The 278,963-nt window shown below is 35.7% G+C and overlaps 16 protein-coding genes across 21 annotated transcripts; 8 read left to right on the top strand and 8 right to left on the bottom strand.

Annotated features, from left to right (window-relative positions):
* Positions 1-30,063: 30,063 nt before the first annotated feature.
* LOC149375588 (trypsin-like) lies at positions 30,064-34,797 on the top strand. Its single transcript, XM_089598789.1, has 4 exons — positions 30,064-30,251; positions 34,065-34,200; positions 34,284-34,391; positions 34,495-34,797. Exons 1-4 carry the CDS (start codon positions 30,064-30,066, stop codon positions 34,795-34,797), a joined length of 735 nt encoding a protein of 244 aa, XP_089454915.1.
* A 2,789-nt stretch (positions 34,798-37,586) lies between these two features.
* On the bottom strand, positions 37,587-42,472 carry Vap33 (VAMP-associated protein 33kDa). Of its 2 annotated transcripts, none has more exons than XM_014360408.2 (6): positions 41,775-42,472; positions 40,560-40,718; positions 40,374-40,483; positions 39,866-40,042; positions 39,309-39,410; positions 37,587-39,237 (listed from the first exon to the last, which is right to left on the bottom strand). In XM_014360408.2, the coding sequence occupies exons 1-6, from the start codon at positions 41,833-41,835 to the stop codon at positions 39,064-39,066; spliced, it is 783 nt and encodes a 260-aa protein (XP_014215894.2). In that variant the 5' UTR covers positions 41,836-42,472; the 3' UTR covers positions 37,587-39,063. The 2 variants fall into 2 exon arrangements, with proteins under 2 accessions (XP_014215894.2, XP_014215893.2); XM_014360407.3 differs by lacking the exon at positions 41,775-42,472 and adding an exon at positions 41,058-41,157.
* Positions 42,473-47,449: 4,977 nt separating this feature from the next.
* On the top strand, positions 47,450-50,832 carry LOC106644767 (mini-chromosome maintenance complex-binding protein). Of its 2 annotated transcripts, XM_089598245.1 has the most exons (9): positions 47,450-47,713; positions 47,848-47,950; positions 48,044-48,318; positions 48,845-49,207; positions 49,279-49,595; positions 49,674-49,850; positions 50,003-50,246; positions 50,324-50,494; positions 50,570-50,832. In XM_089598245.1, exons 2-9 carry the CDS (start codon positions 47,947-47,949, stop codon positions 50,765-50,767), a joined length of 1,749 nt encoding a protein of 582 aa, XP_089454371.1. In that variant the 5' UTR covers positions 47,450-47,713; positions 47,848-47,946; the 3' UTR covers positions 50,768-50,832. The 2 variants fall into 2 exon arrangements, with proteins under 2 accessions (XP_089454371.1, XP_014215914.2); XM_014360428.2 differs by having other exon boundaries at positions 47,450-47,950.
* On the bottom strand, positions 48,211-68,288 carry LOC106644769 (ciliary microtubule inner protein 2B-like). 2 transcript variants are annotated; one of them, XR_001339143.2, is made up of 6 exons: positions 68,021-68,288; positions 60,809-60,884; positions 59,920-60,082; positions 59,468-59,692; positions 55,145-55,439; positions 48,211-48,322 (listed from the first exon to the last, which is right to left on the bottom strand). XR_001339143.2 is itself a non-coding variant. In XM_014360430.2 (5 exons), exons 1-5 carry the CDS (start codon positions 68,092-68,094, stop codon positions 55,207-55,209), a joined length of 771 nt encoding a protein of 256 aa, XP_014215916.1. In that variant the 5' UTR covers positions 68,095-68,288; the 3' UTR covers positions 54,940-55,206. The 2 variants fall into 2 exon arrangements, 1 of the variants encoding a protein (XP_014215916.1); XM_014360430.2 differs by lacking the exon at positions 48,211-48,322 and having other exon boundaries at positions 54,940-55,439.
* On the top strand, positions 57,126-58,517 carry LOC106644768 (speckle-type POZ protein B-like). Its single transcript, XM_014360429.2, has one exon. It carries the CDS (start codon positions 57,126-57,128, stop codon positions 58,278-58,280), a length of 1,155 nt encoding a protein of 384 aa, XP_014215915.2. The 3' UTR covers positions 58,281-58,517.
* A 5,155-nt stretch (positions 68,289-73,443) lies between the features above and the next one.
* Positions 73,444-101,701, top strand: LOC106644752 (FIGNL1-interacting regulator of recombination and mitosis). The gene is made up of 13 exons (XM_014360405.2): positions 73,444-73,559; positions 97,672-97,799; positions 97,880-98,032; positions 98,108-98,325; positions 98,411-98,568; positions 98,643-98,839; positions 98,899-99,044; positions 99,106-99,232; positions 99,310-99,475; positions 99,572-99,803; positions 99,884-100,220; positions 100,333-100,533; positions 101,043-101,701. Exons 2-13 carry the CDS (start codon positions 97,698-97,700, stop codon positions 101,646-101,648), a joined length of 2,643 nt encoding a protein of 880 aa, XP_014215891.2. The 5' UTR covers positions 73,444-73,559; positions 97,672-97,697; the 3' UTR covers positions 101,649-101,701.
* Positions 73,717-76,555, bottom strand: LOC106644763 (gamma-soluble NSF attachment protein). The gene is made up of 8 exons (XM_014360418.2): positions 75,970-76,555; positions 75,809-75,876; positions 75,593-75,677; positions 75,451-75,468; positions 75,157-75,364; positions 74,836-75,084; positions 74,525-74,761; positions 73,717-74,375 (listed from the first exon to the last, which is right to left on the bottom strand). The coding sequence occupies exons 1-8, from the start codon at positions 76,017-76,019 to the stop codon at positions 74,127-74,129; spliced, it is 1,164 nt and encodes a 387-aa protein (XP_014215904.2). The 5' UTR covers positions 76,020-76,555; the 3' UTR covers positions 73,717-74,126.
* On the top strand, positions 77,214-79,059 carry Chrac-14 (DNA polymerase epsilon subunit 3 Chrac-14). The gene is made up of 2 exons (XM_014360414.2): positions 77,214-77,405; positions 77,575-79,059. The coding sequence occupies exon 2, from the start codon at positions 77,575-77,577 to the stop codon at positions 77,968-77,970; it is 396 nt and encodes a 131-aa protein (XP_014215900.1). The 5' UTR covers positions 77,214-77,405; the 3' UTR covers positions 77,971-79,059.
* On the bottom strand, positions 78,142-82,504 carry LOC106644760 (E3 ubiquitin-protein ligase LRSAM1). Of its 2 annotated transcripts, XM_014360413.2 has the most exons (12): positions 82,168-82,504; positions 81,411-81,653; positions 80,918-81,331; positions 80,643-80,672; positions 80,070-80,280; positions 79,827-79,988; positions 79,649-79,748; positions 79,337-79,580; positions 79,134-79,259; positions 78,862-79,059; positions 78,576-78,776; positions 78,142-78,470 (listed from the first exon to the last, which is right to left on the bottom strand). In XM_014360413.2, exons 1-12 carry the CDS (start codon positions 82,246-82,248, stop codon positions 78,348-78,350), a joined length of 2,133 nt encoding a protein of 710 aa, XP_014215899.2. In that variant the 5' UTR covers positions 82,249-82,504; the 3' UTR covers positions 78,142-78,347. The 2 variants fall into 2 exon arrangements, with proteins under 2 accessions (XP_014215899.2, XP_089454527.1); XM_089598401.1 differs by lacking the exon at positions 80,643-80,672.
* Positions 84,445-92,287, bottom strand: LOC106644753 (uncharacterized). Its single transcript, XM_089598788.1, has 5 exons — positions 90,805-92,287; positions 88,460-88,835; positions 85,487-85,742; positions 85,079-85,254; positions 84,445-84,647 (listed from the first exon to the last, which is right to left on the bottom strand). The coding sequence occupies exons 1-5, from the start codon at positions 92,285-92,287 to the stop codon at positions 84,587-84,589; spliced, it is 2,352 nt and encodes a 783-aa protein (XP_089454914.1). The 3' UTR covers positions 84,445-84,586.
* A 12,554-nt stretch (positions 101,702-114,255) lies between the features above and the next one.
* LOC149375587 (uncharacterized) lies at positions 114,256-119,827 on the top strand. The gene is made up of 3 exons (XM_089598787.1): positions 114,256-114,271; positions 116,140-116,362; positions 119,656-119,827. The coding sequence occupies exons 2-3, from the start codon at positions 116,142-116,144 to the stop codon at positions 119,825-119,827; spliced, it is 393 nt and encodes a 130-aa protein (XP_089454913.1). The 5' UTR covers positions 114,256-114,271; positions 116,140-116,141.
* Positions 119,828-120,500: 673 nt separating this feature from the next.
* Positions 120,501-124,020, bottom strand: LOC106644751 (uncharacterized). Its single transcript, XM_089598786.1, has 9 exons — positions 123,874-124,020; positions 123,665-123,792; positions 123,310-123,425; positions 122,941-123,199; positions 122,551-122,661; positions 122,383-122,473; positions 122,173-122,309; positions 120,648-120,780; positions 120,501-120,560 (listed from the first exon to the last, which is right to left on the bottom strand). The coding sequence occupies exons 1-9, from the start codon at positions 124,018-124,020 to the stop codon at positions 120,501-120,503; spliced, it is 1,182 nt and encodes a 393-aa protein (XP_089454912.1).
* A 1,287-nt stretch (positions 124,021-125,307) lies between these two features.
* LOC106644759 (ubiquinone biosynthesis protein COQ4 homolog, mitochondrial) lies at positions 125,308-130,785 on the bottom strand. The gene is made up of 5 exons (XM_014360412.2): positions 130,388-130,785; positions 129,507-129,645; positions 125,958-126,322; positions 125,602-125,825; positions 125,308-125,507 (listed from the first exon to the last, which is right to left on the bottom strand). Exons 2-5 carry the CDS (start codon positions 129,580-129,582, stop codon positions 125,357-125,359), a joined length of 816 nt encoding a protein of 271 aa, XP_014215898.2. The 5' UTR covers positions 129,583-129,645; positions 130,388-130,785; the 3' UTR covers positions 125,308-125,356.
* LOC106644757 (UDP-sugar transporter UST74c) lies at positions 127,448-129,513 on the bottom strand. The gene has a single exon (XM_014360411.2). It carries the CDS (start codon positions 129,325-129,327, stop codon positions 128,341-128,343), a length of 987 nt encoding a protein of 328 aa, XP_014215897.2. The 5' UTR covers positions 129,328-129,513; the 3' UTR covers positions 127,448-128,340.
* On the top strand, positions 130,706-133,455 carry GatB (glutamyl-tRNA(Gln) amidotransferase subunit B, mitochondrial). Its single transcript, XM_014360410.2, has 10 exons — positions 130,706-130,986; positions 131,320-131,467; positions 131,529-131,642; positions 131,744-131,916; positions 131,993-132,141; positions 132,212-132,447; positions 132,527-132,715; positions 132,793-132,929; positions 133,015-133,138; positions 133,240-133,455. The coding sequence occupies exons 1-10, from the start codon at positions 130,898-130,900 to the stop codon at positions 133,453-133,455; spliced, it is 1,575 nt and encodes a 524-aa protein (XP_014215896.2). The 5' UTR covers positions 130,706-130,897.
* A 6,933-nt stretch (positions 133,456-140,388) lies between these two features.
* LOC106644765 (uncharacterized) lies at positions 140,389-159,730 on the top strand. Of its 2 annotated transcripts, XM_014360420.3 has the most exons (3): positions 140,389-141,342; positions 148,368-148,404; positions 150,358-159,730. In XM_014360420.3, the coding sequence occupies exons 1-3, from the start codon at positions 141,235-141,237 to the stop codon at positions 150,855-150,857; spliced, it is 645 nt and encodes a 214-aa protein (XP_014215906.1). In that variant the 5' UTR covers positions 140,389-141,234; the 3' UTR covers positions 150,858-159,730. The 2 variants fall into 2 exon arrangements, with proteins under 2 accessions (XP_014215906.1, XP_014215907.1); XM_014360421.3 differs by lacking the exon at positions 148,368-148,404 and having other exon boundaries at positions 140,392-141,342; positions 150,358-150,749.
* Positions 159,731-278,963: the final 119,233 nt, after the last annotated feature.

The following is a 278,963-nucleotide window of genomic DNA, read 5'->3' as shown; positions in this document are numbered from 1 at the left end:
CCCCACGGTTGCATATACGTACACGTAAATGTGTGTACATGCATGTCCGATGCATCGCGGAGGGACGAGAATGAGAGCAACGAACGGGCAAACGGAAGAGGAACGGGGGTCAGGGCTTGGGGGAGGGGAGGCTGTATTATTAGCGAGGTATGCGCCGCAAATATGGATCGATCGATGCCGCCGGAGTGCATTTGGATCGGCTCGATGTACAGCGGCGTGACCTCGAATCAATGGGCCACCCCGACGCCTCGGAGACTTTTATCGTCGAGCGTATACGTACGCGGTAGCACCTACTTTATGTAGGCCTCGTACCGTGCTGGAGTCACTTTCAGCAAATGATTGGTCGATAAACGCGTGGGTGCCTATGGGCCATCATACATGTGTGTGCTATTGCGTCGAGGGTGCCTCGTTCCACATTCTTCGCTATGATACATATATGTATACATACGCGTGATTTACATCAAATAGTCGTACCGTTGGGTTGTTCCATATACGCTCACACCCGTGTGTCTCGTGCAACTTTTTCTTGGGAATCCCACGGAGGGTGTCGCTCTTCAGTGATTCATGTAAAAAAACTTGCGCCGCAGGATACAAGAAATCCTGGGGGCATTTTTTCTATTTTTCCTCTTCACGAAACGAAATACGTAAATAATTTAAGGCAATCTCAGTGCCATTTGTTTCGTTCCGCTTCGAGTTTAAAAACATAGTAGCTCGCACGAGGGTGAAGAGTAAGGAAAACCATTCGAGCGATCAGTCCTTACTTGTCGGCCGTGTAATCTTGCTATGCGAGATGTTGTAATGTAAGGACAATAAGGGCATTACCTTATAATTGTTCGTTACGAAGGAAAGTAAGGAGAAATTACCGAGCTAAAATAACCAGATCTTGTGTCTCTTTACTTCATCTTATTATTATCTGTTCATCCCCTCATTTTTGCGTCTACGTCGTTAACTGTAGGAACTGGCCATGTGTTTTTGTTGCGAGACGCTTTTGTTTCAAGCTATCGCTTGATTTTTGGCTCGATCTTTCGAATCGTCATACTAAGAAGTCATTGGGAAGCATATATGAATACTTAAAGTCCATAAGTTTTGCTGTAGGGCTCTACTGAATAAAGCATCTACAAGGTGGACAAAAATGAGAATTTATCAGCCAAATACTAGATGGACTTATTTTTCTGACATCAACCTTTGTGCTCAAGACAACTGTGGGGCCACCGAATAGCTACATCAAAAACAGGGCATTTACGCTCAACTGTTTGATAATGGACGGCATCCCGTAATTGGTGGGTATAATGTTGGCAAACATGATGTGTACCACTTGTAGAAAACGCTCAACTGCAAGCATAGTACGTGTCTATTAGTAGCGGACAAGTCCTAGTCTGCTCGTTAGATAAATAGAGATTAGTCGATACAAGTTATTCCTTCAGAGATGACTATGTACTGTCTGGTTGTAAACGGGTACATCATTGGCTTGCTTGTAATAAGACACCCGAATTTTTTTTTCTTTGTCATGCTTGCTGAGGGACACGATAATCATAACAGTTAAATATTCAATAGGAAAATGACTACTGAATACTTATCATAAGCTCTGTTTTTAGCTAATATCAACAAGGTGCAGTGAAAAACGTTCGTACGTAATGAGTGGAAACAGGTTACCACCTCAACGGGCTTGAAACGTTCCTTTAACGATATTTCAATTGTTTAATTTTAAATACTTGCAATTTAAAATCTAGATAGTTTGCAAAACTGAATATTAACCAAATAATTTTCAAAATTCTAAATAAGGTACGAAAATTGAGAATTTAAACAATTAAGTGCTAGAGTGACTATAATCAAAGGAATTATATAAGCCGCACAAAATGTAAATCATTGCACTAGGTGAACTCTACTTAAAAAACAATTTAAAAGACACGGGACTTTTAAACTCTTTTTTGTCTTTTACGGATCATAAAAGTTTTACCGCCGTACAGCATCTAATTGAATCATAAAATAAAATTCTATTGTTTTTTAATAAAAAAAAAAAAAAAAAAAAAAAAAGAGTTTCAAGAAACAATCATTCAATGAATCAGTGATGTATCGTAATGAAATTCGAACAACGCAAGTGTATGTTGATTATACATACACACATGTATGTGGGATTATATAGGAAACTGCATTTGTAGCGATTTCCTTGCTCACGTGTAATTTACGCGCTGTGTGCTTACGTAATGTAAAAAAACACGTGATTTTAAACCTGTTCACTTGTCTTGCTACAACGAGATTGGCTATATCATATGGCAACGAGTACTTCAACGCGTAGAGCCGATGAAAAATCTTGTTAATGAGACGCGTGAAAATTTCAGACAAAACTCACATGCTAAGGTACCACGTAAAAATTTTTTTGACGTAATTGTTACAAAATATAAATGAAACAATGATCAAAAGTTTTTTCGAATAAAATTTTTTTTTCTCTTTACTTTAACAATCTTTATAAAGATCCTTATTATCCTTACAAAGTACTACACGAAACTTTTGCGAGGAAACATTTTTTCCAGATTTTTCAAAATAGAAAAAAATAGCACAGCTGTAAATACTGAGACATTAGTACCGACTATTGATGTAAATTATTGATGTAATTATACAGGCTGTCATTAAAAAACGCAATCATCTTTCAATTCCAAGTAACAAAAAAATTTATACGTGCAAGAGTATACGTAAAACGAATCCTATTTTCACCAACACAGCCAGCGACGGGAGTAACAACTAATACACGAGTCCTGAGCACGAGTTGCGTATGAAGTTTCTTCGTTATATTTTGGGCGAAAACTACGAAAGAAACTTGCGATAAAAATAAATTTTCTCCATGGCAAATTAAGTTTCAAACCTCGTTTGTACAACTTGACAATCAAAACTGAGGATGTAACCCGAGACTCCGTCGCAACCTTTCTCCCCTTGAAATTCCCGCGCTCCTGCTCAAGTAAGTCCGTCTCAAAAGCTGACACTGAATTAAGCGATGAGCGGCAGATAAGCATGCATACGAATCCAGCCGTAACGAGCAACTTTGTCGGCATATTTCAACGCAGGGAAAATCAAACGCGAACAAGACGCACCCACGAGCTCAACTGCTAAGGTGTTGGTATGCGTTAATTTCACGTGTTTATGCCTGTGTTTGTACTTGTCAGAATATATGTCGCAAGGGGCTTATGATTAATCGGAGAAACGCGAAAGCTGCTCCAACACGACGTCTGAGCGACTATTATACTTTTCACGATTCGTACTTGACGTGTAGCAAGAGTTGGATGTATATACGAGCAGTTCCGCTAGAAAGTGCCAGGCATGAGTCACGTGGAGCTGAAAAAAAAAAAATTTTCCACGTGTATCCATATAAATGTGGGAAAAGTCGTGGAAACCTTTTTTTTCCAACTCTTAATGCACGATATTTTGGAGTTGGGACTTTTTTTTGGGTTAATAACACGAGATAAAATGCAAAATACAGGGCACTTTTTCTTTTACGTGCGTGTAAACTATGGATATTACGCGAAAGTGTTGTTACACGAGAATTGAGAAAAATTTTTTATTTCCTATCAGAGAGGAGAACCTCTTGCTCTTAAGATTTTTTTCGTGGAATCGCTCATATATACGCACCCATACTCGCTTTCTCCGACCGCGTGTAAGAATTTTTTTTTCTTTGTATATAATTATCTCAATTGACGCTTGTCCAATCTGCTTCGCCAGCACGTGAGTCGTGCGGGTCTCCTCTCGGTATTTTGTTGTACCATATGTGGGTATAAATTTAAAAGTATCAAAGAAACTCAAGTAAGCACTTTTTTTCTCATAGAACAAGCACTTAACGACAATTTCATCAACTTCAATTTCAACGTGGGAGTGTGCACCATAAAACAAATATGTAATCATTTTACATAAAGATTCTTTGACTTTTGTAGTAGATTTGGAGTCTTGACTTTCAGGTTCACGTAAAGATAACGTTAATCTATGTGTTTAAACACCTTTCACAATGTTTTATCAAGCATCAAATAAAAGCGCGCAACGTTTTTGCACATCCGATAAAAAACACACGGCCATTCGCTGATAGCAAAAGAAATAATAGCAAGAAATAAAGATGCGCATCCTGTGTATATCGACGATTGTCTTGGACTAGCAATAAAAATTTTCTTCGCGAGGCTTAAAATGTACCTTTGCGCTCGTTCATTGCGAGACGATTAAAAGACAGCAATAAGTAACTGTTTGCTTTCTTTTGAGTATCCGGTGCAAAAAAAGCTATTCAAAACAAAGGCTGACTCATCAATCTATATTTACAAAAAAAAAAAACAAATTCAAGTAAACAAGTATTTTTTTTTTTTACCAGAATTAACAGAACTTGAATATAGTGCAAATGATATTTTTATTATATTTTATTATTAAGAGTATTTGCAAAACAACAAAAACCTTTTTTGTTCCCATGAAAATAAAATTCCGATGTATTTTGATTAGAAAGACTAAAGATATGAAAATCGAACACTTCATCACATGGTATTGTTTATTCATACCTATAAAAAATACACTTGTAAAATTGTAAAAATTCAGGAAAACACCTTATTATCCACGTATGCTTCCAATTGTTATTAACACGTACAAAAAAAACACACCAACTAATTTTCACACCGAAATTCAGTATGGCTTGGAAAATTTCATCGATATCTGAAAAGTAATCCAGACACTCGCAGCACTACCATAAATAGTCCCGGAGGATTTTTCCCATTACCACACGTATTGTATGCTTCGTCACGAGGAATGCCGCGTGTCCCGTACACGATGAAAGGCGGATCGGAATCTACAGTACACGAGTATAGCTGCATCGCTAGCCTATACAGGTTCTCTCGCCGAGACCAAGCACCGGTCGAGCTCTTTTTCAACTTTCTTTGCAAACTCCATGCATAAATTACCCGCAAATTAGTTGCCCGGAAATTTATCTCGCAAACTCCCGACTATCAGCTCCGTGGGACTCGGATTTTTAAAAAAACCCACGGGCTCTCGATCTCGTTACAGTTTTAATATCGAAACGCGGACTTTTCTCGATAGGCTTTCCTTCCATTCGCTTCCCAATGTATACGCAGGTTCGTTTGTCTACTCCCATTAGACCGACTTTGTCGTGTTTCAATACTTCATCGGAAATAAGTCGAGAGATCGACGCGTTCACATGGAAAACGTGAGCGAGTAGCCACACGAGCACGGAAGTGCCATTGTCAGTCCGACGGTGTGATGTATTTTTCGACCCGATCCCAAGTGTGCGTGTATGACCGCGTTGGAAATACCTTTTATCGAATGATGGAGCTCCTCGTGTTTATATTCGAGTGCAACGCAATGGGATATAACACGTGTGAAAATAAATCACAGGGAGTGGAAAATTTTCTACTTCCTGTTAAAGATTATTGTTATATGTCCGACAAGGACAAATAAAAGACTAGTCAAGTAAAAAACTATACGTCTTACGAACCTCAAAAGGTGCACACAAGGGTTTATTGAATGTATTATTAGTTTCTCAGTATGGTGGGTTGTATTTGTTTTTGTGTTGTTTTTTTTTTTTTTTTCAAAGTGAACTGTCTCCCACTTTCTACGCATGACCGATAGCGTACGACGTAAAAAAAGCCGCGAGTAGAAACAGCCGAGTAGAGTAAGACGAGACGACTATTGATCAAAAACGCATTGCACATTGCAAGTGCCGTCGAGAACGTTACGCGCACCAACGAGTGTCGGTTTCTTGGTCACATTACCTATAGTTTTCGGAACGTAGCGACATCGGCGACCATAGGACAGATCGAGCTTCTATATACAAAGTCCACGAGTCGCCGAGAAACTTCGCACTCGCGAAAAGTATATTAAATCGCACAGATGCTGCACGTATAAGTGTACGCTCGCGACGAGCTAGCGGTGCTGACTAGCCGGCTGTCCAAGAGAGAGAGAGAAAGGCGTACCGCCGACGTATCCCTACTCTACCGCCTCGTGCTCTTCACGCTCGCCGTACACATTATACCTCTTTTTGTTCCACCGTTTCTCGTGTGACACACACACCTACACACACATACTTAGGCGCGCACGCAATTCAGCGCAGTTGTTGCGCTATCTGTTGCATGATCCACGCGAGATGAAGCCGGTCAGATGTGGCCTTTGGAGCCGATCTCTCTCTGTCTCTCTCTGGAATTACGTGATAAACAATCTTTGGCTTGGTGCGCGATTAACCAGAATTGAGAAGTCGCAGTTCTCGCTTAATCGCGCATTTTTGTCGCGTGTGGCATTATCGATGATGTGACCAATTGCACGAGAACTTGGGGAATTTTACCTCACGATGAGCGTGTGCAAATTTGCCGGAGAGATATTGCAATAATTCATCCAAGGTTTTTTTTTTTTTTTTTTTTCTTTCCTCCTCCTGCATTGTAGGGTATTTTTTCAACGTTTTTGCTTCTTTTGGATATTATCGTCGATGCTGGGGCATGTGGCATGTATCGTTTGGAACGTTCTGGTGGGCATACATCACGTGATTACAAAATCATACGAATAATTTTGGCCGCTATGATAAACGCAGCGTCAAAACAATTTCAATCGCAGCTGTGGTTGCGTTTGTCTTGCAATTTTATTGATTTCGATACAACCACGAGTCAACGAATCGTGTTTTTGCAGGGTTAATCCAACCTAATGGCACAGCTTTTTATTTGAAAACAGTAGGAAATGCGGCGTTTAACGGTAATGAGATTTTAAATGGCTCCCTTTGGATTTACACGGGGAAATTAATACAAAGGACGACCTTGGCTCTCCCAACAGAGTGATTGTGGAACAGAATGTTCAGATCGATACTTTTTTTTTTATGTGAACACGTTGATGCGTGTTCCATCGGGCTGCAAACAATGTACGTGATGCGGAAATAATAACGCGATTTTTCGTTGCTCAAGCAAACCACGGGAATGATTGATTCTGATGCTATTGTTTTGAAATTTAAGAAAGTACAATTCCATTATTGATATGTTTCCGATCGAAGCCTCGGGGCGTATGGATTTGTACCTCTCGTGAACTTTCCAACGAAATACTCACTGGAGGAGTTTGTAAGATTTTGGATTGTGTGAAAGCGACTCTTTTGTATTAAAACATCAAAGAAATCCTAATAGTACGTCGAACAACTACCTCACATTGCATTAATTCCTACCTTCCAATTTGGGATTGGGTAAAAAAAAAAAAGGATTTTCTTAATCGAAAAACTTTGTTTATAAAGTTTAATAGATATTGTACAATGTGAATACATGGTCTCTGCCTTAATTTTTTAATATCCACAATTTTTTACACCAGCTCCAAGGCCTCTTGCATCGTCTCGTGCGGCCAGGATACGATCATTACAAGTCACACGTACGTTGGTTATAATCATGAAACTGCAACATGATGTTATCCAATATTTTTTCACCCAACCTTTCAAGTCAGCTGGCTTGTCCCTCACCACTTTTGAGCAGAAACATGGACATTAATGACATATAGTTTCGCAACAAGTTTGTCCAGAGCTGTCACTTCCAGGTAAACAGGCAGAGAAATCAGTCCAGGGTTTGCAAAAAAAAACGCCAAAGGGCCCCTCGGTCGTCAACAATAAAAAAGTAATTTAACCCCCCAACGCGAACCCAAAACGATTTACAACACCGAGAGATGAGTAAGGGGGTGGTGGTGTGGAGGTGAGCCCAAATGTACCCACGAATCCAACCCCGGGAACATGCGAGGGGTGCATTCCGACGCGTCCCCGAGACGGGAAGACTGGTAGGTTATGCGACCGCATGGTCCTGCATACACGTATGTACGGGCAGATAGAGAGAGAGAGAGCACTTACGCAAATGTCATTAGAGGGAAGGAAGTGCGGGTGAGGCAGGACACAATCATACTCGACGACGTCCCCCGAGTTGCAGTGCGGTGTAATTAGCTCGTACTTACTCACCGGCCGAGGCATGGGGTTGGGCACGTCAATTGTGTTCGCCACCCCCCCCCCATTCCTACCATTTGCGTGTGTGTGTATATGTGACATATATTGTACAACGTCCACATAACACGTGCAAATAACTAACGACACAACAGTGAGAGCTTTTGAACGTAAAATTTGGAATCTTACGGTGAGTGCCTCAAAGTGCGTGCGTACGTACTAGGTAATGTGCTTGATTTTCTCTTTACATTAGACGTACTCATAATACATGATAACTTCTTATTTTTATCGTCTTTTGGTAATTTCATTATAGTACTAGTGTACCAGTCGATTTGCCAAAGAAATATATTATGGGTACACAGATGCTGTTTTCGAAAAAGATTTTAGACAAATGAGTGAGTTGTTGTGTCCTTGTAAACGTAACCACGTGTATTCCCCGAGTTATTAGTCACGAGGTGATTGTATATATCGAGAGATGCAAAGTTTTCAAGGGCCGTTTTCGAGAAAGGACTTTTTATGTAGCTTTTTCTTTCGGAACTGTAGTCCCATCTTGCTGCAATGCCATCAACAAGTTTTTTCCTTACTTCCTACAAGTTGCCGATCCTTTTTCATCGCCATTTGTATTCTTTTTGGTTTTGGAGGGAATTTTACCATTGAAAAATTTACTTGGCATACCGTTGGATGCAACTAATGTCATAGGAACACTGATATAACGCCAACTCGTGTAACACTCAACATGTCATTATTACAATAGATCAACGTCATTTAGAATGTGTACACTTATTACATATTAAACTGTGCAAGCGATTATCATAATTGGACTCGTGTCGAAATTTCCACAAATACTTGGCTGATTATTTATTCTTTGTGCCGCAAAAGTAATAAACAAAACGCTCTTTGTTTATATTTCGTGATAACCACCCGAATTCCGTAAAATTAGGATTCTTCGAGGCTACAAAATGAATCTTTGTTCCGCTCCACCTGCACTGGCGCGCGAAAAAATTGGCCATACTATATGAGCTCGAATCTTGATTCCGTGCGAGTTTCATATTGAAACGGTCGCCCCCCCCCCTCATCCTAGATGGGATTGTTCCCAAAACAAGCGGGAATCAAGTGAAAACGAAATTGAACGTCCGAGCGGCGCTGGCCCTAATTTTCCCGGCTTTCCTTTTAACGAGAAAGAGCAGCCCGCGAAAATATCATTACGAACGCGATGACGTGAAATACCAGAAGTTTCGTCCCTCCCTCTCCGCTTCATTAAACTTTGTCCCCGCTCTAGAGTTTCACGCGAGACGAGCGAAGATACCCCGGTACCGCTGTTTTTTCTACGCGTGATTTTTTTTTTTCCCCTCACCCCTTCGTAGAACAGGGTTCTATGCGTTTCCATCCTCGTGATTCCGTGAGGTTTTTTTTTTCCTACTCTACGCTTCTCAAAAGATTGAAATTGAAAACTCTTCTTTTTTTCCCCCCCTTTTTGTATGAATTAAAAAAAAAAAAAAAATCTTCCCCCAACGATTGATTCTCGACTCACTCTGCAGTCAATCGTTTCGACATTCCTCGAGATGTATATTTTCAATGTGCAAGTTTTGCGAATATCAAGTACAGACACTTTTCCCCCCTCCGCCAATTTGGCGATGGAGAGTATCCAGCCATCACTATATAATCTACTATATAGTCTCCGTTGGGCCGTAGTACCAAGGAGTTCACGAGGCGCGTGTGAATTGAAAATTAGCATTGAAAAAGGTAAAATTGGCACCTCGTTTCTACTTCCGAAGCGAAGAGACGCGGCATGTATATATAAGTAATGACGCATACGACGCCACTTACGTAACCACACGTACCCCATACGGAGCATAAGTACACCTCCGTTTACCTGCCAGCGAGTTACAGCGGTAATTTGATTCTGGTACTCTGCACACGCGTGGAAAGAGTGAGGAAGGAGGCAAATTATAGTGCCACACTGCGAGGTTACCACGTTCAGGTGCACGAGGGTGCTGCTGGTGTATTAGAGGATAATGTATATTATAATATCGGGCTGGATCGGGGCTGCTTTGAATGGCAAGTAGGTGGCCCATTAGGCCGCACTTTATCACCTCTTCGCCCAGGAGGAGGAGGAGGAGCGAGTGTCTATAGCCGGGGAGCATAAGAGGGTCTTTTGGGCTGGGTATAAGCGCTAGGGTGATTAGTGCGGGCCTACTTATGCGCGAGCGCGGGGAAATTTCGTTTCGAAAATATATCCCTCGTTTGTCGAGTGGGTTGTGAAGTAACGTTGGTTTTTCATTTTTTTTTTTTTTTTTTTTTTTTTTTACGTAGGGCTCTCCGGCTCATCTGACTGTACATCATTTCCTGTACGACAAATTAATATCTCAAGAGTAAAACAAAGCAACAATATAAAATTGAGCTCAAATGTACCGATTTTACTTCATTGGTGAAGTTTTTCTTTCAGCCTTCAAAATAAGACGTACGAAAATATTATATGCATTAGCCAACTGTCAAGCTAAACATCTACTTCTGATGGTGTCTTCAACTTCAGATGCACTCTAAATGCGTGAGTTGAATGTTAAAAATTTTTGATGCTTGTGTGACAAAAAATAAGGATTTTATCGTATAAATGTCCCACCAATTTATCCGTGAGGAAAAAGAATCAACTCGACGCTGTCCTTATTAAAAAGGTAATTCACTCACTTGGCGTTGGAAAGTAACGTTGGCGCGTACCGACAAGTGTTTACGCTAATCTTTAAAAGAGCATCTTGTTTTCTCAACTCTGCATCAATCTGGCCGGCGTTTTGGAGCGTGAGACGAAGCTCGGCCCTAATTCGAGCTCAAAGGCGAGCGGAACGGTGTTACCTCTGATGAAAAAAAAAAAAAAAAAAAAAAAAAAAAAAAGATTCTCACATGTAGAATGATTGCGCTGGCTCTTGAGACCCCGGGGAAAATTTACGAGATTTCTGGAATGAGCTTTGATGTGTATACGCGTGTAACGTGTGCGACTCTGCGCCTTTCCATGGGACGCTTGGATTACCGGCAAAGAGATGACTAATCTTGAACAAGACATGCTTATGGTATGAATAACAACAAACTTGTATCATAAAAACACACTGGATACTCTCTCTCTCTTTCTCTCTCATTTTGTAACTAACCAGAGTTACCACGTAATAGAAAAAAAAACGAGCAGATTATAATTTGTCTTGAAGATTAAAATTCGTTCCAACATGTGTAACTTTGACTTGAAATTCATTGAATCCTTCGTAGGATCTTCTTGAGCAATAACCACTCATATCAAGTATCACTTTTGTTGGTGCAGCGCTTGTCATTTTGTACTATTGTATACTTTGCGCTTTCACAAGAACACGGGCTTGCAACAAAATCTATATTTTTCTTCTTTTTTTTTTTTTTACAATTCCTAAATCCCGCAAATTTTACGGTTCTTCTCGTTAAATTTTCAATTCGCCGTTCTCGTAAATGCGTATCGTGTTTCACCGCCTTTTCCCGGAAACGTATCGGTAACCACATCCCTCCGTCACTGATAGCGCGGCACCCTATTATTATCTGACATAAATGTGATATCTCAAAGTTGAATGGTTTCCTATGTGACGATGTAATTGGATACGATCGATAAAAAAAAAATAGTAATAATAATTGAACACGTCATCCGTGGTCAGAAAATAAATACAATCACGGTGTCTCTTATCAAAATATTATACTGTATCTCCTATGAGTATACATATCAAAATCTGACGTCATTAATTGAAGCGTAAAAAATTTTTTTCTGTTCTTGTTATCTTTGTACCGCTAAAATTATTGTACATATGAAATCTCATCGGTTTGACAATTTTGCAAAAATTTCCACCAAAGTCTCAGTGGTGCAACATTATGAGAACTTGAAAACGCCGATTTCGTTTATTTTCTGAGGACATCACTTGTCATCCTCATAGCGAATTCAAATCGAAGCTTGTGGTGGCAATGTACATAGTCATCAGAGCTATCTTCAATGGCAAGATCAGAGTGATGATGTAGTACATGAGGTCGTGAAAATGATTTTTATCTGATCATATGTAACTTTGATGTGGTTTTACTGGATTGTTGGAAAAGTAGACACACAACTATTCTTCAGTCAACAAACAATAGGTTTCCTTGACGACGCTTGTCATTGCGTATTAATGAGCACTTAAAACTTTGACAGTAATAAATAGGCACATGCAAAAAAGGATTTTCACATAAGTCTAGTATTTGGTGATAAGCTCATTTCACCCAAAACACGTACTTTTGGTGAGCGTTTGCGTGTCCGCGAAGACGTAAAAAAATAAAGTCGCATACTGTTATCTCGGTAAAGTGGAATTCATCAGGTGTTGTTAATTATAGCCACACAAGTGGAAGTCGAGATAGCGTCACCAACCAGTGTATTTATGAACCGCCTCGACCACAAGTGTAAGGTGATAAGCGTTTTTTGCAAAACATGCGATTGTACGTTATAAAGAATAATAAACGAGCCGTTGTGTGTTTTTATATGATAAAGAAATTGTAGGATTAATGATTCATGTTTAGAGCGGTGCATCACCTTTCGAGAGACTTGGTTGGGAGAAACTGTAATTGATGCATGCACATTATACGCCATGTTACGTGGTCGGTACGAATTTCAAGAAAATTGTGGACACTGTTTGGAAATACTTGTGAGCTGATTTTTTTACAAATGTGTCGTTGATGTTTTGTCAGTCTGAAACACTGCATGTGGTGATTCAAGACTTAAAAACTTGTTACATTCGTGCATTCAAAGCTCTTCAAAAATATTTGAAATGCGTCAACTGAATGGAGCTACATTAGATGAAAAAAGTTGGTGATGTACAAGAAAAAAAAATGTATGCACATATGTTTATGCACATTACTGTAGCAAAAGTTTCAATCCTTGGAATAAACTAAAATGGAAAGAAATCATTTTTCAGAAAAAAAGGAAAATAATGGAAAAATATAGTGGAAAAATACGCAACCTGCAAATGGTCCCTTTACTGTGAAAGTTTTTTGCTTACATTTGTAAGAAGAAAAAAAAAAAAAAAAAAAAAAAAAAAGTTAATGAGCCTTGTTTAATCAAAATTGATCCTGTAATTAAATATTTGTATGATTCATGAGTTATAATTGACTGAGAAACCATGGATTTGCACATATATGTGTACTGTTGAACGTGCATTCATAAATAATTGTAAAATAACAATTAAGTACAGCTTCAGTTTCAAACGAACAAAGCTCATTATCATTTCATTGTTTTTTCATTCACTTGCCAATGTAAACAAAAAATTTTTCATTAGAGGCACCGTTCCCAGGTTATGTATTTTTTCGTTACATTTTGCAATTTTCCACCATTTTTTGGTAAAAAATTTTTTTTACGTTTTTGTTGATTAGAGCTACAAAAATATGCAAAAAAAATTCGTGCATACAATTTTTTTCAGGAAACCTCCAATATGACTACTCTACGCAAGGAAACAAAAGTTAAGCTGAATATTTTTAAATCCATGTCAAGAAATTAAATATGACATTAAATAAACAATAACTATTTTATTTCAAGTGATTCTTGCCAGAAGCTAAGGATCGCTTGATAAGTAGTCAGTTTAGCGTGTCGAGTTGGAAATTTTCGTGCAACATTGTTACAACACCCCGACGTGCTCGCGATTGTAATCAAAACTTTCACCACCCACCCTCCAAAGGTATTGTGCCTATGTGTATTGTGCCTCTACTGTGTAAGTGTAACGTCTGAATTTTGATACGTAATTTGCATACACTTCCAAAACGACTAACCCTCTGTTCGGCAATTAAATTTGTTAGTATTTTATTTAATGTAAATAGTAATGGAATAATGCAGTATTTTTATTTTATGATTTGAATCATCACGGTTTATTTAAATCACGGGTCAGATTGTGCTGGCATCCACTGATACCGTACGAATTAGCGCTAACGAACCTGACCGCATTTGAGATAGAAGATCAAAGGTTCCTCGAGTTTAGAGCAAGAGGGGCAAGATGGGCTTTTGAGGAGGACACCGATGAAAAAGAACGCAGCCGTCTCCATCGCTGTGGCATCAGTTGATAATTATCCACTGTACTTTTCCTTTGGTGCTACTCGACTAGCACTGTATGTACCCTCTTTCTCTCGTCAAGCGTAATTTTTTTTTTTTTTTTTTTTCATCCTCTGGGTTAGCCCACTGATTAAGAGATGCTCAAATGAATTGCTTTGACAAAAACAGAGGGGGATGCTCGTTTCGTTAACTTTTCGAGTAGTGAGGATTCAGTTGCGCATACATAACTCGAATTTGCGTTGGTAAACTGACGTTTTTCCAAATTAGTGTTAATTCAACGGATTTTTAATACGAAATGTGTTCAAAAAAGTGGTATGGATTTTGGAATTTTCTATTAAAGCTTCATTAATATTATTGTAATGATGATAATCATAATGGTAAAACGAGAAAATAATGTAAGGTATAAAAAAAATTTATTTCCAAGTGTTCAAGGAGATTAAATGATTAACTTACATTAGAGAATCGAAAGGTGCATGAAGATTACCGGAATTTACCTGGACCACAGAAATAAATTATATCAACTTAAAAAATTTGATTGTATTAGATGTGAAATATTATAATTATGAGATAAATGTTATGAAGAATTAATGATCAAATGCAAAGTTGTTTCTTAATTGAATGTGAGAGCCATATCAGTAAGTTAGTACGGAAAAACGTACACAATTAAAAACCATCATAATTATTAATTACGTCGCATCAAAAAAATATTTTTTTTTCTACTTTCAAGTTTATTTGAACGAAAACGTATGTTTATTATGTTTACTATGGTTTTTTGTCAAATTTTTAAATTGTAATTGAGTTGTAAGTAGTAACAGACAAGTAAGGTAAGACATGACCGACAGGTTAAGAAATTGAACTTGCAGAATCTAATACGTATTTGCAATCGAAAAAATCACACACATTTTTACAGGTTCTAAGGAACTTTTTAAGCCACTCAGCTTGCAAAATTTTTTGTCCATCTCTCTTGTTTGACATACGTATAAAGATCATATACATTCGATCCTGACATCTGGGGAACTGTATTTTTCCAAAAATATTTTTCTAGATACCAGACGTACTTACCATACGATCAAACAAACAAAGAATTATAAATCAAAAATAAACAATGATTTGTAAAAATAAAATAAGTTAAGAAATACATTAATTGTGGATTCGACCCTCGACTGAATCATCACGCGGTTTATCCCTGCCCACACTAATATTATGTACACTTACCGAATAATCGTGTAACAGACCATAAATACTTGTTCGTTATATCAAGAAAAAAAAACAAAAAATAAATTAAAAAATAAACAAAACGATAAAGTAATTCAAATGTCGAGGGTTGAATGTGCGTCGACTTAGTTTATGTTACCATCTTCGACGTACATTGTACAGCTATATTAGCGGTACTTAAATACTTATACACCATTAGGCTGTCCCCATCGTCTAAGAGCGTATCCACAAGCTGAATAGCTCACAACGCTCTGAACGGCACCGAGGGTGTATACATACACCTACACGTGTGCAGCCCAGCCTCGTGCACCTCTGACAATATCTCCCATTCATCCCGTGCGAGCGAGGCCCGCATTCAGCCCCCGACGCCGGAGGTCCCCACTACGTATACCCCGTCGCCTATTATAGCCACCCCCACACCCGCGAGCTTCGAGCGTCTCCGTTGCATCAGCTATGTTTCACATCGCGTATATATATATATATATATACACGCACACGCACTTACACCATCTCTCTTCCTCGCACCCCTGTACCTTCGTGGCTCTGTTTACTTTCGCCCGTTCCAAAGGTATTGGGTTCCCCGGTGCTGTAAGTACATCGCGCTTTGCTGTACACTCCTCTGGGGGATGGGGGGGGGGCGAAAAATTAGGAAGCTTTCGGCTGTCGGCTCTCGAGCCACGGAAGCCGCGAAGAAGAGTATATATACAAGGGATGTTTCGATTGTCTTGCACGACGAGGCGAAGGGAACTCGATAAGATGACGAGATGAGATACCCAATATGCTGTGGAAAGGGTGGGAAGTAGTGTGTGTTTGAAAACAGGGTAAGGGGGGGGGCTACCTACCTATCGAGCAAGGCCGTCATCAACCCCTTTGTTTTCCGCCCTCACTTTTGCCGCTGTGTACTGCCGGTGGTGCTAGTCACGGCTGCACGTGGAATAATTTATCGCGGGAACACGCTGGCTTTTTGTGTGGCCCTGTACTCCCTTGTGCCGCTGCAGTTAAACCCGTACCAATTGTAATGCACGAAACGCGGCATTTAATGCATTTTAATGAATAACGGGCGCGTGTCCTCCCTCCCTCTCTGCACCTCGTCTCGCTCGGTCTTTGCTTTTGCTGTTGTTGTTGCGTGTTTAATTAAATCGTATATATTCTTCTTTTGTACTTTACAGATGCTGCGCTGCTGTCGTTGACTGTAGCGATGTAAATGATTGTTGTTATTGTATCCTTATCCGGATGATAATCGTACGGGACGTTTTTTTGGCGAGTGTTTTCTCTAGTTGAAGCATTACGAATAACGGGGTACTTACTTGTGGAATATTATTTTTCAACCCAGAGTTTCGTACTGCAAGCGTTACAAGGTATATTGCGAAGTACTGTTGATCCCACGTTTCAGTATATCGGTGTCGTAAAATTACAATATTGACTTCGAGGTTCTGGTGTCGGTGACTAGAGTTGTATTGACTGTCCGATAAAGATGAGAATATTTTTCTTGACCGAATGCAAGCTTGAACTTCTTGACTCCTGGAATCGTCACTTGGACACATCCGTCGAGTACACCCAAAAGAAGGGCCTCTGGTCTACAAGTGATTTGAAGTGAATGGTTGATCCAGTTGCAATTTAAGAAATAAATTTCACTCCAAAAAAGGTCCTGTGACCACCAAACTTTTGACTAAACAATTCATACGTTCGGATGTTTGGAAATTTTTAAACTGAATACTAGCTGTGAAAAAAAATTTAATTATCGACTCTTTTGTGGATTGTGTGCACTCAATGAATCCCTTGCACGGCCGAGTAGCCTATCTTTGCCATTAATCGAGTGAAAAACCAATAATACAGGGCTCGAAATAGAGACTCGGTGTATGCAGTGTGTGTATTTGAAATCAATGTTACATTTCCGGACAAACTAACTAGACTTTAATGAAAACATGCAAAAAGTTTGAATGTCATATGGCTTCTGAGGATAATTTTTTAACATATTTGACAATAATTACTTCTAAAATCTATGAGTCTCGTGTTATTGTCGCACCGATTCCTACGCTTTTATTTATTTTATACCCCGAAAGTAAAACCAGCAGAGTCTTGAGAACAAGTTCGTTTTATCCAAGCCTTTATCATTAAACTTTTGAGCAAATGTTATTTAAAATTATCCACGCGTTTGGAACCGACGTACATTTAGGAATGGAATATAACTTCCATCCATTCTAATTAGAATCCCAAACATTGACTTTCCTTTAGTTCTTGGAATTTTACTCACTGATTGTTACATTTTGGATATACAATAGGAATAGCTATTCGAAAAGAAAACGAAGACTCATCCCTACGCTTGAGACAATGTTTATCTTTTGTCAAGCTGCTCTGCCTTTTCCTAATATTATTCTTTACTTTTCAATATTTTTTGCCAAGCACTGTACAGTATTCTTACAGAAATTTATATTTTTTAGTTCAATAATTAATAAGATTTTGTTAAAGTTGCCATTCGCTTTCGATAACTCAAACGAGTTTTCCACGCCATCCTCGCAATAAAACTCACTACAGTCAGTATCGAACGCTTTATGACATATAACTAATTCTTTTTGTACTATCTCGGAAAATAAAAGACAAGTTTATAAAAACACTTTTATTCAGAGTAAGGGCTTTACCACCATTTTCCATAAAAAATTAAAGCAGCTCGTAGATAAATAGTAGAACACCTGAATAAATACTAAAATCTCGAATTTCTTCGGAATGTATAGGTTTGCTTTGGTCAAAAATAGGGAAAAAAAGCCACAATTATCCGAATGAGATACCTAATTAGGGCAAGAACGACAGCTGGATTTTCACGGGAAGGAAAAGTTTGTGAAAAGATAAGGAAACAATATATCATTCGAAGATACATCGAGGCAAAGGAAAAATCTCACGGATAGCAAGTGTAGTCGTCGATTGCAACCCACCTTTTTTTTTTTTTTTTTACATCCATAAACGTGTGCGTACGTATACACACGTGTACCACGGTATGGGAGAATAAAAACGAGACAATGCAACGCATTACCATAAATTTTTCATACGCACGTGTGTGTATTGCACTTAAAAGTAAAATGCACGACAGAAGCCCTTTTCTTTCCTTCAGCCGGTACGCCTCTTTCAGCTCTTTCCGCAGTACGGCATATATATATACGTACGGCCCACCGAGTGAAGTTGTTGCACTCTCTCTCTCTCTCACCGCATTGTTCTCCTTTCGTTTCCGCGCGCACAATAAATATACAGTATCTATCCCGCGACCCGTTTTCTCCCTTTTCTCTCCTCTCTTTTGCCCTTTATTTCCCTCCGTATATGCGCCACAGCACGCACGAGACGATGAAACTTTTAAGAGTCGCGGAAAAAAAAAGCAGGGAAAACGTGCTTCCTTGGTAGCTATATGTCAATTTCATTTGAAGAATGCTGATACTTACCTTGTATATATACATACTGTATTCATTAGTTTTGCTCTAAAAAGCATAATTGTCCTTTTAATTTTTGGAGTGGATAAAAATTTCTCATTATTACATTACCTTATTAGCTTTGAGCTTTTGCGCAATTTTTCGTAACTCGTGTACTGTTTTTTTATTCCAGAAATGCTATGAGCATGAATAATTAAAAATACAAACAAACCAAAAGCTTACTTTATTTTAGCGTGGATGAATTTTAAAAATTCAAAAATAAAAAACTGTAATTAGAGGTCTGACTGCAATAAGGAGACGAGCTTTTTTTTTATGTCATTGACTCTTCTTTGTAGTCTATTCCATAGTTGCTGAGATACTCTTCGAAAAGGGTTTTTTTTTTTTTATTTTATGCGTTTGGAAATAATAATTTTTTAAAAAAACTTGAAGGAGGGAGTTAACGATAAACAATAAGGGTTGGTCCCTCGATGTTCATACAGCCCTTCCATCACCACCAAAGCTCCGAATTATTCTCCGTAAAATCAGTATCCATCATGAAAGTTGAAGCTCGTGTGTACTTGTACAATCAACACACTTTCACAACGATATAAGACAGTTTGAGTAAACGTATTCCGTATGGTAATCAGGCACTGAAGTTTCAGTTGGTACCAACAACGGGTAGCATACCGGGACTTGTCAGACGTTTAAGGTAGTTTGCATCCATTCACTGGTTACTCAAGTATTAAATCAATTCAAATAGTTGAAGGAAACATTTCCTTTGCACTTTTAAAATAATTTATTGACGAATAACCTATATTTTTGATGGTACTGTGTACACTCTTTTGGGTCTGAATATTACGGTGACTGAATTATTTGCAATTTACTGAGATCTACAGATTTTGTATTTCACATTAGTTGCTACATAAAATTTGTTATTTGATGATTAAAAATTATTTTTATTTAATGTACATCTTAGCTTAGATCTACATCTTAGCTTCACTGCTTCAGACTCTTAGTTTCTAAGTTTTTATCTTATCTGAGTCCGTTAACTTTGTGTCTGTTTCTCGTAATTTTATTTTTTAATCGGTGTTATTTACTCTTTTTTGACCTTTGTAATACATTAATCTTCGTTTGGATATTTGAACATTTTTGTTCTTTATCATTTAATTACATACTGATTTTCGTTACAATAATCCTCAAATTTTAGTGTGGAGTATTCGAATTTTAATCAAATAAAAACCTAAAACAAAACCTGTTATCAGCAACTAAATTGTGTATCACATGTTTTTACTCTTATGGAGAAAAACAATAATGTGTCACACTGGTACTTCATAGTTGGCGTGATACTTAGCTAATAATGTTAATAACTATTTGAGAATATTACTCTGAAGTAACTGTAGTTTATCAAAAATTTTTTCTAAAAATATATTTTAAACGTTCAAGTAGTTTTATGTATTTTTTCATGGAAGTTGTTGCATTGCTTTTTTTGGTGTTAGGAGTAACCGATAAACTATATAATACTAGAAATCATTAGAGCCCCATAAAATTTTTGATGCATGTGAACATTTCAGTCATGCTCAACGTGCACGTAGAAATACGCATTTTTTCACTCCCAACGGGAACTGAAACCTAAAAAAAAGTTTTGCCTTCTCATACACATATACGTATGTATAAACCCTGACATGCAATATACCATAAAAGCAGTGTAACCCTCGAAAATAAAAAAAGGCTTTCCGTGCATAAAGTAGAAATGAAAAAATGTGAAACAGTGGATATGAATCAGCAAGAAAAAAAAAGTTTGGTTGTACTTCGTACGAGTAGGCACATATTTTACATATTTCTGTATACTAATGAAATGCATAATTTTAGCCAAAAAGATACAGTTTCCAATACCACTTACAGTACGACCCTACTAATGATTTATAAAAAATCATGTAATACATATTTCAGAGAATAAATGTTATTTCTGTGTACTTATCATTGCGTTTAAGAATTTTTTTCAAATAATTAGATATCTATTTCTTATTCTCTAAGAAAATAATCCACTATTTTATCTGACAACGTTGTGGCAATTGTTGTATCAAAAGTAGTAATGATAAACTAAATGTTATAGCACATTTACAGTAAAATATATTTTTAGAAAAACAACTAGGTATTTGAAAAAGTAATTGTTATTTCTACCCCTAGCGCTTAGAATAGACATAGGTGTATTCATAACATAAATGATTGTATAATACATAGATCTCCAAATATGTCTTAACTAACAGTAGGTACGTTTAAAACAAAAAATATATACCAGAGTATTTTTCACGCACGTATATGTGTACAATACACAAATGTAGTAGGAACTGCAGTTTACAGAGGGATGGAAGTTTGACATCGATTTTTTTTCAAAAGAGAGTTTTGGAATTCCCTTGCATGAACAACAGAGCTTTTAGAAAAGAATGTACGTACTTATGTACAAATCAAAGAAAAAGAGTCCTCTCTTTTCGTATCGTGAAAAATGAATGAAAATTTTCTGTGAAATGTATGAGAAAAATTTATGTCACGCCAAAAACTTTTATGACGTGACATACTTTCTTGGAAGCTTTTATTGAATGTTTGAAAAGTAATTTTGAGGGAAAAAATGTCTGGTTTAAACGTGGAGGGGAAAAAATGTTAAATTTTATGGTTAAAAAATTCACGGGTCGTAGCCCCGGAAAATGAGAAAAAGTGTTACATAAAATTAAAGTTCGTGATACAAAACGTCCGAAAAATTGGCTTCACTTTGTTGATTTCGAGAAAAGTTTTGTAATGGAGATTTTATTCGAAAGTAACTTTTGATCCTTCGACTCTTTTTCAAAAACCGAAAAAGTCAGGACTCACTTTATCTACTTTATTTAACATTTTACGAGCTTGAAAAATCGGCAGTCGAGTTATATTTTGTTCTTAAATTTTGTTTCCAGATCAAAAGAGACTTTAAAAAGGGTCAAACAAAATTTTAAGTGAATGCTAGGGACAATGGCATATTTAGATGTGAGATTATTTTTTACCATAGGAAGGTTCATTACTTCACTCAAGAAATAATTGGTGATATGCTCTAAGTTTAATGATTAAAATTTATTATCATTTTTTTTTTGAGCTTTTCACAACTTTTTCTTGAAACGAAGAAAATTACCAAAAAAAATAATGAGAGTTACGGACAATTTAAACTAATCAATATTCAATAATATTCAACCAAACAATCATGTATACGTGCAATCGTGGTACATGCAAATAATTGATATTCAGTAGTTCATCATTAAAAAATTTTGATTGACCATCATTACTTTTGAAACTTTCCAAGTCGTAAATCATAAAAGTAATGGTAACTAAAATGTTTTAATTATACATCAGAAATGTAATGACCAATAAAATTCCTTTTCACGAACAAATAAATTGTTTTAACAAAATCCAATCAAAATATTTGCAAGACCTTGCAATATAGCGTGCCTATATGCAAAATAAATCATCCGCGTACTTGCCACTCCCGAGCAATTCTTCGCATGTAATTCAAGCAGGGGCGTCGATGCGTACGCGTATAAAGTATACGCAAAGAAATCCCGTACCTGCCCTAATAAAAACGCCTACTACAGGTGGGCCTTCATAAATGGCACCGTTTGAGAGAAACGTTCTCCTGCGCGGCATTTTATTCCCTTTTCGCTTCCATTTTAGCATCACCGCGCGGAAGTCACTGGTGACAAAGACAAGACCGCATCGGGAGATGAGGGACGGCGATATACACGACCAGTGCCGCGTAAATAGCCCGCCGCGACGTTTATTTTTGCTCGGTCCTCGTGTCGCGGGACTCTTGAATTATTCCGGATTTGCGGTTCCCTTAGTGGCTCTCTCTCTCTCTCTCTCTCGATCCAGGTATCCCTCACCGCCATGCCACGACATCCCGCCTTCGTGTACGCTCGGGGGATTCACCCTGTAGCTTTTCGGTCGTCCTCTTTTGCATGCATTCCTACACAGAGTGATCTAACGGATGCGCAGCTCAGGAGGAGCTTTTCTGGTAATTCCTTTTTTGGAGCGCCAGTGTGTGTGTGCACCGTTGCCGCGAGGGTGCAAAACCGATGACGCGCGGCTGATCAAATATTTGGGGATCTGCCTCTGGTTTCGGAAGTCGGGGCTTTTTCTCGTTTGCATTTTTTACGCGCTTTGGAGATTCGTTCGCTGATTGGCAGTTAAGTACACTTCATCGTTTTTACACGAGCTTTTATTTTAGCTGTGGGTCGTGGGATTGATGAAATTGGGGAACGATTTTTCACTCGCACATCTTGATTGGCTAATAGGAGTTTTTCCGATGGAAATTTTTGCCAAGGACAACAATTCAATCTCGTATTTCTTGTTTTTATTCGATTGGGTTGAACGTTAAAGTGCTGTACATGGTTTTGTTTGATGTTGAATCAAAATTATAACCAAAGAGTCATTAAGTATGCGTAGGATAAAAACATTATCATCATTATGGAATTTTTCAGTTTATTGATGAAAGCCTGTGATTACGATTTTTTTTTTTCAAGAGAACATCCGTGTTTCGGAAAAAAATATATCATGGTAAGTGTGTTTGATTTTTTTCTCCAATTTAGATGTAAGTAATAAAATCGAGAGGTAATTTTTGCAAGTAGCGAGTCATTTTGTTGCAAACTTGTTTTTTCACTTTTTCTATTCGGTATAAATATATAGTGCTTACTCTCTTCATTTTTCAATTGCTTGTTATTTTCAAGCCGTTTTTTTAACACCAAAAGTTACTTTCGACTTGTCTTCTTACGTACTTTTCTGACTCGAGGATACTTAAAGGGCACAGAAATTCTGACATACATTCCGTTCTTTTTATTCCAAATACTTTACATCCTTCGCGAAGCGCATTTCTATAACATGTTTTCTTTTTTTTATTCTCCCTCAGCTATGTGCTTCAAATTGAAGTACGAGAACGTAAGTCTAATTTTTTTTTTCAGGTCACTTTTTTTGAAAAATAACGAGTTTGTAAGTAAAATAGTCGTACTACCTATTCGCTGTTGACAAAAAATTCTACACATCATGAAAAATTTCGTTACTGTGGAAAAAAAACAGTTTTCAAAACACATTTACACGTTACATTCCGTAGTTTACCAAAAAATCTACAAACATTCAATTTCAGTTCTGGCATAGATTTTACTGTACACTAAGAAAACTTGGCCTGAGTAAATTTTTCACAAAAACCAAATTACAAGCTTATGCGAGACTGTAATTTGTAAATTTTTGAAAACCTATAGATATATTATTTTAATAGTACCTTCTGGTTTTGTACAAGCAAAAGCCTGAACTTATAAAAACACCCACAAATGTAATTAAAATAAAATTTTTAATAAAATATTTCCAGTGTGTGTTAGAGAATAAAACGTTCCCTCTGGCCGGAATAATCAGTATCTGTGTTGTGTGTCTTACCAAACATGGAACTATCTACTTGCCGAGGAACCTCAAAGGGGATAAGTTATCGAAAGTTTCTTGGCTTCACGACCAAAGAGGATTCCGCTTTTTTATAAAACAAACTCTTTTTGACAGTCAACAATGAAAATGAAAATTTACCAGGAAATAATAAAAGTTTTGACAATTAAAAATAAAAAATAAAAATTGTGACATATGACATTATTTTTTTCTTAGTATTCCAAAATTTCGAAACCAACATTCAGCACAGGGTTTCACAATAACATTTGGTTACAATACGATCATCAATGGTTAATTAACTACCCGGCTGTAAGTATAGAAACACTAATTCATCAACTGCTGTGTTTTTTATCATGTCAGAAGAGCAACCCCAGCGTGACCTAGAGAGACAGTTTTCATGGCCTCCCCGGCACTACGCTGATGCCTGCACAAAAGGCACGTTGCAGTAGCGCCTGCAGCAGTTTCTCCCTTTTTTTTTCTTTTTTTTCTTGTCATCGTATCACAGTCTCGCGGGCGGCCGCGAGTAGGAAAGAAGGAAGAAAAAACTAGGACCATATACCCCGCGCCCAAGCGAGGCTGCATCGGCTCTCCCTCCCACAGCGAGTACTGTAATGCACCTCCTCATCCACCCGCCCACCCTTCCTCGGCCTATACCCACTCTCCTCTCTCGACCCCCTCGCGATTTCGGACCCCCCCCCCATCCCCCGTTGAACGACCGCAGTGACGTCAGTGTACACAGACGAGCTTTCACACCCTCGCGCGTGTATATACCTACACCACCAGGAGCTTGCAGCTTCCGCGTAACGAGCAACTACTGGCGCTGTCTGGTGGACAAAGTGGAGAGCTATGAGGGTTCAAAAAAACCGCCAAAATAATGGTAATGCCCCTGTCGTAGGTTTAAACTTTAAACTACAGTAAATCAGATTTTTTTTTCAACTAATAATATGTGTTGCTTCTTCTACTATCCCCCTCTTGTTTCAAGACTTTGCCCGATCAAAAGAAGATTATTCGTTAATTCGTATTCCCATGGTTCACAATCAATGTTGGATTTAACCACCCTATATAGGTCTATTTTTCTTTTTAAAATTAACATGTCGACTTTTTCGTTGGAGTATTCTAGGCTTATACTTATCTCGTGCCATTGATTGGATAATCTCACGGATCGACATTCACTTAACCATGAAGAGGATGTATTTGCAGTGGATTCTAATTTCATTGAAAATGAGTAAATACCCATCAGAGCAGCTCTGTCATGCCAAATTCGGGTGTATGCGTATGTAGACTCGCGTGGTAGTAACGACGCGACAGGGCACCAGCAAAAACTCGCATTCCGGGATTTCGAATGCGACCCATGCTCCCTGACCTATTTGAGAGCCAACTAATGCACGCGCACACACACAACCACGCACTGTGGATACGTGGGTATACCCTGTGTCATATACCAGAGCAGTGCGTTACCGATGCCAGAGAGGTGTTTTCCGCGTGCCAGTACCACTCGGACATGATCCTCCGTCCGTCCCGGCATTAATGACCGCATCGTCCGTTATTGCGTCACTCCTACCCTATGCGCTTCCGACTCTTTCTCTCTCTCTCTCTCTCCGTCCTGTAAACACAATCTTTGTCCCACTTTTCATGCTCTTCGGCGTTCAGCTGGCTCTTTAAAATGTATCAGCTATCCTTTTAAAAAGTGGTCCCTTTTGAGGGTTATCAGAATTTCGAAGGACATTTTTTCCGCGACTTTTCACCGGTGCCGGACAAATCAAGTGTGTAACCCCCTTTTTTTAGGGCCGCAAAAAGAGAATTCAACAATAAGTTCTGTGACATAAAAAGTTTTTTAACCCATGGGTTTTTAATGAAAAATTCATGGGAATTCCATGAATCTTTCAAGTATATATTTCAACAACTGTAGGGATTGACAAAACGAGCACATGGAAACAGTATAGGCCTCGAAAAAAGCTCGGAAACAATGTTTACCAGTAACACGTTATTCACAAACTCTCTAAGTAGATTACTACTGTAAACCTTTATAGAGTCTTTTTTTTTTTTTTTAATTATTTTTGCGTAACTAAAGTGGTGTTGTTAAAAGCAACGCGAGTGCTTTTGTACGCGTCCACGGACGTGGAGGATGATCGTTACTTATCGAGAGCACAATTAAGTAAAACGAGACTGTTGTTTCAATAAATATCATTTTTATTTTTGCACTGAATTTTGACTTTTCGTTATTGTTGAGGTTTCCTTCACTTTCAGAAATGACTGTTCCACATAAGGGTCCTCTATTTTTAGAAACGCAAAATATACCCACTAATTGTAGAGTAGAAACAATTTCCAGACTTATTTGTTGTGAGTCTTATTAGAATATAGTTAAAAAAAAAAAAAAAAAAAAAAAAACGTAACGAAACACTGCGAATTGCAAAAAAAAAAGACGAAAAACAATGGGGGAAAAGTTTTTTTCCTTTTTTTACTTAGAGTAAATAATTGTAGTATTTCAGCAAAGTGTTGCATACAAAATTTGTAAACATTTGTACAGTACAATTATTTTTGATAAATTGTTTTATAATCACAAATAAAATTCCGAAGCAACAAAAATTAAAAAAAAAAAAAAATTCTCATCAAATGGTACAACGATGCAATCTCACCCCTAGTAGAGCAAAGGGCGCAAATGCAACCTGAAAAAAAAAAAAAAAAAAAAAAGTGTATACACATGGACAACCTCGTTTTATCTTTCGCCAAAAACCATCGCGACATCGTTTCCCTCCGCACACAAGCCATACCCCCGTGTGCGCGCCCAGCGCTTCATTGCTCCCATCGGCAACTTCCCCACCTCCCCGACTCTATTATAAAATACCTGTACTTTACCTATGACGTATGGGACGCCTGTTATATTTCAAAGCTGCGAGTAAGCTGATGGGCAGATCGCATTAAAAAAAAAAAAAAAAAAAAAAAAAACAGTATTTTTCCAAGTCGCATACAGACAAACATATAAATCGGCCAAGAGAGTCGCAAGCCATACACCTCGCGTAGGACGGAATGAATGATTTTTTTTTTTCCTTCTATTTTTATTCCTGCAGAGCGCGCGCGGTCAATATCGCGAATCGTACACAGGTATATATAACGTATACCAGCACAGCGGTTCAGCTGTAGCGCCCCGAGCCACCCCTCTTTTGACGCAGCCTCCGCATCATCATCATCATCCCTGTCATCTGAATGGCACTGCTCCGCAGGGCTGTTTTATACGAGTTTTGATATCCCTATGCACGAGTGCGCCTGAACTTTTTTTGGGATCAAATTTAAGGTTCGAGTTCTCCGCTCTCGCGACCAAACCCCTATACATGACCCGACGAGCGAGTAACGCTCGATAACGCAAGAGAGGAAAATTGCGGAGTCGCGCACCGCAGAAAAAGCACGAGATCTTGTACATACATGTATGTATACGTATACGCGCGTGTGTGCTCGCTCTACTGATCGACCCTGCACTGGCGCGCGTCAACCGAAAAATTTGCACGAAAAAAAAAATAAATAAAAAAAAAAAAAGCGTCCGCTCTTTGACGCGTGCGAACAGTAAACGCTTACCCCGAGCTGGCAGCTCACTTGGGCGTAAGCTGGGGAAGGGTGGCACGGAAGGGCTCTACACGCACTCGCCGGAGATAAAAAAAAAAAAACACTCACCTCTTCCGAGCGATGCAGGCATCTGGGGGGGTGGAGGGGGTACCTCTCTCTCTCGTCCGGGCACACGCGGTTACAACCGGACACCAGGTCAACGCGCACGCACCAGACACTCGGCGTCGGGGCTCCCCGGCGAGGCCTCTTCTTCGTTGACTCTCGGCCGCTCTGCGGCTGCTCAGGACGGCCGAGCGGTCCTTGGCACTACGTACACTGCCGTCGTTAGCACCTGGGGGAGGACCGAGGGCGCCTGCGCGTGGCTCCTTGCTCGTCCGTCTGCGTTGTCGGGCCACCTCCCGTCTCCGACTCTGCAGAAGCGCCCGCTATAGGGTGGGAGCAAGTGGGTATCTCCGGTGTGGCGCTGCTGCACCAAAGGGGGAGGGGGGTGGGAGACGCCCCTCGCCGAGCGACCCCGCGCACACGTACACGGCGCGTATGTACGTGTACTCGTCTGGGAGAGCTACCGCTGCGTCTCCGTGTGATTTTTCCTCTGCTTCCGAGTGCGGCACACTTTCGGCCTCCTCCCCCACCCCCCTTCTGGCTCTTCTCGCATTACCGTGTAGTTCTTTGGGCTCTCTGGAGCATCGCAGGTTTAGCGTTTTTTTTTGAGAGGACGCGAAGCACAGGCCGGCTGATGGTGTAACGATCCAAGCAGGAGCTTCTTCTTCTTTTTTTTGTTTTTTTCTTTCCTCCTTCCGCGACTTCGCGGATGTATACCTCGGCCACCCGTTTCCACCCCCCGACTAATGAGAATGGTCGTTAGGATTTTTTTTTTTTTTCTTTTCCTAGGCTGAGTTTTTTCTTTAATAGTGTTGACCGTGGGAGCGGGATCTCCGACGCGATGCTTGGATTTTGAATTTCGGGTGCTGTGTGAGAAGAAGTTGGGCGAGGAGACCCAAGGGGAGCGTGAATGGTCTGGAAAAATCTTGTTTTTTCGTTGACTTGCTCTGGGATGCAGGTGAATCTAAAATGCGTCTATTGTAAACAGTTGGCAGGTTGGGTTTTCCCTCCAAGGGTTGACTTTTCAAACGAATCGGAGGGTTAATTCGTCATTCTAGTACATTATGGTACTAGAATAACATCCCGTTTGCTTGGTCAAATGAAATTAAAAAATACAATGGGCAAAATTTTTTTTAAACTCAGCAGCACCTATGAATGGGAAACGATTGGAAACCGACGACATCAAACTCTGTGATGAATTAAAACTTTTTGAAAAAAAAAAAAAAAAAAAAAAAATTAACCGTTCAACTGAAACAAACAAAACGAGATGTTGATTCGGTTCATATGAGTTGAAGCACAATCAAGCAGTAACTAAAATAAAACGTGAGGCGACCCGAACAACATCAACAGCATTTCATCACATTACCTATCATAAGCAGCTCGAAAGAGCAAGTATATACCTTGCCTCCGACAGCAAGGGGTACTGCAAACAAGTAGAACAAGTCAGCGTGTGGTCGGACCGGCCGATCGAGCCTTTACCCGTTCCACTGCTCGCAGCTTCTGTTGTAGCGAAATCGAAACCAAACGGGGACTGGGAAGGGGGCAGGCATCAAGGCTAATTTTCTATGCCACGTAGGCGCAATAATCGACACTTGGCGTGCGCGCGACCCCCCCAAGCTCTGCCAGGCCGGCTGTGTTATACAGCAGCGCTGGGTCGTGCAAAAAAGAGAGTCAGAAAAAAAAAAAAAAAAGTCTGATCCAACTCTGGAAGGAAATAAAAGGCGCATAGTGATACGTACCTCAAAGGGTCATGGATTTATTCGGTAGGGGACCCTGCTGAAACCCATCCTACTCGCGTGTATATAACATCTCGTTGGACCTCTCGGGATCGGGAGAGCTCTAAATAATGCAATCCGACTATTCGTTGCGTTTCAATGGCCCTTGGGTTTGCCGTCGTTTGTCCGTACAACGATAAAAACAATAAAAAAAAAAAAAACCCCATGTTTGACAAGGACACTCCCGAGAGATCGAGCGCCAAACGGTACAATCTCGGAAACAAGCGAATAAGCTTTGCTCTCTCGTAGGTATAAATGTAAGGCGAGGGAGAGGAAGTTGCCCTCCGGCGCTGACCTGCCGAGTTGTGCCGGCTGAGAAGGTATAAGAAGAGGGGGATGGGGCCACCGAGAAAGCCCTTGAAATCAATAGCCAGACCAACCTGCCGCTGCACCTCTCTCTCTCTCTCTCTCTCACCTGACTTTGCGCGTTACGTGGACACGTATACTCATTCTTCCCTGTTCCACTCGGCTACACCACTAAGGCATTCCCCCTACCCCTCGGTGGTTGCGTCTAATGCGCCTACACGTGCCTCCGTCCGGCCTCTTCATCCCGTGCGTCGTCTTCGTCATTTCAGCACCACCTGCGGAATGAGGCTGTATACCATCTCTGCTGTATACGAGCCGGGAGTCGAGGCCTCGAGCTCAAAGACGTTGGCGCCGCGTAGCGTGAGTCTCGTCGACAATGCGGTTGAGGGGCCAACGTTTGCCGACCATCGATGCGTCATTGTTTATCGTCGGGGCGCGAGTTTTGCCCGAGGTACGAGCGGTCCTGGAAAGTATACAGCCGAGGAATTCAAATATTGAATCCCAAGCTCCTTCACTCCACGGCTATCTTGCAATTGTAACACTAAAACCCGCAACTATACGTATAACACGAGAGGCAAATTAATTTGAGTTAATGAATTGCAGGATTACGCGGTGAGCTTGTAAGTCACGGTGCAATGGGGTTGCAGTAGCTCATTGGGCAAGGCTTATATATACATCTAAAAGGATGTAATTGGTTACCACGCTCGGTATGAGAGCTTTCAAAATTATTATTTTTCTTTTTTTCTAATTTTTATTTTAGGACATCAAACTTATCTTTCGACCTCTCATATTTTAGAGTTACGTGTATGCACCACATGTATATGAAACTTCGTGTCGAATCAGTGTTTAACTTTTTTTTTTTTTTTTTTTTTTTTTTTTTTTTCAGTTCAGGCATGACATCAAAGTAAATATCAGCTAAAAGCGTTCAAATAAAAACAAAATGTGCACCAGTTGTATCATTTAATTATTTATAAGTAATGAAAAGTAAGTTGATATGAAGTTTTTTTTACTTTTCTGATAAATTTAGCAATAAATGAATATTTTTACTTCGAAAACAGTTCACTGTGGATAATTTAGATAAAATACATCTACCAGTATATCTCACAGCCAATCACGTGGTATTTTTACACTTGCACAACATATACATTTAAATGAAAATCGCTGCGTCTATTAGCCCAATCTCTAAACCAATATTTACAAGCAAACTAAAGCGAAAGTATAGTGTAGAGGTAGAGTATATAGGTAGAGGTAGAGTAGGTAGAGGAGTATATAGGTAGAGAGTGTATACGTAGAGGTAAGTTTTGAATAAAAAATAAGAACTTTGTTGCAACTCAATTTGACTATGATGGATTGTTGTGTGAACAAATTTTTTTCCAATGTTTTTGAAACGTTGTCCAGGTGGTAATCTGAAATTCGTTGAAAAAAATATTTGGATTCGATTTTTTCGCAAGATCTCGTGTAAAATCATTCCCTACATTCCCAGTTCTGATATACTGTTCAATGTCTCTGCGTTCTGATCGGTATTAATAAAACTTTATTATTTTAAAAGCATTGACCTGCTGTAATGTACCTCGTGGGTGTATTCGGTGATTAGTGCCTATTAAAAAAAAAAAAAAAGTTAATTACCGATTTTTCAGCCGTCAAACGAGATCATCATCTACTCGATTATCTTGAGGCTACCACAACTGCGTTATTCTTTTCAACCGAATCGAAATAAGTAACAGTAGCTTGTTCTTACTAATCACCTAATGTACCCAATTTTTTATGTATAAGTGTTAGAGAATCGTGAAAATCGGTTCAGGTTCACATTGGTCTTTATAAAGCGACAGGATCGAGTCACGTGCCCGTTTGAATAGAAAACGGCACCACCTCTATGTACGTCTAATAGTAAGTTAGCCTATCGTATTTTCTAAATTAATGAAAAAAAATACCAAACATCATCATTTACTCCAGTAACTTTCGGTCATTATTGAATCGAATGATTTTTATTGGCTTCAACTTGAGCTACACAGCCATTCCTATCCTGAATTCCAGTAGCTGGATGCGGTAAGTGCGAGAAAGGCATGGCACAACCATGTGAAAAAATGTTGTTTTGCCCCTAGGTTTTACGTTTTGGGACACACCATTTTTTGTGACGGTGAAATTAGGTATCTAAGAACTTGAAATAAATGCATTTTTTAGAAGAAAGTTTCCGCACAAAGTTAAAATAATATCCAATAAAGTGGGTACGGCGGAATACGATTGAGTCCGTGATAACAAGAGAGAGGGACGAGCAAAACTAAACTCTCCTTCGCTCTTGTAGACTCAAATCAAAGTTCTTCTCGACCAGTCTTATTCCGTGTGATTCAAGCGTCACAGAAATACTTTCTTCTTAAAAGTCTATTGTTTTGAAGAAAAAAAAAAAACAAAAAACAAAAATGTTGTAACATACCTTTCTCGCTTCTACCTTCCAGCTACTGAAACTTTCTGCCGACTGACGGCTCTTTTGGTGGTACGTACCTATAGCATGTATGAAGACAAATTTGCTAATTTTAGGATTTTTCAAAGTTTTTCCCCTGACCGACTGAAAATTTCCATCCCTGAAGTGAGCCGCACATCAGCCCGTGTTGTATACGTATTCACAGTTTTCGCACTTTCCAGCACATCAGATATCACCGTCCCTCGTCGATTAGCAAATCAACCGACCTATAAAAAAAAGTTTGGATGGTGCATGAATTAAGCTAAATATAATTACCAAGCATTTTTTTATCTTAAATTTTTAGGCCACTGTTGAATTGGGGCTGGTCGAAAGATAAATAATCGCTTGATGAGTGTCGAATTGGAGCTCAGCGATTATCTCCTCTTTTAATATACGTAGAATTTAGGCCAAGCAATTGTTTCTGTATTTTATCAGTGTTGAATGTTCGGGGAAGATGATTGTTTAAAATAAATATATTTTCATAATTTTAATGATTATATTTAATGTCAGGACAACTTAATTCGTACACTTATTCTTCGTCGTCATAAATCAACTTGCCACGTGTGTATCACACGACTGATAAAAACATCTTTAAATAAAATGCATTTAATAAAATCTAATCTATACTTATCATTCCTCGTCTATACTGCATCACTTTTTATTTTCCAATTTCTGGCGATTTAAAATAAAAATTGGGTAACAAGTTAACTATTACATCAGTGGGCTTGAATTTCGAAAGACAAACACACAGAGCATCGCGGTGTGTAATATTTGCCTTTACCTCTAGTTGGACTGTCGAACCGATTTATATGTACACCCACTGATTTTCGGCTCATCAGGAGTTAAAACTTTTTTTTTTACCCTAATAGAAAAGTTGGAAAATCATTTAATAATTCTTCATGAATTATGAATGATGCTCCAATTTTATGTGAAGAATAATAATTTACAAAGTTCATGCTTTTGAAAAACGTTATTAAAAAGCATTATTATTATTATTATTATTATTATTATTATTATTATTATTATTATTATTATTAAGATTTTGTTGATGAAAGAATAATTTTTAACTTATTTAGAAAATTTGGCTAACATAATTAGACGTATACAGCGGCGTGATTATAATGGATGAGATAAGAAATTTGATGAGACATTCGATATAATTTTCGAATCAAAAAGCTTCTGGCAGCTGTGAAGTACACAGTTGTTTGATTGCTGAATACATCATTTTTATAGTTTCTGTAATTTAAAATGAAGTTTCTGTATCTGATTTTCCTAATATCGTTTAGCTCGGGCCAACGGTCTAGTAAGTACTGTTTTATTTTTGAAAATGATCTGTAGTTATATTATTTTTACATACTAGCAATTTTGGAACAAAAAAGAAATATCGTGAAAAGAAATTTGATTAACTGAAACATTTTTAGTCAAAAAAAGAATGATTGGTCCCATTTCTAGAGGCTTTCCTACTGAAATTTCCACAGTGCCGTACCAAGTAAGAAAATTCAATATCGTCAAATTATTTTTATCACTTCTATTAACAATACTTTATTAAAATTCATGTTGCGTTGTAAAAATTAGGCCCAACTTGTGAGAAAGACTGACGGTGAATTGTTTTGCGGGGCAACAATTATCGACAGTTGCTGGCTGCTAACGGCAGCTCATTGTTTACTGTAAGTTAACATACCCTTATGATTATGCAAAAACTTGTCAATATTCATTTTTAAAATCAGTTTCTACAGCACAGTGAATTATAAATGAGTGACAAAATATCTGTTCTTGTAGGGGCTGAAGAAATTAAAATTCATCAAAATTTGTTTTTCCTTTACAGTGATGATTTAAAAACATTCAATGTGAAGACCGGCTCGACGATTACGGGCGAGGCTAATTCGAGAATTATCGAAAAGACCATCCAGCATCCCGGTTACAATAATATAACTTTAGCACACGACATTGGTTTAATAAAAGTCAGTCTTCACACTATATGAGACAAAGTAAACAAATCATATAAAAAAATCAAATTGCACTAATTTATATCCGATTGTTTCAGTTGAAGACGTGTCTTCGGTTCGGCAAAACGCAAAAAGCTGTGGAGTTGTCAAAAAATAATCCAAGTTTTCCCGATGTCGTAAAAATATCCGGATACGGGCAACTAGAAGTACGTCAAACGACCAATCATTGAAAAAAAAAATAAAAAAAAATAGAAAAAAAAACCAACCATAAAATTTATACAACAGGATATACATTAAAATGGCTTTTAGACCCACGACACGGATCCGTCCATGCACTTGAGAGAAGCGTACGTTCCGGTGGTAAACAAAACGGAGTGCCGGAGTCGCTACGACAATCTCAGGGGCCGTACCGTCGACGAAAGCGTATTCTGCGCCGGCAGGGGATACAGTGACAGCTGCATCGGGGATTCGGGTGGACCCGCTGTGCTGAGGGGACAGCTCGCCGGAATTATATCAGCGGGGGAAGAATGCTCGGACCCTTTCTACCCCAGCCTGTACACCAGAATCGATGTGCACCTCGACTGGATCAAAAATGTCACAAAGATACGATAAAATATTAAATTAAATCTTTGACCGTGGATGATGGCCAATGTTAGCAAATACCTCAAGGAAGCCAAGAGATATTGTAAAATCGTATATCTTACATAATTTATGTATGTGTCAATACTAAATACAGGTTCATGTAACGTTTTATTGACTTTTCGATAAAGACGCGTACGGTATAATGAGATATTAAACTTTCATGCCAAATGTAAGGTAATTTTAAAAGAAGACTATACATTTTGTTATTCTTAAGAAGACAATTTAATTATTAATTCACATATGGTGACTGTATGTATTTTAACTATAAAAACCAACAGAAACTAGTACAGGATTAGTTTTTTCCTTACTCCGACGAATCTAATTATAACGAATCCGTAAAATTACATACATTAAAAAATTTAAACAAATATAAAATAATATATGATAGTAGTCCGTATACTTATAATTTTAACAAATCAAGGTAATGTACAAGCGTGTATGCTTATTATACCTCCAAATAATTGGTTTTATTTCAGATATTGAATTTTTGAATATTTTTTGACACGTTTCAAAATAAATTTGTTTTGTCTACTACGAACACAATGTATCTCATAATTACTATCACAAAGTTCAAATTAATCAATAAAAACAAAAAAAAATTTTTAAGTGGCGGACACACCATTCATTAAACCATTAGTGCAAAAGGGTTCGAACTAGACATGAGTAACTATGATAATTTGTGCGCGAGTATAATTTTCTTTCATCTTTAAAAAATGAGCCCATTTGAGCGAAGCCAAGATAAAACAATTCTAATAAGTTGGGTCAATGGGAAGTAGCAAGATGCCACAGGAATAGGTACTAATAGGCTTTCGTTTGTCGACGACATTTCTTACGAAGACAGACACAACACTAAAAAGAGAATTCTATCTTCTTAACTCAAATAAAAAGTAGTTCTCAGTTATTTTAATGGAACACAAGTTTTGTATCCCTATTAGACTAATGAATTTATTTAAAATAAATGTATCCAACTATTGCAAATATTTCTGTTTGTTATGTGAAGCTGGATTATTTGTAATAAAGTTGTAGTTTAGCTAGACTTGAGATTGGCAGTTAAATCTCAACTGAGTATCATTTCTTCATTAATTCAACTTATTGAGTGGGTTGGATTCATTATGGAAAGTATTTTTTCAAATTTCCACAAAATAGTTACATACGTGATAACTATTTTTTTTGTTAGCTCCACAAACGACGTTTTTATTTAATTTCAAAATAACATGAGTGAACGGGAACGATATCAATGAAAAAAATCAGTTGTCATTTTAAACATTTTTTTTTATCATATCAGTAATTTAAGCAAATTGAGGAACACAAATTAAAGAAAACCCGCGATTCAGTGGTGACGAAAATTTTCAAATAAATTTCAAACCAATGATTATTTGATATAGTCCATAACACTTAACAATTACGTCATTAACAATACATAAATGCTCTCATTCCGATTATAAAATGGTTCAACCTTGATCGATCAATGCATGCGTGATTTATATGAACAAACAATTTCACCGCCACTGGTTGGATTTTACAATTTCACGCTCCAGGTCCTAAGTATCTCTTCGTAGAGCTTCATATATTTCTCTATGCAAAAAAATTATGTATTTGTAACCTTTGCCTGCTATTTTACACTATTTGGTTTTCTTTCGACTGTTAAATATCATTGTCGCAACGGATGTAAAAAAATCAATGTTCTGTCGTTCGACAGGCTGGGCTGGTGGATATGATTATAATAATAATAACGAAACTACCAATAGAGTAATGATCATTATAATAATGTAGTAGAACATAAATATAACAAAGCTCGCTAAATTCGTCGACCAAACTTTAACTCTTTTTCTTTATTTATTTATTTTTTTAATTTTATTTCTTCATGACAATAATTATTATTAAACGTAAAATAAATTATAAAGTACATTCAAAAGTGTTGGTTGACAAGGTCAATGCCTTAACCTTGTAACATGGAATAGTGCGCCGTTTTGTCGGTCAAACAAAGTTGGAGATATATCCGCACGGATCATCGATTGATCGCTGCTACATTTTTTCCCCGAACACAGAACCCTTACCCCGCCCCCATCTGTCCCACAAAATTCGGTCACGTGCATGCCTTCCCATCAGCCCGTATATCCCTTTCTTACTTGTCCAACTCTCACAGCACATTGTTCATTTCTCGCTCTTTTTGCAAATACACTCGGACTGTCGCACACGCATACGTTTTACTTTTTTCACAAGCGTACAACGTTATCTCGAAGAGATAGAGCGAAGGCAGCCTTTTCGGAAAAGGAGCTACGAAAAAACGTGTTTATATTATATATTTATAGTGTACGTTATAACAGTAAAGAAGCAAAGAAATATACGAAAGAAAGAGGGAAAAACAGCCGAGACTACTTCGCGCTCTTCTTCCCTCCACCCACCACCTCCGTATCACCATTCTCGGGTCGCGTCGAAAGCTCGAGGATCTCAAAAGCCGCCTGGTGCTTTTTTTTTTTTTTTTTTTTTTTTCATGAATGGCACCTTATTTATTTCAGGTCCGCGGCAAAGATAAAGTAACAACACACGAGTGCAAATGCCGTCACCTGCTTTCTTATCTGCCCGACTACCTGGCCAGCGGCTGAATCCTCGATACAATACAAGGGCACTAAGCTTTTTGAATATGTGTGTCAGTGTGCTATCAGCCGCGAATATCTCTCCATCGAAGAGGTCGGTCGATCGATTGTTCGCCTTATCACTCTTTGGTCATGTGTGACGCCCTGAAGAACTGTTCTCTCTTTTTTTTTTTTTTTTTCAGCTTTTACTAACGCTTTCGTCATATTGTTACATTGTTCTTTTTTCTTTCATTCGAGATGAACCGCGCCTAGGGTAAATCCGAATCTTTTCAGCTGTCGTCGTTGCAATGGTTTCTTTTATTGCTGCGAGAACTCGTGTTCGTCAAAATTGAAAAATCAATGACTTTGCCTTTCCAACTTTTTAAACAAAGTTGTATTCGACATCGAGTGCATTGATTTTTTTTCTCCTTTGTAAGGGTGTTGTGAAAATCTTTTGTTTCGTAGAATACAGTGTCTTGTCTGCAGGTAAACTTCAATGACAAAACAGTAATGTTAAATTAAAAATTTTAATAGTTAAAAGTAAAGCAAAATCTGACATAATTTAATTTTAATGCAATAAATCTTAAACTTCGCGACGAAGCGTACTGAAAGTTAATTCTGAGCTAAAAGAGTCAATGATCTCGATGGACGGGAGTTTGCGGCTCAGAATTATTTTTCAAGAGTCTTAACGTGGGAATTATCGCTGCACAACAACAAAGACCCGCATTTTCGTCTCTGCGAGTGTTTTATAAGTAATACATCTAACTCTAAACTCTCGTCAAAACGTGATATTTGTAATTTTCCTTCATTGATGATAAAGTAGTCTTTGATTTATTTTACATATAATGTCAAGACGAGTTAACAGTTTTTTTTCTTCATTTTTTTTCTTCAAATGACATAACATAATGTCTAGAAATAACGTCATTTCAATAATAAGCTTAGCTAATATTATGGTGACATGATTTCTTTTTTCATGGTTTTTAAGTGTGTTTTAAAATCTTTTTTTTTTTTATTAAAGACACTGACGCATGGCACGATACGAAAATCCTTTTGTAAGAAAAAGAAAGTTCACGAAAGACCAGTATAGGAAATAAGCACAAAAAAACAGTTTAAAGCAAAAAATATAAAAAGGAATGCGACCTTGAATTTGTTGCCCCGTTCCTTTGACCACCCCTTTTGAATCTTTAAGAAAGAAAAAAATATTTACAGTTATGTATAGCGAGCTAATTGTAAACCACTAGGGTGAGCGGTGAAACGGAGTTTGTAATAACTAAAAACAGAACCAAGTCGGAAGAGTCGTTAAGAAGCTAATGCTTGAAGGTTCTTAGAAAAGGATTTTGCTTCCACTTGCCTTTACTGCATTAAGCACACTGGCCTAGTAGATGACTCTAGTAACTTTAGTGTGGACCTCACTACAATAGAAGTTTTAATAATTATGAATAACTGAGCGACTCTGGTTGACTCGTTTTAATCGTTTTTTTTTTTTTTTTTTTTTTTTTTTTTTTTTTTTTTTTTTTTTCTTTACTCGCAGTTCGTAAAAGTAATAGTAAAGTCGATGGTTAATCGAGTGGCAGGAAGGAGTTGGCTAAGAAAAAAGTGGGGGGAAGGGGATGAGGATGACAATGTGCCAGGAGGTAGGTTATCTTAAGGTGACGACTTTTCAGATTAATTTCCCCAGAAGGTATCCCATTACGACCATGGCAACGGCAATTATTATACTGGTGGTCGACATCGGCAGCGGGTTGCTAGAATTTTGCAACTGGGTCAGTCCTGACACTGAAGCCAAACTCATGTCTTTGCCCAGTGCCGTGTTTTTCCATTTCATTACTTCCTCCTAAATAATCATCACATATTAGTTAAATGTACAATGCACCGTTTATTTTATGCTAAAAAGTTTAGTTATACCTTCAATTGAAGATTTTCCTGCCTGAGAGTACTTTCTTCTACCCTAAGTTGATTCACTTCATGCGCTGCTTTTAGTAATTTTTCTTCGGTTTCACCAATCGGCTAGACACGAACAAAACAATAACAGTTACAAATAAAATACATATGGTTAGGATTCACTTTAAAGAGTATACATTTGATTTTTTTTTACTCAACTCTCAAATGTAGAAATCTGAGCTCAGTGTGATCGTGGGCCAGAGAAAGAGCAAAAATAAAGTGTAGCGCAACATTTATGTCAACTGTAAACTTAAATGGCAAAGAAGAATGTGAAATCAATGTACATAGCCAAAAAAGTTTACAGCTTAAAATAATTATAAAAAGCTGTTGAAGCCACCTGTTCTTGCCAATTATTTGGAAAATAAAAGTCTCAATGTGAGAGCAAGCTCTCTTTTCTCCTAACCTTCCTCTCTTTTACTCTCAGCACGATCACACTAAACTAAGCTGCCTACTATTTGTAGCACCAATTTAGTAAAATTTTGATGAAAAACAAAGTCTTATATGTTGCCAAGTTAAATTACCTTTGGTGACAATTTGGCTGCTTCACTAGTAGGCTTGCTCTTAGCATCAGTGGAGTTCGACTCTGGTTTACTCGTTGTGGTTGGCTTAGGTTTAGTTGAAGTAGTGCTATCAGTTGGATTCACAAAAACACATTTGAGTTTTGTGTCCATTAATTGATCAGGGTTGATGTCTCTCCACTGCAAATGTATATGTAATAATTATTTGCCAGCACTCAAAGAAGTTGTAAACAATAAAAGTTACTTTTTTAATAATAAAACTGATTGAGACTGTTGCCAGTAGACTATTTAAATATTTGTTCTAAAGCAAAGTCTGAAATAATTTTAGAAATACATTGGATACATGCCCAAACTACTTAAACAGATACATGTATTTTTGGTATTGAGAATCTTTTAGGTTCTATTAGGTATTATTTATATTTGTCAACGGTTAATTGGCCCTTTGATGACATTGACATTATAAAAATAATACAAAAATTAAAAAATTTACGTTGGAAGAAAAAAAACTTACAATTCTACACGGATCCTCATCTGGATCATCATTTGGAGCTACAATGCTCTGAACCATGAACTTGTGCTTACTCTTTTCATTTGGATCAAATTCATAAGGTTGTAAGCAAACTAGAAGAAAAAGCAAGAGCAACGTAAAATGAACAAGTTACATAAACAATGGCATAAAAATTATTCAATTCCGTACCTGCTATTTCACATACTTCTTTAGGTTTTATTATTCCAGAGTTTGGTCTGACACAATACCTTTTTGGAGCAGTGGTTTTTATTTTAAAATAAACCTTTTGATTGCTTGTTGGATTTGTTAATTTCATGTACGCAGCAACTGGAGCTCCTGTAAATGGGCCTGCAAGCAATCATTTCAAATAACGTTATTGCATCTTGTGGTGGCTTTTACAGATATTATAAATTATTTGACATTATTTTGGGTATAACCATCACTCAAAAATCTAATTGTTTTGTATAAATATCATTAAATTGAATTGTGATAAAAATACTGTAATCTGTGTTTCATTATAGCAATGACTGTGTTTAAAGTTCATTTCAAAAACAAAAACATAAAAAAGCATCAGTTGTGAATGATGCGAAACTTCTTGTACAACTGTTACAGCAAAATATTCGTAACGTGTAAGTTAGTCGTGTCGATAGAAGATGAATAAACACAGGTGATGAAAAAAGTATTAACAAAAAAAACGGTAAGAAGCGACGAGCTGGAAGCTCTGACAAGGCAAAACAAACGGAACTGCCGAGTCATAACAGCTAGACTGCATCTGTTTTTGGAAAGCGAGACGAAAAGCGGTGACTTTGCAAGCATAATATCCGGTAAAACGAGAAAACAGTTCAGATTGCAAGTGGGAGTCCAGCCAAAAAAGTTCTCGTACACGCATAGAGGAAGAAAACGCGTGTTCCTCATGATTCACGCATCATACGTAAATTCACGGGCGATAGGTAGGCATTGCCATTTTTTTTTTTTTTTCCTCAATCCGGAGCAGCAGATCATCGAGTTTAAAAATAAGTTCATTCTATCGCGACTCAAGTGCCTATAAATCAATATGCTCGAAAGGCATATTTCTGATAGTGTACCAAAGCTCTCGAACTGAGAGGAAAAAAAAAGAACCCAGCGGGTCGACTCGAGTTTTTAAAAAATAACGTCGGTTACAGGTGCAGAAGGGGGAAGAGGCGAGGGAGGAGTGCCCTCGAGACAATCAGCACCATGAACCGTGACCTCGGGCGTTAATGATTCTCGGAGCTGCACCTCAACCTCGCCCGGGCGAGGATTTGCTGTGGGTCGCGCTTATTAACGTCGCGGGTGCTCATCCCCGAGAGGCGCGCGTGCCTGATGAGGACCGATGCGTAAAACGTGCTCTCCCAGCACTGGGGGGGGGGGGAAGGAGACACTCACCGCGAAAGCACAGCTCGTTCTGCGGGTCGATGATCAGCACCTGCTCCGACTTGTTTGCCATCCTGACGGTTAGTCCAGCGGCTGCACGTTGCCTTTATTCTTTCTTCTTGTTGCCGTGTCTCCCGTCTCGCTGACGCTCTTTCTCTGTCTCGGCTATGTAAGTATAATATTTTATCGAGAAGAATAGGAGGTTAGGGGGCTGTAGTAGTGCCTGTGTAACAAGGCGGGCGAGCCGAGCTCTCTGTGTCTCTACGACTGAGGCGTCTTCTTTCCAGAAGATGACGTCGACGACAGTTTCGGACACCACTTGTACCTTGTACTGTATGTATGAGCACTATATTGCACACAGTCGTGTCTCACACACGGACTATCTGAATATCTAAAGTCCGATCGGGTGATGATTTAGGTAGTCAGTTGCACCGACGCCACCGACCTGACACGCGAATCTTTTTCACTCTTCTCACTCTCACAATATTAGACTCAGACGGTAGGTCGGTAGGTGTACTGAAACTAAACTCACTAAACTTACTTAACTGAACCGACAGCCGAGGAACCGAATGATGCATTCAATATGTACGTCCCACACACACACACTAGGTACATCTGCGACTATACACTCATGAACAACGGAGGAACGAGAGACGATCAGAGATTACGAGAAGCACAAGAAGAGAATTGTATACGAGAACGAGGCTGTATTCCGCAAATGCTGCCACGGCCAGCAGTTAAGTTACGTAGGTCGTGGTAACGCCGCATGCTCGGACGGCGCTAGCGTCAACCTGTACAGGGTGTATTCCGCAAATGCTGCCAGCAGTTAAGTTACGTAGGTCGTGGTAACGCCGCATGGTCGGGCAGCGCTAGCGTCAACCTGTACTAACTGTCGGTGGGTTCCGCATGTCAACAAACTTTGATATTTTTTACTGTTTTCGCTCCCATGCCATCTGATATTACGGAGTTTGTTGACATGCGGAACCCACCGACAGTTAGTACAGGTTGAGGCTAGCGCTACCCGACCATGCGGCGTTACCACGACCTACGTAACTTAACTGCTGGCAGCATTTGCGGAATACAGGCTAAGTATACGTCCTTAACCGCCTTTTTCACTAACGTTTAGAATAATGATTGAGACAATCAATGATTGTATCATGAGTTTTTGTATAAAGTTCAATTTATACAAATAAGTTGGTAAATATAGGCACACATGATTAATATTTAAACATTTTAAGCTGTATAAATATATAACATAGATTCCAAATATGCATTATTACCGCTGGAATATGCTAACAAAACCAAATATCCGTCTTTCTCACCCAGCAAAATAATAGGTATCTGTATAATCCTGTATCAATTTATTGCACACATGCGAAATGTTCAATGACAGTAAACAATGACATAATTTCAAACTTTACTTTTAACTCTTCATTTCACACGTAATTTTACAATGCAATTGATAAATTATTATTCATACAAAAGTATTAATATTCTTATAGGAGGTCGATTTTCAGGCAAAAGATTATTTGTAAACTTGCCGTAAACAGCACAGCCAATGTCAACTTTTTATTTTCTATCTACACAACTAGTTGCGGCTGGTTTTAGCGTTTCAGATTTCTAAACTAAAAAGTGGCCCTAAAATTCTGAAGGAAAGCTTTAGATATTTTAGGCCCTAGAGCCATGTTGTCAATTATAAACCAGCCGCAACTTATTTGACAGATACAAAATGAAAATTCAACATTTTCTGTGCTGTTTGCGGCAAGTCTACAATTTATCTATTACTCGAAAGTATAAATATATAGGAGGTCAATATTCGTATAAAACATACACTGCAAACTTGCCGCAAGTAGCACAAACATCGTTAATTATTTATTTTGTATCTATTTCAAGAGTTGCGGCTGGTTTATAAGTGACTAAATGGCTCTAGGGCTAAGCTGCCTAAAGCTCTCCTTCAGAATTTCAGAAGCAATTTTTGGCCAAAAAAATCACGACCGCTAGATGGCGCTGATCCAAATGATTATTACTACTTGTAGTAGAGCCATTTGATCAATTATAAACCAGCCGCAACTGATTTTGTAAATACAAAATAAAAAGTGAACATTGTTCGCACTATTGGCGGCAAGTTTACAATTTATCTTTTACACGAATATTGACTTCCTATATATTTATACTTTCGGGTAAAAGATAAATTGTAAACTTGCCGCTAATAGTGCGAACAATGTTCACTTTTTATTTTGTATTTATCAAATTAGTTGCGGCTGGTTTATAAATAATTAAATGGATCTAGTATAAGTATAGTAATAATCATTTGGATCAGCGCCATCTAGCGGTAGTGATTTTTTTGGCCAAAAATTGCTTCTGAAATTCTGATGGAGAGCTTTAGGCAGCTTAGCCCTGGAGCCGTTTAATCACTTATAAACCAGCCGCAACTATTGAAATAGATACAAAATAAATAATTAACGATGTTTGTGCTGTTTGCGGCAAGTTTACAATTTATCTATTATCCGAAAGTGTAAATATAAGGGAGGTCGATATTGGTGTAAAACATACACTGCAAACTTGCCGCAAGTAGCTCAAACATCGTTAATTATTTATTTTGTATCTATTTCAAGAGTTGCGGCTGGTTTATAAGTGACTAAATGGCTCCAGGGCTAAGCTGCCTAAAGCTCTCCATCAGAATTTCAGAAGCAATTTTTGGCCAAAAAAATCACTACCGCTAGATGGCGCTGATCCAAATGATTATTACTATACTTATACTAGATCCATTTAATTATTTATAAACCAGCCGCAACTTTTGAAATAGATACAAAATAAATAATTATCGATGTTTAAGCTACTTGCGGCAAGTTTGCAGTGTATGTTTTACACCAATATCAACCTCCCTTATATTTACACTTTCGGATAATAGATAAATTGTAAACTTGCCGCAAACAGCACAAACATCGTTAATTATTTATTTTGTATCTATTTCAATAGTTGCGGCTGGTTTATAAGTGATTAAACGGCTCCAGGGCTAAGCTGCCTAAAGCTCTCCATCAGAATTTCAGAAGCAATTTTTGGCCAAAAAAATCACTACCGCTAGATGGCGCTGATCCAAATGATTATTACTATACTTATACTAGATCCATTTAATTATTTATAAACCAGCCGCAACTAATTTAATAAATACAAAATAAAAAGTGAACATTGTTCGCACTATTGGCGGCAAGTTTACAATTTATCTTTTACCCGAAAGTATAAATATATAGGAAGTCAATATTTGTGTAAAAAATTTATTGTAAACTTGCCGCAAACAGCTTAAACAATGTTAACTTTCTATTTTGTATTTACAAAATCAGTTGCGGCTGGTTTATAAATAATTAAATGGATCTAGTATAAGTATAGTAATAATCATTTGGATCAGCGCCATCTAGCGGTAGTGATTTTTTTGGCCAAAAATTGCTTCTGAAATTCTGATGGAGAGCTTTAGGCAGCTTAGCCCTGGAGCCATTTAGTCACTTATAAACCAGCCGCAACTCTTGAAATAGATACAAAATAAATAATTAACGATGTTTGAGCTACTTGCGGCAAGTTTGCAGTGTATGTTTTATACGAATATTGACCTCCTATATATTTATACTTTCGAGTAATAGATAAATTGTAGACTTGCCGCAAACAGCACAGAAAATGTTGAATTTTCATTTTGTATCTGTCAAATAAGTTGCGGCTGGTTTATAATTGACAACATGGCTCTAGGGCCTAAAATATCTAAAGCTTTCCTTCAGAATTTTAGGGCCACTTTTTAGTTTAGAAATCTGAAACGCTAAAACCAGCCGCAACTAGTTGTGTAGATAGAAAATAAAAAGTTGACATTGGCTGTGCTGTTTACGGCAAGTTTACAAATAATCTTTTGCCTGAAAATCGACCTCCTATAAGAATATTAATACTTTTGTATGAATAATAATTTATCAATTGCATTGTAAAATTACGTGTGAAATGAAGAGTTAAAAGTAAAGTTTGAAATTATGTCATTGTTTACTGTCATTGAACATTTCGCATGTGTGCAATAAATTGATACAGGATTATACAGATACCTATTATTTTGCTGGGTGAGAAAGACGGATATTTGGTTTTGTTAGCATATTCCAGCGGTAATAATGCATATTTGGAATCTATGTTATATATTTATACAGCTTAAAATGTTTAAATATTAATCATGTGTGCCTATATTTACCAACTTATTTGTATAAATTGAACTTTATACAAAAACTCATGATACAATCATTGATTGTCTCAATCATTATTCTAAACGTTAGTGAAAAAGGCGGTTAAGGACGTATACTTAGCCTGTATTCCGCAAATGCTGCCAGCAGTTAAGTTACGTAGGTCGTGGTAACGCCGCATGGTCGGGTAGCGCTAGCCTCAACCTGTACTAACTGTCGGTGGGTTCCGCATGTCAACAAACTCCGAAATATCAGATGGCATGGGAGCGAAAACAGTAAAAAATATCAAAGTTTGTTGACATGCGGAACCCACCGACAGTTAGTACAGGTTGACGCTAGCGCTGGCCGACCATGCGGCGTTACCACGACCTACGTAACTTAACTGCTGGCAGCATTTGCGGAATACACCCTGTACAGGTTGACGCTAGCGCCGTCCGACCATGCGGCGTTACCACGACCTACGTAACTTAACTGCTGGCAGCATTTGCGGAATACACCCACACTAACTGAAACTGTCGGCTGTCGGTAGGTTGAGTAGGTTCGGCATGTCAACAAAATTCGATATTTTTTGCATGCTACAATAGGTATGTTCGGGGACCGAGATTGGGCGCACGCCGTCAACCCGCGCTCGCCTGCGCTCGCCCGAACTTAACCAAAGAACAAGCGTTCTTTGGGTGAACGCGGGCGACCCACGTTGAGAATCAGCTGATCCATTGAGGGTCCTGATTGGCTGGAGTCTCTGTCATCTGTGGTGTTGTGGTGTGGATCTCGGACATCTCGGTCCCCGAACATACCTAATAAAAAATAAGGTAGGCCCATGCGCATGTTAAATGGCTCTAAGTCGGTAAGTCCTAATGTAATTATGTAATGCTCTATTTCAGAATTTTAGAGGCCACTTTTGGCGAAAAAATGAAGACCGCTAGATGGCGCTGATCCAAATAATTATTACTTACATGCAGTAGAGCCATATAATCGATTATAAACCAGCCGCAACATAAGTCATAGATAGAAAATAAAAATTTGGAGCTAAGTACTTAAAAGTGATTGCTATAATTACTATACACGTAAGATTTGTTTGGAATTTAGCTTGGAGCAGCGGAGCGCTCCTTTTTTCCATAGTCAGAGTAATAACTTTAATACATTGACTATATAGAGAAAAAACAAGCACTCCGAACTGCTCCAAGCTAAATCCCGAACTAATCTACAATTTCACTTACCGTCAGTGGAACGTCGATCTCGTCGATCTGGGTCCGTACCATATAACTATTTTTCTGTACATCGGCCTATGTTATAACATAGGCCTGTGAAGCAAAAAAAAAGTTATATGGTACGGCCCCTGTCCCCAATCCTATTGTGAAACTACGGCGCGAGGCACTGCTCTATAATAGGGTCTTGAGCAGATCAACGTTCCACTAAGTGTACAATAGTGTACAGTACATCTATGTTGACTGACAGAGAACACAGTATAGGTCTGTTCAGTCTGTTCACTCAATTTGAGTTTAGCGGGACAGTGGAACCCCCTTTTCAATATGAACGTTCACAATGAAATAACCAAAAAATGTCTATGTGAAGAGCTCCCTTACACACGGTGCTCTCTGTACCAGAATGATACAATCAGAGGCTGTATGCAGAAACAGAATACAGTGGCCTTTACATTACACAATACTGTTGGCATTGCAAAAGTTTGCATCGTACTAAGCAATTTCTCAAACGCGATCGTATAGGGAATGCATATTGATTTCTGGGGTAGGTAGTTTACCGAGAACCTCCAACCTGTATCTTCTGTCAACTTGATCCCAAGTGATGGAATAAAACTGCCCTTTTTTTATTTATTATCAATTAAGTATACATGGTAATATACCCCTGCGCTCATCCCCTAGACATTACAAGAATTACCCGTTTCTACACTTTTAATATCAGTGGTGTATCGGTATCTCAAAAGATTCTGTACAAGTGATTCGCAAGTGATTACAGACAAAATGAGTAAGTCAATCGATACTCTATATTTATTTTTTATTAGCTTGCAAAATTATAATAGCAGTTATTACAGTTTTAACAAAATCTTCCATTTCTTAGTGTACAAGCCCAAAGACTGGACCGTCGATTATTTTGTGGCCAATGAGGTTGAATGTCTCAAAATTCTAGACCATCCTGATGCACTGAAAGAAATTCCTTTGCTCAACAGTAATTTACTTGAGCACTTCAAACATGGGCAGCTTGTTCGCTTTCAAGGCATGCTCCAGGACATGCACAACCCAGAACTTTTCTTCAAAAGCTATCAGGTTGTAGACAAAGCAACAGGCGAGGTTAGCACCAGATGTGGCATGTACAAGGACGGTGCTTCTTGTCAGGTACCTAGTAAAATCATAAAAAAAGCAAATTTTATGTATCTGAATGCTTAGTACATTGAGGGCAGATTGTGTTATTAATGTTCCTTCAATTGAGAATCAATTGGTGTTTTTTTTAACTTTATTGAATTTTTGACTATAAACTAATTTTATATTGCTACAACTGTCACTAAAAAATATTGCCAAATCCAATACAGTGACTATTTGAGTTCACAGCATTGTGATCAAAAAAATCACCATTGCTCATACTTACGTAGATACGGCTGCCCTCAATGTCAATAACACGAGTTAGAAAATATTATTGTACTGAGAATGGTCTTTGAGGAGCACAAATTAACGTCCCCGTTGATCAGTTCAACGTTCAGGATAGTGCAAGACCTATAGCAAAATAAAATGGTAGCTACAGGTGTGGGATACTTGAAGCTCAGTTTATTCCATGTATGATGACACCAACAAATTTTTTAATGCCACTTAATTTGTTGAATCTCGATTGTACTTCAGGGAGATCTAATTTTTTCATATGTTTTAGAAACATGAAGAAATCTTATCAGATTCAAGCAACAATGAAACTTCAGAAAGGCAAACTTGGTTCGTCATTTCTACTCCAGGGTTGAATGATTGGGCCAAGGAAGAGTGCTCAACAGTACTTGAACACGATGTAACTCATGAAAATCAAGCTACCTGTCTAAGTAACAAAAGATCTCTGGATGAAACTGATGAGCCGATGGATTGTTCGGAACCGGCAAAAAAAAAGGAAAAAGTTGATACCAACGATCGTGAAGCCGGTCCATCACAGCCGAATGGTAATTCAACTAGCTCCTTGATAGTTTCTAAGGATCATCTTTTGAACTTTCCAATTCCTAACGAAAATGGGAAATCATGCTTGGTTAAAGTAAGTAGTTGATAAGCAATGGATTAATTTGTATACTTCAGAAAAATTTATTTGCTTAATAATTCCTACAGGTATACAAAGAATCTCCTTTTAAACTGAATCAAATTGTCGACATCATTGGATTTGTATCTCTCGCGAGTTATAACTATAGCTCAGATGAAATTGACAATAGTATGGAAATGCAAACGCATCATCCACCAGCATGGCTGGTTCCACGACTGCATGCAGTCAAAGTAACCAAAGAGTTGAATAATCGATTTCCTGATGCTGCTGAAGTACTTGCCACAGCAGAAAGTGTAAGAGGGGATTTGCGAGTGGTGTTGACTCAGTTGCTTTTTGGAGATGAAATTGCAGCCGATTATTTAATTTGCCATCTCATTTCGTCAGTGTATGTACATGGAGAACTTATGAGTTTAGTATTTTTAGTATTAAAATTTTATTCATCACATCTCTTTTATTGTTGCAGTTATGTCAGAAAAGACTGTTTGTCACTAGGAGCTTTTGCTTTGAATATAACGAATTTCCCTGTCGAGTGTGAAACTTTCACTAAAGACTTCTATGATATTGTGAAGGAAATCATTGCCAAGAGCTATTTCCTGAATATCACTTTGACTAATCTCAATGATTTGAATTTTGTTCCTAAGTATGCACCATAATATTTGTTTAACTGTAGTCTAAATTATATTATACCAAATTATACAATACTTAAACAGAGAAATAAGAATCAGTTTGATAAATTCCAAAGACTATTAATTTCAGTCTGGATCTATCAATAATTATGAACTATTTTTTCAGGAAAGATTACGAATGTGACAGATTGACAAGTGGAGTGCTGCAATTAAGTAATAATACACATTTAATTCTTGATGAAACTAAATTAGTCACTGGCCAACTGACCACTAGTGGGACTTTGAACTATAAAAGTATATCTGATTTGATTCAGTTTCAGAAGTTATCGTATGATTTTAAATTTTACACCATAGACTACGAAACAGATATACCGATATTAATCTTATCAACAACAAAATCTTTTATTCCGGTAAACTTGTTTTTTTCCTACTTTCAACGGTAGGGTATTGTTAGACCAGATCTTATTGTTGAATAATTTTATTTTAGTGCGAGTTTCAAGTCGTTTTAAAACCAGATCCAGAAACAGTGAAAATTTATCCACAAGTACTTGAAGCAGCCAAACAGTACATGAAAAATGGAACTAGGATCAATAATCTCAGGGCATACGTGAATGCACTTAAAAATGCAGTTTTTTCATTTTCAGAGGAAACTTTGAGTGTAAGTGACAAGAATCGTTTAATCAAACGTAAATAAATTTGTTTATTTTACAATGGAATGCTGTTAATTTTTCAGATAATTCAAGAAGATTTTGTAAGATTGAGGCAAGCAGATGGTAAATTTTCGGCTGATAATTTACATTCGCTGTTGGTACTTACTCGACTAATGTCATTATCATACGGTCTTAATACACTTAAACCTGAAATCTGGAAAAAAAGTGTAGAAATGGAAATAGAGAGGACTAGCAGATTACCAAGACGTAGACGAAATTAAGTGTGTATCCTATTACTGTGAATATTCTTAAATTCCACTATCGCATTAAAGTTGTATTTTTTCTACTTGTTTCTCTTCTAAATTAATCCAAATTAAGTGTATATAATTTTTTTTTTTTGCAAATTCAATTTTGTTGGAGCAGTGAAGGATAGATTTGTATGCAATTTCTTTTTTATCACGTTAAAAAAGTGTTCTGGTATCTGGAAATACATTTTTGTAATAACAAATCACATAAATGGTCATTATAATTAATTTTTTCTAAAATGTATACACACACTAAAAACAATTACATCATTTCTGAGTGAAGTCATACTATTATACTTAAGCCCTCTGATAAAATTGTCACAATTTTTTTTCACAAAATGGGCTCACATCAATTTTATCAAGGCTGAATTGTAGCAAGAGTGTTGCTGCCTTGTTGGCTGCGTCTATTTTGACGAAGTCAACTAATTTGTTATTTATAAATTTACGAGGGATCGCGGCACAAAAAAACTACTTAATTGACGAATAACTAATTAAAACTCACCTAAAAAAAACAATTTTTGCTGAATTTATCTGAACGGAGGATAGGAATGAACTGGGTAAAATAAATTTAAAATGCACTGATTATGAGCCACAAAGATATATTTCGTGGCTCAAGAGAAAAATTCCGAAGAGAAAAACCCAAGAGAAGAAAAATTAATGAAAATACAAACGAGTGAGGTTGAACAATAAATTTTGAGATAAATTTCCTGTAATGAAGAGTGTGTGCTTGTGTATTGTGTGTAGAAAACGTATACGTGCGCGTCCGCACGTGTCTCGAAAAAAACTCACGAATCGACAAACGTCGCACGGTCCGTGAAGCGGATTTTCGCCGTGCTTTACTCGCAGCACGCCGAGCTTCTCGAAGATGATGCAGATGACGATGATGATTACGAAGTGAAGGAAAGCGTGAGAGAAATTAACCCCGAAAAGGTGACTCCCAGATACCCGTGTGCGTGATGATGATAAGAAAAAGATGTAGAAACCAAAAGGACGAATATAATACCCAACTATGCCAGATCCTCGAGATCGCAGTTGACAACTGTAGACCGCTCTGTATAGACAGATAGTTCGGAATATTTGTGCAAACTCGGTGTGCTGCCACTTTCGGCGTGCTGCGAGGTTGATCCTCCACCGCTCACGAGGTGGTCTACGAATTTTAGTCGTTTCGACTAAACAAAGGCTTTACATGGATAATCTTAAACTATTCAGTAATTATTTACATTCACAGATTTTTAGAAATGTGTAACACCTGCAGAATTAAAGTCTTTCCTAATAATTCAATGTAACTATATTTTTGTTTATGTTTATATTCAGTAGTTTCAAGGTAGACTAGTGTGGATGTACCATTAGATAATTCTAAATTATTAATTGATAGGTATTATCTATTTTTATACTTTTATATTTATTGTAATTTTCATTTTATTTGCAATTGCGCATCAAAATTGAATAAAATAAATTTTTTCCCCAATAATTTTATGTAGTGTTTTATTTTTTACTGCTAGTAAAATTTACATCACATTGTATACACCTCACAATTAAAAAATACAATTTTTTTTCTTTGCTGCTTTATATGATTATTCTTGTTATATTAAGTCCACTGAGTGGATATCAAATATTTCGTTTTTTAAATTATGAATTATAATTGTTCCACTTCTTGTGTATGCTAAATTTATAACAGTAAAAAGAAGTGCGAGAATCATTTTTGATTAGAAAAAAAAAATAATAATACGAAAGTCACTTTGATAACTGATGCATAGTGGTCTTGAGTAATAATAAAAATTGTTAACGTTAGTGTAAAAATTTAATTTATGAAAAATTTTACAGCTCATACTTTACTAATCGTATTTTTTTAAATCTACTATTAAGAGTGTAGTTATTTGTACTTCAAAAAATTTTAAAAATCTATAAAACCATATATATCTCTTCCATTGTAAATTATGTGGTAAAAAATGTAAAGTCATGAAATTTACTACATGGTTTTAACACAAATGCAACTGGAAATTAATAAAATACTAAATATTCATAAAAAGTTAATTTTAATAATAAATACCTTCCAGTAAATCAAATATAAAATTTTCAACTACATAGAATATGATGAGCAAGTTTTTAAATGCAGACGAAAATTATATTGTAATGGTTCGTGAGGAATGTAGATACTTAATAATTTTTCTCAATACACATTGATTACTTTTCATAAAATTTTATTAAAATCACACGTACAGGAGTCAGGAATTCAGCTAATCATAATATCGTTTATTTACATCATTATTTAGTAAAGCTTTATTCCACGAGAACCAAAAATGTATTACTTATAATAGTTTTTTTTACAATTACACTGTAAAGTATATTTCCTACTCTTATGTAAATGATTTACTTCTATTCACGCATTAACAAAATAATTTTTTCTCTCTTAAATCTTAAAACTATAAAACTGAATTTCATTTTTCTTACAAAAAGTGAAATCAGTGAAAACATCCAATTCTTCAGTCGATCGAAGTTGTTTTACGTCAAAAAATACTCCGAGACCTGATCATTGAATTATTGGAAATTAAACTTGTTTTCTACTTTCTTTCTGAAATTTTCTGAAAGTTTTGCATTTGATAGAATTTGTGATAATTATATTGTAAACGAATAGTATTACACATATAGTTGCATATTTTTTTGTTTTGATTATCAATATAATACAATTTTTAATATATGTACATACACAAGACTTTTCATTTTCATCCATTTACCAATGTATTGGATCACAAAATATCATCAGTTTTTCTTATTGAAAAAATTAAAGGCTTTGTCTAAAACTATGCAAATCGGTAGCATATAACATTATAATATTTCATTATACAGGAACTTTTTAGAAATAACAAAAGTTAATTTTTACACATTTTTCCAGGTTTTAGACGAATAAAACAATAATTAAATTATAATTTTTTTTATAAAAAATCAAATTGATTCTACATAAATTTGAAAAAATGCTATGGCTATTCATAATTCTTACTGTCGTCAATAAAAGATTATATGCATCATGCAATTTTTCTAATATTCAAGACGCGCTATTAATTTTTACTCGTAATTACATGAAATTGATATTTCCCAATAAATTTTTAACCTCTTTATGTTTTTAAGTTATTCTACAACGTTAGGTAGAGACTCTAAAAAATAAAAACAATTTTAATATTGCAAAAAAATAATTTCGTGAGTACTAAAATTTTTTTTAATTAAAACACTTTTACTCATAATATGTGTAGTCCATTAATTAGTAAAACGTTTTTAAAAAGTAAAACGTAATGTTAAAAAAGTACGTTTTTGAAATTCATTTGTAAAATACATTTTTTTTTGTTTTTTTTTTTTTTTTTTCATAAAAAAGAGCAAGAATTTAAATATTGTCTTAGTTTTATATTGCTCTTGCCCGAGTGATCTTGATCTCGTTTTGCATTGCTCTTGATTCTTCGTCGAGAAATCTTAATCTTGTTTTTGAAAAATTAATTTCAGTACAAATGAATAGGTTTTTTTACAAAATTGATATTTTAGAAATTCAGACTCACGCCAAGATACGCAATCTAGTTTTTGATCTTGCGTTAAAATAATGTTTTTATTTTTAACAATAAGTTTCTTCTTAATTTATTTATTATTATTCAATAATTGGAAAATTTTATTTAACTTTTAAATGGCGGTTTAAATAAATCCAATATGTCGAAGTGAAAGCTTTTACCTAAAAAATCTTTTAAATCAATGTTTTCAAAATATTCGTCACTCTATCAATATATTTGTCCATAGCAACATTTATGAATTAAGATTTTCCGTAATTTTCAATAAAATGAAAAAGAAATTAATGTGATATGTATCTCAGGTTTTTCTTTCGTACAATCAGGCAACATAGCAAAATTATTTTTTATTCGACCAAATAATACTTTAAAGGCGATAACAAGGCACACTAAATTTATTTTTGTCATAGATTGGATGTTCCGTAAGAGATGGTTGAATTGACTAAGTAACTATATCCTTGTATACTTTTTTTCAATATTCAACTAATATATGGTTTTTCCAACCCCGTCTATACAAAGACAACCGACGTGAAAGAAAAAAAAAAAATCTCTACGGGATCATGATTTTCAGATATACCACCATCTTATTTCAATACTGCAGTGGAAACTCAGTGCAGCTAAATAAGTACTTATACCAAAGACCCTTTTGACCAATTAATAGCTGCCGCCCAAAGAATATATAAGGAAATGTCTCTCTCATGCTACAAGTACCGTAACTTCAATGTCACCTAATAGTTTTAAGCTCATACGTGTGAGTATCGAAACCAGAAGGTAAGGAAATCAGAGTTGAACTGTACGAAGTACTTACGACACGTTTCAAGTAACAAAAAAATTCGGGAAAAAAATCCCTTAGCTGCCCACATCGGTAGATTACGGCTTCAGGTGGCCAGTGTCGTCGACGTTGGCGACTTCGAGCACCCTGTCTATTGCATCCGCGTCTTTGGTTGGGCTCAGCAGTCTCGACCTTTGCTCTTTTTCGAACAGTTCCAGGCCCTTTTTCGCAGCCAGGCCGTACCGCTTGGACAGGGCTATTTCCCCCTTTGCTCCTGGAATGTGTCCGGTGTAGCCCACGATTGGCGGACTTTCCGCCGATACTTGGTTGTCTTTGCAAAAATATAAGCACAATGTTTATTCAAGGTGGTGTTTAATTTTAAAGATTTATGGCAAACAAGGGTATGCCTCAAGTTTTTGGGGGTGAGCTGTTTGTGTGCGTCGATTCGCTTTTCGTGCAAGTACTATGTAACTATACTCTCGTTTGGTGGTAAAAATTGTAGTTATGTGCTATACATAAGTTATATTTTATTAAAACTGCGTGCTGTGAGATGGAAAAAGTTGTAAATCGTGCTGCCTTTTTACGAGTAAATTATTTTAAGATTTTAAATGACAATTTTTTTACCGTATTAATTGCAAAAAATCGTTTTTCGAAGATCAAAAAATTGGTACAAGTATTGTAAAATGTATTTCTTATAAATATATTGTGTAAAAGTACCTTTGTTATCCATATATTTAATATCAAACTTTTTTTTTGCGCTCGTAAAAATATTTTATTTCAATAAATTCTCTCAAAGCAAATAAAAATATTCCTTATTTCAGAAAAATTTATCATCAAAGTAATGTTTAACTTAGTAAAAATCAGCTATTCACTTAAGAATGCAAGAATTATGGTAGACCTTCGATTCCATAAATATAAGCCAATCTTATGTCTTATGACTAAACGATTTAAGAGGTGTGGAGGTAAAGTACACGGTCATTAATTCGTTATCAATTTTAAGTTTTGTTTTTAAAAACCTCGTCACAGACGTCAATTGTGATTTTCATACTTTTCAGATTATAATTATTATCATCATCAAGTCAATGCACATACCTTCGAATCTAAGGATATATTATAGAATATTTGATAACGTTAAAAGGTTCGTATTATTTTTTTTTTCAAGTATGTTGTTGATTTTATTTCGAATACGATTTAGAAATTAATAGGAGTATACGCAACGGTTTGTATAGTTATTATACATAATTATTTTACACATTTTTGTCCATTTTATGGTGAATTTATGACAACTATTTCGATATTTGCAATCGATTATCAATAAAGGTCAAGGAATTAATACGTATTTAAGGCCTTTGCGTTAATCATAAAAAAAAAAATAAATAAACAAAAAATAACACACTAAAATATTACTTAAAAAATAGTTTATAAATAAAAAAAAGTGGTGAAGTAAGGTTATCGTATGCTTGTAAAAATAAATTATTATTTCTTACGGACTCAAGTGATGAAATTAATCAGTGATACCTACGTCCGGTGCAACTGAGCAGAACGACAACATTGATTCAGTAACACATGGAGCATAAATTATAAAGATCGTAAATTCAAACGCAAAAGACTGCGACAGAGTTGATAAAAAAAAAATGGATTGATAGGTTGGCAATACTTGAAATATGATCAAAATAGTTTGTGTAAGAGTAAAAACTGTAGGATATTCTATGAATAGAAAACCACGTTTTTAAGAGTCATTTTCTTACAGTCGGAAACTTGCTGACAAGAACCTTTTAACGTGAACTCGGATAACGTTATCCCGACCCAGATAAGTTGCAATATATACATGACAATGCAGACAAGGCTTTTGTGTACGTACTGAATATAGTACTGCCACAGCCTCCCTAAAGCAGTGAACCGTTTGTAAGTAGCCATCAGTGTTCGATCGTCTCTGGTGGTTCGCGTAAAAATTTTGAATTGAATATTCTCGTATTTTAATAGTAAATATAAATTCATTAGAAATAGTGCGACGAAGATGTCCAATACGAAGTCAAGTGTCAATTATCGATGGATCATCGTGACTTTTGTAGTTTTGTGTACCTTTCCGCTGCACTCGGAGTACCTGACAATGGACCCAGCAACGATTACCACTGTTCCCGAGACTTTTCCGTTGCAGAGCGTCGACAAGTGGAGCGTCACCAAAGTCAACGCGAAGAAAATAACTTACGCGTGGACCATAATGAATTTTAGCGTCAACAACAAGCTGGTGAACGAGTATCTGGAATCGCCGATTTTCACAATAGACGACGAGTACCAATGGTGTTTGAGGTTTTACCCGAGTGTGACCTACGGGAAATACACAAAGTTGCACCTATACTTGTTACCCGCCGCGTACAGGGCCATCCCAATCACGTACGAATTTGGTTTGGTGAACAGCACTTACGGCTTTTACTTTCCAAAGGACAAGGCTACGGCTACTCGAGTTAGTCCCAGCAGTAGTTTTGGATACGACGAGTTTATAGATGTGAGTTCTCTGAAAAATTTCACTAAAAATGACCAACTGACCATCATAGCCAAACTCGCTATGCACACCGGTTACACGAATTACACTTCGGGAAGCTGTGACTCGGCCGGTTTGGGGACACCAGACCACGATCACACGGACAATTTTGAAAATTTACTGGACAACCCGATTTTTAGCGATGTGACCTTCAAAATTAGACTCACCGAGATCAAAGCGCACAAGGCGATATTGGCAACGATGAGTCCAGTCTTAATGTTGGAGTTCATAAAATTCCAAGAATTTTGGAAAAAAGCTGTCATGGAGTTTGACGATGTCGAGCCCGAATTGTTCAAGGACATGTTGCGCTTCGTGTACACCGGCAAAGTGGAAAAAATCGAGAAAACAGCCAAGGACTTGTTGCCCCTTGCAAAGAGGTTCGGGATCAAGCAGTTGGAGGATATTTGTGAAAGGGCGCTGTGTAAAACTCTGAATTTGGACAATGTGATGGACATGTTCAATCTTGCCAGCAACATCAACGCCACTTATTTGAAGGTACAGGCGATAAAGTACATGACAGCACACACGGAAAGTATGATGGATGCTCCGAATTTCGCGTCTTTAATGTCTCAACCTCAGAATTTGATTGGTGTTTTGCACGCGTTGATCAATAATCCGACCACACCTTGAATACCATATCACATCGAGAACAATGTCTTTCGTGTCCAAAAGGTTGTTCTCACAATTAACTACTTTTGTATACCAACGCTTCATAAATGCTTGTTTTCTTTGCCAAGAGTTTATATTTTAGAAACCTTTGTACTATCATGAATAATATTTAATTTAATCAATTATTTAACATTGAATTTTTCGTAATGTTGCTCGTGAGTGTGCTACATTTACCTGACGCATACCCTTTTGTAGACATTTATACGTGCAAAATAATATAGTATTATTTTATTACCTATTGTATTATTATTATTATTTTTTTTTTTTTACTTCAAAAGGATAATTTTTATTTCAGTTTTCGCTACATTGTATCATTAGAATCATGCACTTTGTTTGATCTCTTTTTTAGCGAGTGGCGTTTTTTTATTCCTTCTGTAATTTAATTAAAAATAATAAAAAATTATTGTTTACACTTGTAATGTTAAATACTATACAAAAAATAAAAACAATAATTCTGTGTATTTCCCTTGTTGAGTCTTAACAGTTTTTATGTATATTTATTTTTCTTGCTTTAAATCTGGAAAAAAAGTTGGGTGAGTGGGAGCCCCAAACACTTGCGGGTGCTGTTCACAATAAAGTTAAGTATACGTAAACATAATTGCAAATTAGATTGTTATGAATTAAATTTTAACTTATATCCGAGTGTTTGATTAAATATGAGTGTTACTCACGACTATGACAGGTATACGTATAGATAATGTTAATACTAGTGATAAATTGATATCATTAAGAAATCGTTTATAAAAATGGACTCTGATTAAAAAAAAAAAAAAAAAAAAAAATGAAATTTTTAAAATCTTTAGTTTTACTTTAATGGCGCAATATAATAAATTTTTTTTTAATAAAAATAAAATTATCTATACTTTTCGATAAAGCTTTTTAATTTTTGGATGAAAATAAATAAGCGTACGCCCTTGGTGAATCTAATAAACAGAAAATAGAATCAATTTAAATCTTTGGCATACTTTAGTCAGTTTTTAGTCGTTAGATTCCTCAGGAAATTCCGAGGGCAACCCGAGATAAGGTCTTTTGATTCCTCGTGGATTATAATATTTCAATAAACATTGATTAAATGAAATAATTATACGAATTCCACCCAAGTTTGCACAATGTATATATATGTATGTATATATATCAACCTCACTCACCGAAATATTGTCGCTTTCCACCATGCCCGTGGTCGATCTCCACGTCGACGTTGTCGGCACGCACCCGGGACAGGAGGTTTCGCGGATTCGTGCGCTCTACGTGCGCCCGCATCGCGTCCCGGCGTGAGCGTAGCTTGCTCTGCGCCTCGCGCCATTCGGTGGTGCCTTCGTCAACCGCCTTCATGAAGGTCAGGCCGTACCTGCTGCTGTAGCCTGGTATGTAGCCTGGAAAGGTTTTTTTTTTTTTTTAATTAATTGTGTGTACAAGAGTATTTTACCCATGAAAATAATTTTCTTTTTTTTTTAATTAAAATAACATGCGTAAATTGTTGGAAATGTGTGATTTGATCATTTAAAAATGCTCATTATAATTTTTTACTTTTTAAATTACTCAACAGTATCCGTGCAGTATGTAGACGCGTTATTTGCTTGGAAAGTACACCAAGTTTTACCTGTATATCCCAAAATGTACGGTGGAGTCTTGAATGTGTACGAATCTTTTTTCCGATTCCTCCTGATGTCTTTCTCTCGCTGAATGTGGACTAAATTTTCTTTAGTTGATGCTGCTCGGAATTGATATGGTGCTGTTTTGAGTATATTTTTGTCAATCAGCTCCTGTGTACACAATGGAATTTACGACTCTGAATACTTTTTTTTTTTTTTTTGTTTTTTTTTGTTAGGGTGTACGTTATTTTCCAAATTTTAATTTTGAAGTGAAACTTCTTACGTCAAGTGCCAAAAAATTAGTGACTCTCCTTTATACGCTAACTGCACTTTGGTTCTCCCCACCAGTATGGTCTCTATTGCCTAGCTGTCTACCATACCACTATAAATATACAGCGGGCAGCTAAAAGCTATATCTATAAAATGAGAGAGATTTAGATATAGAGCAGAGCCCAGGGTGATGTGGCCCCTACAGGCTTCTCTAACAAACTGTCGTAATAGGACGTACTCTAAAAGTTTTTGGTATTAAAAAAAATTTTTTTTTTTAATTTTAAAATTATTAGAAAATTGTTTTTTGCCTGAAAAAGCCTAAAAGTAATATTTAAATTGTTCAAAATTTACTTAATGAAACTAAATGATTTTCAAGTGAATTACAAAATTATTAGAACGATCAAAAAAATTATTTTTTGAGTTGCATTTGGCAGCAAGTGTGGATTTATTTTCGTTGGGGTTTTATGATAATAATTTTCATTTTAGGCTACAATAAACATACTTCAGGGAGTACTTGGATGAATAAAAAAAAAATTAAGTTTGAAAAATAACAGACACACGATATTTGTACCATATGACACAATGCACGTAAGCGTGGAGTAATGAAATTTCAGTGTATTGATTTACTTTCATGATTTCTTCGGTGCACGCTCCATATCGCTTGCCAACTCGAAACTTGAGGGTCGGACAGTGACCTGTATACCTGAAAACAATTTTTTCTCACTGTATTGTGTGATTTGGTATCCCGTTATTGCGTAGGATTATTAAAACGTTAAAATTTTCAAAGTTATCCGAAAAAAAAATACTGTCACAAATTTTTTTTCTTTCATTTTTTTTTTATTTATACAATTCCACTCGATTTATTGTATCAACTGACAATAAATAATTTCAAACATTAAAAGGTGATTTTAAAAATTTTTTTACGACTTATTTTCTTCATATTACTGAATGCATATTATAAGTTTTCAAAAAATTGAAAAATCATACATCCAATCTTCTAAAAAAATATTTCAGTTCAAATGTATAGTCTATTATAGTTCATGCACAAGGTCCAATCAATATAGCTTACCATGATACTATTGTCAACGATTTTATTTTTTTCAAATCTAAAGAATTTTTTTTTTCTCGTTAAGCTCTGAAACCGGGCAAATAAGATACTGTATGTACATGAGTACACGTGCGCATCAACCATCGGTCGAGAAAAGCGTCAAAAGTGGGCCAGGCACGAGCGAGTACTTACTGCTCTGTGACGGTCACGGCTCAATAACCCAACCGACGCAATAAGTATTTTTAGACGCGTGCAACTGTATACCACCCACAAGCGCGTGTGTACGGGCGTCAATGTCTCACTTTATGGGTGATTTCTTTTTTTTTTTTAATTTCAATCTCTGTATACCTGTATTTAATGTATGTAGCGATTGGAGTTATTGTTAGAGACGACCTTGACTGACTCAATGATTGCAGCATACTATTGTTGATTTATCACGTGAGAAAATTTGTTGGTAAGTATCGTCATTTGGGAGCGGAAGTGGGCTTTTATTTAAGTTCGCTTTATAATGGAGTGAGTGCTAATCCAAAAGGTTAATTTGTTTACATGTCTTAGATAATGATGTAATGATTTTTTAAATATTTAGGGCCTTGTTTATCGGTAAATATGTAGTGGTTCCAATAAATACGTAAATTTTTCCTTACTGGCTAGAGAGGCTTTCTGACATGAGTTGTTTCAAAATAGAAAACTTTTAGAAAACTGTATCGAAGTAGAAATCATACAATTCGCTGAGAGTAATTATTTTCTAGTTTTTTAGAGCGTACAGTACAACTATTTTATACAGATTTTTATCGACATCGCATTGTTGTGAAATTTAATCGTATGGTCAGCGATAGCAATAATATGGTATGGAAAATATCGAATTTCCTAGATCGATAAAATGCTATATTCAACCATCCCTTCCAGGATGATGTTTACATTTCTGACGGCTCAATTAAGGTAGTTAATATGTTTTTTCCGTAACCGACTTTAAAATCTATTTATAATTGTGTCGCTATTTTTCGTGACGATAGAAATTAATTAACCTTAACTTTGGATTTATTAAGTTGATAATGTGGCTTAAACAAATAATGTTAACACATTTTTCTTCGTTAACCCATAGTAATTAAATTCTTTTTATAATCATTTACTTTGTCATAACGATTTACAATGAAGCTGTGATGTTTTTGAATTTTATTATTTTATTGCACTGGGTAATACAATGAATTCACAAAGTTTATTATTTTTAAACGAAAAGTATAATCATTCAGAGAATCGTATCGCAAGATAGCTTATATGGGCTGAATTCTAAAATTGTAGTTCGGGGTACTGCTAAATGGTCGATGACATCTAGCGGACAACTTCGGTATGCAACTATTCAAAGTTAAATTTGTATTTCTTTGCATTTATTATTATTTTTCCAAAACAATTTTTTGAATTAAAAAAAGCTCATATCTATTCAATAGGTAATTAACCTGATAGAATTTATAATTATGGTTAAAAAAAAAATAACAATAATAATAATGATAACAACAACAACAACAACATCAGAACAACAAAAACAACAACAAAAACAATAATAACAACAATAATAATAAAGTGGTACGTCATTTGTCATTAATTTATAAAATCTGAAGGAGTTGATGATTTAAAAATCGGTGCACAGATGATAATATCGTCAAATAATTTGTATAACGTATAGATCGCCAACAGTTAGTATTAATTTATTTATGGCAACAAATCAAGCCAAAGCCAAAGAGCTCTCGTAATGTATATGTATGTACTTATGTATGGATGTATGTGTCACTCGCCAAAATCATATCAATATCCCTCGAAATTGTATTGGTTGGTCCCATTACATAATCCTTATTATTAAAAAATTTTAAAACATATTCTACGATACACTTAAAAAAACCATTGAATCAACTCGTATCAATTTTTCCAAGAAATCCCTAAAGATTAAATAGTGACTCGTAAAAAAAAAGACCGTAGAGCACTGGAACTTTATTTGTTAGATTGTTATATTTGTAAAAAAAATGTATACATATATCACCTTCTTTAGCCTTTCTGAATTGATTTTTTTTATCAAAAATTGTAAGATTCAATGGACTTGTAATTGTAATAATACAATATTTACCAAGATTGGTGCGATTTGTTTTGTAAATTCGCTTAAACCCAAACAACCGAGCAAACAACACGCTTAGATTCACAAAATCGTAAAACTATTGATCAAATGGACGTTATCTGAACGCGCACCCGCTGTATACAGCGATAAGCCAAACAGACCGAAAAGTACGGAGTTTGGTATTAGTTAACTGACGAAACTAACAGTTTACTCGAGTTGTTTACCAAATCGATAAGGACTTTGTTGGTACTTTGGAAAACGATCTCTCTCGAGCGCATCCATGCCTGAGTCTTATATGCACAATGTATACCCTTTGTGTACCACCCACCTTGTTTTGTGTGCGAGTTCAGCAACTTACGGGCAGGTAGTTAGGTACTACTTGTCGGTACTATATATACGTGCTATGTGCGTGCGTGCATTGTAAAGGCAACTTCGCTGCACGTGATGGCAAGCTCGCGTGGAGGGACTCGGGAGTCAAGGATGTTTCCCTCTAAGTATAAGTAAGGGCGGAAGGAATTTTTGTCCGTCGTTTTGTAGTTCCTTTGGGTTTTACGGGCTGAATTGCTCGTTAAGGGTACCCCGCGCACAAGTCGAGAAAAAATTGTATATATTGATTGATTTACGTGCAAGTACAGATGACTGTCAGTTCTCAGGATTTTAGGTTTTAATGAGGATAAAAAAGAATGATTAAAAGAAATTTTAATTCTTTGTTACAGCGGTGAGAATTTTGTACGTATATATTTTTTCTATTCTATCTCGAAAGATGATCACTTGACTAAAAGTTGTTTATTAGTTGTAGGGTTGGTTCAGCCAGGTCAAGTGGTTTGTTTGGCGGTGTTCTTGAAAAATCAATTGAACTCAATTGTACGAATAATATTTAAAATAAATTGAGTTTGTACTGTTACGATGATCTGGCCTGATGCTATTTTGTTTTTTCTAATTAATAGAAGCATACAAATAATCGTATTAGTTGAATCATCGTACAAGTCACTGTAATTTAACCAACTATGAGAATGCAGTGAGTCTCAAATCGCCAAGATATACCTATAAACTTCATGCTAGGTTACGAATATCGACTTAACTGTACGATTCCGTGCTATTAGGCAAAACAAAGGAATGCGATGCTTTGAATTTCACGTGAGATTTTCAAGGTAAAAGACGAATAAGAGTTGTTTGTTTGCTCTCTTTGCGTGATAATAAAGCTCATAGAAAAATTTTTACTCAAATGTTATCAGGACATTTTTTGGTAACTCACGAATTATTCCATGGGAGTTTGAGTACGTGCCTTGATACAAAATTACGTTCTTCAGGTAAAATTACTATCTTCTGTGCAAATTTTATTACTAAAAAAATTTTATCAAAGCGATGATGATTCCCCATACTCATATCAACAGATATTGTAACAGCACCACGGAGTAAGGGAGAAAACTTCTTTTAACAAACTCATGTGGAATAAAAAAGGCACTCTACTCCTCGATCTTTAATTTCAAGTTTCATTCACGGCTGCCTTGCTCACCCTCGTTACATTGACCTGCTCCACTTGAGGGCGAATCCCACTTTTAGTCGAATGTGTGTGCTGGTGTGAGCTAGTTCCATAATTTGATGCCACATAAATAAGTCCGAGTAAAGAATACAACGTAGCTGCGGAGTCGTGGCTGCCATCAATAATTAATTTTCCTATGAACCTATATAGAGTCGTTGCGTGGGACGTTCATTCGATACGTGTGGTGTTGCATGCGTCTCCTTACGAGTGAGTGAAAAAAGTATCTGATGATCGAAAACAATCCGCTGAATTGACGGGAAAAGAAAAAAAAATTTCACGCACATGAAAAGTTGCGACTGATGTGTGTTTATTTCAAGTGCAAATAAAAATATAATTATACTATTCATATAATATTCTGTACGTGCAATATTTTGTAGTTTTGTTTTTATAAAATCTTTAAATTGAGTGACATTCAAGAGGGAGATGGTGAATAAAAAAAAAGTTGTAAGTATTTTTTTCTGATCTACAATTTTCGCATTTGATGTTTTGTCCTAAAAGTCAAATCATATAAAGTAAGTGCTTTTAAACATCTTCTTGGTCGATTAAAAAACATTTTTTTTTTTAATTCTCACAGACGAAAAGTAGAATAAAATGTACAAAATAAAACAAATAATTTTTAAAAAAACATCTATGATTTTTGTATTTGATACTGTGTCGTATAATCTCAATTTCTTTTTAAAGTGGATTATTTCAATAGTTTTGCTATTTTAATACATTTTGTTCATTCTAGATAGAGCCTCTTGCAATCGCAAAGGGGTACTGAAGAAAAAATTTTGTCAATTTAATTTAACGTTTATTTGAACCCAAACAAATATTCATTTCAATACAATAAATATTTAAATCCATTAAATATTGCCTTATAAAGAAATCACTTATTTGATTTAAATTAATATTTATTTTATTTAAAAAAAATTCTTTTGTCAGCGGATACAAATTATTTTTCCCATAAAAAATATTTCTGATTAAAATTAAAAATTTATTTAACACTATAAATATGCAATTTTAGTACGGTTACACTATTTACTCTATAGTAAAAGCATGTACGTAAAAAATTACCGAAGGTAAAATTTTCTTTAACGTTTTTCTCACAATAAAAATACATTTCCTTCTATTTTATTGACTTGATGTCACAATAAACGACTTCTCCAATCGTTTTAAAGAAACATATTTTTTTTTTTTTTCCACAGAAAAGGAATTGACCATCACACTTTCGAGAAATTCTCCACTCACTTGCAAGAGAACGACTAAATGCCATATACGAACTAAATTCTCGTCTAGACGAGCATCTCTCGGAAAAAAAGGTAAGAATGTAGATGTAGTTTGCATACTCAGCAGCTCAATTAAAATTCTCCCTTGGTTATCCGACATCCCATCACGCGGTTTGCTGCAAAAAACAACCCCCGCACTTCGGTGTATAAAAGTATGCGATACCTATCCACTTTTAAAGAAAAACGCGAGAGTGTTTTAAGGGCACGAGCTGCTGCTTTGATGGAAAAAAGATCCTCAGTACACTGTATACGTACCGTCGGCGTCAGTACACATTTCACTCGATATTTGCTCCGTAGACTATAAATATAATCCCCGGGCGACGTCTATTCACGTGCGAGCAAGTGGCTTATCGTTTTTGCACGTGCGTGATAATAGCCTTTTTTTCCTACTCGTTCCTCAAACCCGTGAAAATACGCACAATCGCATAAAAGTCGCTGATTTACATTTTCGCGTGTCAATCGTAACTTGGATTTGTTGACTCTCGAGGAGACGGGCTTATGGTTGGATGATTGTGGATGTAAATATGGGGGAAAAAAACAATATTTGTCTTGTACTAAAAATAACAAATAAAAAATAGAAAAAAAAAGTTTTGCTCGAGAGGAAACATTACGCTTCTTAACGATTTCCACGCATTGTGTGCTGAAAATGGATGATTATGAGCGTACGTTATCGCTTTGTGAAAACCGTGAATCATCCGTTTTGTATACACGATTTTGCTTTGCTGCGAAAATCCAACACGTTCAACTCGTGCTGGTGTTTGTAAAAAAAAAAAAAAAAAAAAAAAAAAAAGTTTATGCTTCATAGCATTGAAACTCATTAACATTGCGAGTACTAACAACTGAAAAACGATAGGTATCGGTATACAGCCATCACAAGGTGGGTGTTAATGGTTTACATTGTAAATATCGAAGTAGTACTAATTACAAACGACAAACCGAGCAAATAATAGTATCAGTTCATGAACGAAGGATGATTTATCGAAGAAACAGTGTCAGCACGTGATAGTCCTTTGGACGCAAAAGATGTGTACACAGTGTTGGCAGTTTCAGACGCGTTTCACTAATTGCACGTTAGATCTCGTTGTTTAAATGCCAAATGGGACGCGATAAGTGTGCAGTACACACGTGAGCGGCATCGGGTGACGTCAGAATCTTTTGTATCTACACACACACGTGTACAGGCGTTGAACATTCGCAGTTATTATGCAACGCTTTTGCGAGCACGCGGGTTCGTAGATCCATATCGCCTCGGAGTTGCGAATTCAATTAAACGTTACCTGCAGGGCAGGCAAGGACGTTCGTTTGAACATCCGATTTTATCACTATACTCGTGTATTATGCCTATCAAGGATCAGTTTGTCTCTATCTCTAGAGAGGCAGTGAGAGAATTATTTAAAAATATTTTTCTCTAATTAACGCGGTCGTTTGTCATTTTTTGTTAACATGAGACAGTGAACAAAATAGTTTTTATTTTTTTGAGAATTTTTAATACGTTTGTCTTTTGTGGTACATTTTCGAGATTATTTTTAATCATTTTTCGACGAATGAAAACAACAATAATATCGTTCAAAAAATAAATTAAAATGCATCAATCTACAATTTGTCCCGAAAATCGTTAGGAAATTCTCATTTCTGGTCCTTTTAGAAAACTTTAAAGGAATAAAATTCTTTCGAATGTCCTCTTAAAACGACTCCAATTAATATTACTGCCATTAATCTTATCACCTTAGTTTTAAAAATACGTCTAGCTACAATAGCCATGCATCGAAATGTTATAGCAGTTATACTTGGCAAAAAAAGCACTGCCCCAAGAAAAAAAATTTTTCAGAAATGAAAAAAAAAAAAAAAAAAAAATGATTGATATAAAAAAATTTACCCTGGCAGATGAGCGCTATACCCCTGCCGGAAGAACTCCTGGCGCTCCTCCTCGGAGACAGCTTCGAATACCATGTTACGCTCGCTTCGATCAAACAGCGAAGGAAGACATGCCACGTTATCCTCGCACACTCAAAATACACTTTGATCAACTATCCTCACGTACCTATACACCACAGAGGTATTTTTTTTCGCTCGAGCAACTAAGGAAACACTCTTCCCAGCACCGGCAATTTTCCTTCGATTTTCACGTAAAATACTTATTGCCCGAGTGAGAAAGAAAAAAAGAAGCTTGAGAAAGGTGCGAAAAAAAAAAAATCACCCGGTGATGGTAAACAGAAAAAATAAGAAATAAAAAACAAATAAAACAATTCAGCGAGAGCTCGCGCGGCTATAATATATGTCCCCTCGAAAACGCAAGTACGCAATGATATTATAAGTGCAGGCAGCGGAGAGCCAGTCGTTTCAGGCCGTTGGCGCGCTAGTGAAACAGAACTGTGTGCGGTCGGACCGGCGTACAGAGGTACACCTTTTTTACCCCCCGGCCGCGCTCCCTCCTTATATACATATATGTACCGTATATCGCGAGCTGGGCATCGTGTGTTGTGTCCTACTAAAAAACTGAGCGCGCAGAGTGGCGGGTGCCACTCCATGTGCTTATCTATACATATGTACACATAGTCCGGCTCTACTTCCGTACAAAGTACGAGTGACCATGTTGATGTAACAGCGAGCGCGGGTTTTACTGCTCGATTTGTTTTTCCTTGCGAATTTTTCATTTGTCTTATCTACATGTACCCGAGATTCCGACATTTTTCACTGTTCAACTTGTAGAGATGGCATTGCTACGGATTATTGCTGAATGGTGTTAATTTAATGACGTTAACGGTAAACGATTACTTTGTTCATCGTGATGTGGCTGTGTGCCATTGAGGACAGTTGCAGCAAAAATATCAAAATCAAAATAAAGCTTTTGAAACAATTTACTTATGAAGATTACTTCCTGATTCAGATTTAATAAAATACGTGATCATTAAAATAAAATAAATCAATAAAAGCTACTAAAGACTACTAAAAATCTAAGAAGGAAAATATAAATTTATACTGTTTGTGGCAAAAAATGTTTAAGCGAAGATAAATTGAAAAGATATTGCTGGTACCTACGCGTTGAGAGGTTGCGTATTTTTGCATGTAGAGTCCCCTAAAACTAATTGTCATGATGATGAGACAATTTTGCTTCTGTGGTAGGAAAACGGTGCTGCTCGAGTGTCTTCGACTTGATCAAATATATTTTTGTAATGAAGGCATAATTATACACTAAAATATTTTTATTCAATCGGAACATCCAAACTGTTGTACAATAATGGTTAGGTATAGTCACATTAATTCTTTTTTTTCTCATAGAAGAAGCTTTAAAATGGTAAAAATTTAATTTTCTGTGAAATGTGTCTTTTTTTTTTTTTTTTTTTTTTTTTTTTTATAGTGTTCAAAACAAAAGAACATAATTTTTTTAAATATCTGTCATTTTTTTATACGTGTGTATAATGTATGTAATCAGTCATATCTCCTAATAACTGATTTCAATAATCCAGGACTTGAAATTTTTTAATCTTTAAAAAATAAAATAAAACGTTTCAAGCCTAGGAAAAATAATTTAAATTTTATGCTTTATTAGGATTTATACTACAACTTTTTTCTTTTCCGTAAAATTTTTTTTTTTTTTAAATGTCATTCGAGTGAAAAAATTATAATCTTATTTTTAACATACCTTTGTTTAAAGCACGAAAACACCCTATTTTATATTTTAACTTATCCTAATACCTTTTTTTCCAATTTTATTAATGAAACTATGGGTTTTTTGTGAAAATCAGTCATATCTTGGGATCCCATTGTCAGATTTCAATTATCCAAGATTTAAAATTTTTGTTTTCTTATCCTTGTAGTGACTTAGAAAAAGAATTGCAAGTTTAACACTTTATTAAGGTTGTTATTACTATTTGTTAATTACCTTAATCTTTTAATCACCTCAATCAACAGACGACTTAAAATTAAATCTAAAATCTAAAGTTCAAAGTTGATAACAATTTATTTTTTTAATAAGTATTCATAATTAACATCTCACTAGTATAAATCATTGTGATACATATTTTTATAATTTTTTACTTTATATTTTCTCTAATAATATTTAGAAAAAATTTTCAACGATGAATTTATTGATTAAAACAAATTAAAACCTTACACTGTTGCAATACAAAATAATTGAGTTTGAATTTACAACAAAAATTAAAAGCATGGATGTTATTAGTATTAAATATAGACTTCAGATGTAATTCCTAAATTTTTACAATATATTGACACTGGCAGTTCGAAGAAAGATCTTTTTATCAGCGTACTGTGGTTAAGTAATCACATCTTCGAGGCTTGGGTGACGAAATGCATTTCCAACTTCCTAAAAGAAATTATATTGTACTGACTCTTTCGTTAAAAATTTCTATTATGAATTTTTCTTGAACTCGAATTACTTTTCATCTTTTATTTTTATTTTTTAATACGTTTAAAACTTTTTTTTTCATAGCGAGTAATTTTAAAGTTCAAGAAATCTTTTATATTAATTTCTTACTCTACTATAACAGACTATGATGTTAAATATTATACATGTAGCTACACATTAGTGACGTTCCTAACGTGTTTGCTTCGCACTTGAATATACTTTTGAAACAAGCGAATCGTAGTTTTTCGTGAGATATTTTGAAAAAAATTGTTCGGAATCAAATTATATGTAATATTTATGTCGTCCTGACGATTGAAAAACATAGATTGCGTGAAATTGATTACCTATGTATGGCGGTGGATGAGATGGATAACTTTCAACTGCAATCTTGAACTAGAAAAAAAATTGAATTTTGGTTATTGATGATATTGTTTGAACGAAAAATCAAATAGTAATTCTAAGAAAAAAAAAAAAAATTAATCAACAGTTTTTATTAAAAAAAAAAAAAAAAAAAAAAAAAAAAAAAAAAAAAAAAAAATGTTTCGATAATAAAAATACTAAAAAATATTTTTGGTAATAAATGACCAAATGGCAGTTCATGCACTCATAAGTAGATAAGCGTGCACCAAGGAGAAGAGGCTTTCAATATTTATACACAAAAATGTGAGTTTAAATTAATATTTTATGAAGGCGTAAACAGAATTACTTCAGATGGTATAGCCTATAGGTATTTCGATTTTAGTTGTGGCAAAGAACAATTAATTTTTTTAAATGACGATCAATGTATGGAAACGCTTTAATTTCCCGAATAAAACTTTAAATAATACTTAAAAAGGTTGTACCACGATTTTACATGTTTATTCCTCATATTTTATAAAAGTTTTTGCTGGTTTCATTAAAAAAAACCGTTTCAAGTACAATACGATAAGTACTTCACTGCATATAATCATAGATTTTTTTTTTCGTAGTTTTTTCATACTTTGCGAGACAAAAATTGTTAGATTTTTGAATAAAACCAGGAGTACCTTTTATAAAATTTAAACAAGGAACATAAAAAATGTCTTGAATCTCGCGTAAGTGAAAAAAGTATGGCTAAAAATAGGAATTTTTCGATGAATCCAGTTACCGAGCAACCAATGGAATCGCTTTATCCAAAACCATTGTGGAGCCCTAAAACATTGTTCATCGAAACAATAAAACTAATTGTGCTTTGTCTCAAGTAAAAATCGAAGGGTCTGCCGAATACATCGTCTGGGCTATTCCGTAGGTATATTAATGACTTAACGGTTAAATAAAAACAGAATTACTTCATTTCGAAATTGACCTGATAGATACCAACAAGGCCATATTTTAGAATTTTTATCAACTGATTTCCTCCCAGCGTATTGATTGTCCGTCATTATACTGCCATATCATTTTTAGATAATACTCGATCCGTTATTGTCAAGTCGTTAGTTATTTCTTTTGTAGTGATGGATTCAAAATTTTTAATTTTCGAAGGCATCCTCAGGGCGCGAATATATACTTAGGTCGATACAAACCTACGTACTTAAACGATAAAATAGTTACCTATAATGTAAAACAATGATTTCGTTAAACCTTGCTGCATTCAAATTGATTTGTCTACCAGAGTTTAAGAAATCAATAAATTAATTTTAGAGGTGTTGCCTCTGTTTTTATAGACTAATCACTAAACAACATTTTTAAAGTTCTTTGTTCCAAAATGAGTTTTCGACTAACAATATCTTATACTATTACCTAGGTCTATACATTTCGCGATTTTATTTAAATATCTTATAAGTAACTAGTGCCTATCAATTTGAGTTCAATTGGTCACCGAAGATTAAAAAATTCAAACTTACCGAACCCAAAAAGAGACTCATTATTAGTATTGTCAGGAAAATAATCATATTGGAGTTACAATTAATGACCAAATAATATTTAAAATCGAGATTAAAAAATTTACCATGGTTAGAAGAGTCCAAACGATCACTATGAATGCCAATGACAGAAACCTCATCGTGTCAACGAAAAATTTTCCTGGTAACAGTAGCTGTATATATATTCGTGCATGTAGATACGTATACGCCATATATCAGAATGAATTTTGAACCAGCGACAATAATTGATTACGACCGCCACGACCGTGACTATACCGCGACATAGGTATACATAGAGGGGAGTTGGACTACTAGCTTGAGTACTTTGAGTGACATTGCTGTCCCTAAATAATTTTATTAATAATTATTGAAGTATTTCTAATCAACACGTCTACAACGCTTATATAAGTACTTAATTATTATATTTTACATGGATTTTAAAGTAAAATAGGCCGGGTTTCTCTTTTTCTGACGCCAACTGATCTGTATTAATTAGGTGTGCGGGAGTAAGTAGGCATAGGTATTTATAAAAAATAAAAAATAAAAATTTATGTGTACCATAATTTTTGTGAAATATTTGTGCTGTTTCATTGAAGATCCAGCAGATGGCGAATGAGAGTCGAATACCACCGACTAACCGTCCATATTCCATATGTATTATACTTATACTACTATAGTGTTGGCGAACACCATTATATATAAGTTGTACTACATAATTTTTTTCTGTATGTAGAAATTTATTTCTTTTTAAATTGTTGTTATTATTTTTATCATGTTTTACATGAAATAAAAATACAAAAAAAATTTTCAAAGGAGGAATAAACATTTTAAATGAAGCAAAATCAAAAAGTACACAGGTAGAAATTTTTTAAATATTTTTTTTCATATTTCTTACTATCGAATTAGCAACAAATCACCCTAATATCGCATTAATCGCATATAAATGAAAAATATGATTCTTTCGACCTTCGAGTTCGATATGTCGAAAAGTGGGTAAGTAGAATTTTAAAATTAAGTATTTTTCTCGTAAGTATTTATTCCTGTCACCAAAATACACACACGATATCACATTTAAATCGCGGCACCGCAGAAATCGGAATCTCCTCGAAAGATTAGTTCATCAGCTGTTCTTTTTTCGGTTTCGTTCCGAAAGTCATTGGTTGTAAGTTGTAAGTAGTTTACTATTTAACTTTTTCATAACCTCTGCAATGTGTTGTTTTCGCGAATTCAGTAGTCTTTTAAACTCGTCATATAACAATAGTGATAAAAAATAATTTCTAAAGTTATTTGGAAAGGAGTGAAATAAAAAAGTGTTTACAATTACTCTATGTTTAAGAATAAATGCATTTGACTTTAGGCATAATATACATTACAATCATAACATTTTCATTTTGTGTGTTCTTTACACTGGCACACATTCGCATGTTTATGCATATGTATATGAAAGAATAAATCTCACATCTTCATAGATTGTATTCACAAAAATATTTTTGAAGCTAACTATTTAAAAAATCTCATAAATCAACGTGTTCTTTCATCATCCAAATTAGTAATAATTATGCATTTCATATGTGCAGAATGAGATTTGAATAATCAGCTTACAATAAAGCGTATTTTCATTAAAATTTGTTTCAAGACTCAACATAACACGTAATCTATTAATATACAGTTAAACAGTACATTGGCTGGCCATAGCTATATGCGCTACAGCTACAAACGTATTTTATTGATTGAGATCAACATAAACCACCTTCGTAATCATCATCTTCTTCTTCCCGCGATGGTACTGATGCTGCAGCTGCAGAGGGTGAACTGTTTAGTGGCTCTAACTGGGATTCTTCAGATTTTGCCTTGAAATGAGATTGTTCTGGGACTGATTGAGATTGCATATCTTCAGGGTTCGGTTCAGGCTGTGAATCTTCTGTTTTTGCAGGTTTCTCAGAAATATTGGCTTTACCGGTTAAGGCTGCTAATGTCAAGACCTCCTAGAAAGACCATAAAATGAATAAATTCTTCTCATTATACTGCGTGATTTAAAACTACTCAGGAAAGTTTTTTGTTTTATAATGGTTTGAAATTAATTTAATAAGATGTCATTTTATAAGGTCACAAATAAATGTAATCAAACACGTACTCTATTAACATCTGCTTCGACTGTTGACTTGACGTTAGGTGATACATAAGAAGGTGCTGCATTCGGTCGCACTCCTGCAGGTGACACTGTGTATTCTTGTTGTGGTAGTGGAAGGCCCCTAGCTAACTTTGCATATTCAGTATCCATATGTTTAATGAATGGACTATTTAATGCTGCTCTAGCACCATCAGCATCTTCGTAATCATAAGCTTCCAGTAATGTTTGTAGTGTTTGTATCTGTTAAAGAAATTGCACATCGAAATTATGATTTCTACTGATTGTTCAATCAGACAAAACTTATTGAATTCTACCTCTGGGACGTCACAGTAGTTTCCCCATTCTTTGAAGGCTTTTTCAGCAGCAACTTGATCACCTCTTGCTAATTGAACTAATACTAAAGCAACTGCTAGTCTACCAATCGATGGCTGATGATCGATTTCCTGGTGCATATTAATTTCTCGTCGAATTGCATCAGCTGCCTCATCATATTTACCCAGTCTTACCAAAAACCTTGCTACTTTGCTCATGTATTCTGCAGCTTGTCTTGGACTGTCTTCTCCCTAGCAAAAGACAATGTGGTTTAATATTTATTGAAGTTGAAGGTACAAGTTAAAACATTTTCAATTCCTAACCATGCAAATGTCAGCTGCACGTTTGTAAAGTTCCATAGCCTTTTCCGGTTCCTTTTGTTCCAGAATTTTTCCTGCTTTATCCAAAACAGATGCACCAGATTCTGGTGACCCATGCTGCTGGTAGAGTGAGCATGCACTGTGTGCCAGTCTAGGTAGTTCATCCAATTTATTCATCTCCTTCAAGACTAAAATAACGCTCTCCGTATTTCTGCAAGTTTTACATCAATTTTAGGCTTTTATTAGCACTCGGGTAAAAAAAATATCGCGAAAGATACATTGTATTAAATTACTTACTTGGCTGCATGAAACCATCTAGTTTTTTAAAATAATCAAAGTATTAAGGAAAGTATAAAGATAACTTTTTGCCACTTCATGTAAATCTTACAACAGAATTTATGTATGGATGAGAAAAGCTTGTCAAATAAATAAAGGATACGATCTGTTCTGCTTGTAGCAGTCAGCTGCCTTTAACAGACACTCCTTGCATTCTTCGTAATTCTTGATAACTCGAAAACAGGTGGCTGTATGAATGATACAAATAAATAAACAATACAATGCCAAACACTTTTGGATGAGTCGATTTCAGTCTTCCCCCCAAAAAGACGTTAGAGTCCAAGTGAAGGTAAATAAAAAAATAGAAAAATGTGATTACCTGCGTGGGTGTACTCGTCAGCCGCGACGTCAAAGTCCGGTCTCCACTTGAGCAAGCCCGTCTTCAAACTGCAATTTTCACCACCCAACGGTATAAGCAATTTTACGCACAGTCGGATATTTCACATTGGTAAACAAATGTATACAATAGCGTGTACTTGCCTTTTCTCCGCCTGTCGTATGTGAGCGTTTGCTTCCTCGATTTTTGACATTTTTCTGAGAATTTTGATCGATTGTCAAAAGTTAAATAAATCAATGGCAGCGGCACACACCTGGTGGTCAACTTTTTCTTTCTCTGTATATACCAAACACTCTCAGCTCCTCCTCCCTTTACTCCTTTATAGAAGGATAGAAAGGCCAAGAGAGAGATGAGTATATAGGATATAGGAATATAGCGTGATAACGAGAAAGATAGAGAACAGGGGCGGGTCGTGTATATATATATAAGTGCACACACGCGTGACCTTCGCACCCTTGCTGCTCCAAAAGCTCCCGCACGCAAGCTCTGCAATACACAATTTGCCTACATGAGAGCGACTTCGTGGAATATACTGTATCTACGTGGTCTTCTTCCACGCGGCTTCCTCTTGTGATCGGCCTCGCTGTTATGACGCGTTCCTTGCACAAGATGTCAAACGTCAACGTCACAAATATTTATTTACATTCAAACAATGACATTATCATATGCAGTTGACGATGCAATGTATATATGCATGGCACTGAGGGCACTACACAATCTTGCAGACGACGCACATCACTCGTTTACCCCTTCTTACCACCATCTATAACACCCCCCAGCAGTCAGCAGTGTTTACCAATCGGGCAGTCCCCCGCCCACTTTTGATGCGCGAATGCGCCGACACGGTCACCTCTGTATTTTTTTACTTTATGATGATGGCCTGATGGGTTAATTAATTAATGGGTACGGGTAAGGTGGTGTTGGTTGTGCAAGTTTATCATTCGTCATACGGCTCTTTGTAATGATTGTCTTTTATTTGTTGCCTGACACTATTATGCTCACGAAATTAAGAATTTTTTATGCTATACAATTAATTTATTAGTTTATGCGTTATAGTTGTGGAGTATTTAGGCGTTGGTGTACATTTCATGCCATTCGTAAGTGAAGTCAATACCTATTTATAGTTCAAATTAAATAATAATAATTATACTGTGATTCGTGTGCGCGTGTCATTATATTATTCGCGCGCTTCGCGCCATCGCTACAACGCCATCTCTTGCCAATAAGACAAAATAATATTTAAGGGCGCGTTTATATAAGGAACGGAGCGCGCTGCGCAATCGACACATTACTCGTTTGTTCTTCATGTAAACGCACCCTAATCATCGATAATCGACACTCGACTTTCTCATCTATTACCCATTGCTAAGTTTATGGCCAAATAACAATAAATGTTTAAAAGTATGGCGGGAAATTTTCCCGGGGAAAACAAACCAAGATTGTTTGTGTACACACCACGGAGAGTGACTTGATTAGAGTACAGATTTGGATAATAATTTACAGTGTGAATAGCATCAATCAAGATTTTGACGTCTAGATTTGTGTAAAACGTTATTTTGTGTGCCACAAATAAATAAACGTAAGTAAATGCAAGTATACGCAAGCTCAAATGTAAATCATTGACAAACCCTAACCTCCAAATGAACATGTACATACACTTATTCAGCTTATAAAATTTTGTTTTTAAAACTTTGATACAATATCAAACGAGTGACTATCAGTGACAATTAAAGTAAGATCAATCGTAGATGGCCGAAAAGCTTGAAGACCTAAATCTGCCAAATGCCGTGGTCACGAGGATAGTGAAAGAGGCCTTGCCTGACGGTGTGACAGTGGCCAAGGAGGCTCGTGCAGCAGTCGCCAAGGCTGCCTCGATATTCATCCTGTACTTGACCTCGTCTGCGAACATGATCGCCAAAAAGAGCAATCGCAAGACTGTCAGCGGACCCGACGTCATACAGGCCATGGAGGAGATCGAGTTCGAGCAGTTTATTGAGCCACTGCAGGAAGCCCTCGAGAACTTTAAGAAGAATCAAAAGGAGAAGAAGGACGCTTCTACCAAAAAGAAGCAGCAGCAAAAAACGGATGAGAAAGACGGTGATAAGGATGATGACGATGTGGTGGAGTTGCCGGATGATGAGTGATAGTGCAAATGTAAATTGTTTTTAAGTTTGGTTTAAGTAAGTCAGCAGAGTTGTATTTTTTTACCAGATAAATGAGTGTTCACTTGTAATTTAAAGAATGATTATTATTAAGTTTGAGCAATACAATAGTGATTTAAAATCATGGGTAACAATATTTTGTTTTTAGTCTTTTTTTTCTTTTTTTTGTTGATTTCTTAAAAAACTAATAAAAATCTCGCATGCGCATAGTAATCAGTTATGGAACAACTTTTAAAAATTTGCAATCGTCAAACGCTTCCTCATAAGATAAAAACTGTACAAAAATCACACGAATAATCAAAGCCTTAATGTTAAGAGCGTTGCTGAGAAAAGTCTAATAGGAAAATCGATAGAAAGATTTATTGCGTGATTCTGACTTTGCGCTTTATTGTTGTTCTGCACATTGGGCAATCATTTGTCAGCATATCTGTGCAACGTGCGCAACAACACAGATGTCCACAAGGCAAAAAAATAACCTCGCACTGAAATTAAAAACAGATGTAATTTGTTTTTCTACTTGCGTAAAAATAACTTTCATTACATGAAGTATTTTATATGATAAAAGTCTTATAAATCCAAAACCTTACATCAAAATCCATGCAAACAACACACTCAGAAGGTGCACTTGGTTCAAACTTGTATTCAGGCTCTAAAGAGCTAGTGCTAGGCTCTACATCTGGAGGAGCAGTTGGAAGATTATAATCTTCAGAGTTCATTTTATTCTCAGCCAAATAATTCTCTACTGCCATTAATATCGCAACTCTGTCGCTATCACTGTTGATGCCAATCTTAAAACAATTTGACGTCAATTTAATTGATAAGATTAATCAAGAAAACTACCAGTAAAGTTAACATTATCAACTTTATGCATACGGATTTTAATTGTTCATGATCTACGTGAGGAATGAGCGTCGGAAGAGTCGATAAAAATGGTAAACAATGTAAGGCTCCTGCTATAGCAACATGTCGTACTAAACACGGATCTAGAGTTTCCAAAAGTCCTTGAGGACGAGCCTCGATCAGAGATTGGTACTGAAGAAGCCAAAAAAGGCTGTCTTCTCCTGATAAATCCTGAAATCAAAACATTGTTTGTTATATACATAGTTAAGTGAAATTTCAATATGAAATTTGGTGTTGAAACGTGCAAAAATATCTCGTTGCTGTTCAATGTGCTTGATAGTTTCTAAAAGTTGCTGCCTCCTTTCCTCTTGCTGATCAAGTAGACCCAACAGTATTGCACTTAGAGTGATTCTCTTATCCGCAATGTCATTCTGTGAGAATATTATGCAATAATTGTAATGTGAACACATTTTTTTAGTTAATTAAATTAAGTTGAAGAAAAAATTACAATTTGCTGATCAATCTCCAACTTTTTGCGCTCCATTTCGATTTTCGTCAGTGCCGCTAGTTGAGACTGGATCAAGTTAACTTGCTGAACGATACTCCATGATCTGGCGTCGCTACGTTCTAATAAAGCTGCTACCATTGCTTTCTGAAGCTGCTCGTCCTCTCGCAATCTACTCACTAAATCATGTCTGTTTTTCTCCTGATCTTGCATCACTTGTAACAACTGATTATTATTTTTTACTTCTCTGAAATAGTATGCAGATGAAAATAGTATCCAAAATAAATGATTGAACGTTATTCTATGTTCACTCACAAACTCAACAACGATTGAGCGTTGCAGTCTCTAAACGCAGCATATTCTGCTAGCTTTTTCTCTTTAAGGAGTTCTTCTTCTAATAAATCTTTCATAGCCACTAAAATAATTATTTTATAAACGATTGGATTTTAATTCATTAATTAAAGAAATTTAATTCAATATGGACGAAACTTACAAAGAGTATCTTTAGTGCGATATAAGGATTGCTTGGAATGACTTTGTGACAATATTAGCATCTCTTCTCTTTGTTCTATTTCTAGTAATTCTGCTTGGGTTTGACGTAGTTCTTCACTACTACGTAGGAATTCTTTGATCACATTATCAGCTTCTTTTTCAGCTAAAACGACGAAACGATTACATAAATTACTTCGACTAAACATATTTCGAAATTATTGGAACAAAAAATTCGTGTACTCACTACTATTAATACAGGATAATAAACGCGATCGATTTACGTCTCTCTCTTGGTGTACTTTCTCTATTTCTTTTTCCAATTGAATTTGTTGATGTGCCAAGTCATTCAGAAGCTTTTGTTTGTTCAACTTTAATTTATTCTGCATTTCAAGCTCTTGTTGTTGCTGTTGTTTCATATTTTCTTCAACTTCTAACAAAGCATTTTGTCTTTGTTCCTGTAACATAAATTTGTGAGCAGACTGTTCATTTACAAGAATTTTCCCCCAAAGCATGAAAAAAGTTGAAAACGGAATAGCCAAACTTAAAACGAAATCACATTTAAATGCAAAAAAATTTCTTTTCATTCGTAGTATATATTTGTCTTATTAGATATGTAAGCATCAAACAAAAAATCAATTCATTTTAATAAGCTAAATTAGTTCTATAAAATATAGTTTTATAAACTCATCCACTAAAGCTGATGATTGTATGCACAAGATGTATTTATTCTGTGTATGAAATCTTCATGATGATGATACTTGGATTATGACAAAGGAATGATTAGGGGATGAAAAAAATTATATAAGCTTCCACGTGCCTTAAGTTTCTCTAACTTCATTAATGTTGCCTAGAAAAGAAAATAAAAATGAACAAATTATAAACCGTTAAATAATGTAAAGCTGCATGTTGGGTTTGCTTGTTATTTTTATCAATATGGCACACAAGAACCCAAATCCAATTACTATTGAAAACATGATAATGTTAAAATTAAAAATTGTGAAATTTGAAGAAAAAAACAACCAAACAAATAACACTTTTGTCAAAAAATGGAGTACACTAGGGTTTAAATTCTAAGCATCTAAATTTTCAAACCTGGACGTCGTTGTCTTTTTCACACAAAAGCAGAAGGGCACTTTGGGCTTTTTCGTTGCTCACTCCATCATTCTCGGAAACATAATTTTCGGGCAAATAGTCGATCCCACATTCTTGTGCTAAAAAAGCTACGATAATAATCGTCCCTCCACTAAGAATATCTTCTGGGGGGTACATAAGCTTTAGTCCATCAACGCCTAGGTGCGTCAATTGCTGTGCGTAACCTAGTGACTTTGGCAATTTCTGCAACGGCTTGTTGTTACCAACGTTCAACGAAACAAGGGACTTCAACTCGCCCAGACCCTCCGGCAGCTGCTTTATTTTATTTTTGGATACATCCAGTATTGTAAGACACTTCAAGCGCAGTATCTCGTTTGGCAGTTTAGACAAATTGTTTTCTTGTAAATATAATTCCTGAAGAAAGGCTTTGATTATTAAAGAACTAAATTTTAGCTTAATTTTTTTTTTTTTTTATTTCAAATTGAATGCTCACCTTAAGTGATATGAGATTAACAATGTCTGAAGGCAAACTGTTCAATTCATTGGAATGTATGTCCAAAGCAGTAACAAGAGACAGATTTTTTAAGGCACCTCCACCTGATAAAGATTTCAGCCTATTACAATGCAATAACAGTGTTTCCTTTCTGAAAACTTCACACAGCAAATAGGTACTTGATGGTACATTTTCCAAATTACATTCTGACAGGTCATACACTGGCGAAGGACTCATCCTGGCCTAAAGAAAAAGGATAAAATTCACACCGAACGATCCATTGTAATAATTTTACAAATACCACAGTGTACAATAAGTTTTCATTATTTTGTGGACATAAGAACGTTTATTATGCACAACTGATAAATATAACCTACATTTAAATATTTCACTCTATTCATTAGAAAAAAAAAAAAAAAAAACAGATAAACTTAATTTTTTTTAGTCGAACATTTGACCAGTACCAAGAGTACTTCATTGTAGTATATTGGTAGAAAATGTCAACATTGCATGTTATGACGTACATTGCTCTTATCTTGTACATAACTTACTAAGGAGTTTAGATTAGTATTGTATAAATGACCAAAAATTAACTGGATGAGAAGAAAAACGAGTCTTGGTGAAAAAAAAAAAAAAATCCAAGTTTTACTCTTCCAAGAAGCATCACACATCAAACAAACAAATTTAAAAATAAGAATTTTGATTCAACAGCACTAGAAAAAAAATATTGACAGCTACATAAGACAACAACACTCACCAGGTAGAGTTTGTGCTCGAGACGAACCTTGTAGTCGACCTTTTCGCCCTTGCAATTCCCATGCTTTTTGCGGAACGACATAGCTATCGCTTGTCATGACAGCGGCTCTCTGTCAAATCACTCAAACTCCACAATTGCTACTCCTGCTGCTGATACTCGTACTACCCACATAATTTTACGTATATGTAGGTATATCACCTATAATAATATTTCTCTGCGCAGGCTGTACCAATATTATTGTTAAATTTAGACAATTGCTATTAGTCGTCATCGTCGACTCATCGTTACTTTTAAGTAATAAATGCACTTTATGTAATGAAATGACAAGCCCAGCGTGCGAGTCTAACCAACCCTACCGCCGCACCAACTGACAGCTAATATACGAGCATTGCGAGCCTTTGTTTTGCCAGTTTTTCGTACATGTATATCTATATACATTTGTCTGCCAGCATCGATACAGGAGAAAGCGGGGTAAATTGGTACACCACACTCACATATTTAATCTTTTTTTTTTTTTTTTTTTTTTTTTTTTTTTTAGCTTACACAACAATAAAATGCAGCTAGGTATTTTGCAATTTTGAGAGAACTATGTAGGATCTAATGGGTTGCAACTTTAGGAATTTTCTCAATATTGTTCGGTTGCGTAACAGTGAGTTTAAATGTCTGTGTATCTCTATGGAATTATACATCAAATACGGTTCTTGAAGAAAAAATTACATAATCAGGGGAAGGGGATGAATTTATTTGTATAATTTTTTTTTTCAACTCATTTATCTCATTTTTCGTATACTACTTGCCTTAAAAGATTGGTCACTTCGGATTATCATTTTTTTTTGTCACATGAGCAGTGCACGCTGTTTATTTAGATGTTTATCGATCACGGCTCGCGCATGATAAGAGATAACAGGTCAACAACTCAGATTAATTTGAAGTGATCCCTCAGTCCCTTGGGATTTTACGGTTATTTTATACAAAATGTATGAAAGCTCTTGCGTGCCAAGTATTACTTACCAATCTTCTTTTTTTTTTTTTTCAAAGTAAATTATTACCTCGAGCTGAAACATTAAACCGTGCAATTCGTACATTTTTATCTTTTGGTCTAGGTTTTGGTTGAATGAGCCCTGCTTATTAAATTTGCCTAACAAAGTAATTCTGGACTTTTATTTATCAATTTTTTTAATTTATTAAATTCTTATTTTTCATACGGATTTCATTTAATATTGTTCTTTACGTTTTCAAAGAGTTATAATATTCATTTAGCGATTGTTTGGGTGCTTTCACATAAAAAAAAAAAAAAAAAAAAAAAAAAAAAAAAAAAAAAAAAAAAAAAAAAAAAAAAAAAAACGTTTACAATTTTATTGTTAATAGATTTTAATTTTTTGTATATTTCTTGAATGGTAAGAAAAAAGTACTTGGCAATTATTAGAAAAAAAAGAAAAAAAGAATACTTAGTATATTTATTTCATGTCTACAAAAAATGATTTAAAAAAAATAATACCTAACAAATCATTTAGATATTATTTTTACTTTAAATCGATAGAATACAATAATTTTTAAATATATCGAAGTTGTTTTTTTGATAATTTTATCATCTATTCACTTGTATTCACTATACCATTACTAATATTTTTAAATTATAAATTTTTCGTCTTTTCGGTTAAAATTGTTCAAAATTTTTGTCAAACAAAATCCTTGTACTTAAAAAATAATATTGCTTGAAAATTTTCGATTTTTTCCTGGTGACATACTCTAATTATTTGACAAATCATTTAACAGGGGATTGATAACGTGTGATAATAATATTTACCAGTCGGTAGTGATTGTAAGTTTCTTTTTGTAATTTTTTTTTTTTTTACAGTAAAAAGGTATTAAGTGTTGAAACTACTTTTTTAAGATTATTGTTGAATATTTTAAGTTCAAAATGATTCGACTAATGAATCCATATGAATTCAACCTTTCTTCCGTCTTTACCTATACAGGAACAAGTTCGTTAAGCTTTTTATCGATTGAATGTGCAAAAAAAATTTTTCATCTAAAAATGGAAAACTCAATGTAAAACTTATACAATCCTGAAACCACGCTGTACCTTCTCATTATTTCAGTTAATTTTTTACAGTAAAAGATTATTAATCTTTGCAAATACAAAATGGTAGTCGTAAAAATGAACAAAAAAATTATACTTAAAACGCAATTAATCTTGATATTCCAAGTGTTTCTTTATTTTGTAAATCGATTTCCTATCTAATCACTTATTTGAAAACAGTAACGCATTAAGTTTGAATACCAAATTGTTTATTATTTTCGTTTCATAATCTACTATTATGATTAACTAAATTTTCATGTCATGATTATAACACACATTGACTTCATCGTAGAATGTTTCGTTGTTATAAAAAATGTAGAAAGACATTCGTGGTTATCAACAACTTTGGCTGATTCCCTTTTGGCGTAGTCGATACTCTGTTGGAGTAAGCATACCTCTGGAAAATTAATTATTTTTGTTAAAATCTAATATTGTATATTTTTTTAGTAGTTGTTTGGAAATAAACATAATATTGATTTCAGTTACATGTTAAAATTTATTGTTGTACTTATAAAAAAGAAAAAAAAATAATTTCGTTTCTTTTATACAATATTGATTATTATGCTACTGAAGCTTTTTTATTTGTTGTAAGATTAATTAAAAAATAAAATCTTGACAAAGGAAAAAAATAATTATTACTCATGGCATGAGGACTGGCATACAAAGTGTTAGTATCAAAGGAAAAAACAAATTTTATTCGAGAAATTAATTGAAATTAGTAACAAACATAAAATTTTGTTGTTATCGATCAAACAAAGTTATTTTTCTCGAGATTTATAAATTATGTCCCGTAAGTTCTTTAATATCTCGTGTCAAAAGCCAACCTACCTCAAAACAGTATCAAAAGACACGAAAACTCCCTTATCACACATTTTTTTATACAAATGCCAGCACTCTTTTTCTTTTTGCGTCTGTCCGTAAGGCTCCTGTGTTAAGTCCTTGTCTTTTTCCGAAGGTGATTCTAACGGTGCCATCAGCGAATTCATAGCCGTGCTTGTTGCTGTCTGTAAAATTAAAATATGTACGTAACCTTTAATAAAACTCGACAGTTTTAACGTGTTCAATTTTTTAAGGAGAAAATTATCACGCAAACTTTTCATTTTTTTCTTTCACGAGATGACACGTGAATCATTAATTTATAACCATAAAAATTCTCTTGACAAACTTTTTAGGATGAAACATAAAAATGGAATGAAATTTTTGAAACTACGAAGAAATATTTAAGCGGTTTCTCACCTTAGGAGGTAAATTCTCTTGCATCGCAGCGCTGGGCTGTCTCGAGTCGATCTGCGACAAGCACGTCTGGCTTGGGTCCGACGGAAAAGAATGTTTTTTGGTATCTCTATGGAAAAGGAAGCGGAAGCTCGAGTAATAGTGAAATGTGGCGAAAAAAGAGGATAATAAAAAATAGGATCGTGTGGCTCGATTCGAGACACGCGAACGACTTTTGTCATCAAATCGCTCGAAAAGAAAACGCGAGGTGAAATCGACTCTGGCAATTTAGGTGTTCCTTATTGTTTGTTCTAGTCTAGTATGATTGAACTGTTTAAATATTTTTCTGTTATGTTAGGCTTAGAAATAAATTTGTTGCAACTATTTACAAGTATTTTAAAATCTTGTGTCATTTCTTGTATCACTCTTTTAGTCAATGCATTGTGGATATTTATTTTTTTACTTATTTTTTAACTTTTTTTTGTTCAGTCAATTGAGGTCAATCATTAATAATATTGAAAATAATTGAACTAAAATTTATATGTTTTTGTTTTAGTTATAAAACATACAAAAACATAAAATTATTATTAAATAGTTCAAAAATTATTAAAATGAAAATAGTTTAAAATAAAATGTTAATTATTTTATGGATTAGTTTGTAGCTATGAGTTCACGGAAAATTAAATTTTCATAAATGCGTTGGTCTTCGTGGTGTTGTTTTTTTTCCGCTGTTCAATTTCGCGCAATTTACATAAATCTCCCAATGTCCTCTAGATATTTGTAAAAGTTTACATTGAAAAACCTCAAGCTTATACTATTTTTCCTTGAAATTCATTAAATTTATAAAAACATTCATAACTTTGGACGAGTAAACTTTACCAGAAAAGAAACAGCCGCGGTTCGGTAATAATTCATCGGAAATGTCTACCCTTTCGTTCAAAACTATAGAAAAAAAAAAAAAAACACTGCCACATAACACCAACTCCTTTTTTTCTCTAGACCCGATGAATATTTTATTTAACAGGGTTTGCAGTGCACGTGTACTAATCTAAAAAAAAGTCAATACAAGGTGCCCTCATTAATCTCTAATCTGATTCTGGTGTCTTATCTCCCGACCTTCTCGGAAATTTTTTCCAACGCTTTCCATCAATATTAAATGTCTTTCCACGAAAACGCTGAGTTCTGGTGTTTATCTATAAACTACGGAAAATTGATTTTCACTGCTTCTCTCAAAACTATGTATTTTCTCGGTAAATCTACCGTAACAAGACAAAGGTTTTCAACACATCCTTTGTTTCCTTATTTTCCTGCAAAAATGTACATGTGTGAAATTATTTCCGACCACATAATACGAGCATCTTGTAATCGTATATATATATATATATATATATATAACATAAAGGCAGGTAAGAAAATCGGGACAATCGATATCTCATTATGTTCGAGAGGGCCGAACAAGATTGATGTTACAAGATGGGTTGTCGTGTGATTGGCTAGCGATTTTTGCCAGTCGACAAGTTTTTCGACATGTGTATTATGTGTATAAAATTGAAGGTCGATGAGCACGTATATTGGGGGATGGATGTCGAGGATAACGTGTGGCTTTTTTTATTTGCAGTAGCCACGCGACGATGTATCGACAGCAAGGATTTTTATAGATTATTACGTTGGATTTGTTTACGAGTTGAAAAAACGTTTTCTTTTTTTTTTTTCTGAAGTAAATAAGTGTACTTCACGGAATTTATCGGCATTCAATTACCTTTTCAAACCTGATGTTGATTTTTTTAATAGTGATGAAAAATTTTTAATCTGTTTTTTGAGATGTTAAAAAAATTTTAAGTCTAAAAAAATATTTTCCCTACTTTGAGTATTTTTTTCTTACCTTTGTACGCTTGCTTGGCTCTAGGTAAGAAAAATGGCGTTCTCCTAAATATTCATTACTTCTCTCCCTTGAAAAATTCATTTTTTTTTGTGTGTAACCATCACATCGTGCCTTGCATAAATTATATAAGTTTTTTATTTCTCAATAAACGGCAGGTTCAATGTGAAAAAGTAGAAAACAAATTTTTATATGTACAAGGGGTCACCGCCTCTACACGCTTTTCACCAACTCCCGATCAAACGTTTGACTTGAATTTTTTAAGCACGATTTGTATAGTCAGTTTTTTTTTTTTTTTTTTTTATGTACCTCTAAATCTAAATTACTTTTATTATTCTGAAAATCATACTTTTGAACTTTTTGGCTGTAAACATATCACAGGGGCAGCCTAGTCAAATCAGTTCTCGAATAAACGGTCTTTCTGAAATGACCCATTCATATTTTGAGATGGACATTATTTATTTTTTAATTATATAATCGTACAAAATAGTAGATGTTACATGTTTATTATTAGCTTTCAGAAGTTTAAAATTTTATTAGTTTTAAAGAAAAATTTGAGAAATAAACATCCATTTTTTTATTGAAGCTCAAAATAAGGAGTATAATATAACACAGGGTAAGGTTTTGTTTCTAGATAAGTTGCGAGTTGTGACGTTGATAGCTATTGCCTGTTGAGATTGAAAAAAAAGTTGTCACGAAACGATGTTATTCGCGCTAAAGACAAAGGACATTTAGGCCATGCTCTTCTTTTGCCCAGCCTTCTATGACAGTTTGTTACGTACAAATATTGATTCAGTCAAAGCTGTGTGCTACTTTAGAAAATTTATACATTGATTGTAATACTTTGTTTTTTATTTATTTAATAGATTTTTTACTTATAATAGAATATATTGGTTAGAAACACTTAAGACATGTTTTTGATGTAAATTTTTTTTTTTCACCTTTCAGACGTATCAATCAGTTTTTCAAGTATCAAGTTAACTTCCATTAATAAAAAATAAGGAAAAAATTATACCTCAAAAATTCCATTTTTAATTTTTTAAAGTTTCAAACCGAAAAAATTTTACTTTCGATAAATATTATTTTGTATTAATTTTATCACAAATAAATATCTTTACCCAATTTTTGGTGCTTCAACAACGGCGCTGCGACACCTCACCAGTTTCCTTTTTTTGTCGTGTATATCCCCGATCGGCACGGCCAGGCACCGTTTCTCGCGATCCGTCAGCACGACAGTCTCGCTCGGTGGTGACGTTTCAGCAAACTTTATCGGTGACTGCGTGTGTCGAAGACTCGGGCTTGGCTCCAGACTTCTCCAGGAACTCAGGGTGAGCGTCGCCGCTGCCAGCAAAGGCGTTTCCTCGGCACTGCCTGCGCTTAATTTACTCAGGGCGGCAAAGCGAGCACGAAGGGACGCTCGGGAATCGTTTTCCACAGAGTTCATCGCCTGTGTCGGTGACTCTTCGCTGTCTAACGAATCTTGCTGGAACGACACTGAAATATTTTCACTTGGTATTTGAAATTACTTTAATGGGCGAAGGAATTTTATTTATTGCCTTTGACTGAAACTTTTCATTATTAAGTACTTCTCTAGGTTAGGGAACGAAATGCTCGATTCGTAAATTAGAACTCTATTTTATCGGTAAAAACTATTTTTTGGTTGTGTTTCGCTATTATTTGAGTTTATTTTGAGAAATTTTTATACAGAAGCTTAAAACTAGTACATAATGTTATACATGGTGGTTTCCGAATCAACAACTGTTATTTAAGTTGCCATTGAATTGTTTGCTCAAAATTTTATCAGATGGTAGATGGAGTCCAAACTTAGTGGCGCCTCCGTACTTGCGTTTTGCACAATTTACTAAAATAATAACCATGCAATTACATAATAACCTGACATTAAAATTGTTGACCGTTATAATCTGAGACTAAAAATTTAACTTGTTCTTCATTAATTGTTAGACAAACTATTTGTAGACTGTGATTTTAAAAGGGTCAATTTTCTTCTAAATACAAAAAATTACGTAATTTAACATCAAAACCTGTAACTTTTACACAAACAGTAATCAAAATACCAAAAAGTCCACGAAATCTCTCGAATTGTCTCATTCCAAAGTTTTTTTTTTTTTTTTGCAAAGTATTTGGATCTGCAGGTAATACGCACGAGTTTGCATGTCGCTAGTTAGCCAGACAATTAGTATCAATTATTCACCCAGAGCAGTTCTCGTGTTCGCATAGCGATAGTTCGCCGTACACTTGGCCTCACTAAAAACTTCTTAGTCGCCTTTCTTTGTTTTTCATTCTTTGAGATTTTATTGCAATACCGCATATGAATGAGCCCAAGGATGGCCTCGCACTTGATTGTTTGTTGCACGTACTCGCACAGCCCGTATAAGCATCGGACACGTCTGAAACGGTGTGAATGCGCGGAGAAACTTTTGGACCGACCTTGAAATTTTCGTGTTAAGAAAGAAACGGCTTGTGTATACGTAAGAAAGTTGAGGCAGAAAGGAATTTCGTGGCTGTCAGGTTTTAATTGTTTGCAAGTCGTTAATGCTTAAACTCCTTTACGAATCGTCGACTTTTTTCGAATTAAATCTTGTGATTTAAACCAACTTGTTGATAAGTTCAAAAAGTTCTTAAGGCTTGGCAATTTAATGTTGTTTTGCTTCATTTATCATATTTTTTAATATCGGTTGTAATTTTAGGAGCACGTTTCAATTTAATTAAATTAATTTTACGATACGGTTGACTTTTGAACTTTTATTCATTTATTTATTCCATATCAAAATGTTTTTGTGGCAATGTCTTTGTGTAGTATAGATAGAGGAATCCTTACAAATTTCATAATTTTCTACTGAAAATTCTTGAACTCTTTCGTTTCCATCTTTCACTTGATTGGATTAGGGTGGTTTACGTGTTCGGTGTGTCGCAAGCAAAGGTACTCTCAAGTCGAATATAAATTGAAACAATAGTGAATTATTACTTGCGATGTTAGCAGTAAAAAAACTTTAAAATAAGTGCCCAATATAAATTTTTATAGTACCTCAATAAACCGCATATTTTGTATGCATTGTTGATGCAGTAAGAGTGATAGTACCGCTCGAGGATTCATCAGAAGCTAAGGTCATAGTATTAAGCCGTTGAATTTTTAATTTAAAGTACATAGGGATTTTATCTATGAATTCCATTTTCTAACATTATGTAAAGCAAGTCTCATTAGTATACAAACAATTTTTTTGGCTCAATAATATTTTGTAGATTTTTATTATTACAATCGTGTATTCAATCATAAACTTGATGTTATTATGTAAAATCCTATCGTGAAATATTTAACCAAAAGAATATTTTTAATACAGATTAAAACAATTGTTGTTTTTTTTTGAAAGAGAACTTTGCGTTCTTCTCTTATTGCTATAGCTTTTATTTCATTGTGTGGATTTTAACTTCCTCTGATGCGTACCTGATTTGAATTTCCTTAAGCCATGAGATAGTCCATTTGAATATTTAATAATGGGTGTCGTCGACAGCTTGTTCCTGAGCTCACAGATCAGCTTGTCATCCCGGGCCGAGTTTTCATCAATTTCGCTCTCACTGTCGGCCGAACTGACCAATGAAACCATCGTCACTACGTCGACGCTCTTTGCTTCCTCTGCACCTTTACCAATGGCCTTTCCTGTTCCATCATTCGCCAAATCGTCCTTATTACCTTTAACGGACAATGCACGGCGCCTGCTAGGCTTCGACCGTCGTTTGACCGATGGTGCCGATTTTATCGGACGACTTGCACTTTTTGCAACTGATCGCGGCTGTTCGGTCGCAGAAGTAACGGCAACTTCGTTATCGGCGGACAATTGGTCTTCGTTACTTTGCACCTGATGCTGCGGAGGAGCAGAGTTCGTGCGACGGAAACGCGTCGATTCCTGGGAACTGCTGCTATTGATGCTGCTGGCACGACTGCTGATTCGCGGCGTTGGTGATTTATCGACGACCGGAGTGTTGAAGGCCTTGTTAACGCCACTTTGAAAACTCGCTCGCTTGAACCTCGCCCGAGAGGTGTCCGGCTCTTTAGTTAGGATCGGAATGGAACTGTCAGTTTCATCGGAAGTGCCGTTGTTTATCGTGACGTATGCATTCCAGTTGTTACAGTTTATGCTGATGTACGATTTCTTTTGGCACGGCACTTCGATCCTTTCCTCTTCTGGTGCTTCTTCGTATTCATCCTTGCTTCTATCGTTTATGGCTACGATGTGGGATTTGATTGTGGGGGGATCAGTGGAATTGTTGGTTGGTTGAAAATGGCACTCTTGTGGTTTCCGAGACTCATCCACCTGTCCGTTATTTTCAATTGTCGTTACGGCTTGTTTCATTTGTATCCTACTCTCCTCCGAATCTTCATCTTTTTCAAGGTTTGATAGTGGTAAAGCGGTTGGACTAGCCGATGCTGATAAACTTGAATCACTTCTAACTTCAACGGTACTATGAGCCAAAAATATGTCGATGTTAGATTTGTTCTCTTCCCTTTGTCGCCAAGCTTGCCTCAACCTTTCGGCTAATTCTTGTCTGGAGTACAATATCGTTGCCTTTTCACTCAGAGAAGATCTTCCCATGGTACCTCTACCCCCACGTCCAGTTGACGTCTGTCTGTTCGTTGTTTTCAGAGTTGGTATCTGTCGTGCAACAATTTCCACACTGTTTTCATTTTTCGACTTCACCAGTGAGTCTTTCCACGCTACGCGCACTTTTGGTAAATTGTGGTTGTACTGGTCGCCTTTGGTGGACATACTATTTGTGAACCTGACTCGTGATTGTTGCTGACTTTTTTCGTCATCGGTTGATCTTTGTCGTCGGATTTGTTGTTGAGGTCGACGGATCACTGGTTGGTGCAGAGAGTGTTGTCGCACTGGACCAGCCGGACGACGTGGGGATATACTGTTAGTGTTCATTTTTTTTTTTTTTTTTTTTCTTCAACGATGTCCTAATTTCATTTATGGATGATGGAAATCCAGGGATCTGAAATAATAGTTGTTTTTCACGGCATCAAGATAGTGTGTTATTTTCAGGGTTAAATACAATAACCAATAACAATGATATGTATAAGCGTGATTTAACGTTGAAATGGTAGTTTCACTAGAATATTATGCCTTGGCTAAAATTTTCAATTAAGTATTTTAATAAATTATCGCCAGTATTGGCAGTAAATGGGATACCTTTTATATTATCATTAATGACTGATTTTAATGATCGCAGCTGTTTGATAAAGAGAATACGCAAAACGTGTAAAGTTTGTTTAGATGAAAATTGAGAGAATCTCGATAACAACCCAATTAAATTTGTTTTTATTTTTTACTGCTTACTTTATTTCATGACTTTTTGTAAATTTTTGCATGCTAAATGAGTTATTCTTGTCAGACTTGATCATAGTTTCCTGTTTTTCAATTATTTTAGTAATAATAATACAAAAAAAAATGTTTTTGCTGTAAACAATTTTTTTATAAAAATGTACCACACTACATGAGCTTGGAAATAATTCGTTGAAACATGAAGTACTCTATATGTATACTACAATAGGGTATTTAATGCTGCCGAAATTCTGACGTTTATTATGATAAAGACAGTTATTGGAAACCCTTACAACGAAACCATTTTGCGATGTAATGATTTTGTTTATTTTGAGAAAAGTAAAAAAAAAAAAAAAAAAAAAAAAAAATTACCAAAAGATCTTTTATCCTACATTTATATCGTTAAAAATAGTACTGATAGAAACATTGGACACAAACTATGATGATTTATAACATGACTCAATAAGTAAAAGTAACAAGGTAGAATAGCACGGTTGAATAATTTGAGAAAAGGTTGAATAAACCGCGAGGAAAAGAGTAAAAGCATTCATTCACGAAGCAGTGAACTTGCACGAGTTAATAGCCATTACGTAGCTGCGAATCAATGATCAGATCCTCATCGCCCGGTGCATTACCCGCAAGTGCGTGGGCGTGTTACCTCGACTCGACTGTACATAGTGTACATACGTGTAGGCTTTTAAACGGTCGCTGACCCCCCCCCCTCCCCCGATTATGCGCCGCGCGATGTTTTAACGCATGTATCTGAATTACATGTACCTGCGTCAGTCCATGCACACGCCACACAATGGTTGGCATCTTTAAAAATAAATATTTTTATCGAAAGGCTTGTGTATGGAGGGATGGAAAAAAAAAACACGTGTGCTGTAAAAAACGTATAAAAGTACACAGCCCTACGTACCTCAGGTACTGAATATTGGCCAAACCACCACTTGTATAATCAACAAAGCCCGATGCTCGGCGAACATCCTTACCTGCCAAAAAAGTTTGCCACACTGGAAGATCCAGCTTATGATATTCTACCTTTCATTCGGTTGTTTATTTTTTAATCATAAAAATTTTTTTCTCAACAATACTTGTGCAACAAAAAAAAAAAAAATGTATACGATTTTCGTAGATGAGCGAGCGCGCCCCGACATCGCGCTCGGCGCACCTCGCTCGTCGGTGCTGGCCCACACCTGACTGGCTGATCCTTCGACTCGGAACCCACTGGGCTCACCTCCTCCTGATACGCCTGCAAAACCCAGTCCTTCCTCCTTCCTTCGACTTCTTTCTGTCCGTCTTTTCAACTTTCGCCCCTCGTCACTATTGCCTCGCGCTTATGTGGGTTTTCACGCGTTAGAGTACCTTTATTTTACTCTGCAAGAAGACGATTTTATGATCAATGGATTCATCGCTTCAATTTTGGAGTTAAATGATGTATTTTAATCTGGAAATGTCTTTGATCAGAGAAGTGAATTTTCGAAAATTACGTTTTCACAAATTGTTGTAAGTACATGCGATGATGGATCGTTGTGGGATTTTATCATAATTTTGTTACAGTCATCTCACACACTTGTTAAATTAATAGCGCAAAAAATTTTTTTTTTCTTTCGAATAAGTGCAATACATTGAAGATATTAAACTTCATAAAATATAAAATATTCAAATACTTTTTCAAACGATTCCATCATTTTTGTTTGTAAAATGTTTTTTCCTTTCAAATCTCAATGCATTATTTTTGCTATAAACACTGTGTTACGAAAAACACTTGAAAACAATTTTTTTCGTCATAAATCATGCGTTACTTTATTGACAAAAAATTATTTTTCAAAAAAAATCCCAAAAAGTATCAGTGTCCAAATCTTTTAACTTATAAACAGTAGGTACGCATCAGGAGAAGCAAGTATTATTTTTCTCCATTCCTCGCGACAATGGTTGTCCTTTATTAATTTAATAAATTGATCCCAACTATACCACCCGGTATCTCTACGCGAGTCCCAAACCACAACCGTCCCAGCGCATTTCCACCTTCAAAAACCCAAATATCGGAGATCGCCCCTTCTTTCGCAGGACGATGGAGTCAACTCGCCGGTTCACGACCGCCAGACGCTCACTCTCCTTCCAACGGCAGTCACCTGTTATTGATCAAAACTTTGCCCATCATCTGACAGCTTGTTGTCCGTAGTTACCATGGCATCCCCCAACACTCGCACTCATTCATCACAACAGACCCCCCCCCCTTCTCTATCTCCTAAGCCCTTGACCGGACACAAGATTTTTTCTCCATCGCACAATTCTCTTTTTTTTTTTTTTTTTTTTTTTTTTCAATCAACTGTTTCCTCCGTTGGCGTGCACGAGCTGCGGTACACGACGGCAAACTGTCTCTTGATTTCGGGTTCGCGTGCGGGTTCGGAGGCACAGGCTGGAGTCGTTGGCACGGAAGGAAAGAGGGAATTGGTGGGATGAGCGATGATGTCGTGAGAGGCACACTCGACTTGACCCGTATTTCCGGAAGCTCTCCTGTGACACACATTTCGCTGATTGATCGAAATGACGGGCAACCGAACGAGAACGCTGTATTATATACACGGGGCTTCGTGTCCCGGAGTACAAAAAGTTTGGGCATCCCCGATGATTATTGGCCCCGTTTGTATCTTTCGTTTCGGCGAGACGGTAAAGAGTTGTTGTTTCGAATTACATGCTGCAGCGGTAATAAAACTTTTTTTTTTTTTTTTTTACTTTAATTGAAAAACCAGCCCTCGGTCAACAAAAGTTTACGTCATTCCGCGGAAAGGGGCCTCAACGAGAGAGGAAACGTTGCCGCCTTCGTTGACATGGTGAGAGGCGCTGGAAGAAAAGGATTTTTCGTCCGGGGCACGAAAATTAAGTCCGGGGCTGTCGAGGAGCTTCCTGTACTCTAGTTGCTGTGAACTTTGGCGTGCAAAAAAAACATAGGAAAGAAGACGAGCTGCATAATCACTACCTCGCTTCTATCGCTCGCTCGGGTGCCTATACCTTTTTTTAATATTAGTTTTTGCTCTCTCCTCATCGTTCTCTCTCTCTCTTTTTTTTTTTTTTTTTTCGCTTGCGAGAAAAGTTTGAGTGGCAAAGTTACGAGTCTGATTCTCGCTTGCTTTTTTTTTTAGAATCCGTGCCAAATAATTACATTGATTTTTCATTGATGATAACGGGAGTAGTTGAAACAGTTGAAAAGGTCGTTGGGCTTTAGTTTCATTTCACTTATTTTTTACTACCTTTATTTTAAATAAATACTTTAAAATGCTATCCTTTTGACAAATATTTTCCATGGATGTAACATATCGTAGGATTATTCAATTAGTCCCCACCAATCATTTTAAAAGGGTGAAGTTCTCTTGCTTAGGTGTTTTTTATTTTTTATTTTTTGATTCCTCATAAGCTTGAAAGATTTTATAAAAGAAAAAATACTTAATTAGACCCAGCATGTGTACGTTAGATGTTCTAATTCGAGGTCTTAGTGCTGAGCAAAAAAACTCAAATTAAGTATGACAGACAAAACAAAATGCAAGTAAAACTGAGAAAATGAAACTAGAACCTATTATAATTAAATTAAGAGTTTGAACACTTCGGTACAATTTGTATTGTCTTTCGAAGGTAGTTTTAAAATGTGATGTTTCATCAAAGGGATACAGTTTTTTAATTTTATGACGAACGGAACGAGGGGTCGAATATTTCATTAATTTTAGTTGTGATTGAAGCAGTTGCATCCGAACGCAGTTAGTCAAATCACTGTATAACTGAACCTTTGTTTGACTAGTTTTGCAACGATGTATTTAGCATAAAATTCTTGACAGAGGTAAACTGTACATCGCAACATTAGCATGTCCTGATGATTATGTGACAATTAGGTGTTCCAAAAACTTGGTTACATTTTCATATCTACTTTTTCTCTTCGTTTATAATCAGTCCAATATTTATTGTAATTTATTTGGAGGTAACAAAGTTCATAGTGTAAAAATATGTACCATTTTTTTATTGCATTACTATGACGGACAATAAATAAATATGATCTGTATTTGAAAATGTTGGATTTGATTGAACAACTACTTCACAACCTAGAGAACGTATTTTCATTTATGTTACCAAGTAGTTACATTCTTTAAAAAAAAAAAATATTGAATTCGTGTATGGTACTCATTCACCACAAATATTCATGTATTTTTCTTCACTCAGTTCCCAACAACCGTACTATAAAATGCCCCATAAAAATACAAAGACAATTAAGTTACAAGTATATTTTTTTAAGTTACCCAAAATCTCTCAAAGACGTAAGTAGCGCGAATGCACTATCGTCTATCTTCAAAAGGTACTACGTAATTCCAGCGCTCGATCAGAAATTGAGATAAGACTGAGTAACTTGGGAACTAAAGATCTGCCCTGATTTACCTTAAGGATTGACCAATAACCCGCAAACACTAACATTCGTGTCTCTATTTTTTTACATTCAAATGATCTAGTGTATCCACATATCGCATTATAAATGCAAAATATATATGTACGGAAATCGTATAGGGAAGGAGAAGAAAGGGTAGATTGGAGGCGCGAGCGGTAGCCATTAGATGCCAGATGATATTGCGGCTAATCGTCAAAGTTTCGCCCATTTGGAAATCCCTGGCAGATATGGAGCGCTCGTGGCTGCCTACTTCGAAAATTCTAATGGCACGTGCTCTTATAAGAAGCAAACAACGCCGCTTCAGCTTTTGTTTTGGCATTTTGCCTTGCGTTGTATTTACATGATTTTAAAGCGCCGATTCGTCTTTTTTCCCTCCGTGTTCCCCGACTTTTTAATCTAATTTCAAGCATCAGCGTGGCTGAAATAAATAAAAGATTGGCTGACGGAAGGGTTAATACGATTCGATATCAACTGAGGGGTTTTGCTCGTGTCAATATTTTCATGTATAATCTTTGATCTGATGTTTCCTTTTTGTTTTTGTTTCTTGTTGTTTAAGAAAGAAAGGCTGAAAAGTAGCTCGAGATGTCACAGACAACGTCAGACGACGTTCTCGATGAGGATTTTTTTTTCTCGGAGATGCTTTCCAGCCAGTCAGATTTGGAAAATCAAATTAAATCACTAAAAATATCCTTTGAAAATACCTAATGTAGCTTAAAAAAAAAAAAAATTACGTTTTCGTGACTTCCTTACATCATGCTTTTCACGAGACGACTAATAGCGACAGGAGCGCAGAAGAAAAGTTGGAGGAGCTGCAAAAATTTTTATCCAGCAGTAACATACAAAGTGCCACTGTGGACATACTAGACGAGAAAATATTTAGTGCCGTACTTTCCGATGCACGGAAAATATATTTTCAGGTGATTAAATTGCTTGCTGATATCATTCGTATTGAAGTTCATTTTTTTTCTTTTTTTCATTGCCATGTTTTGTAGATAATCCGCAATATCAATAATACGCTGGAAAATAAGGAAAACATTTGTACAAATCGCATAAAAAGTCAATTGAATGTCTTGGCGAACCTATTAAAATGTTGGGACTCTTGTATGAATCACATAAGAAATTTGGAAAAACTATCGATACTCGATGTAAAAAACTTTACCTCGAGCTTATTCGAAATAATTTTCGAAGTATTGAACCATTGCAAGAAAAGGTAATTACGTTTACTACTCATCGACTCGTTTCAATTAAATGCAATTTTACTGAAAAAAAACCAGCTGATTCACTTTAATTTTCAGCGAAAAATATTACGGGGACCATTTTAAAACAGTCGCGGAAAATTTAGCTCTGACGTTTCGCCAGTGCGGCACTACGTTGAGTTACTTTTACGCTCTCGTGGATTCCAACGTTTCGTTCGACACAAGCCAAGAGGACGAGATGAGGGTTCTTCTGAGCAGTGAGTAGTTATTTGATGCACTTTTTTTCCCAAAAGAAAGAAAGGTTTGTCAGTGCGTTTCAATTTTGGACTAGTTATCGATGAGTCGGGCAAAATAGCAAGCTTGACCAGCGGCATGGACGCAAAGACTTTGACGGATATGTGGAAAAGGTTCGGTAAACTGTCGACGAGCTACGGCTTGCAAATGAAGGACATCTCGCCAAACGTCGTCACCAATCACTTCAAAGGACTGTCCGAGAACATCGTGGACATGCTTTCGTCCATCGGTCAGGTAAGCGTTGAGCTAATCGTCGCTTTCATCGAAACTACAGTTCCACCATCTCATTGCAGAAGATCCACAGACCATCGAACGAACGGTCGATACTGTGTTGTCGAGTATTGTTCAAAGTGCTAGAGAAACTGTGCGAGACTTACTGCGGCTGGGTCCGTAATGACGTGATGCTCTCTATTGTCGATTTACTCTCGCAAATTTACCAGTGAGTGTATTTCAAATATCGTTTATCGAACGAATTTACGAAAATACGAATTTTGTCGCAGGTACAGCGAGCAGCGTTTCGCAATAGCCGGTCACAATGCCGATTTCATCAAGTTCGTTCGGACGAATTTCGTCTTTATGATCGATTCATTTTTAAATGTCGTCATGAAGAACGACAGTTTCAAAGTGGTTTGTAATTTTTCAACTGTATAGCTTTATCTTGGTCTGTTTTGGGTATCAATAAAAATTTGCGTGAATCATTGAAGGTATATTTTGAATACAACCAAATTGTCACGGACAATGTCGTAGGGTATCATTTGCTGACGTTGACAATAATCAAACAAATATCGATGTTACCTTACGAAACTCAGCGCGAATGGTGCAGCGAAGACAGTAACATTACAGACATTTGCTTCGCAAACATTGATAAACGTATGTTGATCATCTTTAACCGAGTAGTACGTGGTATTGAATTTAAAAAACCTTTCGATGCTTTTTTTTTTTTTTTTTTTTTTTTTTGTACAATAGTCACCCAGGAAATTTGCACAGGACAAGTGCAAGTAGAGATGTCCCGGAATCTTGCACAAGGGTCGTACCAGGCTGATATTTACGAGGCAACGTGCCTAAGCATATTTTCGTTGGTTTGTCAAGTGCCGAGTTCCGATGTCGACGAGTTTATGGAGTTGCTGTTAAAATATTTGATCAGCGGAAAGTGGTTTAGCTCTCTATTGAGCTGTGACGTTTGGTGCTTCGTTTGCAGGTGATTATTATGAAACAAGAGACTTTTTCCACGTTACAATCGCGGATACGAGTAATTGTTCGTGTTTTACCCTTTTTTAGATTAGGTTCTTCCGAACTGTGTTACAGCCACTTTAAATACTTGATGCTTGTCTACGAAAAGCTGGAGGATAGGAAGAACCATGTCAACACGGTCATGCTGTCGAATTTACTGAGTCGTCAGTATACTTTTCTTTCGGACAAAGACAAGCACGATTTTATTAGTGGTATCAAAAAAAATTCTAGCTCCCACGGATGGGACTCGATCGCGCAAGTGGTCAACGAAGAAAAGAGAAAACTGTTGCAGCTGCAAGTCGATGCTTTTGACGCCAACAACAGGATAGCTAACGATCTGAAAGTTTTAGAAGAGCAGCCGAATCTAGACAATTTATGTTCATTGGTGAATACATACTTCTTTTTTTTTTTTTTTTTTTTTTTACGTTCCTTTACAAAAATTATTTTACACAGCACTGAATTTTGACTCAAAGTTTTGTTTGGTTTTGGTTTTTAAGATGAATGATTTAGCAATCATCGAGGCTACCGGCACACCTCAAGATGGACAATCTGCTGACACTTTTATCAAAACGTGGAACAAGATTGTTTGTATTCTAGGTGATTGCGAGGGTGTGTCTCTGTCGGTGATAGAGAATCTTGCTATTTCTTTGCTGCATGCCACGCGACCGCAGTTAGGCCAGGCCCGGTATACGGCTTTGGTAAGTGGGAATTCTTCGTCTATGTTTACACTAAGAGAAAAAAAATAATAAAAATTATAGAGAAATTCCAGCAAAAATTACAATTCCGTACAGTAAATCGGATGCAAGCTGGCAAAAAAGGAAAAAAATTATTATTTTTAACAGTTAAGATCATTGTTTTAACAGTTAAAATTACGGTTCGACAAGTAAAAATTATGATGCGAACAGTAAAAATTTCGATGAGGGAAAGTAAAATTTATTAACCGATGTTTTTAAACTTTACTGCTCCACGACAGTAATTTTTAATTCTTACCATAATTTTTACTATTTAAACTACAGTTTTTACATTTGCAACAATAAAATAAATAACTTTTTGCTTTTTTGCCAGCTTGCATCTAATTTACAGTGTGGAATGGCAATTTTTGTTAAAATTTCTCTATAGTTTTTATAATTTTTTTCTTTCAGTGTACCTCCGTGTGTTTTCTAAAACATTCTCGACTCAATCATCCAAGTGCACACGTAACTTGTAGATCCTCGAACGGTTGGTCCTACTGTATCCATTCGCCACAAGTGGCTTGCGCCTCGAGTTCTGCTGGTTCTTCGACCGTTGCGCGGCGCACCTGACCGAGTCCGACTCAACGGTCGCGTCCGAGCTGTTCTGCCGACTGCTGAGCGACAGCGAGCCCTGCGTCCAGCAGCAAGCCTTCGAGTCCTTCGAGCGCCTGACCCACGTTTGCTCCGACACCAAGCTGCTCTCGTCCATCGCCACCAACATTCGCGATGCTCGGGCCGAGGCGTCGAAAACTCTACCTGCCTACATCTCGGCCGAGGTCGCTCACCGGTTTCATGGTTTTTCGAGCTTCAACGGCTACTTTCGAGCCCTGGGCGGAGCCTTCGATGCGAGGAGGCACGTGTGCCGTGAGAGGGGTCGAACCATCGAGAGGGAGGAGAAGCTGCCGAGACTAGATGGGGCTGCCGATGATTCGAGGAGTGGCCCGGTGGACGTGGAAAAGGTAGTGGAGAGGGTCTGCGACGATGTCAATGAGCTCATCAAGTTCAAAGGACAGCTCGACGGGAGGTCACGTGACAGGCTGCGACAAGTCCTTCGAGGCTTCTTGGATCAAAGTGACTGTTAGGGGGTTGGGCATAAAAGTACTTGCCTTTTTTTTATTATTTAATTCTTGCAGTGCAGCGGAGTATTATTTTTGTAAGCCCTCGAGAAAAAAAAAATATTTTTTTAACTTTGGTGATTTTATTTTTATTTTTTCCCATCCTAGTAAAGACCACCTGAAAGGGTTAAAAAAACACTCTTTGAAAACTGCTTGAGTAGCACAAACACCTTTCTTTTACGAATCTTTTTTAATTATACAAATTTTTATTTATCACAAGTCGTTAAGCATAATATTAGACAATGCACCGTTTAAACTGTCATAATTAAACTATTTACTGGTATTTTACAAAAGGATCCGTAATTCGATATGTGTCATAGAACGTAGAAAACAATCATGCAGAGAAGACAATGTAGAGAAGAACTATTCCTGTAAGTAATCTTTAATTCTGCGATTTTATTCGGGAGAGAAGTGAAACAGAAATAGAAAAGTATTCGTTATTGCGACATTTTAAAATCCTTAAAAATTGAAATTATATTGGTACGAAAGAGATTTAAATATTAAAATTTGTTAACAATAAAAATGAAAAAAAATTTTAGTTTAATTTACCAGACCTGTACAATAAAATCTGATTTTTTTCTGTATAAAGTACGAACTCTCTTTTTTATAATACATTTTTATAATACTACTTGGATGAAATTACATCTGGAAAAAGGGTTATTTCACATATTATTGTGAAAATATATTTTCACATGAAAAAGTAAGTAAAAAAGGGATCCTAGCGATGAGCTAAAAATCGTATTTTTTTAATGTCTTAGTAGTACATCGTCTTACAAATAAAAAAAAATTAATAATGTAACGCCACATCCAATATTTTGAATAAAAAATAATGCTCTTATGTCTTATGTAAGTCTGCTATTCTTATACACTACGACGTTGGCTTCAAATATTAAGGTTTGATGTGTCAGGTAGAAGAAGCGTGAAAGTCTTCGATTCTTGACTGCCTTTTAGCGCTTGTGGCTGTTTTTTTGCAATAACTGGTATTGCAACATCATTGTACGTAAAATTACTTTTCTTCTGTAAAAAAAGTCTTGTTTTGAAGAAAGACGCATAGTATTCATAGTTATATGTATTAGGATACAAGGTTTTTAGGCTCAGTTGGAGATTTGCCGAAGAACAATAAACTATCATCGTAACTAATACGATTTTGATGAACTTACAAATTTAAATGGTAATTTAATTCTATTTAATTTTTTCCTTATTCAGAAGACGGAATCAAACAGGTACTTTTTCATTTTTTTCATATGGATTATTATTATTTTTTTAATCATAGCCCCATGGCGTGTAAAAATGTGTATGACTGAGCGTATCTATAAGTGCAATCTTAGAAAATTTAGAAATCTCGATGGTGCCAATCTAATTTACGTTTGTAGTATATTTACGGATAACGATTGGTGTGCCTATCATACACAATGTCTCACTAGCATTCCAACATTTACTTTTTTGATTCTTTACTTCTATACTCCTTTTTTACCAACTCTTGCTGCAACTTAAAAAAAAAAGAATCAAACAAGAGAAAATGTAATCATACGTTTTCGAAAGAAAGACAGTTATAATTACTTTCAAAAAAACAAAATTTTAGCCATTAATTTATTAACAGAATATTTATTGTTGTAGGAATCGTCTTCTATTATTTATTGAAAAACGTATTTTTTCCAGAGAATAAAGTAATTATGAATGAGACAAAATTGAAAATATTTGATAGTAAATACTTGAAATGGAACACATTTTTTCTTCGACTGACCGGGTTATGGCCTTACTCAAATCAAATAAACAAATTACTTCCGAGAGTCACCATTTTGGGTTTTCTTATTATATACCAAATTCCATGTGTAAGTCGTTGAAAAATAAAAATTTATGTCAATAATATTTTTCACCCATGACTCTTCAATGATGTAAAATAATTTGTTAAGAATTAATAATCTAGTTCATAGTTATGATAAAAAAAGGCTATATTTTATCTACTATTCAGTTTAGGGGACTGCTTTGGTATATAAATCGTGATATGAACTATTTTTTTGAAAACTTGGGAGCTTTTTGTTTTCTGTTAAATATCATCCTTAAATACATTTTTATAATGATGTCCGAAACAAGGGTGAGTTTACAACCAACACATTTTTAGTTTATAGTAAGAATTAGAGTAAGATCGATAACATTAAGGTGACTGATACGGATTAATATAACTAATGATATCAACCTAAAACATAATTTGTAGTTAAAGCACTATTCTTTTCAATATTATGTGTGAAAATGCTTACACTGTCAAATTTCGTTTATTAATAGAACAGCGTTTCATCCTGTACAAAATCAAGACTCAAGGCCCTTATTAGGTTCAAATAATTAATTGTCGATTAAAATTGCTAATTCGTTGATCAAGCATTTAAGGCATTACCAACGTTGCCTACTTATAGTAGCGACTTAATATTTGAACCTGATGAGGGCCACGCATCTGGATTCCCTACGGGTTAAAGCGTTGTTCCAATAAAATTTGTTAGTATAACTGTTGGTTTACATGTATTATTATTTATCATTTACTATCATTCGAGCTACTAATAAACACTGTACTTTTAACTTCTTTTTTGAAACCATTTGGTCAACCATTTCATTTCAGAGAAAAAAATGTTTGCATTCAAATTTTTTATTTTTACATGAAGCCCTCATTAATTTATAACAAGAGCTGCCCAAAAAAATTTTATTTGAATTTTTATTAATGTGTTATTCTCTGTTTTGTATTATTCACATTTACTGCATCAACAAATTACCTAAAATGTTGAGTTCCCTGGAACATTAAAAAAAATTTTATATACCCTTTTACAATATGTGTACTGCTTACGTGATAAGTTTATTTTCCTATTCCAACTAATTATTAACTTTTCATGTATAGTATGTGACCAAACACATGAGCCACGTTAACTTTGTATTCATAAAGCATGGGCAGTGTATTTTTGAAGTACTTTGTATAATTTTTTTTTTTTTTTTATTACTGAACGGTAGAACTAAAATGTTATAATTATAAAGAATTCTTTCATTTTTTTTCCATTCATAGGGACAAGTTTATAATATGCACATTAGTTTCTATTCTACATGAGATCATTTATTACATACATACAAATTTTTTTTACTGTAAATCCAAATATAAGTGTAAATTTTTTTCTTGGTATTTATTTATTAGTTTTTTTCTGAAAATGAAGTGATTTGTTTTTTTATGATAATATGTAGTAATGAAAGATTTATTTCTTGACTTTTTGACAAACTAAAATTTGACCGATTACCTAATAACCACTTTCCGTACATATCATCAGCTTTCTATTGTGTGTCGAGATAAAAGTTATTAATATATCTCCTACAAAATTTAGTAGAAACAGACAAGTAAGGTAAGATACACCATTGACGGGCGGTCGAAGAAATAAAATTGGTCAAACTTGATCCGTACTAAAAATTTGTTATTTTTAATGAAAAATTAATACTAAAAATGTTATTCGTAATAACCATAATATGATATTATATTAGGTATATTATGAGAAAAATTTGAGAAAAAAAATTTTTTTTTTATTCTTAAATTAGGTTACACGTCGATCATCTTGCTACATAAAGATAAACAGACGGACAGAGTTAAATATAAGCGTAAATAAATTAAGGAATAGTTAACGTAATTTTAAAATAGTTTTTGAATACTTTATATGATATTTTTTGATATCCTAAATTATAACCTTGCTGTAAGTTTTGTTTGATCAAAAGACAAAATAAAAATATTGTAACTAAATCACAACGCATAGATATAATTATTGTTAACATGATCATAATAAATACTGTATGAAATAAAGCTGAGTTGGACAATACGTATGTATTTTTTAATTGTATTACTGCCGTTATCATAAAAGAACAAGTTATTCCATATTATTTTGTAGACTTCTCTTAATCCAATGAACCATAAAACGTCAAAATGTTGGTAAAATTTTATTTTAAACAATGTATTCGATATTATTTTCTGTATTACATTGAGATCATTGATAGTTAACTTGATGACAGATAAAAGAATCATTTTCACTATTGGCTGATAACTGGATGCTGATAAAGGATAGTAAAGAACGAGAAATAATGAAAAAATGTGCCTTACAAGGAAAAAAAATCGCTTTCATCTACTTAAGTATGGGCTATTTTTATTATTTTTTATTATTTATATTTTAATAATTATTAACAAGCTATGTTAAAGTGAACCTGGAACTTTTTGTTTGAATCATAATAAAAAAAAAAAAATAAGGATGAGTTTAAAAAAAGAGTTAATACTTTCTGTTGTGCTTGTATTCGATATTAGACTGAAAATATGAAAAAAACTTTGAATTCGTAAATGACAGTTGTAAATATATAATATGTAAGTATGTACACTCAGTGGAACTCTGATCTGTCCCGGACCCTATTTCGGAACTATGGCGTGAAGTACTGTTCAATAATAGGGTCTGGGACAGATCAGAGTGTACATAACACCTCCATACGCACATTTACACTTGTCCTATATTTATGTTAGTGGTTATGTCGCACTGAAAACATTTTGGTTTAAACTGTGGTATATCGGATAACAATTTAATAAAGATCTGATGTCTAAAAAAAAAAAGAGTTGACTTATGATAAAAAATGCTATTTAATATTACTCGCAAACATATATAAATTTTTAAAAATTTGCATTAAAACTTGAATGAAAATGATCTAATATCTGTTTTACATGAAGTGTTGAAAAAGCTATAACTTTTTAATGATAATTTTGATTTTAATTAAACTAAACAGTTTACAGTTTATATTTTTGACGTACAGCCGAATACTTTATCCCCTACAAAATTTAGTAGAAACAGACAAGTAAAGTAAGATACGCCATCGACGGGCGTACGAAGAAATAAAATTGGTCAAACTTGATCTTTACTTAATTTTTTTTATTTTCAATTGAAAATAAATTTAGAAAATGTAGAGTGATACCTTATTATTGTATTGCAATATTTTATTTGTAATAATCATATGAGGTAGAAAAAAACTTTTTTTTGGTTATCCTAATAAATATATTGATTGAGGGCTTCAATGCTTAGCTAAAAAAGACTTGGGGACAATCATTGCAGGAAATGAAAAACTAGAAAAAAATTTTTGTGTGAAAGTCAAAATTTAGATAGTCATCGATTGTTCATGAATAATTTAAAAGATTTAAATTCGCTTGTATGTGTCATAAACCTGTTTGAAAATACACTGGTAGTAGGAATCGATTTATTAAAGCTGTTATTGATTAAAAACGTAAATTTTTCATCAATTTATCGTGTAATGATATGATTATATAACAGTTTTATTTTATTTAACGTAACGATTGCTTTTAATTATCATTAGCTTCAATTGTATGAAGACAAAATGCATTTATTTTTCCAGTTTGCTGTGTTTTATGCTCTTCGTACGTAATCCTTGCTCCAGCGTTCATCAAACTTTTGAACTTATGGAAGCCATTAAATGAAACTCGTCCCTTACCTATAATGATACATTTTGATTGCGGTGTCGACATTATGGAATATTATTATACTATTACGATAATATATTTTTTCGCCACGATATTTCTTTTAATAACCACAACAGCATGTGACACAACTTATTTTAACCTTGTACATCAGAGTTTTGGGATTTTCTCCATTGTCAAGTAAAATACAATTTCATTTAGTTAACTCATTTTATAAATATTGTCAATTAACTTTATTTATTTCGATATTTCAATATGAATAAGTAAACATTTGACCTTATTATTAGGTATCGCTTGCATAAGGCAGTCGATAATTGTGAAGCCGGTACTGATTGTTACTTTCCAATCATTTCAGCTATTAAAATGCATAAACAAGGTTTACAGTTAAGTAAACTTTTGATAAAAATTTTGTCATATTTTATTGATTAACGTACTCTGAATTGAAAATTTATTTCCAAGGTTTCTAGATACCGTTGACGTTTCTTACAAGTACATTTTGCTGTTAACAGTTGGGTCCACAATTCTGGCTCTTAGTTTAATACCACTTTATGTAAGAATATTATACAAGCATAATTACTTGTAACTTTACTATTTTATACAATATGTTTATGATTTCAGATTTTGCAGGTGTTAAATCAAGTCGAATGCGTCATCAAAGGTTCTTTATTTGAATTTTTACTATTAGTACATTTGTTCTTTCTAATGTGGTGTGGACAATTGGTTATAGATAAATGTAATCACTTAAATGCTTTCGTGTAAGCCAACGTAACTTTGTACATTATGTAATTCACTGCACGATGTTTTACTCACTTATGCTCCTTACAAAAGAAGCTTTGTACGAGTTGTAAATAACAGATCAACTATACTAGAATACCGTACATTACGTCACAGGGACTCAAAGTACAGTATCAATCGCGTCTTTTTAGGTGCTCAAGTTCGTACTTTGCACCTTTGGGACGTACTGTACTATTTTTCTGTAAATTCTCGAATTAACTTTTAATAAGCAAGTATTTAATAGTAAAAAAAATTACAACGGCTATTTTAAATTTTGCAAAAAACTGATTCGTGATACATTTTTAAATGAAGACATTAACAACATTCAAGAATTAATGTACATTTGCTTATCACAGGGAGTAATAGACTAATAAGCGGCAATCAAATTTTAAATAACCTGTATTAGTGACATTAATTATAGGTAACTTGAACTTAAGTATAGAAAACTTTGAGAGAAGACTGGTTTTTTTTTTTTTAGCGTCAAAGTGTTTAGTTGTGCAAAGTAGAAATATAAGAATACAAAGTTTGAAAGAGATAGATAAGACTTGGCTTGATAATCCAAGATGCGTTTTAAAACCAGACATACCTATTTTTAACCATAAAAAATAGATGAAAAAAAGCAATGAAATTAGAGTATAAAGTTATCACAATTGTTAAAAATCGGCTAATACTAAAATAATGGATTGAACTTCTACAAGTAACTTTTCCCTTATTTTTTTTATAAAAATTAATGTTTTTCCTGTCACTGTAGCAGGAAAGTTTTTTTTTTAATGCTAGAGACTTTTTCTGTTATCTTGACAGACTTTTTATTAATTTGTAATTGGCTGGATATTCGTTCATGAGTAAAATATTTTTTTTATTCAGTTTTAGGGACAGAAAAAAGGTTATTACGTGACAAAACTGTAGGAACAAAGTGTGAGAAAATGTATTATATGAAGTATGCCATATTATGTTCATGATAGTGTACGCTTTAAAGTGCTTATACACTTATAAATTAAGTTTAGTTATCATTTAAAGTTATACATTTTAAATAATCTAAAGCATTGTTAAAAATAGAGCAAATACAAGCTCATTTCTTCTTACTAGTATTTTTTTGTACTTTTTTTACCAAAAAACATTAAAATACTTATTTATTAGGCGTCTGAATTATTTCATATTTTTTTATTTTTAAAATATTAAGACTTATTAGTTATCACATGTGATAAATTTTTCTCAAAGATAATATAAGAATTCATTATTTTGTTAGCTCAAAAAAACATGTAGAGTGGGTCTTAAAATAATTTTTTTCATTTTTTTGTAGATACAAAATTCACTGGTATACTTTATCAAAAAAGTCGAAAAATTTAATTAAATTCATGCTTTTAAAATCTTCAAAGCCTTGTACATTGACCGCTGGAGGTGTATTTGTGATGAATTTTGAGAATTTAGCAAAGGTAAATATCTTTGTTTGAATCCAACGTAAAACATGTATAATTTAATTTTTTTAAATTTACTGCTTACAGGTCATAAAAATAACCTTGTCCTACTTGACAACTTTTCTTTCAATTCGATAGAGGACTTATCAACATAATATAGAAATAGTTATTGTTCTGAAATAAAATATTTATTACTGATCAATTATGCATGTTGCTTACTTTTCGCTTATATGTATATCTAAATGTTTTTAAACTGATGTTATTTCTTGTGGTATAATACGCCATGTTATACAACTAAATAAATGCATTATAAAGAAGGTATTCATTTTATTGCTTGATTATGTTTGGAATCGGTTTATTATACTGTTTTTCAGATGTTTAATTGTTTAAAAATCTCAATTGTATATAAAACCTTAAGGAAAAATTAGGTTAAATTTTATACTTATGATGATAAAACGATTTGTAGGATAATGCTTTTAGATAAACATTGTATTTTATTTTTTAAAGGATTAGACAGATCAAGTTTAATTAATTTATATTTTTTTACTCATAAGAAAATATTTAACGGAATGAGGGTAAAAAAATTCTCTTTGGTTCAAAGAATTGGGTCGCTCAGTGATAAGATAAATTGTATTTCTTTTTTTCCAAGAAATTCGGATGTTTTCTCCCCCTATCTCTCTCTCTCTTCCTCTTTCTCGGAGGCAGCACAAGGCTTACGATCAACTAGAGATAGAACGACGCTTCTATACCGTTTCCCTCGGATCTCTCTCTCTCTCTCTCTCTCTCTCTCTCTCGCGTATCGAGCACTGAGTGCTATAGGTTCTACGGTCGCTCGTACCAACCGACAGCTTATCACTTTGCAGCTAATGCCGCAAAACCGGTTCTTTTGTCGAAAAAACAGCGAAAAGATCAAGTACTCGGTCAAATTGCCCGATTGTTTGCGATAAAAAGTACAGAAAATGCCAGGAAGGGAAAAGAGATACCGGAATTGGCATGTGTACTAAGAGAGGATGAGAATTTAGATTTTTCGTAAATGAAGTCCCAATTTTGAAAATTTATCCCAACATTCTTTCGTATTCAACAAAAATTGATTGAACGCGGTGAAAAGAGTTTCACTCTGATACCCATTAATTAAATACACGAGCGATTTATTCACTACGGCCAAATTGCGGTTAGCAAGACCTGCAGCAGGTTGGCAAAGATGAATATTGTGAAAGTATCAGCCCAGACGGACAAGCATTTAAAATTGGTGGAAAATGTTTCAAAGATGTTTGACTTGACGACAGTTTTCGAGCAGAAGCCAAAGCATACGTTTGCATGGAAAATTAGCTGTAATTCTGTTGAAAGTTCTGTTCATCTTTTCGGTCGCAGAAAAGATCAAGATGACGGTAGAAAATCGGCTCATAGAAACAGATTTTGTGCAACAAATAAAAATAAACAAATCAAAGACGTCAAGGAAAACGCGTTGAAACAGACGAGACAAAAAGAGGTAAAAATAAATGTGCCAACGAAAAATTACCAAAAACCATTTAATAGGCTTGTAGGTATTGATCCTGGCGTTAAAATCCCATTAGCCGTTTACACTGTGGATCTCGAAAAAAGAAAGTTGGCAAATCAATCCAGCCAAAGTGTCGATCCAAAAGGGTCTGACCAGTTTGACATGATTAGATACCAGTGGTTCAAATTTGCGTCCGGTATTTCGACCAGAAAGTGGCGTGCCAGTCATTACCACAGTATTATAAAAGAAAAAATAATAAAACTGCAAGAAAAATTCCCCAGTATAAATTTGCTGAAGAAAACGGAGAATTCGAATACAACCAAGTATAGAATAGATTATTATTTTGCCTTGGGCCCCGTGTACTGGAGAAAATTTTGGTCGCGTCAAAAATTTGACGCCAAGATAAGAAGTCGCAGTCTAGTCGACACTCTAATCAATGAAATTGTGTACGGCGATTATCAAGGAAAAGATAGAAAAAACGTTTGTACATTCTTGGCACTTGGAAAGACAAAAATAAGCGGGAAAATTTCAGGTCACGGTAGAGTACCCATGACACTAATAGTGAAGAGGCTAAATGATTTTTCGAAGGAGTATCCAAAAACCTTGGCTGTGAGTATATTAACGCATGACTTTGTCTTTTCTTTCACAAGTTTCAAATAATCAATTTCTCTTATCCACAGATTTACAATAGCGACGAATATTTAACAACTCACCTGTGTGCAGTCTGTTCCGAGCAGTTGTACATTGGATCCGGGCGAAACAGCCGATGGGCAGATTGCCTTAATTTCCTGGACCCACACAAATTTTCCAAATGTGCGTTGTCGTGGAATAGAGACAAAGTTGCAGCCAAGAACATTTTACAAAATGCAGTCCTGGCTTGCGACTTGGTCAAGGGACCACGTGACATCGCCAAACCCTTCAACTTCCGGCGCCCCAAGAAAAGCGAGCAGATCATCTCTGAGGCACAGCGAGTGCAGCTTAAAGAGTACGGGGTCTGTATTACTGGGTTTCCATTTTTTTTACGCATCCATTTATTCCTCGCAACACACACAATACGTATTTATGACAATAATAATTTGGTTCAAGTTTGCCGTTTGTAACCATGTCTTTTTTCCAACAGGTCCCGAGCTCGTGACGCGCATCCATCGTCAACAATCGACCAAAAAATATAATTATTGCCGCTTACCCGCGTGAGGTTTTTAACCGGCCAGCAAGGAGGCAGGCAAGGTCCCTTTAGGCCAAACCCTAAAAACCGCAATTTTTTTGTGAAATGCAACGAACTAACGAAAATAATCATAATATAAATAAAAATCAAAATAATTATTAAATTGTTCAGTAGCTCTACGCACGTGTATAAAAGTTTTCTCGTGCGTCAATAGTACTGCTTACTTTAAAAGAAGTATACATTTACATGGACACAAATATAATATTAACGAAGAGTTGTAAGTTTCCTGGAAAGAAAAAACAAACTCATTTTAATATCGAGTTTTTTAATGTTTAATAAGTGTTGTTATAGTCACTCAGAATTTACTTGTCCCAGGGAAAACATAAGAATCAGTTTATTATCAGTAAGAAACAAAACAGTAAAGTAATTGTGATGGACGAAAGTAAATTAAATCTTTATGATAGTAGATACATGCGTGCTTTTGTTTTTTTTTTAAAGATTATGGGATTATGGCCTTTTGAACCGCGTACGAAGAAAATAATTATTCGTATTCTGATTCTCTTTATAGTGACGTCATACGGCATCCCTCTTGTAAGAATACCACCAAATATTTTAAAACTAATCAATTTTCTGAAATGTATTGCACATAAGTTCATACGATTATATGATTCTTGACAACTCATCAGTTCGTTTTAATTAAAATTATAATTATACTTACTAAATAATCAACTAATAATTTTGGTTACTGCTACATTTATTTATTTTACCTTAGTAACAAAAATATATGTCGCTGATGAACCTTCCACTAAAAATATTATGAACGTCACTGCAATAAAGTAGAATATATTATCTGATGCTGATGCCTGGACTTTTTTGGAGTTTACAGTGCAGTTGTTTTTACAAATTTTATTTCAAGCGTATGTTTTATGTGTTTTTAAAGTCAAGTATAACTTTTTTTGTTTATTTACTAATAAAACTTTCATAACAACTTCTGACAAAACCGTTTACATTTTTTGGCACGTTATAAGGGTCCATCATGAGCCTTAAAAACATTTCTTCAAGTTGTCGAATGAATTTTTGGAATTAATAAATTTTTTGAAGGCAACTATACGGTTCATCCCTTTTCTATGTGTACTGTGATAGTTAATTTAGAAGTGAAATAAAAAAATTTCATTTTTGAAAATTTATTTCTAGCATCATTGACTTGGATTCGATTGAATTAATGTATAAACTAAAGAAAGTTTAAAGTATTTATGTTAAAATTTCAAGGTAGCTAATGTTTTGTGTACCATTATAGTATACAAATAGTGACGAGAATGAATCAAAAAAGTTTTTCAATTGTTAAAGTGACTTTGCCATGTATATCATTATGTTCATCCCACAATTTATTAGCAAAATAAAATACTAATAATTTTTCTAGCTGTCAATAAGTAAGGGGTCCTGATTGGCACCTAACAACTCATATTATTGTCTTTTGTTTGTAACCGTGTGTAAGTGCAGGGCTAGTTTCTCGATTCGGACTTGAGTATAATTTTTGTGTATCAAGTAGAAAATCTGAAAAGAAAGGAGTAAATATACAAATATATGCGTATTAAATAAAGTACTTGCATTTAAAAAAAATTTCGTTATTTCTCTGGAATTCATCGTATTATTGCACTATAGTTTTTAAATTTAATCTCCGATGTTTCTTTAACTTTTGTGCTATGTTAGAACTATTCAGGGACAGGATATTATGAATTCATATGTTATTTTCAACAAACAATAATCTATGTGCATGACTTAGTAATTAAAAAAATTTTTCCTAAGTAGCTTGAATATTAAAAAATTAAAAAATCTTAGATTCAGTTGCATTTTACTTATCATGACACACATCAACACAAGATTTATTTTTGAATATCTTATTTAGTACAGAGGAATGAATATGTGGTGTGGAAAAAAATTCAACTATTGCCTTGAAAATGCTGGAATGCTCATTACCATAAATTTTCTCCTTGTCAAGTATTGTGGTTCTCTCATGCTGTTCGAGCAAAAAGTAAGTTTGCAATTGTTCTTGTGTATAATTTGATGCCTTTATAAAACAAGAGATACCTATTCGATGGCCTTCGAAAAATGCACTATCTATAACATCATTGCAGTTCCAGAATGGGTTAATAATATTAGCCAATTTGTGGTCAATGCTTCGAAATAGAGATGAAAAAGAAATAATGACGAGAATAACACAAACAGGAGATAAGGCTGTGAGATTCATAGTTGGTAAATAATGTAATACGTTATACACAATTAAATAAATAACATAAGTTATTACATATAAGTAATAAGTTGTTATGCAAATTTAAATTGAAATACACAATCACATGGGTGCATGTGTAGAATCTACAGGGTGACCTATATTAAAAAAAGCACCTAAGTAACTCTACGTTAAGGGCCTACATTGAAAAAGTGTTTAGACAAAGGTTGTTGTCTAACTTTGAGGAGGCTATCGGCTGGTGGTATATTGTTTCCCCGTGAGGTCCACTTCCAAGGTCATCTCACGGTGAAGCCGGGTTTTCAGTACAAACTCTAATTTTTTACTACGGATTTAGAAAGTGAGAAACGCTATGTCCAGATATAATTTATTCTAATAGTAATCCCAAGATAATTTAAGGTCGTTTCACCGTACAAATGTCAGTAAAGTTGAAGTTCTACTGTTTTCTTCCAACTTCGAGTTATAGGTAAAGTGATTTTCTTTAATTTGAAGAAAATCACACAATTATTTAGGTTTAAATCTTGTTTTTCACTTTGGGGTCAAGTATCTAGGTCTTGCTATGTTCAAAAAGCTAATAAATTGTAGTGAAGATTAATTTTTTTTGTTACTAAGAGATCAAGATTCTATTAGCGTATAGTGTCACTTTAGATAAAAAAAATTCAACTTTACTACGATTCATCAATTTTTCGAACGTAGCAGGACCTAGATACTTGACCCCTAGGTGAAAAACAAGATGTAAACTTAAATAATCGTGCCATTTTCTTCAAATTAAAGAAAATCACTGTACCTATAACTCGAAGTTGGAAGAAAACAGTAGAATTTTTACTTTACTGATATTTGTACTGTGAAATGACCTTAATTCACCTAGGTTTTCCACGATATAAAATAAAATCTGCGCGCAATATTGGCTTACTAAATCTGTAGTAAAAAATTAGAGTTTCTAATGAAAAATCGAATTTACCTTGAGATAACCTTGGAAGTGGACATCAAGGTGAAACAAAAAACCAACGGACCTCAAGCACTCCACAAAAAAGAATATGATTTAATATTTCCATGAAATCGTACATACGGCACCACGGCGTTCAAGTGAAGAAACATTTTGCAGGATACAGATCAAAAATAGTAAAAATCATTTATATTTTAAACGTTTTTGACTAATAGCTTTTGTAAGTTTTTAATAACATAAATTTCTTTCATACGTAGTTAGAAGTAGTTAGAATTATATGTTTTTCGGGGAAAGTTCTGATTTAACATTTTTTGATGAAGAGACCTAATTATGTTATTTTTGTTAATGGTGAAGATATCCGCACCCGAAAGCACAGGTATCTGGTAGGCTTTTGTGAACTAAGTACAAGTCACCTTTAAACTATTTCCAGAAACTAAGAGGATATCTGCAGGTAACAGATTACTTCAAAGATTTTTTGTGCAAGAGTTTCCGTGAGTTATAATAGCGGATTTTATTGAATTCATCGAGTTAGCGCGAATCCCCATTTTTGTGCAAACCAATCAGAACGCAGATTTTCCATGATAACGCTAATCGATAGCGATTATTATTGTTAGTAATATTATTATTACTACTAGTTTTGTTGTTATTATTATTATTATTATTATTATTATTATTATTATTATTATTATTATTATTATTATTATTATTGAACTTCTCTGTTGTTCGTGAGGTGATGATGTTATTGCTGTTACTCAAGAAATTATTGACATACGAAGTAATTACTTATGAGTGTTGAAAAAATTTTGTTTTCGAAAATTCATAAAAAATTTATTAGTCTGGACTCTTAACTTGTTAGATGCGATTAAATTTTTTTGATTTATTTAATAGTATAAACATCATTGTGGTAAAAAATTAATTATTTATTTTCAGGTATGTCAATTATTTTTATGTCCACAAGTTATTCGATGATTGTGGCTCCAAACCTTTTAGACATTTTAATGCCTTTAAATGAATCACGTCCGAAGTTGATGGTCATCAATGCCGATTTTGGGGTGGATCAAGAAAAATATTATTACGAAACATTTATTGCCACTATGATATTTTTGCACACATCATCTTCTATCATCGCAATTCTATCAGCAGCTCAGATAATGTTGATCCTTCAACTTAAAGGAATGTTTGCTGTCGTAAAGTAATTAACTTTATTAAATACAATAATTGTTGTACGTATTAGTAATTTATTTCAGTAATTGTGATAGCTAGTGATGATAACTGGTGACTGTTAAATCATTGTTACTGTCGTTATAATAATGATGTTTTAATTCAATGTCTTTAACTAGAAATTACAATATAATAAACCGTGTAGCTAAGGGATAAAATTGTACTGAGTATTCATATAAGCTATATAATGTAGACTTATAAAAATTGTAAGTTTTTTGTAAGTTTTCTCAACTGTAACTGAGCTTGAGTTCTTATCAACTTTGTTCAAAAGTACTTTTTTAAGTTAAAATTTACAATTGACACCCAATATTTAAAAAAAAACAAGTAGGCGAGAAGAAGTAATATTACCGACTGCCAGAGTGTGTTTTGACCAATGCTAAGGAGCAGTATATATTACGTACCTTGGGAGACAAGTAAATAATGTTCTCTAGATCAAATGTAAATTTTCACTCGTGGCGAAGCTTAGTATGCAATACGTTGCTCTTGCGCAAGCTGGCAGTGGTTATCAGTTTTTACCTGTGACGTGGTAGCTAAAGCTCAAAGTAAGATGGTTTAATGGCAGTTTTGATTTGTTGGACATTCCAGTTTATGAAAACATTTATTTCACGCAATTCGAAACTGTTAAAATTTTAGGTTTTGCAATTAAAACGAGTTTTACAACAATTTTTTTATTCCTTTGAAGTACAAGAAAACGTGTCTTAACACTTTAAGCTAATTACAACTTTAATATATTTGCCAAACTGCTTGCCACTGAAATAATATGTTTTACTTTGTTTTACTTTTAGTTACCGATTAATTGAAGCATCTAATCATGCACAAGATGATGATTATGTATATTCTACTGTTATATCAGCAATACGACTACATCAAGTACTGTATCAGTTAAGTGGTAACAACAAAAACGTTATTGAATAATAAATAATTTTCTAAAATATTGATTCTTTGGTAAAGATAGTTCTGATGGTGTTTTAAAGTCCTTACAACGGTGCATGAGTTCAGATTAATTTTTTCAATGAAAAAGTAGTTAACGTTTCACTAAAATAGTTTTTTTTTCAAAGGGTTTAGTACAAAAGTTGAGATTATAGTTGAAGCCTTTTCTAAAATTGTAACGACAAGTAAACTTAGTTGACCATTATTAACGAGAAAAAACAATTCTCATAATATAGCTTACTCATTTGCCCGGTACCGAACTACTTAAAGGTGACATCTAAAATATAAAACCTGTGAGATATATTTTACAAAGTGGATCCTTCAATTACTTTTTTTTTTGCACTGTACATGATATGACAAATAAGTTAAAGATACTAATAAAATTTTGAAAGCAAAACTTTTCACTAGAGCATAGAAATTCATTCCAAATTAAGTTGACTTAACCGTAATGTCTGATTCCCGAAGCTAAAGTGAGACGATAATGTAAATTTAGTTGTTCTCATTCAAAATTCTTAAAAATCTTGTGGAATATCGTTTATTAAATATATATTTCAGCACCCGTATTCAACATTTAAGTAGTAATATTCCGTAGGAAAAGAAGTTAGTTATATCTTTCTATCTTTCTATCCGACATTTAAATAAAAAAAAGGATTTATTGTAGTACTTTTAAACTTTTTTCTTAACATAATTAAAAAATAATTTTTACAACACTGATGAAATGTTGACAAACAGTTGATAAGACTGCTTTTTTATGATTTTGTGGGATTTTGAACAAGGAAAAAATAACATGAAGAGTTTAAGACGTTTAAGGGACGACTAAGTAATTGTGAGAGGATCAAAAATATTGAAATGTTGAAAATAACGGAAAAATCTAACTATTTTTATTTTACTTTATCGTATAAATTATAAACTAAAGACTTTTACGATAAAAATATATTCATAAACTCTTTCTATGATTGGATTTAAAAATAAAGTAATAATTACGAATTGTTATAGGTTAGTGGAGGTCATTGAAAGTGTATTTTGTTGGTCTAATTTTTTTGCTATATCTTCATTCGTACCTCTGTCATGTGTAATGATAACCTATGTAAGTATCTAATTTTTTATTAACATTATTAGGAATTTTAAAAGAATATATATTTTATAAGCGCATTTGCATAAAATGTTTGGTTGAATTTTTAAATCTTTTTATTATTCAAGTATTGAGTAGCTTTGTGGCAGCACATTTATACATATTTATTGGTCATTAGGGTAACATCTATTATTTCATTTTTCTTCTTAATAAATATTGTGGCAATAAGTAACTTTATAAGTGAAAATAAAAGTGTTTTTAGTGATTGGGAGAACAAGCATTAATTATTAAGAGAAATACAAAAAATTTACGTATATTTTCAAGGTTGATTATTCATTACTTTCTAACAAAATGTAAAACTACTAGTTGTCCTCTACTTGCAAACATAGAATTGAATTATACCATTAGGTTAATATTGAAAAAATGACCTAAATAGTTGCAAAAGGAACATCGTTTTTAAACGTTAATTTGAAGTATGTATCTTTATCATTAGAAAGATAACCTTACAAAAAATATATATATTATTTAGAAACATGAAGTAACTTCTAACGTAATAATCAATATAAAATAATTTCTTTATTGCATAAGATTAGGTCGGAAATTTTTGATAAAAAGCACAGAAAATGTTACATTTTCAATCGGATTTGGTAAAATAAATCATACTTATTTTTAGATAACATATGATTGTAGAATTCCAAAGCTTATTTTCAGACTATGATTAGCCATTTTCAGTTACAAAAAGTGATATTATCTTAACTAAATAATATTTCAATGAGTTAATAATTGAAAATTTGTTTTTAAATTGTCAACTGACCTTGTAAATATGGCTATAATTTGTATTGATAATAATAATTACTTATAAATAAAATTTTTTATAACCTTAGCATTCTGAAATACAATTACTCTAATCGTTTATGCAAAGGCTGACCTCTACATTAAGAGACATATTTTTCATGAAAAATCCGTAAAACTAAGTTTGAATATATTGTTGTATACAATTATTTTTTAGTTTTTTGAAGAGGACAACTTGGAAATATTGGACTTGATGAAAATATCTGCGTGCGTAATAGACATGCTCATGATCATGACATATTTAATGTATACAGGTCAAATGATAACGGATGCGTCTCTGTCAGTTTTTTGGAACTTGTAAGTAAAAAACGCTTACCTTATTTATTTCAATTTAAAGCAGAATTATCAATTTATTCACTTCTTCTCATAAGGCATGCATCAAAATGGTATCATTTATCCGCAAGATCTAAAAAATTGATAAAATTCATGATGCTACGATCTATGAAACCATGCTACTTAACTGGACTGCTTTATGCATTAAATATTGAAAATGAGGGAAAAGTACTAGTTTTATTATTGCCACTTTTGTTATCGACATCATAATTAGTTGTGTATAGGCATTAGATTTTTTATTATTAAAAATACAATCACCTTTCAGGTAATGAAGACAGTAATATCTTACTCCACGGTAGCCATATCACTCCGAAAATAAATAGTTCAACGAGTAACATAATAATTATGTAGTCTCTTTTGATGAAGATAGTTTCAAAATATTTTTTAATAATCCTTGTTTTAATGTTAGTGAGTAACAAAAAATAAATTTCAGAATCTTGTGCAAAGAATTATTATTTTATTACTTTTTATGAATTATTATGATTATTGATGTTATTGTTGCTATAATTTCAAGTATCCTGTTTTACAGACCTATTCGCATTTTTTTACATAGGTTCTATGAAAATTTGCTTTCCAAAAGTATAAAATAAAGATTCCTTATAACACTACGGAACTTAGTATCCTGCAATCACCTATTCCTTTAACTTTTACTCCCTGAACACTGGAAAGAGATAACTTTTCACCCTTCATAAATATCTGAGTCTCAAAATTTATTGTGTTACTAACAGGACCATAATGACATCCATTATTGAGGATACTATTTTCTAAAACAAGATTGAGACATTTATATTACACATATTAAAACCATCAAATATATAGAAGAAAAAATATACAAATTTTAATATTTACTTTATATTCATGGCTTCTTCTAAATTTGTATCAACTACTTTTCGTTTAATGCAGTCAAAAGTACCGTTGCAAATGACCATGAAGTTCTAATAACCTATAAATTTTGCGTTTGCTGCAAGTCATCTAACGAAATTTCACACTTAACAGTAAAATATATATTGTGAAGAAATTTAAATGATACCATAGCGTAAGTTTCCATTGAGAGTGTCACTAGTGAAGCAGCTGTCAAGTGATTTCTTTTTTTGGCACGTATCATGATCATCAGCAGGAACTTTCGAGCTTTCAAGGGCATTTTGTACCATTCAATAAAATACCTAATATAAATTAAAAAAAGGTTTTAAATGTACATTAATTTTAATAACTTTCCCCTCAAAGAAGCTCACAACTTATACGAATTGAATGCCAATAAGATATGATACTTGAAGGGATAGTTATACAGTTAAGGCAATAGTAGTATGGACACTCCAATTACTTAAGTTTGGTTAGTCTGCACAGCAAGAAAGAAGAGTTATGAATAAATTTTTTCATTTTGATGTATTTAACATGGGGTCTTACTCTTGTAGTAAATTGCACTAATGTTTAATATCCAAAGCAATTACGGTTCAGATTTTAAAGAGAAAGAAATATCTGTCAAAAATAATGATTGGTTTTGTACGTATAAGTGTATTCATTTGGACATCTAACGAGTGTAGGAGAATGATTGACGATTTATTTTAGTAGCTCCGTAATAATAATACATTGATTTGATTATTAGGGACGAGTATAAACTGTTTTCAATCTCATTGCTGTGTGATTAACAAAGCCATACAATAATCGTCTTAGATTTTATTAGTAGCGTTTTGAACTTATGGTTATAACTATGGTAACTTCCAAAAAAAATGTTCTCCAGAAACAGAAGATCCAATTAGTCAAAATTAATTTTCGTATCTTATATAGATATGTAAAATATTTAGACAAATATAGTCGTAAATCTTTAACAGTTGTAAAATACGTGTATCCTGAAATATATTATATATACGTGTAAAATATATCATCCGTGGTTCAATATCAGAAAGATTAATTGTAACTACGTTTGCTGGGATTTTAATTTTTTTTTTTAGCCGCGGGTTACTGTGACAGTCTATTGGTCTATTCGCTTTGAGCGTAATTTTGAAACAGCGCCCCTATTGAGCAACTTGGGAACGATTGGTCGGATTAGAAAAGGATAGTGCTATGTATTTAGCAAATGTGTCAACCATATATAGAGATTATACTATCTCTATGATGTCAACACACCAAAACAAACCAAAAATTACGCTGTTTCAAAAATGTGCTCAAAGAGAATATCACCGGGGCCATCCATCTCACCACCTATGTGTGCAGAGGGTGTATTGCCGCACCTATTTCCAAACTCTTGATTAATATCACACCTAATCATACTATGGGCACAATGCGAATATCTCCGGTGAAACGCTTGTTTTTTTTTATCTCATCTCATGTTTTTACATTGATTTACATTTTTTGTTTTATATTGAGTTCAGTAGCTTCTTTGGTTTTCGATAAGAAGGATCAGAAGATTTTCTTAAAGTATTCTTAAATTTTTCAAATGCACATTTTACTCGTAACTTGTACAAAAGCAAGTTAAAAATAGTTTCATTAATTTGGCATTCAATTAATTAGTAAATGAGATGTGAGCTTTTTTGTGAATAAAAAAAAAAAAAAATTACGCTGCTATTAAAAAGTCATCACAGCTTTTTAGCACTTGCTCCCCGGTTGCGTTCAAAGTAAGTAAGTATAAGCAGAATTGTGCCAACATAAAGATAAGACGTATAACTTGAGGTGTATTGTTCAGATGGTTTTTAATCTAAAAGATAGAAAATATCAATAAGTAACATTTGTCCTTTTTGAGGGAGAAAATTTACATTATTTATACTAACGTCAAATATGAGAATGGCCATGCATGCCAAGCCCATGAATTCGGTAACGAATAATGGCCCACTAAAAGTATTTTCTATTAATTCCAGATAGCTAAAAAAATTGAAGATACGATTATCAAACCTAGTATATTTTTTAGAAGCTTTAAAAAATTGTGTGCTTTCGTATACCTTATGGCCTGGTTGTGCTCTCGTATGGCATTAATTAAATTCGAAACAAGATCATCCTGAGTCAAGTGGAAGTTCTTTGCTCTGGGTTTCATCACGTTTTCCAAACGATACCTGTCGGGGATTGGCAAAAAAATATATGTAACGAAAAAAAAATATAAAAATAGTCCAGGTCACAATCTGGAATACGTTGAAAAAAATATCTGAATTCGATATTTTTGCATGATCTGAAGCAAAATGATCTCCTTAATACATATTTGCATGTTTCTAATTCTAAAAGTTGGTCCAAAATTGTTTGAAAATCCAAGACCAAAAATCGAATCCATATACTTTTTCCAACGAATTTTAGTTTTCGACCTGGACTAAAAAAAAAAACTACGTGGGCTGAGTTACCGTGCAATCGCATAGAGAGCACAGACATGCCGAACGTTGGCGATGAAGGTTCTACTAAAGGCCATGTAAGCCAAGTTTATGAGGATCATCGATGAGAAAAAGTGTGCGAAAACTTGGTAGTGTTGGAAGGCTTGGCTAATAATCAAGCAGTGACAGTAGTAGGGGAAGTCGTATGAATAGCCCGTTGACTCGGTAGGTTCGAGGAGTCGTGGCAGAAAAGGGACTAATGTTGTCACTATAAACGACACCACGAGGAATACTGCAAGAATATTTTGATGGGCGATTGTGTTGGTATTTCATAAAGGTAAGGTTCATATGATTATTCGAACCAAGTTATTTTTTCTTGGATCAAATTAATTTTTTACATACGTAAGGACACGACGATATGATCTTGGCCACTCTTTGTGTGCTTCTCGAGAATGGCACGCTCGTTTGTGTCGCTTATCTCCCGCCAGTCTTTCAAGATTCGTTCGTACAAAAATTTTGTCTACGTTCAAGAAGAAAAATACTTAATGCCTATGAAGGTGAATAAATTAAGGACAAATAAAAAAAAAATAAATAAATAAATAAAGAATTGGAAGGCCATGCTACAGGTTTGATATCAATGAGTGAGTATGAGAAATATTTGTTATTTAAACATTTCACAACCATTTAAAACAAACAAAAAATATTTTGAAACAGCAATATTTTAATGGTTATTTTTATGTTAGCCAAATAAAAACATATTACCGTGCTCTGATGTGTGTACAAAATAACGTTATTCACAGTGCCTCCCAAAACGAAAACAAAAATGACCAACGTCTCGAGGATGATTATCACGTCCGTGCTCCATTCCTGCATCAATCCAGACAGCTATTAAGAGACAATTTATAATTAACGTAAGTTTATTTTAGTAAGTAGAGGTGAATGATTAACAATAAAATTTTGTCATACCAGAGCAAACAAGAAAGAAAAACCTGTTAGGGCGAAAATGGTAAAGGTGATGAAATTTTTCATCTTCGATTGATAAGGCCACACACCGCAAACTTGTGCCATGAATTTATTAACTTTGAAATAAGGACCGTCGAATATACTGGTCATATTGGAGAGCAGCTTATCAAATGCTACGACTCTGTTTCTGAACGCCAACTGGTATCTTGACAAAAATTTTATTTCAAATCATCCACAAGTAGCACAAAAACTTCCTTCACTAAAAACTTTAAATCGATGTTTTCTAATAAAGTTCGTTATTTTTCTCCATTAACCGTTGAGGCAATCATAAAAAAATTACTTTTTTCTTTAAATGAAAAAGTTTCCCAACGGTCTTAAAGGCGAATTTTTGTACCTTGCATATTTTATGAACTTGAGTTCAAGCAGCATCAGTTTTATAAATGGGATCATAAAATGTTTCAAGCCTCTGGGTTTAAAAAAGGTAATGGTACGTGGACACGTTCTTAAATAAATTCATTCCAAAATTACGAAACTTCAATTTTTACTTCAAGTATATAATTGTACTCTTATTAATAGAATTAGTCCATAAGAACATGAAATATAGTACTTTAATTGACTACAATAAAAAAAACAAAAAACGAAAAAAGTTTTGTAAGTATCGTAATTAAACGTAATGTCGAAAACTATCGACTATTTTGATGAAAGTTGTAACAAAAACTGTTTGAGATTAAATATTGTAAATCGTTGAATAATTTTTAATCCTATTCTTTTATGAACAAAAATTTTAATTTTATTACATGGATAGCCTACAAACTTCGTTAATAGTTTTCAAGATAAAAAATAGTTATCTACTATTTCCAGTTTAGTTTATACATCTTTAAAATTTTCATACTTTTATTGATGCTTCAAACTGAAGATGTACATACGAGATTTACGAGATATACGTACAAATTTTTCTATAAATTTCAAGTGATTTCCTTTTTTTTAATTAATGAAAAGTTATTTTTACTTTCTAAAAAACTTTACTGATCCATGCCGTAACATTTTAGAAGTATATCGCTGCACCTCGCTGCACCCCCGTAGGATGGATGACTGAGTCGTTTGAGAGGAACTTGCGCACGTAAGGCACTCGAGAAAATAGGAGAAAAATTACGGGGACAAAGGGATAAGATGGTATCATGCAAAAAGTATGCCATACCAAAAAAAAAGCAAAACTTGACCTTTTCTTGATTTTGACTTCAGAACTTGGCGATTCATTAAAAAAAAAGTTTGAATTAAAAATTAGTTTTTGTTAAAAGGCATTTTTTATAGAGATTGAGGATCATTTATTGCTTCGTATTAATTTATGGAAAAAGAAAGAAAGTGGTCAAGAAAAAAAAAAGTCACTTACAGAAGATACTTTTCGTCTCTTTATTGCAGTTTTATATGCATACAAAGTTTATCTAACAAAAATAAGCGAAGCTGGGGAATACATGCGACATTGTCGTCAAACTAGCCTCTTGATGTTCATTTCATTGTGAAAGTCATCGAGCGACTGCTCCCACCGTTCCTCGAAATACACCGACAGCAAAAACTTGGCGCTCTTGCCCGTCCTTATGGCCCAAGGTAGATGATAATTCAAGTACAGCTGCCTCTGCCTGCCAACAAAAAATAAAATCAACTTATGATTTTGTCGCGCTCCACGATACATTATTACAATCTCGTGTATTAGTTGTTTTCGATGTTACTGACTTTGATTTAAGCCGGGCAGCGCCAAAAATGGCACCAGCCACGCACATCGGTAGCCTCAGCTGCAAGCCCTCGACCCACTTGACCGCGACCTCGCCCAGCATTGTCGTCGGCATCAAGAGCACTGCGTGGAACACGTCGTGCACCTCGCGGTAACGCTGCATCACGTAGGCGAGCTCGATATCATCGACGAACTGCACCGGCGGCCTATCGTCCGGCGACACTTTCTGGGTAACACAAAAAATTCACAGGCCACACCTGCAGGTATTTAAGAGGAGCATTGCGGCCACCTATACTTTGGTAAACGCGTGTGCTCATTCACGGCCCAATTCCCATAGGATGACGGTCAAAGAACTCACATTGACTCGCAAAAAGTCCGCGTAGGTCCTGCCAACCGTGCCCCCGGGCAGGGCTTCCAACCTACCGATGTCGAGGGTGCTGGTGTTGATCCGCGGCTTATTCTCGAGGAGTCGGCGGCCCTCGGCGCTCTGGCTCATGCGCTCGCGACAGTGGACCAGCGCTCCCTCGCCCGTCGTCTCGCCCAGGCAAGCTATCATGTCACCCCGGTACGGATTCGTGATGGAGATGGCGGCCGAGCCCAGGGCTAACATACCCCGCTGTAGTCGGGACAGCTCGATGTGGTTGCGGCTGTACGACTCGGTGAAATCTGAGTGCGAGGTGCTGCGCTGGTGCTGCTGTTGTTCGGGTTGGTTCCGTGCAGCACCTGTGGAACGAAATGGGTTACTCTGAGGGTTTCGATGTGGGTGTCCGTTGCGTTTCGAAACCAATTGGGGCAACTACATTGCATGTGCGCACTCTCATTCGTTTTATTAACTTGTATAATGAAAATGTAACAAATAAAAACCAAGCAAATTTTTACAATTGTTAATCATCTTCAAGTACTCGAAAGTTTCATAGTCATTAACAAATATTAGATGTTATAAGACGTATGAATATCAATTAGTCATAATTTATTCAGTTTTTTTAAAAACTTTTTTCTTAATTATCATCCAAGACGAAAAAAAAGAGGAAAAAATCAATAACAGTTATTAAATTTCGTTTCCCCGGCGTGATATTTTAAATGCTCATGAGTACTTTACCAAATAATTTCACTTTTAAATTAAAAAAAAAAAATCATAGGGAAATTATATTAAACACCATAACGATAAATACTGCTGTGTGAAATGCTAATAAACCTCACTTGTGCTGATGTTACATTGAATGTGCAATTTAATAAAATTTTTTGTTTTTATTCGCGAACAGGTGCAATTTTAGTTGAACGTTATAGTTTATGCGTACAGAGAAAGTGATGAAACAGTAAAATCTAGAATATTTTAACAAGTTTGACATTGTCCCGGTGATGACTATGCCAATCCAAACTGTTTGAAATTAAATTTTTCCGTCGTCACCATTTCAACTGCTAGACTAAAGCGCTTATCTTATCAACAGCGTGCGGATGCGCCGTTAAATGTATTTGGGCAGATGCGTGCATTAGAGCTCCGAAATAGAATGTTAGAATGTTATTGCTTCAAGAAATTTCGAATTGGTTATTTTTCACTTGTCGATAAAAAGACTCTTTTTCGCTTTTACTAATTGTTGTTTTTTCATTTAATAAATAAACTCTCATTGAATAATCGATATTTCCTGATGATGAAACTACTTAAACAACGAAAAACTCGTTACATGATAACTAAACGAGTAAATATTTGATAAAGCAATTGCTCCAACGAGCAGTCATAAAATTGTTTATAAACTGGCGTGATGTAAGAAGTTTGTATTCAAATAAGAAACAACAAAGACGATTTATGTATGTAGCATTTTTATTGTAGTAATTTTATTCTTTCATTCCTTTCTTTGTACACGCAAAACAATAGGAACATAATTAAAACTCTCGCGTTTACATAACTTACGCAATTATCTAAAGAAAAAGAAAAACAAACAATTTTAAATCGATCTATTTGGTGTATATCAATGCTGTAAAAAAAAAAGTCACTGTATACTATGGCACGTGTCGTCCAGGTATCAGTAACTTAACTTTGGCTCTAATGACGCACATTATATACCTACAAATAACAAAAACATGTATAAACTTCAAGAGTAAAAAATACTCGAAGGAATGATTAAAAAGAAAAATAAAAAGTAATCCATCAAATGGCACCAATCGTCAATTGCACTACTGCAAAACTTTCTCCATTCATTTTGGCAACATAACATGATTGGCATGACAATTGACTATCAAATGTATGTAAATATCATTCGGCTGCCAGCTGAGAGCAAAAACAATTGATCACAACTATGAAGTCCCTTGAACATTCAACATCGTTCATAGCCAAACTATGCTGTTAACAACGAATTCACGTGCTCATTCTCTCTCCATTTCGTTAACAAAACTTTGCTCTTTAAAAAAAATATATATATATATGTTCGAAGATCACGATTATCGTAATTATTTACAAAAACGCAATTTACAAATGTGTAAAAATAATCTTTTCGGCGATGTGCGCTTATTTGCAGCTTATGCTGAAACAATGACATTTCACTCCTAAGCGAATAAGCACTCAAAGTGACACTCTTACAAAACCAAGCATAAGATCATATATTTCTCTTCAGCGTCTTCAGTTACAAAATAATTATCTTTCCTTTTAAAACAAAAATCCACTCTATTCACCTCGGATGAGTCTAGTAAACGTCGAATCTTACCCTTGCAGCTTAGCTAGAACGCTCGAAAAAATAAGAAATCAACTACACGATCAGCAGTCTATTATTGTCCTGCTCCTCCTTGAGGGGCGCGTACTTTGGTTCCGCGGGCTCGGCTTTTCTGCGAAAAGTCACCCACGTGTAAATGAGACTGCCCAGGACGCTAAGATTCAGGCCGAAAAAGTTCAGCCACGAGAATACGTAGTCGCCGCCGATCATCATACCAAGGTACGTGACGGATATGTTCTTCAGACAACCGATGATCGTCGTGGTCAGGGCGGAATTGTAATACGTGCAGAGTATCACGCTATAAGATAGGACGAAACCAAGGAAGCACGACATGGCGAATTGTACGAGGAAGAGGGTGCTCGTCCAGTGCGGGAATTGGACCGATTTGTCGATGTCACCTGTGAACCAGGCAGCCAGTATCGCGGGTACAACCATGAACAGCGAGTTGTAGTACATGAGGCCGTACTTGCCGAGTTCCTTGGAGTCGAGTTTTTGCTTCATGTAGACCCCGTTGGCCGCGGTGAAGAAGTCGTTCAGCAAAATGAAGACGTAGCCCTCGAGGTTGAAGGCCAGGTCGTTTAGAGCCGCCAGTAGGGCTCCTACTATCATAGTGTACACGCTCAGCTGAACCGAAGTGTTGGCCTTGACGCCGAGGATGTAGTACTCGCCTATCATGGTCATCAGTATGCTGAATCTCCTGAGTGCGGTGAACATTGGCAGGCTCAGCTGCTTCGTGCCTCCGAGGCCAAAGATCATGTTGCAGATGTAGATTAACGGTAGGGGACAAATCTTTTGGAAGGTTGAACGCTCTAGGCCTGGGAAGTCGATGTAGCCGAGGGCTCGAGCTAAAAAGAGCACGAAGATTGTGGCCAGCATCTGTCCGATGCCCAAGACTTGGAAGGAGGGAAAGTTGAATGAGGTCAGGACTGTTTTGTTGACCACTGTGATCATCAGGGAGGAGAAACCATACCCCAAGGCCGAGACCACCTGCATGAAGACTAAGCTCTGCTTGAACTTAAACATTATTATGGCTAGTCCTAATCTATCTAGAATAATAAATACAGGCTGACTAACGGAGCAAGTTATTACTCATGCTATGATTTCGCAGTAAGCTGTAGTAACGATAAGCACTCCATGTTTTTTAGTCAAATCACGCGCGCGTGTGTTTATAACGAGTGTATTTGCTGTTTAAATGAACCTACACGTGGATAGTGCCAGTTTGGTCCTCTTGACTCTCAGCGACTTTGGTGCAATGCAATGGGTGAACAGTGTCAGCATGATTGTAGCTGTCCCTGATTGCGTGAATCGATGAGGATAACTGATCTTGAATACTAATAAGATCTGAAAAATATAATTTGCGTCATTTTCAAAACTGATTTGTCTAAGCCTTTGGACATCTTTGCAACATTTTTTTCTCAACAAACACATAACATTAATTGTTCATAACGTATTGTTGACACACTTTTAAAATAATTGAATTAAAATATAATTCATTCATGCAATTCTTAGGAACCATTAAAACTCTTAAGACATGACTTATCAAAGAATCAATACTGGATGATAAGAATGAAAAGTTCAGATGTTGTAAAAGTGAGTGTTCATGAAGAACCTGATCTTATCTCCAGATGTAACAGAATCAAATAGCTACGTTTAACAGCATATAATCGTTTCAAGCTATAAGTTATGTCATGGTTATTTATAACTGGCGTCACTGAAGAATGTTCAATAAATAAACTACTCATCAACCAGGGTAGTTACTTTTTCTAAAAAAAAACACTTTGAATTGTAAAACTTCTTCATAAGATACTTGCAAACAAGAACTTAACTTTTATTTTTTTCAGTGACAACATCAAAAAACTTCATTTTGGTATTTCATCTTAAAACACAGATAAATCAACAGTCCCACAAAAAAATGATGAATAAAAATCGCACGAGTTGTACTTAGTGAAATGGATGAAAAAACATTTGCGATAACAATTCAACAGCCTTTTCTCTTAATTTAGCCACGACATGCAACAAAAAAAAAAAAAAAAAACAAAAAACAATTTACAATAAAAGTTTACAAGCTGTTATAATTACTTACCTACTCCTAGACACACAGCCCTGAGATCACTGGTGTTGTCAATATCAGGATTCAAGATCAACAAATGTATCCACACGCGATGACAATAGCATCCGGAGAGATGTTTGTACTTTTTATATCGCAACAGTGAATCGGACGTGCCGACGAGTATGTATTAGGTAGTTTTTGCTGTTCGCATTGCAACTGTACGTAAGTAAAAGGTACAAGTAACTGAACTACCGAAGTTTCTGCCTTTTTTTACGTCAATGTCAAACTCGCCCCGCACGTTCGAAGGTTATGTTATGTACTCCCTTCCTCTTCTTCTTCTCTCCTCTTTTCTGGCGCCGGTTGTCTGCTGCAGTGACGAAGACGAATTGTATTGTGTATGTTACGACTCACTTACGTAGATTTTTTTTATTCCACGCTTTTCCATTAGTAGTAAGTACTTAGTGGCATGGAATCTAGTATTAGTTAGTGAAAAAATCTATTGGATACCTAGTTGTAAGTGAATGAATTAAACATAATTGGTAAATGATGAAACCGCTTCGCCCCAGGCCAAATTACCTGCCACTCGGGAGATTTTTCAGTGGCAAGGCTAAAGAGGATAAACGTCTAAAACAGTTAGTACATCAATCATATTTACAAATGATAATTACTCTATGCGTTCGTAGGTATAGCTGAAAGAAAAAAAAATCCTGATTAAATTCCCAGTCATGTTTGCTAGTTTGCTAAGAATATATGTATATATTTTTATGAATAAGAAGTACTTTTTATGTCTGGTAATGATTGTTTTTGCTGTAATCTATTAATAATGTACCCACAGGAGTTCTTTTTTTATGATTCGTTGGTAAAGTTTTGATTTTGACAATCATCTACTGAATTGATTTTAAATAACGAACGCTCTCCTGAACTGTTACTGCTGTTCAAGTTGAGTATTATATTTTACATTGCAGAGAAAAATGGAATACTGTAGTAGGACTAGAAATACACGCACAAATTTCCTCTCAGTCAAAATTGTTTTCTGGTGCCAGTACAAAATTTGGAACTCCAGTTAATTCCTGTGTCTCTTTTTTTGACTGCGCAACACCAGGAACATTGCCTGTAAGTTTAATTGTAATGAATCAAGATTCTTTGAAAGTATCAACAACAGCACCTTTTATAGGTTTTAAACAGGAAATGTGTTGAAGCGGGGGTGGTAACTGCACTTGCCTTATCATGCAAAATAAATGAGTTCTCGCTCTTTGACAGAAAACATTACTTTTATGCAGATTTGCCTGTAAGTGGGTTTTGTACAAAGCACCCTTGAATTTTATCAAGTTGTGTGCTTATCGCGCAAGACTATCCAAATTTTTAAATAATATAAAATTCGCACAACAGGCTGGTTATCAAATCACACAACAGCAAAAGCCCCTAGCAATCGATGGTGTAGTTAATTTTCATGTATTTACTCCAGGAGTTCACAAAGAGCCTTATTTAAAATCATCCAAATTAAAACAGTTGCAGTTAGAACAAGACAGTGGAAAATCAATTCACGATGGCTCATACAAAATGTAAATTTATTATTAAAGTACGTGAACACCTTTTGAATGATTTTGTCTCGTAACTTTCTGAATTCGATGTTTTTAGGAGCCTAATTAATTTAAATAGAGCTGGAATTCCCTTGATGGAATTTGTGTTTGAACCAGATTTGAGTGATGGGGAAGAGGCAGCTGCTCTAGTCAAAGAGCTTAAACTTATCCTAGAAAGATTAAATACGTGCTCATGTCGAATGGATGGTATGCATATCAGTAACATAAAAAAAACTTTTGCTTTCAAAGAATATATTACAAGGACAGAATATTTTAGAGGGAGCGTTGAGAATCGATGCAAACGTGTCAATTAACAAACTTGATGAATCTTTGGGTGTGAGAACGGAAATAAAAAATATTGGAAGTGTTCGAGCAGTTGCATCTGCCATCAATTATGAAATTAAACGTCAGATAAATGAAAGAGAAAAAGGAAATCTTATTGTCAATGAAACGCGAACCTGGGACGTTGCGGCTAATAAAACTGTTCCTATGAGAAGTAAAGAGGAGAAATTAGTAAAAATTTAACTATATTTTTTTTTCAAACTAATTTTTTCAAAAATTTTGGTGTTACTTATGATTTCTTTATTATTAGGATTATCGCTTTATGCCAGAACCAAATTTACCACCACTTTACATTCATTTGGACGAAAATTCGGAAAATGTATTTAATTTGGTAGATGCTCCATATTTAAAAAGCCATATTCCTGAAATGCCACAGGAAACTCGAGATAAACTTGCCACACACTACAAAGTTCACAAAGCTTTAATCCTTGTATTGGTTGTATGTACACTTTTTTTTGTTTTAATATCCTGAATATTTAAAAATTACATTAAATATTCACCGGTGTTGTTATCTAGAATGAGCCAGCTCTTTTGGATTTGTTCTTCTATATTGTTGGCGAAAACAAAAAACGAACACCACAAGTAGTTGCTAAAACTTTAGTTTATCAACTTTTAGCATTTTTGTACAAAAACAAGTTAAATTTGGAATTCGGGTCAGAAATATTGATTTTCTTTTTTTTATTGTAAATTAATAAGAGCGTTAAAAGATATTAAAAATTCTTAATTTTTATTTTCCAGTCACGTTATACGAGATCATCTTGGTCAGCTAATAGACCTGCTTGAATCTCAAAAAATAAATTTGAACATATTCGTTAAGGTTTTAGAAGAAATTTCAAAAAATCCTGATAACTCACCTGAACAGGTACTTGATTTGCGTTAAAAAAAATTTAACTTACAAATGAGTAGATTTCTTATAACTTACGACTTGAACAATAAACTTAACTGAATATGTACTATTTATAGATTATAAAACAAAATAATTGGTTTTTGATCGCTGATGAAGATGAATTAGTGAAAATATGTCAAGATTTGATTGATCATCATCCAAATCAAGTAGAGGAATATAAAAAAGGCAAAAGGAAATTGTTTCGATTTTTTATGAATCAAATTATTAAAGTTACAAACGAAAGAGTAGATATGAAACGTGTTGATGCAATTCTCCATAAATTGTTAGATTAAGGTACATTCTTATGATACTTGTAATATAAAATAAATATTGTTTTTAAATTTTTTAAGCTGTAATTTTAATTGGTAATGGTACTATAGAAATTTGTCAGTACATTATTATCAGTAGGTAATGAAGACCTTTTCATCTGTAGGTACTGAAGAAAAGTACTGTATCAGTCGATAAAGAGGGAATAACATTTTTAGTTATATGTTATCGTTGGAGTATGCCTAGTCGTTATATTTACTGGTTTTATAAAAACAATTTTAATATAAAAAAACTCGATCTGTGTATTGCATGTAGAGTTATCGTTGGATTTCATTATAATGGGTGATAAAATTTTTTTTCTTCACAAAAATATTAATGCTGGAAAATAAACAGTTTTAAATTTGCACGTCATCTTGAATAACTAAGATACAAGCTAGTCAAGTATTTTCATATTCCTTGCAATTAGACGTAATTACTACCATTAAAGACATTATGTTAGAATCAGTTACGTCAGATGTTGCTAGATGGCATATATGGAAAAATACAGTCTATTTTACAATAAAACTTCATTTAATAATAAAAGTCATGATTAAACGTACATGATAAAGTTGAAAAATTTACTCTTAATATTGATGAATAACTATGATCACAGTAAGCGCTATTATTTCTTATAACAAAAATCTTCACTTATTTATAATTAGATATACCTGTTAATAAAAGCGACGTTTACATTAAATTCAAAAAATTTTTTTAATGCTGAAGTATTGACTAAAAATATTTAAATCCATGAAATTGAATGATTTTCTAAAGCTGAAGTAAAAAAAAAAGTAATATCAACGAAATTTCCCGTGATACATTAATGATGAGGTGGTAGCAATAATTGGTGGCATTGAAGGTTTTTATCGGCTGAAAAACAGACGTAAAAAAATAGTTTCTTCTGCGGGGGACTCGGAGGGGAAGGTGACGCGGGGCGATGTAAGGATATAAGCTACTACGCAGCTCTAAATGAGACTATTGTTTAATATAGGATGACAATAGTGGGGCTCAGCCCCCCGCATGCTTTATGTGTCAACCTGTACACTCGTCATCACGAACGAAATGTATCAAGTTTAAATTATTGACTGCCTCGTGACTTTCTTAATAGTTGAAAGGTTTATTCTTTTCTTCCTAAGAATACGAAACAACCATCATTCTTGCATTCCTTTGTCTCTAAGTCTATACGTTTATGCATTGTGGTTTATATATCCCATAGAGTATAATTATATACCTTCATTTTGTGTCATTTTTTGTGCCAAATAAAGTTTATTTTTTCACATATAATAGATTTAAGTATTTTTTCGAATAATTTTCTTATTTTGACTCTCTCGTACCTAAGTATAATTTAATTTTTGCTCCAACGCATCGATAGTCGCATCTAAATAGATTTCTATCGTGCTTTAGTGTTTATTCCCTCTTTTTTTTTTTTTTTAATTTGTATCTATACCTCTGTGTTAAAACATTTTTTTAATTTGTACTTGTATCACCGTTTGTATTTGATTGTTTATGTAGCCATATGTAGATATTGTGTTAGATAAAGATTTCATATTTTAGTGATCATAATATATTCACACGTATGATCGATAACTAAGTTAACAATAAAAACAAAGCGTTTAAAATACATTGAAAGACAGAAGTAAAACAAATAAATTTTCAATGATTTTGTAAAAATTAAGTTTTTTTTAACTTTCTTATCGCATCAATAAATTTTCTTTGTTTTACAAAATATAATTTTAAGTATAATTTCTCTGTGTGATTTCATACAAACGTCTCTCATTTTAACATTTTTAACAGCTATAACACAAACAATCTCTCAACACAGTAACCAACGTTTATACAAGTTTTATGGTTATTATTGTTATAAAATAGTTAAAGCATTTTAATTTCATGGTTCACGAATTAAACTACCTCCAGTGTAATTATAAGGATACAAAATCTACCTGTGCAAGTACTAGTCACATCGGCAAGACGCCCGAGACGTGACTATTGATTTTCAATTCACATTCTTTTTATGTAGAGCCTTACCTCTTCCTTCTTCTACCTCTGAGAAGAAGAAGGCAAAACTATTTTGACTTCCGAGAAATTTCTGTTTGAGTTTACTTGTAAGTTCGTTTTGTTTTTTATTGATTGGGATCACAATTAATTTTCTAAAATGATTAATTTTAAATAGTTGCATGAGAAAGTTAAAATTGGTATAAATTAACTCCGCCTATTTCGTTGTCTTCGATACATTTTTCGACTACTTGTTCTGTCAGCATGAATATGTCATTTTAAAATAATGTACACAAATTACCACAACAATTTTAAACATATTTAGTAAAACTGAAAACTTTATAAAGTTGATAAAATTGATGCGTAGTTTTGATTACGTCATTTTAGTGTACTTCAATATCGCTTTGTGATAATCGATATCTTCCAAGAAGTCGCAGTATCACGTTCAACGAAACTCATGGCAAATTCTGTATGCTCAAATTATTATTATGATGCAGAAAAACTTGTTTTTATGTAAGATAACTGGTACAAGCTGATCCAAGCGTATGATCCATTATGCTAATAATTTATAATGACGCATGTCTTATGTTTCTTTTTATTTAGAAAATTTTCTAATGTAACTCACTCCTACAATTTTCCATTGGTAATTGAAAATTACGTGTGCGATCTACAAATATTCAAGTCTGAGAAATAAAATTTTATACTACTACATTTACATATAAACCTGAAAATTGTTAAACATCATAAATTATCTAATTTAATCAAAACAGTATTGATGTTGATATCTGTTTAGTTATTATTGAAATTTTTTATCTTCTTCTCACATATAATAATTTTTCACTTATTTCGACTCCTATATACAATTACAGTACCATATCAACGTAATGTACCCAAGAATGTCCCTTACACGGTCAATCGTATATATAATTGATACAGCACTAGGCGTTCCACAGAAATACTCCACCAATAGAAAAACACACATATACCGAAGCCTCACGTAAACGTGACTCGTTTAGCCCGACAAAGACTATTCGTTGACATTGGATGGGGGATGTCGACCTTGAGCCATGAAAACCTGCCCCTATCACAGGAACCCCATAATCCTTACTTTCATTCAGTCACATCACTCGTAACAGATATTGCGTTTTCCTATCTGGTACCTATACGAAATAACGTGATTTCATCTTACTCATACACACATATATAGATTGAAAGGTCTGTTAAGTCGTAGTACGTACACACATATACAACAAGATAATGAGGTGGTAGTGAGGGTCAGGCTTTCACGGTTAATCTTTCCCTTTTGTGTAGACATATGTATACATATATGATGTACAACAGCAGCTCTTGACTGCGCGCATGTAAGTGTACAATCCACGGAAGTGGGTGTGTATAGAGAAAAAGGAGGGTCGAGGACAGCTCTGTGTAATATATATTATACGTGCAACGTAGTACGACCCCCTCCACGTTCACCCCTTGATTTGCTCTTGGGGATGAAATGGAGCAGAAGGTGGGAGGTACAACATAGCGAGGGGCCGAGGGGTAAGGGTGAATGAAATAGACGGGGACGGAAGATGAGTGCTCAGCTGGTGGAGAGGGAAATAATGCTCGGAAGAATTTTCGTCGTGGCCTGAATTCGAGTTTGGCAATGTATATGTAATAAAAAATATATGGGTGCATACAGTACGTCGTACGTGTTTCACTCGGGGATTCGTAAATCGTGAGGTGGATCGTAGTTTGATGAAATTTGAATGGTTTTTTTTTTATTTCAAGGATCTTGTGAGATTGTAGAACGTTTGGACGTAAACTCATCGTTTATCCTCCAAATACAGATTTTGCGGATTTCTTTAACCTCTTGCCATGCAAGAGAGTAAGGGGAATGAGTCCTACATTAGGACAATAAAAAATTAAAAGTATAAAAAAAATTAATAAAAAAAAACACTTATTTTATCAAAAACATGAGGTGCGTAAAAATATTTTGTACAAGACAGTAGTAGAACCATAGTTTATTGTCAATGATAATTAATTGGAAGATAGAAATGGTTAGTACAGTGTTGGAAGAATCAGTAAAGGAAGATTTAAGATTTAGTTAAAAAAGAAAAAAAATGTATTAAAAAATATACTAAATTAAAATATTACGGATGATTAAGATAAAAGGAATAAAGTGAAAAAATAAAGGAACAGATTTTTAGAAAAAATTTACTTTTAATTTTATTATTTTTAATTTTGGCTGTAGATATATGAGATAAAAAGTTATAAGTACATAATATAACCTTAAAATAAATCTTTAAAAAAAAAAAAATTATTTTTTGACAAACTATTGCATTTTTATGTTATTTTTGAAAAAATTCGATGAAAACAAACATTGAATAATTTTATTCCATGTTGATGAAAAAAAAAAATACTAAAAATACTAAAAATACTAAAAAGTCAGTAAAAATTGGTTGGTTCTCACTTTTTAATATTGAAAATATGTTTATGAACAATTTTTCGCGTTATTTTACCGAAGATTAGAAAAAAATCCAATATTATTGTAAAGTTCACACACACACACACACACGCGCGTGCATATAAGCTTAACATAAGTTTTTTTCAATTTCATGCATGAATGTAATTAGATAGATCTCATAATTATTTCGATCAATTCGGATTCAACTGCTGATTTATTGGTGTTTTACTTCACTAGCTTGCGTTCCGTATAGATACATTTAATAAAAACTTATATTGAATAAAACTTCTTGTCTAGTTATTTTTTTACAAGAATTAAGTAAACCAAACATTATCACTCTATTATTTTCATATCATATGTACAAAGTTTTAAGCATTTAATTTTTTTAAAAACCTTTTAAACAAACCGCTTGATCCGTCTCTCAGTTCTTAAATTTTAAAAACTAGTAAAGTTTCCTACGTTATTCATTCTTTTGTAGAAAAATTGTTCACACACTATTATTTTTAATAGAATGATTTCTTAACATTATGCTTTTAAAAGTTTTTTGTTCACTAATGATTTTAATCAAAGAAGCATAATTTTCGGTACTCATATTTTGTTTTACGCTTTAAATTGTCTTAAGTAATGGACAAAAAGGAAACATAATTTATACAATTTTGTTATGTGTTATGTTATGAGCAAGTATTAATAATATTTATGAAAGATAACCCTTATACTTACAAGATAAACAATGTAACATAGTTATACATTACTAAATTAGTTTTTTCAAACTGCACAGGTTTTAATGTCCATGATTTTTATCAAATTAGTTCAATGTATTAGTGTCAATTTAGTTAAACAAATTCCTAAGTAATTGGGCAGTTTAAGGACGTTCATATCATATAGTTTTTCTGATAGATGTTGTTGGAACTTTGAACGTACATTCGTTATGCCATAAAGGTATAATATCTCCACACTCAATTTCAGATCGTTGCTCTGTACAGTTTTTTAGATATTTTATTTAAAAAAATCTCAATTAAATATGTAACCTTATGGAAGAATCACGTAAGCTTTCATTTATAAGCAAATGATCTGTTTAGAAATCTATCAATTTTTTTGTGTGGTAGAACACTATTAGATGAACATTATGTTGAATTTTTAAATAGATCCACTGGTTTGTTTTTTAATAAATTAAGAAAGAAGGTGTCGAGTACGTGTAAAAGCGTATATTACATATAGGTGTATTTATATACGAGAAAAACAATTTCCAGTATTGTTGCATGTTTGCTTTCCCCTGTTTTCATCACCCCCTTTGAATCCCCCCCCCCCTCTAAGTATGATGACCTTGTTAAAACTGATGCAGGATTTTTTTGATGCTGAAATTATATAACAAGAATCCTAATTAATTATTATATTGAATGATAGACTGACGAGAATTTACCAACATAAGAAATAAGAAAATCCTATTTTATCGGTCACCGTAATTTTGAGCACCGGTTTTGAGGCAGTGTAGCATTTTCTATGAGTTTACCATTTAACAATAAAATTTAAATCCATTATTTTTATTGAAACAACACATTTTTTTCTTTTTTTTATTAATAATAATTAAAAGAAACATTAAAATTGAACAAATATCGTGCGCACAAAATTACTTTCATTTTTAAAAAGGTATAACAACGGGACTCATTTGAAAAAAAATACTCACGATTCCATCAGTACAAAATTTTTTTTTTTCAATATTCGTGATCGATGCCCCAGTAATAAAAGATTGCGTGGTGAAACTACAAAAAATAATTTCCCGTTTGTGAGGGTAAGTGGAATGCATTAGCGATGTGCGCACATGTACGTGGATAAACGACTAAAAAAGCATGCTTTTGGCCACCCAACGTCAGGCAACAGAGGATGCGAGCACTAAAGACAGAATGATTTTGCGGAGGTTGCATGCAAATCTCATCCGTTTATACCTTCGCATCAGGCTACAAGAGAAAGAATGAGAGAGAACTATTGTAACAAGTACAAAGAATAAAAAAGGACGGCTAGCTTCAAAAAGAGAAAGAGTGATAAAATAACAAGAGAGCTCGAGAGGATCAAGGGGAAAGGAGAATTCTATGTCTAAGAGGAGGGGGGAGCTAAAAAATCAATGAACAGTCCATGTGCACTTACACACACATGCGACTAAGATACTGAAGTTACCATGAGTACCACAACCCACGTGATCCACGTCATAATTAATCGACATAACATATATACATAAATAGTAACTCTAGTAAGTCGTAAAAATTTTATTATTAAATTATACACACTACAGCCAACACTAGCTAGGTAAGTATATCTATACTATAATACGAGGTATAGCGATTTTGTGTATCAACATTGGAAAATCAATGGTACCCCCGCCACCCGACCATACCGTACTGACGTTGGCGTCCCGCCTCGAAGTGAACCAATCGCAAGTGAGCCCAGCAGCTCCCAGTGCTCCCACCTCGTGACTCTCTTGGGGATGCCTAGAGCTCTTTGCCTCCCACCCCCGATGACCGAGAGCAGCTCGAGCAGCTTGCCGCCGGCGCGTGCTCCCATTCCTGATCAGACGATCGCCCAGCTTGGACGCATCTATCCACTCCAGATAACGAACCTCGGCTATCGATCGATATTGCAAAAAAAAAAAAAAAAAAAAAAAACAATAACGATAAACACCATCGCTGTACGTAATACGTATACGTTAAAAAAAAAAAAATAATAAAAAAAAAATAAAAAAATAAAGTTAACGACTCGATTCGCGCTTAAACGAAAACTCGATTAAAAGCAACATCTCGATCGCGAGTAATATAATAAATTCAAGTACATAAAGAAAAGTAAAAAAAACAGTGTCAGATCGAAATAAAAGACGCGGTGGCGAGAATCGTGTACTATAATCATCGTCGTATTGAAAAACCCGGAGGGTCCTTAGCCGTCGCGGACGATTTCTTACAAAAATAGACATCTGAGCAGAGCAGAGAGAAGAAGAAATAGTAGAAGGCTGCAACCGGAGAGTGTATCTTAGGCGGCAGCAGTCACGGCTAGACGAGCACCACCGGCGCCAAGAGCAGCCTCAAAAACGGAGCATCGCCGAGGCGCCGTCGTATCAACACCGCAGCTTGCACCAGCAGCTGTAACGGCAGTTGACAGCGCAACGGGTGTCATCGACAGTTTCGTCGGGGACGTGCTGGTTGTATCGCCAAAAGCGGAGAAACGGTGACCACGCGCCACCACCGCTACCGAGGAAGTTGCTGTCGAGCCTTTGACTCCTTGGGTTGTCGTTGTTCCTTGTCTTGTTTCTTGTGCCCACGGGTCAACCGTCAACCGAGCCGAGATGGCGTTCATGATGCCAGTGGTTAAGAACGAGTGGGACATCTACAAGACGAACCGTAGCAGGCGCTCCTCGGAGTGTTCTAACCCCCAGGCCTGTCGCAGTAGAAAGGTAAGTGCGTTGCATCATTTTTTTTAACAATTCATCATTTAAATGTCTCCCCTCCTTTTGGTCCGGAAAAGTTCGTTAATTTAACCGATCAAACGAGTGCAAAGGTGTACATGACTGGTGTTTCAGTCACGCGTGTGCACAGCTGCTAAAGTATGGATGCTTCTCGAACTTTCTGGAGTTGGTTTCTTTATTCATGAGTACTTTAGAATAATCCACGTGGATTGGCTGTCGTTTTGCAGCTTTTTTCTCTCGAGTTTTGTGATATGGTGCAACATTTCTGTAGATACGATCGATTGCTTGATCCACGTAGTTTGTTGCAAGGTTCAAGTATCCAAAATCATGAAAAATTTGACGAGTATAACATTTTTATTAATATCAAGCTTCACGCGGCTGATGCTACGATGAAACGCCATTAAAAATTAAAAATTATTATACCATATAATGACGAGTTTGGTACGTCCACGTACCTCGATAAAGTAAACATTCAATATTTACGCTTTATCTCTGAATAATCAACTCTATATTTACAAATGCGTTGACTTTATCATATTCACTCGAAAATTATTTGAATGTTGTGAATACATAACATTTTGTAGCGTTTATCACGTCGACAACGAATTTCACGCTTCATTCTGTTTTATCAAGTTGTACGTAAATATTGTTCAATAGTTAATGTACTTTTAATGTGCATACAAAAATGGTATGTGTGACGCTTATGAAAGATGATGATTAACGTTAAAAATACTTTGGATTTTTTTTTCCCCGAAGCACACAAATATAACCGTTAGCTGTGCCGAGTCACTAACATTGACTCGTATTCTGTGTGACGTCAAATGAAAAAACATATACGTACGCCCACACACATGTGCACTATAGCGCCACCAGCTCTCTACATAATATATATATATATGCTTTTCCGTCTTAAAGAAAATGAAAAATCGATGGCATTCAAGAGTGTCTCGCGGCCGTATTAAGGGGCACGTGACGTTGTGGCGACTATTTAGCAAAACAAACTTCATTTTCATAAATATCACTAACATATGAGAGATACATAAAATAAATATACAGCATTCGTGAAATATAATATTTAAAAAACTGTTAAGTAACAAAAAGTTTGTTTAACGTACAGAAAAGAATTATCTTTATTAAATCTTTAACAAAATCTTGGATAACATCAAAGTGCCCCTATATATCGTTTTGATACTTATAATTACTTGACACCAAATCAATGAATCGTCTAAATTGAATGATTATTTTGAAGTAAATCCAAACATTTTATTTAATCAGCGATAGACGTGGGTAACTAGGACTTATTAAAAATCAATCAGCACATTGATTAATCAACGTAGTGTGTCCTATATCCTTTTATATATGAAGTTTTGCAATGAAGGTGAACCATCTTGTAGTAGTCCAAACTCTGTTTACTTAATTGAATTTTTGCATATTTTTATATAGGAACATAATACTTATTCAATTATTCAAATTTACGAATATGCAACAAAAAGATATAGTTAACCACGAGGATACATACCATGCCAAGAAATGGGTAACTCGAATCATTTCAGAAGTTTGTTCAGATGGAAAATTAAAAAAAAGGAGAAAGCCACAGATTTGTGTTACAGAGTTGGGGTAGTTTGTTACTTAAAAAAAAAACTTGCATAATTGATGGTGGTATACAGATTTTATGGGTTAAATATAGTACAAAGATGAAAGTAGTACATTACGTCACTGGGACACAAAGCAACATCATGAGTGCCCAAAGGGCGTGGTGGTTCTATGTTTGTCCCAAGTCGCGTATGCTGTTTTTTTTTTTCCATAAACATAAAGTGAAATTGCCACTTTGTGCCCTTGTAATCACTTTTCTGCTCTTGGGCCTAGAGAATATTACTGGGTGCAAAGTGTGCCCATGGACGTGAAATTGTACTTTGAACCCTTGGTAAGAAAAAAATTATTCACGACTTGGATATAAACATATTATAAACGCGCCCTGCGGGCGCTCATGTTTGTACTTTGTGCCCTAGTGACGTAATGTACCATTTCTTACCTCGGGCGCAAAGAGAAATTTTGAGCCCGTAGGTACACTTAGCGCCCAGTAATTCACTTTGGGCCCACGTGCAGAAAAGTTTTTTGCGCCTTTCGTAAAGCAGCAGCTGCACTTTGTATCCATGACAAGAAGTGGTAGTTTTCTTCACAAAAGTGCCGTCGCTTCCAGGACTTTTTTGCGGTCCAAGGATCCTACGAAACAGGCCCGAAGGACCGTTAGGTAGCCCCGGATAGGTAGGAAAAATAAGACAAAAAAGTATTGACAAAATCTTGGTATGTTTTTTTGAAGTAGACAGTCAGGTATATATTTATTTGATTGTATAATAAAGTTAAAGAATGTTTTTATCTACAGCTAAAAGAAGAATCTCATAAGAAAAGTTTTTTCTATTTTTGATAACTCCTAACTGGAGTCTTTATGGAACCGCTTCCATAATCGTGTTAAACACGCACGTCAGTACTTGTGTGAGGGAGTAAGCATTTGTATTATAGGTACTTTACGATATTAATGAACAGTTTAGCCGTATGACAAAAAATTACAGACATTACAGTGGATATACAGTGTTGAGCATGCAGCAAACTACATAATATCGGCTCGTTGAGCGGGACCCCTAACATGCCACTCTAATGTTGAATCCCGCATTACCCTCGGAAACTATAATTGCAACGACTGACGTCACGTTCTCCAGGGCTACAACAATGTGCGTTTTGCAGAACGATTCTCGTGCGCATTTTAATACGTATGTTCCTACATGGTGGGCGCGCACGCGTTACTGACGCACGTCGGATTCATTCCGTGTCTCTCTTATTGTTTTTCACAGTGTCAAAGTCAACGTTTCATTGGTCCTGCGGCACTGGAAGAGATAGAACCGGTTGGAACGGGATCGGGTGGGTTTAGGGGCTACTTGGTTTACTTACTGAAAATCCTTGGGTAAAAATTTAATCTCAACCAGACTTGTGGTCTCTCTGATTACCACCAGTCACGCACAACATATAGTACGGAGGGTTGGAGATCGCGCGTGTCACAGAAGAGGAAAGCAATACAGGCCGATTGAAGCCCAGATTGGTGGGAAAATTCTAATTTCTTCTTGTTTCTCCCGATGGAAAAGGTTGCCCTGAATATTGACCGACGTGCGTGAACGATTAAAAGGTTAGAGATCTTGGTCGGTGGATTTGATTAGATTGATTGTACTCGCTGGAAGATAATCTAGAAGGGATTTCTACTAAGATTCGTTTTTTTAGTAAATACAATTTTTAAAAGTATTTGTTACATCCAAAAATAAGAGCAATTTTTTAAAACTATAAGAATTGATTGCCAAGCTTCATTTATATTATTTACTCATATTTATGAGCATTAAATGTAACCAAAAGAACCCATTCATTATGATAATAACATCGTCGTCATTAGAGAAATTGCTGATTGCCAAATTAAAAATTTATTACTGAAAGTTTTGAGTGGGTATACTGACTCTAATTCAGGAAATTTTGAATAAGCAACAAGAAAGAAGAAGAAACATGTCATTTAAAGGTGACCGTTTGGCTCTGTAGTAATTTTTTCGTACCATATTGTCAATGGTTTAAATGTGACGCCAAGTCTTCATTATATCATGAGGTAATATAAAGTCATTCACCATATGTTGACAAATCATTTAGGTATAAAGTGCACAATATCCTCGGATGTACACATATGAGGGATATTTTCTCTGTACTTAGATCTCACTGTTCAAAGCACTCATTGAGAAGTAGTGTATGTGCAGAGATAACAGATACATATGTCATTCACAGCATCACTTGCCTAACCTACATTTCATTCGAACACCCAATAAATGGTCAGAAAGTGTGCGTCGAACTTCCTATTGAGATTCTACAATGCCATCAATATACACCAACACGCACTTGATTATCTATTTTATGAAAGATTATATAATTCAAACCTTTCTTTTGAGCGTGGTGGTGTATACATACACGTGCACATAAAATTATCAGCGAACCACACGTACGATAGGCAATGATATTTATTTAAATAGTACTGAATACACGTGTTGTAACAATAAAACTTTTTATGTTTCATCATCCAGATTGTTCCAGATACGACTATTTAGATGTAAAAAAAATTTTGATTTGTAGACCTACGTTATTTGAGGTTATGTTTGCAATACTACGCATAATGTAAAAGTGAATGAAAAAAAAAAACGAAAAGTAATTTCTAGTAAAAAAATGTAAAAACAAGTCTGACTTGATTTTACAATTGACGAACAACAATCGAACGAGTGCATTCTTTGGATAATCAACGAAGTCTCGGGATTTTAAAGTCTTAAAAACAACATTCACGCCCCGAAATGATAAAAACTTATAAACAGATGAGTTGATTCATACGCAGTTTACAAATCTCTCATTCATGCGCGTACAGTACGTATGAATCATTGTTCAAAAGCGTGAGTCTATAAACTAAACATAACCGTAAATAACTCGAGTGACCTCGTTGGAATGGCATCCATACTCAAAGCAAATTATGTATCTCAGAAAAATGGATTGCCAAATTTTGAAGAAATGGTTAGTTAAAATTTGTCTTAAAAACAACATCACCTTATTTTCATGCTGCTGCAGGTGATAAACAATACAATCTGTGAAAGATGGTATGATTAAAATCATTGTAATACGAAAGATGTACGAAATTTTTCTCTCCAAGAATGACTCGAACGTATCTCACGATATACCTGGTACTTTTCTTTCTCCATTTCCTTAATTTCGATCACCCAGAGCGGAAATAGCGATGACGCAGATACCGCCGCCGTAAATAATAAATACCAATCCACTCGAAGATTTGTACACACTATCACATTTCTTTGAAGACGTACCGGAAACGCACTATGTACCCTTTAAACTTGAGCATGCGCGATATTCACTTTTCGTTACTTTTTTCGCTAACCCTGTACTGCACGCAAACATCGAGTTATGCAAGTATAGTCTAGCTGTATCGGGCCTGGATGGTAGTATTACGCTTCGAAACCGTTCTCTCTTACCTTTGCGGACATTTTAACCACTGTTGGGAAATTTTTTTTTTTTACAGCCTTCGCTCTCGGCTAATACCTAATATGCCAGACTAGCAAACGTTTTACGTGGTTGAAGAGATTTTTCCTTTTAAGAGCCGAGAAAACGCGTGCAAAAAGTTACGCTTCACCATACCGAGCTAAAATGTAATTGCTTAGTGGTTCCATGGTGATCTACACTGTGCTGTTTTACTTGCCGCGGTTAATGGTTATTTTTTATTTCCAAGTATCACCCCAGAAAAGTTAAGAAACTTTCTAGACTCAATTGTAGACGCTCGCTTTGGACCCGAGTGTTGAAATGCTTTTGGTTCAGAGTTGTAAAGAGGCATTATCTCGTTTCCGTAGCCGATTAAATTTATTTTTATCTGAAAACGGTTGACTCGCTCGAACATCATGTGCACTGAAAATACTTGTGGCTGTAAGAATTAACTCGAGTTCTAAAAATACATTTTAAGCCCCCTCTCTAAATGTAAAAAAAAACCTCACAACTGCTAATACGAAAATTTGGAAAACTTTTTCGCCAATGTTCACCTTCGGGAAAAGCGTTCATTTTTATCTTATTTTATACAATTTTTTAACAAACGTTTAAACATACCTTATATTATTATATAAATATGTTATACAGATTTAGCTAATGAAATTTTTTTTTGCAAGAATTACATTAGAAATTGGTATACACTGATCAGAAATCAGAAATACACTGATATCGAGTAAAATATTCTGTAATTTTGTATTTGAACTAAATCACTCAGTATCTTATAACAGTATTACATCCATACATATGCTCTGGGCATAAAGTTGGGGGTAAGAGCTGGCACTGGGTGTTGTTCACCGGTTGGAACTAACCTTCTTTATACAGTATCATCAAGAATGACTCGGAATGACTATGAAGGTTAATGACCATACTTGCACGGGGCGAATAGATAGTAATACATTCACGTGTTTGTTTATAAGCAAAATTTCGGCTACTGTTTCACACGCCATCAAGCTATCTAGAAAGTTTCCAAAAGATCTTTTTCATGTAACGATTGTCCTAGATTCAAGAAGTGTTATTTTTAAAAGTTGAACGAAACAATGCAGTAATACTTTATAATTGGCTTTCTCCATATTAATGTTTTCTTTCGCCCTGGACGCTATGGTTATTTTCCATCCCCTCCAACTGCGTTCTAGTAGCAAACAACGCGGGATCGCCAAACTTCGCCACAGGGTTTCTGCAGCTCGTAAACTCACGATTTTCTCTTCTCCTTATTGCGAGTGGCCGGTTTCCTGTCTCGTGAGCTACAGGTATACACATACACTTACATTCGACGTATCTTGGCTCGGCTCGCGATAGAGTTTTGCAAGGCCATACACACCCATAGTCTCCCGTTGGCGCCCGATTTTCCAAAGTGACTCTATTTTCCTCCTCCCTCTCTTTCACTAACTCGTCGAGTTATTACGTTGGCGACGACGCGACGCCACGCCGATTTTGTTGCACAAGACTCCACGCGAGAGGTTTTCATGCAGCTTTGTACGAGTGCGTATACGTGTACACGGCATCGAGGCCACGAAGAGCGAAGGTCCACAGTTTTACGACGATACGCCATTCCTGTTGGATGATCGTCGCAGCTGTTGCTATTATCAATATCCCCCCGCCGACTGTTTTCACTTACCACTTTTATCGGGCACGAAGTTATTACAAACACGTGAGCGTCGACGATATGTATTAGGTACCATGATCAAAATAATTCTGGTCCAACTATGCATGAATCATTTTCAGTCTCGTCGAATGAGATTACTGGTGGCGATTGCGTGGTTGTCATGTTGTGAATCTCTTTTTTGTTTTTTTATTTTCTTCAAAACAAACCAATCGATATTAGGCATGCGAATGAATGATACATCTTTGGTTTTTAGTCTTCTGCATTAAGTATACATGGTGACATTTGATTTTTCCAGAAAAATGCGGTCTTGATGCCAGACTGTATGATAAAACGTATGTACGACTACTACACGTAAAAAACTCTACATTACATCTATAGTGCTTTAACAGAGTATTATTATCATTGTTTACAGTATTGCCTTAATTACCATCGAACAATAATTTTTCATTAACAAGTGTGTATGTCACATCATCCGTAGGGTATAACTATTATAACAATGTATCATCTTCAAAGTGCATTGACAGAAAAATATATGCTTTTTTTTATTTAATGTCAGTCAAACAGCTAAAGAGAAATTACGCATGTAAGAGTATTATTTATACACTCGTCCGTTTATTTTTATTTATTTATTAATTTTACGAATAAAAGCGTGTTAATATAATAGCTCTGTGACGTTATGAAGACTATATAACACGATCAATCAAATAGGGATTGATCAGGGGTGCTTTTCTTTTCTCATATAATTATAAATAGAGATTGGAATTTCACATTTTTTTGGTGACTTGACAACCGTTATTTTAATTTTATTGAAAAAATAAGTCAGTTGCCAGACACCCTCCGTCAAATGAATACGTCTCTTAAATGTAAGAAGACAATCTTTGACGAAAATAAAGCTGCTATTTCAAAAGTCAATATTTCACGAGTAATTTCAGAAATAAAGTCGGGAACAGGAAACCTCATTTTACCACAAATGTACATGCAAGCTACGAACCCATTAAATATCGAATACATCTCAATATTTATAAAATTGGTTTAAAATCACTTACAAAAGTCACAGAATACTCAATAAAATCAATAAAAATACTCTACGAGTTTTCCTAATGTTTTGACTGAAGTCCTCTATGAATTATGACCAGAATCCTTAGGGACACTAGCAGTAACGATCGATCAGGGATACCATAACCACAAATGAATAGTACAGTAATACGACATAATCAACTATTCAGTAAAACTATGACTGTTTTGTGTTTAGTAAGATTAAACTTGTTCAAGAAATCATTTTTTCCGCTCAACAAATTTACGTACAGTTAAGTAGTGGAACCTTGATCAGTCCATCTGGTTTTTTAAAGTGGCTCCTCACTGAATAATAACACTGAAGAATGCAATGATCGTCTGAGGGATGGTTTATGAAGGTACAATAAGTCTTCTCCCAAAATTTCAGACCCCGTTACCACCGCAATTTTTGAAAAAAAGCAACTTGAAAATCGACTTCATAACTTAGCCTCTTATGGAGGGTCAAAAAATGTATGACGTAAGTTTTATATCTTAGCAAAAGTACTGCAGTTATTAATGAAAAATGGGGGATCAGATAAAATAAATCATAATCTTCCTAGTGATATTCAGCTGTTTCGATGTTACCATGAAATTTTTTGAGATATTTTGTGAAAATAGTGAATAACTGCAAGTCACGGGGGGTAGAGCGTCTGCTACATCGAAGAGCAGAGGCAGCAAACAGACGCAGTAGCCAACTAAGAAACTCCACAGCCAATTACAAGTGATGTTATACAGAGTCTAGACTCTTCTTGTAGACCCATAGTGAGGAGCCACCTTAATAAATGTGATGGACATCACGTGACTCAAGAGTAACCATAAGTTACACTAGGTATTATTGACCGTGTATTGACTCATGGTTAGTTCCCGTACGCATTTGACTCGTCACCATATGGTATCATCTATGCTAAGCTTTACGCCATTTATTTCCCATTTTACCATGTATGAATTCCAATCCATCTACAAACAACTCTACATGATCATCTGAAAAGATAACAGAGTATACAGAAGCGCGTCCTTCAAACAAACGTTTACTTTTAACCTTGCATATATTGCGGATTCTTGAGTCGATGGAGTTGACAAGTGAAAATTAAGATTCATTGAATATCACTTTGCTTGTGCTTTCTACTTATGTATACCTTTGAACTTTCATATTAATCCATATATTATAACTTAATGTGGTATAAAGAATGACAACTCAAAGTCGAAATATCGGTCTGCTTTTGTGTTCACAGGTCTCGGAATGCTCAAAGTCAGAGGGCCCGTCGCTGTCGACCTCCCCAGGCTCGGACTTCCTGACGTCACCGGCTCATCGTTCGGTGCCACTGAGCAGCCGTCACTTTTCGCGCAACTCCTCGCGCGCCTCCCAGAGCTCGCTCCAGTCGCCGATCAAAAGTACCGGATCCTCGCCCCCAAAGACAGGAAGCTCCAATTCCCTAAACAAGTTCCACAACCGGCTCGTAGACAAGCTGAAGCGGTCATTAAGACGGGCCGAGGACAGTACCGACGACCAGCGCAACCTGTCGTGAAACAATCAAGGGGTTTTGGGCCGACCGCCGCCGTACGGCTCGAAACCGATCGACATAAGACGCACCTCGGCACCCCAGACGCTCCTGACGCCACTCAGCGCCAGAGCCGTCACATCTGTTGCTGCTACGGCCTCCTCATCGCCCACCGTGAACAGCCCCCGCTGTCACAGTCAAGACCACCGCCTCCGCCAGAACCACCGCAATAACGTTGACAACAAAAACAATAGCAACAACAATCAGAATCGTAACAACAACAATAACAACAACAATAACATCGATAACAAGTATGACAATAGCGACGACGACGACGATGACGACGACGACGACGACGATGATGATGATGATGATGATAATGATGATGATGGCGACGAGGAGGAGGAGGAGGAAGACGATGCCGATGACGATGACGACGTCGTGGTATCCCACTCGTGTCCAAATGCGTCCGCCTGGTAGATAAGTGGACGAGTGCCGCAGTAGCAGCTTCGGGAAGATTGATGCGTAAACGCACTCCCGCTCTCACTCTCTCTCTCCCACTCTCTCGCTCTCTGTCTGCTCATGATGCTGTTCGTTCGCAACGATGACGATGGAGCACAGCCTCTCGTGGCAGATGATGTGGGGAACGGTTTATTGGCCGGCTCGGCGTCCTCGTGACTGATAGTTCCTTGTCGATCCGCGGAAATTATCGGCCGATTATCTAAGCAGTCGATTTTTTGAGGGGCCGTTTGGAATACGGAATAAAACAGAATAAATAACATCACGCGTCTGTTTCGCGGTCCAAATAAAATAAAAAAAAGAAAAAAATAAATAAAAAAAAAATATTAAAAAAAAATAATAACAACAAAACCGTGAAACGACGTAAAGAAGTCACAACAGGATGTCGAAGATGAAGAAGAAAAGCAGAGCTTGGCAAAGAGGAAGCCCGGCATGTTTGAGGATAAAAGTGTCGACTATCAAGTGATGATGGTCTTGATGATTGAGCCCGAATGAGGTGGAAGAAAAAATTGAAAGTAAGAATAAAAAAAGGAAAGAAAGAGGAGGATTTCCAATCAAAGGTAAATGATGCTTCCTTCACAATAACTGGAATCTGCGACAACGAAGAGGGAAACAATGATGATGTTTTTGTTGGTTATGGGAGAGATAATGAGACGTACTATTTTTTGGATGATGAACAATTTTAAGATTAACCACCTACGATCAACTTTTCGATTTAAATTGCCAATCCCATCGTATTCGAAAATAGCCTCTCGCGGACGGGTCGTAACCCTGTAGATGGCGCTATGTCTGCACTTACGTTTCTCGATCGGTAAGAGAATAGACTTTCTATTGCAGTTTCGGTTACGATTCTTAACTTAAGGATTCCACTTCGTGAGCTTAGAGGTTATTATACTGACGGTATTTTTCCAAGCTTTTTGGATTTTACAAACGAAACTGTTATAACTACTGAAGAAAGTCGATAAGTTACAAACAAATATTTCCTACGCACCACCACCATCACCGTCACTACGAAATTTCTTCTTTGGGATTTGATTTTTGGCAATAGAAAATAAAATAGACCAACCGCAGTCTCATCTCGATCTTCTTCCCCCGACGAGAACTTAGCCATAGTACCGATCAGTATCTCCTCTACTTTTATCCAGTTATAAGCAACTCACTGAATGGTCATCAGATTGGATGTGCGATCCTCTCGCCAAAATATAACCACCTCCACACAAACCAACACATACCAACCAAAAATAGGAGAGAAAAAGCGCCAAGAGCCAAATACTCGTGTTCGATGACGATTCGTTAAGGTTGCGGTACTTATAGTAAGTAAATGTATTAAACGTCTGAGACGATTTTCTTTCGTCTACATCATTACTTGAATCAATAACATTGTTCATCTTAAACTATTAGTGGTAGATAAGATTTTTAACTAGGATTACGTATAAATCTATAATCGTTCGACAATATAACATGCGACTTGACCTGATCGTTTTTTCAAGTAATTCAAATGTTTACCTACTAGAAAACTTAGAAACACAGACATTATTTGTAAACGAATCATTTGAAACGAGTAATTGGCTCCTTGTAATCGATGAAAACAAGAATTAAGAGCTTTTTTTTTTTAATTTTTAACGGAACCCCTTGATCTTTACTCGACTATTGCTCTTTTTTGAAGATTAACAGATGGGAAACAAAAATGATTGAACAAAAATTCTACGTAAAGCAATTAAAGCAACTGCACATGTTTTGCAGTGTAAACATAAAATATGAGCAACGTTGCTAAAGTTCAAGGCGGTCGTCGAAAATAAAAGCGTCAAGTTGTCAGTGAGGAAGATTCGATTTCTCAGAGTTTTCAGGACGGATGCTACTTGCCTATAGTACTTCTTTTGTTCAATCGACTCTTTACTTAATTGCTGGTAGCTATTAAGATCGCGTGCAACAATATTATCAAAGACGCGAGGGACTGAAGACGAATAAAAAGAAAAAAAAACTAATCACGTTGTTTTAACTTTAGAATGTTTCGAAGGAATCAGCGATCATTGAAAGAAAAGAAAAAAATAAGACCAAAAATAGCGAATCGCGATCTTACCTCACGAAAGCCTATACTTACGTTATGACGGATAGAGACTTAATGAACCTCAAAACGTTGCGAACTTACTGTTGCAAAAAAGAAAAGAGAGGAAACAGAAAAAATACTCCAGACTCTCGACCAACCCTTTCTAACGAAAAAGGTGATGCGCTGCTGAATTACCGATCGTCCTCTCATTAGCTAACGAATAAACGTAGATGATTTCAATGGAAAAAAAAAACAAATTCAATAGTCGGGCTGAATTAAAGTAATAAAGTAACGAAGATTGTTTGGCCTCTTGCTCAACAACTCATGCACGATAAGACATGATCGATGATAAAGTTTCTCATAAGAAAGTACACGAGCTGATTCAGCTTTGTTAAATTGTAACAAGTACACATATCATATATGGCGCGTGTTCGCAAGAATATACGATAGTAGAGCTAAAGAAGTTTTCGCGTTTAAACATCTTTATCAAGACCACGAAGCGTTGCCACGCCATCTATTAAGTACTTATTCCAAGTGAAAAAAGTCACGACGATCGGATTAATATTCGGCAGCGCGTCTAGCTTGAAAATTAAAGTTGCGTATGCGTTGTATGCTTGTACAATTAAACGTGTATTATACGAAGAATATTATAAAAAGAGTAAATAGTTCGCGGCTTCGCTTGCGATGTACTTATATTATATTATACATATTATAGATATACATATGCACTTACGGTTTTCACCGGCTGGCGGCTACGTCTCCATCTTCTTACTATATATATGTGCTCGTTCTTTTTTTCCATCGATCGATAAGTAAAAATGATGGTATCGACATCACACATACACACAAATATTAAACTTTCTGCGCCCTTCGATTTTTCGTTCCCGTATTTTTCTGTTTACCATGTATGTACATTAATTAAATCCGTGCTTATACAATCTTTTTGTAATCGGTCGCGATGTCATTGGCTCAGCTCGGCCGAGGTTGATGTACTAGTTGAGTGGCAAGTTGATATATGGTATTACGTTACTCGTTGGGTAACGAACATAAATAACTTAAAATTTTCTATTTAATATTAAAAAAACTATTTGGTACTACTCTAAAGTATTGAAAATGTAGTCAATTCATATTGAAAATTCATTGAAAATCTTATCTTTACAACATTTTTTTTTTCAATCGACTAAAATTTGGTAAAACGATGAAAAAAATCGGTTAAGTTACTTGTATTAAAGATTTGTATCTGAAGTACCAAAAATACTTATGACAATTGCGACTGATCTTTCGATCAAATTGTATTAAATTACATAAAATTAAATTGAAATACCTGCCAACTGATGCGTCAACTCTTTAGACTCGGACAAGTTCGAAAAATTGTCATTACTTGCTAAGCCATTTTTATCGACCAAGTTAGTCCGAAACAGTTTACGCGCTGAAATGAATGAGTGAGTATTTTTTTCTCAATTTAATGTAAAGATATACAAAATTTAAGCGCTCCCTTAACATTTCATTTTCTTAAAAGCTAAGTCTTTTGCATTAACTCCACTTTGACGTTCCGCTTTGAAATCAAATTCAAGGTTAATTGTTTTTGCTATTGAACGATTTCTGACATTATTATTAAATAAAGTAACACTTACTAAAAAACTTTAAGAAGACGTTAAATCTAATCTTTACCAATCGAGTAGTATCCCGCAGAATCGCTACCTCGCGTGTTTCTTGTTATAATCTCGGACTTTTGAGCCGTTTGATTTTTTTTCAAAGCGATTTCTGGTCTCATCCTTTTATCTTTTTTGTCGAGGAATTTAATTTTATGCACCAATGTACACTGATCAGTAAATTATTTGCAACTTTCTTGAAACGATGTATTCTAGAGAAAAAAAAAATTTGCAAACTGCTCCGAGCAGCGCTAGCAGCAGTTCATGCATTTATTGTCACGGAAGGACAGGTAAGGTTATGTTCTTGAACCTAACCTAATCCAATTCTAGACATCTCAGTGACACGTGAATTACTGCGTGATTGTATAGCACAGAAACTTATTTTCATCTAATAGACAGTGATTTAATTGTCAACGGTATTGAATTTTCGTGAATGTGCATAACCGATTTCACCAAAAATTTAAGTGGAGTAGCAATTTATCTCGTTTCTTGAGGTTGTAAATTATATTTTAATCAGTGTATAAGTGAATTAAAAAAATTTTCATCGATTTAATAAAAGTCTCTTCGAGGATCGGAAACTGAAATCCTTTGAATTATCGAACGAAAAGCTTAACTGTTTGAGGTACTGACAGTACAACAAACGCAGAGCGAGACAAGCTTTCCAACGGGTTTATTAATCAATCGGCAAACAATGGCTGTAATATCTTCTTAATTTAAAGTATTTGATACTCGAAAACTTTAAGATAACAAATATAGTATACAAAATTTGACTATCAAGATTACTATCAAAATAACTATGATAATAAATTATAGTGATAACGATAATGATAATGATGATGGGTGGTCGAGCTCCTCAAACTTGATGTTTTATAATATCTGGCTTTGGAGTTTTCACAAGTCTTTTTCGGCTATAAATGTTGAAAAGGCCGAAAAACAAGAGTCGGCGGGACAAGGCATCAAGTTCGAAGGCTCGGCCGCTTGTGCACTGTAAATTTTTTTTTTTTTCTCATTGAAATACAATAATAATGATGATAATAATGATAATAATGATGAACTTTTATAATTGAATTCTTAAATTTTGCAGCTTGCTGTATAGATACACAATTGCCACGCACGCACGTGATTCTGCTTTCCGGAATTGTGCGGCGTGTGTGGCGGCCTTGAACGTCAAAATCTGTTTTGTTTTTTTTTTTCAGAGGAAAATCGACGTGCAAACGTAATAAGCTTTGAGGCGCACCGCCTGCCGCTGGCTTCCCCTTTTATCCGGTAAACGAGAAAAAAATACATTATCGATGAAACAAAAACATATACGGATGCCAAAATGTTAAAAAAAACAAAAAAAAACGTACAGTTAAAAGAAAAAAAAAAATTACATGTATACAAAAAAAATCAAACAACACATAAGTAGATTTATATTTATACATATTTCTTGCGAACCTTGAAAGCAACGTAAAAATGTGTTTACATTAATAAGGAAATAAAATAATAACGTGTGTATAACTCTGTGATACCGTAAGCGATAAGATAGATTATTATTTTGCAATGATCGAGCATAGAAAAATTTAAGCGTAAAAAGCAACAATTAGTATAAACTAAACGTACGAAGGTTGTGTTCGCACTGAGAGGATAATATTTTTCAATTGAGAATTGGAATTGTGATATTTACATTGATTATGTCAGTATATTCATTTTTCCGATATGAACTTATCGTATTTATCCAACGCGTGAAGATTTTTGTAATTTTTTTTAAACTAAAAAAAAAAACAAAAATAAAAAATCGTTAATAACCTATAAAAATTCGTTAAGTTTTACGAAGTCGGTCGAAATTTTTAAAAATATAATTTTTTAATGAAAAAAAATTAAAATAATATTTTTGGTGCAAATAAAAGTTAAGGTGATATAGCAATGACTCAAGGAATTTCACCAAGTATTTCTATACATGTTTATATGTCCATGTATATCATCTACTTGCTCGCGAAATGAAGTTTAAAAAAAAAAAAAAAAAAAAAAATTACGAGTCATAGAAACGAAGATTCCTTTGGACACGCGTCTTTCAGTCTGTACAAGCGATCAAAAGAAAATTACTATAGAATGGTCGTATATATTTGTTAGAAGAGATAAAAATAAATAAAAATTTTTCAATTATTGGCAAGTTAATCCGAGTTGAAACAAGATAACAGAAGACACAGAAGAGTTGATTTGTAAGATTAAAAAAATATATGTGTATATCATTACTAAATACGTATAATGGGCGCTCGAGAGCACTACTGGCTTTATTACGTAATAAGACTGCTTTATCGGTAAAAAAAGGAAAATATTAAAATAATTGTTGTAATTTAGAAGTGCAAGATAATGATTGGACGTACATAGCACACATACGCGTGTAACTATTTAAAAGTTTATGTATACGAATATCATATAAATCCCGATTTCTGCACTGGAGAAAGAAAAATGGCTATACAACACACAAGTTTCAAATAGTCTTTGTGACGATCAATAATACTTTGTTTTTTCTATTGCTTTTGTGGATTGAAATTGAAAAATTTGTTTTGACAAAAATTTCGGAAAAATTTACGGATTTTTGCTTTAGCTAGAATCAAATTCACGAAAAAAGTTGTGAATAAATTCATTGTTTTTTTTTCTTTGCTTAAAGTCACTTCATGTTCTCCCGTGACGAAATGTAGGGATATTATGGTTTTTGCGTTAAATAATCTACATGGAGGCAACATTACTAGCTTATCAAATAGGACGATGGTAAACGTTTACACACACACACGAAGGCATATGTGAAACAATGTTAATGATCGTAGATTGTGCGACGAGCGCGGTTATGATAACAAAGGAGTAACGACTCTTGTAGCCGTATTTCATAAATTCTGTTTAAACGTACCATTATAATAAAGTGTCAATGGTAATTTTTTCACAGGAAGTCTTATTTATACGGCATAATACAGAAAAATTCAAGATAGCAATACTAAGTAAATTATTAAAACTCAGTATTAAAATTTCAAAATTTCATTAACTTCAGTGTTCTCACAAAAAAGAAAATAAATAAATAAAAAATAAAAAAAAGGACTTACTATGTCACTAATGTACTGTAGCAACTTTTAGTTTTATTATAATAAAATCATAAGAAAATAGGTACTTAACGCCATGTAGTAATTTGACCGTACATCATACACTTTACAACTATTTTCTACCTAATGTATGTAAAAGCAAATAAATGATCAGCCATACTTTCACGTCAGGCAATCTACGATCCTACGATTGTGTTTTTTTTTTTTTTTTTTTTTTTTCAAATTAATTCCAAAACATAGAAAGTAACGAGTTTGCTAAACTTATATTTTGTATTTTTACGATTACCATCGTAGCGATTATCCATTCATCAAAAGATTACTGTTAATACTATTTATTCTTATTAATGTAAAAAAACTAAAAAAGGAAGAAGAAAAGAAGTAAAGACAGAAAAAAATGAAGAGGTACTTTATTCGAGGGCCATTTTGCGCTGATTTTTATACAACATGGACGAAGAGAAGAATCAAAACAAAGTAAGAATAATTCAATCTTTTTTAACGTCATTCGCTCGTGCTTTGGTACATTGAACGATTACTAAGCACCTGCAACGGAAAACTGCCGAAATATGATTCTTCAACCAGATAATGAAGCTTATGGCACTACACATACAGAAAACCAATATACGTAATTATAAACTCTGGAGCTTGCAAAAACAAGAGATTTTTCGCTGCTTCAATTACAAAAGGAACTTGGACGACAACTTATTGGAATGCAAGAACTTTATGGAACACTTGGATACACAATAAACACACAGGAAAGTGAAAAAAAAAATCAATGGATTCAATGTACAGCTTCTCTTTATTCATGGTATTTGAATTTTACTGCCAGAAGCCTGAAAAATAAACACCTTGTAGGCTACGTAGTGAATAGTAGCCAGGCAAGGTAAGACTACGACGACGACGACGACAAGTGCGACGACGCTGCCAGTCTGATTTATCGCAGAGGAAAAACAATTTTTTTTTTAATACAGTATTTGATGAATTTTTTCTTTACTTTTTTTTTTTTTTTTTTTCATTTTGTAAGAAAATCAACAGTGATTACATGCGTAGCCAATGGATTAAGAAACAAGGAAGAAAGATTTTTAATTAACAAAAAGTTGCAATGTACGTCACGTCGCTTGCTTTCTGCTCAACGTTTTAACATGACAAAGTAAACAACTTCATTCATTACTCGTAATTTTTGTACTTTCATTTATAACTTTTAAGTATGCAATAAATGAAAGTTATGTAAGTGGTTCTTTTATATAAATTTTAACTACTATTAAAACAATAAAACTTAGTTTTACAAAAGAAAGTTGGATCCATTTAATAGATTGTTCCTTACTATGTTGTTCCCAAAGGCCCACGTATACTTTAGGAAGGATATGTGCATTATTATTTGTAGTTATTTTGCTGTGCATAAGTTCCTAAAATTTAATCCAGTTTGACATGGAAAAAAAAAAAAAAAAAAAACGTTTGAGCAGACGAGCTACGCGATCCGAGCACATTCCATGTGTACAGTAAAAGCGAAGAAAAACATGATGTAAGCATAAACAGTATACTTGTTAGCGTTTGATACTAGGAAAAAAAAAGGATAATCAACCAAGAGGCGTAATAATAAATCACGAGATTGCGTTAATGTGTGTAGAAAATTGGCATGCGAAGGAAAGTATGACAAGAGCGAGAGGAAGCGAAATTCTTTTTTTTTTTAATGTTAACAATCGACTAATATAAGGAAAATATTTGCAAACTGTTAATCGTGACACGTGTGCATGTGTATATCTTGTGATTTTTATGTCTTGTTTAAAAATAAATGAGTTATCGATTCTTATTAATATCGTTTTTTTTGTTCACATTGACTCCCGTACAACTATTTCTCTGTCTCTTGAGCTATTGCTTTCTAAGATAGTTTATTATCTTCAATTGATTGAAAATGATTCTGACCTTTGTATTTTTTTTTTAAGAAGAAAGTAGAATAATTTACGAGCAAAGTAAAATAAATCTTCTCTCATAAAATAGCAAATGACTTTTTAAAATTATCGAAATTTAGAACTTTTTACAATTTTCCTCGAAATTGGTCACAAGTAGATTATTCGTGTTATTTTGGATTTCATAAAACAATTCGAGAAGGTAACAATATTCAACACACTTTCATTTTTATTGAAATTTAATAAGGACACAGTACGTTGATTGTTAAAAATACTTTTATAAAGCTTGGATTTTGCTTTCTTTTTGTTGCGTAAGGTAAGTATTTGATGGTTGTTTCGAAGCACATGGATTTCAACAATCTACAGTGTACTTCAGTGAGATTGGATAAAAAGGTAAAATACAATAATATTTATATGAACTCCAAGAGAAGAATCAAACTGTTCTGAAAATTACGTTGGCATGAGAATAAAGATAAACCCACGTTCCATCCTACTTCTCTGTAGACATAATTGAATCAACTTGCAGGTAACCAGAATACACAGGCCATTATCACTTGTGACATCAGTGTTAGTACATAGCCATGTATAGGAGTAAACATTTTTTGTCACCAAGTTCATGGTTTTCTGAGCAACCGTTCGCTCGCATGCACGCGTGTGTGAATCTAGAATAATATAGTTCTAGTGTCCCAATGCTTTTCGTTAGTGGAAATTTCCACTGTTCCGTTTGGCTGCTACGTATATAGGCACGCACAAGCTTCCCAAGAGCGATTCGCTGGCAGCTGCTTTAAATATATATGTATATCCTTACACATTAAAAGATATACCTTATACGTGAACACATTTATATTGTACATATGAGATTGGAGAGCTGCTGCAGCTGGTATAGCTTTGTCGCTAGAAAACCGAGTATTGTAACGAACACAGCTTCCCAGCTTATTAGCGCAAAAACATAATGGGCCGACACTGTTGTTGTTGTCATCGTTTTATGCATACGTGAGGATAAAAATAGACCAGGGCAATGAGCGAAAAAAAAACTTGCCGTCGCATTATCGCTTATGTTTTTTTACTTCCTTTTATGTTTATTTGCGTTGAACTTCTGATGCTCACATTGCGGGATTACGTACGTCGTGAAATTGACATTCACTATGTCATTAGATTTTTATAATTACATTCAGAGAGACATTGAGTCGATAAGGAAAATGAGGACGGTAATCAAAAAGTTACAAAGCGTTTGAACCGATTTTCGTCAACATGGAAGAACGTAAATAAAAAGGGTAACTTTTTCTAGTGACACGTTTCTTACGAGTTTTCTCTTTATATGACTGAATATTGTGGATAAATCGTTATATGATAAATTTTTTTTCTTTTGAATAAAAACGTGGTAAATTTTACCAACTTTTATGTTTTAATATCTCATAAGACAGTTAAAATAAAATTACCATAGTAGACATGGATACATAAGACCTGATACTTGTTTGTAATGATACTATTATAGTTGTACAATAGTAGTATAATGTTTCTTTTTTTTTTACTTTTATATACCTTAATAATGTCAAGAGCAATTGTGGTCATGTATGTCTTGTGTTATGTAAAACAGAATCAACCAGAAATTTCAAGAACAATCAGCTCATAATGACGCAGGTTCAAATTTGAGCTTGTTACGTAAATCAAAAGATCAATGGAATCACGCAAGTAAAATTCCAACTACCCACATTACAATCAAGTAAATTGAAGTAACTATTTTTTCCTGTGATTTTTTGTACCTTTATGTACAAGAAAAGAGTAGGGCAGTCAATAAATAGAGAAAACTAAGTATTTAAGCTTAAAAATAGAAAAAATTGAAACAAGCGAACGAAATAATCGTACTTTCACCGGTTATTTTACGAAAATGAAATTGGCCAATTTATTATAAAAGATAGTAGTACGATTTCAAATATGTAGATTTTTTTATTTGTTTAAAGAATTGGGTTCCTAATAAGCTACAGGTATAATATAAATTGAATCAATTAATGAATTTTGAACGTAAAAAGTTGAATAGATAAACCTTGGTTCATCCATGGACCTCTTTGTGCACACGGAATTATATCGGGTTTTTGGACTAAAAAGTAAGTGGGTGACCTATACATTGATTTCTGAGGTACTTAACTTGAAGTTTCACTTCTGTCGGGGTTTCCAGATCTATAGGTACATTTTTTTTATCAACCAACTATGCAATACTCACAGACAATATATTTTCTATGCGAAATTGAATTCCAAGTGTAACTTAATTACAGAACGCTTATTATCTCAAAGTATTATTTGAAAACGCTAAGGTAGAATAGACAAGTACAGGATATGACAAAAGAAAGACGGCACTTCAAATACGTATAAACGCACCCATACACAAACTCCCCCGCAAAATAAACTGCAAAGCAACGCACGTGACAGTGTTGACAAGCAGGTTTATTTATTCGCACTGCTGAGCTAAAGAAAGCATATTTTTTGGCAACCGTATTAATAGTCATCTTATACACAATACCAACCGAGGATTTTGCTATGAGTGTCGTCTAGGTGTACACGTATATGCGTGTGTATTTATATGTTGGGTGTCGCGGCGTCAAGAGCCGATAGGCGCCTATAGCAGAGCTAAGCCAGTCGTTCTGGTCTATCTCTTGCTCCTCCCTCCCCTTGCAGTTATAAGTGTCGCCAAAAATCTAAATGCAACGTAGCTATTCGTAAATATAGCTTGCAGCGGTGGTGGCGTCCTCCTAGCCGCGAAAATCTGATTTCAGTGATGTTCATCCGGTAGGCAGGTGTCCAATTTTAAATGGATACGTATTCGTGTGTATTTTCACTAACTGAAAATCTTATGTTCCCATTTTTACAAAAAATTTATTTGCAGAGAAAAAAAAACTATAATATGCTGAAATGGCCCCGATAATAAATGTAAATGGGAAGGGGATTTGTAGGACTTGCATTAAACTGACTTTTGGGTTGATACTTACTTTATAATGCAGAAACACATTACAATAAACTTATAATGAGAAGTAATTTTCCATATTTTGTAAATAATGATAGTTAAAATAGTATTGTACGGGTGGGTGTCATTTCGAGTAAAAAGTCCCATGGTTTATTTTATTGAGTAATTAATGAAGTTTTTGCATAAACTAGTTATGAAATAATAATTTAGAAGATAAATTTGGCCACAGGAATTTTGAGCGTCAGAAATACCAACCGGTAAATATTTTTTAGAGAAAGCATAAATAGTTTATTAATAAATCTTCATAATAAGTAATCATTTTTCAAAATAATAATGTAAGAACAAGGAAATACACCTATATTAAACAGGGACTTTGTGTAACTTTGTGTATTTAATCATAAACCCAATAAAATTTTTATCTCAAATGACAGTACATAATAATAGAGTACTATCCTCAAGATTTCACATTACGTTGGATAAAATCTTTCTGTGCGAATCTTCCAAGAACTCATTACAAGTCAATTTTGCCGTTCTCCAAAGTAGGTGATGTTATTAAAAAAATTATTTTTTTTTTGTATCCTTACATTTTTCTCGTGACATCATCTAATGACATATCATGCCACATGCGTTAGTACACACATCGTAACCGCATACGACACTAGAACCCAGAAGAAGTGTCATTACATAAAAAACGATAACCACAGGCGCCACACGGCGCACCACAACAACTAATCTCTGGAAAATAAAACACGATGAAGAAAAGTCACGAAGGTACCCATTAGAGACAGGTACGGCTTTATAATTTTGCATTAAAAAGTCGCAACTTTGACCTTGCAACTTGACGAGATGTGCTTACAGGATGCTCCCACTAGGACCATTACTATTTTCATCGGCATCTATGATGCAAGTATAAAGCTATGGAAAAACATAACGTCGCAGCACCAATACCACAGTGACTCAGGGATGTCTACCCTATACACTTATAGATATTACGTACTCTGCAAGTTTTGCGCTATTTAAATACAAATATGTGTGAACATCAAAGCTAGTAGTATTTTGTTTTACATTTTGTGATGATAGAACTATGAAAAATATGAAATAAATTCCAAGCTGATACATTAAATAAATATGTAGTTAATAACAATATTTTCTTTTTATTATAAAACCATTTTTTTTCTGGAATGGAGTATGGTTTTTTTATAGATATTTTTTTTCAACTCCTAACATAAAATAGAAACTGGAGAAAAATGTTAAACTAGTTATTTGCCTTTAATGTATCAAGAAAAATAAGTACTCGATATAAACTCACGTAGTTCACTGCACATAGATAAACGATATTATCTTGTACATAATTTAATATTTTTGTATTAGGTACATTTAACTTTGAATTGTTATTCAAAATTTGAAACACTACATCTTTTACAAAAACAAAATACAAAAGTTTTGATAAAGTTAAGGATAAAATGTAAAATAAATTAGTGATTTATTTAATTATTTTATCTATTAATTAACGTTATTTGTGGGCTTCAAGAACTCGTACGAAGTTAGAACTTTGGAAGTGTAGTTGAAATCGAAATGGGTAACTGTTTCTATAAAGATTTAGATAGTTTTCTGGTTTTACCTATCGCAAAATCTACTAAATTTCAGAAGAAGATAATTTTAAATTTCTACTAAAGATAATTTTAAAATAAAAAGCTTTTTAAAGACATAACTATAATTATACAATTTAAGAAATTAAAAACTTGAATATAAAAATCACAGTTTGAAAAAAAGTACATAAATCGATTAAACACCAAGATAAGAGCTAGATATTTTCTGAAGATACAGAAAATTTGTCTTAGACCTATTCGCAATAAGCTGTAAATAAAGTAAAATTATTTACAAAATACAAAGAATTGAATTAAGATTTGTGCCGTATTTATTGAAGATATTGATTGTTAAATCGTAAATTATAGCCTGCTACGGTTTTATGTCGGATACTCATATCGATCGTGTAGTATGTTCGTAATTAAGTTTAATGATGGAATATTTTTTTTTATTTCAATAGTGCTTGTGTATTCAGTTAAGTAGAATTTTAATTAAAGCATACAACTACATCAGATACGAAGAAAGTAAAGCAAGTTATGTAATTCGATTGAAACCTTAGAAAATAGTTTCTGTTACTTCTAAATACAAGAATCATGTTACTTGAAGCTTAAAAAAAAAATATTCCAAATGATACCTTTACAAGATAGATAGTACTTCAATCATTGGAAGGCTAAATCTAGCAAATAAAAATTAACGTTCATAAATAAGGACTTTATGATGAAAATTTACAAAACTGAGAAATAGAGCAGAAACAATAAAAGCATCTGAGATAGTGATAAAGATAATTTTTTTGGGGTGGTAAAATTGGTTTCGTTAGTTTTACTGGGATTTATTTACCCATAAAAATTTTTAATTACTTATTTTATAATATGGTGGGGTGAAACGTTGATTTAATTTTTGTCAAAACTAATAAATGATAAATTTAATGCTTTAATGGTAAAGCATTTTGATGATGATTTTTATAAGTAAGCCAAACTTTAATCAATAATTGATTATGTATATATACATACATTTCTTTTTTTATTGTCCTGTAACTAAAAATAATTTTTTTTTAAATTTAGCAATAAGATTATCATTTAAAAAGTGACGAGTATGCGTGTGCATACATGTGTGCGAACGTCACTATATTTAACAGAAAACTAATTCCAAAAAATAACGCTTAAGTCGCTATTTTACAAAAAAATTAAAATATTTTGGTAGACTCACAGATGTTTTGGGTTTTTATATTTTTTTGTAAATAAGTAAACAGTAAAAAAGTAAGCAATAAATTTAATACTGTTATTTATATCGTTTTACAAATACATGAGGGAAGAATTCAAGGTTACAAACGTATGTACAGATATTGATATTGATTATACGAGAACTAATAGTCTATTTATTAAAATTATTCTTAAATATAAGAAATATCATTTAATAACACAATTATTGTATGGCTTATTTATTAAAAAAAAAAGTTAAGTAATTAAAATACTCAATTAGCAGGTGCATTCTGCTACAACCGAAGTTGATTTTCTTTTTTTAGCGGTCAGCAAGCCATGAAAATTAAGTTGTCCAGGCATGCTTTTGAGAAAATTCAGTTTATTTCGGGATACAGTCACTTGATTTTATAACCAACGCGATTCTTAGATCAAGAAAAATTAACTGTGGATCATTATGATATTTTTTCGTAATATTACATACTTTAGTTTATAAAGCATATTATCAGTAGACAAATTATAATTGTTAGATAAAGTTCTATTGATATTATTCTTACTTTAACAAATAATTTCATTTTAGATCATAAAATTATTTACATTAATCTATGTATACATATTTCGAAGGATCAAGTGATGAAATTTGAATGATAGCTACCATCCTAGTATATTTTTATTACGCATTTTTTTTAACGCATTATGCTCTTAATTAAATTCCAAATCAACCTTTAAACAGTTTTTTTTCAAGCTATTGTGTTTATTTACTAATGTAATTGTTTGGATTTCAGGTTTTGTCTATTAATTAATATGTGTAAATGTACTGTATGTATTTTCTTGCGGATGGAATGATATCAGTGAGAATCACGATTCAATCAATATAGCAAGCTTTACATTATTTTAATATTTTATATTATATTTTTATGATTTTCAATAAGATTATTGCTATTTATTGCACATAATATGTTTTATGTGTAGAGACATAATATAAAAATATAAAAATTTCGTTAAACTCGTGTAACATTATTGTAAAGTATTAAGAATTAATTGTTTTATAGAGTTCCTTTACAAAAGCTCTTTTATTTAAATGTATTGATCAATTCTGCACGTGATTACAATCAATTTTAAAAGTATTATTCGTCTACAGTCACGTTCTTAGCTTAAGCACAATCGATCAAGTGGCTTGTTTTTATTATCATAGACAGTCTTGAGTTTTGTAGAAAAAAGCCGGCAAAATTTAAATACTCAACAAAATTTATTGGTATCCCTAACTAAATAAAATTTGATACTGCAACTGATATCCTCCAGTAAATGGAAAAATAATATGATTTTTGTACCAAATAAATGCACGAATAATTAAATTACTCAACCATATCTTCCACTTTCCAATTTCACACATATTTATCCATGTAAGGTCACACGTAATCGATCAACCCTTCCCCGTTCAGTAACTGTCACAACATTCGGTGTTGTATGCGCAGTTTCAGATAATGCATGCATAGTACTTCTGGTAGAAGTGTGGGTGGGGGTCAAGGAGTGCACTAGCACTATGTACTCGTGGGGAGTTGGGTGTAAACACTGTACGTGAATATGTATACGTTGGCACACGTACATGACGTGGAGAATAATCGATAGCAATCCTCCCCACGCGTTTCTGGCCCGGGATCGCAACCCCTGTCAACAAAGTGGGGTGCACACAAACACATGGATAGATAAACACAGTAATGTGTCCTACAACTATTACTGTATTGCGCTGTGGCCTTGTTTCCCTCTGCTCGGCCGCAACCCCGAATCCACATGTTCTTGGATCCTTGGTGACCCTCACTTATTTTTATTTTCTTGCTTGCACTTCTTTATCTATTTTCTGTCTGTACGCTTACAGATAAAATGCATTGGCTTTTTTGACAAATAAGATTACAGCTTTGCTTTGTCCTTTTGTCGGGTAAATGGATGCTAATGTACAGAAATAAAAGATACCAATGGAAATACTGTCTCCACGCCCTGATGTGAAAAGTTCCATTATTATTATTATTATCATTATTATTAACGTAGACTATTGGACTAGTGAAAACTGACGCGATTCCTGTACCAAGGTATCGTAATTTCGAAGCCTCGATAAGTATTCGTTTCGAGACTTAAGATATGTCCAAGGGTTCTCAAGGTTATTTTGAAAATAAATTTTAGAATTTTTGGAACCTATGCTTTTTTTTTTCAATTGTGAAATGTGTTTTTAATTAAATTTTTTGGTTTTTGTAAAATGATCGATGGACCAATTTTGTTTGTTTAACAGACTCAATTATCGTAATGAACGGTGGTTTTTGAATATTTGCAGGTTCACATGATTTTTATCAGTTATTGATTAAGGAATAATATGTAATACATCAAGAAAGATGCAGTTCTACATACAATACGTCAAAATTCTGGTACATTGAAGCACTGATTTAAAAGCTTACAAAACTAAATAATACTAAAATATGTATGTCAATGGATTAATTTGTGAAATCTTGTGGCTACTACGTCTGACATTTAGCTTTGAATCGAGTTCTGCATAATAACTTGGATCTATTACGTAAGATTGCATAACTTCCTATTACCATGACATAAGGAGAGTAACAGTTTTTATTTTTTAATGCATCGAAGAGTATTACTTATCATTATACTAAACTTCAAATATTTGAAATTCACTGTTACTGAAATTCAAATATTCAAACGTCGTTCGTTAATAAAATAGGGTCACAACAAAATTAAAATCTACGAAAATGGCACAGCATCGACTGGATGTTTTGTTTGGAAACTGAAACCTTGCGTTTTTTGTGGCTCTGTATAATTTATGTTCTTCAAGAATAAATTGAATATCTACAAAATACATGGAAGACTATGCTGTCCCGCTTTCTAAAGGTTCGTACACAGCAAGGACATGTTTTCACCTCAAATTTTAAGCATTAGTGAGCCAAGTCCACTTAATGACGGAGGACTTCAGATTTTGGAAAAATCATGAAAACTTTTAATGCCCGTTATTACTTAAAGTCAGTAAATAAGGTCATCAGAATCCGCGAGAAGATCTAGGTATCATCTAGCAAAAAAAATTAAACAATCCAAATTGAGTATGTTGTGATGAGTAGTGAAAAACCGGGAGTGATTTCCATTTCTGTATTCACCGCGGTTACGAGAGTAGTGTGCACAGCACATGTATCTGTATACATTTCACGAGCCTTCGCCGGTGAGCACATGGGTAAACAAAACAATTCGTCAGATTATCGAAAGGGAGTAAAAGAGAAGCATCATCATCACCCCGAGAAGTAGATTGACATCTGTAGACGAGCGTGGTGAGCAGCGATGGCAGTTGGTATACAGGTACTTGGCTACTTTTTTGTATAAATGGTACGTAGAAGGTTCTGCCTTACCAGCCTGCCTTGGCTCGGCCGCTCTGTCGTGGACTACGCATCGGGCTGACGACGAACGGCTGCGCTGTTGTGGCGCTCGGTTTGATGTCGTTGGAGTGCTGTTGGAAGATACATTTTTCGATGTCTGGTGTTTTCATTGATTAATGAAACACTATTTTATTCATAAATGAACTACGTAAGACCATTTTGCATCTACTGAATGAATATAATCACCCTATTTATTCCAAAACTTAATTTTTTTCTATAAATTTTACACTTACTCATGCAGCTTAGAGCAAGACATTTTTTTTCAGTAATAGATTTTATATCATAAAAATTACTATTTAACAATATAGTTATTTGTAAATAGAGTTCGGTAATTTATGAAACTTACATTCAATAATTTTACATATTCTTTAATCACTAATTAGATATATTTTTTAATTATAAAGAATCAACTAAAATGTGTAGCGTTAATACCGTTATTTTTTTTATATACTTGTTATTATTTTTCTTGAAAAAAAGATGTTAAAAAATTGAGTGACTTATGTTTGTTATTTTCAATAATGTAACATTTTTTGAGACAAAAAATTAAAAAAAATAATACTTTAGAGAGTAGAAAGCATTTTCAAGATGTTAATAACAATTAATCATAAGATGCTTATGAAGTGATATTCATTTATAAATACACTATTTGTATCATATTTTTAAATGATTTTGTATTGATTTGGCTCATAAGCAATAACATTCTTTTTAAAACAGTTTATTTCCCAGTAATTATACTTTCTATTCAAAAACGTTATTAATTTAAGGATCTATTTATGTATTGTTTACGATAGTAGAATTTTAATTGTAATATATTGTAAGTTGAGTAATTGTCAAGATGGTTAAATATTTTTTTTTTTTTTTAGTAATAAAAAAATATTATCATTTTTTTTTTTAATTATTGGAAAAAAATTTCATTTATAGAATTATTCATATTTATTTGTAGATGAAAAATAAGCTAAAATATCTTTTTATTATGAATAACACTTAAAAAAGAAAAAAAAAAAAAAAAAAAAAAACGATGCGACTGAAATATAAATTTTTTCAAAAGACTTGTGGCCTGTACGAAAAATTACTAAATAAAATAGTCAAAATCTTCAAATCAGCTCCTTAACTTTATTTAATAAAATACAAAAAACTTTTTTTCCAGAGGTTATTAGGATTTAAAAATATATCTGTAAACAAACAAGTTCACAACTATGTAACTAGTAATTGCTATCAGAAAATTAAGTACTTTTCTGGGTAAATGGTAAAAAACTTTTCAAAAAATTACTTCGATTTTCATTTGTCTAATCGGTTTTATATGAAGTTACAAATTCAATCATAAGATTTTTATTGTAGGAAATACCTCTTGGTATGAAATAAAGTTGAAATAAAAGAAATTGTTATTTAAAAATCAAAAAATTACTTAAAGATCATTTATAAGGTATGAAGTAACATTTTCATGCTTCACAGCTATTAAAATCGTATGAAAATAAAAGTTCTTAGCCCAGAATTGTTAAAGACCGGTCAACGTGGTCCTTTATTATGAATAACTTATATTAAAAGCTTAATGTTTCGTTAATAAAGAAATAAAAATGTAAAAATGTTTGAAAATAGAAAAAAATCTATTTTTATGCTTAATAAAGTAGAATAACTTTGAGTACTAGTTAAAAAAGTTTTTACAAAAATAATATTAAAAATTAGTACTTCAAAAATCAAAGAGACGTTAGAACAACCAACATGAAATTTAAATTAATACGAAAAAATTGTGTATAAGGATGATTCAAAATGAAAATTATAGCTATTTTTATGCTCTGTAAAGTGGAATCATTTTGACAATAAGATTGGAATTTTTTTAGAAACAACCTTAATAAGATATAAAATAAAAATATTTATTTTAACTGCTGTATGGCTTTATAAGGATGAAAAAACAAAAATTGTTAGCCCTTCATTGACATTGATTGGAAGATTTCTGATACATGTCTGATGACATACACGTACACACACTCAAGTACAGAAAGATAGAGAGAGAGAGAGAGAGAGAGAGAGAGAAAAATTAACAAATAAATTTTGCATTTTCATCTCTAAAATTATACGAACATTTTTGGTACAGTAATGAGAAAACTAACATTTTATCGATACAAAGCTTTCTCTATCAAAAAGCATAACTAGAAAAAAGTATAATAGTCAAGAAAGTTGATTGTGACTTGTTAGCGGCGTCTCGACGGCGCGTTTGTTAACCTTTGACCGCATCTTGTAGCAGTGCATGTATATAGGGATGACTTGTTTTAAAAAAACTCATAAATTATCACAAAACAACAAGTTGATTCTCCTTGTTTTCCAGATTATATCATGAAGTTTATTTTCGTTCCAAGTGAAATTATTCAATCGATACTGATATTTGTAAATTTGACATATTTGTAAAGAAGTATGGCTCTATTTTTTCCATTGTCGAATAATTGTGTGGTAAAATAATCAATTCCAATTCGATTGTTTCTAATGTTGCGAAACAAAAATTTAAAATTTTTATCTATCAGTATTTATGTTATAAATTTATCTCTAAAACACCGCTTAGTCGAAGAAGCTCTTGATTTATGGTATATTATTGCATCATGTTAGGATATTCTAAAGAGGGGCTCCATGAGTATCAATTCCAGTGTTTTTCAAATGATTCCATAATGTCCAAAGATACTGAGAGAAAATGGAACGTATATCAGCTTATCAGCTATATTTACTCCAAAAATTAATTTAATTATTATGAGTATTTATAGACAGTTGGGCCAATTAAACCACATCGTCAAACAAACTTGCGACAGTCTATCAAAGCCATTTGATTAATTATACTTAATCTCTTGAAGAATTTTTTTGCAATTCTAACTAGCATCGACATCGACCAAGGTGAAAATAGTGAAACTATTAAGTAAGTTCTAGTCCACAGTAAAATACTGAATTTTTTTTTCATCTCTATTAAAAAAAGACAAAAATATGTTGGTTTCTCACATAACGAAGTACATTTAGAATAAAGTAAAAATGTAGCTAAATATAGAAGTTGAAATGTTAATATTCAGAAAAGTTAAAGTATTAATATTCTTAATTTAAAAAAAAAATTTTTATTTACAATCGACAAATTTCAATCAGAAAATATCTCCTAATGACAGTAGTACATACAAAGATCAATGCTTATTTGACTACTTACTGTTTTAATATATGACAACAGTAGTGGTGCACAACACAAAGCTCTTAACAAGAAGATGATTTTATATACAAAATAGTGAAATTTATAAAGGAAAAAAAAAAAAAAAATGTTTAAAAGGTTAACTTTTGCGTCTATGAGGATAATTAAACTTATACTTCAAGTAAAAATAAGAATAATGTGAAGTAGTGACATTGTCCCCAATTACGAAATGGGACAAAAATTCAAGTAAATTTAATTGAAAATGGGATATCTTTATAAGTATGAAAATACATAAAAACTACATGACCTAAAAGAAAATCAAATCAAAAATACTAGAACATATTATGAAACAAAAAATTACTGGTAGATTTTAAAAAGCGATAGTACAGAATCTTTAATCTGCAGACTCTGCGAAGAGGTATACGAAAAGGTGCCATTATAATAATAATAAAAGAGAACTGGCATTTAATTTATGTTAAAAATAAGATTTTTTAAAAACTTTTTACTACTGATAAGTAAAATAAATTTATCAATAAACAGTTGTTATAATTGAAAAAAACAATGATTATTTTTTCTGTAACATTGAAAAAAGTAGTAATAAAAATATTTAAATTTATTAGTACCCCTATTCTGTAATATGAGATAATTAGTAAAGGTACAAGTCTTTTTAACAACGTAAGAAAAATAATGTTAAATAGCAATTTACATTGTAGCTCTTTATAAATATAATTTTTATATTTACAATCTTTAACGATTATCTTTGACGGGCAATAATTTAATCTTTCTATTAAAAAATCGGATAACTCACTACAAAAAATGAACCTCATACTGTCTAACCTTACATTACTATTAACAAAAAAAAAAATTTGTAATTTTTTCCTTGTCTTTTCGAGATATGTTTTTAATTAGACAGATTTTACGTAATTGTGTACTTAAGATGCTATAGATATTTTTGAGTACTTGTACATTAGGTTTTTGGAAGAAAAAATTTCAATATTTGTCGAAAGGTAAGTAGTAGAGATTGCAGATAACATATATATAGTTTTTTACTTTGGAAATTGCATAACTTCTTGTAATATAGAAAGACAAAAATTAAATGTACCACATTTTAAAGAAAGTTATACATAGAATACAAGAAGATTATAGAAAAACGTTATTTACTGATATTTTATCCACAACTGTTTTCCAAAAAATTCTATAATTCCTGTGGTAATATTTTTATTTTAAAATTAAGTTGTAAAAACACTTTTGAACGATAAATTTATAGCATGGATATTTTTTAGAATTGGCTTGTATGTCAGATTACTATATGGATTAAGTTTTTTAGGTAAGTTTTTATTATCTTGATGATAATTTAATAGTCGAAAAAACTTCTTTTTTTTCTTAGTCGTGTATTTAGCATTTAATCAATTAGTACTATGACATTTCCCTTTTTCCGCTTAAATTATTTATAAATCATATAAAACTAGTCAGTAGTTTTAGTTCTCACCTTTGTTGAATCACTAATTTTATCATGTCAATACCAAAAAAGTTTATGATGATATTAAATTTAAAAATGTAAAGCTTCCTAGTTTTACACGATTCTACAGCTATTGAGGTTATGTTTTTGAAACATAAGATCCAAATCATCACTTAACTCTGTCCATACAATAAATTGTTTAATAATTTTAGGAGTCATGAGAACTTGCGTAAGGTTTTAGTTTTTTTTTTTTTAAATTACTTAGGTTAGACACTAGGTTATGTTATTACTGTTTCCTACAATTTCTCTGTATTTCAAATTAACTTCGTTATTGTACTATGCAGTATGATTTTTAAGTCTTTTTCTTTTTTCTTCACTTAAACAATCTACGATTCCTAACATAAAACAACTTATTGACTTTTAGTTCAACAAGATTTTCAACAATTTTAGGTTATTTTTAAAAAATGTAAGTGACATAAGTAAAACTTAATTATATTTGCGTTACTATAGTTAATTTTAAAGTACTAAGTTAGAGAATCAATTTGAAAAATTGCGTTTAGTTGTTGAAGCTATGGATGATTTGTTTTTCGATGCTAAATATCCAAACAAGCACTACAATCTTATAAATATTAACTTGAGGTTAATGAGTAAATACTTGAGATCGTCTGCAGTTTTCATACATGTGCTTTATTAACTTATATACATAATACGAAGTTAATTATGTAACTCTTTTTTTTTATTGTTAGTTCAACGACATTTAACTAAAGAAAAAAAAAAACTTTTTTTTTCTTTTACGTGGAGCATCTCAGTGGGCTGCCATGTCTATCTTTAGCTTGAAAATGTTCGCAGCAGACAGTCTTAAGATAAAGAAAGAGGGAGAAAGACAGCGCGAGTATACGAGCGCGCACATTCTTTCGCGATTCGTGTACATATATACACGTACTCGGGCTCATTCTATAAGTATAAGTGCATGTATAAATGTGCGTTGGCACGGCGTTTTATCGATCAGCCACGGCCTAGCCGGGACTCGGTGTGTTCGGCGCACGTTATTTGCCAGTCAAGGCTAAAATATACCAGTGCAGCTGCAAAGACTGCTGACTTCGGACCAGCTCGTCGAGATGGTGCTATGCGTTGGAAGAAGCGCTAGCGGGGGATAAGGAACCATATGCCAGTGAACACATACTCCTATTGTCCATTTTAAAGGAATCTTGTAGATGTCTCAAGAGCCCTGACGATGGACATTATTAGAAGTCTGCGTTTGCTGGGATGCGATGCGTAAAGACTGCGATGCCATCTCATAGAGGTGACTGGTTGATGTTTTTTCTCTTCTGAGGGAGCTAGATTTTTACGATGGGGACCGTTAAAATAGCTAAGCCTTTGTATCCATACTCGTCTCGGTCCAAGCCTGATTTCTGTTAAACGTATACAGGGCTAATTAATTGTGGTGACTTTGTGGAATTATGTTTAGTTGTCGGCTGCAGAGGTCGATGGCACTTTATTTTTGAAATGCCGATTTTTCATCACAAGTATGCCGATTTTATGGCTTTCAGAAATTAGAATAGCTGACATTTTTTTTAAATATTCACCATCAATTTTCAAATGATATTTTTTGTTTGTTTTTCTCAAGAGGCAAAGAATTCACCAAAAAAATCGATAATTCTTTCAAGTAGCACTTCAATTACCACATCTGATGAATCTGCACTGAATTTTTTCGATATGAGAAAGATTATGGACTCTAATGTAATATAAAACTGTGTGGTTCTGTAAATACAGTGGTTATGTAAGTACAATAAGGTCCTCGGATTCTTATTATCTCCTTAGGATTTATTTACGTATAATAGGGACAGGCAGCTCATGATGGTTGTAATGAATGATATCTTTTGTCGATCAATGCGATTAAACACCTTATTCGCTGTTCGTCGCGTCTGATGAGGGCTCGGAGTTATCATCCAAACAGCTGAATCGTTGCAAAAAAACTTTGGGTACAATAGTTGATAGTTCAAATCATTAAACGTATTGAAATTATTAAAATCGAAGAATATGTACACCCTCACGACCCCCTCGGCATTAGGTATCAAATGAAAGGGTATGCTGGGTTTAATTTAATTGAATGTGGAATGTCATTCTAAATGTAATATGGTGGCCAACACAAAATGGCGGATTAACTGTATCTTTACAACCCCCTAGAGGTGGGTATTTATCCTCAATTTTGTGTGGCAGTGAGTTGAAAATAATAAATTATCTTTGTCTTTACAGCTCATTTGACGTAATTATTACATAAAAGGAGTATACAGCTTAAATAAACATTATCACCAATTCAAGATGGTGGCTACAACAAAATGGCGAACCATGTTATCTCTTCACAATCTTCTTGATATTGTTATCAAATGGAAGAATTAAACAGGTAGGAAATAATATTTCCCCTTTTATTCACGGTATACAAAACCAGATGGAATCCCAAAAATGATGTATTACCTAGTGAGTTTTGTGATTACTCCACCCGCGTATACATACGTAGGCTGTTGCAAGCCAAATTTTCAAGAATTATTTATACCTCGTCAAATGAAGCATCAATGAAATTATGACACCTGAGAAAGAAACGCAATCGCACTTCCGTCCATACTTTTCGCAACTTCTCGAGGTGCTAAGAGAGCCTCTGAAGGAGGTTCGGGGGGGAGAGCGAGGTGAGATATCTATATAGACAGAAGAAGCGAGTTGAGTGCTAATCTTCGGCAAATGCGATTATTCGTCAGCCGAGTAGAGAGGACTCGTGGAGAGTGTATGAGGTATAGAGTCTTTTCGCACAAGATTTTTCCCAACGTATAGACCATAAGATAAATGCGCGTATATCCGGGGGCAGCGTCGAGACAGTGGGGCGTAACCGCTATACGGCGACGTCGTCGCCAACGATGGCAAAAAGAGAGGCAGAGGCAAGGAGAGAGAGAAAGAGAGTATTGACCGTCCACAGGGCAGGCAGAGTGGAAATTTCCACTACTCTGCCCCAATCCCTCCGTACACTCTCTTTCGTTATTCCTCTCCCTTTTCCTCTTCCCTCTGCTGTACGGACACGAAACTCCTTCCTTTTGCGTCGCGCGTGCGTGTATCCATTTACAGTCTGTAAATTACAGAGAGAGAGATCTGCGTGTCTATACTGCTTCGGCGCGTATCGATTCTGCACGGTTTCCTCTTTTTTTTTTTTTCGCCAAGACCTTTCTATCCAGGAATTCTTGTTTCGCTCTTTCTCTCATTGCCATGTACCCCACGTCCGTGTGCACCTGTTGGTGTACGTGCGTACGTACAGGCCGCACTTGGTATGGCATCGATAAGTAAAACAGGTATACAATGGCATCGGAGGGTCACTTTCTCAGCTTCGAATTTTCACCACGACGTGCAAGTATGAGGAAATTGATGGCGCTGATGGCGTTGGACGGCCTTTCCTCGCAGGTTGTGCAACGAGAACTAACGTGGACGATTGGCACCATGTTGTTGTGGTACGGGTTGATTGGTCCCAAGTATGAAAGGTCCCAATCTCGTTTGTGTAAATATTTTGCTTACAATGATAAAAAAGAAAAACATTAATCCAGACCGCTCTTTTAGCGTGTGAACATCAACATACTACCACTACCGTAAGCATATTATATACATTCCTCGTGGAATCTGTATCGTTCGGTTTTTTTGTCTTCTCTGCGAAAATTCGACGATTAACAGAGGTTCACTCCTTACGTATTGGACGGCATTTCATGGAAAGGTTCGTTGATTTCTGCGTTCGTCGTCGCATTTCATTGAATGGGCCTTGATTAAATTGGCGCGCGAAAGCGATGTGGGAAAATAACCAAATGCGATTTCACCATCAACCGTGTAAAGACTTTACTTACAAACATTCATATGCACAAGTATTCCTTGATGATTGTAGGAAATGTGAATTTTCAATCACAAATTTATCGTGACTAGATCTACAAAAAAAAGGCACATTACTCATGATGCACCCAGAATGACAAATATCTTGCGGTGTGGGAGGCAGGAGGGGCAAAAACTTCCAGTTGTTTGTATCATTTTTACCGATCTTCGTCCTTGGCCGCACTTGAAACATGCGAATAGAAAGAAACACCGTGACCACGTGCGTACATATATACATCGTTTTCTTGCGAACGAAAAATTTGCCGAAACAGACAACAGGTTACAACTCGCATGGAGAGAGGTCTGAATCATTGTATCCTGATGTTATATATACAGATATCGTGAGCGTTTTTCTTTGTCTTTCACTTTTTGTTGTATTAATCGAAAACGATGAAGGATAAACATTTTTCCTAATATATATTTGTTGTCCGTGTCGAGAAGAACAAGAGGGTGTCATGTCACGTACTTCCTCTCGCTATTCTGTTGAAAAAGTATCGGGTGTTAACAAGAGATCGGTAATCCCCTGTCGTTGATCAACGACCGGAAGTTTTACGTGTGAGATATCATTATTATCATCATTATTGTCGAGGTAAGATGTACTTATACAGAAAGTATATAGATCTGGTATCTGGTGTGGGTTTTGCAAGTATATACAGGTATATATGGTGATGAGGTATGCGTCGAACGTGGCGCAAAGTGCAAGGTGCGCATTTGCAGTGGCTATTATTAGCCTGGCGCCGACCTTCGGCTTTTATGTAACTTGTTCAAGCTGCGACGGCTAACGCAGAAAGGAGCTGGTTCCACAACACTGCGCATTACTTGGTATAAGATACACGCAGCTAGACTTACAGCTTGAGGTAAGGGAAAATTACTGGGTGATGACTATTGCAATTCGATCTCAGGAATTCATGAGAGCATTTTTTTGTGATGAGGTGCGAGGAATGAGAATTTCGTGACTCATTGTTGTTCCAGAAAATGTTCCTCAAAAATGTTCTAAACAAGTTGTTAGTTCTAATGATGAAAATTTTTGTGGTAAAATTTATGATTATTGTTTCAAATGATATTTTTTGCAATAAGAGTTACTAAGAAGTGGTACATTACCAACTGATGGTAAGAATATCAACCAATGGTTCTGCTAGATCATTATATTTATGGTAAGTAACAATTGCTTATCGTATAATATAGCTATACACACAACAGTTAGAAGAACCAAAATAACATACTGGTTTTCTGAGTTTCTTAGAGAGGTATGTTAATTTTTTCACAATCATTAATGTATACCAACAGATGGTTTGGCTATGAAAATTCGCATCTTTAGTCAACGATTTGAAAAAGCCTTCAACAGATGTCATTTTGCTGTCTATAATTTTAAACTATGACAACAGTATAAAATAATAATAATATGTACTCTGTTAAAATTTTTTCCGTATATTTTTTGTAAAAATATGGACTAATTTTCTAGTTTCTCAACAAACAGACCATTTTCATTACATAAAAAAAAATAGTATTTATTTGATCTTGATTTTACGAAGAATTTTAACATATAAATTTACATCACCATTTCGTTAGAAGTTTACAGCAAAGTTAAAATACTTCAGCTTTCAATTTAACCTGAGAATTTCAACTATTATAAAATTTAATTAAATCCACACGCGTGAAAGAGTCGTGCCATGGATATGGAAATTTTAATAAATAACTAATTAAATGAAAAGTTTTTGAAAAACAAAAATTTCCGATCAGTTTGAGCTTCAATGTTTCAACTATTTAATTTATAGATTTGTTCATTAAAATTTTAAAACATGCCACAAGCACTTATTAACTGCAGAGTTCAAAATAATTTCGTTTTGTAATATGTAGAACCTGTAACAATTTGACCACAACTGCATTGCGGATTTGTTTGCCAAAAATTTTCATATTCGTATCTTCATATTTGCAATACAGCATTTTTCAAAAACATTTTTTTATTTGAAGTAATTTATACTTTTAATTGTACGAAAATCTAAAACAAGAACAACATTATTTATATCAGGGTCAAAAAATATTCAACACGTCTTTTATTTGACATTATTTATTTGCAAGTTCTTCAATAGTAGATTTCTACTAAAGAGATGCGAGATTCCAAGCGAAATCGTAATGATTGAAAATCAGCTTAAAATATTCTCATCATGGTGCTAATTAAACTCATCTTATTCCAGGATACTCATTGCACACCATAATTGAAATCGTATTAAATTTTGCCACCCTCGAATCCACGGAGAATCATATCCAAAGCTGATTTTGTTTAATGAAATTCACGTTTGATTATACTCGGGGATGAGAGATAGTAGCATCGATTATTTTTCATAAACTTCAACTAAAGTAATCTTAGTTTTAATACTTTTTAGTTTTAGTTCATAGTTTGAAATTTTCATTCTTCTGGCTGCATAAAAAAATCAAATAAATCGATATATGTCACTGAAAGATATTTTGTGAGCCAAAAATACATATGAGTTGAGTATATAAAAAAAAACAGTTAATGCTCATAATAGTGGATAACAGATGCAAAAAAAGTGGTGAAAAAGATATTCTGTAGCTTTTATTTGTTTAACCTAGAAGTCTATGATTAAAAATTTTGTGGAATCCAAGTTTTTTCTGAAGTTGCTCTTGTGTCGAGTCCTAAAAATGTAGCATTAAAAAAGCATGAAAATCGTTACATGATATTCTACGAATAAATTTATTTGTCACATAAACTATCACAAACGAAATTTAAATGGTTAAAGAAAAGGAACAGTTGAGCTTTGCATTTTCATTGCAGAGGCATACTGATGGACAAAAATGTACAGATGACGTACATAAAGTTGTACATAGTAACTTTTGGAAAAAGAAAACTATCTAGTTAGTTTAATATAAATACATAAAAGAAGTTTTTAAATTACCAAAAAAAACGGGAAGTATAAGAGAGTTTCGGAGATATAGAAAGCCATGGCATTATGTTACGGATACCTTAACAACAACATTTAATGTATTCATTAAAATAACTAAAACGTAAATCCACATGGTTATATTGTGTGCGCATGCATGTTGACACAGATTTTGTGCACCAGTTGGTGCAAGTACAATTAAAAACTTTAGTTGGTCTCACCAGAATGGTGTGGTAACATGTCTGTATATTTTTACGTACGATGGATGATGCCTACCCTCGAGAGTGATAATCAAGGCTTCCCTAATTTCATCCAATTAGACCGAGGAAAAGAGGGAGAGAGGAAAGATTTGTTGTGGAAGGGAGGGTAAGAGTTCAAGAGTCAGCTAGTGAGTTACACAAAGAGAGAGAGAGAGAGAGAGAGATAGGGGGAAGGGGGTTTGTAGTCAGACCGGGCTGACAGTCCAGTGTGGAGGGTGGTAGTTAAGCTTCTGTACAAAGCAAAGAGAGCAAGTTGGAGATAATTTCAAGTATATACACCCTAGTATTGGTCTCACTGTGTCTATACTTCACCCTAGAGCCACGTTAAAGCCAAGCCAAACGAGCGAGAGAGTCATTGCAAATATAGGGAATGCAGTAAGGGGAGGGTGAGCGAGACTAGCTGGCTGTTGAAGAGAGGGTGAATGGGTGATGCGTCGATAAAAGAGATATATTATGTAGAGAGAGAGAGAGAGGGGGTAGAGTTGGGGCACAAAGGAAGAGGAAAGTGGTGAGACGGTGCGTACGAGTATGCCTTCATGAAAAAGAAAGGAAAGAGCGTCGGGAGGGGGTTGGCTCTTGGGGGAGGTGAAGAGCACTATTAGTCACAGTCTGGGAAGTTTGAGTTTCCCTCTGTTCTTTTCCTCTTGAGATGCGAGGTTCGTGTGCGTTATATTTGGGACCTTTGCTCGTCCTCCCCTGCAATGTACCCACGTCCACGTGCTTCGTCGTCTATAATCGTATACTATACTGCATGTAACAATTTGACAGAATGACGGTGGGTAGGGGTAAAGTAGACGAAGAGACGGAGACAGAGACAGTGAGAACACCCAAGGCCCTGGAGGTACAATTATACAAGTACACGCAAAAATATATCTCACGTTTATGCTTTTTGCATCTCTACAAGGTCTCTTTGGCTTAATATGACTCTCAGGAAGCCACGTCCACCTCACCAAAGTCAAAAGGATTTGCGTTTCAGGATACGTCGCTAATTAGCACGCGTACGTATTCGTGCTGGTTCTAATGAAAGACTAGAAGATATATAAATAGAGATAGACAGACAAAGATACTCCACTAGAAGGACCAACCATGGAGTTTTCTTTTCCACCCTCGGAAACGTCGTTGTTTCAGGGTGTTGTATTTTCGGTGGCGGTGAATGCGCTCTTCTTTTCTCTTCGGTTTCAACTATGTCGCCGCTGTGATTAAATTGTGGATGTGGCTGGCAGCGCCGGGGAGGGGAATCTTGTTTAGCACCTTTGTCGGTCGCACCGTGTGCATATGACGTGGTTTTGATGCAGAAGCAAGCAGAGAAAATTCGGCTCGTGTTTCATTAGAATACGTTAATGGAACATATTATTCTTAAGTCATGATGGTTGTGAGTCTCTACATTAAGAGAATTTTTTTCTCGGCACATCTTCAGCACAAACATTATCTTTCACGTACCTCTACGCGTGGATGGACACTTTGTGAACCCAATATAAATGGAACCTGAAATATTTGCGTTAAATCGTTTTATATTTTTTAATCTAACTGACCTTCAAGTATACGGGATTCTGAGGGATCACATAGAAATACATGTATGAAAAAAAAATGACAGATGTTACCTAAGTACACAGAATTTTTTTTAAGAACTGAAAATCGATTTTTGTTGTAATACAATTGAGTGAACTCTATAATAAAATTATTGCCCTTCATAAATCTATTATCATACTTGTCAATCTTGGGATCTAAAATATCGGTATTAGATTTTCCTATACAATCAAATTTCAACCATGTTTGTAATTAAGAAGGAATATCTGGTACTGTAAGAGTCAAAGTCTAAACTTGACTCTTGAGATCTGATATGATTATCGCAGTAGTTCAATTATGTTTGTATATAACGTTTAAAAAAATCACTTATTTCTAAAAAAAGTTATTGATATCTTCACAAATAGGCGATGAATCAATCAAATCTTGGAGTAAAAATAATCTTTAAATTTTCCTTGTTACAGATGCAATTTAACTAAAATTGCTCCACTATTTTTATAATAATTTCTTCGTAAAAAGTAAAAAATTTTAATTTCTCACTGACCCTCCCGTTAAAACACAAAATTGTTTCATCAATATCCCAAATATAAGTTGTGGTATCGTTTTCAATTTTGTTCCAACATTATATGCGTATTTTTTAACGTACACCAATTATTTCATCCAACTTTTTTTTTATAAGTTACATGCAGTTTGAATTATTCATTATTTGGTTACACGTCTACATGGACTACTGATGAATTTTTGTAAAAAAAAAAAAAAAAAAAAAAAAAAAAAAAACCAACAGTATCCATTTGCTTTACTTCCACAAAAAAACGTAAAAAGTCCTTATTTACATTCGATTTCCCGATGTATTCATAATCAAACCGTGCGATACGTGCACCCGTGTTATTCAAATGGCCGTAGGAGCTCCTCCATGTAGAGTGTGTCAACTAACCAGCAAACAAAATCAAAGTATCGCGTTCTCCACCCACGAATATTTACATTAATCAGTCAGGCAAATTGTCCCAAACAAACTTTTAGCCAGCGTCACGGTGGGGTGAGTTGACAGTCTGCTTGGCGTTTGCGAGCGCCGACAAGCTTGTAGATTCATCGGAATATTTTATCCTATTACAGCTGCTTTGCTTAGATAATTGCATTATATCAGCTTGTTAGTGGCTATACTACCATCACCGTAATCAGATTCTAAATTATCTAACAAAAAAAAAAAAAAAAATCATTCAGAGCAGTTTAAGCTTTCAGATCTACGAATGGTTCAAAGGTGTAATTTAGTTCGAAATTCTAAGACTTTTGTAGAAAATAGTGAACATGTCCAAAATACTAAATGAGTGTTTTAACTTTATATGACTGGATTGTTGATTAAAGGTTATTTAAATGTGTCCTATGGAGGAGCGATATTCAAAAGAGTTTGCACCTATGCCCGCAATACGAACCTTACCCTCATGTAATGAAAATAAAAGTGAGCAATTAACTCCAGGTGGGTGAAAAACTTTTTAAGACCTAACAAGAAAATTCTGAAGACTCCAATGAGCTTGATGTACAGCTTGGGCCCTGACTCAGCACATAAATCACACCTCAAAGAATGTAGATGTCGATGGGAAAATCTTTAAACGTTTGTTACATAAATTATCGAGTAAAGGAAAAAACTATATGAACATTGGCCAATACAACCACAGTTGTTATTACCTACCCATTTGCTGATATATTATGCTTTTATATTTTAAGTTGCTTTACAAGTCATTGCTGATTTGTTTACGAAATCGTTGTTTTCGTGATGAACTCATCATATTATTTGATCAATCGAGCAGTATAACAAGTATCTGACAAAATTATTATTAATTTTTTTAATCGATGCACGAGGCTGGGATTTAAAATATAAGCTTTGTTTAACCTCTCGATTTCCTGTTTGATCGAGTAGGTGTGTCTGACCATACATGGTTCTTTCTACTTAAATGTTCTTACCTATTTCTTTACCTACAAGGCTGAAGCAACTTTGGACGTTTACTGCAACTTTGGCAAGAAAAATAGCAATTGTCACGGATTCACATATGCCTTGATTCACAAGTTATTGCTGATTTGTTAACAAAATCGTTGTTTTCGTGTCAAATTCCAATAAGTCTGGAAAGACATTTTATACTCAAAGTTTTTTTGCTTAAAAAGATGCCGTAAGCTCTTACTCTGTGCGAAAAAAAAATCATAAAATGATGTTGAAAAAATAAATTCCAATACTGAAATAATAATGGAGTAACATAATTAAGATATTATTATATCTCATTATATTTTATAAATAAGGCTTTGAAATAATGTACTTCATACACCTGACTACTAATGTCATCGAAAGAAAAATATTTTCGACCGTTCATATTATTTTTTCATTTGTACACAAACACGTCCTTGTTACCATTATATCGGTCAGTTTAATTTTCTAAGTACACCATGTATTAATTATCGCTGTCACACACTCCAACAAAATGCTGATGGGCATCATCGTCTCCACCTAATCTTGATATTTCTTCTTTTTGCCATTTCGCTCTTCGTTTTAAGAAAATCTTCTTTTGAAGGAATATATACTTGCACGCATTCTCTGTGCCAGACGATGAAAAGTAGTTACGAGGGCACTCAATATTTCTGTGCGCCGATGAATCAACGTGCATTTTAAAAATTGACTGTGAAAAGCCGATGCCTAGAAAACGAAGAGGATGAAATTCACTTTTCCGAGCTGCATGCAGAGTAGCATCGGCGTGCGTATTATCGGGAAAGATTCAAATGGCGTAGTGGACAGGGAAGATTTGAGTGTATGGATTGGAATTGAAAGGTTTGCGATATTCGAGCTATCGGAGTAAAAAGGATGTGGATGCGTGATTGCTGGATGCTGAATATCGCAGAATGAGATGATCGGTTTTTCATAAGCTCGCGAGGTATAAGGTTTAAATTGAGTTTTAGGAAATTGCGCGTTTGAGAAAAATCTCAATCAAATTCAAGTCATTACTACTTTTGGAATTTTCGTTATTAATCATGCATATCGCAAATTCCGATTTTTTGTATTCTTCAACAGATGAATCATTTTTTGATTATAACAATAACATATCACTGTTTTATGACAGCTACACGACAATTTTTTTCTACTCAATACAAATTATCTATGATGGTGTAAATAAAAAATTTTCGTAACATCTACCCTAATTTATTTAGCAATTGCAGTTTTATGTAATTATTTGTTTATTAAGTACCAAAAAGCATCATTTAAATTGAAAATGTGTCGAATTGGGGCTGAATTATTACTAAGCCTTTAATAGCAAGCAACATGTACACATACGATTGTTTTCTGCATACCTTAATCATGTAAGCTGAAGAGTTGCAGGTTACTAAAATTATATAATTTTACTTGAGTCTGTAGTTATAACGTAGTAAAAACAGTACTGTTCTGAAATTATCATCAAATGTTTCAATTTGACATTTATGTTGCATATTTTTTTATAATAAAACCATGGTTTACAAGAAGCGTTTGTATAAACAGGTTATTAGAAAGCTATACAAACTGTAGAGGCATGTACAAGCTAGAGAATGTGATAGAGACACGATGAAGATAAGACGATGAAGCTTTTCAATATCGCAGTTCACACGTAGACGAAAACGTAACTTTACTTTCATATACATTTTTTTTTTTTTAAATGATTATAAAACATTAAACATTTTGATAATATTGATCTCTTGGTAATTGTTAAAAAAATTCATTTTTTTTTTTTTCAGGAAATGGCTCAGCTTTTAAATTATTTTATCCCACACAAGAAAGTAATACTTTTGCAGAACAATTAAACAACTTTAGGAAGAATATTCAAACCAAATTATTCAGCTAATTGAAGAAGGCAGGAACAGAGAAAGGCATAAGAACGGGAATTATCCTTCAATTGCATTACGAGATCGGAATTACAAATGCGAAAAACCAGCGACATGTACACCCACCGCGTACCTTGTACAGCGTTGGCATCGAAGCTCACCCCACACAACGGCAGGAACACGCTCCCTTGACATTTGTTTATGCAAATTTTAATGGCCCAGCCAGACGTAACTTCTAGTTCCTCCGAGATTAATACGAATTACGTTTCACCCATCCCCAGTTTCTCTAACTCTGTCACGTTCTTTTCCACTGTATCGTATCGTGTCCCCTCGCAAATGGACTAGTAGGAAATCCTCTGAATCTCAATTTAGATGTCCAAAGGGATGTTTTACTTGATCGAACATACTCTTATCACCATGATAATAGTAGAAAAATGTGTAACCCTCGGGAAACTCCGTTAAAATAGGAATAAATTCCGCTTCAAAATAATGCGGTGTATAAACACACGTGCGGTCATTAACTAAAAACAGGCACCTTCTACTAATAAACAAACTTCTAAACTTGAAAACGCATTCTCCCGATGAATTTGTGCTTTTTGAACAGAAACAATACTCCATCATGACAGTATGAAAGAAAAAAACCTCGCGTTATTGAAAACGTGCAAAAAATAATATCATTTACACACTGGAAAGTCTAACGACTCGTCGATATTTGTAAAAAACCACCCCTTGTGGGAGACAGCCTCATCAACTTGAAGTATTAAAAATGACGCCTCGTCTGCAATATTACATAGCCTGTATTTTTTTTTATGAGCAATTACCATGCTCGCCACGACGTGCTTGACAACTATATGCCCACCTATCTCCTTTTCGCACATACTGTACGCGTCAACCAACCATAATATTTCCATCCACGTGCACACGAATCTCCGCTAAAAAGAAATCGATAAGCAATTTTCTGCATCTAGATAGCGTGCACGCGAGCGCATTATACTCGAGCGCGTCGTCGTACTTGTATAGAAAAAAAAAAAAAAAAAAAAAAAAAAAAAACCGGGGTGAAAAGAAAAAACAGGTGTAGTAACAGGCGGTTTCGAGATGGTAGTAGGTAGTAGTGGTGACAATTGACAATATTGACAGCAGCGACACGGCGAAAGTGAAGGCGTACAGTGTTACAGCTGCATAGAGGTGTTCCTCGTGTTCGTTCATGTGAAAGGAACAAGAAACGGAGAGAGAAAAAAAAAGAACGCCCTCTACCCCCATTATTCATAAAAATCTTTATCCGGTTATACGACGAAAGGGTCGCTCTTTCTCTTTTTTTTTCTTCTTCTTCCTGGCATCGCTATTAATCATAGCTTCTCTCGGGCACGTGTGAACTGGCGATAACATCTCGGCACCGCTAGCGTGACCAGTCGTTTAATTAATGTCATCAGCGCGCTTTCGACTTCTCTGTCCCCTTTCATCGCGGATCTCGGAAATAATGGCTTCCAATAGCACGGAATTTATCGGCTACGGCCTTACTGAGTTGCTGCTCTGCTCACCTTGACTTTTTTCTCGTCAAGAAAATAATCTGTTAACTTTTTCTAGGGTCAGAGCGATTGCCTCAACTTTGTTTTAAAGAGATAACTTTTTCAATCAGATCCAATGCTATTGGGGAAAACATTTTCCACATTTATTTATTTATTTATTTTTTTCGGAGCTAGCGTTGATTCGAGAAAGAGTACGTAATTCTTGAGCATATTTATAAAAAGAGAAGTTTCAACAATGCAATGTCACACAATGTACTTCTTACGCGTGGCCTACTTGCTTACAACATGTAAACATCAAAGGTAATGGGTGAACTACGTAGAAAGTTTTTTCTGTTCGTTTCTCGTGTAAGCTCTTATGCCAACGTTATTTAAGGAATCGTACAGTTTATTTTGAACCCAGAAATAGTATTGAACTGAAAGTAAAAGTTTACCCACTTACTTGGCTTAGCGTTTCGTAAAAAAAAATAAAAATAAAATAATGCAAGTTTATAGTAAAAATGTGAGTTTTTTTTCGTATAAATTTAGCTTATTTCATTTAGCTTTCTATCCGTTTACTCTTTGTACAAAAAAAAAACACTATTTTTATACTAACCAAATTTTTTTCATGTATCACTAATGCAAAAATTTACAATTATTGTTATTGAATGAAACATTTTATTTTTTTTTTGGAAAATGGTTGAGGAAAAAAGTTATCCAACGCATGACTTATCGATCGATGGAAAATTTTTTAATTAACTGTAAAAGCACGCAAAACAACTATCTGGGAAATGTTTTAATTGAAACACGCCCTCTTCGGACAAGCGAATTTCAAAGCCTCGGCACTCGAACAATCATCGTTGTTGTGTCTCTTCTCACTCAATAAAGCGAAAGCTGCGCACGTATAATAGCACTTGAAGAAAAATCAAATTAAAAAGCTATACGTCCAACGCGAAAATTCTTTTCCCCCCCCCCGCCGACTGCAGTCTCTCGACTGTTTTAATTTAATTACCGTACACTAGTGCGATACACAAAGTGACACGGACGTGGGTAGGTATATAATGTACATGCGCCTGCACATATGCTTGTACGAGCGTCTATGTATCCTCGTCAACTTGTGGATGCACTCAGCATACGTTTTTGCACTCACAGTCGCTCTTGATGTTATTTTGCAGCGAAAAGCCAGCCACGCGTTAGATATATTTTCATGTGCGGTTGCTGTGTGTTGCGCCAGGGAATTTCGAATTCATAGACGGCTGAAGTTTGCGTGGTAGGTGAGCGTCACTTCTATTTGACAGTGTCGCTATTAAATTAACAACGAAGCGGAAAGTAGGGTAGTTTTAATCAGTTCTTTCATTTTTTTTATTTATTCATCCTTTTTTTTTTTTTTCTATACCATGGACACAGGGAGATGTATTTTAAGTGGTATTTTATTAAGTTAACAGATGAATTTAATAGACCTACGTTGAATTGCATTTCACAGGTCGCTGATTGAAATGTGTACTCGCTATGTGTTGCAGGGTGTAAATTTCTTTTTTGAAATTCGGTATTTCTTTTTTAATGATTTTTAAATTGTCTTTTTCAGCATTAAATTGCATTTTCATACAATTTTTTACTTTCATTTAACTGTGTGAGGCTACAATATGTGGTCATTTTAACCACAATCAAATTTGCAAAGTGCACAAGACTAATTTAATTTTTATTACACATTTTAGTTTAGTAGTACCCTACTTTAAGAGATACAACTGCATTAACTACATGAATTGACTCTTCTGCCTAGCGTTAAATTGACTCTGAAAAAAAATGAAAAAAAAATGTCAACTAACTTTTTTTAAGTTACATGTTGTTCATTTTTATTTTTAAGTGGCATGGTTTTTTTGTACTTCAGGTAAAGTACATTAACTTTACGCATTATAAATTTATAATGTGAATACATTTTTTATAGTAAAATAACATAATTACTGTAGGTAAGTTTACTACAAATCCGTGATATTTACAATGGTACAAGAGATGGTAATCATGTTTTCATACTATAATAATTTTAGGAATATTGTTTTGCCAATTACCAACGTATCAGTGTTATAATACTTATTCGTCTCATAAGTTTTACGAATATCGATTATTATAAAGAATATGATAACAGATAATTATATTATCAAATTTTTGTATTAAAATACGTTTAAATTAATTGTATAATAATAATTTTATTTGTTTCCACCAGTAAAATAATAAATATACATCCCAAAATACCTTGTAGGAAAAACTTATTCAGACTATTGGGTATGAAAAAGTAATATTTCAGCAGTATCGTTACATACACGGCACATGTAAACAATGGCCCATTTATTGTAATACAATGAGATTTTTTTCTTAAATTCCGTAAATTAATAAGACGAACTCTAAATAAAACTAATTTGCATTGCAACGAAATAAAATAAAACAGAAAGTCCAATTACGAAAGAAACGGAGCTACGTCTATCGTGATCTTTTATGTTCATCCACCCAACCATCATCCACTTCCCATCGACCATCTAATCTTCCATCATTAAGTCCCTATTGTACGCTGAAGGTAGCTCCTTGAACGCAGACATCAAAAACTTATTGTGGTTAGTTAATGTGACGTATGAAATGCGACGTATACACACAAGTGCTCGGTCTCTACCTCGAAAAATGAGCCTAGCGCACAAATGGCTGTCTCTTTCATTTCCTTTTCTTTGCCTCCTTGATAGTGTGCAGTGCGCAGCGTATAAGAATGGGGTCAAAAGACTACCGCATTTTTATTCCCCCCCTTCGAGAGGATGAACTTGATGCCTACGAGTGTGTTGGTGCGTGCAGTGGCCAAGATAAGTGGGGAAGTGGAAATTTAAATAAGCCAGAAGGAAAAAAAAGAAACGTCGAGACTGGCGGATGAAATAGATTGCTCGACGCAAAGTGGCGAGGGGGACGGGGAGTGTGCACGTGTGAAAAGAGAGTCAATGGAATAAAAGAGAGGGTAGAAAGCTCTGTGTGAATATCAGCTGGTAGAGAGCAAACGAGTGGGGAAAATACATGATAAAAATGAAAAAGATAGCTCTTTAGGGGGGGGGAAGGAGAGAAAAAGGGGTGTGTGTGTGTATGGGAGACGAGAGATACTACAGGGGAGCACGAGAACTTGGCTGAACACGAAAACTCTATTTTCCCTAGACTGTCTTGATGAGCTGGGGCCGGTATATATAATTAGCCGAGGAAGTATCATGTTTAATTCATGAGGGCTTTTAACGTACGGCTCTCTCGCACATACGCGCACAGATCATTCCATCAACATTCCACTTTCCGGTAGACGAAATTTTTTTTTCATTTTTTGCGCGTCTCGTATCGCACCTACGGTTTTTTTTTTTTTTTTTAGTTTTTTTGAGCTAAATTATTTTGTTTATTAGTGCTTCTTATCACGCAGCATTTTTAAAACACCGCTCACACCAGCAGAGCTTAAATGTCTCGTTTTATTTAGCATCTGTTCATTTTTATTAGCCACTAATACTTTCTTCAGTTAATTACGATTATTATAAGTTAATTTGTTTTATTTGTTGTTTTCACTTGGTAGATGAGTGTAGCTTACTTTACTGCTATTTAGGATTTTTGCATACTATGTACGTTCGAACAATTTTTCATGTTTTTGAGGTTTTTCCCAAACAATTGTTTGAAATGAAAATCAGTCGTGATATAAAAAAGACTATGTATAGTAATTTTATACATTATAGCGTGCCAACAAAGAAATAAAAGTGAGAGGAAAATCTAACCCAAACAAGTTACCAAGTGTGGGCCACAGATTTAAATAAAGTTTTGGATACTTAAAACATAAAAAACCAGAGTCCTAGACTTTGTTTTTGCTTCGAATTAATGAACAACTATTCATATATATCCACCATTAAAAAACATCGAAAAATATCAAAAGAACTTTAAGCGTTTTACCTTAGTCACATGCAAGGCCATAATTTTTCCATCAAATGCAAATAAAATATGAAGTCCATTCAAATTTGTACCCGGGCCATAACTCATGACAGTTTTGTTTATGTCAAATAAGAAAATTTTTTATTTCATAATTTTATATCCTATATGGATATTTAAATTAATTGAAAATTTATAGAAGAATAACAATTTTATTGTTTTAAAGTGACAACACACCTTTATTTCTCAGTAAATTAATTTACTTTGTCTTTTTCGTATTTACATTAAAAGTTACTTCTTTTGTATGGGCTATTCTTTTTTTCATTACAATGCACTGATGAAACCGTATAACATATTCTTTTGTGTGATATTTTGCAAAGAAAATCACGTGTTATTATAAAATGTCTAATTGGAAGCCTTTGTTGAAATGTCCGAGCACAAATAAAAAATTTTTAACGATTAATGTATTCCAGAGTAGGTAGGGTGGTTATCTATATAGCAACGTTATTATATGCATAAACAAGGCTTAAAAACTTTTACCATAATTATATAAACTTTCATGAAAATACGAAAAAAAAATTTATTTACATCAGATAACTATTATACTAAGTCAAACATTATCATAAATTATCTGTTAAATATTTATCAAATATAAACTTGTATAAATGTAACGTCGTACTCAAATTTAAAAAATGAAAAAAAAAACAACTGTAAATCATAAAACTTTGGAAAAAATCATTATCAGTTCCTGTACTACTGTTTTTGTTACATATTTATTAATCGGATTATTGCAAGATTACGTAAAAGTACACATCGAGGCACATATACTTTTGAAGTTACTACAGTACTTCAAGTCCATCAGTTGAACTCTCTTGCTGATGATAAATTTCAATAATAAAAATACAAGTCTCGCAGAGAAGTACAAAATCGCATTTCGCGAAGAGTGCACAGATGAAAGTAGTAGAGCGTAAAAAGACCAGCACGAGGAGTTAAAGGGAAAGAAAAAATCTTGGTACAAATAAAAGAACCTGAAAGAAAAGCAGACGGTTGAAAATGAGAGTGAAAAAGGGAATAAAAAGAAACGGCGAAAACAGAGGAAAAAAAACAAAAAGGAAAAAAAAAACAAAAAATAGACAGGAGGAGGAAGAGGGATGGACGAAAAGGTCTCAGGGTCGATATTATCTCTCGGGGTAGGATAGTCGGAGCAAAAAGATGTGAAGGCTTAATCCCATCCGGACCATACTACCAGCGGCCGTTCCTTTCCTTCGACTTCGAAAGCCTTGGTATTTCGTCCTTTCGCACTCTCTGGCTCCCTCTCTTTTTCGTTCTCTCCCTCCTCCTCCTCTTCTTTTACGTCGCAGTTTCTCTACTCTCTTTGCTTCCACTACTCGTAGATAACCGGCTTGGCTGAGATCCAGAACTCTTGGGTATCAGCATTCGCTAGGAGTTTTTTCTGCCCTCTTCACCACCTACCTTTTTTTTTTTTTTTTTTTTATTAACAAAAAATATTTCTCTTTACGTTCGTCTTTATAATCGTGATTTTCCATAAATATAAACTCCTCCCTGCGTTTATATAATTGATTAATACACTTCATATTTTTGTTTTGTGTGTGCTTACATAACATTAGTTTTTCATACGGAGAAAAGAGAAATCAAAGACTAAGTAAAGAGATAAAGCATTCACATGTTCTTGTGGGACACACCACGAATTAGATGAATTCCAGTTCATAGATGATACAAGTACAATTTTCTGACCAACAAGAAAATCAAGAAAATTGTTTAACGCTCCATGGGTTCATTTTCTTGATTTTAGTACTCGTTTCAGTCTCAATTTCGAATTTGTAACAGTTGATTTGTTTAAAGATTCCTAAAATTTATTATATAAAATTACTTCTTTATTAATATAGATTAAGAAGTATTTCAGTACAACGACAAAACTTTTTTACATATCTATCTATTGAGGCTATCAAACATTTTTTAGGCTTTGTTGGCTGACCTAATATAGATCGTTACTACTTATTTTTTTAAGTTGTGAATGAATTGTCATTTTTGTTGTCAGTTTACATCTATTTTTGAAAAAATTTTTAGAATACGTTGGCTGACCTAATATAGATCGTTACTACTTATTTTTTTAATAGTTGTATATGAATTGTCATTTTTGTTGTCAGTTTATATCTATTCTTGAAAACATTTTTAAAATACGTTGGCTGACTTAATATTGATACATACTACTTGTTTTAAAAAAATTATTCTGTATGAATTATATCATTTTTTTTGCACTTTATAATAATCCCTTCTATTCTTGAGTTTCTTAAATATCTTCCAGAAAACATTCAAGTTATTATGATTGAAAATTATAGAATATCATACGCATTATTAAAATTGTATCTATAGAATAATCGTCATAGGAACAAAAGTCGTCCTTTATTTTTATTAACTTCTAAAAGTAGCCTTCTCATTTTCATTGTAAATTCGAGCTTTCTCTTGCCCACTCGTACCTTTTTAAATTTCAAATCATGACTTTATTATTCCCGTGGTCGGACAGCTTTAATGAAATTTCATCGCTCCTGCAGGAGAATTTCCCGTTTTTTTGCTCGCTCTCTCTTTTTGTCAGAATAATATATAACAATCATCAAAGGAAGAACGAAAGGGAGACATAGCAACAGTGTGGGCAGTTAATTAAAGACACAGTCTAAGTAAAGGAATATTTTTCCACATGCTGTAAAGATGTACTTTACCAGAACTCTCGTGTACTCTCGTGCCTTTTGATGATACGTTCTCTTTTGTGACTAAAAATGAAATAAAAAATGTTGAATCCTTTGTCTTTTAAACGAAAAATGAGTTTCTACATATAAAATGCCAACGCACCATATAACGGTCTTTCATTAACCATAATAATTTGCTTGCTAACGTTGAAATGTAAAAAAAAATTTAATAACGAGTTATATATTTAAATTAATCATTTAAAAGTGTTGAGTGGATATGAGGTGTAGTAAAATCTTTTTTTTCAATTTTAATTCTCCTATTGAGTTTCATTTTTATATAAGAGTCAATGCGTTTAAAAATAACAACCATAAAAGCAATAGAAAAAAAAGTATTAAAAAAAAGAAATAAAAAGACCACAGCAATAATAACAATAACAATAATAATAATAACAAAAATAATCACAATAATAGTAACAAAAACTATTAACAGTTAGTATGTAAACAAATAAATATATGAGGCACAAAATAATCCATAAAATCCATGCTTATTGCACGTTACTAATGATTGAAAAAATAGTACTGAAAAAGAAGCTTGTCAAGTCTACAGTGATCAGCTATAATCTCTGAAAAAGAGCATGATGTTGAGCAAGCAATCGATTCTTGAAAGTGGGTATAAAAGGAATGAAAGGATTATTTAGGGTAGAATAGCTTGGGATTGTGAGGTTTTAGATGAAGTAAGGGACTAAGGGTTAGGATTAGGGATACTACAGACAGGGTCAGTAAAAATCCCTTTCACCCAAAAGTGGTAGAGATGTCTGTAAGTATCCAGAAAAGTTGTGTATAGATAGAAAGAGTAAAATGAAAAAAAGTATGTCTACTTATTAGTATCTTAAAAAAATAGTATTTTTTAAATTTTGGTACGGTAATCTTTTTATTCTTTTAATCAAAATTTTTCATAGATATTTTTAATTGAAAGTTGTGGTAAAATTGAAAAAAACTATGTTGATCAGATAGTATTTACAGGAAAACTTTTTTTCATAACATTAATTATTTAGTGCCCTAAAGTCAGATTTCCTGTGTGAGAGATTAAAACAATTTCACGTATTACATAAGAGTTTAATTGTGTACTTTATGACCTTTAGAAACAATTTTCAAATGGTACTGAGTATGACATGCGTATATTAAAAATGAGAAACAAAACAAAAAATCTAAATAATTTACCAACATTAATAATAATACACGTGACAAGTAGAAAAAACAATCAAGATCACAAATACCAATACATAAAAAAAAAGAAAAAAAAAAAAGGGAAATAAAGAATGATAAAATGGCCTGTTGTTTTATGAACGAAATTCATCTGACCCTTTGCCACTTGTAAACTACCTACAAAACGTCATCATCGCCAGAGGCTACGTCTCAAGAGAAAACGAAATAAAGGTAAGTATACGAGGGCAAGCGTGTAATGGCGCAAGGAGGGCGGAAAAGGCGTTCATTCGATTTGACGCGGTCGAGGCACTGGCCTCTCATATAACCGCGTGTACGTGACGTGTGTAACGATCAACAGAGTATACCTTTGGTACGGACGAGGCACACGTGGGTGTAAATATATACGCGAACAACATACGTGGCGAGAACGCAGATAAGTACAAACCGAGGGCGCTGACTGCTCCGACGATTGATTTATTGCTTTCGAGTTCCCAAGTTTTTGACACACTTTTCAGAAGTTTAAACCATAAACGCGATGGCTGTACTTTTGTCAATACTGCCTGACAGGGTTCGAGTGTAGAGAGAGAGGAAAAAGAGAGAATAGAAGAAAAAGGGGAAAGGATGACAAGGAATCAGAAATGAATAATTTGATAAATGTGCGAGCGCAAGAAATCCACAAAGATATTTTTCTTATGAATTATTTGTATTTTACTGATTGATGAAGTTTCTAAGCCACTCACCGGTGGTACGTATGTGTGTTAGCCAAAAATCGGATTAAATTGAATTTTTTCAGGGTAAAGTGGATGATACATACATAGGTACAATTGTTACCCAAGCTTTATTTGTGAGAAAGAAGGAGAACAGTACAAGGTAGGAATACTATTTCCCCCTTTTTGATTATACTTACAAAAGATGTGCGGTTTTGACAACACAACACGAGAGGACTTACTTTTCACTCAGCCACAATATATTCAGTACTCCTGGTTTGTAAGAAGTAAGTTCCGTTTTAGAGCCCTGAAAGTAATAAATTTCGCGTTTTTTTGGATTTCAATAATTTTTTTATCAAAATCTATTGACTTTACAAAAAATGTCTGATATTTTTTTTATATTATATGTATGAAAGATTGAAACAAATTAGTTGCCTCTCATAAATTATATGGAAAAAATCTGATTAAGCGATTTCTGCACATATTTCCGCCTAAATAAACTGTAATTTTTTATTTAAAAAACAGTTAATTTAGAACAAAATTGAACTAAAAAATTTTTGACAAATTAATTTTCCTGATCGATTTCTGATTCCGCCCCGCCTAACACGGGCAAGGCAGTCAAAAGTTGTATGCTGTGTTGTGCAGGTAGTCATTTTGCTTCATCGAGTGTATGTACGTTTTAATTATTTTTGCGGATCTACTAGTTCTTTTATTGCTGGCGTTGCTACTTTTTATGGCCACGTCAGCTAAATTTCCGATGCGTCCCACTGGGATTCAATCAATCATTTGTCTCGCGGGTGTGCTTCTTGATTTTAATTACTGTCAAGGCTTTTGTTTCGTTTTTGGGTCACTTTTTTATGCACCAGCTGATGAAAGATCGTTATATAGGTTTTTACGGTTCGATAGCGTCTGAGTTACTAATTATTTTGATGAGCCATAATTTAATCATGCCTGAATACAAAGAAATGTGGCGAAAAGGTGCACTAAACTAGAAAATTAAAAAAATACTTTTGATTTTCGAGGGCTAAAATATTTTGTACTTAATATCGTCTTTTGAATTTTAGTAACTTGTTTACAAAATTAACAAATTAAAAGTTTATTTATGCTAATACAATTTTTTCTTTTTATGATTCATAAAAGTATAATAATTCATGCCACACACACTCGTGGATCACAATAATATTTCAAAGTTTTTTTTATGTCGTTAACATCAATTTTTATATCCATATCCATATCAGTAAGTTGAATCGAAAAACAAAAAATTTTATGTTACTGATTATTTAGATATATTTTCGTTTAAAAACAATTTGTTTTTTTTTTTAGACTTTCAGCTAAGCATATTTCTGATAAGTTCACTTGAACAAAGAATTTCTCATCCATTTTTAAGTTTCAAATACAAGAAACAGAAAAGTTGTTAAACTATTCCATGCAAAATGTTGAAAGCCAGGAACATTAGTCAGAAAATAAACTTTTCTCATCACCAGGCCTGTTCCTAAAGTCAATAAATAAAGTCAATTGGCATACTTTCCCCCACAAATGTACCATTAAATTTACACGAAAGCTCGGAAAAAGTAATAGTATTGATAATGTTTTTTTTATAAATATCTAAAATATGACTTTGAATGCATTGAAAGAGAATTAGTTGGTATGATGTTTGTCATACCTCTACTTCAGTTTATGTTAAATCATGCTAAAAACAGCTTGATGGCGAAGCATCAACCAGCAGTTTTGATGGTCGTGAGTCATTTTACAAGGACGCAAAGCAAATGGTCCTATTTCGAAGTGTCATTTGATCCTTTTGTAATTTCTGGATGTACAGCTACATTTTTGATTTGCTACGTAAGTACATCAAGTAAAGAATACTTTGTTTTAAGTATTTCAGAGCTTAGACCTGTGTTCTCGATGTAGAGGACAACGAATAAAATGAGCTTTCCTTTCGGAGCACCCAAAAAGTTTTTTTTGAACACGGTACTCTGTTCTCCCACAAATAAGTATTCTTAATATGCCACGTTTCACGTTGAGCTGAAATTTCACTCGATACCCCTGTCCTTTGTCATGACTTTAAACGAAGCCATGAGCGACTTGGTATACATGTCCACCCACGCGCATACAAGGTATTCAATGAGGCAGAGAGAGGGGGGGGAGGTAGAGAGACACGTGCATCACGAGAGCGAGTGAAAAGGAGAGATAGCAGAGACGAAATTATTGGACCTCCCAATCGCACTGGTTTCTCAATCGAAGTTCGCTATACGTTGGTACATGACGGCATAGTTGCATTTTGCAGAACAACAGGTACGTAGAGAGATAGGGGGGGGGGGGTAAGTGCGCGCTCGGGTGGGTATGGATCGATCCCAAACTTATAACAGATCGTCCTTTATCCTAATGACAAAGGTAGTATGTGCGTGTGTCCTCTCCTCCCAAGGGGCGCTTTCTCTTTATCTCCCTCCTTTCTAATACCATTTTGTTATCTCACTGGTATGCGAATGCACGCATCAATAATCGAACGAGAATTAACGCAAGAGTTGTCATTGTACAACTCTTTTTTCCTTTATGAATGTAATTTATTTTCCATAGTGATGACAACAACGACGCCGTTTGCTTCGCCAAGGATGTCTGTATTCGATGGTTTTATCAATTAAAACTGATAATAAGGGCGATAAGAGTAATGTTGTGGGAGTTGAGTACTCCGCACTTCAAACACCTCGGCTTGTCAACGATATCGTTAAAATCTTTAAAATACAAACTTATAAATTATAAAACATATGGATGTAAGTACAGTTTCTATTGCAATTAGAGCGACAAGATTTTCAAAATATAGCTTTTCTCGATCCTCGTGTCCAGGGCGTTTTATATTTTTTATCTCCATCGGATAGGGAATGTACACTAATCTTCGAATTAACAAGTATTAAATGCACCAGGCAGCCTTCCGCCAAATCATTACGTTATTAATGTATTCCAATCATATAGCGCAAAAACGTACCTGGCTCGCTCTCTTTGAAATTTCATTTTCAACATCAAAGCGGTAGCCAGTCACTGGCATTTTTTTTTTTTTTTTTTTTTTTTCTTAATCAAATGAGTAAACGAAAAACCCTATGTAAGTATCAATCCGGCTCTCCCTTTCCTGCACTTGACTCAATTTCTGCCGCCAGTACTGCTGATCTACCCCTTCCAATCTTCCCCGTTTTTAGAGTATCTCTTTTCTCCTTTGATTTTTCACGGGAAAAAGAGAAAGAAAAAGAGAGACGGAATGATAGAGTCAACCAGCGAGTGATGGATAGACGAAGAAAAAGCAAAAAACAGAAAACGGGTGGGGGCGGAATCGAGGTCGTGATCAACGAAGGAAGGCCGAGGAGCAGCCTTTGGGGAATCCGATATCTTTACACCCATGATTCCCGTGACTTTTCCCTCCCTTTGCTGGAAGCTCGTCCAGGGAATTCAGAGCAGCTTCCGGTCGGTACCTCCTCTCGCTCGCGCACACGCATACACACGTAGACGGATCCAAGACACATGGTTGTATATATCATTTGATTCCATCGAAATCCGATTCGGATGCAAGCTTTTGGACGCGGGTCCGAGGAACAAAAAAAAGGAGGGCAGGAATTGCTTTGATAACGAGATGTGGCCTGATATTTCGTGGTTGACTGTTTCCTTTTTTTTTGCTCGTAACGTAGTTCACGTGTATACCTTGAGTTTCGTTCTCCAGCGATAATGTATCGTATGTGTATGTTAAACGAGACGTGATCTGCATTCGTGTACAAGTTTATCGTGTCCTTTGTATCCTTAGAATTTTTTTGTTCACCGATAAACATGTTACAATTCTTACTTGATATATTTACTATCATGTTTTACATATATAAGCAGTTTTTGGGCGTTTGGTTGCTAGATTAAAAAAAAAAAAATCTTTGAGTTTCAGAATACCAACGACTATGTGAATGTGAAATTATAATCCTTAGTGGTAAATATAAAAATTGTGTTCTTAGTGACTTTGACCACTACTGTTTCAATGTTTCGCATAAAAGAAAGTTTTCGAAAAAAGTTTAAATGAGGATTTAAAAAAAAATAGAAAGTAAATAACAACGACTTTTCAGACCCTAATAGCAAACTGTTGCTCCAGTAACATTTTCAACAGGTTTGATTCCTGTTTCCGATTGTCCACTTTCTCGATTTCCATCCTGATTTTTTTCGCACGTCCCTATAACTTTGGTTCAGAAAGTACGGTTAAGTGCCTTCAGAGCCATTAGAACAGTAGAGAATAGCGATTCTTACACCAACCATCCTTGTAGGAACAATCCTTTTCAGTATATACATTACATACAAATAAAAACTATAATAGAAATCAATAACTGCTAGTGAAATGGTCTTGAGAACCGAGGATGTTTTGGGTAGTAAAGATGGGGAAAAGGTTTGTAAAATGATGCGCTAAAGCTGTCGTCGTTCCATTCACTAGCCACTTTTCTTTTCTCACAGCTCCACGAGCCGGAATACCCAGGGATGCGATGAGTCAGGAAGGTTTGGATTGTACGTCGCGTTGGATGTACACCAATGAAACAAAGTCCTCTGGATTTCTTTCCTCTCTGTTCCTCTTTTGAGCTTGTACAGGTATACAATGGTGCAGTCTCGTCTCTTACTACATTTTTGCGTCCCAGGCTTCGCTTGGATACAGCAGTCGAAATAACTGGGCCACCGGCAATTAAGCGAGTTATTCTGTTCCCTCCTCCGGCCACGATTACCCTGGCGGTGTCACTGCAGGTTAGCAGGCGATTTTTGCGTTGAGCTCCCACCCAAAATTTTAGTTTCTCCTCAACAAGCCCTTCACGTGGGCACTGGATTGAGTTTGCGATGTTATCTGCCAAGAATAACATCACGACGCTTTTACCCATTGGTTCAATTATTCTTGTAACGTTGAACAAGTCGGGCAGTGATTACAGAATACGTCATTAGTGGTATTGATGTGTGGGGATGTTTCCTCGAGGTGGGTGAAAAGGATTTAATAATAGATTTGGTTCCAGTTTGGATGAAGTTTGGGAAGGAAAATCCGAAGATGTAGTTGGGCGGTGTATGATAATTTAAATGAAACCGTCCCTCTATCGGAGGAAGAAAAACGTTTTTTGTAATGTGGTCCATCTTTCTATTGCAAATATATTCCTTTTGAAAGCATCCAATAGAAAGAAATGAAACGTATACAAACAAATTGTAAATCTCTTTTATCACAACTAAGATATCATTAAACATACGTAAAAGAGATTTTTCACGTTTCTTTTCTCCTACCAAATATATCTATTTTCCAACAAGATTGAAACTTGTAAGTCCCTTTTTGTCCCCTTTTCTTCACGTACGTATATATGTACGGGTTAAATGAGTTCTGACCAGAACGAAACTAACTTTTCCGACTTTTCACCGCGAGAAAGTTTCCATGAAATACATGTCTTTTGGTCTACTATGGTCTCCATGTACATCCATACCGTAACATCTGGCGCATCAAAATCAGTGTGAGAATAACCTCAAGCATTGTCCCAATATGGTTTTTGTAACTCATTTTTTGTACTGTTCAGCTTGTTGAAAAGTTAAACTTAGTCATTAGCGTAAAACTAAAACTAACAAGTTTCAATCTGATGGTTTTTATTGAAATGGTTTTTGAACTTTCGTTCTTTGCTTCATAAAGTTTTTGAACGTTTTCTTATGATCGTTTGTGATAATTACTGTAATACATACGCCGTAACCATCGACATTTAATTTGCAATCTTAAGCAGTTGGATACATCTGACTCGCTATGATGATATCTCACAAGTAATGATACTTTTTTGAATAGACAATTTTTAATCGATGTGCAAATGCGCCAATACAATAATTGTGCTCTGATGGTGCCAAAATTTAATTCCAACGTGATTTCTCGTCAACGTCAACACAGTTTCTTGTCTAAACGTGAACGCAAGAGTCTTTTGGTTTATACTTAGGAATATATCCAAGAAAATTGACTGAAAGCAAGAGAAAAGCAACGTCACAAGGAACAAAGAGAAGGATAGCGGGGACCAGAAACATCCACGAGGCAAACTTGATTTCCACTTAGCCGTGCTACTTTTGTCGGGGTGCCTCTGTACTCGGAAAAAGCAGGTGCCAACAGGAGAAGGGAAAAAAGCCTCGCGCTAGCAAAGACAAAAGAGCAAAGGCGAGGCAGAGGGAGTGCTTTGGTCAGACGGTGCTGTGTTTCACGTGCTCTTTAGTCGTGTGGCTCGTCAAGCTCGCGCCAAAAGGAGTCCGGCACAAGAGGCGGCAGCCAGCGCGTAGAAAACAACCTTTCACTCGAATAGCCATTAGCTCGGGCCATTATGTGGCAGCGAGGATTATGTACTAGGGACGCGCGTGTGTTGACACGCTTGACAAAGCACCGGGAAAACGAGAGCATTCCTCTCTTCACTTACGTAACCACATGGGCGTAGCTTGTACAGGCACAAACTCTCAAGATTTGTAAATCCGAGGGCCATAAGGAATTTGAGGTCACCTCACGTAGCTTTGTCAATATACACGTGCACGGTTGTTGTCATTGCTGTGTTGTTACAACAGTCACTGCAACTGCGGTTTGACGCTCTTTTTCATCCCCTTTGTTAACTAGAGACCCTCTGCCTCGGTAACGCCCTTACGGGAAGTCTCGTCTTCTTCTATACGTCTACTGCCACTACTTTTTCTTCTTCTTTTTCTTATCCAATAGAAATTCTCGGTCTTCCGTCTTGTGGAGCTCACAAGTGTAACGAACAGAAAGGGCATTGGGGCGAGGATATGGGAAAACTTTGGAAGTCAGCAGCGACGAGGAAGAACGTAGTGCAGTACCGGTTGTAGACGTGTATACGTGAGGCTCGAAGAAATAGGTGTAGGTTGATGGAAACTCGGAGTAGAGCTGATGCGCAGTGAGTGGGTATATATACATGAATTTGCCGGAGTCGAGGGTAAGGTCATTAATTGACTTAGGACGCGCGTATACCCTCGCTTGGGTATAATTAAGTTGAATGCTCCTTCGATCTGTTGCTGTTGCTGCCATTAACACTACCACCAGCGTGGATGCGAGGGCGCGTGCACCGCCCGTTGTAATGCTGTTATACGGGCAGAGCTGATTAGGCGGCCGGTTCCACCTGTGCGTAGAATGTATGTACTCGGTGATATTTTCTCGTTAGGGAACTTAGTTTTTGACGTATTTGTGGCTCGTTGTAGAAAGTGTAGTCCAATGTTGTCGATCTTGCACTTTATTTTAATTCCATTGGAGCAAAAAATCATGTCAAATGTTGTGGCATAAATATGCATACGTGTTGATGTAGTAAATACACTTGAATAGGGTATATGATTGCACATAATATTTTATTAATCTTTTAAGGTAGAAAAAACTTGATTAAAGTTCGTTTGTAATTGTTAGTTAACAAAAGTATTCACGATTTCCGTCCTTTAATTCCACTTAGTTACGCACACTTCTCATTCTCGCGAAGATCAAAACCGCATTTTCGCAGAAAAATAGAGAACTACACGTTCCGTTTCCCACGAAATCGTAAATGCACCCACGCGCATGCATATTTACGAGTTCACAGACATCCATTACGCGTAATTTCAACAAGCTCTTTGTTAGCCCTCACTGTTCTTTTGTATCCTCCGTGTAACGTGGCTATAAATTATGGGCAGGTGAACGAGCGGGCACACGTATAACCAAAAAAGCGGATGGAACAATGATGCAGCCATTATGGTATTAAGTATTATTAAGTCTACGAGAGATGATTACAACTCCGATCCATCTGCAGATCTGTTTCCACCCACGTTTTTTCATTTAATCTTTTGAATTTTACAAGTTTTATGCATTTTACGATGACTTTCAAATCGTCATTTTGTTTTTTGCAAATAAATAAATGTGTTGAAACATGTGTTACAAACGGGTGGACCTTGCGAACTTTTTTCCCTTCTATGTTTACCATAAATTAACAAATATAATGATTTGCACTTGACACTTTACAATCACTTGTCAAAATGTACATTGGGCTGCCGCACTATATTACCAAAAGAGTAAAGTAACTTGGTCGTCATTGACCGTCTGGTTAATTACCACGACAAATTTAATCTGCTCATGACGACGGGTTCGTGACTGTTACGACGTGTCACGCCAAAGAGCACCACTGCCCTCCGATGTATCTTCCGAACGCTCGTTGATGCTCACTTTACGTGTGAGTTATCGTTTGAATCGTGATGCAAACACACTACCACCAATGCATTGCTCTTCTTGGGTCGAATGACTGACTAGACCAAGTCCAGATCCTGACTTACGTCATTTGATTTTGGTTGTTGTGGATACCTACGTCTCGATAAAATAATTTGGTTGAATCTAAGTTGTTTGATTTAGGTGCATTTAGGTTCAATGATAATGATAAAATTAATAAATGATTGAACGTTTTTTCCAACTTTACACAAGTGCTGCTTCTTCGGTAGGAAAACTAGCGTTCATTGTACGTTAGCACTGTTCAACTGGGCTCATTCGACTCTCTTTCAAGCCCAGGCTGCTCACTTGTTGGAAATGAAAATTTGCTAACAGTAGTAATCATTTAAAAATACCACCTGATAAACATCAATATTATTTCACAACCGTTAACTTCCAGTCACTTTTCCTACCGAGGGCACACCTAATCAGTATTTTGTTACAATAAATCAGTGAGCTTTTGTATGACTATTGTGTCTTTGAAATGACCAAATTCCCAGTTATCAGAGGGAGTCATTGATTTTTAAAAGTTAATTCCTTGAAGTGGATGATTCATTGTCCTCGTAATTTCCTTGATATCCAACGCACTTGATTCTTTCGGATCCCTTATCGCGCCAGTAGCTCTACCTGATCCAATCCCGAATCGGCAAACCGTGAGAGGCAGCGATTAATAATTCAACCCATAAAGGATGCTCCAAAGTAGCACTCTTGCTTTCCCTTCGGCCAAATCCCTTCTTTTTCCAATCAATGCCGACTAGCGGTTGAAATTCTCCAACTTTAAAATCGAAGACTGCCAGCCCAGGCGACCTCAACTTTGTGCATCATTAACATTCTTTGCGCTCGGCTTGCCGTTCCTGCCTCGCTTCCATCGGCCTCTCCATTCCATCCGTGCACCCAACCCCCTGCAACAATGCCCGTTTCGAGATCCGAGAGTTCCGCATTCCATTGGGCCAACCTTGCTATTAAAGTCGATTGAAAATACATCGAACTTGCTCGTTCGTTACGCCATTCAGTTTTAGCAACACCGGCAACTAGCCCCCGCGAGCTAGCGGACGTTGATTGGCGGGGCAAAGCGAACGAGTTGGCAGAAGAACGAGCGCTATTCGAAGCCAAGGGGTTGGGGATTACTTGGCGATAAGAGGCGGGGAGAGAGGAATTTTCAGCTCGAATTCCCAGGCAAATTTACCCATCGTATTTAATATTCCCTCGCTTCTTCGACTGCTCGTGATTTTGTTTTCTACGCTCGTCTATTACCAGAGAGTGCTTCTTTCCTATAAATTTTTTCATCATGGAAATCCTGCGCATTGTACATGGCTTGATTGTAAAAGTAACTTTGGTTGGTGCTCGACTGCGGTTATCAATACAATGTCATAAAACTTGTTATCGACACATTGATCGCAGTATGTATTTCGCTTTAGCGTGTTTTGTACGCGTAAAGATGCTTTTATTCATATTTTTTTGGAGTAGCCAAAGTATTTTGTAATTAATTTTTTTTTTTTAGAAGAAGAAAATGCAATATCACACTGTGAATTTTTACTTTTTTTTTTATACTTGAAAGGGATTCTTTTTTTTCACATTTCAAGTTCCAATAGCATGGAAAATTGCCTTGTTCAACTCGTTATGAGGTCCAAGCTTCCGTAATGTCTTCAATTTCTAATATTAACTTTCCTCCGAATAACGACATCGACATACAGAACGTCTGGTTCAGGAAACTGTGAAAGGTAATTAGGTCACCAAGTATATATAGGCTTATATTTTAAAATGAAATACAACTTTTAAAAAAGTAAAAATTTCTCATACAATTAGTAGTTAAATAGCAGTAAGAACTTTGTTCATAGGTGAAGTTTTATTTTCATGGTAATTATTTTTACATACAGGTATGGTAACTATTAGATTACAGATTTTTAATTTAATTCTTGATAAGCTAAGAATTTTTTTTGATAGAAATGTTTAATATAATTAAAAATACAGAGTAGACTTTTTATTTCAACATGATTAATTAAATATTACAGATTTTGTATAAATACATTCATCTAGTCAGGTCGTTTTAATTTATCTGCCCGTCGATGTCTTGTCTTACCTTACTTGTCTGTTTCTACTGAGTTTTTCAGACAATCGAGGGAAAAAGTCAGAGATCAAACATAAGTATATTGTTTATACACTGTAGTTTGTTGTGGATAAAAATTATAACTGAATAATCTCAAATGGACAAAAATTAATTTTAAGAATATAATTGTATTAATGAACTCTTACTACTTATTTTATCGATAAAAGCACTTTTTACTACTTTTCAATAAAAAATGTATTTTTATTAAGTAGAGATATTTTAAACAAGTTGAACACAATGTCCTAGACGTTTGTTGTATACAGACTAAGAAAACTACTGATTTTCAAAACAGTACTTTTTTTTCAGTAATTGTTTTCTACTCTCGCGAAAACAAGAGTAATTAAAGTAATAGTTGTAGGTCACTCATTACTCTTCGTGAAGAAAGTAGCTTGAAAGATTAAGTAGCACCTAGAGAATTCTCCATGAAGATCAACTTGATGGAATGAAAAATGATTCATTCGTGTTAAGGTCGATGCACGCGTACACTTTTACAATCAAACTTTCACTGGTGCTCTAATAATCAATATTAGCAATTGATTGATGAGTTCTACTTTTGAAATTTTGTCTGGACGCTTTTATTCGGTAGCTACACTTAATTGGTTCAATAGTACGCCAGTGTTTATAGAGTATCATACTATGGATGGTGAACAAAATAGTTATATGAATAATTTACAATGGATGACGAACAAGATGATTAAATTAATAATTTTTTTTCTCTTGCACCTCATCTTACTTCTATTTAATAATAAAATTATTTCTTTTTACATTTCATAAGTAGGGTAATGAAATAAAAATACAAAAATTAATAATAGCGTCGAGATGTACTTTTTGTTAGTGACACAAAAATTCATTGTTTTCATTTGACTTTAAAAATTTTGCAAAAAAATAAACTTAACAGTAATTTTTTCTTTATAAATAATATAGGCCTGGGTATGTTTGTCGTTTACTACTTATTATATAAAATTGGCTAAAGAAATACATTATTCGAAATTAAAACGTGTGGTATTTAAATTTAAAGTAGTGCACTTTTAGTAAGAAAATAAAAAAATCTCATCACTATAAGGTATAAGAAAATCCATAATTAAATATAAATAGGTTATTTTTACAAGAATTGCGTTATTACATATTCCAGTCATTTAGAATAACGAATAAATTAATTAATAATTGAAATATTTTTTTAAATATTACGAACCATTTTTTTAAGAGACAATGACGAAAAAATATATTGTGTGGGGGTACAATAGAAAAAAACACGTACTAAAGGTAATTACCATAATTTTCCTTTGTTGAAAATATCCTTATTAGCATCGTACGCAACAACAAAATGTAAATTAAAAATTTTTTAGCTCTCATAGCTAAAAGCTATGAATAAATTATTGGGGAACTTTTTTGTGTACTTTATAAAAACGTAAAAAAATTATCAACGTGCGTAACACGCGTGCGTAACTGATATTTTTAAAAATTAAAGTTGATTTGAAAAATATATTTTTAGAAATAAATTAACATAATACTGGATAAATTTTTTAAACAGCAAGATGTTCTTTTATAAACTGTGAAAAATTGTAAACAAGAAATGAATAATTGCATATGAATATTTTCTCCGATCCATCCTGTCCCTAACATAGATAATTGAATCTCTTGATCTTCACCTTGTGAGCAAAGTACCTCGCAAAAAATTGTATAAGGTCCTCGAACAAGTAATAAGAGAAGCTCAAATATAAGTGCAGTGACATTGGCCAACTGGTCCATGGCTCCGACGCTCAACGCAAATTTAATTAACAGCCGCACGCAGTGCCTCTTTGAGAGCAATGGCAGCCGGCAATATCAAAGCGCGTTTGCTTCGATGTCTCGTATACCAGCAGAGTAAGACTCAAATCGTGACTTCTTAGCTCAGAGCTTTGAGGTCACCACTTCCGCACTTTAATGCTTAGCAGCACGAGTATACAGTTGTGGTGGCAGTAATTGCGACAGCCTCTCGTATGCTAATTTTCGGCTTTAGCAGCGTAAACTTGCGCCAGTCAATATTTATGCGTTAATTAGCTGAGACTTTGGGTTGTAGGAAGAAAGTGAGGATCCCAAGAATTAAGCTACGAAAACGTTTTCTGTAACGTTAAAATATGAAGCAAAACAGATCCATCCTTTTTGACAATTTCGCAAAAAGGGATGACACAATCAATTTTTCCAGTGATCTATTGTACCATCTAATCGACAACTGTTTCATATAACCATGACATGCATAAATTATCGAGCAATATTGTTTCGCTGAAATAATTCAAATGACTTTTAATTGCTCTAGTGTTATTGGGTTTAAAGCCCTGGAGTTACGGGGTTAAAAAGCTTGGGTTATTGATTCATTAGACCTTGATGGCTTAGTTGGTTGCTCACAGCGGTCTGATCGATCAGACCCGTATACATCAATATTCTGATCACCCAAGAGGCTCATTGGTGTAAATATGGAATAGCTCACTGGAATTAATCTTCTGTATAGCGCCTTAAAGCCGGCTGGAGGGATCAGATCGCTTGGAGCATCATTAACGAATACTCTGGCGTAGCTCAGGTATTTCCATGACTCTTTGGTTATCGGTTCGCCGAAGGGAAAACGTCATTACGATAGAGTGGAAAACCACGAATCTGTTTGCCACTACCCTAACAATTAGAAGCTTGATTTTTTGTAAAAAACACGGAGCGGCACTATGACGCAATAGACGTTCACGCGCATACGTCGCCTCCAAAGTGTCGGAAGCTCAAAGGGGGACTGAAAAAATGTGCGACAATGAGGAAAACACCAGAGTCCAAATGAATACAGTGACAGGAGGAGGGAGAGAGAGAAAAATCTTTGGTGTAGCACCAACGTTATTGCAGCAAGATGCTGTCGTGTAATCAATGAAAAAAACCGAGAGAGAGAGAGAGAGAGAGAGAGAGAGAGCGAGAGAAAGGGCGGCTGGTCGACTGGTGGCTTAAAAGTATTGGAGTTGGTTGTCGTTCTCCCGCGCGTCGCTTCTTCCCCACCTCCTTCGGGGGATTATTTTTCTCGCGGGAAATAACCGAGGCTAGATCGACGTGGGAAAGGTGAAACGAGAACGAGGGAAGGTAAACGTGGGGGGGGGGTGTGTGGCGCTTGGGGCTTTCCAAAGTGGAGGGACGAAGCAGCGGGGCCATATCTCTGCTTAAATCGATTATGGAAAATGTCCCGGTCCCCCCTGCTTATTTCGCCTTTTGTTTTACTCGTCCTTTTTTATTTATTTCTTTTTCTTCTTGTTTCCGAAAAATCGATCGGTGTTCTTATACTCGTACGGGTACGTTGGTGTCTTTTCATATCTCCGGTGACTCGTAAAAGTTTTCTGCCCACAAGAGGATGCTTCAACTGATCGGCCGCACGACAAACAGAGAGACATTAATGTTCAAGGTCCTATGCATCAGCTTGAATCTTTATTTCAGTAGATTCCTGTTCTTGAAATCAACAAACACTTTTTTTTAGAGCTTATTTGCTCTACGTGTTCTTTGTTTATTTAAAAAAATGTTTTTAAGGGACGGATGATTAATGTTAAATGCTATTTTGGTACTTTACTTTCAGACTGTACGAAGAATAAATATTTTGTAAATTAAAAAAAAAAATCTTTAGTACTTATACACCTATGTAACTTGAGTAATGACACCAAAGCACCTTCTGCCAGTCAACTTTGGTTCATAGTACTACAAAAAATAAGTAGTAATTTTTTTACTCCACGTGGAAAATGCATCAAACATGAAGTCGACAGTGAACTCAAGATTTAAAATAAATAATTTCGCAAACACTTTAAATACACAGATTACTGCCAACTAATGTAGGAGAATCTTTTCAGCGCAAAAACTTTTTTCATACTTTGGATTTATCTTTAATGCAGCGGCTTACCAATACTTGTGGATTACAACACATGAAGCTCAAATTATAGTTATCCAAATACCCTGTGTTAACCATGTGCTGGTGAATTCCAGCCACAGAAAAGAAACAAAAAAATGTTTTTGCAAAACGTAAAGTCTCCGAGTAAACATAAAGTCGAATATCGTTCATAAATGAGCACTTTCCTTTGCTGAACCACTCAACTCGATGATTGCTTGAGCTATTGAGTCATCCGGTGCACAGTCGACGAGAGTGATGTGGCTGCCAGAGCACACGAGATAGAAACATCTGCTAGAACAGCTCGGCAAATACGAAGCGAAGCATGGCACGGGTACGCTCTCAACGGTATGGTACAAAGAGAGAATGCGCGAGCCTCGGATAAGTAGGGACTGGTGGTGCTCGATTCAGGAAAAGCACTAGATCACTACTTTAAAACTGATTCCGTAGAGCTGTCCCTTTGATGCTATTCGTTGATATATGGTCAATTGATCTGATATTTGGTGGGTATCGCTGAATATGAGTATTTTCATGGTTGGAAAGAATTTTGCTCTCGTGTTCTAAGTATATATGTATACCAAGGATATTCATCAACATCTTGGCCATGGGCAGGAAAAACAATGAAACTCATACAGAGGTACACATAGTTATTGGGTAACTTTGTCAGTGTAATATTTGAAATACGTACAACGATAATTAAAAATGTGATGCATAGCTAGTTTGATTGTGCGTAAATACGTGCAGCGACAATAGAACGGTAACAGGACCTCGACATAGAATGGGAAAATAAATAATGTCCCTGATCGGTTGTGTGTATAGCAAATATGCGATCCGAGCATTATTTGCTCTCGTTCCGAGTACGTGTGCGATTTTACCTGTCCCAGAGGCTATACAGCAATTAAGCTTTACAAGGTAAGCAGCTTTGGTTGAAAAAATAAGCTTGTAAATGTTAAAATATCATTTGTACTATTTTTTAACATTTTACAAACTAAGATTTTGTAGAATAAGTTGTTTCATACATACAGCTTAAGAGTTTTTTTTTTTTTTTTTTGTACATATTTCTTATTTAATTTTAATGCTTGCAGCATTGATCCCGTTTTAATGAAATAATCAGTATTACATAATGCTTAATATGATGTGGTCTTTGGAGCATGGATTTATTTATGGTGCCAGTATTTCCATATAATCATGATATTCTTTTCAGGGCACTTACATAAACAAAATGAAAACTGTTGTATAAGTAAGGCTAAAAAATAAAAATAAAAAAATACAATAAAGTACAATTTAATAAATCTGATAAAGCTGAGGTAAAACAATTAAATTTTAAAATAACGCTCATATCAATACTTTATCTTTCTCATGAAACCTTTTGCGGAAACTATGCAGTTTACTGGTGTCTAGTTATTCATATTTACATTGTTATTATAAATTATTGCAAATACCAAATGACAAATTTTCCCGTAACCTGCAAAACGATAAATATTTGCAATAAAAAATACAACAATGCCCAATCTTGTTAAAGTTAAACTTAATTGCGCAGTCACCGATCCCTCTTGAGAAATAACTCCAGTGTTGTAGTACCTTGACACCTGTGTACTCGGAACATCGAACACGAAACCAGTAATCCTAACGTTAACGCAAAACCCACGTCCGGCCCGATAAGACAATATCTCGAGCAAGAGAAACGCCAAATCAGATAGAAGCCACGTAATACAGGTGGCAGAATTCCAGGCCAAATCTTCCCAAGGTCCCTGGCAGGAAGCCTCCAGTTTCTCCACTCAACGACCAACCGACCATCCAAGCTCGGAATGGCATACGGGGCAAGTCGTGGCATCAATACACCAGAGCACCAACCTTCCCCGTGCCCCTTGCTGCTTCCCCGACAATACCAACAGAAGCAAGATCAGCCAATTCGATCGATGAGTTTTGGCCTTACACGGCACAGTTACCTGTGCTAACCCGATATCGGATGACGCATGGCCTGCAGGGCGCGTATGCGAACAGTCGTCGGGGTACAAGGTGCGCGTGATGGATTTGTCGAATGATCCGCAAATTTTATTACCCCATTTCACGGGGTATCGCTCCGGTTTCAATTTACTTCTCTGCCACCTCCTCCTCTGCCGATGCATGTCCAAAAGGGAGGAGAACGAGCCAACGCGGCAGAGAGACAGTGGCAGCATCGATGGGTCGCTCGCGATGCGTGGAATGGAGTTACCGTGCTTACGTCAATTTGAAAGCATCGTTCCGCCAGTATGCTCCATTTTACTCCTTCCTCTTTTTTTTTTTTTTTTTTTTTTTTTTTTTTTTTTTTTCCGATTTTTTCGTATTAGTACACCCCATATCAATCTCTTGGTTTGATGTGTGCCGGAACGCAGTGCAATACGAAACAGATTTAACGTGACGGGGGACGATTTTTTTCCATCTGCGTCGGGTACGCTCGCTCGAACGAACCGGTTTGTCTCTGAGAAAAGGCAAATGTGTACTATGCTTGTTTTTTTTTTTTTCGGCGAGGGGATCATAGATGGGTGTTTGACTCGATGTCCGCGATGGGATTTTTACTCGTGTGAGCTAACTCGATCTACTTGATTGTTGAGTCAGATGGTGTATATATATATATATATATATATATGAGAAATGTATCATGCTACCTTTTAAAACAAAAGTATGACGCAAAAATTGAAAATCTGTGATGGTTTAGTGGTCCAGTGCACCTTCCAAATTTTAGAAATATCATTATAAAGACAGACATATTACTAAAAATTTTACATTACGAAGAAACAAAATATTTCAAGTTTTATACAAGTGAATATGTAACAGATCAGAGGACTGAGGTAGATGGCCCTATTACTAAGAGTCTCAGTTGGTATTGGATACAGACTATGTTGTTTAACAAATTACAATAAACGACATTGCCTCTGTGCCATAATATTTTTATTTCATACAAATGTTTGTTTTCATACGTTTGTTTCACAATTACAATAACTAGTGATTTGCAATACGGACACTATCTCTTATCTATTACTTGCGACGAAACGGATGTAACCCGTCTTCGTTCCAATAATGAGGCAAAGGACTGCTAAACAGAGACCATCTCACCGTCACCTCATCCAGGGTTTTTCCTTGGCCCACCTCGAACTCGCGCTCCCATCTCTTTGGCTCCGTTATAACGAGCTCGATTCCTGAAACGCATCAATCATACGAGTTATACGTGCACGCGCGTGAGCCCATACATGCAGGAACAACAACGATTCTGCACTTGATACGGCGTTGATTGAAAATTCTCTGTGCGGTGCTTACATAGGAGCGCTGCCCCTGATGATGGCGTATACGTACATTCGTATGGACCTAATCCGGTGTGGTGCGTTATGGAACTGCGTCACTGGGATATATTTTTACCCATTGGACGAAATTAAAGCAAGAGATTACGAGTTAATCGTATTAACTGATTAAATTACCGTTTCAACTGTCATACAAATGGGTGGATGTTAGGAAGATTGCGTCGTTACGTTCACGGGCTTTATCATTAGGGTTTGTTCTATTGATTTTTGGTAATTAGCATTAATCTTTTTTTTTTTTTTTTTTAGCTTTATGAGCATGGCATTTTTGGTACGAGAAGATTATGTGCTATCAAAAATGTATTTGATTAAGTTAAAATTAAAAGTTGAAAGCAAAAGAGTAGTCGTGCCACTAGCACAAATGAGCAAAGTCGTTATTCGTAATTCAAATAATTTAGTTTATTTAATAAATAAAACTTTTTTTTTGGATCAAGTAAAATTGAGTTTTTTTTTATAATAACAATTTTTTCATATTAATAATGACAAGTGTTTCTAATAATTATAAAGAATATCCCACCAAGATATATGAAAAAAGCGTATGGCTTAAAAAACCAAAATACGGATCAAAATAGGAATGTGTGTAAATGCTATGGCTGTGTTAAATAATAGTAGGGGTTGGATTTGAAAAATACCGCCTGCTATACACTCCAAGATTTCATAATACTGATCTTATTATTGTAATTCCAATTAAAGTACTTGTTAACGCCACCAAAAACGTCACAACAGAAATAGCATGGAGCTTTTACACATGCATTGTCCCTAGACTGCGTTGTCGACGATACGAGCCCTCTGTATGAGATTTTTATGAAAATTGATCAATTTATCTTTGTATAGACTGTCTCCTGCTATTGTTACCCACAATGAAGCACACGGCTTATTCGGAACTTAATTTTTATTTTAAATGCAACTATAGACTTTTTAGGGCCGTATTGTCGTCTGCCGCACGATTTACACACATCAAATGATAAAAATCCATCAACTATCAAAATTTTTGCACACATTTTGACACGAAGTAACGCTGATGATTCAAGAATTTGAATTTCGTAAAACGCAGATATTTACATTTGAAATGACATGAAAAAAAGTACTCATCCAAGTGGTAAAATTGTAATGTAATACATAAATTTGAATAGTTTCCGGCAAAATATCTCTGCAATGTAGAGGAGTGTGATAAAAACTGCTTTGTCATTTTCAGAAGAATAAAACTTGAGTATAATCGACGCCCCATACATTTGGCTCCGCTTCAATTTCAATTGAAACAGTGCAAGAGAGGAGGTCGTGTGCAGTAATTTTATCACCTCTTTAGCTCAGCGGGCGCCGATAAATACGTACGAGTCATGTACGAAATTCCATACAGAAGTTAATGAAAATCAGACTGGCTCAAGCGTCGATTCAATACATTTTTATAACTCATTAATTTAGCCCCTTGTGCTCACGCGGACGTTTGGAAATAAATGTACGCGCGAGGACGTCACTCGCCCGTATATTTTGTCTCATATCCGGACTCGCGGGTACGAGTGCTTATGTGTTTTATCGTTCAGCGGCCACTGCTGGCGATGCTTTTTGTCGTATAGTGAGGGAGAGTGCCAAAGACAGCTCTCTCTCTCTCTCTCTCTCTCTCTGACTAATGCCATGAATAACAATTCGTGTATTTCATCGGCTTTGATCGTTGGATCATCAATTGCCATTGGACTTTTAATCCTCGCTTTTTCCCCTCTTTATCGTTCATTTTTCCTTTTTCTCCCCTTCCCCTTTCATCCGTAGGTATATCCTTTTGTACTCGTTTCTGCTTTTGCTATCACAAACGTGTTCTCGTTCTATTTTTAATGGTCACTAGGGGACTTCACGCCCCAATTCTCGAACTGGAGTGAAACATTTTTAATACAATTCTTGCCACACTCTATTTCATTTGAAGTGAGGTCTTGTTCTTTTTGGATTTATCAATTAATAGGATTTATACTGCAATAAAAAATATATTAATGAAACTTTCATTAATAGGTAATTATTAACGAAACGCTTGAGCCATACTTTGCAAAACATTACTCGAATTTTGATTAATGTGTTGAAGTGTAAGGACAAGCACCATAGATATCTAAAGAATAATGTGAATCAATCTGAAATTAATTTTTTTAAGACGTCTTTGGTTGAGCTTAAATAAATAAAGGTCAGTTATTCTCTTTCGTAAGATCTTAACTTAAAAGTATTGTCAAGCGATTGAGATGAAAAATTAAATGAAAAAGTATGTAAAAAAATACAAAAAAAATAAATATAACAACGCTGTTTGGAAAATTTTGAAGCTCGAGGAATGTAAAGTTTGTTAAGATATTCTGGAACTTGTGATTTATTATTTTCGGTCACACGAGGGCGTAGGTGGTTCTTACTGCGCTTACCAAATCAGTTCGATATTCTATTTTCAACTTTTAACTTATTTTTCTTTTTGAAACTTGGACTCATCACTACGAGCAAATAACGCTCGGTTGCTCTTACTCCGTGAAAAATAATATCCTTACACTGGATAGCTATCGAAAATAACTGTTCGATAACGCAAGAAACGTTCGTACATACCAAAGACCCTTCGAAGGCACATTATTCTTATCACGATAAACTACAATCGGTTAATTTCCTGTCCAAGTCATCGAAGCTCGCGTTCTGCGAGAGTCCAGTTTTTACGCGGCCCACGCAATTTTAGCGCTGTTAGATACTAGTGTGTGCTGGTGTACCATCGGCAGTAAGAAAACCCAGAAAAAAGGGGAAAAAAAAGAAGGTAAGGGTAAAGAGAATAAGGGAGAGAGAGAGAGAGAGGAAAGGAAACTCGCTCGAGAGACACCGGAAAACTGGTGAACTGTAGAGAAAAAGAGGATCCCGGCTCGGCTCTTTAACCGCGCTGGAGGAGATTTAGGGCCTGTCCTCTCCCCACCCCCTCTCTCTCTCTATTTTTCCCAGCACTTTGTCTTGCATTCGCCTTCCTAGGTCTGGCTGGCTGATTTTTTTCTTTTTCTTTTATTTTCTCGGAGCGTAAATCACGCGACAGACGTTACTCACGCTGCTCCCTGTACTACATAGAACGAGGGTGGCGTAAGAAAGGGCGCGAGAGAAGGAAGAAAAGAAAGAGAAAAGGGGGGGGATTGAAGAAGAGGGAGTAAACTAGGGCTCAAAAAGGAAGGGGAGAGAAGTATTCCCGACTAAAGGACCAACACTAGAAAAAAAAAAAAAAAAAAAAAAAAAAAAAAAAAAAAAATACGAAGAAGAAGAGAAGGTGTGTGCGAGGAGGAGAGGGTGAAGGGGTGATTTACGTAAACTCGCGAGTGGAATAATCGATGCCAGTTGGGGGTGGGGGTGTGCCTGCCCCTTATCCGGCCATCCCCCGTTCCTATCACTTCATCAATACGTCCTTCGTATTCAAGCCGAAAAGGATCTTTAGAGGGTCCCGCGTCGTTTCGCGATAAAGTGAATGAGGGCGAGGAAAAACTACGACGGACAGTCTCAGAATGAAAGGAGAACTGGATGCATCGCACGGGCTGACGGAAGGCCTTAAATCACTGCGAGCGCTATACACTTGGATCAAATGATCCTTAGGTGCTTGTGAAACGCGTCACAGTAAATAAAATTCGACTACGATAACACGTAAAATTCCTTTCTCGCTCCCTCCCTCTCTTTTCAGAGTAGGCTCGTTTGTATTATTCAACAAGGCGCTGAGTTTTTCCACTTACCTCGTATTTTTTTATTAACTCGATAAGCAATCGTGTCACTTTTCTATCTATAAGCTGGAAAAATTGAAAATCATCGAGCCAACAATAAATTCCTTTGATGGTTTGTTCTTTTTTGTCCAGATCACCGCCGATGATAGCAGCGCAAAGACGACAGCGAGCCCTTACAAGTGTTGTTTTGAATATGGATTGAAAAAATCTGCAACACAGCCTCGACGTATCGTCCCGTTCCCAGGACCCCTAAGGAGCCTCGGAACCACTGGTGCTCCACCAAAGCAGCACCGATCGGCAGGATCACCCATTTGTTCGATTTAATTGGCATTTTCCTCATTTCCGCTTGATCACCGAGCGCTGCCCGGGTTAATCAAATATTCGCCGTGAAAAACTGTTGGCCCTGTTCCTCGAGACGCGCGCCCCATTGTTATGCCGACGCGCTCCTCATTCAATCTCCGTTTATCCTCCGCCTCTACATTCGCAATTGTCCCCTCTGCAACGCGTGCACCCCCGCACCTACGGCGACCCCCTTTCTCTTGTCGGAGCGGCGTAGTATCCGCTTCTCATCGAATCACCGGATCGGCGTGCAGCTTACAGCCGAGAGGAAACGACGGGGCGCAAGCTCGCGGAGCCGAGGGTGCAGACGCTGTCTCTTTCTCTTTTCCCGGGCATTCAATGAATACGCAATCGAGTCTCCTCCCCCAACCTCCCTCTTTTTCCAAGTTTCGCATGAATTTAATTTTCTATGAAATATGACGGGAACGTGACGACGTGTGTTTATATGTATATATGTACGTACAAAATGTTGCCGTATACCTTGTACCCCGGGATTATTCAACGCGTCGCTGTCAGACACGTGGCGATTTCTTGTTAACAACGCGGCGAAATCTTGATTGTAAATCACAAATTATCATGCGACCTTGTGCTTTGAGCTAAAAAAAGATTGATTGCCTGAGGTGCACACGATGTCTTTACAAATTTTTTGTTCAATTTGCATTTACAATAAAAATAAGTTCAAAATACAAATGATTGATTATCTCAAATATTCATTTGCGCCTCTTTGTAGGGAACAATTAACGCATTGGAGGGGTGCAACAAGCCTGATGACTCGTAGAAAATTCTCTAGCCCGATAATAGTTAAAATAAAAGAGGACGAAAATTCCTCGACAGCCCCGATGCTAACAATAAAGCTCAAGCTATACCTTTCATCGTCCGTGTAATGACGAAAATATCTCCGCAGCAGCTCCGCTCGACCGTTGGGAAGAATATTCCTGACAAACTCTGACGCAAACGTCCAATGAAAAAGAGACGGATACTCGTCCCGGGACATCGGTGCCAACGTCACTCGTTAATGCAACCAAGTATATATAACGGTAAGGGTATGAGAACCAGATGTCCCCATCCCCCCTTCCTCCACCACAATCATGGTATAGTCGAACGACCCGTGGTAAACTTTATGTATAAAATTGGCCCGTTGGCTAGTAAATAATCCACGGAGATGCGCAACTTAGTCGTAAATCATGGGCGCACCATCTCAAAAGCACGGCATTTGCACGTGCCGCGACGAGCAGATAAGTTGTCAAGGTAGCAGCGACTTCCCGCGAGACGAGCAGTTTTCGACAGCACGAGTGTATAAGGTAGCATCCATGGGTGTTGGAGCGGGGTATATATACGCGAATACACGAGGCGTATGGCGCATGTATATATGTACAGCCGTAAACTCTAACGAGGTTGTGGGGGGGTGCGAAAGCTCGGGGTGGGCCGCACTCGTGACAAGCATTTGATGGATAGGAATGAGGTTGCGGGGCGCATTGATAACGCACATCGATCCCGAAATGACGCGGCTGGATGTCTGTGGGTACGTCCGGTGAACGAGTGGAGCAGGAGAGCTGACTTTGGATAAAGGGAAATGGGACAATGGCGGGTTACAGGGGTGAGAAAAAAATATACTTGAGTCATAAAAAGGCTGTGATTGTGGGTGGGTGCTCGGACTACCTGGTACTTTGTTGTTTTGCGTGGGAAAGAGGATTTGTTTTTTACTTTTTTTTTTTTTTTTTTTTTTTTTTTTTACAACTAGGTCAATGCTGGGAGGCACTTTGGAAGATTGGGTAGTGGGGGCTGGATGTTTTTCAGGTTTTTCAGTGTTTTACCGTTCAAAGTGAACGCGTGACATCGGAAACATTTTTTTTACATCCAACTTTTTTACGAGATGAACTAAGCATTGGGTGTTGAATTTGTCCACGAAATTCTCAATTTGTAATTACAACTTTTAATTTGGATACTTTGGCCAACTCGTGTAAATAAAAAGTTGACTCCCTTTAAGCTTATTCGAGCTCCAATCTGACCAAGTTGAAAAACTAAGAACTTTGAAGTACTACATAATTTTTTTTTTCATGGGCTGAATAGGAGTTTATCAGAGCTTGCAATGAAAGCAAAGTGGCCATTTTTTTTTTCAAGGAAATTATTGAAACATGTTTTATACGGAATAAAAAAAAATTAATCAACTTCCTCTTATCTCTATTACAAATTCAAGGGCTTGAAGAAAAACAAAATATTATCACACTATTCTTACTTGTTTTAAGCCCAATTACTTGTAATCTTAAAGATGGGCACCAAAATTCGTTTTCGAGCAAAAAATGGTCACCATGATCCAGTTGCCGTTCCGGTCACTAACATGTATAGTTGAATCGCGTCTTGGTCATTATATAATATACATTTAATGTTGACACGTATAAAAACCTTAATCTAGCTGAATGAAGCAAAATGCGTTAGACGAGTTGAAAATTCACCTGTCCACAATACACTGCGGAGTCAGGATTACCGCACGACAATTGCAACAACTCCCATCGGAGTCAGCGTATTCCAAAGCATCGATCTACATCTTCAAATATTTTCATTCTTGTTTACACACACATTCATATGCAGGTAGACGTCTAGCAGTTGGATATACGTCGCATTAAGTACACTCTGGCGGCCACATATTGTGCGTGCGTCGACAGTTTGCCAATGCCAGGAGAAGAGCAGCAGGTATAATGGGTTGTCTACATTTTGGTCGAATGGCCCGATAGACTGGGTAGGTACCGCGTTGAATTTCTAATCCGATGATCTCTCCGCGGCTGCAGTGTGCTCAGGCATCATCCCGGTGATGATGCCTGGAAGACGCGAACTTCGGCACGCCAGGGCTTGTTTAAGCTCGAGGCTAAAGCTTTGGGGTCGCGTGAGCTCAAGCTTTGCGGCTCAATAGAAAACGACGAGGACCTTGGCACCGTGGCCCATGCATGGATAACCAACCAATGCATTAAGTTTTGACCCATCTGGTCACCATCCAAACTATTTCGAATATTCGTGTTCACATGTCATACTTGGATTATGACATAGCTTGGATATTTTCGTTGTAATAGTTCAATAACAAGACATGACATTCATTCGTATTGCAAAGTTCGTGCACGGATAAAAAACATCAATTTCCTGCGTTTGATTAATAAATTATACTGTCAATTGATAACTTGGTTCAAAATTTTTTTATTCATTTACAGTATATAAATTTCTTTGTGACATGAGGAATTTAATATAATAGACAAGGTGTTTAAAGTAATTTATTCGCAATGTAAGTGGATTGCCGATAATGTTTGAGAATCAAGCTATCCGGGTAAACGGACGTAATAATGGATATTTGGATAATCCGGATGTCCAAAGACCGTGGATATTACATCTCTATGCTAGCAAAGAGCCTTTGAAATGTGTGCTCTAACAAATAGAATTTATGCAGGACAAAATATTTTTCAGTTGCACTGTCGATTGATCAAAGGTTTTGTTTGAAAGGAAAAAAAAAAAAAAAAAAAAAAAAATACGAGTGACATAAAATCGTCAGATATTGCTTCTCAATAAAGCTGCATTAGTCAAAAGGCTACTATTTTTATTGATCCGACTGTGCCGTCTACTTTTTTAAGTAGAAGCGTCGCAAAAGAATGGAGGGCTGAAAGATCAAAGTAACGTTGAAGCTCATGCCAACTTGAAAGCAAGCCGGACTCTTTTGTTTCAAATTGTCGGAAGCAGCTGTTTTTCTCCGTAATTTTTCTTCCAAAGCATAATTGAAAAGCTTCTGAAAGCTGCGCTCTTGTATAATGAGCTCAAGTATATTTTTCAATGGTGTTAGTTCATGTAAATAATGATACTTGTTTGTTTTGCATAGCGGGCGATTTAATTAAAGTTCCTTAAGATAACAATGTTGCCATGTAACAGAGGAATAGAATAATCAAGTTTATTAGGATACACCTATAGTTTATGTATGCACAACCGAGTTATTCATTTAATAAAGAACAGCGACAACTTTTTTTTTTTTATTGTTTCATACATTTTGAAATAGTACAAATAGTTTTCCAGAAAGTATTCGGTATTAAATTTTTCATAAACGTATAATAATATATTAAAATATATTTCTTTTTATGAACATATAAGACATGGGATAAGCGACTTGGTAGAGGATGTAAGGAAAAATGTGGTCAGTCTATTGCTGAAATCGAAAATTAGAAAAAAAAATGAGGTAACGTAGATTTTGTTTGAATGATTAACTTATTTCGATTTGGTGTTACTAAAACTTGTTCAATAGGTTATAACGATTGCAAAACAAATATAAATATTTGTATTGGCGTAAAAGGCAATAAGGAATTTTAATTTAAAATATGAGAAAAACTGTGTTTTCATTACAATAATAAATTTCAAAAACTGAGTTTTTTATATAAAACTCTACTGAAAAAATTGATTGGCAAGTTTGTCCAATTATTAAAATAATACTATGCTTGACTATATGTATCAGCTGTTTAAAAAAATTAGGTAATACTTTTCATTTCACCTTCTTTGAGAAAGCTGACTGTTTTTGATTTTTTAAAGAATTTGAGTATCGTATAATAACTGTCAAAAAATAATACTCTTATTTTTTTGCTTATAGTTCAGCTTTTAAAAAATCATATTGTTTTTGTACAGCTACGAGACCAGATTAGTAAAACGACACTGTTATTATAGATAAGAATCCATACATTAATAAAGTGAATAAGGCTAGATGAGACGTATCAAATGAATACGTATATCACGCATCTATTAATAGCGATTGAAATTATTCCAAAATTACGTTGCTCTACGTATCATTTTACACTAATTAAAATTATACTTCGCAAACAATCAGAAACAACTTGATAATATGCCATGAATTTGGTTGTCTATGACATCCCACCCTACCGTTCTCGCTGAACTATTGCATAAATGCATTCGCAGGTACTACAGTGGTAGAAATGCAGATACGCATCTGTTTGGTCGTATCGTTTTCCTTTACGTTCGTGAAACCCATTGTTATTCGTGGTGAAATTCCTAATTGAATCTGAGGTATAGTTCGTCGTGGCGTATATCTGCAAGTGTAAGCGTAGGATACAAATTTTTGAGCTTTCTTCTAATAATAAGTCCTTAGTACAAAAAAAAAGGTTGTATTACTTCAAATCGTCAAAAAATTTATTACTCGGTTTTTTGAAATGGTAAAAATCAACGCTGTTCTCTGAACTTAGAAGATCAGTTTATGTGCTAAAATGTTAAGTAGTTTCCTTATTTTAGTTTATTCGAAATGTGTTTTAAAAAGTAGCTCTTACCACTTGCATAGAAAAATTAAAAAATTTTAATTTAATAATTTTTTATACCATTATCGTTTGTAATTCCATTAGTTTCAAAAAATTAAAAAAAATACCAAACTGAGTCTTTTGCAAGGTATTGTCAAGACTTACAAAAATCAGTTTGAACCAAAATGGACATAAAATGGCATATTTGCAGTTTAAAAACATAACAATAATAAATCCAATTTTTCTAATTAATTTTTCATCATTTAAGGATTTAACTATGCAGGGCAAATGAGGTATAATCGGATGATTATACGAAAGCCTAATCATAATGTACTTCTCAAGCAGCTATACTTATTCTATTATATAACATATGAGATGGAAAAAAAAAGAAAAAAGTAGATATCCAGTTATTCATTCGTACGTATACTTTTGCAGGTATAAGATATAAAATCTTGATGTCCTGACTAATTGGCACTGAGAAAAATACATGTGTAGTCATTATCATGGAGCTGCTATACAGACAAAGTGACTGTGACTACTGGTACTGCAGCTTTGCAGATGCAAAATTTATGGTATTGGCTTTCGACGTTAATATTAATAGCATCCTACCGTAGGAATTTCCTCCCTTGTGATGCGCACACATACACATACATATATGCAGTGTATACACTAACCGCATTCATTTCGTCCAACTGCATTGCACCTGCGTGGCAATATATACTCGGTCCAAAATTTAACGATTCAGTATTTCGTACCTCGGTATTCTTCGTAATCAATGTGTGCGCCCACAAAAATCAATGTAAAATCATTTGTTATGAGGCTGATAAAGATTCGACCATATGTTAAGTAAAAGACATAAAAAAACTTTTTAACAAGAAACTTGTTAAGTAAAAAAAGTGTCAACTAGAGAAGTATCATAAAGTCTTAGTTTACTTTTGACAAAATTAACCAATAATTAAAAAATAATTTTGCATACTGTCTCGTTAAAAAGTTGATTGAAATTTTTTTTCATAAGAAATATTTTGTTACATTAATTTAAACCGCACTTGATTAACCTACCTAATCTATAAATGACAATAAAAAGTGAAAATCAGTGTCAACTGTTGGATAAAATAGAATTAAGTTTTCTCTCAAATTTAAACGTCATTTATGTTTGCTTAAGTAATTTTATAACCAAAGAATCAATAATTAAAACATCTCAATGACTACTACTTGTAAAACTAATCATGAGAATAATGTAGAAAACTCAATTCTTCATCAAGACCTTTCACCATCACACATGAATATTTCAAGAGACACGCTTATTTGACTCTTTTTTTATTATTATTCCTGTTATCAATAAACAAATAAAAAAATATTCTAAAGAAATTCCATTGACAACACACGAACTCTCTTGTACACTGTTAAAACAGTATAGAAATCAATCACTACACTGCAGTGAATGTTTCTTGCTCGCTCGTGCCGAAAATTGTGGTCTGTCTATCCACATATTCTTGAGCTCTCCTGGCTCCTTCTCCCTCCTGTGTATTCATTGAGTATTGCCATCGTATTTCTGCATCCTCATCTTTTTTTCCGTCTCTCAAGAAACTCTATCGTCTGGCAGTTTATCTTTCTCCCGTCATCGCGATTCCCAACTGCGGTCAACCGGAAGGATCCTCGTAGGTACTACTGCGGCTGCTACGACTTTTTGCTCGTTTTGGAATGTGGAAAAGAAATGATTTGCCCAGACAGTGTGAATCGAAATATGTACACAGAAACAAATTGTAACATCTTGAAATTAGAAATCAAATCAGTTCAGTTTATTGTGTGGATTTCCAAATTTTTTATTAACACAATTTTTTAGGGAGCTTATCGAAGTACGGAATAAGCAAATCTCTGATAGTATTGTTTCAAATGTTTATTTGTTATAATTTTTTAAATAATTGGATGGTAAAATTTTTATTTCTGTAATTTTAACTCAATTATTTGAAATAACTGTTTATTACACAAAAACAGTCTTATACTGATTGACAAATTTATTAAAGCTTATAATTAGAAAATAAATATTAAAATAAATTGTTCTTTCCTTTAAATGGACAAACGATCAAGAGTATTTGGAGGTTTTCCAACTCTATCAGATTAGTAATTATTATTTTTCTTAAATATTAGTCTAAAATGCAACAAAATAATACTGAATTAAGTATTAGTTACCTAGTACAGTTATTTAATTTTTAAAGTGTTACGTTACTACTGTTTGGATAATGTTCAAAGCTAATAAATTATAAACATTCTAAAAAACTTGATTTTAGTAAATTTGTTTTATTATTTAATTCATGTATCCTAATTATTCTGGCTATTTACGATGAAGTATTTAACTCTTGAAAAGTTTTCATACAATAATTATTTTTAGTAATTCAGTTGTTAATTAAAACCATCTTATATATATTCTCAAATAAATTATAAGATTACCTATATGTTTTCTTGCGATCGTAAAATTTTTTTCATTATTGTCTCTCGTACAGTAAAACAAAACCTCCAATATAAAGTTCGTGTTACTTAAACTTTAGCTACGATTCATTAAATGTTGCTTCAAACGGCTTTTCTCATTTACATTGAGAAAGACACACTAATATAGCACTGACTGAAAACCAGTTCACTTGTCTCGTTGTTGTAATTAGTAACTTTTGAAAGCTCACTTGTGCTTGATGCTGTTGTTCGCTTCACATTAGCTTACTCTCATTGACGCAGTTACTTGTGGTCCTTTGTCCTGGTCCTGAATTAAGGTTTTGTTTACCAGTCCTGTGCTGTGTACTGTACTTGTTTTCAATTTTAACGAAACTTTGAGTAGTTTCTATGAACGACTTGTTTCACAAACTATTTATTTAACTATTAAAAATTTACAATACAGCATTTTGGTTATTCAGACAAACAAATTTTTTTACCAACTTTCATTAATTTTCTTGTGCAAAAAAATGCTGTCAATGAAGTTTAACACAACTGTATTTCATACTTCACTTATAGCTTACAAACTTTTAAAGCTAATAGGGAAATTTGATCCGGCTCTTGACAAAACGTTATATGCGTGAAAAGGGTAAGTGGCGTTGAGCGGCTGGGTATAGTCGAGTGAGTAAATTAGTACAATATTGCGTTTTGAGTTGTGATTCAACTCGCGATGTACCTACGCTGTAACATCAGAATTACATATGTATGAGAAACTGTTTCATCATACAATACGGAGCATGAATTATTACGAAAAACCACCATAATCTGTGAAGAATTGTATTTATATTTTCATAAAAATTACAATTATCTGGAGATTTTCAGAAGTTGGAAGTATTAAAGAAACATGTATTTCTACAATTTTTCGAGTCATTTATATTTATATTTAATAAACTTGCGTTTCTATGTACTATCGTACAAACTTGTTTCATCTACGACGTCCAGTATTAAAAAAAACTATAATCAACGTACAATACAAATGTCATTAATATTTACTGAATTATCGTTTTAACTTTTCTTAAACATAATTAAAATTAAATATAAAATTTTTGAATCTAACAATGACAAAGTCATAACAACATTCTTACAAATAACGTAAATGCGCTCGATTATTAAGATGTTTTGAATTTCTTAATTCCTTCAGAACTTGTTATATGGAAAAAATGACCGCATAAAACTTGCAAGAACAAGAAAAATACTTTAAAATCGGAACAAGTTATTTACGATGATTTTAGTTGAATGTGTAAAATTGTTTGTATAGTGGGCGGATGAATAGCAACATGTTAAGTAACTTTTTGTTCAGCACGTTTCAGGAACACTTAATAAAATCTTAATTTTCTATATGCAGCGCTGAGGATTTTGTTATTGCCAATATATTGAGATGCTGCAGTAGTATGATATCAAAGAAAATTGTAAATTTTTGAATAAGATAGAAAACGATATTGAATAGCCTAAAGCATGCCACAATATAGTATTAATCAACAGAATTATGAATCAAATTTTTCTATTTACTAGAATGAGGTTTTTAGTGTTTGACATAAATTTTTATTGAGTAAAACGTAATTTTCAGAGGTTAAACTTTTTTTAATTTTCAAGTAAAAGTTCTAATTACAAAAAGAGGGTGTAAAATGTCGTCAAATATTATCTTCAAAAAAATGCTGACTTCTATTACTTTCGCTGAATGTGCCCGTCCTCAGCCGAATCTTTTAATTCGAGGGAGAAAAATGCTGACTCGACTGCTCTGCTGCCAATCTGTTACCAACATATACATTTGTTCGATTTCTTTTCCTAATTCCTTACTTCTTGGAAACGTAAAACCTATTGTACTTTTTATACTGTCTCAGCAAAAACGTGCCTCATTAAATAAGTCTACATCATCATGTAGCAAAATTACGTATTTTTTCTTTTTTTTGTAATATAATTAACTTTGAGCATTATCACCAATAGTTAACACTTTTCGCATCGTGGTTAAAATCAAAATGTGGCAACCAAAATACATTTTTTTATTCATCGAGAATCATAATTCAAAGATTCAATTAATTTAGTAAAGTAATCTCAGATTTTGTCAAAACTGTTACATTAGTTTAAGATTATTATTAAAACACAATTGTTGTTACTAGAAGTCATCGATTTTGAACTCTTACAACATTAACATATTTTTAATATATTTTTATAAATACAAGTATGTGTACATTGCAAAATATAAACACTTAATAGTTTGTTATACAAAGATGAACGCTTGAAGAAATGTGTTATTCAAATTATACCATCTGTAGAATACTCCAAGTTTTTCAATATAGTAACAAATTTATAAATTTTTATTATAATAATACAAGTAGTAGTACATTTTTTTATCACTCAATTTTTTGTAATTTTTACAAAATAGTAAATAAATGAAGGTAATTAATACTCTTCAGCAAAATAAACACATTTAAAAAGAATTGAATTATTTTCTTAAAGAAGCGACTTCTTACTAGATACGTTAAATTAAAAAAAAAAAAAAAAAAAATACATGATCAAAACAAAGTTCGGATAGCAATGGCAGCTGTAGAACGAGTCACTCAAATTTTTGACAAAAATAAAGCTCTTAATTCAAAAGTCAATGTGTCTCGAGTAATTGAAGAAAGAAGTTGGAACCTGTGATGTTGTGGAGGCTGTAAATAATAATTAAAATGATAGTCAAGTTTGAGGAGAAAAAATTTAATTTCATTACTGATACCTTCGCCATTCCACTAGAACACACAATTTCTACAAGAAATTAAACAAATATACTCAAGACCGTCACGCGTATGCCCCCTTGGGCAAATTGATTAACAACTAGGTAAATACCCACGTGCTGTTGGTGCAACGTGTCCCCGCAAAGCTAAAGCCCACTGTCTCGCCCCCCTTACGTGTTCCCCTCCTTTCCCGAACAACCCCATTGTAATATAGCTTCTTGTTTGCTTGCAGCACATTCGTCCTTGACGTCATCTCTGACTAACATGCCTATGTAATCTCCGTACTAAGGAGCAATTGCAGTAGCAGCAGTGGTAATTTGTGTGCCGAGGTTGTAAGGATGCGTGAGGCATCGCGAGGATGAATCCATATAAGTATTTGGCCATGACGCTATAGGTAGTAGGCAAATTTTCCCAGGGTATATTAAGCCATTTCCCGCGTAGTTAACTGAAAGGAGATTACTGGTTCTTAAACATGATGTGTAGGATTTTTTCATTAACATTTGCTATGATTATTTCAAATTTTAGCAAATAAGGGATGCTGAAAAGTTGTTCGCAAAAACCTAATTTCTTAGAATTTTATTTTCTCACAGTAAGCAAGTTAAATTAATCCCTTAAAATGTCAATAAGAATTGGTTGTATCTTCATTTAAAAGCAATATTATCTGTGAGAAAATATTTCACAGAAAGAAACCAATTTTGCCTTTTCAATGAAAACGCAGAAACGAGAAAGTTTATTATTATTCCAGCCCATAAGTAAACGCCTCGAGAAATCCTTCCAACTTTTTCCGAAAACATTTATGCACCAAAAAACCACTGAAACAAAAACAAAAAAAGCTTCACCAGCGCGAAAACTGCGCATCCGTTATCAGCCTCGTCGCGTCACCCCCTCGAATTTCCATTCCCTGCGCCATACACGTTGAAGCAGAAACTTTTTACAAACCACTGGTGGTTTGACTGCACACTCGCAAAAATAGAATGCGAGAGGACACCGCTGCGGCTTATCCAGCGGAAACTCCAGCTCCGTAGCTCCTGGGGTACAAATTTAATTTCGGTCCATTCTCACCCTTCATACCCACCCACGAGAGCGTCTCAAGCTTTTTTCGCCACTGTACCATCTTTCACCCACATCGACACTTACATGACGCTTTTCTTTCGCAGAAACCTTGTCCCACCGTCGTATCGCAAAGTCATTCGGATGCCAGAGGTTCATACGTATGTGCATGTACCTACCCACGCTCATGGACCTCCACCCGCTGTGCCTCCGCTTTTTTCCCCCTACGAATTCGTACATTAAAACCTTCGTCCCTCGTTCGACGTCGTTTTACTCTCTGCTGCATTTTTAGGGGGTCAAACATCCGGGACAGCTTTTGTGTCCTTGCTTTAGTACCATGTGCAAGGAAATGTGAGTCTCGGGTGCTCGGCCGCTCGCGTGGAAGCCTTTGTTAGTGGTGTGTTTTCGAAACTTTCTTGCTCGACGGGAAAAATTTGGTATCCTCTGAAGAAAAACAAAAGCTTTCATGACGTTGGATGGATATTAGAGTGGAGAAACTTTTGCAGTGTTCCACTTTCTGGTTGCAAAAATATTTTTTTTTTCTTCAATCACCTAAAAAGGGTGAAATTTTAGAAACTGACTTGATTAACCTTAAATTGGGGAATTCGGTCGACAGCTACGGCTGTTTCTGTTCTTGGGAAAGCTTTTGAACGAAACAAGGCTCACCTTCAGTGGTACATCCAGTGATAGACACACATTATTTCGCGAAAACTACCCACATTGATTCACTGTCGCGCGCCCGAAGCTCCCCTCCCCTTTTTTGACCCAGTCGCTTTTGTGCGGCCCTTTGCGTTGGGTGTACACAACCCAACAACCGTGCACTCTCTGTTTTGTTTCGCTGTGTACGTGTTGCACGGTTGCGTAGCTTTTGTGCTGGAAAAGCTTTTCTCGCTCTTCGTCATTTTCATTATCCGGCTGTCCATTTTTTTTCCGTTCCGCGTGGGCACTTCTCTTCTATGGCTCTATTCCAATGACTAATCAGTGGCTTTTTTTTTTTTTTTCATTTGTTATTTTACACGATGCTCTCGGGAGTTTGTCAAATATACACATGTGACAGTTTCACCGTTTTACGTAGTTACCAAAAAGCCAATGTGTTTTCTGGATTCCTCATCAGGATAATCCAAACAACAAAGTTAAGAATCACTTGGACTTACATTAGCGGTGGAATTATTAATCTCATGCACATAATGTTGAGGGAGGTGAAATTTTTTAACGTGAGAAAAATAGTTTTCAAAGAGAGCATTTATTTTTTTGAGCAAAATACATTTTCTTGAGAGTGACATACTCAAATCTGTGACATTCATAGCTTGTAATATATTTTAAACAACTGACTTTCCACCATTTGGGGTTATCTTGCTTAATTGCCTTATTTGTGGCAAACGATCCATTGCAAACCTGAAATTCTAGTCCAGCATGACATTAGCAGTCCCTCCTCTTGACTAATGTAAGAGCTACAGTTTGTGCCGTGGCAGCACTGTTTTGTACATTTGATACATTACTTTAATCACATAAATTACGCCGGTCTATAAATCCATCAGTTGATGCTAATTTTTGTAATTGATTAGGAGGTTCCAGTGCAGTTTTTTGTGGTATATTCTCTGCATACGAGATGACTGGTTTAGTCGTACGAGCTCAATGTAACAGAATCACACATAAATGCGATAGTATAATTGATTCCGATGGTGAAGTATAAAGGTGCACCAGTTCTTTTAATCAATGGGTATTTGGTTATTTCTTTTCCACATAACATCTGTTTGATCAAAAAACTGGTTGTGAAGAAAATTGTGTTAATACAATTTTTGTGGAACGGTGTTGATGTAAGAACTTTTTTGATAAATATAAATGTAATTTTTTACTTCTCAGGATAAATACAGATTTATCATAGAGTGTAAACTGAGTGTATAAAATTAAAGTATGTGCAGAAGTCAAAAAATTAATTGATCGTTTCCCGTACGAGCTCATTTTTGGACATTATCGTTTATTGTATCCAAAAAAAACACTTTTCTTATGGAAACAAGCAAACACTTTTTACTGAAAGATAATACTGCAAATGAAAAAAATTTTCATTCTCATTTTGATGCTTTTGATGGCAGAGAAATAGCGTAGCTACATTTTTTCTATATTTCAGTTATTGAAGAAAGTTTTGGTCTGAATAAAAGCCGCAAATATGCCCCACATTGTATGTTATTGTTTGCTGTACGTCATGTGTAATGTGCCACAGCCAAACAAGGTTGCCACCCATAGTGACTCTAAGATACTTTGCATAGGAGCTCCATTAGATAGTAGCGACATTTAGCATTACTTTATGGCTTTTTTTTGAGGAATCTCAAGAAAATGAGCACAACTATACAGCCTTGAATACTCATTTATGATATATCTTCCACGACTGAATGAATAACAGAGATTGAAAGAGATTGTTTATGGATACGAGGTGCAGGACCTGATTTTTTTGAAACTTATAGCTGATAGCAATGTCATTTGCGTAAATTCACGTGCGAATGTTTTGTGCTTGGGTAAATCATAACTGGAGATATAAAAAAAAGAAAGGAATAACTCAGAGCTTTGAAGCACTTATGTTTGCAAAGTTGACTTTATCCACTAAATTAAAGACAGTATCACTGAAAGTTGTAATTTCAGTATTTAAATTAAGTTGAAGTGGATGAAGCACATCAAATGATAGAGGTAATAACATTAATAAAGAAAAAAAGAAGTACAAGCAACAACATACATATTCAATTAGAATAGCAGAGCCTAAAGCTCAAATGTAGAAATACAGTTAGGAGTAGAGAGCTTTATCGATGAAAAAGTGAAAGTTCAGCATAAATATAGAACTTATCAATGCAAAGATAAAGGAACAAAGAAAAACTACGAAAACACGAAAACTATTAAATGATGTAAAATAACATGTAAAAGGATAACTTTGCAGTAACACGAAAAGTACGTTTAGAGGTCCTTTAACTAAAGACATGAATTTATAAAGGTATAGATAAAAATCTTACAACAGATATGAACAGCACTGACTTTCGATACTTAATACTTGACATTTTATACATGTAGAGGGGTAACCCCCGGGACACTAATAGCTACATTTTATGTTGTATACAGAACTGATTCGAATACAAAATACAGGGCCATTTGCATGGAGGCATGGAAACAGTGATAAAGGCTTTGAAAAAGACAAAAAAATAATATAAAAAAACACAGAGTTGTGGAGGTAGTGAAATTTAGACAGATATCACGGAAGAATTACAAAATTTAGAGACTTGGAAGTCATAGTTTAGTAATAAAGATTATAAATTATCGTAACAAAAAGTCAGAAACCTAGATTAAAAAAAAAATTCAGTAACCATTGGATAAAAGAAGACTACAGAGAAAAAGATGATACAAATATAGACCTACATTTAGATGAGACAAAAAAACTGATGCACAAAATAAAAAATTTTAAAGAAGATAATAAGATCGGTGTTATTAAACTCAGAAAAAAAGTATGCAAAAAAAACAGCTTACCATTAATAAAGATTCGGAAATAGATTAGACATCACAGAAATCAAGTAACACGTAAATAGACGAACAGAAATTCAGAACCATATTTGGATATGTATGAAATAAAATTTAAAATCATTTGCACGAAAACATCGAAATTAAGGTGCTATAATAAAATTGGAAAACCACGAGGACACAAAGTCATAAGTTAAGTAATGAATGTCACAAATAGGGTACTACGGTTTATCAACTGAGATAAGATAAACAAAATACGTAGATATAAAAGCTTAGAGACGAAAACACACAACAACTAAGTTTATTTGAAACTTTGTCAAACAAAGGTATGCTATCGAACCTGTATACGGCACTTAGACAATCAAAAGATTTAGTTCTTTAGTTTTACCAAAGATTACATATTGATAGATTTCAACTACGCCGATGATAGTCAAAATTAAATATGAAATCATATATTGTCCTTAACTACTCCAAGTATACTGGTAACGGAAGTCACGCTAGTATACGTTTATACATACGAAGGTACCAGTTTTACGACATAAAAGAGAATCAAAACGGATGGATAGGCAGGAAGGCTTTGCTTAGCACATATGTACCCATTTGCACCAGCCAAGAGGTTCACAAGCTCTGAGATTTAATGTGGCAAGTCTGCAACAAGCGCCCGTGTGGGAGTACCATAGGTGTATCCTCTTCCTCTTTTCTCAGCTCGTCCAGCCAGCTCCAGCCATTAGTCAGTGGAAGAGAAAGAGGGACAGAGAGAGGGAGAGAAGAGGACATTTAACTCTACTGCTCTCAGTGGGAGATGACTTATGGTAGCGCGGATAATCGTTAAACCATCTTTTGACAGCCTCGGGGTTTGCCTCTTGGTCTCGCTGCTCACCAGTTCTTCCTAATGGACGATGGACTACCACCGGTCCAGAAAGCTCGCTGGGTAAACAGTCGTAAAGCGCGTCAATTCGCTTATTGATCTTGGATAATGGATTTCCAGTCTCATCCATCCCTCCCTCTCATCCTCGCCCCCCTCTCTCTCTCTCTCTCTCTCTTTGTGTGTGTCTACGCGTACGATGCTATGCATTTAGTATACGGAAACAGGTCCAAGGATCAGGATATTCACCAACACTGTACGTATAGCTTATATACGCTATTGAAAATGCAGCAGGTATACGAATATGAAATAGAAAATCTCTCACATTTCTTCGTACGTTGTTAGTACGAATTTTTAGCGATTCACGTAATAAGGGTCTAGTATATGTTCTACAGCGTAGTATTGACAAGCTATTTGGTGGATTTCTGTGAGCTTAAATAACAGTTATCCTTAAGAATACTTACAGACAAGAGTTTAATTTATCTTATTCTTTAATTATCGTTTTCAAATGATCAAAGAGTATGCCACCGCTATTTTATGTGGTCACAATTCTTATTCTCCAATGAAAATAAAAATTTGATATGGATTCGATTCAATTGAAGATTTCAAGCCACGTCAAAATGATTTGAAAGATAGGGCATTATGGCAGGAGGTTTACATACTTTAAAGGATACGATGTATTCCTTTTATCAAAAGCAGAAAACGTACAAGTAACAAATAATACGAGATACCCTGGCAAAACTTGCCTTGCCTTTCTCACTTCTGAATTCCTCCGAAAAAAATCTTCAAAAAGGTCTATTACACCGCTGTGCGTCGATTGAGCTCACAAGTTTCGTATTCAGTACCGGCTCAAACGTACAGCCCGACTGCTACGACATTGTACCCCTCCCCCCCTTTCCCAAACCTCTGAAATTTCTTACCCTCTTTCCCCTCCATGAAGCTCATTCCTCGCACTTGCTTGCTCTCCTTTTGCGCGTGAAGGGAGAGAAGAAAGGAGACACGACCCGTGCCCAAGGATATTGCAAAGAATCCAATTTGGCAAGGGCGAGAAAAGGGCGGAGAAAGCGACCACTGACTGCTTTTCTCTTCTTCTTCTTCTTATTCTTAGACTCTTGCAACGACACACCGAGAAGTCACTTTTACTCCCTTTTTTGTGTGCAACTCTTTCTCCTGGGTCTACTCCTTTCACCACCAAAAAACTTTGCTTGGCAAAAAAAAGGCTACTATGGCTGCATACTGGGTGTGTACGCGTGCAAAGAGTATTAAATTCTTTCTCTATCTTTTTTTTCCTGTCCATTTTCTCTTTTCAAAACGTGCCTGCTTCCTTCCTCGCTTCCTTCCTGGACAGTTTACCGTCAAGCCAAGTCTCTCTTTCTTCTCCCGAGCGCAAAGAGGCGATTCCTTGATTACTCGCTCTCAGGACCGGCGATTTCGTTTGCTTGTGCGCGCACGTGCACGCGACCATACAGAGGATGGAGCATCGATTGCACACCGCTAGTTCATTTCACAGCGTGCTAATGTGCGAGTCAAAAGATCACCCGGTTATTTTTCTTTTTAAATTTCCACTAAAGTCTGGAATTGGCGCTGTTCCATATCTGCTCTGTGTTCTTATTGCCTCTCTTACTGCTATTCCTCAGAGAAATTTCTTTGATCTGTTATTCCTAGGGGAATGGTGGTGTTATATCTTTGAAAATTCGCTACAATACTCATGTCACAGCTGTTGAATATTTGAAGAAAAGCAAAGTATTCTCAGGAGATTTTTCTTTTTTTTTACGTCAACGATATCTTCTCTTTTGTCTTGGACATGATAAAGTTACAATGAAGTAAGGTTCTACAAACGATACTTTCACACTGCAAACCACATTTCTGTCGGCATACACGCTGTACCTTCATCCTCTGGACAATTACAATTATTCAGGGCCCTGGATATAAAAAATTAACAACCTCGTAATCTTGTAACTTGATAGGCTACAAAAAGATCAAATATTTCTGCGGCAAACATTGTAGTGTTCTCCCATTAGGGGAGTCCATAGTGGACCGAGGAAAGTAGAATTAGTTCGTTGAACCAATATTGGGGAAGTGCTCGGTCTGAATGGAATTAATTTTTCACTGGATCAGTTTGGCTGGAACGACTAGTGCCCACATTTATAGCACAAGTCAACTAGACGATGAGATTTCTCATTCTAACGGATAAATTTGTGCAAGCATATGTATATATACAAGCTTAGGTGGGTTTTACATCGAAAAATTGTAGCCAACCCAGCATGAAAATTTCTCTTATGAGAGAAAATTTTACGAGGACGTTGGTGTTGAAGTCTTAAAAATACTAAGAAGTTTTTTAATTTCGATTCGAGTATGATGCTACATAAAATTGACCCACCAAAACAAATCTTCATGTAAACTTTCCATGTAGTTTACTTATTATCAACTCATACATTCGACAATTGGTTTTCTCATGAATATTTTCTCATTATATCCTTGAGTATACCGAGTAAGTTTATCTAAGTTGCCAACAGTAAGTTAAACTAAAGAATTGAGGAAGAAGTAGAATAATCTTTTAACATTTTTAATAGAGGTAGAAGAAATACTGTTCTTATAAAGAAAGTGTGTTAAAATGCATCACGAAACTTTCATTTATTATCATAATTCCAAGTAAATGAATATAAAAGTAAAGAATAGACAATTGTTGCGCTCCATTATTACAACAACTGGAGTACTCGCTTGACATGCCAGGCCGAGAACGGGGACTTTTTTCTATCTAGAATGCAGAGCATCCCTTCCTCCTCCCCTCTTTTTTGGAAACTCTTGGACTTGCGATAACGATTGTGGATAACATCGCTACCTTTCACAGGGAAAAACTTTTCCTCGTTATCACTCTGTTTTTTTGGGGCCACCTCTTTTGCTTAAGTACGCGTTTTTCAGCTAACCATGTCTTTTTCATGCATTCCTCTTCATGTATTCTTTCATTGTTTCCCTTCCCTTCACATTTTCTATCCTTTTCTATCTTCTAAGCTGACCGCTATTCGCGTTTTTGTCCGAGTTTTTTTCCCGACTTTTTTACCCCACGTCGCCCGGAGTATTTCACCTTAAATTTACGCAGAGCATTGCGCGCTGAATAACAAAAAAATGCACCCTCACGGTTTAACAATGGTCAGCAGTTTTTTTGTTCCAATAAATTTTTGCGGGTTCCAATATTGCAGTTATTGGGAAAACCAAAAAAATATCCGTTGTAATACCCGTTTGTATGCATATGGTACGAACAGTTTCAACGATTTAATGAATTTTTCTGCGTAACTGTGCGTTTTGTACTTACATGAACATCTGAATATTTGAGCACTATTTTATGGCTGCGTTTAAATTTTATCGTTTGTTACTTGGATCGTTCGTTCAATAACTAATAGTTTTAACTAAATTGCGACGGAAGTATGAGGTTGTGTTATGAGATATTCCAAATTCGAAAAAAACATTAATTTAACGTTCATCGACATAGCAATAATATGTTTAATATAATAGCATTTGGAAAAAGCAAAAAATAATAAACATAAAAGTATGTCAAAACGACAGGCTTACGACACCACTAACTGCACACGTATGTTCAACCTCTGCATAAGACACTAGTATAACAGCGACCAGACTTTCAGAGTCTGACGGGGTACCTTCTTTGTGCTAGTAAGCACTTACAAGAGTTGCCAAAGCAAAACTTTGCAGATCAAAAGTTGGAATCTTTGTTTTAACTACACTTGGTGTGGGTGGTGTGGGTGTGCGTGTGCGGGGGCGAGTAAGAAGTTCCATCAAATGCCAAAAGCATCCACGAGATTATCAGTTGACTGTTTGACACATGTCACGTCAAAAAGTAATTGCTTCAGTCTTCCGTCATGATGTCTACGTGACAGATAATAATATGAATTTTCAGGTTGTGCGTCTTGATTGATTCAGACAAAAGAGCCTTATCTGTATTAGATACGTAATAGTGACCCAAAACATGTTCATTTTTTTTTTTAATAAGGATTTTAAATACGGTTTTGCTAAATGCTGTACGATAATGTTTAGAGGTTCTTACTTGCAAAAATGAGTTTAAAAATTGGGTAATTTTGATTCTGAAAATTTCTTTTATTCTTTTCCATATTAAAAAGTTCAAAGTGGTATAAAACTTATAGTTATAATATTTAACATGTACAATAAATAACAAATAGAGAGTCAACAGAATTTTTTCTTGCACACTGATAAAAGATGCTTTTTCAGCATTTTTACAGAGAATAAATGCCTAATACTTTTTTTAAATTCTTCTCACATAAACTTTCGAATAATCTCTGATATAAGTAACAGGAAGATGTAGTATCTCAGACCTGAAGTAACACGAAAATAATTTCTAAAAGAAAAAAAAGGAGAATTTGTCGATAATTTAATAACGTCAAAGTAAAAAACGGAAAAAATTTTGTACTACCTTAATGCATGGAAAAAAAACTATTAATTAAGCTTGGCATACATGTACTTGTGTATATGTTTGTACTCATGTGGACACACAATACAACACTCGTAGGGTGGAAAAAACATTTGGTGGATGGCATCTTGTATCGAGTGTAACTCTTGGATTCTCTCTTGTCCTACTCTGGTCAGGAAAAAATCCGATTGTGAAAGTCAGTCGATCGGAAAATTCCTTTTCCCTAGAGGGCGACAGAAACAAGATGTCGAGTATTGACAGCTTCTCTCATTACGAGAGAGTCCGACACTGCAGAAAAAAACGTGGAGAGCGAAAGATGAGATAAAACTGTTTCCTAGCCATCTGTGGAGAAATAAAGTGTGTCAAGATTAACGTCGTGGTAACGATAGCTTCATTAGGCGTTGTTAGTGCTATTTTTTTTTTTTTTTTTTTTTTTGGACTAAAATTTCAATGGATCCCTGTTACTGTACGTAGAATTTATTAGTCTCATTTATTTATGATGTGCTTACACTGATAAAAACATTCGTCTTACTATATAATCATAGTAAGAGAGACAGAAAAAATAAAAACCAATAAAAGTATCAAAATTTATTCTACTTGACCTATAATGTAAGGAACAAAACTTAAGTCACGTTGTTTTAATATAGCCTTAGACAAAATATTACATGCTTTAAGGTAGTACTATCGTACATTGATTGAACTACAAGATTTTGATAAAATTAAATACATAAAATTATAAATTTCAAAAAATGATCTAGTTAAATTATTGTGGACCTAGAGTGTGTAGGAAGAAAATCGTGGGCATTTTACTACTCATTAGTTTAACACATATTCTTATGGAAGACGGCGATTTATTTTGTACTTCTTAACCCTGACCAACAAGACATTTATAAAAGTCTCCAAAGAAAATGCTAACGTAAATTACATTTTGGTCACTTAAGAATATTTATTAGGTGCCTGTGAGATCTTTAATTAGTGATTAAATTAATAAAATTAAGAGGTGAAGCACGGGTGTTATATCTATACACACAATGAATATAGATGTACTAACACATAGTCATTCAGATTTAGTTCATATTTGATTAGTGCGGTATCGACAGTACTACCTTAAGACATAATTATGACGAATTTCTAGTTTATTCAATATCTACTGTTATCTATCACTTATAATGAATGATGTTTCCAATACTTTTTCTAATTAAAAATCAGTTAAAAAATTTAGTGGATCTTAGAATTGCGATGTGACACAATTTTACTAAAAATGACATCTTAAGTTTTAGCTAATTATGTCAAAATAATCGATTGATTTCAATGAAATTTGATTTAACGGGAAAACAAAACAAAATTTTTTTCATTCTTGAGGGACTAGGTAGAGCGAGGTAATCCATATTTAAAATGAAAAACCAGGACACGGCTGTTCGTAATAATCTAATTTTGTCACGAGTACACGTGTAAAAAAAAAAAAATAAGAATTGAAGTCAATTAAGAGACAAAATGTGGTGGCAAGTGAGTGAGGGGGGCAAAGGGTGGGGAGAGGGTTGGAAGGGGGCGGGCCACTAATACTATAGATAAGCTCAAAAAATTATGATATTTTTACTTTATTTTTAAACAAAAAAAAAACTATGTTTTTATTCCAGGCTTAATTACAACTACAAATTTTCATGTGAAACACGAGGCATGAATTAATAAGCCATTAAAATTATAAATCCATAGTTGATGAGTCGATTTCAAATGATCTTTTAATGAGTTGAATCATCTAGGTACCTAAATATAATTAGTTGATAGATATCTAAAATAGAAAGTGGACTAATGAAAGTTAAAATAATTAAGCCCGCAATATTATCGGATTGTTAATCAGTGATCGGAATGAGTCAACGTGGAGACATCGAGAGATACTTAAATAATCGTGATCGTGATTTTTTTTTGCTTACTCATTATCATACAAAAAACAAATTATTCTCGACAGTTGTGTCAGGAATGTGTATAAGGATATTTCTTTTTATTTTATACTTTTCAAGGGGTAAAAATCAACCGAATTTTTCATGGAGGCACGCATCACGGAATACCGTCTTTTTTACGATATCTGCATTATTAACGGAGATATTGCGATTTGAAAATATCAGTTATTTCTAGTTTAAAAATATTACACTAAGAGGATAGCTACTCATTTTTTATGCTCTTTGTGGTATAATAAGCTTATCTGTAACATGAAAAAGTTTTAGGAACGAATATTAAACCGTTTTGAAAGATCAAAGTATCACTGTTCAGAAAAAATTTTTTTTCTTTTTTTATGATATCCGCATTTACGTACGGACAATTGTTTCCATAAATTGTGTGAAAGCGTCGTAACGTCGTTTAAGGGGGGGGGGGCGGTTAGCCCATTAGCTACATGAGTCATATGTTCTAATGTATGCACTTAAATAACAATTAAGGGATTTCTTTTCCACTCATATTTATAGTCCTGCTCGATAACTCTGCTGAGATAGTTAGTACTTTGGTATTGACTTGGGTCAGTCGCTACTGAGCACCGCAACATACTCAAAGAGTGCGTAAAGTCATCACTTGTGCAATTTTTACTGGATAAGTGACACTCTATTGTTAGCATTTGAAATATACTTGTATCAGTTTGGCCAGTTTCCGGAGCAACAGTGGATATACTGTGACGGAGCTCTCATCGATTGAGGTTCGCTTTCTCTAGCACTTGTTTTGGGTAAGTACTTGTGTGTTCATGTGTTTTTAAATTTTTTGCATATAATGGTGTTTCGTGATATTCTTACCGTTCAGTAGTATAGTTGCAACAGATGAGTATAATTTTTTTTTTCCTTAGCCCCCGTCACCGTCCATCCCCACTGTTGATCCTAAAGTCACATTCCAAGCTTTTTGGCAATGTTACCGCTCAAAATCATCTGTAAAACACACATTTTTTGGCATTTGGTTTTGTATCAGCCACATTGTAGGTTTTAAATTTCAGGAAAGGTCACTTGTCGCCAATTTATAAGGAAGAGGCAGTGGTATTGCCAACATCGACCAAATCAGTTACTCCCCAACGAGCGTCATGAAAGGGTACAACAACATCAGAGAGACCAAAGATCGGCTTTGCAAGCGCAAGCGTTCCAACAATAGTAACAAGAACTCTAGGCAGCAAGGTTGCCCTCAGAATACCATGGAGGTCAACGAAAAAGAGGACGTGATAGGCCGGATACTTAGGAGCAGTAAAGACAAGCTGCACTCAAATGCTGATACTCCTATTAGACCTTCTACGGCGCAAAAAGGGGTTGTGGGCTTCAGAAACCTCGCCCACCTGGACTTTACATCGAAAAATTTTCCCATGATAGCGCGCTATGAATGCGAAAAGAGACTTCACAGGCCGGTCTCCGGTGTGAGCACCAGGTACCTCTGCCCCAAGTGTCCCAGGGCTTTTCCTTGCCAGCCGGCACTCGACGATCACGAGAGCCATTGCAACTCATCGACCTCGTCGTCAGATGAACGACTTAACGGTGTTCACCGTAGAACGCCAACTACAATGACAGTCTCCACCACCACTAACGAGAACAACGATGGCGACCTGATCGTTACTGGCAAGCAGCACTTTCTCGCCATGCTAGACCTGCAGAAAACGTCCGTGAACGCGACTACGGACACAGCCAGTGTCACCGACAGCCACAACAATAAAAACAGCAACAACTACCGTGATCTGGCTAGTATCAGAAATGAAGACTTTTTTTCAACGCTGAACCTGCGAAAGACGTCTGTTAACGTGGCTAAGGGCATGAACAGCACCGCAGAGAACAACAACCACAACAACAACTACGGTGACCGTAATGGTATCAGAACGGAGGACATTTTTGCCACACTGAACCTGCGGAGTACGTCTGCAAACGCGGGTACGGGTACGGTCAGCGTCACCGAGAACAACCACAACAATAACTACGGTGACAATACTGATATCAGAACGGAGGACATTTTTGCCACACTGAACCTGCGGAGTACGTCTGCAAACGCGGCTACGGGTACGGTCAGCGTCACCGAGAACAACCACAACAATAACTACGGTGACCGTACTGATATCAGAACGGAGGACATTTTTGCCACACTGAACCTGCGGAGTACGTCTGCAAACGCGGCTACGGGTACGGTCAGCGTTGCCGAGAACAACATCGATAACAACAGGGGCCAAGGAGAGCTGGCTGACATTCATAGAAAACTGAATGTGACGGCACACACTTCAAATAAACGACAGTTTCACGCAAAAGCTGGAAAATCCGACAATTGTACGGTGAGCCAGTGGGGATGGTCTCAGGCTACGGGCTCGTTGAGCACACCCCAATCCAACAACGACCACAGCAATGAGATGGAGGAAGAAGATCAGGACGCGTTTGCTGTTGAATTACGCAAGATTAAGCTGAAGCGTGAGTTTTCCTGCCGGCTGTGCCACAAAATGCACCCAAGTTTACGGGCTCTCAAGGCCCATGGCAAAACTCACGTCAGCAATATAACTGGTAATCGTTTCCCGTGCATGATATGCACGTACGAGTGCGTCAACAAGGACGTCCTGACGGAACACCTGAAGTCACACGACGGGCCAAGGCCGTACCAGTGTTCGATCTGCAACTACTCCTTTACGCTCATGAGTAGTTGCAAGAAGCACTTGAGGAACATACATGGCAAAGAGAACCATGAGGAGGTCAAGAGCCTGCTCATCTACCATTCAAACGCAGGCGGCGCTCACAAAGCCAGGAGTCTACTTGGAGTTGAGCTCGAAGCCAGGCTCGAGACCCAAGACAAACGGAGCAAAAAGGCGATTACAATCAGCAACACCAAGAAAAACATCATTCCGGCGACAAAGTCGACTGCTTCCACCAAAAAAGCATCGCCAAGACCGTCACTTGGTCTGCCAATCAACCAGACGCCTTTCAGGTGCCACATCTACACGTGCGACAGCCGCTTCACCGAGAGGCAGGAGCTCCTCGATCACTTAAAGATCTGTCATGAGGAGACGTACACTAACCTTATCAATAGGGGCGCCCTCGAGAAGGATGGGAACGTTCAGAGCGACGTCGAGGTGACTGCTGGTACCACGAGACGCGTTCAAGTCGCCAATTACGCTAATAGAAAGGTAAAGAGGAGTCTGTCTGTTTGCAACCTTTTTAATTTTTTTATATCATCATGACTCAAACTAACGAGGTTCTGAACCTTTGTTTCCACAGATAATATGCGTCATCTGCATGGGGCGCTTTCGATCGCCCGATGATTTGTACCGTCACATGAGGACCCATACAGGCGAGCGTCCGTACTTCTGTGACGTGTGTGCGCGAAGCTTTTCCCTGCAGCACAGTTTGCGGCGCCACCGGAAGCAACATGATTCGCCCGACTCGGCGATGTATGTGGGTACGAGGGGCGACAAGGACAGCACACTCGTCCCAGCCATCCACGTCAGCTCAGTGCTCGTACCACCAGCACCCTGATCTGCGTCGACGCTAGCGAGAACAGCGGCCACAGCTATCCAATTTCGAATCTGCTGGGTATTGGAGGTGACGTGGTTGACAAGGTCCTGCAGTCGTCCTTCGATGATGCCGTGAAGTTACTAGGGATCAAGGTCAATCAAGAACGAGAACTGCTTAAGCGCAAGCAAGTCAGCAGCCGTGTAGATTGAGTTGTGTTAATGTACTTTTTAATATATATTGGACTAGTAGAAGTGTCGAAATCACAACCCCGATCACCTTTTTCCACAAGTGTCTTGAAACAGCAACTGACGAAATATATTTTTCAATAAAAAGTAACCCTTGAGTGGTTGAGCGTCTTTTTTTTAGTTTACATTAAAAATTGAAAAACTGTAAGTCACCCAGAAAAATGTCGAAATTAAAAGTTTTGTATCACTTAATTATTCACAATGGAAATAAAAGTTATATTACGACCAATAAACATGTTGGTTTATTTTATTTCTCGATTTTTGTTCCTATTTTAATTTTATGGTACTTGCATGCATGAATTGTATTACAATTAAATTAACGTGTAGTAGAGTGAATTAACATACGTTACACTGTATTTCAACATAAAATGCACTCGTCATATAGAATCCAAATAGGTTTTGGATTTCACTTGAACCATCTAAGAAGGGATGAATTACGGTACTTAAAACTTGCTGCTAATTATTTTGAAATTTGAAGATGTGCTAGATGTACGTACTTTTGAAACCAAGTACGTGCCGTAATATATCCTTCTCTAACGAGCTTCGTAATTTCTTAATTGCAAAAACATTCGTCTTACTATATAATCATAGTAAGAGAGACAGAAAAAATAAAAACCAATAAAAGTATCAAAATTTATTCTACTTGACCTATAATGTAAGGAACAAAACTTAAGTCACGTTGTTTTAATATAGCCTTAGACAAAATATTACATGCTTTAAGGTAGTACTATCGTACATTGATTGAACTACAAGATTTTGATAAAATTAAATACATAAAATTATAAATTTCAAAAAATGATCTAGTTAAATTATTGTGGACCTAGAGTGTGTAGGAAGAAAATCGTGGGCATTTTACTACTCATTAGTTTAACACATATTCTTATGGAAGACGGCGATTTATTTTGTACTTCTTAACCCTGACCAACAAGACATTTATAAAAGTCTCCAAAGAAAATGCTAACGTAAATTACATTTTGGTCACTTAAGAATATTTATTAGGTGCCTGTGAGATCTTTAATTAGTGATTAAATTAATAAAATTAAGAGGTGAAGCACGGGTGTTATATCTATACACACAATGAATATAGATGTACTAACACATAGTCATTCAGATTTAGTTCATATTTGATTAGTGCGGTATCGACAGTACTACCTTAAGACATAATTATGACGAATTTCTAGTTTATTCAATATCTACTGTTATCTATCACTTATAATGAATGATGTTTCCAATACTTTTTCTAATTAAAAATCAGTTAAAAAATTTAGTGGATCTTAGAATTGCGATGTGACACAATTTTACTAAAAATGACATCTTAAGTTTTAGCTAATTATGTCAAAATAATCGATTGATTTCAATGAAATTTGATTTAACGGGAAAACAAAACAAAATTTTTTTCATTCTTGAGGGACTAGGTAGAGCGAGGTAATCCATATTTAAAATGAAAAACCAGGACACGGCTGTTCGTAATAATCTAATTTTGTCACGAGTACACGTGTAAAAAAAAAAAAATAAGAATTGAAGTCAATTAAGAGACAAAATGTGGTGGCAAGTGAGTGAGGGGGGCAAAGGGTGGGGAGAGGGTTGGAAGGGGGCGGGCCACTAATACTATAGATAAGCTCAAAAAATTATGATATTTTTACTTTATTTTTAAACAAAAAAAAAACTATGTTTTTATTCCAGGCTTAATTACAACTACAAATTTTCATGTGAAACACGAGGCATGAATTAATAAGCCATTAAAATTATAAATCCATAGTTGATGAGTCGATTTCAAATGATCTTTTAATGAGTTGAATCATCTAGGTACCTAAATATAATTAGTTGATAGATATCTAAAATAGAAAGTGGACTAATGAAAGTTAAAATAATTAAGCCCGCAATATTATCGGATTGTTAATCAGTGATCGGAATGAGTCAACGTGGAGACATCGAGAGATACTTAAATAATCGTGATCGTGATTTTTTTTTGCTTACTCATTATCATACAAAAAACAAATTATTCTCGACAGTTGTGTCAGGAATGTGTATAAGGATATTTCTTTTTATTTTATACTTTTCAAGGGGTAAAAATCAACCGAATTTTTCATGGAGGCACGCATCACGGAATACCGTCTTTTTTACGATATCTGCATTATTAACGGAGATATTGCGATTTGAAAATATCAGTTATTTCTAGTTTAAAAATATCACACTAAGAGGATAGCTACTCATTTTTTATGCTCTTTGTGGTATAATAAGCTTATCTGTAACATGAAAAAGTTTTAGGAACGAATATTAAACCGTTTTGAAAGATCAAAGTATCACTGCTCAGAAAAAATTTTTTTTCTTTTTTTATGATATCCGCATTTACGTACGGACAATTGTTTCCATAAATTGTGTGAAAGCGTCGTAACGTCGTTTAAGGGGGGGGGGGGGCGGTTAGCCCATTAGCTACATGAGTCATATGTTCTAATGTATGCACTTAAATAACAATTAAGGGATTTCTTTTCCACTCATATTTATAGTCCTGCTCGATAACTCTGCTGAGATAGTTAGTACTTTGGTATTGACTTGGGTCAGTCGCTACTGAGCACCGCAACATACTCAAAGAGTGCGTAAAGTCATCACTTGTGCAATTTTTACTGGATAAGTGACACTCTATTGTTAGCATTTGAAATATACTTGTATCAGTTTGGCCAGTTTCCGGAGCAACAGTGGATATACTGTGACGGAGCTCTCATCGATTGAGGTTCGCTTTCTCTAGCACTTGTTTTGGGTAAGTACTTGTGTGTTCATGTGTTTTTAAATTTTTTGCATATAATGGTGTTTCGTGATATTCTTACCGTTCAGTAGTATAGTTGCAACAGATGAGTATAATTTTTTTTTTCCTTAGCCCCCGTCACCGTCCATCCCCACTGTTGATCCTAAAGTCACATTCCAAGCTTTTTGGCAATGTTACCGCTCAAAATCATCTGTAAAACACACATTTTTTGGCATTTGGTTTTGTATCAGCCACATTGTAGGTTTTAAATTTCAGGAAAGGTCACTTGTCGCCAATTTATAAGGAAGAGGCAGTGGTATTGCCAACATCGACCAAATCAGTTACTCCCCAACGAGCGTCATGAAAGGGTACAACAACATCAGAGAGACCAAAGATCGGCTTTGCAAGCGCAAGCGTTCCAACAATAGTAACGAGAACTCTAGGCAGCAAGGTTGCCCTCAGAATACCATGGAGGTCAACGAAAAAGAGGACGTGATAGGCCGGATACTTAGGAGCAGTAAAGACAAGCTGCACTCAAATGCTGATACTCCTATTAGACCTTCTACGGCGCAAAAAGGGGTTGTGGGCTTCAGAAACCTCGCCCACCTGGACTTTACATCGAAAAATTTTCCCATGATAGCGCGCTATGAATGCGAAAAGAGACTTCACAGGCCGGTCTCCGGTGTGAGCACCAGGTACCTCTGCCCCAAGTGTCCCAGGGCTTTTCCTTGCCAGCCGGCACTCGACGATCACGAGAGCCATTGCAACTCATCGACCTCGTCGTCAGATGAACGACTTAACGGTGTTCACCGTAGAACGCCAACTACAATGACAGTCTCCACCACCACTAACGAGAACAACGATGGCGACCTGATCGTTACTGGCAAGCAGCACTTTCTCGCCATGCTAGACCTGCAGAAAACGTCCGTGAACGCGACTACGGACACAGCCAGTGTCACCGACAGCCACAACAATAAAAACAGCAACAACTACCGTGATCTGGCTAGTATCAGAAATGAAGACTTTTTTTCAACGCTGAACCTGCGAAAGACGTCTGTTAACGTGGCTAAGGGCATGAACAGCACCGCAGAGAACAACAACCACAACAACAACTACGGTGACCGTAATGGTATCAGAACGGAGGACATTTTTGCCACACTGAACCTGCGGAGTACGTCTGCAAACGCGGGTACGGGTACGGTCAGCGTCACCGAGAACAACCACAACAATAACTACGGTGACAATACTGATATCAGAACGGAGGACATTTTTGCCACACTGAACCTGCGGAGTACGTCTGCAAACGCGGCTACGGGTACGGTCAGCGTCACCGAGAACAACCACAACAATAACTACGGTGACCGTACTGATATCAGAACGGAGGACATTTTTGCCACACTGAACCTGCGGAGTACGTCTGCAAACGCGGCTACGGGTACGGTCAGCGTTGCCGAGAACAACATCGATAACAACAGGGGCCAAGGAGAGCTGGCTGACATTCATAGAAAACTGAATGTGACGGCACACACTTCAAATAAACGACAGTTTCACGCAAAAGCTGGAAAATCCGACAATTGTACGGTGAGCCAGTGGGGATGGTCTCAGGCTACGGGCTCGTTGAGCACACCCCAATCCAACAACGACCACAGCAATGAGATGGAGGAAGAAGATCAGGACGCGTTTGCTGTTGAATTACGCAAGATTAAGCTGAAGCGTGAGTTTTCCTGCCGGCTGTGCCACAAAATGCACCCAAGTTTACGGGCTCTCAAGGCCCATGGCAAAACTCACGTCAGCAATATAACTGGTAATCGTTTCCCGTGCATGATATGCACGTACGAGTGCGTCAACAAGGACGTCCTGACGGAACACCTGAAGTCACACGACGGGCCAAGGCCGTACCAGTGTTCGATCTGCAACTACTCCTTTACGCTCATGAGTAGTTGCAAGAAGCACTTGAGGAACATACATGGCAAAGAGAACCATGAGGAGGTCAAGAGCCTGCTCATCTACCATTCAAACGCAGGCGGCGCTCACAAAGCCAGGAGTCTACTTGGAGTTGAGCTCGAAGCCAGGCTCGAGACCCAAGACAAACGGAGCAAAAAGGCGATTACAATCAGCAACACCAAGAAAAACATCATTCCGGCGACAAAGTCGACTGCTTCCACCAAAAAAGCATCGCCAAGACCGTCACTTGGTCTGCCAATCAACCAGACGCCTTTCAGGTGCCACATCTACACGTGCGACAGCCGCTTCACCGAGAGGCAGGAGCTCCTCGATCACTTAAAGATCTGTCATGAGGAGACGTACACTAACCTTATCAATAGGGGCGCCCTCGAGAAGGATGGGAACGTTCAGAGCGACGTCGAGGTGACTGCTGGTACCACGAGACGCGTTCAAGTCGCCAATTACGCTAATAGAAAGGTAAAGAGGAGTCTGTCTGTTTGCAACCTTTTTAATTTTTTTATATCATCATGACTCAAACTAACGAGGTTCTGAACCTTTGTTTCCACAGATAATATGCGTCATCTGCATGGGGCGCTTTCGATCGCCCGATGATTTGTACCGTCACATGAGGACCCATACAGGCGAGCGTCCGTACTTCTGTGACGTGTGTGCGCGAAGCTTTTCCCTGCAGCACAGTTTGCGGCGCCACCGGAAGCAACATGATTCGCCCGACTCGGCGATGTATGTGGGTACGAGGGGCGACAAGGACAGCACACTCGTCCCAGCCATCCACGTCAGCTCAGTGCTCGTACCACCAGCACCCTGATCTGCGTCGACGCTAGCGAGAACAGCGGCCACAGCTATCCAATTTCGAATCTGCTGGGTATTGGAGGTGACGTGGTTGACAAGGTCCTGCAGTCGTCCTTCGATGATGCCGTGAAGTTACTAGGGATCAAGGTCAATCAAGAACGAGAACTGCTTAAGCGCAAGCAAGTCAGCAGCCGTGTAGATTGAGTTGTGTTAATGTACTTTTTAATATATATTGGACTAGTAGAAGTGTCGAAATCACAACCCCGATCACCTTTTTCCACAAGTGTCTTGAAACAGCAACTGACGAAATATATTTTTCAATAAAAAGTAACCCTTGAGTGGTTGAGCGTCTTTTTTTTAGTTTACATTAAAAATTGAAAAACTGTAAGTCACCCAGAAAAATGTCGAAATTAAAAGTTTTGTATCACTTAATTATTCACAATGGAAATAAAAGTTATATTACGACCAATAAACATGTTGGTTTATTTTATTTCTCGATTTTTGTTCCTATTTTAATTTTATGGTACTTGCATGCATGAATTGTATTACAATTAAATTAACGTGTAGTAGAGTGAATTAACATACGTTACACTGTATTTCAACATAAAATGCACTCGTCATATAGAATCCAAATAGGTTTTGGATTTCACTTGAACCATCTAAGAAGGGATGAATTACGGTACTTAAAACTTGCTGCTAATTATTTTGAAATTTGAAGATGTGCTAGATGTACGTACTTTTGAAACCAAGTACGTGCCGTAATATATCCTTCTCTAACGAGCTTCGTAATTTCTTAATTGCAAAAACATTCGTCTTACTATATAATCATAGTAAGAGAGACAGAAAAAATAAAAACCAATAAAAGTATCAAAATTTATTCTACTTGACCTATAATGTAAGGAACAAAACTTAAGTCACGTTGTTTTAATATAGCCTTAGACAAAATATTACATGCTTTAAGGTAGTACTATCGTACATTGATTGAACTACAAGATTTTGATAAAATTAAATACATAAAATTATAAATTTCAAAAAATGATCTAGTTAAATTATTGTGGACCTAGAGTGTGTAGGAAGAAAATCGTGGGCATTTTACTACTCATTAGTTTAACACATATTCTTATGGAAGACGGCGATTTATTTTGTACTTCTTAACCCTGACCAACAAGACATTTATAAAAGTCTCCAAAGAAAATGCTAACGTAAATTACATTTTGGTCACTTAAGAATATTTATTAGGTGCCTGTGAGATCTTTAATTAGTGATTAAATTAATAAAATTAAGAGGTGAAGCACGGGTGTTATATCTATACACACAATGAATATAGATGTACTAACACATAGTCATTCAGATTTAGTTCATATTTGATTAGTGCGGTATCGACAGTACTACCTTAAGACATAATTATGACGAATTTCTAGTTTATTCAATATCTACTGTTATCTATCACTTATAATGAATGATGTTTCCAATACTTTTTCTAATTAAAAATCAGTTAAAAAATTTAGTGGATCTTAGAATTGCGATGTGACACAATTTTACTAAAAATGACATCTTAAGTTTTAGCTAATTATGTCAAAATAATCGATTGATTTCAATGAAATTTGATTTAACGGGAAAACAAAACAAAATTTTTTTCATTCTTGAGGGACTAGGTAGAGCGAGGTAATCCATATTTAAAATGAAAAACCAGGACACGGCTGTTCGTAATAATCTAATTTTGTCACGAGTACACGTGTAAAAAAAAAAAAATAAGAATTGAAGTCAATTAAGAGACAAAATGTGGTGGCAAGTGAGTGAGGGGGGCAAAGGGTGGGGAGAGGGTTGGAAGGGGGCGGGCCACTAATACTATAGATAAGCTCAAAAAATTATGATATTTTTACTTTATTTTTAAACAAAAAAAAAACTATGTTTTTATTCCAGGCTTAATTACAACTACAAATTTTCATGTGAAACACGAGGCATGAATTAATAAGCCATTAAAATTATAAATCCATAGTTGATGAGTCGATTTCAAATGATCTTTTAATGAGTTGAATCATCTAGGTACCTAAATATAATTAGTTGATAGATATCTAAAATAGAAAGTGGACTAATGAAAGTTAAAATAATTAAGCCCGCAATATTATCGGATTGTTAATCAGTGATCGGAATGAGTCAACGTGGAGACATCGAGAGATACTTAAATAATCGTGATCGTGATTTTTTTTTGCTTACTCATTATCATACAAAAAACAAATTATTCTCGACAGTTGTGTCAGGAATGTGTATAAGGATATTTCTTTTTATTTTATACTTTTCAAGGGGTAAAAATCAACCGAATTTTTCATGGAGGCACGCATCACGGAATACCGTCTTTTTTACGATATCTGCATTATTAACGGAGATATTGCGATTTGAAAATATCAGTTATTTCTAGTTTAAAAATATTACACTAAGAGGATAGCTACTCATTTTTTATGCTCTTTGTGGTATAATAAGCTTATCTGTAACATGAAAAAGTTTTAGGAACGAATATTAAACCGTTTTGAAAGATCAAAGTATCACTGTTCAGAAAAAATTTTTTTTCTTTTTTTATGATATCCGCATTTACGTACGGACAATTGTTTCCATAAATTGTGTGAAAGCGTCGTAACGTCGTTTAAGGGGGGGGGGGGGCGGTTAGCCCATTAGCTACATGAGTCATATGTTCTAATGTATGCACTTAAATAACAATTAAGGGATTTCTTTTCCACTCATATTTATAGTCCTGCTCGATAACTCTGCTGAGATAGTTAGTACTTTGGTATTGACTTGGGTCAGTCGCTACTGAGCACCGCAACATACTCAAAGAGTGCGTAAAGTCATCACTTGTGCAATTTTTACTGGATAAGTGACACTCTATTGTTAGCATTTGAAATATACTTGTATCAGTTTGGCCAGTTTCCGGAGCAACAGTGGATATACTGTGACGGAGCTCTCATCGATTGAGGTTCGCTTTCTCTAGCACTTGTTTTGGGTAAGTACTTGTGTGTTCATGTGTTTTTAAATTTTTTGCATATAATGGTGTTTCGTGATATTCTTACCGTTCAGTAGTATAGTTGCAACAGATGAGTATAATTTTTTTTTTCCTTAGCCCCCGTCACCGTCCATCCCCACTGTTGATCCTAAAGTCACATTCCAAGCTTTTTGGCAATGTTACCGCTCAAAATCATCTGTAAAACACACATTTTTTGGCATTTGGTTTTGTATCAGCCACATTGTAGGTTTTAAATTTCAGGAAAGGTCACTTGTCGCCAATTTATAAGGAAGAGGCAGTGGTATTGCCAACATCGACCAAATCAGTTACTTCCCAACGAGCGTCATGAAAGGGTACAACAACATCAGAGAGACCAAAGATCGGCTTTGCAAGCGCAAGCGTTCCAACAATAGTAACGAGAACTCTAGGCAGCAAGGTTGCCCTCAGAATACCATGGAGGTCAACGAAAAAGAGGACGTGATAGGCCGGATACTTAGGAGCAGTAAAGACAAGCTGCACTCAAATGCTGATACTCCTATTAGACCTTCTACGGCGCAAAAAGGGGTTGTGGGCTTCAGAAACCTCGCCCACCTGGACTTTACATCGAAAAATTTTCCCATGATAGCGCGCTATGAATGCGAAAAGAGACTTCACAGGCCGGTCTCCGGTGTGAGCACCAGGTACCTCTGCCCCAAGTGTCCCAGGGCTTTTCCTTGCCAGCCGGCACTCGATGATCACGAGAGCCATTGCAACTCATCGACCTCGTCGTCAGATGAACGACTTAACGGTGTTCACCGTAGAACGCCAACTACAATGACAGTCTCCACCACCACTAACGAGAACAACGATGGCGACCTGATCGTTACTGGCAAGCAGCACTTTCTCGCCATGCTAGACCTGCAGAAAACGTCCGTGAACGCGACTACGGACACAGCCAGTGTCACCGACAGCCACAACAATAAAAACAGCAACAACTACCGTGATCTGGCTAGTATCAGAAATGAAGACTTTTTTTCAACGCTGAACCTGCGAAAGACGTCTGTTAACGTGGCTAAGGGCATGAACAGCACCGCAGAGAACAACAACCACAACAACAACTACGGTGACCGTAATGGTATCAGAACGGAGGACATTTTTGCCACACTGAACCTGCGGAGTACGTCTGCAAACGCGGGTACGGGTACGGTCAGCGTCACCGAGAACAACCACAACAATAACTACGGTGACAATACTGATATCAGAACGGAGGACATTTTTGCCACACTGAACCTGCGGAGTACGTCTGCAAACGCGGCTACGGGTACGGTCAGCGTCACCGAGAACAACCACAACAATAACTACGGTGACCGTACTGATATCAGAACGGAGGACATTTTTGCCACACTGAACCTGCGGAGTACGTCTGCAAACGCGGCTACGGGTACGGTCAGCGTTGCCGAGAACAACATCGATAACAACAGGGGCCAAGGAGAGCTGGCTGACATTCATAGAAAACTGAATGTGACGGCACACACTTCAAATAAACGACAGTTTCACGCAAAAGCTGGAAAATCCGACAATTGTACGGTGAGCCAGTGGGGATGGTCTCAGGCTACGGGCTCGTTGAGCACACCCCAATCCAACAACGACCACAGCAATGAGATGGAGGAAGAAGATCAGGACGCGTTTGCTGTTGAATTACGCAAGATTAAGCTGAAGCGTGAGTTTTCCTGCCGGCTGTGCCACAAAATGCACCCAAGTTTACGGGCTCTCAAGGCCCATGGCAAAACTCACGTCAGCAATATAACTGGTAATCGTTTCCCGTGCATGATATGCACGTACGAGTGCGTCAACAAGGACGTCCTGACGGAACACCTGAAGTCACACGACGGGCCAAGGCCGTACCAGTGTTCGATCTGCAACTACTCCTTTACGCTCATGAGTAGTTGCAAGAAGCACTTGAGGAACATACATGGCAAAGAGAACCATGAGGAGGTCAAGAGCCTGCTCATCTACCATTCAAACGCAGGCGGCGCTCACAAAGCCAGGAGTCTACTTGGAGTTGAGCTCGAAGCCAGGCTCGAGACCCAAGACAAACGGAGCAAAAAGGCGATTACAATCAGCAACACCAAGAAAAACATCATTCCGGCGACAAAGTCGACTGCTTCCACCAAAAAAGCATCGCCAAGACCGTCACTTGGTCTGCCAATCAACCAGACGCCTTTCAGGTGCCACATCTACACGTGCGACAGCCGCTTCACCGAGAGGCAGGAGCTCCTCGATCACTTAAAGATCTGTCATGAGGAGACGTACACTAACCTTATCAATAGGGGCGCCCTCGAGAAGGATGGGAACGTTCAGAGCGACGTCGAGGTGACTGCTGGTACCACGAGACGCGTTCAAGTCGCCAATTACGCTAATAGAAAGGTAAAGAGGAGTCTGTCTGTTTGCAACCTTTTTAATTTTTTTATATCATCATGACTCAAACTAACGAGGTTCTGAACCTTTGTTTCCACAGATAATATGCGTCATCTGCATGGGGCGCTTTCGATCGCCCGATGATTTGTACCGTCACATGAGGACCCATACAGGCGAGCGTCCGTACTTCTGTGACGTGTGTGCGCGAAGCTTTTCCCTGCAGCACAGTTTGCGGCGCCACCGGAAGCAACATGATTCGCCCGACTCGGCGATGTATGTGGGTACGAGGGGCGACAAGGACAGCACACTCGTCCCAGCCATCCACGTCAGCTCAGTGCTCGTACCACCAGCACCCTGATCTGCGTCGACGCTAGCGAGAACAGCGGCCACAGCTATCCAATTTCGAATCTGCTGGGTATTGGAGGTGACGTGGTTGACAAGGTCCTGCAGTCGTCCTTCGATGATGCCGTGAAGTTACTAGGGATCAAGGTCAATCAAGAACGAGAACTGCTTAAGCGCAAGCAAGTCAGCAGCCGTGTAGATTGAGTTGTGTTAATGTACTTTTTAATATATATTGGACTAGTAGAAGTGTCGAAATCACAACCCCGATCACCTTTTTCCACAAGTGTCTTGAAACAGCAACTGACGAAATATATTTTTCAATAAAAAGTAACCCTTGAGTGGTTGAGCGTCTTTTTTTTAGTTTACATTAAAAATTGAAAAACTGTAAGTCACCCAGAAAAATGTCGAAATTAAAAGTTTTGTATCACTTAATTATTCACAATGGAAATAAAAGTTATATTACGACCAATAAACATGTTGGTTTATTTTATTTCTCGATTTTTGTTCCTATTTTAATTTTATGGTACTTGCATGCATGAATTGTATTACAATTAAATTAACGTGTAGTAGAGTGAATTAACATACGTTACACTGTATTTCAACATAAAATGCACTCGTCATATAGAATCCAAATAGGTTTTGGATTTCACTTGAACCATCTAAGAAGGGATGAATTACGGTACTTAAAACTTGCTGCTAATTATTTTGAAATTTGAAGATGTGCTAGATGTACGTACTTTTGAAACCAAGTACGTGCCGTAATATATCCTTCTCTAACGAGCTTCGTAATTTCTTAATTGCAAAAACATTCGTCTTACTATATAATCATAGTAAGAGAGACAGAAAAAATAAAAACCAATAAAAGTATCAAAATTTATTCTACTTGACCTATAATGTAAGGAACAAAACTTAAGTCACGTTGTTTTAATATAGCCTTAGACAAAATATTACATGCTTTAAGGTAGTACTATCGTACATTGATTGAACTACAAGATTTTGATAAAATTAAATACATAAAATTATAAATTTCAAAAAATGATCTAGTTAAATTATTGTGGACCTAGAGTGTGTAGGAAGAAAATCGTGGGCATTTTACTACTCATTAGTTTAACACATATTCTTATGGAAGACGGCGATTTATTTTGTACTTCTTAACCCTGACCAACAAGACATTTATAAAAGTCTCCAAAGAAAATGCTAACGTAAATTACATTTTGGTCACTTAAGAATATTTATTAGGTGCCTGTGAGATCTTTAATTAGTGATTAAATTAATAAAATTAAGAGGTGAAGCACGGGTGTTATATCTATACACACAATGAATATAGATGTACTAACACATAGTCATTCAGATTTAGTTCATATTTGATTAGTGCGGTATCGACAGTACTACCTTAAGACATAATTATGACGAATTTCTAGTTTATTCAATATCTACTGTTATCTATCACTTATAATGAATGATGTTTCCAATACTTTTTCTAATTAAAAATCAGTTAAAAAATTTAGTGGATCTTAGAATTGCGATGTGACACAATTTTACTAAAAATGACATCTTAAGTTTTAGCTAATTATGTCAAAATAATCGATTGATTTCAATGAAATTTGATTTAACGGGAAAACAAAACAAAATTTTTTTCATTCTTGAGGGACTAGGTAGAGCGAGGTAATCCATATTTAAAATGAAAAACCAGGACACGGCTGTTCGTAATAATCTAATTTTGTCACGAGTACACGTGTAAAAAAAAAAAAATAAGAATTGAAGTCAATTAAGAGACAAAATGTGGTGGCAAGTGAGTGAGGGGGGCAAAGGGTGGGGAGAGGGTTGGAAGGGGGCGGGCCACTAATACTATAGATAAGCTCAAAAAATTATGATATTTTTACTTTATTTTTAAACAAAAAAAAAACTATGTTTTTATTCCAGGCTTAATTACAACTACAAATTTTCATGTGAAACACGAGGCATGAATTAATAAGCCATTAAAATTATAAATCCATAGTTGATGAGTCGATTTCAAATGATCTTTTAATGAGTTGAATCATCTAGGTACCTAAATATAATTAGTTGATAGATATCTAAAATAGAAAGTGGACTAATGAAAGTTAAAATAATTAAGCCCGCAATATTATCGGATTGTTAATCAGTGATCGGAATGAGTCAACGTGGAGACATCGAGAGATACTTAAATAATCGTGATCGTGATTTTTTTTTGCTTACTCATTATCATACAAAAAACAAATTATTCTCGACAGTTGTGTCAGGAATGTGTATAAGGATATTTCTTTTTATTTTATACTTTTCAAGGGGTAAAAATCAACCGAATTTTTCATGGAGGCACGCATCACGGAATACCGTCTTTTTTACGATATCTGCATTATTAACGGAGATATTGCGATTTGAAAATATCAGTTATTTCTAGTTTAAAAATATTACACTAAGAGGATAGCTACTCATTTTTTATGCTCTTTGTGGTATAATAAGCTTATCTGTAACATGAAAAAGTTTTAGGAACGAATATTAAACCGTTTTGAAAGATCAAAGTATCACTGTTCAGAAAAAATTTTTTTTCTTTTTTTATGATATCCGCATTTACGTACGGACAATTGTTTCCATAAATTGTGTGAAAGCGTCGTAACGTCGTTTAAGGGGGGGGGGGGGCGGTTAGCCCATTAGCTACATGAGTCATATGTTCTAATGTATGCACTTAAATAACAATTAAGGGATTTCTTTTCCACTCATATTTATAGTCCTGCTCGATAACTCTGCTGAGATAGTTAGTACTTTGGTATTGACTTGGGTCAGTCGCTACTGAGCACCGCAACATACTCAAAGAGTGCGTAAAGTCATCACTTGTGCAATTTTTACTGGATAAGTGACACTCTATTGTTAGCATTTGAAATATACTTGTATCAGTTTGGCCAGTTTCCGGAGCAACAGTGGATATACTGTGACGGAGCTCTCATCGATTGAGGTTCGCTTTCTCTAGCACTTGTTTTGGGTAAGTACTTGTGTGTTCATGTGTTTTTAAATTTTTTGCATATAATGGTGTTTCGTGATATTCTTACCGTTCAGTAGTATAGTTGCAACAGATGAGTATAATTTTTTTTTTCCTTAGCCCCCGTCACCGTCCATCCCCACTGTTGATCCTAAAGTCACATTCCAAGCTTTTTGGCAATGTTACCGCTCAAAATCATCTGTAAAACACACATTTTTTGGCATTTGGTTTTGTATCAGCCACATTGTAGGTTTTAAATTTCAGGAAAGGTCACTTGTCGCCAATTTATAAGGAAGAGGCAGTGGTATTGCCAACATCGACCAAATCAGTTACTTCCCAACGAGCGTCATGAAAGGGTACAACAACATCAGAGAGACCAAAGATCGGCTTTGCAAGCGCAAGCGTTCCAACAATAGTAACGAGAACTCTAGGCAGCAAGGTTGCCCTCAGAATACCATGGAGGTCAACGAAAAAGAGGACGTGATAGGCCGGATACTTAGGAGCAGTAAAGACAAGCTGCACTCAAATGCTGATACTCCTATTAGACCTTCTACGGCGCAAAAAGGGGTTGTGGGCTTCAGAAACCTCGCCCACCTGGACTTTACATCGAAAAATTTTCCCATGATAGCGCGCTATGAATGCGAAAAGAGACTTCACAGGCCGGTCTCCGGTGTGAGCACCAGGTACCTCTGCCCCAAGTGTCCCAGGGCTTTTCCTTGCCAGCCGGCACTCGATGATCACGAGAGCCATTGCAACTCATCGACCTCGTCGTCAGATGAACGACTTAACGGTGTTCACCGTAGAACGCCAACTACAATGACAGTCTCCACCACCACTAACGAGAACAACGATGGCGACCTGATCGTTACTGGCAAGCAGCACTTTCTCGCCATGCTAGACCTGCAGAAAACGTCCGTGAACGCGACTACGGACACAGCCAGTGTCACCGACAGCCACAACAATAAAAACAGCAACAACTACCGTGATCTGGCTAGTATCAGAAATGAAGACTTTTTTTCAACGCTGAACCTGCGAAAGACGTCTGTTAACGTGGCTAAGGGCATGAACAGCACCGCAGAGAACAACAACCACAACAACAACTACGGTGACCGTAATGGTATCAGAACGGAGGACATTTTTGCCACACTGAACCTGCGGAGTACGTCTGCAAACGCGGGTACGGGTACGGTCAGCGTCACCGAGAACAACCACAACAATAACTACGGTGACAATACTGATATCAGAACGGAGGACATTTTTGCCACACTGAACCTGCGGAGTACGTCTGCAAACGCGGCTACGGGTACGGTCAGCGTCACCGAGAACAACCACAACAATAACTACGGTGACCGTACTGATATCAGAACGGAGGACATTTTTGCCACACTGAACCTGCGGAGTACGTCTGCAAACGCGGCTACGGGTACGGTCAGCGTTGCCGAGAACAACATCGATAACAACAGGGGCCAAGGAGAGCTGGCTGACATTCATAGAAAACTGAATGTGACGGCACACACTTCAAATAAACGACAGTTTCACGCAAAAGCTGGAAAATCCGACAATTGTACGGTGAGCCAGTGGGGATGGTCTCAGGCTACGGGCTCGTTGAGCACACCCCAATCCAACAACGACCACAGCAATGAGATGGAGGAAGAAGATCAGGACGCGTTTGCTGTTGAATTACGCAAGATTAAGCTGAAGCGTGAGTTTTCCTGCCGGCTGTGCCACAAAATGCACCCAAGTTTACGGGCTCTCAAGGCCCATGGCAAAACTCACGTCAGCAATATAACTGGTAATCGTTTCCCGTGCATGATATGCACGTACGAGTGCGTCAACAAGGACGTCCTGACGGAACACCTGAAGTCACACGACGGGCCAAGGCCGTACCAGTGTTCGATCTGCAACTACTCCTTTACGCTCATGAGTAGTTGCAAGAAGCACTTGAGGAACATACATGGCAAAGAGAACCATGAGGAGGTCAAGAGCCTGCTCATCTACCATTCAAACGCAGGCGGCGCTCACAAAGCCAGGAGTCTACTTGGAGTTGAGCTCGAAGCCAGGCTCGAGACCCAAGACAAACGGAGCAAAAAGGCGATTACAATCAGCAACACCAAGAAAAACATCATTCCGGCGACAAAGTCGACTGCTTCCACCAAAAAAGCATCGCCAAGACCGTCACTTGGTCTGCCAATCAACCAGACGCCTTTCAGGTGCCACATCTACACGTGCGACAGCCGCTTCACCGAGAGGCAGGAGCTCCTCGATCACTTAAAGATCTGTCATGAGGAGACGTACACTAACCTTATCAATAGGGGCGCCCTCGAGAAGGATGGGAACGTTCAGAGCGACGTCGAGGTGACTGCTGGTACCACGAGACGCGTTCAAGTCGCCAATTACGCTAATAGAAAGGTAAAGAGGAGTCTGTCTGTTTGCAACCTTTTTAATTTTTTTATATCATCATGACTCAAACTAACGAGGTTCTGAACCTTTGTTTCCACAGATAATATGCGTCATCTGCATGGGGCGCTTTCGATCGCCCGATGATTTGTACCGTCACATGAGGACCCATACAGGCGAGCGTCCGTACTTCTGTGACGTGTGTGCGCGAAGCTTTTCCCTGCAGTACAGTTTGCGGCGCCACCGGAAGCAACATGATTCGCCCGACTCGGCGATGTATGTGGGTACGAGGGGCGACAAGGACAGCACACTCGTCCCAGCCATCCACGTCAGCTCAGTGCTCGTACCACCAGCACCCTGATCTGCGTCGACGCTAGCGAGAACAGCGGCCACAGCTATCCAATTTCGAATCTGCTGGGTATTGGAGGTGACGTGGTTGACAAGGTCCTGCAGTCGTCCTTCGATGATGCCGTGAAGTTACTAGGGATCAAGGTCAATCAAGAACGAGAACTGCTTAAGCGCAAGCAAGTCAGCAGCCGTGTAGATTGAGTTGTGTTAATGTACTTTTTAATATATATTGGACTAGTAGAAGTGTCGAAATCACAACCCCGATCACCTTTTTCCACAAGTGTCTTGAAACAGCAACTGACGAAATATATTTTTCAATAAAAAGTAACCCTTGAGTGGTTGAGCGTCTTTTTTTTAGTTTACATTAAAAATTGAAAAACTGTAAGTCACCCAGAAAAATGTCGAAATTAAAAGTTTTGTATCACTTAATTATTCACAATGGAAATAAAAGTTATATTACGACCAATAAACATGTTGGTTTATTTTATTTCTCGATTTTTGTTCCTATTTTAATTTTATGGTACTTGCATGCATGAATTGTATTACAATTAAATTAACGTGTAGTAGAGTGAATTAACATACGTTACACTGTATTTCAACATAAAATGCACTCGTCATATAGAATCCAAATAGGTTTTGGATTTCACTTGAACCATCTAAGAAGGGATGAATTACGGTACTTAAAACTTGCTGCTAATTATTTTGAAATTTGAAGATGTGCTAGATGTACGTACTTTTGAAACCAAGTACGTGCCGTAATATATCCTTCTCTAACGAGCTTCGTAATTTCTTAATTGCAAAAACATTCGTCTTACTATATAATCATAGTAAGAGAGACAGAAAAAATAAAAACCAATAAAAGTATCAAAATTTATTCTACTTGACCTATAATGTAAGGAACAAAACTTAAGTCACGTTGTTTTAATATAGCCTTAGACAAAATATTACATGCTTTAAGGTAGTACTATCGTACATTGATTGAACTACAAGATTTTGATAAAATTAAATACATAAAATTATAAATTTCAAAAAATGATCTAGTTAAATTATTGTGGACCTAGAGTGTGTAGGAAGAAAATCGTGGGCATTTTACTACTCATTAGTTTAACACATATTCTTATGGAAGACGGCGATTTATTTTGTACTTCTTAACCCTGACCAACAAGACATTTATAAAAGTCTCCAAAGAAAATGCTAACGTAAATTACATTTTGGTCACTTAAGAATATTTATTAGGTGCCTGTGAGATCTTTAATTAGTGATTAAATTAATAAAATTAAGAGGTGAAGCACGGGTGTTATATCTATACACACAATGAATATAGATGTACTAACACATAGTCATTCAGATTTAGTTCATATTTGATTAGTGCGGTATCGACAGTACTACCTTAAGACATAATTATGACGAATTTCTAGTTTATTCAATATCTACTGTTATCTATCACTTATAATGAATGATGTTTCCAATACTTTTTCTAATTAAAAATCAGTTAAAAAATTTAGTGGATCTTAGAATTGCGATGTGACACAATTTTACTAAAAATGACATCTTAAGTTTTAGCTAATTATGTCAAAATAATCGATTGATTTCAATGAAATTTGATTTAACGGGAAAACAAAACAAAATTTTTTTCATTCTTGAGGGACTAGGTAGAGCGAGGTAATCCATATTTAAAATGAAAAACCAGGACACGGCTGTTCGTAATAATCTAATTTTGTCACGAGTACACGTGTAAAAAAAAAAAAATAAGAATTGAAGTCAATTAAGAGACAAAATGTGGTGGCAAGTGAGTGAGGGGGGCAAAGGGTGGGGAGAGGGTTGGAAGGGGGCGGGCCACTAATACTATAGATAAGCTCAAAAAATTATGATATTTTTACTTTATTTTTAAACAAAAAAAAAACTATGTTTTTATTCCAGGCTTAATTACAACTACAAATTTTCATGTGAAACACGAGGCATGAATTAATAAGCCATTAAAATTATAAATCCATAGTTGATGAGTCGATTTCAAATGATCTTTTAATGAGTTGAATCATCTAGGTACCTAAATATAATTAGTTGATAGATATCTAAAATAGAAAGTGGACTAATGAAAGTTAAAATAATTAAGCCCGCAATATTATCGGATTGTTAATCAGTGATCGGAATGAGTCAACGTGGAGACATCGAGAGATACTTAAATAATCGTGATCGTGATTTTTTTTTGCTTACTCATTATCATACAAAAAACAAATTATTCTCGACAGTTGTGTCAGGAATGTGTATAAGGATATTTCTTTTTATTTTATACTTTTCAAGGGGTAAAAATCAACCGAATTTTTCATGGAGGCACGCATCACGGAATACCGTCTTTTTTACGATATCTGCATTATTAACGGAGATATTGCGATTTGAAAATATCAGTTATTTCTAGTTTAAAAATATCACACTAAGAGGATAGCTACTCATTTTTTATGCTCTTTGTGGTATAATAAGCTTATCTGTAACATGAAAAAGTTTTAGGAACGAATATTAAACCGTTTTGAAAGATCAAAGTATCACTGTTCAGAAAAAATTTTTTTTCTTTTTTTATGATATCCGCATTTACGTACGGACAATTGTTTCCATAAATTGTGTGAAAGCGTCGTAACGTCGTTTAAGGGGGGGGGGCGGTTAGCCCATTAGCTACATGAGTCATATGTTCTAATGTATGCACTTAAATAACAATTAAGGGATTTCTTTTCCACTCATATTTATAGTCCTGCTCGATAACTCTGCTGAGATAGTTAGTACTTTGGTATTGACTTGGGTCAGTCGCTACTGAGCACCGCAACATACTCAAAGAGTGCGTAAAGTCATCACTTGTGCAATTTTTACTGGATAAGTGACACTCTATTGTTAGCATTTGAAATATACTTGTATCAGTTTGGCCAGTTTCCGGAGCAACAGTGGATATACTGTGACGGAGCTCTCATCGATTGAGGTTCGCTTTCTCTAGCACTTGTTTTGGGTAAGTACTTGTGTGTTCATGTGTTTTTAAATTTTTTGCATATAATGGTGTTTCGTGATATTCTTACCGTTCAGTAGTATAGTTGCAACAGATGAGTATAATTTTTTTTTTCCTTAGCCCCCGTCACCGTCCATCCCCACTGTTGATCCTAAAGTCACATTCCAAGCTTTTTGGCAATGTTACCGCTCAAAATCATCTGTAAAACACACATTTTTTGGCATTTGGTTTTGTATCAGCCACATTGTAGGTTTTAAATTTCAGGAAAGGTCACTTGTCGCCAATTTATAAGGAAGAGGCAGTGGTATTGCCAACATCGACCAAATCAGTTACTTCCCAACGAGCGTCATGAAAGGGTACAACAACATCAGAGAGACCAAAGATCGGCTTTGCAAGCGCAAGCGTTCCAACAATAGTAACGAGAACTCTAGGCAGCAAGGTTGCCCTCAGAATACCATGGAGGTCAACGAAAAAGAGGACGTGATAGGCCGGATACTTAGGAGCAGTAAAGACAAGCTGCACTCAAATGCTGATACTCCTATTAGACCTTCTACGGCGCAAAAAGGGGTTGTGGGCTTCAGAAACCTCGCCCACCTGGACTTTACATCGAAAAATTTTCCCATGATAGCGCGCTATGAATGCGAAAAGAGACTTCACAGGCCGGTCTCCGGTGTGAGCACCAGGTACCTCTGCCCCAAGTGTCCCAGGGCTTTTCCTTGCCAGCCGGCACTCGACGATCACGAGAGCCATTGCAACTCATCGACCTCGTCGTCAGATGAACGACTTAACGGTGTTCACCGTAGAACGCCAACTACAATGACAGTCTCCACCACCACTAACGAGAACAACGATGGCGACCTGATCGTTACTGGCAAGCAGCACTTTCTCGCCATGCTAGACCTGCAGAAAACGTCCGTGAACGCGACTACGGACACAGCCAGTGTCACCGACAGCCACAACAATAAAAACAGCAACAACTACCGTGATCTGGCTAGTATCAGAAATGAAGACTTTTTTTCAACGCTGAACCTGCGAAAGACGTCTGTTAACGTGGCTAAGGGCATGAACAGCACCGCAGAGAACAACAACCACAACAACAACTACGGTGACCGTAATGGTATCAGAACGGAGGACATTTTTGCCACACTGAACCTGCGGAGTACGTCTGCAAACGCGGGTACGGGTACGGTCAGCGTCACCGAGAACAACCACAACAATAACTACGGTGACAATACTGATATCAGAACGGAGGACATTTTTGCCACACTGAACCTGCGGAGTACGTCTGCAAACGCGGCTACGGGTACGGTCAGCGTCACCGAGAACAACCACAACAATAACTACGGTGACCGTACTGATATCAGAACGGAGGACATTTTTGCCACACTGAACCTGCGGAGTACGTCTGCAAACGCGGCTACGGGTACGGTCAGCGTTGCCGAGAACAACATCGATAACAACAGGGGCCAAGGAGAGCTGGCTGACATTCATAGAAAACTGAATGTGACGGCACACACTTCAAATAAACGACAGTTTCACGCAAAAGCTGGAAAATCCGACAATTGTACGGTGAGCCAGTGGGGATGGTCTCAGGCTACGGGCTCGTTGAGCACACCCCAATCCAACAACGACCACAGCAATGAGATGGAGGAAGAAGATCAGGACGCGTTTGCTGTTGAATTACGCAAGATTAAGCTGAAGCGTGAGTTTTCCTGCCGGCTGTGCCACAAAATGCACCCAAGTTTACGGGCTCTCAAGGCCCATGGCAAAACTCACGTCAGCAATATAACTGGTAATCGTTTCCCGTGCATGATATGCACGTACGAGTGCGTCAACAAGGACGTCCTGACGGAACACCTGAAGTCACACGACGGGCCAAGGCCGTACCAGTGTTCGATCTGCAACTACTCCTTTACGCTCATGAGTAGTTGCAAGAAGCACTTGAGGAACATACATGGCAAAGAGAACCATGAGGAGGTCAAGAGCCTGCTCATCTACCATTCAAACGCAGGCGGCGCTCACAAAGCCAGGAGTCTACTTGGAGTTGAGCTCGAAGCCAGGCTCGAGACCCAAGACAAACGGAGCAAAAAGGCGATTACAATCAGCAACACCAAGAAAAACATCATTCCGGCGACAAAGTCGACTGCTTCCACCAAAAAAGCATCGCCAAGACCGTCACTTGGTCTGCCAATCAACCAGACGCCTTTCAGGTGCCACATCTACACGTGCGACAGCCGCTTCACCGAGAGGCAGGAGCTCCTCGATCACTTAAAGATCTGTCATGAGGAGACGTACACTAACCTTATCAATAGGGGCGCCCTCGAGAAGGATGGGAACGTTCAGAGCGACGTCGAGGTGACTGCTGGTACCACGAGACGCGTTCAAGTCGCCAATTACGCTAATAGAAAGGTAAAGAGGAGTCTGTCTGTTTGCAACCTTTTTAATTTTTTTATATCATCATGACTCAAACTAACGAGGTTCTGAACCTTTGTTTCCACAGATAATATGCGTCATCTGCATGGGGCGCTTTCGATCGCCCGATGATTTGTACCGTCACATGAGGACCCATACAGGCGAGCGTCCGTACTTCTGTGACGTGTGTGCGCGAAGCTTTTCCCTGCAGTACAGTTTGCGGCGCCACCGGAAGCAACATGATTCGCCCGACTCGGCGATGTATGTGGGTACGAGGGGCGACAAGGACAGCACACTCGTCCCAGCCATCCACGTCAGCTCAGTGCTCGTACCACCAGCACCCTGATCTGCGTCGACGCTAGCGAGAACAGCGGCCACAGCTATCCAATTTCGAATCTGCTGGGTATTGGAGGTGACGTGGTTGACAAGGTCCTGCAGTCGTCCTTCGATGATGCCGTGAAGTTACTAGGGATCAAGGTCAATCAAGAACGAGAACTGCTTAAGCGCAAGCAAGTCAGCAGCCGTGTAGATTGAGTTGTGTTAATGTACTTTTTAATATATATTGGACTAGTAGAAGTGTCGAAATCACAACCCCGATCACCTTTTTCCACAAGTGTCTTGAAACAGCAACTGACGAAATATATTTTTCAATAAAAAGTAACCCTTGAGTGGTTGAGCGTCTTTTTTTTAGTTTACATTAAAAATTGAAAAACTGTAAGTCACCCAGAAAAATGTCGAAATTAAAAGTTTTGTATCACTTAATTATTCACAATGGAAATAAAAGTTATATTACGACCAATAAACATGTTGGTTTATTTTATTTCTCGATTTTTGTTCCTATTTTAATTTTATGGTACTTGCATGCATGAATTGTATTACAATTAAATTAACGTGTAGTAGAGTGAATTAACATACGTTACACTGTATTTCAACATAAAATGCACTCGTCATATAGAATCCAAATAGGTTTTGGATTTCACTTGAACCATCTAAGAAGGGATGAATTACGGTACTTAAAACTTGCTGCTAATTATTTTGAAATTTGAAGATGTGCTAGATGTACGTACTTTTGAAACCAAGTACGTGCCGTAATATATCCTTCTCTAACGAGCTTCGTAATTTCTTAATTGCAAAAACATTCGTCTTACTATATAATCATAGTAAGAGAGACAGAAAAAATAAAAACCAATAAAAGTATCAAAATTTATTCTACTTGACCTATAATGTAAGGAACAAAACTTAAGTCACGTTGTTTTAATATAGCCTTAGACAAAATATTACATGCTTTAAGGTAGTACTATCGTACATTGATTGAACTACAAGATTTTGATAAAATTAAATACATAAAATTATAAATTTCAAAAAATGATCTAGTTAAATTATTGTGGACCTAGAGTGTGTAGGAAGAAAATCGTGGGCATTTTACTACTCATTAGTTTAACACATATTCTTATGGAAGACGGCGATTTATTTTGTACTTCTTAACCCTGACCAACAAGACATTTATAAAAGTCTCCAAAGAAAATGCTAACGTAAATTACATTTTGGTCACTTAAGAATATTTATTAGGTGCCTGTGAGATCTTTAATTAGTGATTAAATTAATAAAATTAAGAGGTGAAGCACGGGTGTTATATCTATACACACAATGAATATAGATGTACTAACACATAGTCATTCAGATTTAGTTCATATTTGATTAGTGCGGTATCGACAGTACTACCTTAAGACATAATTATGACGAATTTCTAGTTTATTCAATATCTACTGTTATCTATCACTTATAATGAATGATGTTTCCAATACTTTTTCTAATTAAAAATCAGTTAAAAAATTTAGTGGATCTTAGAATTGCGATGTGACACAATTTTACTAAAAATGACATCTTAAGTTTTAGCTAATTATGTCAAAATAATCGATTGATTTCAATGAAATTTGATTTAACGGGAAAACAAAACAAAATTTTTTTCATTCTTGAGGGACTAGGTAGAGCGAGGTAATCCATATTTAAAATGAAAAACCAGGACACGGCTGTTCGTAATAATCTAATTTTGTCACGAGTACACGTGTAAAAAAAAAAAAATAAGAATTGAAGTCAATTAAGAGACAAAATGTGGTGGCAAGTGAGTGAGGGGGGCAAAGGGTGGGGAGAGGGTTGGAAGGGGGCGGGCCACTAATACTATAGATAAGCTCAAAAAATTATGATATTTTTACTTTATTTTTAAACAAAAAAAAAACTATGTTTTTATTCCAGGCTTAATTACAACTACAAATTTTCATGTGAAACACGAGGCATGAATTAATAAGCCATTAAAATTATAAATCCATAGTTGATGAGTCGATTTCAAATGATCTTTTAATGAGTTGAATCATCTAGGTACCTAAATATAATTAGTTGATAGATATCTAAAATAGAAAGTGGACTAATGAAAGTTAAAATAATTAAGCCCGCAATATTATCGGATTGTTAATCAGTGATCGGAATGAGTCAACGTGGAGACATCGAGAGATACTTAAATAATCGTGATCGTGATTTTTTTTTGCTTACTCATTATCATACAAAAAACAAATTATTCTCGACAGTTGTGTCAGGAATGTGTATAAGGATATTTCTTTTTATTTTATACTTTTCAAGGGGTAAAAATCAACCGAATTTTTCATGGAGGCACGCATCACGGAATACCGTCTTTTTTACGATATCTGCATTATTAACGGAGATATTGCGATTTGAAAATATCAGTTATTTCTAGTTTAAAAATATCACACTAAGAGGATAGCTACTCATTTTTTATGCTCTTTGTGGTATAATAAGCTTATCTGTAACATGAAAAAGTTTTAGGAACGAATATTAAACCGTTTTGAAAGATCAAAGTATCACTGCTCAGAAAAAATTTTTTTTCTTTTTTTATGATATCCGCATTTACGTACGGACAATTGTTTCCATAAATTGTGTGAAAGCGTCGTAACGTCGTTTAAGGGGGGGGGGGGCGGTTAGCCCATTAGCTACATGAGTCATATGTTCTAATGTATGCACTTAAATAACAATTAAGGGATTTCTTTTCCACTCATATTTATAGTCCTGCTCGATAACTCTGCTGAGATAGTTAGTACTTTGGTATTGACTTGGGTCAGTCGCTACTGAGCACCGCAACATACTCAAAGAGTGCGTAAAGTCATCACTTGTGCAATTTTTACTGGATAAGTGACACTCTATTGTTAGCATTTGAAATATACTTGTATCAGTTTGGCCAGTTTCCGGAGCAACAGTGGATATACTGTGACGGAGCTCTCATCGATTGAGGTTCGCTTTCTCTAGCACTTGTTTTGGGTAAGTACTTGTGTGTTCATGTGTTTTTAAATTTTTTGCATATAATGGTGTTTCGTGATATTCTTACCGTTCAGTAGTATAGTTGCAACAGATGAGTATAATTTTTTTTTTCCTTAGCCCCCGTCACCGTCCATCCCCACTGTTGATCCTAAAGTCACATTCCAAGCTTTTTGGCAATGTTACCGCTCAAAATCATCTGTAAAACACACATTTTTTGGCATTTGGTTTTGTATCAGCCACATTGTAGGTTTTAAATTTCAGGAAAGGTCACTTGTCGCCAATTTATAAGGAAGAGGCAGTGGTATTGCCAACATCGACCAAATCAGTTACTTCCCAACGAGCGTCATGAAAGGGTACAACAACATCAGAGAGACCAAAGATCGGCTTTGCAAGCGCAAGCGTTCCAACAATAGTAACGAGAACTCTAGGCAGCAAGGTTGCCCTCAGAATACCATGGAGGTCAACGAAAAAGAGGACGTGATAGGCCGGATACTTAGGAGCAGTAAAGACAAGCTGCACTCAAATGCTGATACTCCTATTAGACCTTCTACGGCGCAAAAAGGGGTTGTGGGCTTCAGAAACCTCGCCCACCTGGACTTTACATCGAAAAATTTTCCCATGATAGCGCGCTATGAATGCGAAAAGAGACTTCACAGGCCGGTCTCCGGTGTGAGCACCAGGTACCTCTGCCCCAAGTGTCCCAGGGCTTTTCCTTGCCAGCCGGCACTCGACGATCACGAGAGCCATTGCAACTCATCGACCTCGTCGTCAGATGAACGACTTAACGGTGTTCACCGTAGAACGCCAACTACAATGACAGTCTCCACCACCACTAACGAGAACAACGATGGCGACCTGATCGTTACTGGCAAGCAGCACTTTCTCGCCATGCTAGACCTGCAGAAAACGTCCGTGAACGCGACTACGGACACAGCCAGTGTCACCGACAGCCACAACAATAAAAACAGCAACAACTACCGTGATCTGGCTAGTATCAGAAATGAAGACTTTTTTTCAACGCTGAACCTGCGAAAGACGTCTGTTAACGTGGCTAAGGGCATGAACAGCACCGCAGAGAACAACAACCACAACAACAACTACGGTGACCGTAATGGTATCAGAACGGAGGACATTTTTGCCACACTGAACCTGCGGAGTACGTCTGCAAACGCGGGTACGGGTACGGTCAGCGTCACCGAGAACAACCACAACAATAACTACGGTGACAATACTGATATCAGAACGGAGGACATTTTTGCCACACTGAACCTGCGGAGTACGTCTGCAAACGCGGCTACGGGTACGGTCAGCGTCACCGAGAACAACCACAACAATAACTACGGTGACCGTACTGATATCAGAACGGAGGACATTTTTGCCACACTGAACCTGCGGAGTACGTCTGCAAACGCGGCTACGGGTACGGTCAGCGTTGCCGAGAACAACATCGATAACAACAGGGGCCAAGGAGAGCTGGCTGACATTCATAGAAAACTGAATGTGACGGCACACACTTCAAATAAACGACAGTTTCACGCAAAAGCTGGAAAATCCGACAATTGTACGGTGAGCCAGTGGGGATGGTCTCAGGCTACGGGCTCGTTGAGCACACCCCAATCCAACAACGACCACAGCAATGAGATGGAGGAAGAAGATCAGGACGCGTTTGCTGTTGAATTACGCAAGATTAAGCTGAAGCGTGAGTTTTCCTGCCGGCTGTGCCACAAAATGCACCCAAGTTTACGGGCTCTCAAGGCCCATGGCAAAACTCACGTCAGCAATATAACTGGTAATCGTTTCCCGTGCATGATATGCACGTACGAGTGCGTCAACAAGGACGTCCTGACGGAACACCTGAAGTCACACGACGGGCCAAGGCCGTACCAGTGTTCGATCTGCAACTACTCCTTTACGCTCATGAGTAGTTGCAAGAAGCACTTGAGGAACATACATGGCAAAGAGAACCATGAGGAGGTCAAGAGCCTGCTCATCTACCATTCAAACGCAGGCGGCGCTCACAAAGCCAGGAGTCTACTTGGAGTTGAGCTCGAAGCCAGGCTCGAGACCCAAGACAAACGGAGCAAAAAGGCGATTACAATCAGCAACACCAAGAAAAACATCATTCCGGCGACAAAGTCGACTGCTTCCACCAAAAAAGCATCGCCAAGACCGTCACTTGGTCTGCCAATCAACCAGACGCCTTTCAGGTGCCACATCTACACGTGCGACAGCCGCTTCACCGAGAGGCAGGAGCTCCTCGATCACTTAAAGATCTGTCATGAGGAGACGTACACTAACCTTATCAATAGGGGCGCCCTCGAGAAGGATGGGAACGTTCAGAGCGACGTCGAGGTGACTGCTGGTACCACGAGACGCGTTCAAGTCGCCAATTACGCTAATAGAAAGGTAAAGAGGAGTCTGTCTGTTTGCAACCTTTTTAATTTTTTTATATCATCATGACTCAAACTAACGAGGTTCTGAACCTTTGTTTCCACAGATAATATGCGTCATCTGCATGGGGCGCTTTCGATCGCCCGATGATTTGTACCGTCACATGAGGACCCATACAGGCGAGCGTCCGTACTTCTGTGACGTGTGTGCGCGAAGCTTTTCCCTGCAGTACAGTTTGCGGCGCCACCGGAAGCAACATGATTCGCCCGACTCGGCGATGTATGTGGGTACGAGGGGCGACAAGGACAGCACACTCGTCCCAGCCATCCACGTCAGCTCAGTGCTCGTACCACCAGCACCCTGATCTGCGTCGACGCTAGCGAGAACAGCGGCCACAGCTATCCAATTTCGAATCTGCTGGGTATTGGAGGTGACGTGGTTGACAAGGTCCTGCAGTCGTCCTTCGATGATGCCGTGAAGTTACTAGGGATCAAGGTCAATCAAGAACGAGAACTGCTTAAGCGCAAGCAAGTCAGCAGCCGTGTAGATTGAGTTGTGTTAATGTACTTTTTAATATATATTGGACTAGTAGAAGTGTCGAAATCACAACCCCGATCACCTTTTTCCACAAGTGTCTTGAAACAGCAACTGACGAAATATATTTTTCAATAAAAAGTAACCCTTGAGTGGTTGAGCGTCTTTTTTTTAGTTTACATTAAAAATTGAAAAACTGTAAGTCACCCAGAAAAATGTCGAAATTAAAAGTTTTGTATCACTTAATTATTCACAATGGAAATAAAAGTTATATTACGACCAATAAACATGTTGGTTTATTTTATTTCTCGATTTTTGTTCCTATTTTAATTTTATGGTACTTGCATGCATGAATTGTATTACAATTAAATTAACGTGTAGTAGAGTGAATTAACATACGTTACACTGTATTTCAACATAAAATGCACTCGTCATATAGAATCCAAATAGGTTTTGGATTTCACTTGAACCATCTAAGAAGGGATGAATTACGGTACTTAAAACTTGCTGCTAATTATTTTGAAATTTGAAGATGTGCTAGATGTACGTACTTTTGAAACCAAGTACGTGCCGTAATATATCCTTCTCTAACGAGCTTCGTAATTTCTTAATTGCAAAAACATTCGTCTTACTATATAATCATAGTAAGAGAGACAGAAAAAATAAAAACCAATAAAAGTATCAAAATTTATTCTACTTGACCTATAATGTAAGGAACAAAACTTAAGTCACGTTGTTTTAATATAGCCTTAGACAAAATATTACATGCTTTAAGGTAGTACTATCGTACATTGATTGAACTACAAGATTTTGATAAAATTAAATACATAAAATTATAAATTTCAAAAAATGATCTAGTTAAATTATTGTGGACCTAGAGTGTGTAGGAAGAAAATCGTGGGCATTTTACTACTCATTAGTTTAACACATATTCTTATGGAAGACGGCGATTTATTTTGTACTTCTTAACCCTGACCAACAAGACATTTATAAAAGTCTCCAAAGAAAATGCTAACGTAAATTACATTTTGGTCACTTAAGAATATTTATTAGGTGCCTGTGAGATCTTTAATTAGTGATTAAATTAATAAAATTAAGAGGTGAAGCACGGGTGTTATATCTATACACACAATGAATATAGATGTACTAACACATAGTCATTCAGATTTAGTTCATATTTGATTAGTGCGGTATCGACAGTACTACCTTAAGACATAATTATGACGAATTTCTAGTTTATTCAATATCTACTGTTATCTATCACTTATAATGAATGATGTTTCCAATACTTTTTCTAATTAAAAATCAGTTAAAAAATTTAGTGGATCTTAGAATTGCGATGTGACACAATTTTACTAAAAATGACATCTTAAGTTTTAGCTAATTATGTCAAAATAATCGATTGATTTCAATGAAATTTGATTTAACGGGAAAACAAAACAAAATTTTTTTCATTCTTGAGGGACTAGGTAGAGCGAGGTAATCCATATTTAAAATGAAAAACCAGGACACGGCTGTTCGTAATAATCTAATTTTGTCACGAGTACACGTGTAAAAAAAAAAAAATAAGAATTGAAGTCAATTAAGAGACAAAATGTGGTGGCAAGTGAGTGAGGGGGGCAAAGGGTGGGGAGAGGGTTGGAAGGGGGCGGGCCACTAATACTATAGATAAGCTCAAAAAATTATGATATTTTTACTTTATTTTTAAACAAAAAAAAAACTATGTTTTTATTCCAGGCTTAATTACAACTACAAATTTTCATGTGAAACACGAGGCATGAATTAATAAGCCATTAAAATTATAAATCCATAGTTGATGAGTCGATTTCAAATGATCTTTTAATGAGTTGAATCATCTAGGTACCTAAATATAATTAGTTGATAGATATCTAAAATAGAAAGTGGACTAATGAAAGTTAAAATAATTAAGCCCGCAATATTATCGGATTGTTAATCAGTGATCGGAATGAGTCAACGTGGAGACATCGAGAGATACTTAAATAATCGTGATCGTGATTTTTTTTTGCTTACTCATTATCATACAAAAAACAAATTATTCTCGACAGTTGTGTCAGGAATGTGTATAAGGATATTTCTTTTTATTTTATACTTTTCAAGGGGTAAAAATCAACCGAATTTTTCATGGAGGCACGCATCACGGAATACCGTCTTTTTTACGATATCTGCATTATTAACGGAGATATTGCGATTTGAAAATATCAGTTATTTCTAGTTTAAAAATATCACACTAAGAGGATAGCTACTCATTTTTTATGCTCTTTGTGGTATAATAAGCTTATCTGTAACATGAAAAAGTTTTAGGAACGAATATTAAACCGTTTTGAAAGATCAAAGTATCACTGCTCAGAAAAAATTTTTTTTCTTTTTTTATGATATCCGCATTTACGTACGGACAATTGTTTCCATAAATTGTGTGAAAGCGTCGTAACGTCGTTTAAGGGGGGGGGGGGCGGTTAGCCCATTAGCTACATGAGTCATATGTTCTAATGTATGCACTTAAATAACAATTAAGGGATTTCTTTTCCACTCATATTTATAGTCCTGCTCGATAACTCTGCTGAGATAGTTAGTACTTTGGTATTGACTTGGGTCAGTCGCTACTGAGCACCGCAACATACTCAAAGAGTGCGTAAAGTCATCACTTGTGCAATTTTTACTGGATAAGTGACACTCTATTGTTAGCATTTGAAATATACTTGTATCAGTTTGGCCAGTTTCCGGAGCAACAGTGGATATACTGTGACGGAGCTCTCATCGATTGAGGTTCGCTTTCTCTAGCACTTGTTTTGGGTAAGTACTTGTGTGTTCATGTGTTTTTAAATTTTTTGCATATAATGGTGTTTCGTGATATTCTTACCGTTCAGTAGTATAGTTGCAACAGATGAGTATAATTTTTTTTTTCCTTAGCCCCCGTCACCGTCCATCCCCACTGTTGATCCTAAAGTCACATTCCAAGCTTTTTGGCAATGTTACCGCTCAAAATCATCTGTAAAACACACATTTTTTGGCATTTGGTTTTGTATCAGCCACATTGTAGGTTTTAAATTTCAGGAAAGGTCACTTGTCGCCAATTTATAAGGAAGAGGCAGTGGTATTGCCAACATCGACCAAATCAGTTACTCCCCAACGAGCGTCATGAAAGGGTACAACAACATCAGAGAGACCAAAGATCGGCTTTGCAAGCGCAAGCGTTCCAACAATAGTAACGAGAACTCTAGGCAGCAAGGTTGCCCTCAGAATACCATGGAGGTCAACGAAAAAGAGGACGTGATAGGCCGAATACTTAGGAGCAGTAAAGACAAGCTGCACTCAAATGCTGATACTCCTATTAGACCTTCTACGGCGCAAAAAGGGGTTGTGGGCTTCAGAAACCTCGCCCACCTGGACTTTACATCGAAAAATTTTCCCATGATAGCGCGCTATGAATGCGAAAAGAGACTTCACAGGCCGGTCTCCGGTGTGAGCACCAGGTACCTCTGCCCCAAGTGTCCCAGGGCTTTTCCTTGCCAGCCGGCACTCGACGATCACGAGAGCCATTGCAACTCATCGACCTCGTCGTCAGATGAACGACTTAACGGTGTTCACCGTAGAACGCCAACTACAATGACAGTCTCCACCACCACTAACGAGAACAACGATGGCGACCTGATCGTTACTGGCAAGCAGCACTTTCTCGCCATGCTAGACCTGCAGAAAACGTCCGTGAACGCGACTACGGACACAGCCAGTGTCACCGACAGCCACAACAATAAAAACAGCAACAACTACCGTGATCTGGCTAGTATCAGAAATGAAGACTTTTTTTCAACGCTGAACCTGCGAAAGACGTCTGTTAACGTGGCTAAGGGCATGAACAGCACCGCAGAGAACAACAACCACAACAACAACTACGGTGACCGTAATGGTATCAGAACGGAGGACATTTTTGCCACACTGAACCTGCGGAGTACGTCTGCAAACGCGGGTACGGGTACGGTCAGCGTCACCGAGAACAACCACAACAATAACTACGGTGACAATACTGATATCAGAACGGAGGACATTTTTGCCACACTGAACCTGCGGAGTACGTCTGCAAACGCGGCTACGGGTACGGTCAGCGTCACCGAGAACAACCACAACAATAACTACGGTGACCGTACTGATATCAGAACGGAGGACATTTTTGCCACACTGAACCTGCGGAGTACGTCTGCAAACGCGGCTACGGGTACGGTCAGCGTTGCCGAGAACAACATCGATAACAACAGGGGCCAAGGAGAGCTGGCTGACATTCATAGAAAACTGAATGTGACGGCACACACTTCAAATAAACGACAGTTTCACGCAAAAGCTGGAAAATCCGACAATTGTACGGTGAGCCAGTGGGGATGGTCTCAGGCTACGGGCTCGTTGAGCACACCCCAATCCAACAACGACCACAGCAATGAGATGGAGGAAGAAGATCAGGACGCGTTTGCTGTTGAATTACGCAAGATTAAGCTGAAGCGTGAGTTTTCCTGCCGGCTGTGCCACAAAATGCACCCAAGTTTACGGGCTCTCAAGGCCCATGGCAAAACTCACGTCAGCAATATAACTGGTAATCGTTTCCCGTGCATGATATGCACGTACGAGTGCGTCAACAAGGACGTCCTGACGGAACACCTGAAGTCACACGACGGGCCAAGGCCGTACCAGTGTTCGATCTGCAACTACTCCTTTACGCTCATGAGTAGTTGCAAGAAGCACTTGAGGAACATACATGGCAAAGAGAACCATGAGGAGGTCAAGAGCCTGCTCATCTACCATTCAAACGCAGGCGGCGCTCACAAAGCCAGGAGTCTACTTGGAGTTGAGCTCGAAGCCAGGCTCGAGACCCAAGACAAACGGAGCAAAAAGGCGATTACAATCAGCAACACCAAGAAAAACATCATTCCGGCGACAAAGTCGACTGCTTCCACCAAAAAAGCATCGCCAAGACCGTCACTTGGTCTGCCAATCAACCAGACGCCTTTCAGGTGCCACATCTACACGTGCGACAGCCGCTTCACCGAGAGGCAGGAGCTCCTCGATCACTTAAAGATCTGTCATGAGGAGACGTACACTAACCTTATCAATAGGGGCGCCCTCGAGAAGGATGGGAACGTTCAGAGCGACGTCGAGGTGACTGCTGGTACCACGAGACGCGTTCAAGTCGCCAATTACGCTAATAGAAAGGTAAAGAGGAGTCTGTCTGTTTGCAACCTTTTTAATTTTTTTATATCATCATGACTCAAACTAACGAGGTTCTGAACCTTTGTTTCCACAGATAATATGCGTCATCTGCATGGGGCGCTTTCGATCGCCCGATGATTTGTACCGTCACATGAGGACCCATACAGGCGAGCGTCCGTACTTCTGTGACGTGTGTGCGCGAAGCTTTTCCCTGCAGTACAGTTTGCGGCGCCACCGGAAGCAACATGATTCGCCCGACTCGGCGATGTATGTGGGTACGAGGGGCGACAAGGACAGCACACTCGTCCCAGCCATCCACGTCAGCTCAGTGCTCGTACCACCAGCACCCTGATCTGCGTCGACGCTAGCGAGAACAGCGGCCACAGCTATCCAATTTCGAATCTGCTGGGTATTGGAGGTGACGTGGTTGACAAGGTCCTGCAGTCGTCCTTCGATGATGCCGTGAAGTTACTAGGGATCAAGGTCAATCAAGAACGAGAACTGCTTAAGCGCAAGCAAGTCAGCAGCCGTGTAGATTGAGTTGTGTTAATGTACTTTTTAATATATATTGGACTAGTAGAAGTGTCGAAATCACAACCCCGATCACCTTTTTCCACAAGTGTCTTGAAACAGCAACTGACGAAATATATTTTTCAATAAAAAGTAACCCTTGAGTGGTTGAGCGTCTTTTTTTTAGTTTACATTAAAAATTGAAAAACTGTAAGTCACCCAGAAAAATGTCGAAATTAAAAGTTTTGTATCACTTAATTATTCACAATGGAAATAAAAGTTATATTACGACCAATAAACATGTTGGTTTATTTTATTTCTCGATTTTTGTTCCTATTTTAATTTTATGGTACTTGCATGCATGAATTGTATTACAATTAAATTAACGTGTAGTAGAGTGAATTAACATACGTTACACTGTATTTCAACATAAAATGCACTCGTCATATAGAATCCAAATAGGTTTTGGATTTCACTTGAACCATCTAAGAAGGGATGAATTACGGTACTTAAAACTTGCTGCTAATTATTTTGAAATTTGAAGATGTGCTAGATGTACGTACTTTTGAAACCAAGTACGTGCCGTAATATATCCTTCTCTAACGAGCTTCGTAATTTCTTAATTGCAAAAACATTCGTCTTACTATATAATCATAGTAAGAGAGACAGAAAAAATAAAAACCAATAAAAGTATCAAAATTTATTCTACTTGACCTATAATGTAAGGAACAAAACTTAAGTCACGTTGTTTTAATATAGCCTTAGACAAAATATTACATGCTTTAAGGTAGTACTATCGTACATTGATTGAACTACAAGATTTTGATAAAATTAAATACATAAAATTATAAATTTCAAAAAATGATCTAGTTAAATTATTGTGGACCTAGAGTGTGTAGGAAGAAAATCGTGGGCATTTTACTACTCATTAGTTTAACACATATTCTTATGGAAGACGGCGATTT

This window comes from Copidosoma floridanum, unplaced genomic scaffold (assembly GCF_036245765.1).
Source record: "Copidosoma floridanum isolate Cflo_tuat_1 unplaced genomic scaffold, Cflo_Japanese_pri ptg000006l, whole genome shotgun sequence".
NCBI classification, from domain to species: domain Eukaryota; kingdom Metazoa; phylum Arthropoda; class Insecta; order Hymenoptera; family Encyrtidae; genus Copidosoma; species Copidosoma floridanum.
This window is presented reverse-complemented; position numbering and strand designations above follow the sequence as displayed.

What these genes read in the sequence shown, in the direction of transcription:
- LOC149375588 (XM_089598789.1), top strand. Translation starts at nt 30,064, where the DNA reads ATGAGGCTGTATACCATCTCTGCTGTATACGAGCCGGGAGTCGAGGCC. An exon ending in ACGACATTGGTTTAATAAAA is followed by an intron (nt 34,201 to 34,283) that starts GTCAGTCTTCAC and finishes CGATTGTTTCAG; the next exon opens with TTGAAGACGTGTCTTCGGTT. An exon ending in CCGGATACGGGCAACTAGAA is followed by an intron (nt 34,392 to 34,494) that starts GTACGTCAAACG and finishes AATGGCTTTTAG; the next exon opens with ACCCACGACACGGATCCGTC.
- Vap33 (XM_014360407.3), bottom strand. Translation starts at nt 41,142, where the DNA reads ATGCAGTCTAGCTGTTATGACTCGGCAGTTCCGTTTGTTTTGCCTTGT. An exon ending in ATGAGGATCCGTGTAGAATT is followed by an intron (nt 40,043 to 40,373) that starts GTAAGTTTTTTT and finishes ATACATTTGCAG; the next exon opens with TGGAGAGACATCAACCCTGA. An exon ending in AGGAAAATCTTCAATTGAAG is followed by an intron (nt 39,238 to 39,308) that starts GTATAACTAAAC and finishes ATGATTATTTAG; the next exon opens with GAGGAAGTAATGAAATGGAA.
- LOC106644767 (XM_089598245.1), top strand. An exon ending in GGAAATCATGCTTGGTTAAA is followed by an intron (nt 49,208 to 49,278) that starts GTAAGTAGTTGA and finishes TAATTCCTACAG; the next exon opens with GTATACAAAGAATCTCCTTT. An exon ending in CAACAAAATCTTTTATTCCG is followed by an intron (nt 50,247 to 50,323) that starts GTAAACTTGTTT and finishes ATTTTATTTTAG; the next exon opens with TGCGAGTTTCAAGTCGTTTT.
- LOC106644768 (XM_014360429.2), top strand. Translation starts at nt 57,126, where the DNA reads ATGTCCAATACGAAGTCAAGTGTCAATTATCGATGGATCATCGTGACT.
- LOC106644769 (XM_014360430.2), bottom strand. Translation starts at nt 68,094, where the DNA reads ATGGTATTCGAAGCTGTCTCCGAGGAGGAGCGCCAGGAGTTCTTCCGG. An exon ending in GCACCGAAGAAATCATGAAA is followed by an intron (nt 60,083 to 60,808) that starts GTAAATCAATAC and finishes TTGTGTACACAG; the next exon opens with GAGCTGATTGACAAAAATAT. An exon ending in TGGAAAGCGACAATATTTCG is followed by an intron (nt 55,440 to 59,467) that starts GTGAGTGAGGTT and finishes ATTTTTGCAAAG; the next exon opens with ACAACCAAGTATCGGCGGAA.
- LOC106644763 (XM_014360418.2), bottom strand. Translation starts at nt 76,019, where the DNA reads ATGTCAAAAATCGAGGAAGCAAACGCTCACATACGACAGGCGGAGAAA. An exon ending in GTGCAGCTGACATTTGCATG is followed by an intron (nt 75,085 to 75,156) that starts GTTAGGAATTGA and finishes GTCTTTTGCTAG; the next exon opens with GGAGAAGACAGTCCAAGACA. An exon ending in ACTACTGTGACGTCCCAGAG is followed by an intron (nt 74,762 to 74,835) that starts GTAGAATTCAAT and finishes TTTCTTTAACAG; the next exon opens with ATACAAACACTACAAACATT.
- Chrac-14 (XM_014360414.2), top strand. Translation starts at nt 77,575, where the DNA reads ATGGCCGAAAAGCTTGAAGACCTAAATCTGCCAAATGCCGTGGTCACG.
- LOC106644760 (XM_014360413.2), bottom strand. Translation starts at nt 82,248, where the DNA reads ATGTCGTTCCGCAAAAAGCATGGGAATTGCAAGGGCGAAAAGGTCGAC. An exon ending in ATTATCCTGTATTAATAGTA is followed by an intron (nt 79,989 to 80,069) that starts GTGAGTACACGA and finishes TCGTCGTTTTAG; the next exon opens with CTGAAAAAGAAGCTGATAAT. An exon ending in AACAGCAACGAGATATTTTT is followed by an intron (nt 79,060 to 79,133) that starts GCACGTTTCAAC and finishes TTTTGATTTCAG; the next exon opens with GATTTATCAGGAGAAGACAG.
- LOC106644753 (XM_089598788.1), bottom strand. Translation starts at nt 92,287, where the DNA reads ATGAACACTAACAGTATATCCCCACGTCGTCCGGCTGGTCCAGTGCGA. An exon ending in GTTGAAGCACCAAAAATTGG is followed by an intron (nt 85,743 to 88,459) that starts GTAAAGATATTT and finishes CTAAATTGCCAG; the next exon opens with AGTCGATTTCACCTCGCGTT. An exon ending in AAGAGAATTTACCTCCTAAG is followed by an intron (nt 85,255 to 85,486) that starts GTGAGAAACCGC and finishes TTAATTTTACAG; the next exon opens with ACAGCAACAAGCACGGCTAT.
- LOC106644752 (XM_014360405.2), top strand. Translation starts at nt 97,698, where the DNA reads ATGTCACAGACAACGTCAGACGACGTTCTCGATGAGGATTTTTTTTTC. An exon ending in TTACTCTCGCAAATTTACCA is followed by an intron (nt 99,045 to 99,105) that starts GTGAGTGTATTT and finishes ATTTTGTCGCAG; the next exon opens with GTACAGCGAGCAGCGTTTCG. An exon ending in GTTTGGTGCTTCGTTTGCAG is followed by an intron (nt 99,804 to 99,883) that starts GTGATTATTATG and finishes ACCCTTTTTTAG; the next exon opens with ATTAGGTTCTTCCGAACTGT.
- LOC149375587 (XM_089598787.1), top strand. Translation starts at nt 116,142, where the DNA reads ATGTCAATTATTTTTATGTCCACAAGTTATTCGATGATTGTGGCTCCA. An exon ending in CTATCAGCAGCTCAGATAAT is followed by an intron (nt 116,363 to 119,655) that starts GTTGATCCTTCA and finishes TCTTCTCATAAG; the next exon opens with GCATGCATCAAAATGGTATC.
- LOC106644751 (XM_089598786.1), bottom strand. Translation starts at nt 124,020, where the DNA reads ATGACCAGTATATTCGACGGTCCTTATTTCAAAGTTAATAAATTCATG. An exon ending in TGGCCATTCTCATATTTGAC is followed by an intron (nt 122,310 to 122,382) that starts GTTAGTATAAAT and finishes TCTATCTTTTAG; the next exon opens with ATTAAAAACCATCTGAACAA. An exon ending in GATGACTTTTTAATAGCAGC is followed by an intron (nt 120,781 to 122,172) that starts GTAATTTTTTTT and finishes AATTTATATTAG; the next exon opens with GTATTTTATTGAATGGTACA.
- LOC106644757 (XM_014360411.2), bottom strand. Translation starts at nt 129,327, where the DNA reads ATGTTTAAGTTCAAGCAGAGCTTAGTCTTCATGCAGGTGGTCTCGGCC.
- LOC106644759 (XM_014360412.2), bottom strand. Translation starts at nt 129,582, where the DNA reads ATGCTGACACTGTTCACCCATTGCATTGCACCAAAGTCGCTGAGAGTC. An exon ending in CGGACTTTTTGCGAGTCAAT is followed by an intron (nt 125,826 to 125,957) that starts GTGAGTTCTTTG and finishes TGTGTTACCCAG; the next exon opens with AAAGTGTCGCCGGACGATAG. An exon ending in GCTGCCCGGCTTAAATCAAA is followed by an intron (nt 125,508 to 125,601) that starts GTCAGTAACATC and finishes TTTTGTTGGCAG; the next exon opens with GCAGAGGCAGCTGTACTTGA.
- GatB (XM_014360410.2), top strand. Translation starts at nt 130,898, where the DNA reads ATGATGAAACCGCTTCGCCCCAGGCCAAATTACCTGCCACTCGGGAGA. An exon ending in CAACACCAGGAACATTGCCT is followed by an intron (nt 131,468 to 131,528) that starts GTAAGTTTAATT and finishes CACCTTTTATAG; the next exon opens with GTTTTAAACAGGAAATGTGT. An exon ending in GAAGTAAAGAGGAGAAATTA is followed by an intron (nt 132,448 to 132,526) that starts GTAAAAATTTAA and finishes CTTTATTATTAG; the next exon opens with GATTATCGCTTTATGCCAGA.
- LOC106644765 (XM_014360420.3), top strand. Translation starts at nt 141,235, where the DNA reads ATGGCGTTCATGATGCCAGTGGTTAAGAACGAGTGGGACATCTACAAG. An exon ending in AGGCCTGTCGCAGTAGAAAG is followed by an intron (nt 141,343 to 148,367) that starts GTAAGTGCGTTG and finishes TGATTTTTCCAG; the next exon opens with AAAAATGCGGTCTTGATGCC. An exon ending in GCCAGACTGTATGATAAAAC is followed by an intron (nt 148,405 to 150,357) that starts GTATGTACGACT and finishes TTGTGTTCACAG; the next exon opens with GTCTCGGAATGCTCAAAGTC.